The sequence below is a fragment of the Patiria miniata genome, unplaced genomic scaffold (genome assembly GCF_015706575.1).
Source record: "Patiria miniata isolate m_02_andy unplaced genomic scaffold, ASM1570657v1 HiC_scaffold_17, whole genome shotgun sequence".
NCBI classification, from domain to species: domain Eukaryota; kingdom Metazoa; phylum Echinodermata; class Asteroidea; order Valvatida; family Asterinidae; genus Patiria; species Patiria miniata.
This window is the reverse complement of record NW_024037055.1, coordinates 7898123-8186480: the sequence shown is the minus strand read 5'-3', so window position 1 is coordinate 8186480 and position 288358 is coordinate 7898123. Positions and strand designations below refer to the sequence as shown.

Sequence of the window (288358 nt, the reverse complement as noted above, 5' to 3'; positions counted from 1 at the left end):
GTGAAATGTTCCATGAACGTTGGAATTTATCTGCCAGCTGAAGCAGAGACCGACAAGCTGCCTGTGCTGTACTGGCTGTCAGGTGCAACAAAATTCAAAATTCCTATCCCGAGAATTAATCCTAACCTTCCTCAATCCTCAAAAATCCTCCAGGTGGTTTTGGAAGATTTTGGAGGATTGAGGCTGAATAGCAAAAAAGTGTCGGTTGATTTTTGAGGACGCTTTGCGTCAAGTTCGTAGGCTGTACCCTGCATTGTTTTTTATTCAGTCATGCATAATTGAGCCCAGCATTATGCTCGATATCATCCACACTGCTTCTGAATGTCATCAGCACTGCCTCAACCCATTAACAGTGATTTTTTAAGGATTGAGACAATGGCCTCCCCTCCACTGAACAAATTCAAGATATAACGAATGATTTTAGAGGATTGAGGCTGAATCCAAGTTTTACACATTGGCAATTGGAGGATTTTGCAGGATTGAGGATGGTTCCTAGCCAAAAGGGCCTAGGGGGTCAGGGTAAACGCTATTAGTGTATAACATCAGAAAAAATTACAGTGATTTAAAGACAGAGTTTGTTGACGCCACAGTTTATCACAACTATGGGATATTGTGGTGCCAGAGAGTGTAGCAGTGAATAAAATCGTCGCGTCAGTGCAACAAGGTCGTAACTCAATTCTGCAACAAAGTCGTATCTCGCGCGAATACGCTCCGTGCAACAAGGTTGTATCTCGCGTACGGCGACGTCCATTGACTTTGTGTGTACATCCGGGTTATTTTAAGCGAGATACAAGCTTTTGACATTGAAAACTCGCGTTTCACGTACATGATGTCACAGGCCATACGACCTTGTTGCATGGACACGACGAAATCTGAAAGGGGCACAAATTGTGAATCTGTTTTCTTTTTTTGGTCGCCAGGACTGACGTGCACCGAGTCCAACTTTGCCATGAAGGCCGGAGCCCAGAGCCTGGCAGCCGAGAATAAGGTCATCATCGTCATGCCCGACACCAGCCCGCGTAAGTATTATATTGGGTCTGTGTTGGAACTAGAGAGGGCGGTGTTGTCAGGCCGAGAACATGCGCAGTAAAGGAACGTCAGTCGACTGTACACAGGGGTGTGAAATCTCAGCTTTAAAGCTGATTTCAGCTTTTTTTGTTTTGGGTTTCAGCTTTTTTCCCTCACTTGCTGTGTACAAAAGTGTAGGAGATTTCCAAAGTTCAGCTTTTTTACACCTTTTTCAGCTGTTTTCAGCTGTTTTTTATCAGTGGTCACTCCACTCGCACCCCTGTGTACATTGCACCTGCAATGTGCCAAAGTCTCTCGTCAAATGATATTCAAATCTGGGTGCTTGTTATTTTTCTCCTTTTTTTAAAAAATCCGTTTGTTAGGAGGATGTAATATCGAAGGAGAGGAGGACGGTTGGGATTTTGGGACCGGCGCCGGTTTCTACATCAACGCTACCGAGGACAAGTGGAAGACCAACTACAGGATGTATTCTTACGTCACTGAGGAGGTGAGATCCAATAAGCCATTTGCGTGTTAAATTTGAATAATATCTGGAACGCTGACTTAATACAATGCTTTGCACGTTTTAACCTAGCATTCTCCCGACCAAAGAGACTGTTACTATATCACGTGATTCGGGGCAAGCCTTATGCTAGCAACCCCCAGCTCCGGCATGGTCTGGTGTCTTTGTGCCATTCTCACCCATTGTGAACGATGTATTGGTGCTGAGCGTCTCTTACGCAACTATGCAAGAGCTTGCCCCGAATCATGTGATTAGCAACAGTGTCTTTGGTCTGGAGAATTCACAGTTAAAATGTGCCAAGCATTCTGAGCAAGTCATTGTACCAGACGTTTTTCAAATGTAAATCCCAAAGGGTATAGGTTACACGCAAGTGGCTTATTAGGCTGTGTTGTCGCAGAAACTATTTCCCAGTGAAATTTTGTTCTAAATTGTTAAAGGGTCAATGAAATGAATTTTTCTGAGGATTTTTATGCCTGAAATACATTTAAAACAGCTTTCTTGCCATGTAACTATGACTTTCCACCTCCTTTGTAGCAGTAAAAGGGAGAAATTTCACCATTTTAGTTTTTATGCTAATGCAAATTTCCATATTAATGAGCCAAAGCCTGATGTCACTCAAGGCAGAACAGAAGTGTCTCCATAGCTTTGTGTACAAGTATATATCAAACTTTTCTTCATTTTCTTGGAGTAAGTTCCACTTTTAACTTGATTATCATGTTAAAACAGCTTGTTTGGACAATAGTAGTGGCCAATATTTCTTCGAAACTTTCTTTTGTGGGTAATTTTGAAGGCATTATTTTTGTACCGCTCATATGCACTACTGACAATGAGTGCCTTGTGTGACAAAAGCAAAATAGCGCCCTCTTACATGTATTGATGAAAGGATTTGCTAATAATTGAAAAATTACCACTTTCTTGTCACTTCCAATGAAAACAAGTATTAAGATCTTGTATGTATTGTTGCAACACATAGTAATGTGCATGAAAACAAGATGAGCTGAATTTCCACTGCATGTTTCCTTTAACTGCAGAATACCATACACAGAATTCCAGCAGTAAAATTAAAAAGTGGCATTTTTAGACAAATATTTGATAGCACACATGCATTGCTCGTATTTCTCATTGATCTTTGCAAAACATTCACATAAAACTTAAGATGAAATCAATTGTTTTTCATTTTATTTTTAACTACAGCTGCCTAACGTCATCAATGCAAACTTCAACACGATTCCTGATGCGATGTCCATATTCGGGCACAGGTACGTCGTCCACAAAGAAAATTATTTATTCCATTAAACAGCACATTCCTGGATATGTGAGTACCAGTTGTATTAAAATATTCTTGTATTTCTTCTTTATCAGCATGGGAGGTCACGGCGCCCTGATTTGTGCCTTGAAAAACCCCGGAAAATATCGGGTAAGAATTGTCGACTTTCTAAAAGAATTTTCCAGTTGAGAATTTGAGACAATCCGTAATGCCCCTGGGTTATTGTCGTGTCTGTTTCTTTTTCTCCTCAGTCTGTGTCTGCTTTTGCGCCCATCTGTAACCCCATGCAGTGTCCGTGGGGACAGAAGGCGTTCAATGGCTACCTGGGATCTGACCAAGAAAATTGGAAGGTTGGTTAAAAAATCAAAATCAAAAAATTTTTCCCAACAAAATTTTCGACAATTTTTTTCCTTTGACAATTTTTGTTCACTTCATAGCAGTGTCTTTGCAGAAAAATGGTATTGTTATATTTACCAGCACTAGTTTGAGATCTCTTGTTTCAAAGGCCTCAGTAAAATTCAGAAATCATTTTAACTTGTCTTAGAAATTTCAAAAGATCTCCTTGTACGAGACACATAATTTCATTGTGCTCGGAGTCTCGGAGATCAATTTCATTCGTGCTTGAAACTCAAGTTAGCTACCTTTTTACATGTGTTATGTTTGACTTTATTTTCAGGAATACGACGCTTGCGAGTTGGTGAAGGCGTATCAGGGGACGCCGCTAGAAATTCTTGTAGATCAGGTATGTTGCCACAGAAAATCCCCCAATGTCAATGGTCATGAGACAACGGATCAATCTATTCTGCAGCTCTCAGCAGACGGATATGCAGACTTTTTTTATATTGAATCTTGCCTCACACCTCACATGGTGTTTGCAAACTCTTTAAAGGGAATGTACATCATTGGCTTTTGCTGTAATTTTCAGAAATGAACTATTTGAGGGGTTAGTATAATAGATCAAATATTGTTTAACTGACAGGTTTGAAGTTTTGTGTTCGAAAATGCTTCAAAAACCAAGAAAAACAAAACTGTTTAAGTAGTCTGGTTCCCTGACTCCACTAAAGATAAAATGGATCAATTTATAGATGTCGGAAAATTGTAAGGTGAGGGAACCAGTCAAGCTGGCCTGCACCCGTTCATGAACATGTAACCAATAGCAAAACAAATTTGGACTGAATTTTTTTTTTGTAAATTTGGAGCAGTAGTTGAAAAATAGTTAGGTTTTTCCAACGGTGGTCGGCCGACCACCGTTGGAGATGTTTACAAAAATACCATTTTCTTGAAAATGAATCGACACCAGGTGCCATAATTTTAAAGGATGCTTTAGACTGTCATTGACCAACATCCTAGTAAGGTATTTCGTTGAAACTTGGTAGTTTTATTTTTCAATGTTTGCAAATGGTGTATATTCCCTTTAAGATGTCCTCTGGTCATTTTTTTTTGTCTTGTGACACTATTTATCTTGGTTTGTACCACCAGGGCAAGGCCGACAACTTCCTGAAGCAGTCCCAACTCCTCCCGGACAATCTGGTCGCAGCGTGTGCCGCCAACAAGACCGCCATCACACTGCGTATGCAAGAGGTAAGTAGAAGACACACGAAGGCAAGAGCAAATTGGAGAGAGGCCGAGGCAACCCCCACCCTGCTCCCAGTCCCCTAACCCAACTCCTTTCCCCTCTTCCCGTCCCCTTCCTTTGCCCTTCCCTCCTACCCCACCCCCTCCTTGGGTCCTATCCTCTTCTCAGCCCTACCCCACCCCACCCCTTCCCTTTTATAATATATCATTACATGTATGCTGTTTTAGTTCTCCAAAGAAAATGGACATCATCCTATGTATGTTAAAAGGTCCTACGCTGTCCAATATTTCGCTCGTACCCCCCGCCCTGCAAACAGGACGCTGGGATACTCTGATGAGCTTCACAGAATCTTGTGAAGGAAGTGGCCTATGACCTATGTATAAAGCATCTGGCTGCAGCTGTTCAAGACCGCAGTTAGACAATGTGCGCAAATGCTATCCGAAACTTCCCATAGAATTGCTCGTATTCCATACCGGATGTGATTTCTGTTTCATTGCGGACCATGTGGACAAAATTTTGAGCGTCGCGTAATGTAATCCGACCGTTCGTGATTCGAAACGGAGCCGGAGTGAGTGACAGATAAGTTTCACAGAATTTCCTACATTATTACGCTTTTCAACGAGAAAAAAAACATCTCTAGACTGGAATAAAAGAGTAATGAATCAGTCTTAAACGGCCGTTTCAAACCTTGTAGAGTCATGACTGTGATTACGCGCAGGTCACTGGTCACGGAAAATCCAACCAATCAGAGCGTGAATTCATCAGAATATCCCAGCGTCCTGTTTGCAGGGCGGGGGGTATGAGCAAAGTCCAATATATGTCTGTCTGATGTCCGACGTTTTTGTAAAATGCCTAAAAACTCTGATTATGCGGTCATCCAGTATATGGAGGTCCTTCACTGGTACATGCACCAATTTCACTGTCCTCTGAAGTCATGGTCGCCACTGGAAAATAATTTTTGTTTGCTTTTTTGGTGGTGTTTCTTTGAGACATTGAATAGTTAAATGTAACAACATTGTCTCTATGAATACGCTCCAACACTTTAATACATGCATTTTGAAACCTGAATGTATAATGAACCCCTTCTCAAAAGTACGTCAATTGAGGGCGCACTGACCAGCTAGTGGGGCCGTGCGAACTGCGGCATCAATTGAATTAAACTGACTATTGTTTGATATCTCTTGTGATCTCTGCAGGGCTACGACCACAGTTACTACTTCATTGCGACCTTCTTGAAGGACCACATCAAGCACCACATGCGATACCTGAATGCTTGATGGACCTACCAACAGCCGAATCATCTCCAATTACATGGGCGTCAATCGGTGGGGGATGGTGGACAAGTGCCTCCCTCCCCCCACATTTTTCGTCCCCGAATAAAAATTGTAGCCTACATATGATTCTGTAGCTCAGAATAGCTGATTCAATGACTCCAAACTCGAAAGTGATGTTTAAATGATGATCTTTTGCAAAAAAAAATGGTTAAAGCTGTCAGAAATTGCCTCAGATCGCACCACAGAGCATCTATAATCCAAACGATCACAGTTTCCCCCCTCCCCCCACTTTTGAGAAGCGATTGACGCCCTTGTCAAATTATTGTATTCCCTGTGGCATGATTTGCAAATCTGGTATCAAATTGATTTGCTGCCTTCATAAAAATGCATTGATTTCAAACAGCTCATAATTATCGTCGATGAGAACTTAACTAGACAAGTCCAAACACCATTGGCTGGTGTGTAATCGATGATGGTTGGTCAACTATAGCTAACCACAGTCCTGGATTGAACTTGTTAAATCATTGATTGTAAATACTGCCCTCTAGAGGCTTGTTATAGTCTGTCAGAATAATATAACTAAATGGCTTCAGTCCCTTTGCCGTAAAATGACACAGAGGTTGCTTGGCAATAAATTTGCAACTTTTGTATAAATTTTGTAACAAATTTTAGCTTTGATTTTTTTTCCTTTTTTATGTTCAATTTCAGACACGCAGTTGACATGCATTAAAAAGCTGTAATTTTGGATATAGAAAATAAGAGGATCAAGGCTTAGGCCCCCAAAAAAAGTCTCCGGTTTCTGGTATGCGCGCGCGTCACTGTAGCCATGCGCGTCGGCAAAATGAAAAAGTTTTTTTTTCAATACAAGATGATGTTTCAAAACCGCCAAACTCACTGGTTTGATTGGAATTCTGCTGCTGCACAATTTTAACGTGTTTTTAGATGGGTTTATGAACGAGAATAAGATTTATGTGGCCTCTCTGGACTCCCATATATTTGCACTAAGTTTAGTCGGGCACCATTTGCAGTCATCAGCCGACATTTGAAGCCCAAAAAAAAAAAGAAACAGGTAAAAAAAAAAAAAAAGCCGCGTCGCCGCACCACTTTTGGGGCAAGCTCCATACCAGAAACCGGAGACTTTTTTTTTTTGGCCTTACGGAATTTTTTTTTCAATCACGAAAATTTTTTTTGTTGTGACGACAACGCTAAATCTAATAAAATGTAAAAACCACAAATCAAATAACTGGTGTACAAAGTTCATATATATTGTTGATGTCCAAAATCAAGAAAGAAAACAAAAGCAAAAAAACTCAATTCAAACTTACTTCAAAATCCTACATTGATAAATATAATTTGTGATCTGGTCTTGACTTCCTCTCCAGCTCAATCTGCAATCCTTTGTAAATCTTCCATGTCCGAACCAAACAAAACGTGGCTAACTTGATCACTTAAGAGATGAAGCCAAGGTATTGATATTACGTTACTACATTACGCAGGTTTCAAAACCACATTTCTAGGCTAAAGAACACGGCTGACAGCCCATCTGAAAACGAAACATATCGGTGCTATTTCTTTTCATCGTATATTATCTCAATGAAGGTCAGTCATTGCAACAATGTTGAAAACTCAAAAGACATGAATCTGGGACTAAGGAACATTTCAAATTGTGTTAGAAAATACTTTGAAAGTGCACTGGACTCTCCACAGACTTTGTACACAACCAAAAAAGTGGTATCTGGATACTGCGTTCTTTCCAAAAAAAGTTATTAATTAATGAAATTATAAATAAAAATAATGTTAAGGGGAGTATTAGGTAAAAAGAGATACTTGTATAACCCAAAATCTAAATGTACTTACATGTAAACACATGTATGTTACATACAGTCCACAACTTTGGCACCACTCAGCTGTCCAATTTATGACACTTCTACAGGTAATTTTTATAAACAGTTGCAAACTGATAATTTTTAACAAAACTGTAACTGATAGTTGTGAATTTTTCCACCAGCTGCGAGTTTTAAATGAACACCTCTTAAGTCTATATTTGATATTTGTTAAAAATAAATCAATAAAAAAAATAACCGACCAACCAACAAAAAAGCATCTGCTTCACTTCAAATTTGATCTCATTCTTAAGTAACACACAAAAAGGAATGTATTGTTACAATCAAACGTCTTAGGTAAAAACCACCACTACAATGCTACAAAGATACACCATTAATAAAAAAAAGTTTAATAAGTACTGCACGCATGCATTGCGGTGGAACATAATTATGGCAAGTGCGGACTATATCGCAAGGAGAACAAAAACTTTCAAATCAAACAATGGATAAATGATAAAATACGAAGGGAATGTTGATAATTTGTTATATCTCAGGTGGAATGTTACAACATTACATTTCAAATTTATTTGCTCACAAAAAATTAAAGTACTTTATCATCACAGCTAAAGCAAGTTCATGTGAGGGCCATTAGTCAACTAGTGGTGGATTTGTGACGTAACCTACGACTGCACAACATCAAGTCAAATGATGGTCAAAAGTCCTGGCTCCCCGTTGTTCATGTACTTTACGATGCCAGCGGCTATTGGTAACCAGTGATGCAACCGTGCCTGATTCCTAATAGTTGACTAGAGTAGTTAGTCGAACTATGGTTAACTATAGTTAACTATAACTATGGTTAACTATGGTTAACTATAGTTCGTACCTGTACTTGCTCATACTTGACATAGTCATGTCAAAATCAAAGCCAAATTCAAAAATGGATTTTTACGGGGCCGTATCATAAGTCCGATGCCTCATAGGTCCGACGCCTCATAAGTCCGAAATTTCGGACTTATGAGGCGTCGGACTTATGAGGCATACAATTTATTTATTCCGCCTCATAGGTCCGACGCCTCATAAGTCCGACACCTCATAAGTCTGACAACGGAAAAACGAGGCGTTTAATTTGTCGGACTTACGAAGCGTCGGAGCTATGAGGCGTCGGACCTATGAGGCGTCGGACTTATGAAGCGTCGGACCTATGAAGCGTCGGACCTATGAGGCGTCGGACCTATGAGGCGTCGGACTTATGAGCGGACCCCATTTTTACAATAAAAGTAGAAACCTTTCAGTCTGACAACGGAAAAACGAGGCGTTTAATTTGTCGGACTTACGAAGCGTCGGAGCTATGAGGCGTCGGACCTATGAGGCGTCGGACTTATGAAGCGTCGGACCTATGAAGCGTCGGACCTATGAGGCGTCGGACTTATGAGCGGACCCCATTTTTACAATAAAAGTAGAAACCTTTCACTTCACAAATTATTCAGTAATTTAATGACGGCAAAATCATAAATTAAGTTGTTGTTTTTTGTTTAAATGCTTGCCTCTGCCTCTCTACAAGAAAAGGCAAGGAAAAATCCAGGTTAAATTACAGTTTGAAACTTATGCACAGTATGCTACAAAATCTAAACGGTAGTAAACAATTCCCCCCCCCCCCATCGTCTTTTCGTCGTTCCTTCATTTTACAGCTGTACCCAGTTCTGCCTGATTTTGAAATAGCACACCATGCACATATAATTACATTAATACAGGACTTTAATATTTAAATATTACTATTTAAATATTTACCTTTGCTAAAAACATGCTATGTACAGATTTTTTTTTTTTTTTACAATCATCACCCAACAAATTGTTAAATCAAATAAAATTCAAAAATTTCAATTGTTTTCTTAGACATTCTAGATACGTGTCTAGACATTTCTAGACATGTTTTTGTTACATTTTGTACTACTACAAAGGTATAGGGTTTTCAAGGGAATAGAAAATCTTGGTTTCTAAAAAAATTGAGGGAAAAAAACCATAAAATTTAATTTTGAATTGTGGTTCTCTGGCTCGCCGTTCATCGAGTATATAATGGTGGGCTTGTTTCGACATTTCAACTTGTTCCCTTTTTCACAATTCCCAATAATAGTTCACTACAGTTTCCAAGGACTCGATTCTTGGACAGTAGATAGTCTTAGATGACCCTCATGAGAGCATAGTTACTGGAATTTGTATCCTTGTGGAGTCATTTCTTTGTTCTCGTGTACTAAAGTTTTCGAGTTTGAAAGTGTAGTTTCAAAATGCTCCTATTTTAACCAGAATTAATTTCCTGGGCTGAAATTCGGACTTAATATCCCTTACATAAAATACTTCAATTTGCGACGGATCAACCCACCTTGGAAGTTCCTCGTTTTTGAGTAAAATCCATATATTTATTTCGTGATAACCTTGTGGAGACGTATTCATCTATAGACATTGCCCTGTGGAGACGTGTACAATCTTTTGTTCCCTATTATGCACATGTCTCCACAGGGCACCGTGTGCCAGATCTCTGCGTGTAGTACACACCGTATGTTCAAACTTTACACACACGTTAAAGTCTGTTCTGCTTTTTCACGCTCCATCACACCCATAAATTGTGGAATTCCACCCCCCCCCTCCCCCCCCCCCCCCCCCCCACTCCCATTTAAAGTCCGGCACACACCTTTCTGATTTTACCGGATGAGTTCAGCGGATCACCGGTATGGTTTTTTTTCACCGTTGTGATTAGACCGCAACGTTAACCGCACCCATGCCCGATTCCGTTCTATAATCGGTCACATGATGACAAAATGGCAACCGTCAATTTTGAATCGTGTGACTGCCTTCGTGAATCTGATTGGTTTACATAATACTGTATCCAGTGCCGCCCGCAAACCTTTTCGGTGACATCGGATCCAGTGAAATCGGATGCAAAAAAAAAAATCAAGCCCGGTGTACGGTCATCAGATCGGTCCGATTTTCCAGCCCACACCTCCGTCCGATGGCCTGATGATCCAGTGAACCGGTCAAATCAGAAAGGTGTGCAATGGGCTTTAGCAGAGAACTTTGCTTAGCACAGAAAATATCTGCTTAGCAGAAACAGGTAACCGGCCAAAATGTCATACAGTGTACATTGCCCATAACTGGTTCCCCGCTAGATTTTGCTCAGCACATACAATTTCTTTTTCGGCCCAGCAGGTCTCCGAAATTGGTCCCTGGAATTTCCCACTTGGTCAAGGGTAAAATTTAACTCCAAATTCCAAAGATTTGTTATTGGCGGACGGTGATTTTTATTACTAATATTTTTTTTCTTTAGATGACCCGTGGTTTGAGGGAGGAGATGAGAGGTTCGTCTGGGTTGTTGCGGTAATCCACGGTGGTGACTTCATAGATGGCCTGCTTGGAAGGGCGCGTCTCGCAAGCGCTGCTCACGTCGTATGTGTAACCCGTTCTGAAATAAAAATTTAAAAAAAAAAAAAGAAGTAAAAAACAGCAGCTGCACGAACTCTGGTCGTCGAAAAGCCAGACCTGTCAACCTCAATTATATCCACTAAAAATGGCTTAGACCTTTGTCCTTATACAGCCAGATAGGTAATCAAGCAAGGCAGAAAAATCCAGATTAAACATTCATTGCCAAATGGCTCTTGTACGAGACGAAAGAAGGAAAAAAGCTGGATTCCTTCGTCGTTCGGGAACGGTTGATACGTTTTGCTTTTTGCAGACCCGTTGACGAAGGGCAATCATGTCGGGGCTGGTCGAGTTCGCTTGGCCCGTCCTGCTCAAAGTGCAACGTATTTGATGAGACACGCGGAGTCATTAATCATTGTCTTGAAAGCTCTCGAAGTCTTGAACTTCAAGACTTGAACTAAATCTTTTCTAAGGAGCTGTGGGGCCTTAACACACCTCAAATGTGAAAGTGCATGTAGGAAATTCACTAGCATTTCAGAAAGTGTGTTTATGAACGGATCAATAAAGATGGGTGATATGTCTTGTCGTCAGGAATAATACTGACATTTTCCGTTAAAATCAGAACGTGCAGGCAATCTGCCTAGTAATGGGACCACTAATCCTTTTTATTTTGCCCACATATATCTGAAACCTTCCTCCCCCCAGGCCCAATAGCCGAGGCCTTTTTACAACATCACCACGATTATGTTATTAAAGTGCAGCAGTGGTGAATCAGGATTTGGGTGACTAACCGCAGGGAAAGTATGAAAATTGATGATTCGTTATTATGGCTGGACACCATGACACTCTAGGTGGCGCGTTACATGAATATGTTGACCTCGCTACACGGCACACACATAGCTGCCAACTATTACGAATTTTTTCGTAATTATTACGAATTTTTTGTTAAATTATGAAAATACGAATTGCCACTAAAAAAAAAGGGGAAAAAAATACTTGTAACGTATCGTTTTTGCCCGAAAACTTCTGGCAAAATGTTACGATAATGGATGGACTGGTGACAAGACTAATAAGCATTTTATTATTTTTTTTTTTTTAATAATCCTACGGCCTACAGTACATTATTAATCACAACAAGAAGGGTATGCACATGTATGTGTACATGTAAACCATGTACCTATACTCGATGTTGGTAAAGCTGGTACATACACTGTTAATATACAAGCAGTTGAAAATGACCGCACAGGTTGATTACTAATTGGGATTTTGAAAAGTTGGCAGCTATGTATTGAGGTGGTATCGTCAAATGAGCATTGAGATGATGTGTATAAAACATGCGTGTCAACTATTTTTGGGGGGGGGGGGCGGCTGGAGAGTGATGTTCACAGCCCTTCTTCCTTCTGTGGTTGTCGCCCTCGAAAAGGGATGCATGCACCTTCAAGCTTGGCACACTTCTATATCCATTTATGTTCAGGTGCGCCCCTTTAAAGAGTAATTAAGACTTTATTTAAGATGCACTGGTTCTATAACGCCGGCTTATCCTGCTAAAAAAAAAACCTCCAGCCTGATTTTGCAGCTAGATTGCCGGAGCCAAACACATTAGCGTGCTGACTGCCCAAAGTGCATGTGTATACAGCTTGACGCTACATCATCAGTCAAGTCTCGCAGAAAGGAGAAAACAAAAAAAAAATTAGAATTTACCCAAACTAGGATGATTCTGAAGTGGATGGATAAGTTGCGGCAGGTAATTTTCCCGAAGATCTCGCCCTCAAATTTGTAATGCACGACCTGACAGCGCCATACGCTGGCTGACACAATGTACTTTTTCGGCCCTCCGTCTGATCAAATGTTGTTACGACTGATGAGCCCGATGATTACACTCAAAACAAACGCGATCGCTAGGCAAGCTTTGTAGGATATGTGCATCGCATGAAAGTGCTAGAAGAACAAACGCGGTCTTGCAACACAAAAGCGCATCACTGGCAACGAGAACGCAAACCAAAAAAATATATAATTAGGCAGGTCCAGAAGGCGTGAAACAACACCCCAGCCACTCCACTCCTGGCCAATATACTCTGCTTCACTTCTCCCATGAATAATAAATTCAGCTAGGGTATATATCTTTGGCCTGCGTAACTGCGGTCGCGTTCTATTCCCCCTTCTGCACCCAAAAATAAAGAAGGAAAAAAGCAAGCAAGCTCCCACTTTTGTCACAATTAAGCCACGGAACATATGATGTGCAAGGCGACAAGGTTTTAAAAGGAAGATTGATTTTCAAATTCAATGACAAATTCAGCTCTTATCATTTCTTTTAAACTGCAAGCTGACAAAAATACATGTTTATGCATTGCTATAGCTCCATAGTTTATACCAGCCTGTGAGATTAGCAAATCGCTCGAGCGTTGCAGGTAATTGTTCCTTTTTAACATTTCTATGGGAGCATTAAGTTTATGACGCATTGTGTCACGTGACACCAAGGTCTGCTGAAAGTCCCAAGAGCGCAATTTCCAGATCAGATCCCTGCCTTTCAATTATTGTACTCTCTCTTACATGCATCGATACTGAAAACCAAGGACTTGAAGGGAAAATGGGGGATGGGGAATTCAAGGTCCATGTTAGTTCTAATGACTTGTCTTCGCTAGTGATTTTGGCCGCAAATTGGCAAGGCTGAAGGCTGCAATGGTTTCTTGTGCAAAGCTATACAAAGGATTTCTTGTAATTGAAAAATGAAAATCAGTGGCTATCTGAGCTTAGTTGCATGATCTGAGCTAAATAAATGACAATCTTTGGAAAGACTGAAGTTCAGGGACGATCCACGCTAGAGTCGTAATCAAGTCATCACAAGTCATCATAAGTCATCACAAGTCGTCACAAGTAATCACAAGTCGTCACAAGTCGTCACAAGTCGTCACAAGTCGTCACAAGTCGTCACAAGTCGTCACAAGTCGTCACAAGTCATCACAAGTCATCACAAGTCATCACAAGTCATCACAAGTCACAGCCAGTCTCAATGCCAAGTGATAAACTTCTAAACTGAACTGTTACCAAAGACTTTCCTTTGTCATTTGTCATCCTCTTTTCCGTTTGATTGACTTATGATTGACTTATGATTGACTTGTGATTGACTTGTGATTGACTTGTGATTGACTTGTGATTGACTTGTGATTGACTTGTGATTGACTTGTGACTGACTTTGACTGCCTTGTGACTGACTTGTGGTTGACTTTGTGATGAACTTGTGGTGGACTTGTGATGGACTTATGACTAACTTGTGACTGAATTGTGGCTGACTTGTGACTGAATTGTGGCCGACTTGTGATTGAGTTGTGATCGACTTGTGATTGACTTTGGGATGAACTTGTGGTGGACTTGTGATTGACATGAGATTGACTTGTGACTGACTTGTGACTGACTTGTGACTGACTTAGTTGTGACTGACTTGTGGCTGATTTGTGGCCGACTTGAGCACTTACTTTCTGAGATCAGACATGGGATCATAGTGGCCGACTTTGTTGGACTCGGTTCGGCTCTGGAGCGCACAGACGCAGACCACCATCATGCAGACAGCGAAGAGCAACGCCCCCGCCAGGCAGCCAATGACCACGTAGAAGCGCCAGTTGTCCTTCTCTTGAACTTCAAGGACTGTCCGGCTCTCCAAAACTAATATTTTGGAGGAGGGGGGGGGGGGGAGGGCAGAGAAAGGCAATCAATAAGAGGCTGTATCAGTTAAAATGAAACTACAGTAGTAGGACCATAGAGCTATATCAAAGTACTAGAGTGCTAGCTCCTCTTTCTCACGCGCGGAGATACTTTGAAGCTGTCCTGGGTGCAGATCGACATTTTGAATTCATGTGCGTGTTTGTGGAATATAATAAAATCATAAGGAATGGATTTCGGATAATGTACTCTATGAGTATGACGGTTAAAAAAAATTCACGGCACAATCATCTGCAACGCCTACGCGCAGAGCAAAATGAAACGCTCATTTACTAATTGTGTCATTTACTAATTGTGCGTTATCGTCTATGCCAACAGCCGTACTAAAGCCGCACTAAATGTAGAGTTTTCCATAGGTTTGTGCACAAACATGGATGTGCCCAGCAGGCTTCATTTGTACAGCGAGTTAGCGCTCTAGTAATTTAAAATAACTCTATGAGTACAACCTAGTTGTTCATAGTTGGTATAATGAAAATAACTATGCCAATTTGTGGCGTCCCAGCAAGAATTCGAAAAAGGTAAACAAATTTCAACTTGAACATTTCTCTGTGCAATTATTGTCAAATTCTTAAGAATGAATTGTCCATTTTGTTTGAATAAAACTCAAATTGACATACAAAACAGTGGAAGACAGTTATTGTAAATTCCTGTAAGAGGTCTGCAGGGCATCATTTCATGAATTGTTAAAGGGACACTGGGTCCTGGAACAGCCCAATTGGGCTACAAAACGCGCTTTGAACGAGATGATGTTAATCGGAAAGAACATTTAAAAGTAGGATATAAACATCCACACAACTATCCTTTAAAAACTGGGCGTTTTTGTGTTATTCCTGTATTATGCATGCGAAAACGAATTCCGGGGTCCACTTTTGCGACCCCATAAATTCGAGCTGTTTGGATGCTAGTTGTGATTTCATTCGTAAAGTGTCCTCCTTTTGCGGACGTTGAAGAAACCATATTTTTTTGCATCGGCGATTGGTCACCGCTGTTCCCGAGACACACAACGTGTATATCGTATACTGAGAACGACACGAAAAATGTATTCGTACTCCGTCATGTCCAAGTAAACAACGGGTTTTTTTTCGTCTTTTCTCGGGAACGATAAGACATTAGGTTGGTTTCCTTTCAACCAGATGTTGGAAATAGGCTAAGTAAACAATCCAAAACTTGAAATTTTAGTGTCCCTTTAAGTGCCTAGCAAATGTCTGCGATAATAAGAGCAAGTAACCAGCCAAACTAGAACTGGTTCCCAGGTGAGTAATTATCAGGACAAAAAAAATGTTTTAGATTCGTAAATATCGGGCCCTAGATTTCTCTCACAATTCACTTAAAAATGCACTTTCAGCTTTCTTCATGCAAGGATTTTAACATGAACAACCTATTCATGTTGTATCTAAAGAGTGATTACATTTGTGCTAACAAATTGACTTAACAACGGCCCCACAATATTTCTGGGGCCTTGTATTTTTCCTTTTTTTCTTACTTTATTATTTTTTTTTACTTACTTCAACCATGGAAGTGAAATTGAATTTGAGAGAAAAAAAATGCCACAAAGCATAATCCACTTTTCTTGTGAGCAAGAATGCATAAAATAATTTATCATAAATGCTTTTGTTTTTTTCCATTGAATTTTCTATTTTACCATCAAAACCAATTCTTACTACATTTTGCTCTCCAAACAATACTTGAAAAATACTTGAAATTTCATTAAAAATGGAAATTTCGTTCAGCCACTGTCAATTTTCGCTTTGTGACGGGGGTTGGCTACTTTGCATAACACAGGGCGTGCATGTTGGCACACCTGCTGCGAAACCTGTGAATGTGTCAGCCGCAGAATTTTTTTTTCTTTATTCTCTCCAAAGTACAACTTAGGTGGCACCGAGGGTGAAGAAATTGAATTACGGTTGTGTTAGCAGCTTGTAGAGGTGTATGGTTTCGTAGCAGTATGCGTGACAAATCTGCCTGCTAAGGTTTGGGAGATGAAAAAAAAATATCTGTGTTGTCAACACTTTCGGTCAATGTAGCATTAAGAGTTTTTTACATTGGTACGTGGTGATAAATAATGCATTATTGAGAAACTGTTTTTGTATTACATTGAGCAGAAGTTAGCAAAGCTGAAAATCAATGTCACAGGCATTGTAGTAAGAGTCTGTTCAGCTACACTGGGTGAATAAAAGTCTGGTGGGGCGATGGGGGATTAGCGTAGGAGATGGGTGGGTGGGGGATGGGAGATTGGTGGGGTGGGTGGGGGGTAGGGGATAGGGGTAGAAAATGGGGGGTAGGAGATGGGGGTGAGGGTGAGTAAGGGAGATGGGTGGGGTGGGATGGGGGATGGGAGATGGGGGTAGGAGATGGGGGTAGGAGATGGGGATGAGGGTGAGTAAGGGAGATGGGTGGGGTGGAAGGATGGGGGTTGGATGGGGGATGGGAGATGGGGGGTAGGAGATGGGGGTAGGAGATGGGGGTGAGGGTGAGTAAGGGAGATGGGTGGGAGTGGGATGGGGGATGGGAAATGGGGGATGGGAGATGGGGGATATGATAGGGGGTATAGGGTGGGGTGGGTGGGGATTGGGATGGGAGATGTGGGATGGGAGGTGGGGTTTGGGGATGGGAGGTAGGGGTGTGGGATCGGGCAAAGGATATTATGATATAACTCACTTTCGCAGTGTGTGCCGATGATTCCTGGTGGGCAGTGACATATGTAAGAGTTGATGCCATCCAGACAGCTTCCACCGTTGAGACATGGCATGGACTCGCACTCATCCACGTTCTCATCACAGTGTGCTCCTAGAGAACGCAGAGATCAAATCAAAATTAATCAAACATTAACGCAGAGTTGTCCAGTCCTTATCAATCACAAGTGTATTTGGATGAACAGTATCTGAAACAGAGGCATTTAATACTTTGTTTGTCATTACTCATCCCCTGTTATGTGTGATATTACTTGTGATTGACTTGTGATGCATAGGACTGGTGTTTTGATTGAATTTTGATGGACCTGCAATTTGACTTGCGATGGAGTTGTGATTTGATGGTGATGGACTTGTGATTTGACGTGTGATGGACTTGTGATTTGACTTGTGATTTGACGTGTGATGGACTTGTGATTTGACTTGTGATTTGACGTGTGATGGACTTATGATTTGACGTGTGATGGACTTGTGATTTGACATGTGATGGACTTGTGATTTGACTTGTGATTTGACGTGTGATGGACTTATGATTTGACGTGTGATGGACTATGATTTGACGTGTGATGGACTAGTGATTTGACGTGTGATGGACTAGTGATTTGACGTGTGATGTACTTGTGAATTGACGTGTGATGGACTTGTGATTTGACTTGTGATGGACGTGTGATGGACTTGTGATTTGACTTGTGATGGACTTGCGATTTGACGTGTGATGGACTTGTGATTTGAAGTGTGATGGACTAGTGATTTGACGTGTGATGGACTAGTGATTTGACGTGTGATGGACTTGTGATTTGACGTATGATGGACTTGTGATGGACTTGTGATTTGACGTATGATGGACTTGTGATTTGACGTATGATGGACGTGTGATGGACTTGTGGTTTGACTTGTGATGATCATATGACGGAGTTCGCGAGTGCTTGCTTTAATTGTCAATACATTTTGGCAAATCCTTTCCAGTGACTTTTTCACTTTAAAACAACGTCGATGGATTCCTCCCAATTTGCTTTAAAGCCGGTCATGTTGACTCCAATACAGATGCAGTTCTCTGATTGAAAGCAATACCCTCCTAGAAAAAAATGGAAAACAAATCCGTCAGTCCCTCCTCGATAAGACGGGACGAAAAAAAAAATCTCTTGGGATCTTCCCCGAAAGAAATCGTAGAAGTTGTGAACGATATGCCTAGCACTCCCCGCATTACAGCGTGGGCCACTTGTGTGTTGTCGCTTCACATCCGCGCCAGGAATTCGATACGCCGTCCAATCAGAAGTCCATTATCCCTCCGAGTTAATGGTCTCCCCGAGAAACAAAAATCGATCTCGCTGTCGATTATGGCCGTCGCTGGGCAGGATGGGGCACAGTCTCAAATCTCCAATCTTTTTATTATTTTTTTGGGGGGGGAGGGGATTTCCTCAAGGGGATTAAGGAACTAGGCTATCATGTCCGTGGCTAAACATCCAATCTACTTTGGGATTTATGACTGTCCCAATTCACAAAAAGGAACACTTTCCTTTTTGTTTTGTTTTTTCGTGGGGGGGGGGGAGGGCTTACATGTTTTGCTGAAATGTACAACTAACTGGACATTTTAGGGGCAAAGTGTTGAGGGATTTCTGTCGCAAGTGGATATATGAAGATCTTTAAAACGGATAATGTGTGAAGTGGAATAAGTTCCCAGGGTGTTTGATACCTTTAAACTGAGTCATGTTTTAAAGCTAGAGTCCATCATTTGCAGCCATTCGAAAAGTAACTGGCGTAATTATTGTTGAAAAACAAACTTGGTTGAAAGATAGTAAGGGAACTAAACTCCCTGTGAACTTATTCTTTCTGGGAAGCTGTCATTTTGAAGTTATCAACGAAAGAAGGCATTTCCAACGGTGATTCTTAAGAAGCACCGTAGGAAAATTTAAATTAGTAGTTCGTTTTGTTATTCAGCGCAGCGCGCACAAGTATTGGAACGACGCACACGCGCGCGTGGTTGCTATAATTCGTCGGATCAGTGCGCGACGTCGCGTATAGCTGCAATTCAAAACAATTCAAAGCATGATTCAGCAACTTTTGATTTGAAATTGAGATCTTAGAATGCTGTTTTTCTCGGAATGTACAGCTGAAGCTGAGCTGAAACTTCATCAGGTTAGTTGCTCAGTATCCTTCATTAGATTTTGAACTCTTCTGTTGCTTCAAACGAACAAAATGCACAAATTACAAATGATGGACTGTAGCTTTAATGAATGACATTCCAATTTACTTTTAGATGACTACAAATGGAGAAATAGAACTTTGTTGTCAAAAAGGCCCCCAATGCTTGTTACTACTTATGTCAAATCACACTTTTAACCCTTTAATGTAATGTTCAACCTAACCACCATTCCAAGAATAAAAAAAAAGCATCTCATTTTAGACTGCGCAGTGAAATAAATATCCGACGACCTCTCGCAAAACTGATCTTTATACGTGTGTGCAGCGAGCCAAGCTGCAGACTATCCCCACAGCGGCAAAACATTCCGTCCGACAACATACAAAATTACATTCCCCGAAACGAAAACATCTATTATACAGAGATGAACACGTGCACGTCATTGCCTCATAATTGGTCGTTAATTCAATTAGAATTCACGTTGACGACAAACGATCGTCTCCGCGAGACGGACAGAGAGATCACAAACAGATCTTTAACGCAGTAGCCCTCAAGCTATTGTGGCATCCACTACCCGTTGTTGACACAGCCCAGATCTATGTATAGTCCCCCGTCGCGTTTGGACAATTGGGGCCTCGATCCTAGTTTGTAAAATGATATAGGCGGAGCTGGGAGTAGACTTTTTGCAGCGGAGATGAAGGGGCGAACTAGAAGGGGTTGGAGGGGGAGCAAGAGGAGACAAAAATCAATGGGTGCTTTTTGACGTGGATCGACCTCTCTTATGATGAATCGAGCGCCAAGGATGCCTGCCCGACACACTTTTTATTAACTGTTTCAATGATCTGTTGAGTAAGGACATGTGGAAGTATATTTCTTTTCGCTTCTGAGAAATGGAAACTATATTACAGGAGATAGTACCAATAGGTATTTGCTCCAGACACCATCGCAATTCACCATACGTCATTGCCGTATCCAGGGGAGGGGGGGGGGGGCACCTTGCACCCCCCTGGCGGAGTATTGCATTATAATGGTCAGTTTTGAAGAAGAGCCCAATTTGAAAGATAGGTCCCCCATCCCCCTCCCTCCCCCCCGCTTTGTTTTAATTTTACGAAGGCCTAGTGTCCGGACTCCAGAGGAAAAAAACGAGTGTACATTTCGGCGTGGATCGATGTGTGAGTGCGGATGGTCCCCCCCCCCCCCCAACATCAAAAGCTGGATACGCCACTGCCATACCAACTCACATCACAATCGTCTGCATTTATCATACAAGTAGCAATACACACTTTCGTGCATTGCGCCAGCATGGCGATCGCCATGGAGCAGCGCCCGCACAATGACCCGAGATGTCAACACACTGTAAATCACACTCGATAAGGGTCAAATTTGTTTCAACCTACCCCAAAAACCGGACGAGCACTGGCACGTGTACGTGTTTCCCAGGTCCTCGCATTTCGTGGCGTTGTTGCACGGCTGGCTGGCGCACAGGTCCACTTTGGTCTGGCAGTGCTGGCCGGTGTAGCCGGGGCCGCAGGCACACTCGTAGCGGTTCAAGATGTCGAGGCAGGTACCGCCGTTTCGGCAGGGGCTGGAGACGCACTCGTTGTACTCCGACTCGCAGTGAGTTCCCGTGTAACCTGGGAGAACATATGTTATAATTGTGACCATTCATCACTGACGAGCTCCAAGTCAAAGATTTCACTTTTTTTAACGCCACTCCCTAGGTATTTTTGCTAGGATGCAAACTCAATCCTGCAAAATCCTGCAACTGCCTCCATGTAAAAATTGCATACAGCCTCAATCCCCCCAAATCCTCTGTTATTTCTTGAATGTGGTCCTCAGAGGGGTGACCACTGCCTCAATCCTGCAAAATCTCCCAGCTATCACTGTCAGTATGTTCATGAGGCAGAGCCAGTGACATCCTGGAGCAGTGCGGAGGATTTCAAGTATAATCTGAGCCTTAATTTATGCACTGCTGAGCATAAACAGTACAAGGTCCGGCCCAAGACCTTGACACAGTGCATCCTCGGAAATCAGCCACACATTTTTGCTACATAGTCTCAATTCTGCAAAATCCTCGATTTCACAAAGAGCTTTCGGGAAGATTCGGGAAGGTTAGGGTTACTGTTATTTTCCAGTGCAAATTTTCCTAGACCGGATTTGATTCGTTTTAAAAATTTTTTATAGCTCCTATAGGTCCATCAGCTTGACCAAGCTTGCTAGCAATCGGACCCTGCTGCATTCAGCAGACCAAAATGAAAATGTCGTCTTGATCCATAGACTAAAGCCTCACCTGGTGTACAGTAACACTGGTAACCGTTGACCCGGTCCTGGCATATCCCGTGCACGCAGGGACTGCTGACGCACTCGTCCGCTTCCAGCTCGCAGTGTTCTCCCATCATGCCCCGCTGGCAGACGCACTGGTAGTCGTAGCCGTCGTAGCCTTGTTGCTTGTCCACGCAGGTGGAGCCGGCCGCGCAGCTGTTCGACTGGCACCCGTCGTATTCCTCGCAGTGGGGACCGGTGAAACCCGCGCAACAGTGGCAGGCATAATTTTCCTGGAGAAATAACAAAACTTGGGCAATTCTGTTATGTGCATATCGGAACCTGTATGCAGGGAAGCTAACACAACTCTATAAGTTTATTTGTGCTACACTTTTTTTTGCACCTTTTTGTTATCGTTTTGGACCTGTATAACAATATAATCTTGTTGTTTTTGTTGAAACAAAGCCTATCGATAAGGCTCCTTTTATGAGAACATTCTGTTATATGAACATGACTCTTTTTGCGATATGTGCATATCGGCACCTGTATACAGGGAAGCTAACACAACTCTATAAGTTTATTTGTGCTACACTTTTTTTGCACCTTTTTGTTATCGTTTTGGACCGGTAAAACAATATAATCTTGTTGTTTTTGTTGAAAGGCTTCTTTTATGAGAACATTCTGTTATTTGAACATGACTCTTTTTAAAAAAAAGTCTCACAAATTACTCTATTTCAGCATGTAAAACATTGGCCTGTTCCAATTCAAAATTTCCTCAAAAGAAATAACTTAAACCAGTTGAGTTAATGCTCTATAATTCTGCTATGAAGTATAAGATAGCAACACAGCATCTCATACAAAAATTAACCTAAATTTCCAACGACCTCCCACCAACACAACTCAAACGTATTCTTCATTTCTCCCCCGTGGCCCGCCCGAGCATAATAAGATTTTGTTTGTTCCTCATAGCTACATGTCCCGTACCTCCCTACTAATGTCATCCACTTGTGTAAGTGTGTCAAGAGACTCTCAGAAACTAGCCACGTGACGTTTACTCGGGGACAGAACCTGACTTGGAAAAACGGCGGGTCAGGTACGCTCGGGAGGAAATCTCTTGACAAAGATACACGGCACGCGTAGGCAATGTACATGTATGTAGAACAAAACATGCACGTTGCATTAAATCAAGGCAGCTAGTCCACCATTAGATTTAACCATTAAAGTTAAATCTTATTTGGTTATTTTTTCGGAGGAGGGGGAGGTTAAAAAAAAAATACGTGTTCAACCCAAGGTATATGTGTCACTGCAGAAGATCAGAATTTTAATTTCTAACTCAAAAACCAGAATTTTTTTTTAAATCCTCAATTTTAAAACATTTAAAGCAAATTCATCTGATCTCTCTCTAAATAAGCACTTTTAAATTCAAGTTATCAACAGCTTTATTACACAGTAATTAGCTTTTGTAGGTTAAAAAATAATTAAGAAAGGAGACAAAAGAGAGATGGAGCAGCAGTCAAGAGAAGGTCAAGTCATTGATATGCGTACAATACAGGGTGGCGCAAAAGAAGCGAACCACTATGGACAGCAATTTTTACCTACTTGTTGAACATACATGTATTTCAAAAATGCAATTTAATGATATTAAAATATTGATCTTTTAACGTAAGTGACAAGAAATGATTGCAAATGCATATTTTGTCTCTGAGATATGGTAGTTTACAAATTTCATGTGCCAAACCTGTTTGTGCACCGACGGCTTCATTCCACCTGCTTGACTGAGCTCCGAAACTTGATTTGAAGACAAAGAAACACTACACTAGGCTTACATGTGGACAACAGTGATTTTGGTGACTTGTATTCAACTTATCATAATAACACTATTCTTGCGATTTTCTTGACCATTTTTTTCACCTCGTATGGTTGAAGAGCTATATTTCACTTTATTATAACAAACCAGTTCAAATAAGTTAAGCAAGTAGGTTAAAATTCCTGTCAAAATTGGGTTTCCTTCCTTTTGAACCACCCTGTAGTCTGAAACAAAGGCTCAATTAATGTACTGAGTACAAAATTGTTTGGAGCTCGATTCGAACCCACAACTTCAAGAATACCACATTGGCAGCACTCTACAAACCTATCAAGCAAAAAGATTGGCAATCTCGCAAAACAAATCATTTCATCAAGTGTAACTGATTAGTTATTCCATGGTAAATAACTGGCCAAGCTTATTTTTTAATCAGTCTTAGATCAAAGACAGAAATTGACTGGAGTGAGATTCGAGCCTGCAACCTCAGAAAACAACACCAGTGCTCTACCAAGCTATCTAACCAAAGGTTGACATCAGTCTCTAAAAATCTTAAGGGCATCATATTTAAGGATTTGATTCACACACGCTGCTGTCTGTTATCTCCTCAAAACCTTCCAAGTCGCTATAAAACGGCGTCACTATCCTGTTGATGCAGGTGAAACGCAGCAATCATGCTGGTCTGCCTTCAAGGCAACAACAAGAAAAAGTACGATGGAAAAAGTAAAGTTAGGAAGTTGCTTTGAGACACAAGCAGGTGGGTATTTGTCCAAGGAGGTTTTTTTTTTTCTTCTTCTTTCTTTCTTTCGTTTCTGCGGATGGTAAGCGGTAGTTGCCAACATGGCGCACAATTACTCCACATCCTACCCGCGGGAAAGCCGATAGTGTTGTCTTTGACTGAGCGTCAGTCGGACCAAGGGGACGTTTCTTCTTTTATTTTGTTTTTACAGTCTGCAAATAGTCTCCAGATTAAAATTAAACATTTCCGAGGAAAGGCAAGGAAAGTAAGGAGGGGGATTCAGATCAACATGTTGGTGACTACACAACTGGCGAAGCTGCGTGATTAAAGTCTGGTTCCTTGGTTTGATAGCATATTACAAGTGAAAGTTTTGCTGTCTGATGTACTCTCATGGTCTGGCCAAGAGAAGGATATTGAATTGAATTGCTAATTTTTTGCCATTACCCAAATGAACATAAGATGTAGCAAATGAACTTTCTATAAGACATTTTACAATCATACTTCTCTTACTTTCAACAGTTATAACAAGTCAATTTCCTTTACATTTCTTCCATACTTCACTAGCAAAGAAAATTTCTATAAGCAGGGCACACATAAATGTGACCTGTCATCGTGAACGTAAAGGAAAATATACAACATTTGCAAACATCAAAAACTAAACTACCAAATTATTATGAAATACCTTATTAGATTGTTAGTGAATGACAATCTATAAAGCATCCTGTAAAATCGTGGCACCTGGTGTGCTGTCATTTTAAAAAAAAAGTGGTATTTTTGTATCAATTTCCAACACTGGTCGGCCGACCAGCGTTTGGAAAAAAATGGCTTTTTTTCAAGTACCCCCCCCCCCCCAATTTACCATATTTAGTTAGTCAGCATTTTGTTTGCAATCGATTACACACCTATGACGGGTACAAGCCAACTACACTGGTTCCCTGACTTTACAATTCCCCGACGTCTATAAATTGCTCCTTTTCATCTTAAGTGGGGTCCAGGAACCAGACTACAGGAACACGATTGTTTTTCTATCTTTTTTCCCAGCATCTACGAACACAAAACCTCAAACAAGTCAGTGTAACAATATTTGCTTTAAAATACTAACCCCAAAATCCATCCATTTCTGAAAATTACAGCAACAGAAAATGTGGTATATTCCCTTTTAAGTTGGTAATTGCCAACATTTGAAGGGGTGGTCAATTGTTTGTTTTCAGGTGAACCTTAATCTGTCAGTCCTGTGCTACCTTTCTCCAATTATTTGTGTTCTGTCAAACATCTTTAAAACCTATTTCATCGCTTTGTTATCATTGTTATGAGTTGACTGTTCACTGTAACACAACTGCAGGATTTTTCAATGCCATTTTCTCATGAAACGGTTCTCAACTTGGAGTGACTTGGTGGTCTATATTTCCATTACTAAACTCAGTACCCCTTAGTGTTGTATACCATTGGAAAGCTTTGGTTCTGCGGAATCCAGATATGTAAATATCTCAATTCTAAAAAAGTCTGACTTTAAGCTCATTTTGTGATGACAGTGGCTAAACTGTTTATGTAGCATGGTTTATGTCCATAAGCATGATAGTGTACAATAGCATATTTTTTTTTTTGCAATGAAACGATAAAAGCCCCCAAAGCAGGCAAAAGCACATGACATTTCAACTGGTCCTGAGCCACTGTTCACTCCCGAATTTGGTACAGATCGAAGCCACCACTGAAAGTTGTAGACGATCAAACACAAATTTGGGGGACTGTGTTTACAATCGATGACCAATGGATCTAGAACAAACCTACAATGTGCAATGCCGGCAGCACATTTGTTACCGAGAGTCCAGTCTGCAAATGTTAAAATTAAGAGCCTCTGTATGGCCTAAAAACTTGTAGTACACAAGACACTGTTGACATACAAGACTGTACAAATGTCAGCTACCGGCGCGAGTGATCTATGCAAATGTTAAAGCGGTTGGCATTTCGTTCAAGTCGGACGTGTGGGAGGTTATTGTTGCCACTGAATCTTTTTTTTATGACTAAGTTGAAGAGTACAGTGCAATGATCAGTAAAAAAGGATTCAGGAATTTTGCTGAATATGTCGAATGGCACACTTTTTCGGAAGTTTGGCAAAAATTAACAGAATGCTTTAGAAGAGCAATATGATTTCGCATTGGATTTCCCAAGCGCTGGCTAGGCAATGTCTGTCACGTTCTCTGCGATTTGTCCATCAATACAAAGCCGGTTTTGTTTAAAAAATACAATGCTGAACATTTCTAAAACAACTGGAAGAGTCACGACCAACGTTTACAAAAACAGTCGCTAAAATGTGTGACTCCTAAATGTCCACGCACTCCATCTACAAATTTGTCAAAACGCCAACGATTTTTCCAACTTTGTTGAAGATCCTATGCTGTCTGATGTCTGTCTTTCTGATGTCTGTTTGTCTGATGTCTGTCTGTGTATACATTGCATCCTTGTTTCTTTTATGTCAAACTGTTCTGAAACTCATTGGTTAACAACTAACAGATTCTGTTCACATATCAACGGACTGGCCATACCAAATCTGCCTGCATGGCCTGAAATCACTGCCTTTCAACATAAACCCTTTGGGCCAGAATCACTCTGAGAACAATTTGTGTCCAAATTCAAATCAATTTTGAGCCCGGGCAGCGAAAGCACTACAGGTCAGTGCTCTGAGGACAAACCCTCAGGCCAACAATCGATAACAGCTTCGATTCTTGAGTGAATTGAGGGCTTTTGTTGGAGGGAGAAATGCTTCGGGTGACTGAAAGTAGGAAATTCAGTCTTGATGATGATGGTGGCTTTTGACTGGAGTAGGCTTTTGAAACAAAATCCTTGATCGTGGACTATATCAAAATAGCTCTTGACATGAATTTTATTTATTGCTATTGATTACTTCTTACTTATTGCTTCGGTGATTACTTCTTAAGATCAGATGAAGAAGCGAATTTCTTCTTTTTTCCCCCGATTTCTTTAACGATTTTGTCCAATTATTAAAAACAAATTATATTTACACCTCGCCATAAATTTGTACTTCAGAGGGGAAGTGCAGCAAATAAAAAAATCAATATTTTTGTCAAAGCCCTGCCAGTTATATCCCGAGGAGAATAATAAAATTGAAAATCAATGCAGTGAATTTCACACATATCAGCAGGGACTGATTTGAGTGCTATACTGCTTAATTTTGCAAGCGGCTAAATCTTTTCTCTCGCATTTTCTGGCATTAACTGATTTTTTCTCGACTGCAAGTTGCTGTTCCATGACTGATGACTGCTCTGACAAGGTGAGTGCATTTGATGAATAGGTGCCAGTCAGGTCAGTACTGGCCAGCCGAGCCGACCCAGCCCATGATAAGGCTTATATCGGGAACCCCTCCAAGCTATAGACACTCCGGTAAATGGGTCAGAAGGAGCAATTACTGTGATTCTCTCGATGGAAGAGTCAACATGGATGTTCGGGATGACTGCAATCAGAAGCAGGGGGAGGGGGGAGGGGGGAGGGGAGAGGGGGGGGGGGGAGAGGAGGAAGGGGAGGGGGGGGGGGGGAGAGGGGGGAGGGGAAGGGGGAGGTGCTATCAACCACAAGTGATGCCAGCCTCGTTCCCCGTGGGTACAATGTTGCTGCGCCATGTTGATTCCCATTATGTCTTGTGCAATCTTTACCCCTGGAATTGTGTAATTTAAAGGGAGTCAGGTTGGCATAGCAGTACTTTCATCGCCTTCCACTGCTGTGACCTGGGTTCGAATCTGTGGATTGGGTTTTCAGTCCCTACCTGATTCTGTGGGTTTTCCCCAGAATATCTCCTTGGTTTTTTCCTCCCACCTCTAAAACTGTCATTTCTTATCATTGTCTTCTCTCTAGTTGGTGTGATGTTTCCCCTGGGATGCTTTGCCGACTATATGATGCAGAAATGTCCCACTATTAGGGAGATTTAAATTAGGACTGCAGTTGATGCGTTTAATGCAGTGCCTTCAGTTTTGAAGTTTGTGAGGTGAAAACTGACAGAAACAGGTCAGAAACTAATAGCATGCTATTTGGTGCAACAAAATATGTTGTTTTCTTGGTTTAAAAAAACTTGGAAAATTATTGAGTTTTTTTATTTTTGTCTTTGAATATGTTGAAAAAGTTAATTAATTAATTTTACTTTTGGGGGGGGGGGGGGGGGGGGGAGGGGTTAGTAGGGTTGGTTGAAGGTGCCTACATATTTTGTATTCCAAATCCGCCTGCTGTATGAATATTGAAGCTGATAGCACACACCACGCAGAGACGTCACTCTTGTGACCTCGCCCGTGTAATCAATAATAAAACAAGTACTCCTGAATCGCGCAGAGTAATTCCACAAATTGCTTCCGCGCATAACGGACCCCAACTACTCATTACGACAATCAGCGCAAGGCCATTCCAGTAATAAATTGCATGTAGGGACGAGTGGACCAAACCTCTTGATTTCCTCTGTTGTCATCTGCATTCAGACGGCATTGTGTGTTTGTTCTTCGAGTCTGCAATTTCTCAAAGATTGGACTCCGAAAGAAACAAAGAACGAAGACAATTATGATGGAAATCAATTCCAAGGACTGTTCATTCAAAGAGACTGGGAGTAATTTGAAAATAATAAAGGAGCCATAAGGAGAGATGTTTTGTAGCTCAGTCGTGACTTATTTCCCTGGGCAGAGGGGGTCGGAGAACGAGGAAGGACGATGATTCTTTTGATTTTCCCAAGTGACAACTGATCATTTGCCTGCTTTTGTTGTTCTTGCCTCTTGTTGCTGAAAATGTACTTCTCTAAATCCTCCTCCTCTTGCATTTTGAATACTCAAAAAAGTTTGTCTGCAAAGTTTGTCTGTCACATTTTGAAAGAATGAACTTGAGATCTGTAGAAAAGATATTTGTAGCATATCTGCATGATGAGTTTCAGAAGATTGTTTTTCCTGAGTACATGAAGAATTTCTGGAGCGAGAATTCCATTTTCTACTATATTGTACTTCTTCAGGTACAAACACTAAAATCTATAGTTTTTTTTTCAATTTTTTAAATTTTCTTTCTTCAATTTTGTACAAGTGCCCATCAATATTTAAATACATGCGTGACTTGTAACCCATGATCCATGATGCCTTCTATCGCACAAAATCTAACCCAGCTTGACTGCACATTCCCAATGGTGCGGGGGAGGGGGGGGGGAAGTAATTGTGGGGGAGGGGCTATGCCCTCGGCTATAAAAATGCACTGAGCCCGGGAAAACTAAGGACAGCTATCCGATCGTTTCACTCTCTCTCTCTCTCTCTGACATGCCTCCACCACCATTGATTTGGGCATGTTTCATGAAATTCTCAGTTAGTGTGTGGGGGGGGGGGGGAAGAGAGGGGGGAGAGGGGTGTTGAAGGATAGGGGGCTGGGGCCGTAGGGATGAAGTGATAACAGATCCCTTGGAAACTGAGGACAAGCCGGCTGATCGTTCAGAGTTTCAAGCCTCTGACGTGCCGCGGCCACCATTGATTCCACCTCATCATCATGACATTCCCAGGTGGTCACCGCTCGGCGGCGCGGGAAAGTGATTAGATCAGGCCTCTCTGTGCGTGCACTTCGCACAAAGCCCAGTTTTCTTGGATGAGGGCAATCTTGCGAAGAAATGTCACCCTGCCCTCAACAGTTGCATTGAATCTTACTCAAAACCTAAAACACTTTGGTTACATACAAAATGTCTTGTGAGGGTTAATATTCATGTTAGGGCAAACTTTCATGTCTCCAATTTTTAATTAAAGAAACTTATATAAATGAAATTAACTGTCAATAAATAACAGGACCAAACAAGGAGATATCAGACTTCTCTGGGGCTTTTTGTAGACATTTGTTTGAAAATTCCGCCCCTTTCCCTAAGGTTCATTGGGATGTGCAGAGGATTAAACCAAAATTCTTGCATTCAATAAGGCACATCATCTCAGACAACATCATATCCTGTTTTTTTTTTCCTCCAACAAGCTAGCAATATAACTTCACTGTTTTCTCTCCAAACACACAATCACTTTCCAACGCCGCCAAAAAAAAAAAGTGGAAAAAAAGGTAAAGAGTAATAAAAACGAGTTGGCTTCGCCAAACAACCCAAGCAGTTGCAAAGAAATCTTGCTCCTACCGTAACCGCTCCCTGCTCAACTGCAATTTCACAAGATGACCCTCCCCCTGTTCCTTTGCAGAAAAAAAAATACCCGATCGGCCCCACACTGGGACATTTGTGGACGCCTAACCGAGCAGGCATGATGGAAATACACCGATGCGAAGGGACAGGAAACGTAATATCCGCCAGCATGGCCCGACCACGCTGCTTTCGCCTTCGGACGCATTGATTTGATGGCAGGGAATTAAAGCGAAAGCTAGGAATGGATTTCCCTTCTGCACACCTTTCAAATGCCTCGGACACAACGCGTTATATAATCAACCTCGTCATTAGGGTCCTGGGGCATTTGATTCATTGCGATGTCTGCTCGTTTTGTTTAGCTCCTCTTTTTTGCCGCTGCGGACAGCAGCTCAACAAATCGTCATGTTAGTTAGTTAGTTAGTAACAAATGTTCCAGTGACAGCCTTCCATGGGTATAAATCAACTAGTCCCTCAGGCCCTCACAAAGGGAATATATCAACTCCTCCCTCAGGGCCGGGCCTTCCTTTGTGTCACCTAAATGGGTCCCCACTGACCACCTACCAATTTAATACAGTCCTGAAAAAAGGGTCACTTGGATCAAAAACCTGATGTTTGTACTGAAAACACTACTTCTTCCAGAAATTACATGACACAATCACGTCACTCATGCATGAACACAAATTCGTTGGCCCGCAGCTTCCGAGATCATTTCGATCTTGTTCAACACAAAAGTGGAATTTGTTTGTCAGAGACGTTAAACATTTCCGGCTTGCTAGCAGTATCGCGCTGTTCAGAATTACACATTTTGGAGTGGGAGTCGCTACGACATTAACAACACAGACCAATTAAGAATTACCAGCGACAGACACTTCCACGGCAAAGTGAAGGAATTTATCAAGACAAGCTGGTCAATTTTTTTTTCCCAGAATTTTTTTTTGCGTACATACCTGGGTGACGGAGGTCGCGCAGTGGCCGTGGTCCAAACAGAGCATGCCCGCAGGGGATTCTGGGTAATGGCACGTGTTGTCCTTCACCGTGATGTTGACGCGCAGGCCCAGCCGACATTGGAACAGTGGGTTGGGAGACGTTACTGCAGACAAATAAATCACGTTCAAACTGTCAGTAAGCTTTGAGCGATAAACGGCAAATTTTCTGATGTCACATTTTCCTTTTGTCATTTCAAAACCAAGCAAAGCTCAAATGGCAATCAAGTTATGTTATTAAATCAGTATTTACTTGATTGTACGATCTTTTAACCCTAACTCCCTAGGGGGTGTGCAAAATTATATTAAAATTAGAGGATTCAGGACTAATAGGCTATTCGAGGGGAAAATGGGACAATTATGAAGCACCAACGAAGACATTTCTGCCGTTTTGTTCCATTAAGAAAAAACTAAGACATCTTTACAGGTTGATCATCTTCCCTCCACCTAAATATTTGGCAACATCTTTTTTACGGTATGATAAAAAAAAGTAAATTTCACTCTTGAAAAACAAGCAAACAAAGAAACTTTGACAAGAATTTAACAGAATACAAGCGAGGGCTTGACATTAAACCTCCTGCTATTTTTAAGCAGTCATGGACAGTCAAAATTCACTTCAACTTCCCCTGCTAACAAAGGCTAGTCACCAGCAGTCAGATCACATGTCAAGCAAGCACTGTGTCCAGTCATACTGCGTCAGCAGGCAAGTTGTGGTCACAGCTGTTTGATCACTCATCCGGAGTAAAGCATAGATGTATCAAGTTACTTAATCAGTCCAAGACAGTCAATCCTGCTTTATGTGGGCTGGGAATTCTTACGGGTTGACAACAGTCACTTGATTGATTTTGACTTCAAGGACAACTTGGCACAGAATGTATGTTTGCATAGGAGGGATAATACTTGCAAATCATATCCGAAATGCCAGTGTCACAGATATGCTGCCTCTTGGCTCTTGTGAGTAAAATCAAAGAGCATTAGAGCACCCTCAAAAGATAACGCCGGGTGCCAATACAAAAAAAATGGTTGCCAATTTGAGATGCGCCTCTCTGAACAGTTACATCAGAAGAAATGAACATCCCTATAGCCTTTTCAATTTCTTGGAATCGCTGTTACAGATCTGCATATAATCATATCTCCATTGAAAACAATCTTGCCTTCCTGTCTCTCTCTCGATCTACAATTGTTTTTCTTCTTTTTGTTGCTACCATCTCCCCAATCTCCCATCATTCCCTGCCTCGTCAATCGTTCCACTAATCCTCGCCCTCTGGCCAAATTGAAACATACTCGTGCGGCACCTGAACACAAAAATCTTCCTCTCTCTCCATAATAACGAAAAAGTGGAGCCCAATCTTTCATCTCAAAAAGCTAGATTATTCCGAGGGAAAACAAAATCAATGCTTGACGAACTGGAACAAATCATTACAGTACCCAAAATAAACTGCCGCAAACTAGATGGCAAAAATCAGGCATCTATCATCGCAATGTTCCATTGCACGGACTAGGGATCAACATTCAACATCGGATCTAATTGGAACAAATCGCTACGGCATGGAAAACTGTATTCCCCATCCACCTCTTTCGTTTAATCACAGGTGCTTAAGAGGTCCTAGCAAAAAGGAGAGACAGAATCAGAGAAGGGACGGAGGAAAAGAAAAAGGCACTCGGACGTCTTTTTTTTTTCTGCCTCGGAGTTCCGTCTTGTGCGCTAGAAATCAACGTGGGCAATCAATCAACGAAACGCCTTAAGTACTTCAGGAAATGATGTGGTACGATCAGAACATCTGCCCTGGCAGAGACAGACATGCAAAAAGAAAAAAGGATATAAAAGCTAAAGTAGATACATGGATGGACAAAGACGGAGCAGGTTTCTTCTATATTGTATAGTTCGTTTCCTTTAGCTGAGGAAGCAGGATTTATTGACTTGGCTCGTGAGATAAGCACTGCATAAACCATCAGCCTTTTGATAAACATCACCTTTGTCTCTCTCTTCGTTTTCAGGTATCGGAATGATGATTCATTCAAACTCGGCGTTATTTATAGAACAATGCAGCGAGATCACACACTCTGAGAACAGAAAATTCTACTTGGGAATAATCTATATTCATAATGAATAACATAAATTCATAATACAGATATATTTCTTTAAAATTGCATGTAGATGTTGTTATTTTTAAGAGCGGATCTACAAAATTTGAAGGAATCTCTTTAAGAGATTTAAGAGAGTCAGGTTGGCGTAGCGGTACTTTCCTCGCCTTCCACCGCAGTGACCCGGGTTCGAATATATGGGTCAATATGTGGATTGGGTTTTCAGTCCCTACCTGATTCCGTGGGTTTTCCCCAGAATACTCTTCTGGGGTTTTCCTCCCACCTCTAAAACTGTAATTTCTTCTCATTGTCTTCTCTCCACGGGTTTCCTCAGGCTTGCGAGCTACAGTGCCTAGGGTGCTTTTGAGGAATCCTGTTTCATTACCAGAAATGATTAAAAATAATAATGATTAAAGATATTTTCGGAAAAAACAACCGAGAGCACCATCCTTCTGTATAAGATTTGTATGCAATCCAGACGATGACTATAGAGCAGGCTAGTCAAAACGTTGAGACCCAACTGATCTTGCTCAGCCTCAGTGAAGATAATTGCAAGATGTCCAACCGCCTTCCATTGTACTTAGCGAAAGTAGATAATAAGCAGGAGAACTTTCTATTGTTGAACTAGCAGGACAGGGCTTATCGAAACTAAATCTACTGAGCGAAAGTAGACACAACAACATGGTGCTACCGCAAACCAAAGCTTTAGCACCTACATGTACATGCAGAAGACTAACTCTACAGGAACATACACTCCAGTACCTAACATTGAAAGGTTACAACATGGAGCAGATTTAAAGGGAATGTACAACATTTGCTTTTGCTGCAATTTTCAGAAATAAATGGATTTGGAGGATTAGTATGTTATAGCAAATATTGTTAAAATGACTTGTTTCACGTTTTGGGCTTGTAGATGCTGGAAAAACCAAGAAAACCAATCATGTCCTTGTAGTCTGGTGTCCTGACCCCACTTAAGATGAAACGGAGCAATTTATACACTTTGGGAAATTGTAAGGTCAGAGAATTAGTCTGGCAGGCTTCATGTACCCATTCACAGGTGTGTAATCGATTGCAAAGAAAACGCGGAATAACTAAATATGAAAACTTAGCAGCAGTTTTTGAAAAAAAGGCAGTATTCTCCAACGCTGGTCGGCCGACTAGCGTTGGAAAAATGTTGAAAATGAAAATGACAGCACACCAGGAGCCACGATTTTACAGGATGCTTTAGACTGTCATTCCCTTACAATCCAATAAGGTATTTCGTGATAGTTTGATCGTTTCGTTTTGTGATGTTTGCAAATGTTGTATCTTTCCTTTAAAGGTAGAGTCCATCATTTGCAGCCATCCGAAAAGTAACTGGCGTATTATTGTTGAAAAACTAACTTGGTTGAAAGATAGTAGGGAGACTAAACTCCCTGTGAAATTATTCTTTCTGGGAAGCTGTCATTTTGAAGTAATCAACAAAAGAAGGCATTTCCAATGGTGATTCTTAAGAAGCACCGTAGGAAAATTTAAATTAGTAGTTCGTTTTGTTATTCAGCGAAGCGTGCACAAGTATTCGAAAGACGCACACGCGCGCGCGGTTGTTATAATTCGTCGGATCAGTGCGCGACGTCGCGTATAGTTGCAATTCAAAACATGATTCAGTAACTTTTGATTTGAAATTGAGATCTTAGAATGCTGTTTTTGTCGGAATGTACAGCTGAAGCTTAGCTGAAACTTCATCAGGTAAGTTGCTCAGTATTCTTCATTAGATTTTGAACTCTTTTGTTGCTTCAAACGAACAAAATGCACAAATTACAAATGATGGACTCTACCTTTAAGACACTCAAAATGCAATGCTTCCAAACGACAAAAAAACGCCTCTAAAGAAACATGGAAGGAATCTCAGTAAAAATAACCACTTTGAAACGAAGCTGCCGATAATACTGCAAGCTCCGTTTCCAGTCCATCGCTCACGATCCAGCTCAAGGCTTGCTCCAAATTTGATTACGAGGAGCCGAGCCTCGGAGCATCTCTGATGGCAAGAACGGAGGGGAAGGCAAGACGGACCTGTCTCGCAAACGTTATCAGCTGTAGCTTAATCGTTTGTCTTTATTCAATTAGCGGTAATGACGACGTCAGAACAAAAACAAAAAGAAATTGACTAGAAAGAAAGAAAATCCTCGCCTCGTGCATTGGACTGCTTCCAACGTGATTGCTGGCGGTAGGGCCCCACGCGTCCGATATTGACAGAAGCTGTGGTAACTGTTGTCAGATTTGATTAACCTGTCCGGTCGGTCGGTCGGACTACAGAACAAACAACTTTGGACCAATCGCTGGGGGCTTAGACATTCTTTTAACAGAGTCACCGAGCTTTTTGCAGTTTAGGGTGCTTGTTGTGTTTCATTACAGGAGTTAGTTGTTTGATTGTTTATTGAGTTTTTATTTGTTTGTTTGCTTGTTAAGCTGTTTTGCATTACTGTTATTCACTTCTTTGGGTATCTGAGTTGTCTTTTTTTATCTTCTAGAAATAAAAACCTGCTGCAGACTGCCTAAAAAATGAAAATGAATAGAGAAGGAATAAAATGAAAAGAAGTCTGGCTTACTACAAAATTTGATGACTCCCCCCCCCCCCCCCCCCCCAGTTAATTCCCCCTCCACATTTATGGCTTCTCGGTGGGTGGATTTAGCCTGGTTTCGATTATGATGGGGGAATACATAACCAGAAATCAACAATGAAGCAGTTTTCACGGCAACAGACAAATATCAACATTCAGCAGTGCTTTTAGTACTCAGCTGGGCATACAAAGCATCCATTATCCACTGATATGAAGACCCGTTTTCCTTCCTCCATTTACAATGACATTATGGAGATCCTGCACAAAAGATCAATCAGCGATAGTCTGAGTACGTTTCATCCAGTTCTTGCCTTTTTTTTTCATTCCAAATGAGGTGAGGCTGAAAGAAATTGCTTTACGTTATCATAATTCTGATCAAATTGAATTCTTACACATGTTAATATCTAGGCTCTTCTGAGTTTATTATTATCATCTACAGCCAGCACCAAGCATATTTTGACGCTGCAGAAATTTCAAGTGTGTCAAAATGTTAAGTTTAATTTGTAAGTCAGAATTACAAAAAAGCTCTGCTATTTCAAAAATATGACTATTTCAATTAACGATCCTGCTGTTTAAACAGTCACAGACAGTCAAAAAATAAATCCTCTTCCCCTGCCATGCCTTCTACAAAGGCTAGTCACCAACAGTCAGACCATTTTTCAAGCAAGCACTGTGACTAGTCAAATTCAGGCAACAGATAAAAACAGGCAAGTGGTATGCAGAGCTGGCTTAACAATCACCTACAGTCAAAGCATAGCTGTATCAAGTTACATAACAGTCAAAGCCAGTCAAACTTGTTTTATATGTAGGCTGGGAGCTCTTAACTGTTGGAAACAGTCACTTTGATTGATTTTGACTACAATGACAACTTTGCAGAGAATGTATGTTTGCATAGGAGGGTTTTTAATTGGGCACTGAATTTAATGCGACTCGAACTGAGAAGCAACCTCAACTATGAATTGAAAAAAAAAAAATTGAGACATAAAATTAGGTTTGATCTTACTTGCAAGCTCCTGATATATCCTGCTTTAAATTTGAAGCATTAAATGTCTAGCGAGTGTCCCAAGGCAAATTTGTTTATGCATTAAGCCTGTGTCCATATCATCCATTAACCACTAATCACTTAAAAACAAAACAAACAAAATTAAAGGCACAATTACATCTACACTGTACAGGTATGGCTCTGTTCAGGATTACCTGTGCATGAATTAAAACTAAACCTCATGGACCCATCAAAATCCACCGCTTTTGGAGGATTTTATAGGATTGAGGAAAGTAGTTCAGTCACAATACTTCCTTTGGGGATTGAAGACCTTAGAAGTTGAAAAGTACAAAGACTTTGCCTTGGGTTCCTGTAAGGTGATGGATTTTGGAAGTATAATTGCTTGGGAGTTAGCAATATAAGATGCTCACAGAAATGTCTCAGAATATCTTCATTCAAGATCTTTTAAAAATGCAGTGTTCCATCAGAAGCCGATTACCAAAAACAGCAAAAAACACCTTGAATCAAGACCACACTTTTATAATCCAAATAACCCTGGCAACCACGTGTAACAGCTGTTGATTCCATTAAGCAGTTACTAGGCAACCATCTTGGCACAGATGTTGCCAGTCGACTGCACCCCCCATCCCAATTTTTTTTATTACTCCGACAGACAATGCCGAAAGCGCTCGGCCGCGTAAAAACGCCATTTAATAAAACATCTGGGTAGGGCGCATTAAAAAAAGAAGAAACAAAAGCAAATTATGACTAGCAAGTGACGCATCATTCATATGACATTCAACAATTTAATGCATACTGGTTAAACTTGGGTGTGGTTGATTTGAGTAATTCTGTGCACTGATCAATAGTGGGCGTATATACACAGTAAGTGAATAAAAAAGGAAAATTCATTAATTCAGAGAAATCTCTGTGGAATTGGATGCAGCTGCTCACTGACAATCTTCATTTGCATTACAAAAGTTTTCTTTCATATGCAAATTCGATGGTTGATGACTAAATATCTGTGCGAATATGTTTGATTGGTATTAATTTTTCAATGTTTGGCGTTACAGTTTACAGTCAATGTTACAATTCATGGTTATATTTTAGAATATTTTAGTCAATCCCACAAAACTGTAAATGTTAGACAAAATTTGTAGATTGTAGGGTTAATTTATCTTGCGAAACCTTCTTTTTCGATATCATTTTGATATGGCTGTTAGAGTTAATTTATCTTGCCAAAACCTAACTTTTCAATATCATTTTAAAATGTTGACATAATTGAAAACTTCTTTTACTATAAACAAATACATTTAAATTCAGTGACTTTGTTTATGTTCACTTTCTTTGCCACACAAGCTTATATAGACATCTCTCTGCCAACAATTCCTGACTTTATTTTCCAACGATGACAAAAATTGGTTTCTTGAAATTGAATTTCTTGTCTGAAATAATTCTGACAATGTAAATGCCACAAAACCGTTTTACCTTGAATTCCTGTTGTTTTTCATTCGTCAGCACGTAATCCCATGCAAGTTAAATGCATTTGCAGCCCTTAATCCAACTAACCTTGATTAAGTACAGCGTCCATTAACATCATTTAATAGTAAGTACATGCTCTCCTGAATTAATCTCATTGAACATAATTTAAGTGGGGGTTTCATGGGTATAATCAGATACAATCAGATGGATGTTCAGCGTGGCGTAGATACACGGAATATTTGCTGGTAATCCCGATAATCGAAGCGTGAACTTAAAGAAAACGCAGGACTCGACCGGGTTTTATAATCGCGGTTTGGCTACACTATTAACCACAAGGTCTGATTCTTGTTTGTGTCGCCTGCGTACACATTTAGGCATCTAGGACTCCGGGGAAACTTTTTTAGGCTCCGACCGCGAGCAAATTGTATCCAATAAAACGCCCGCAAATTGAGTTAGGTTGGTAGTTTTAACTCCCTCTTTGCGTATCGCCCGACAGGAGTTGAAACGAAAACACCATGGCACTGGCGTGACGTGTTTTTTTTTTAAAAATTGTAGCTGATGAGAGATAAAAACCGCTGTTGGGAGCTCCAGGAGCAAACTCGCAGGTAGGGGGAGCCCTTCTCCCCACTGCGCTCGCAGGCACTTTAAAATCTAATTTAGGGCCCACTCTCGGGGCGTCGCGCTTTGCCACCATTTTGGCTGTATTAGTCTGGTCCCGGAGGCAAACGGCGTCTATTAAACCCACTGACTGGAAGGTATAATTTCATTATCGGAATAATTCTTTACGCGGTTGGAACAGTGCATACAAACCACCAGCTCGCGGCTAGAAAAAAAAAAAAAAAAAAAAACCTCCCAAAAACCACTACTGACTTTAATATGTAGCACCTAAAATGTTTGCGAATCCCCGCGGATGTCTTATGGAAGAAGGTTTTAAGCCCGTATTGATTAACGCACACATTATACGGAGTGCCTGCGGCGTTTTGACGAAATATCGCCAATCTGTGGGGAGAAACTCCGACGTTAATCCAATAGAGTGAAAGTTACTTGTTATGATGTCTGTAAACATTTGGAGTATTTTTCCCAAATGGACTGTAAGGACAGTTAGTGGCCTCAAGATTTTGAGAGCCGATGGAGAAAAGAAAAAGAAAGAAAATCAAAGGAGGCAAAAACTGGGGGAAAAAAGAAAAGAAAAACAGGGGGACAAAAATAGAGATACGGGATGACAGGGAACCAGTCATAAGCAATATAAGTTGTACAGTTAGCTGGTAACCGTTTTGTGCTGTGCTTAGTACATTTCTGTCATGAAATAAACTCCTGAATTTCCCCCCCCCCCCCACATTTTTATTGTGTCTCTTTTTATTTGGACGATATGCCAGCAGATGCGGCGATTAACTATGCAAAAACAAGACTGCGTCTTGACCTCGAGATTCTGACCATTCAGCGAGCGCCTTCTATATCGGGGCTTCCATAACCAGCTGTTGTATTACAAAAACATGGCATCCAAATTGACCAATCAACAGCTTAGTCCACATTTCTGGTTGAAATGACTTGACAGTTTTTTAAGTCGACTCCGTTTGACTGGCGGGCGGGGATCGCATAAAATTTTAATGTCAGGATATACCGGACGTTTGACAGTGGCTCTGCACACACACGAATGACTGATCCTCAAACTACTCTAAGTTCTGGGCACAGTTGCAATTCTAATTTGAAACTGGCTGGACATGGGCCTTTTAGTTTTTCCTCACCCATCCAATTAAATGCAGCTAAGTCGCTAAAAGCAGCGAGAAACTCAATTCCAGTTGCCAACGGGGTGAGTGAGCCGTAAGAACTGGACCGGACACGGTGAATAAAAAAAAAAAAAAAAACAAGACGGGGTGAGTGAGCCGTAAGAACTGGACCGGACACGGTGAATAAAAAAAAAAAAAAAAACAAGACATGAAAAACAGATCGAGAGACTTCGGTGGAGGCGAGGCAAACGGAAAGGACGCCGGAAGGGTGGTAACACTAGACAGCGGGTTAAAATAATAGTGAAAATGATCTGCACGCGGCACGTTATGAGATGAAGAAGTCACATTGCGGGGAGCTTCTTGTAGAGAAAAATATACATGTTGTGAAGTTGTTATTTTCGTTGAGAAAAAAAGGGCAAATAAAGACATTTTGATCAGCAAATAAACACCTATAAGTCGATAGAACACTTTGAGTCAAAATACAGCATGTGTATTTAATAATTCCATCCAGCTTTTCTTCGTAATAACTTGACCCGACGGATATTATTGTCGGGCCGTTGTTGAGGACTTTGTTTCCAATCAGGGGAAGAAATGTAATGGATTCCTTGCTAAAAAACCATCTACAGATTTTTCCGCTCACAATGAGTGGGCGCTTGGGTCCCTCTGAAAGAATGTAAGCCCCCCTCGTGTCTTGTCAAAATATGCCATACCGGCAAAGCTGTAACATGCGATATGCGATCGGGGAATTTGGAGTCATGACATCCTTGTGCATCTTACCCGGGGAAAACGGTCGTGGCGGCGTGTAGAAGCTTTTCCCTTTGCCCGTGAAATCACCCCGTGGGACATAAGATACGTTTCCCAAAGTCTTTCCCAGGTTTTGAATGACTTAATGGAGCAAACGGCACACGGGAGAGATCCTTTTATCACGAAGTTGCCTTCTGTCCCCGTGTACATCTCCATTTGTGGCACCATTTGCGACAATTACTTCAAGCACACTTCAAGCGGAACAGAATCTAAGTGCCGGCTACAGCGAGCTACGTGAAATCCGTGCCCCTGAGGGCAGGAATTAAAGCCATATCGAGTTTCATATTTTTCAATCATAATTGCCGAGTAACAACTGTGCCGTTAGCAATTCTTTCCTACATTAATGGCAAATACAGTAACTTTGATATAAATGCATTTCCACTTTGAAACTGTTATACTGTGAGGAAACTTCAGAAAGAATGAAGAAGTCTGGACGAAGGTGCAAACTTTTTTTCAGATTTGAGTTCATGATGGTTCAAGACTATACACTTACAACCATTTAAACCTGCCTAAAGCTGAAAGGAAACAAGTTGAGACTCCGTGTACAAGTGTCCACTCAACAAAATAAGAGAAAAATACAGACGGACACTTGAACACGACTGCTGCTGTGTGGTGGGCAAGTTAGGCTGAGAGTTATCAGCCCTAAAAATTCTGAGATTCAGAAAATAGGCAAAAAAATTGTCTCTTGCAGTTTCACAATGAAGTTTATAAATTTGTCATTTTGGTGAGCTTCAGTGCGTCACGGCTGCATTTCATTATTCATTTGTTGAATCACCTTTCCTCAGACACTGCTTTTTTTTACAAAAATAGATTCGGCATTTTATAACAGTTTGAAGTCACTCGTCGTCCAATCCAAATCTTAAAAACATAACCCTTTGCAGGAGCACATGCTTTTAATAATTTAAAACAGTTTTAAAGGTAGAGTACATCATTTGTTGTAACTGACAAAATTACTGCCTTGGTTTAGAGATAGTAATGGCAATAAAGTCCCTGTGAAATTATTCTTTCGGGCATGCTGTCATTTTGAAGAAAACAATAAAAGAAGGCCATTTCTGAAGATGTATCAAGTGACACCTTTTTGGAAATGTTCGTTAGTAGTTGGTTTGTAATTCCGCGCATCTGTGAATAGGTGCGCGCAAGCGATGACATGACGCACACGCACACGCAGTTGCTAAATATAAATCGTAGGTTCAGTGCGTGACATCACGCAGCTGCAATCAGCTTAATGAGAATGTATCCCAGACGCTGATTTCAGGCACAATTCAATACAAGACTCAGCAACATTTTCTCCGAATATAAAGCATTCACAGAGCTAAAACTTCATCAGGTTAGTTGTTAAGCACGCTTCTTTTGCTTTTGAGCACTTTTGTTGCTTCAAATGAAAAAAAAAAACACGCATACATGACAAATTTCATACTCTACCTTTAATACATACTGAAGTCATGCATGTCTTGGCTCCTGAATTTATTTTTTATTTAGATGTAGCACTGTTTTGAGCTAACTGTGTAATAAATTTGCCATTTATTGAAAAACGGGGCATTTACATGTAAGTTAATTATCAAAGTTTGATGTTTCTACGTAAATTTTTCCGAATAAAATGAGGTGTCTAAAATAGCCTACAAGATGTAAAAGCAGATCCTTGGACAACACTCTGGCTAAAACTTGAAATATACTACAGGGTCCAGGGCTTCCGGATTTGTATCCCCAAGGTTGTATCGAATTGCTGTTACCATGGCAACACAGCTCAAGTCTGTAACACAGGGACACCTGCTGAACACACACCAACATTTTGTCATCGAAACCTTGAGGCTGCAATCCTGACAAGATTTCAAATCCTCTTAACTTCTGTTCACACATTTTAATCTAAAAATCACAAAAAAAGGCCAGCAAGAACCCCCCCCAGCAAAAAAAAGGAGGGGGAAACAGTATGTGTGTTTCAGATATTTTTCTAGTCATTTCTTAAAAATTTGTTTTAAAATTGTGTTCAACCAGAATGCCAAAACTTGCTTGTGGATTTTGTTGAACATTTTTTTCTTCTTCAAAACTTAAAAGTGTGGTTAAAATATAACCGAAAGGGAAGAGGATAAAGTAAAATATTCGCAAAGAAGAATTTAACAGTTATAAGTTAGTAAACTGTTTACTTCTGTGATCAGAAAATACTTCAAAACTTAAAAGTGGGGTTAAAATATAACCGAAAGGGAAGAGGATAAAGTAAAATATTCGCAAAGAAGAATTTAACAGTTATAAGTTAGTAAACTGTTTACTTCTGTGATCAGAAAATACAGATCCGGTTTCTCAGATAAAATAATTACTTGTACTCTGAAGTTCTTTGTTGCACACAAAATCCGTCAATCGGGCGTAGTCAAGCCCCAATATGCACAACGAACTGCAAAAAAGCTACATGCAGGGTCTACGTCAGAAATAGACTAGGCCGTTGCACCATGCAAAATTACCCCCCCCCCCCCCCCCCCCCCCCCCGGTTTAAACAAAACATGCCCTGGTGGATAAAAGTGTTGCTCCATCCTACCGCTGTTGTGATGGCAATGACATTTTGATGTGCATCGATGTTTAAAGAATTGAAGTCAGCGAAGGAAGAAGGAAAAGATGTAATGATTGCGTCTCCTGAAGGCTGCTCTAGGGGGGGGGGGGGTGTCGGGGGAGGGAGGTAAGGTACATCTACTGTATGGAATGACTGTATAATTCAGGGGGGGGGGTCGGGGAGGGGGGAGGGGGTGTCCGGGGGGGGGGGGGGTGTCGGGGGGGGTGGTAAGGTACATCTACTGTATGGAATGACTGTATAATTCACACTAAGTGACAGATCTCTTCCAAGCACAAAAAAATTCCGAGCAGAGAAAATTGCCTAGGGCTGCAAGAAAAGTGTGAACAATTATCGGCCACAACGTAACATCATGTATAATATTTGCGGCTTGCTAATTTTAGCAGTAGCAAGCTAGCAGTATACTCAAACAGATTTGGGAGGGTACATAAATACTTTTTAGTTTTATCATGCTTATTTTTTTTCTTTTTTTTTCTGCTATCGGACAGGTTCAACTCCTTCACAGTCAGACATTTCTGGGACCCAAAAACATAAACAAATATGGACACCGCTGTATGTGTTGATTAGGGTTGTCAGACTGCATCTTCTTAAACATAGCCACTATTTATCCTCGGCACATAATCATTAGCTACTCTTGAGATACTGACAGCTAATCCATCACTCACTAACAAGGACGCTGAAAAACTCATATGGACAGAAAAAGGACGGTAGGCCTATGCATGATTACCGTGATGTAAAGCCACTCATCGTAACAGAATCGACAATGACTGCACATTGCACAGCCACATGAGATGTTGTTAACAATCATTGATATCATCTTGTGTTATGCATCTTATCCCAAGATGAAGATTTATTAGGAATCAAAAACATGGTCCTCCTACGATGTTTGCCGAGCAACATCGTTCTTGGTCTCTCCGTGGAGTGATCGGGACCGATTGTCGACGATGTGTCGCCACGGTTACCCAGCACCGATGCAATCACCTAGAGTGTTGCCAAGATATCACCTGATTTTGTTTTAGCTCTCAAGACCCACGAGAGACGAGAACTATTATTGGAACACTCCGGGTTGTCACAATCGTGATAACGTATGACTTATGCTCTCTTTCAAAACTGCGAGGAATGATTGTCGCTCAATTTCTCAATCTAGATTTCAAAGGCATGAGGCATACCCACATGTTTACTGGAATTTTATTTAATGCAGTAGGTTAATACGTCAATGACAGAGAGTATACTGTTGTGATGAATAAAAAAATCTGCTTACAGAGGTTATGAGCTGAGGTAAAAAAAAGCTGGGAAATCATCTCAAGCAACATCCTAAAACAGTTTGGCCGTTAAAGGTAAAGTTTAAAAATAATGTGGCTTTGCGGGGTCAAGCGGTTGAGCCTCACAGAGACCATTAAGCATACCTTTCATTCAAGATCCAATTCTCCTCTCGAATTTGTTTTGCATTTTTTCCTCATTTACATTGAATCTTTGCCCGCAGCGAGTTAACTTAATGCCGTCTGCCGGAGACGATGAGCCACAATATAGACTGTGTATGTTAAAAGCCCACTCTACAAAATCTACGGAAGGAATTAATGGTGTCATCACTGAGTCAACACTACCCAATGTTTGCCACGTTGATGGCAAAGCATTGAGAGTTTTTTCTTCATTCAGTTATTCATTTCTTAATTTATTAACTCAAATCTGATATCCCGTTGTGTGTGCATTATGTGAGGTCTTATAGAAAAGGTCCTGACCAAGACAACACATTCGTGATCATCTGTGTGCATATATGCCGGGGCATGTGCACAAAAGGCCAAGGGCGCGCACTCGGCACTATATAGCACGTCTGTGCGCATCGTACCGTCCATGCCTGATCAATTCACTAACACCTTCTTATAGAGCATCCCAACTTCCCTCTTCACATCATCATCATCGTCCTAAACAACTTCAAGCATTATGTCATCTCGAGGTTAAGGGGAAAAAAAAGATTTCCGTTACTTTAGGAACCTCACGTCCCGCAAATTGACAGTTTTCTCAAAACTGCACGATTTCTGAGACATATGAGAAATTTGGATTTTGGCTAAAGGTAAAAACGCCATCTCAGTTCACATCAACATTAAACTTTAAAGCCAGGCCAGTTTGTAAAAAGCTCCACTAACCAATCTGGAAAATCCTCCAATTGCCTTCATGTAAAAATTGCATACATTGTCAATCCTGCAAACTCCTCCGTTATTTCTTAATGTGGTCCTTGGAGGGGTGACCACTGCCTCAATCCTGCAAAATCCTCTAGCAATCACTGTCGCCATGTCAAGGCAGAGCCTGTGACATCCTGGCGAAGTATGGAGGATTTCAAGTATATATTACAGGCCTAAATTTATGCATGGCCGAGCATAAACAACACAAGGTCCGGCCCAAGACCTTGACACAGTGCATCTTCCAAAATCAGCCACATATTTTGCCAAAATAGCCTCAATCCCGCAAAATCCTCCATTTTGCAAAGAGGATTTTGGATGATTTGGGAAGGTTAGGGTTATAAATAAAACAGTTATTGACATTATCCTTTTTTTAACTGCAGACTCTACAGCCAAATTCGTAACATTTGTTGTTCCGCCCCGCCCCCTGAAAATAATTCAATAAGCAGGTTTTTTTCCCCCAAAAAAACACAATATCAAATGCAATTGTCACAGCGTGCTTACAATCGAGCGTTATTGATGGGATGAAACGCAATGCTACCAAAAAACAAACAAGTTGTGAGGTAATGTTGTCATTTTATCATTATTTCCTGCAAGTAAAAATTCCCCACTTAAATTTGGCGGAGTGTGGGGGGGGGGAACATCACCCAAAGTGCATTGACCTCTTTGCGCACGCTGAGCTGAAGTCCTATCGGGTAACCAACCACTCGACGCCATCTCGAAATTTGAGCAAAAGTGAACTGAGAAAAAAAGGTCTTTACCTGGCAAATACCAAATCCTGCTTCCGATGAAATTCAATATTTGTACTTTTTCTCTTTTTTTTCTCCCTTGATATTTGCACAGACATGTCCTCCAAAGAATCTCCTGGGAGGATTTATTTGTAGGAATGCAGTTGTGGAGTAGGGAACTTGGTACTGCCAGGGTTTTATTGTTTTATTTCTTGTAGGTGCATGCCTTTCAATTACAGCAGACTTATAGGCAACACATTTGAAAGGAAGCGCTAATTTGATCAGCCATTTTTGGGGAAAGTTCTGATTTTTTTGGACATTTCAACGGCAGATTCAATTCAGGAATTAATTTCTTACACCCATGGGCGTCGCAAGGGGGAGGGCAAGGAGGCGCTTGCCCCCCCCCCCCCCCCCCCCCCCGGAAAAGCAACAAAAAAACAAAAACAAAGGACGAAAAAAAGAGAAAAAAAGAAAAGAAAAAGAGGCGCGAAGTCATAGTGGTGTAAATTTAATGGGGGGGGGGGCAAAATGTCCCTGCCCCCCTAAAACTGATAATTCCAGAAAATGTTGAGAAATACAGTTTTTTTCTGGGTAAAAATATGTTTTGCCCCACTCTAGAAAAAAATCCTGGCGACGCCCATGCTTTCACCGGAGAGAATTCTGTTGTGATTGTGTACATTTTGTGTGGCTAATAAAAAGTCCCAGGATTGCATCTGATTCCTGAAGTAACATTTGATTTCTTTGATTTTTTTTTAAGGAAACAAAAAGACACTTTGCATTTTAGTTTTAAAAAAAAATGCAGATTGTAGATCTAAAAATTGCTGAATCTTGATGTGGATAAATGCTGTAGGAATTACTTTGATCACTGATAAACAAATAATTGAATTAATTCAACCGGTTTAAAAATAAGCATAATTCAAAACTGCTGTTTCTCAATCTCCAAATACCGGTCAAAAAAAGTTATTAAATTGGCCTAGTTCGATATTTGTTTTGTTGAGTGTACAAACATGAAGCACACAACAGAACAAAATATAAAGTTATTGAAAATGAAATCATCAAGTTAAAATAAATTATATTAGTTTTATTCAAAACTACAAACTCAGACCTAATTATTAATGGGCAATTCACAATCAATCCGTTAATCTTAAGTGCACAATAAACAATGACCTTTTAAAACTAGGTTGGTGAACGACAGATTAAAATACAGGGAAAAAATGGTTTGAAGAAAAAAATAAATAATGGTGTAGAAGCACATGGCCAGCTCACCTATGAAGAGATTACTGCCCAAGGCGAGATATCGTTCCTCTACGACGAACGGCGCGGTGGACGGCCGGTCTGAGACGGCTTGTCCGTGAGATGAGTCACAGGCATCAAAGGCTTCCAGGTCGACGCGGAAGGCCTGCATGCTGAAAGATCCGCCCGGCACAAATCTGGGAGATAAAAAAAAAAACAGACAGAAAGAAAGAAAGAAAAATCGATCAGCCGATGCCCAGTCTTTTTATGCCGCATAAAATGTGACCCTCTCTTAGTAAAATACAGTCTAGTAATTTCAAAGAGCATAACTGCACTCTTCACCGACATGAACTGAAAGTAAAGACGAGACGATTTAGAGCAAAGATTTACTCTGCTGGATTGAAAGAGTTTATTAAAATATCATTCGATTAAATTGAATATATCTAACTTTGAATGTCTTGTCTCTAGTTTCTGTCGATGACACTAAATTTTCACTCTTTAACCCTCCTGCTGTCTGAACAGTCACAGACAGTCAAAAAATCCATCTTCTTTCCCTGCCATGCCTTTTACACAGGCTAGTCATTAACAGTCGGATCATATTTCAAGCAAGCACTGTGACTAGTCAAATGCAGTCAACAGACAAAAGCAGACAAGTGGTAGACAGAGCTGGCTTATCAATCACCTACAGTCAAAGCATAGCTGGATCAAGTTACATGTACATAAACAGTCACAGCCAGTCAATCCTGCTTTATGTAGGTTGGGAGCTCGTAACTGTTGAAACCAGTCACTTGATTGATTTCGACTGAAAGGACAACTAATTGGCACAGAATGTATGCTTGCATAGAAGGTTATGAATAACCGTGTGGCTACTTCAAGTGGAGAGGGTTAATTTTCCTGACAAAATTTACTTCTTATGGATTTTCGTTTTTCTGTATCTATTTCCGGATTGACTCATGCATATGTTAGTCAATATATTAGTTCAAAATGTCGGCAGCTGTAGCCTATATGTTAGTCTTGGTTCAAGAAGTTCTTAGCGGTGTACGTAGCTCACGATAGATGGTACAGCCTTTGCACCGCGCAGCAGCTAGCATTCATGGTCCCATTCACGAACCTGACTCAGTAGACCAACCGCACGTAAAGCGGATTGTTGGTGCATGTGTTAAGGGCACCCGTTTCGGTGAATTGCTGCTCAGTCCAATAACACGCATGCGTGCTGAAATATCACGCCGCTAAGGACGTCTTGGAGTGAGACTACCTATATATGCATGCGTTTTAAAATCAATGTACTTCTTAAAGGTATAGTCCATCATTTGTTATTTGTGCATTTTGTTCGTTTGAAGCAACAAAAGTGCTCAAAATCTAAAGAAGGGTGCTGAACAATTAACCTGATGAAGTTTCAGCTCAGCTTTAGCTGTATATTTCGAGCAAAACAGCATTCTAGGATCTCAATTTCAAATCAAAAGTTGCTGAATCATATGTTTTGAATTGGGCCTGAATTCAGCGTCCGAGACACGTTCTCACTGAGCCGATGGCAGCTACGCGATGTCGCGCACCGATCCGACGAATTACAGCAACTGCGCGCGCGCGTGCATCGTGTCAACGCTTGTGCGCGCTTCGCCGAATAAAAAAACCGAACTACTAACGGAAATTTCCAACAGTGCTTAAGATGCACCATTGGAAAGGCCTTCTTTTGTTGATTTCTTCAAATGACAGCTTGCCAGAAAGAATAATTTCACAGGGAGTTTAGTCCCCTTACTACCTTTCAACCAAATTTGTTTTTCAACAATAATTACGCCAGTTACTTTTGGGATTGCTGGAAATGATGGACTCTGGCTTTGATAGTCAAAGTTAAATACACAGTTACATTAATGTTGAAGAAAATAACATGGTGTAAAAGTCAACAGTTTGGTTGCAAAGTCAATTCAATAATTTCAAGACTTCCCTCTCAGTTATTTTTGGGTGGATACTGACAATTTTGTTCATGAATTCCAGTTGCTTGGGAAACAAAATGTCACAAAAAGCGCTGATAAAAAGTCAGTGTTGCTGACTCGAGTCGATGACTCAAACTCGAGTCACTATTTATTTTTTTTACTTGAGATTTGACTTGACTTGGAAAAATATTTACTTGCGACTTGACATCACTTGAAGAAATTTGACTTGCTGAATGCTGACATTAACGCTTTTGTTAAAATATACACAACTTTAATTTATGCAAAATTCGGTTAAAAGAAAGCCAAGGACCTGATGTACATGTAGCGAGCCAGGCATTAGTTGGGCACAATTCCTAACTTGTATTCATATTATTACAAACTGAAGACTTGTATCGTCAGTAAAGGATATCAGAGAAAGGGTGCATCTGTCATGTGAATTATGATTTGGCATGTTCAGACGGACTTGAACAAATTGACTTGAGACTTGGCACTTGACTTGAAAAAAAAAAACATGACATGGGACTTGACTCGGGAAAAATTGACTTGCGACTTGCCTTGTGAAAAAAAATGACTGGGTTAGAACTCTGTAAAAGGTAGACTTTCTCTTCTGTGGAAGACGATTTGCAAGAATAATACAAAGTAACAAAACAGAAATCGACAAGTCAACATTTGTCTCAGAACATGAACGTCTCAATTGCATTGCAAAGTGAGACCGACTGCCGTCACTCTTGAAAAATAACCAGTTGCTTCGGTCCACGTTCATTGATTTCGATGAAAGGAAGCGTGTTGGTCTGCAGTTGGCAACCATATAATCACCCAGTTTGTGTCGGAGTCATGTCCTGCGATTGCTGTCGGCCAATCCGTCCCTGCCAAACTGTGTTTACATCACTGCGCCTCTAATATCGGGGCTCGGGACGAGTGCACAAAAAAAAAAAAAAAAAATCAAAATCCCTTCACAAGTCAGAAAAATTTCATCCGTTGGTGATTACTTGTGAGTGGAGCTACGGGGTACGGAATTTTATTCCTTCTTTGCTTGATGAACGTCTTGCAGGGACAGAGGGTATGGATGTCATTGTGCTTTGAATATTGACAGAACCTTGTGGGAAATCTCCGGAAGATTGTTGCTCAGTTCAGGCGGCCGTCATTGTGCTTTGTGCAGAGTTTTTATCGGAAATGAAAGTTCTGGATCGGCGGATCCTCAATTTCGCTTGAAATCATGTCCCAAGGTGCGATTGCAGTATTGTGAGAAGCATATAAAACACCCATGACATTTGAAGGCGATGACAACACAAACTCAAACTTAACATGATGTGTGACTGAATTTCACGGAACAAGCAAAAAATGACTTTCATTTTACTCCTTTACAATTTTTTTTTGACAATTTGTAGCAACAGTTTGAAAACTGAATTGAAATGCTTTCAATGTTATGATTTTTACAAAACAATGCACTTAATTTCTGTTAATGACCTCACCAAATAGGTCAACACAATTTTTTCGCAATCCCAGTTAGCGTTAAGTAATGGGTTACACTGGAATGATTTCAAACAGTGTCGCTTCGAGCTAGATTCAGACAAAATATAAAACAAGATAATGGGACACAACCCCACTATGTTTATAGTCCATATAAAATAACAACTTAGATATTAACTCTTGACTTATTTTGTGTGATCCGATAACCAACATACGCCCCTGAATATCAGGCTTCGGCCTACTCTTCTTTGGCAAATTTTGCCCCTGGTCCTGTTTTTTTCTGTTCTCGCTACACGGTTTGATTACAGTTTTAATGCACATTTACATGATACAATACCGTGGGGCATCAAAGGAAGTGTAATATCGTGAAACCCAATAGCTCGGTGGATACACAGCGGGACTGGCAGGATACAAAAGACACTTGATGCTGCAAGACTTCGCGAGAGAGCGACGATGGGACGTGAGGAAAATGAAAAGTTTCAAGCCAGAGCGTCATGGTCACTAGGCGCAGTGAGTTGAAACTCTGGAAGATATTTCCACACAAACAGTTGACTTTTTATAAAGATAATCCACACAATTAAAAAAAAATATTTTGCTAGCTTCCTAAATCTTTAAATGCAGAAAGGGAATTTTTCCAGGCACAAGAAATTGAAGAAATAGAAAAGGGGGTAAACATAAAGACAAACTGTGTTTTAAAGACTTCTTTTTAAAATCTTATATTGAGATTTACAAATTTATGAGCACAGTGGTTATATATACATGGGGGGGGGGGGGGGTAATAAGGACAAGAAGGGGTGGGGTTAGTTAAAGTGGGAGTGGCTAAGATCAAACTCCTCACAGCAGAACACCTCACTAGTCAGACATCTGCTATTAAAGCACAGAACATCTGCTTAGTAAAAACAGATTACCAGCCAAAATATCATATGATGCTCATTGCTGTGACTGGTTCCATCTCATTAATGCTTAGTGCAGAAACTTGCTAAGCGCTGTTTACTGCTTAACTGCTTACGAGCTCCATGCAATACAAAAAGATACATTTCTGCTTTAGCAGCTCAATAACATCAGGCACAGGCAATATCGCCAGAAGAAAAAAAAGAGGTCGAAAACTTTTTTTTCTATCCTGCTGAAAAGACCAAGCGGAGCGTGTGATGTCCCAATATTTGATGTGACATTTGTCAGCTAGGGCGCCATTGCAATACTGTATTCAAATTGATACAAATTCCATTTTGAGCCGGCCGCGGATGCACGCATGCACGCACACGCTCCATATGTCAATGTCAGATTCGTCAACATTTCCGACTACAACGGACCAGGGACTCGTAAAATGCAAGATACAAAAAAATCGGGACTGAAATTAATTCTGTCTTTTGGGCCCCGAGACTGGACAGCGATGATTAAAAAAAAAAATAAAAAAAAAAAAGAGGTGTCATTCAGTGACAAAAGCTGAAATTGGATATCTTTCGGACTGCGCTGAAAGCTTCTTCAGGTTCGTGCAAATGTTATTCTTTGACGACGTGAACTCCGGTGTTTTGCGAGGCTCACGTTACCCCCCTCTTCTCTGGCTTCAGTCGATCGTGCGAGGAGACGATGACTTCTGCTGCATCTCCAGATTGATTGAGTTTGGCCCGGATAAAGTCATGTGCCGGAGAAACAATTTTTGAGATTAATATTGTTTTTCTCAGAGCTGACTTGACCATTCTGACGGCTCTGTGAATGGCCTCTGAATACCCAGCGGAAAGTTTTGATTGTGTAACTGAAGAAATTAATTTCGGATACACTATCTTAGCTGGGTGCTACATTTCTTGGAATTGTTTTTTTAGGGAAACAGGTATTGAGGATTTTTCAAAGGAGGCTGGCCTGGCTTCGGTTTTGAAATCCAGAATTATTTCCATTTAGGGCAACGCTCTGAGGTGACGGGGGAAAACATTTGCAGATTGCAGAATGAACCAACATTTGCAATATTGTAGGATGTTACTTCAGGATGGGAAATTTGGGATGTTTTCAAGAAATTTGTAAATAATTAGCATTGTTAACCCTCCTGCTGTCTGAACAGTCACAAACAGTCAAAAAATCAATCCTCTTCCCCTGCCATGCCTTTGACACAGGTTAGTCAACAACAGTCAGAGCATATTTCTAGCAAGCACTGTGACTAGTCAAATTCAGTCAACCGACAAAAGCAGACAAATGGTTAGCACAGCTGGCTTATCAATCACCTACATTCAAAGCATAGCTGCATCAAGTTACATAAACAGTCACAGCCAGTCGATCCTGCTAACTGGGAGCTCTTAACAGTCACTTGACTGATTTTGACTGAAAGGACAACTTGTAAGAGGGCAGTTTATAGCCTCTCAATTATCCATTATTAATCTAGGGAAGCCAGATTTTGTTGACAAGAAGAAACTTTACAAATCAATCAAGTGACTGTTTGTAACAGTTGATAGCTCCCAGCCTACATACAGCAGGATTGACTGGCTGTGACTGTTTATGTAGCTTGATACAGCTATGCTTTGACTGGGAGCCAGATTTTATTGACAAGATGAAAATTCACAAATCAAAAAGTACCTTAATAATTAGGCAAAGAAAACCAACATTTAATTCTAAACGTAGGATTTGCCCTTTTCCAACTTGAACTGGACTAAAAATTCACGATGACAGGCCGATAGAAAGTCAAATACAAATTGATGAAATCGACTCTGCGTTATTAAAGCACGGCCCAGTTTAAGGTCACTTTGCTACAATGGACAGTGTCGCGTTCGGCGCTCTCACAAATTTGCTTTGAAAGCAAGATGAAAAAGGAAGATATGCAATTTTGTGGAAACTCGCAGCTGCAAGTTTAACGAGTCGTGAGGAAACCAGCGACTTAAGCCGGGCAATCCAGCGATGGACTACGGAGGGGGAGGGAAAGAATTTCCTGATTAAATCCGTTGCCAGGCATCAGATTGATCCGCTGGAAGCTTTACGCCAAGAATTTCTGTATATTACTTTTCATTTTTTCATTCAAATTGGAGCTGGCCATTGCCAGGCAACAGCGAAATTTCAAAAGTGTAGACTTTCATTGCGGTTTTTTTCAGTGCTAATATAATAACAAAATTGAATAGAATAGGAGAAAGGACGTATTGGAATTCAATCAGCGACAAATCATGCGTGCAGACTTAATGACGCGGCAACGGTGCGATTTGCATGGATACAGCGAGGATTTATTTTTGGGGGTTTTTTTTTGGCAAAGGGCGACATGCACCTACATGTATGACATGCGTCGCCATTCCGATGATTTGTGAACCGTTCCTAAAACATTCAGTCCATCATTCCGTGGCTGCCTAGGTGTGGAAAATTAACTTACGGATGGGAATAAAGGTTTGCAGTGGCGCATGTAAAATTGTTGAGAGTCTTTGCAAAGGTCAAACATTTGTGGGCAAATTGCATTCATCAGTTTCACTACTTTACAGAAATGAAAAAAAATGTAAAGAAAAAAGAAAACTGTATACCTGTTTGACACAGGTGTCAAATACCACTTGCATGGATTATGGGTGCACTAAAAGACTGAAATGTTTACAGAAACAAAATGTAGACGATACATCGTCTACATTCCCTTCAGCCATGCTTGACGTCACAGGTTGAGGAATCTATTCCTGTAATTCCTCCACAATAAGTTCTTGTACTTTTCCAGTTGCGACCCAAACATACAGTATATCGCCTATACGTCACAGCCCTTTCTGGCCCAAACATTTTGGGATGATATCCGTGTTTAGCACGCGGAATCTCTATGGCGAAATCTTCCACAGCTTCTGTGAAACTCACTAGATCTGAGCCGAAATCACAGGCCGTAAGTCATCCCAAATGCTATTTGGTTAACCTTCGTACGGGAGACTAAGGGCATCCAGATTGCGGTCATAAATTCTGTTTCTAATCTTTCAGTCCAATCTCGGGAGGCCTTCTACGCACGAGGGCTCACCTCTCTGACTCAATAACACGGTCGCTGATATACCCACAGTCCATCACGCGGATCGCTGTCAAAAATACAGGTACTAATCCTCAGCCTCACACCTAGCGCCGTATCCGCGGTGACAACCTTTCTGATGATTCCCAAACCGCTCCCCCCTTTCAAATAACCGACCCAATATTAACACAACAACCACATTTGATTTGGCGACCGCGATCTTTCTTCAACTGTTCTGCATAATGGCGCGGCATTGGGATGTTGTTGGAGCCAAACCCGTGGGACCCGGCATCAACTGCGGTGTTTGAAGAAACGCGCGGTGGACAAGCTCGCGGACACATGTCTGATGATGCCTACTCCCCGCTGAATTAGCATGTCTGTCAATCGCGCAACGTACAAAAGTCCCTTGTGTTTTGTCGTGCCGGTATGATTTGTCGTACTTGTTTCTCCAACATCCCAATAATGGAGAGATTTAAACCACGAGGGGCCTGCCACCCTGGCAATAAATTGTAATCAGCGTGAAAATACCAAAGACGGTTCAAGTTGAAAAATGAAAACAAGAAGCGGGTTCGAACGTTAACCTCAAGCATCCAGAGCATTTATTAAACTTAACCTTCTCAAATCGTCCAAAATGCTCTTTGCAATATGACAAAAATGTGTGACAAAAATGTGTGACTGATTTTGGAGGATGCACTGTGTCAAGGTCTTAGGTTGAACCTTGTGTTGTTTATGCTCAGCCTTGCATAAATTTAGGCCCCTGCACTGCTCCGGGATGTCACTGGCTCTGCATCAACATATTGACAGTGATTGCTGGAGGATTTTGCAGGATTGAGGCAGTGGTCACCCCTCCAAGGACCACATTCAAGAAATAACTGAGGATTTTGCAGGATTGAGGCTGCATGCCATTTTTACATGGAGGCAGTTGGAGGATTTTGCAGGATTGAGTTGCATATCCTCACAGAAATGTAGTTGGGGTTAATGTGAAAATTATGTATGTGTTTTTAGTTAAAACATATATACTGAAAATGAATAAGACCAATATTTTACAAATACATATGTATTTAGAAAAATGAATTAACACAATCATGACTAATAGCAATTCAGGTTTTGCTGGGCCAATTTAGGTAAACATTTCCACTGAAAAACAAGAAATATAAAGAAATATAAAACAGCGCTCCAAACACAAACGAATTCAAACTTCATTTCCAAAGCAAAATTACAAGTTCTCCAAAACAACACAAATGTGTCTAGCATTCTGTTTTCAATTCAATTTCAGTATTCAGAAACATGACAGGAAAATCCATCAGCAAGTCTTTAAATATTTACACAATTCCAGCTCTTATCCTTCCACAGAAAAAGAATCTGCATTTTTATTCTATTCGATTGACACTCTCTCGGGGAAATATATTTATTTATTCCGAGGAGGGAATTGTCACCTAGACAACTTCATTAATTCAATTTGCACTTCCAGGAACAGCCAGATTTAAGTTAGTCTAGCGCTGTTTAAACTTTCCGTTGCCGACACAGGCCAACATCTGGGCTGGTTCATTGCCCCCATTGAAAAGAGAATTAACGCACTTATTTTCTCTTTTGAAAAGGTCACTGTTTCAAAAATCGGCAAATGGTTTTCGCCAAACCTAATTCCCTTTCAATCAGGGTCTCCAATCAAGTCAGCAGAAACGACCTTTGAATGTGATTGTACATCGGTTGTACACTTGTAGTAAGACTCTGGCTAGCTCGGTGCTCAAGTGGGAAGATGTTTGCATCAAAAATCAGAAGGTTGTGGGTTCGAGTCCCACTGAAGTAGCTCCTTATATTTCCCATGAACAGCACTCAGAGTATCCAGAGCTTAAAAAATTAATTTAATTGAAGGGCAAAATGAATAAAAATCAGCAGAAATATGTTTTTCTCTTCCTATTTTTTCGCCCTGTCTTCATTTAGCTACGGAACATGTGCACACTAGATTACATCACTGAAGGACATTGACAGAAGACCTTTCTTGTCAAAGCTGCAATTCTCAGTGACAAAACCTCGCTTGTTTTAATCCCCTCGCATGGTACACACCTATCCCCAGGAAACCTTTTAATTCAACCGGTCTTATCTCAAATTGCGCTGGAAAAAAAATTCACATCCATGCATTGGCCTTGGGGTTGTTGCGCATGGGGGGGGGGGGGTGGCATAAAGACGTCGACTCAATAATCCACTTATTATCTGAGATCGTGGATACGAAAGACGGAATACGAATGACTTCGCACTCCCCGCTTGTTTTCCGTCGGGGAGCGACCTTCGGCTATTTCACAAAGTCAACAATTCACTGGCTTTTTTCTCTTTCTCCATCCTGTCAACTGTCTGAATTGATGAGTAGAGAGTGACGTGAAAACCACTCATACTTGCGTCATGACTGCGCCGGCACACAACACAAATGCAACAGTTACAAGGTGCGCATTTTGGATGGAACGATAAGAGGATGTTTTTTCCCCAGCTTTAGCTTCCATCTTTTCCGGTCACTTTTTAGTGCCTGTGTGGAGATGTGTTGCTTACACTAACAGAAAAAAACGTTACAGTTCCGTTGTGCAGTCTTCAGTATATTGTTTTTGATGTATGCAGGAAACGTCGTGTATGAACTTGAAACAAATTCCTTTATAAAATGCTAGCTTTCTTGTAAGTTGAGCATCAGGACACACAGTTTCTTCATGAATAAAATCCTCATAAACCCCCCCTACTTGGATAATAGGACAGCCCTGAGGCCGGATGACGAATTGCAATAGCCCATTCAAACCCACTTAATCTCCTTGGGTGGATCTAATTATCCCCATGGGGGTAGTGTTGAGGGGGCAATTTCCCTCAGGTATCGGTAAAATGATTGAAAACTTCAAGTAAAAACTGTATGAAACCTGGAGTCATTGAACCCACTGCTCTGGTGTTTATTAACAATCTGTGATATCCCTTGAAATCTTTCTCAATATTTACTGCATCTTCTAAGTGCCACACTGTGATTGCACGTCTAAACCCCGCAATCCTTGATCAGACATGAAGACAATCGGTCTTGCCTATCATATAGCTCCAGTGCATACATAATGGTTTAGTCCCGCACGTATGCTTCCGCTCCTCCAGCGTTTCTCGCCGATTAGTAATTCAGACCCGTCTCTGGTCAGGTTAATGCCTCGTTCTTCGCGGTGTTTGTATTAAGGAGTTGCGCGGGATAGCCGGCTGTTTTCTCGCATCGAAGATGCTATCAAAGTCGAATTAATAATTCGGCGACCGGGCAATTAAGCTTTAAGCACCGTATACTGTCATCGATTTAAGAAAAAAAAACCAGGACGCGTTTTGGGTTGTTGTTGTACTCGGTGCCGAGACTGATGAGTTGTAAATTGGGCCACTTAGACATTCTTGGCGTCAGCACTTCGGCTGTTAGGGGAAAACATTTGAGATACGCTCCTAGTCAAGCTGTTTAACTTGGACGTCTCATTGAAATAAGGGGAGATGGACAACAGAAAGCGATACTTTTGCAATTCTTACGGCATCGGGGACGATGTCCGGTTATCAATAGAGTAAAAATTCAGCAGCAGGGCAAAGCAGACAAGAGCCGCATCGCAAAGTGTCAAAAGTGAGACTCCGCAGAGCGCACTCTTTCAAGAAGACAGATGGCCCTCATTTCAGATATAATTGCATTAACGCCTTCACTGTTAGTTAAAGGTGTTAGTCAATAGAATTCTTGCACTGATCAAGACCACCATGCACCTGTGGTGCTTAAATTTTCACAGTTTTACAAATCTCTCAAGACTTGGGAATCCCTGAAATCACTGTCACATATGTTTCTTGATTGCTGTGGAGTGGGTGTTGGGTGTTAAAAAAAAAGATAAACAATTAGCGGTGCAGCAGAGAGGCACACCTTTCAAAAAAATGGAGTGAAACCGGAGTTCAAGAAATCAATCAATATGCAAACCATTCATAAGATGGAATTTGCGTTGGGGTGCTGTAAATCAATATTAGGTTCTGCCCCTCACCGACGTATAAACACTGTATACTCATTGTGTTACCTCCCGAGTGAAAGTTGGAAAAAATCACTCGGGTGGGACTTGAACCCACGACCTCCTGCTTTCTAGTGCAGACGTCTTACCACTCGACCACAGCACTTGTGGGATCGGTTGGCTTAATTGTTCGAATCTGATGTACGTTGTACATGTAGAAGCGGGTACCGCAATTAAACTATTCACAAGATGAAGGGCAAACAACCTAATATTGATTTACATCACACCGATGCAAATTCCAGCTCGGTGGTCGAGTGGCAAGACGTCTGCACTAGAAAGCAGGAGGTCGTGGGTTTGAGTCCCACCCGAGTGATTTTTTCCCCAACTTTCACTCGGGAGGTTACGCACTGAGTATAGAGTGTTTATACGTCGGTGAAGGGCAAAACCTAATATAAATATGCAAAGTGCATAAATTCTTTTTTTGGAAGACCAAACAGAGATCAGTGTGTAGAAAGTGATTTTTTTTTCATTCGTAAACAGTTATCTACCATTTCAATTTCACAGATTTTTTTTCTTTCTCCAGAACAGCACATACATTTACAGACTTTAAATCATTACCTGACTACTTGTCCGCGCTGAATCTGGACTGGCTTCAACTGCACGTCCACGGGAACGTTCTGCGTGCCGTTGACTCCGAAACACGACCCCTCAGAATTGCAATTTTCCTGGGGAGGAAAAAGATAATGAAATAAAAAATACCAATTGGATGAGTGGCTTAATTGAGTGTCACGTTTAAGTGGCACTCGTGAGATTCGTGTAAAGTCCAGAAGCAAGATACTAGTGTCGAAAACGGCACTTATTATGAAACTATGATCAACTGAAGTTCTTGGGGTTTTTATTTGTCTAACGATCTAGGAGCCACTCTCTAGTAAAATTGAGCCTTTTTAGAAATTTAAGCTGGGTCCTAATTCATTCGCATTTGTTGCTAAGCAATATCTTTTCTGCTTATAGCAAAGCCATAAAACTGGACCCTTCATTAGAAGGGCGAAGCCAGAGAGCTTAATGCTGGGAGGAAGGGGTTGGCGGGCCGAGGGAGTGCAGGGGGGGGGGGAGGGGAGGGCTCTCTCAAGTGAAAAATGGCCTTGTTTGAGAAAATTTAGGTCACTTCCTGGGCGGGGCGGGCGGGGGGGGGGGGGGGGGGGGGGAGGACGCCCCCTCCGCACCCCCTGGATCAGCCACTGCGTTATGGTGATTGTTTAGGGACCCCCTAAGCTAAATTTAATCAAACTTTACTCTGATTTAATCAACTCTAACTCTGCTAACTCAGGTGAAATTTAAAACTTGTTTTTGCTTAATTTTGATGGACATGGTATGCATTGGGCCGCTCCAGTGATTTTGATCACTGTAGAGTTTTCTGTGGCCAAATTAGACCGGTACTCCAGTGTTCATTGGCACTAAAGATACTAGTCCCTCTTTCCGTTCCGTTTGCCCCGCCCCCAACTTTGCCACTCAGGATCCCTATTTAAAGATGATCACTAAAACAGTACACATAAACCCGGGTCGATGTTCTTCAAACTGCCGAAAGCCTGGCCGGGTATTCACAACTTGCAAATGCCGCGCAGTTGGTTTTGGGCAAAGTGGAATTATTACATAAAGAGAATGGGAATCAATAAATTCTATGGATCCCGCTTCTGCCACCGTTGGCTCCTGCTATGCTGGAGACCAAAGCTTTGCTAGTGCTATTGGGCAGACGAAAGCTCCGCGCTGAAACTGTTAAGATATTTATACGCAAGAGGTCGCTGGATCATTCTAACCTTTATTGCCGTGGGACTTTTTCTTCATCTTAATTTTTTTTTTTTGGAAAACAGAGATGCTTACAAACATTGAATTGATCAAATGTTCCTGCGTGTACTGTCATGCACCATAAATTAGCTATAAAATCAGAAAGTGGGGCTTGAAATTCTGTAAACAATTTGTATACAGTGCAAGGATATTATTCTGCACATTTTTAATGTATACTTAATAATTACAAACTAAATGCCTCAAATTTCATGACGGTCGTATTTGTCATAAATATTTTAGGACTAAATGTGAAGGATTACTTTCCTGTGAATAAATAAAGAGGCTCTCAAAGAATAAAAACAATATTGTCTATTCATAAAGTATGCTCGTCTACCGATATTGACGCTCAAGGCACTACATCAGTACAAACCGGCCGTTATTAAATGCAATTCATAAAGTGGTCTTATCTTCGTGGCGGAGCTAGGTTTAATACTCTTCGCTCAAACCACATCAGCACATCCAAGGGAGGTGACGATGGCCATTTCCTGTCAGCTCTCTTCAAATACGTTTTGATTCACATGAGGACAACATCATACATTCTTTACATTGCACTTTCATCAAAGGGTAACTTTCAAGATAGGGTGTATCATTTGTCATTTGTTAATTTTTTTTTTCATTTGAAGCAACAAAACTGCTCAAAATCTAGAAACAGGTCGTTAACAACTAACCTAATGAAACTTTTAGCTCAGTGACTGCTAGTATACTCCGAGAAAACAATAGTCTGGGATCTCGATTTCAATTCAAAAGTTGCCGACTCATGTTTTGAATTGCGGTCAAAATCAGCATCCCGGACACGTTCTCATTCAGCCGATTGCAGCTACGCGATGTCACGCAATGAACCGACAAATAATAGCAACCGTGCGCGCGTGTGCATCGTGTCAATGCTTGCAGGCACCCATTCACTGATTCGCCGAATTACAAACCAACTACTAACAGAAATTTTTAAAAATGCGTCACATGGTGCATCTTTGGGTGTGGCCTTCGTTTATTGTTTTCTTCAAAATGACAGCATGCCAGAAAGAATTATTTCGCAGGGAGTTTATTGCCATTGCTATCTTTACACCAAGTAAGCTTTTCAACGATAATCTGGACAGCTGCTTTTTGGATAACAAATGATCTACTCTACCAAAGTGGCTGGGCTCTACCTTCCTCAATCCTCCAAAACTCGGTGGATTTTCAAGGATTCTGGAAGGATTAGGTTTAAAGATTAGAGTTCACTTTTACAAGCGTCGACGCCTGGACTTTTTTCCGCCTTATTTCAGGGGCCAAACTGATAATTTCACTCCGTGGACAAGTTACACAATGCTGAGTGGTGACTGAATGGCGACTGACCCTACGTCAATGCCTAAGGGGAAGGGATGGTACGGCCACACAATGGCCGCCCGCGATTCGGTCAGCATATCCGGTCTTGGTGCCAATCGGATTTAGCCTCGGGGAGATTAACTCCTGTTTAATCTGGTATAATCCATTTAATCCCCACACGGTGCCATATCAATAAAACTGCAAATATTGTGTTATTTTCTGGCTTGGGGCACATCTGATCGAAGACGGTGCGGCTTTATGTTGGACTGAATTAATTTAACCCTCTCTTGAGTCAGTGATGACAGGAACTGGTTTTGTCTGGTCAACTGTTCGGGACGACACATCCCAGTTTCAGAGGTTGATGCATTGGTTACCGATAGCTGCACGTGTAACACTGTACAGCAGGGAGCCAGGAAAAGATTATGTGATCATGGTTGTGTCCGCGTTACTTGGCTACAGTTTGCCATTAATTTCACATTCTCCTATGGAAGTGGCTATAGCCAGTGACCTTTGAGGAACCCTAGGTTTTCATTAAAAACAAAATTTAGACTGAATGGTTAAATATCTTCTTTTTTTGGCCAGCTCTGCAATATTTATCACCCATTTACCCATTCCTATTGGTCGAGAGCCCGTCACATGGGTGGTTTTAAATGGTTGATAAAACACCAACTGGTTATACACACTCTATTGCTGCACCAATGATGCCAACCAGCTGGGGCCAATTTCATAGAGCTGCTTAAGCACAAAATTTGCTTAAGCACAAAAACGTCTTGCTTAATAAAATCAGGTTACCGGCCAAAACTCCATGCGATTGTTATGCTAAGTAAACAACAGCTAAATACCAGTCACAAGTCACAAGCAATGTACACCACATGGAGTTTTGGCCGGTAACCTAATTTTACTAAGCAATGTTTTTTCGTGCTTAAGCAAATTTTCTGCTTAGGCAGCTCTATGAAATTGGGCCCTGGTACTAATCAACCTCAACAAGTTCAAACCACACATTTTAGCTTACTTAGTTCAAGGATGAAGGACCTCTACTGAAGAATAATTTATATTGCCCAACTGAAACAGACGGTGTTTAAATTATTAACTGTTATTGTTGATTATGAGACTAATAATGAGAGGCTCTCTCATGTGTGTGTAATTTTTCATATTAATCAGTTTTAAGAGGCTATTAAAGGGAATGTACATCATAGGCTTTTGCGGTAATTTTCAGAAATGAACCATTTGAGGGGTTAGTATAATAGATCAAATATTGTTACACTGACATGTTTGAAGTTGTGTGTTGGAAAATGCTGAAAAAACCAAGAAAAACAAAAATGTTCAAGTAGTCTGGTTCCTTGACTCCACTAAAGATAAAATGGATCAATTTATAGATGCCAGAAACTTGTAAGGTAAGGGAACCAGTCTAGATGGCCTGCACCCGTTCATGAACATGTAACCAATAGCAAACAAAATTTGGACTGAAAAAAGGGTAAAGTTGGAGCAGTAGTTGAAAAATAGTTAGGTTTTTCCAACGGTGGTCGGCCGACCACTGTTGGAAATGTATACAAAAACACCATTTTCTTGAAAATGACTTCACACCAGGTGCCATAATTTTACAGGATGCTTTAGACTGTCATTTATCAACATCCTGTTGTGTATTTTGTAAAAACTTGGTAGTTTTATTTTTCGATGTTTGCAAATGTTGTATATTCCCTTTAATAGTGACATAAAATGTTCAAAATTAACAGCTCCCTTGACATGATGGATCACCATTTTTGTTGTCGTCAAGCAACTGCTAATTGGGTCACTTCAACAAATTCACCACCACCATTTAATTTTTAAAAAGCTGTTTGCAATGGATTTCCACCGCTCTTGAAGGAAATGCTAGTGAGAGTGCTGTGCACCACTGCATTCTGTGTCACATCCCACAAAAAGGAGATTTTTTAACACTATGCGCGCGGGGCACATACATACATAGCAAAAGGGTGCGTGTTTCACAAAACAAGAGGAAGAATAACACACTGGGAGGTAACACACTGAGTATACAGTGTTAAAACGTCGGTGAAGGGCAAAACCTAATTTGATTTATATCACCCCGACGCAAAATTCCATCTTATAATAGTTTATGCGGTACCCGCTGCTATGTACATCAGATTCGAACCAGCCAACCGATCCCATTAGCTCGGTGGTCGAGTGGTAAGACATCTGCACTAGAAAGCAGGAGGTCGTGGGTTCGAGTCCCACCCGAGTGATTTTTTCCAACTTTCACTCGGGAGGTAACACACTGAGTATACAGTGTTTAAACGTCGGTGAAGGGCAAAACCTAATTTGATTTATATCACCCCGACGCAAAATTCCATCTTATAAAGAGGAAGAATTGTTGAATAAAATCGTTTGAAAATTGTAAATTTTTGACCGAAAGGTATTTATGAATGGGAATACATTTGTGCTTGGTTGGTATTAATCAGGTACCTTTGAAACCGGTTAGTGGCCTGGTCACGGATAATGGCCGGAGCTGAAAACAGCGCATCCCAGCCCTAGCTGGATTTCAACATACTTGTTTTAAAACTGCCCTTACTCATTATGTGTCCTAGCCTTTATTTTTTTCCCCATTTTTCTCCCTTGCACCCTTTTTCATCGCTGGCCCCCACCTGGGCACGCATCCCAGCAAGTGTGATGCTATGAATCTTTAAACACCCGTCTCAAGTCAAATTCCCGTCAAAAAGGGCTGCTTTGAGCAGTCATGTTTCATGAGCGTACGTATGTATATAGAGCCAAAATGAATTTGTGTACAGCGCGTGACTTGTGAATGGTTTGCAATAATTCACTGCACAAATTTGTGCTGACGTGTGCAATTCTTTCTCATAGTACATGTAGGTAAAATCATGTCCTCTAAAGTCTAAACAACATCACAAGCTGTAAATGTGTGCAGAGCAGACAACATTGCTACTAAAGCAGCACATTAGGGTTACTTTCTTTTGTATGTTTATTACTCTCGTTTGTTCTTTTTAGTTCCCTTTTTCCTCTTTTAATTAAAATAAAAGTCGATTAGTTTGATAAATATTCCTTCACAATAATCTTTCATCTACTTTTTCCATAATTAGTTTTGTAAATATTCCTTCACAGTAATCTTTCATCTATTTTTTCCATCATCCATTTCGTCACCGTTTTGACGAAGTGATGAGTCAATCCAAAACCAAGATTTTAGGCAATCTGAGATTTTTTGATATTCTAACATTTTATGACGTTCTCTACATGATTACCAACTTTAGAGACACACAATTTCATCGTTCGTTGTGTGACACACACAGCTTTTCGTTTTGATGTACAGTCGAGTCTCGTTAATACAAACTCGTTCGGACCTAGCCAAATTGTTTGTTGTATCAGAATTTTGTTTTAAGAGGAACATCCGTCCCATTCATTGTGCACATAAATGCACAGTCGGGACTAAGGCTTTATGTTTGTTATAACCAGAATTTTGTATTAACAGAGTTTGTACTAACGAGATTCGACTGTAGTGACGAATCTCTGTTCGTCACTTAGTCTCATTGATTTTTAACGTGTCGTGTTCCATATTTAGATTTATGCAGCCTCCACGATTTGCATTTTGACAAAGTGTTGAATCTGCATTCTAAAATGTATAAAATGCATACAAATATATGCTACATTTTGTGTGACGAAGCGGAATTTACGTTTTTATGCAGTGAAAAATATTTTTAGTAATTAACGTCTCCTAATTAAACATGATTTTATGGAATAAAGAGAATTTGTTTTCGATATAAAGTACTGCGCTCGATATAAAGTACTGCGCTATCGCATCAGTCTTGTAATTTTTAATTCTGGGGGAGATTTGTAAATTGACAAACTTCAAATGCGAATTTTCTCAAAACTCGGTTTTGCAGCTGTGTGCACAGATTCGTTACTTCGTCAAAACGGTGACAATTTGTTTCTCTATTCCCTTTTTTAACAATATTTTTGGTAAAGTAAATTTGTCAGTCTGGTTTTATGATAAATACACTGATGAATACATTTTCCATTCCATTATATGCTAGCGGTCAATCAGGAAAATTATGTTTTCACAAAATATTTCAATAAATAGGGAATGCCATGTATATGATGATGATAAATGCATCAGAGGGGCCTCGTAGCCGAGCGGTTAGAGCATGGAGCTACGGAGTGGAAGGTTGGCGGTTCGAATCCCATTCGGACCAAAAACTGGAAAACTTTCTCTGACGACCCAACAGTAAAATGGGTACCTGATTCCTTCAGGGAAGGTAAGACAGCGAGAGGAGAGGACTGGGCACCGCCACTCATATGCCGCGCCCAAGACACAGTGGACCTCTAACATCCCACTGCCCCTACGGCCAGTAATGGCTATGGGACCTTTACCTTTACCATATATATGTAGAGCTGTCCATTTTGAATAATTTAGTATTCGATTACTCAAAACTGTGTTTGACTGAATCTTCGGATAGTCAAAACTGCCAGCTGCAAATGCATGCCGCGCCAGTGTTACTAAATGAGGTCAAAAGTTGCAGGCAGAATTCTTTTATCTGTGTCAAGGGCTTTAACCTGCTACAATTCTAGAAAAATTGAACCGCCGTCGACAAAAAAAGTTACCGTCGACAAAAAAAGTTACCGTCGACAAAAAAAGTGGCACCTGACAATAAAACGCCGCAATTTATGATAAACTAACATTACAGTCGTGTGTGTTCCTGCATGGCATTACGCCTGAGGACAGACAACAAAAGGAGCACAAAGGGGCAATTGATCCTCGAAGGAAGGTGCCTATTGTCCTCGAACGCAGGTTTGTGTGCTTAGTCTATGGGAGAGTGTTATATTACAGGGACAAAGGAAAACACAAAGCCAATCCTCGGAAGCATAGCAAAAAACGACTGTGTGTATACATGTGTGTATTTTTTTCCCCGAATATTCAAAAAGCTATTCGATTATTCGGTTGATGATTGAATATTTGAATATGCGGTGTAGTCAGGACAACCCTGTGTGGAGAAAGGTACATGAGGGGTGGGGTGGGGGGGAGGGGACAGAAAATGCATCAAGCCTTTTAATCTCCTCCGGACTAGTTGGGATAAATCTAAACCTCCCTCAACCAGCAGCGTGGTGGGGATAAGTGGATTAAGCATCGCCATGGCAACAAGGGGCTAATGAAGTCAGTGTTGCTAATCCAATCAGGTCGTGTGAGGTGATTCGGAAAAAAGAGTCTGGAACTTTGGCCGTTAATGAAATTTGTTATTATTTTTGGAGCGCGAGAGAGCGCCAACTGTGAAACTGAGTTAAAAACCAGGGCAGATAGATCAAGGATATTTATGCTGTCACAAGCAAGATTGTGACAAGATGGTGAATTGTAATATTGTAGTTCTAACATTATTTAAAAAAAAACAAAATTTAGATGATAAGATTTCTTTCTTTCAATATGAAACCTTACTCACAGGAAAAGGAAAAAAATAGCTCCAATTTTAATACGACTCAGTTTTGAGAGGAAAGAATAAACAGCTCACTAGAAATTAAGATTAAAATTGTTTGACAAGTCTTAAATTTTGCTTAGTCAATTGTGGATGTTGAACTACTGTTTCTGTCCATTTTAAATTATCATTCCACTCACACGTAAGAGCACTCGCTTAAAATTTCATTTGTTTTCAGATCATTCTAGTCATTCCATAAATTTGGGTTTGAAATTTGTGTGTGTCCCTATTACACCTGATATAAGATGTCGTAAATTCAGGACACGTTCTTAAATGTCTTCTATCTTCAATAGCGAATATGCAAAGCAAAGTACTTGCCAAACAATAAAAAATAGTTTGAAGTCAATTTTAGTGATTTTGCATGGCAAATTACACAGGTCAGGTGTAACTGGGACACAGAAAAGTTAAGCTTTTGGACCCCAAATTTATGGAATGAAATATCTATTTGCCTCTTCATTTTTCTCCCTCCTGCAGGAATCATGTATGCTTTCCTGGGCCACGCGATATCCATTCCCCCCCCCCCAAGTATCCTTAACCCTAACAGAACTCAATCCATCAAACCCCAACAGCATGTATTGTTGGAATCTGTCTGGATGGGTACAATACCCCTAAACTGGCAGTCTTTTACATTGGGTTGGCACGCCTCCAGAAACTAAGTCAGAAATATGTGTGTGCAGTTTCCCATATGGTGTTGGAATTTGCCAGGATGGGTATGGTTCCTAGTAAATCATGCTAGGGAGTTAGGGTTAACAGCAGAAAATTTCCACTCATGAGTAACTGAACTGCATGCAATGCTGAGCTATATGAGAGGTCAAATAATCTGAGGCAATTGTATGAACCCTCCACTGAACAAATTCAAGAAATAACTGATAATTTTGGAGGATTGAGGCTGAATCCAATTTTAACATGGTGGCGGTTGGAGGACTTTGCGGGATTGAGGATGATTCCTAGCCAAGAGGGCCTGGGGGTTAGTATTGTTATATTACAGTCATATAGTTCTTCCCGATTAGCCATAACTACAATGTACACGTATACCTAAGTTTTGGTACACTACACGAACCTTATAGTTGGGCTATCACTACAAAAGGCTGATTCATATAGAATGTGAATGTCACATGAATGTTTGTGCCTTCCACTTAGTTTGTCTATTGTGCCCAGGTATCCCACTCGACGCCATCAGCCTTTGTCCCTTAATGAGGCTTAAACACGGCATGACATAATCAGACTTTTACTCTAATTTTTGTTTCAATAGGTCTATTGATGCTCCGTATTCAAATGACGCAGTGATTTTCGTTGATCCCTGAATCCTCCAAAATCCTTTTTGCAAATTGGAGGAATTTGCAGGATTGAGGTTACATGGCAAAAGTGCGTTGCTGATTTCGGAGAACGCACTGTGTCAAGGTCTTGGGCCGGACCTTGTGTTGTTTATGCTCAGCCGTGCATAAATTTAGTCCTTGATTATACATGACATCCTCCGCACTGCTCCAGGATGTCACTGCCTCAGCCTATTGACAGTCATAGCCGGAGGATTTTGCAGGATTCAGGCAGTGGTCACCCCTCCATGGACCATATTCAAGAAATAACGGAGGAATTTGCAGGATTGAGGCTATATGCTATGTTTCCATGAGGCCAATTGGAGGATTTTGCAGGATTGAGGCTACATCCTAGCAAAAAGGCCTAGGGAGTTAGGGTTAAAGGGAAAATACAACATTTGGAAACATCAAAAAATAAAACTACCAAATCATTTTGAAATACCTTGCTGGACTGTTAGTGAATGACAGTGTAAAGCATCCTGTAAAATCATGGCACCTGGTATACTGTCATTTTCAAGAAAAGTGGTATTTTTGTATCAATTTCCAACGCTGATCGGCCGATCAGCGTTGGAAAATACTGGCTTTTTTCAAATACTGGCCCCAGTTGACCATCGCACTTGTTTGCAATCGATTACACACCTATGAACGGGTACAAGCCAGCTAGACTGGTTCCCTGACCTTACAATTCCCCAATATATGTAAACTGCTCTGTTTCTTCTTCAATCGAGTCAGGGAACCAGACTACATGAAAATGATTGTTTTTCTCGGTTTTTATAGCATTTTCGAACCCAAAACCTCAAAAAAGTCAGTGTAACTATATTTGTTATATATTTCCAACCCCCCAATTCCATCCATTTCTGAAAATTACAGCAAAACCAAATGATGTATATTCCCTTTAAGATATATATTTTGTTTTCCTTAAAAGTCTGAGTTCTTAAGAATGAATGAGACCTATGGAATTGAAGCCAGCAATGTCAATGTTCCCTTCCTTTAACAAAAATGTAGCCCAGCTGATTATAATGGTGAGATTTATTGGAAACTTATTTTGAGTATATATTTTGGGGGTATAACTTTGGGAAAACTCACATAATGGAAATTTTGGACATTTTATGCTACCGTAGCGCCAGAACATATTGGTAAAATGTCGCCAACATGCGAAGACTAGTGGATGTCTCACACTGGGCATGTGCAGCAAGTAAACCCGTAACTGACTACACAGGCAATAGGCTATGAACATACGTGATGTGTAGCGAATTTGTCGTCAGGAATTGCTTGTGGCAGAATTCACCGGAGTTCCGATGTCTTTTACACTTGCGTAAATTTCACAGTGTACTCGTTTGTCAATACACCACAAATTCACATTAGGCTCGCTTACGCACAAAAGTATGAACATTACAGAGTCATTTTGCTCGCACCTTATTTCCCTGAACTTCTCAAAATTCCAAGCAGCCCTGGAGTCAACGTTTTCAAGTGTTCTCCAGCTTCTTTCATTTTTTTTGTCCTCTTTCTGGAAATAAAAACCTCTTTTTTGGAACATGTCTCAAGGGCTTTCCTGTAACAAATACTGCAACGGCAGAGTGCGGTCTTGAAAGGACACGCAGGAAAAACAGCGAACACTCTCTGCAGTACCTTCACTCGACGATAAATGACGCATAAATGGAGTGACAAATGTACAACGGCCCTGCTGAAAGGTCTGCTTCTTTGTTAAAAAAAATCATCTGAGAATTGAAGCCCTGGTGAAAAATGACATTTGCAGTTTCAAGGGAGCGCAGAAAATGCTGTTTTGATGTTGAAAATCAGTGACATTCAAATAAGTGTTGTTTCCGGGCCGTAAAAAAAAATGTGAAGGAATATGTACAAAATTCTGCTGGAATTTTTTGACAAGCAAAATTGAAGTACCAACTAGCCTGAAATGACAGACTAGATGAGCATCCCACACTGCTCTCACCTTGCCATAGTTCCATTTGACGTCCACCACTGTGCCAGTGAGGTTTGACTGCCAGGCTAACTCCCCATGCTCAATGGGAAGCTCACATTCAGACTGCAACAAAAAGAATGGAAACATTAAGTTTTAAGTTGTTAAATATTCTGACAAATACTTGCCTTTATCTACAGTATGTCAAAATAACCGACATAAGATGTTAGTTTTACATGACAGTTTAGAGAACCACTTGCATTTTGCTATCATCTATACAAAACTAACACAAGCCTTTAGAAAACATATATATACCCAATCACAAACAAAAAATTGACCGTTTTGTAAGGCTAAAATACTCTCTTATATCTAGCATCCTATATCATCAACTGTCCAGAAAAAAAACCCCAGGTATCTACACTTTTCAAAGACTACAATATGTAAGCACAACTTGTGCCAAAGTCACAGGGAAAAAATAGAGTTACTGACATACGTCTGAAGTCTACTAACATCATTTTTTGCCATCCGGCGCTCGATGACACTGCGCCCTAAAATTGAAATGGAATGCAATTTGCGTCTTCTATCATTTTCCCTGCGACTGGCTCAAAGACGTCTCGTTTTTTTTTTTAAATCCCTTCAATCTCGGTTTAGTAATTGCAATCTGGGGAGAGACGTCGCGTGAGCGCCGTCTGTCCGTCCGCGATCCGCTATCAGAGTGGGTGGATTATGCCGAGGTGATGAAGTAGACGAGTCGGTAAAATGTCTGACTGTGTACTGCTGCACATCTGTTGGGAAAAGTTCAGCTTTTTTTTTGGTTCTTGCTTGTATTGAAAGGCCATCACAATGTAAAGTAAGTGTGAACGCCTGACTTTCTGATTGATTGGTTTTGAACTATTTGTATTTCAATTCAATACCCAACAGTCGAAAACTGACACTAATACGTTGAATTAAAGTACAACTTTGGAAAACAAATCTTACGGGAATCTATGCTGAATGTACTTCCTGTGCTAAGGGACTTGAAATAAGAATTGGTAAGCTGGACCAAATCAGTGATTTTTAAGCTGTACGACTGAAACCAATCCAGTGGTCTAGCGCTTGAATTGAACTGGTTGCAAATAATGTTGCAACCTGACGCCACTTTGTTCATCATATGTGATGCGATCAAGCTAAATGAGTCATTTGTCAGCCCTTATCAAAATTTGGCTTTTTGAATAGAGCTATCTTTCAGTTTATATTTGGTGAAAACCCCATGTGAAAACAACCTTCCGTTCAGAAGTTATGGGACTTAAAACACAGGCAGATCAGAAAGAAAAAAACAGAGTAATCAAACAGAGAAATCAACCATTGTAAGCAACAATAAACACGTCCTGTGCCCGGAAGAAGGTTATGCAATAGCGCGTAATGACCAAAATGTTCCCAGCAAAAGGGCATATGCAGCAAACTGCCTCTATTGTAATTAAATTTAAACATTTTTGTCAGAAATTACTACCAGTTGTTCCAAAACTTATGATTCATACGTGTGACAAATTTCAAATTCGCACAATTTTTATTACGTGTGGGGGAACATTGGATACATAATACACGAGGGGGAACAATGGAACCTGTCAATGCAATTTTCTTGAAAATGATTTTTGCATCAGAATGCTCATATGCCCTTCTGCCGGGCACCCGACGAACATGCTTTATTTCAGGTTACTGATTATTAACTCCTTTAGCAAAAATGTCACATTTTAACTACTTTATTGTGAGTTTTTCTCGGGGAAAAATAGTTGACATGAAAGAGGACATATGTAGACATTTTGCAATTTCCACCCCTACTGACCTATTTTGGGCTGTATCTTAAAATCATAATTGCCGACAAACGACTCATTTAGCTTGATCGCATCACATATAATTATCTTAATGAAGGTCATTGCAAAAAATTGAAAAGGCATGAATCTGGGACTGAGAATCATTTCCAATTTTGTTAGAAAATACTTTGAAAATACACTCGACTCTCCATAGACTTCGTAGGCCTACACAACAAAAGAAGTGGCGTCTGGATACTACATTCTTTCCCCACCCTTTTCTAATGTGTTTGAATTTGAAATACAGTGCATATCCTTGTAAAAACTGTAGAACCTATTAAGTTTCTGCAATGAATAGGCCCTGTTAATGTACTGCGCACTCGTTGCTATGACACAGGGTCACAGGAATGTGTAAGCTGGTGAAATCTGACACCATTAACGCGTCCCTGAAACCCAAAACCTAGCAACGGTTTTACGAAAAGGGCACAAAAGTTGACCTCCGCCATAAGACCGCCAACACAAGTTCCGATCAAGAAAAAAGAGCACCATAGGCCTACAAATCCTAGCATGAACATGAACAGTACAACAGCATTGATTTCCGTAAACTAATATTCTTTTCGTGCCAGCAACGAAGTGCGACAGTTTTCACCGGAAAAGCACCCACCAACAACGGCCCATTGGCCGATATGGACGGCCTTGCTTTATTCTAAAACACGCGCCGGTAAACGACAAACGGGACTCACCGTTGCACTTGCAATGTTCTCTTTCAGGACCGCTAAAGTCACAAATACGAGACCCAGAACTGTGAAAATCCTCCCGAGTTTAGTTCGAGGCTCCATCTTCCGCATTCGAGTCTTCAGAAGGGCAGAGATATCGCGGAGGTTGTCAAAAATTGTCCTGAAAGTTTAGCTCCTCAAAGTCGAGTTTCATGTTGGCAGATCTGTACTATTGAATGATGTGTACTAACGCACGCAGTGAATTGACAGTTGACGGTCTATTTGAGCGCTCGGATCAAATTGCAAACGTCACCACGTGGTCTTCGCGGTCTCTGTGAAGCCTGCCCTCTATCGGTTTCTTTTTCTATGAGATATTGATTAATTTCACGGAATTATCGCGTAATAAAATCCCCCCGTCTCCATTACTTATTGTTTTTGGCCCTAAAATTTAAGTGACCGTCACTGGTTACAAGTTAAATAAAATAACCTGTTCTTAAAACTAATTCCGAAATAATAAAAAAGACCCACCCCCAAATTCAACGAAACACCCCCCCCCAAAAAAAAACCTCCCAAATTGTCATCAGATCACCTTCAAAATATGATTCAATTTTTCTTCTTAAGACACCTTCTCATATTGAATCTTATTAATACAAGCAATTAATCACAGTATTCTACTTCAAGTAGTACTACTAAATTTCACTCACTTTATTACAATGCATCCAAAATTTGAAATATCTTACAAAAAGACTGTATACATGTACTAACCGACCAGAAAATAAACCTTGCAACACAGAGACACACGGAGTTAGATCAGTTTGACCTTTTTAAAAACACAAATATTGAGTAGAATACCGTGACCTTGATGATTTGAAAGTTTAAGAAAATTCACCAGTACCAGTCAATTGAAAACTGATGATAAAAAGTCACACTTTTGTAATTGTTTACGGTAATCTCCATGTAAACTATAAATTAATAATTCTATTCTTAAAAATAAAGGGAAAGGAAAGTGCACACCCTATCACAAGAGAATACAGTACAATCTTAACACAATACGTGCAGTCGATTAATACATTATTAAAACAAAGACATATTTTAATTAATAATGCAAACAGATTCAGTGATTGTAAGCACACAAAAAAAGGAAAAAATTCATCAAATTTGTCACTGGAACTACTGTTCACTTTCAGACTTAAAACAAAAATGGATATTCATGACACGTGCTTTGCTTGGAAAACTCTACATTTTAACACGTTGTGAGAATTTGGAAAATAACTGATAACATTCTCGCACAATAAGCACATATGTAACATAGATATCCTTCTTTTGAGTTTCCCTGATATTTGTACACACATAAACGATACAAGTTAGTGAAAACTGTTTTGGAAGACTAGATCACACTAAAAATAGATTTTTTTAAACTACTTTTACATTTTTTTTCAAGCATTTATTTCTTACATCACAGAGTTTCAAGAATGAAGAAAGCTTTCCAACAGTTTGTAAAGATTTTGTTTCATTTTAATTTCAAAGAAATTTTAGCGTCTTCTTCAAAGACCCACACTGAAAATAATACTCAGAAACACCTTTTAAGTACTTACAGAAAACTGACTAGGTTGGTTTATAATTTTCAAAATTGAACAAAGAAATTGACTGGAGCGGGGTTTGAACCTGCAACCTGCGGATTACCGTTCCTGTGATATACCAACCGAGCTACCCAGCCCTATGTTGGCAATTCCCCAATTTGTCAATGTCTTTGTTCAAGGGGCGCTAGTCAGAAGCCATAAACCCGTATATGCCACGCAGCCAGGGATCACGCCCAAAGCCAAGATGCTAGCAATGTTAACAATGCTGCAAACCCGGGAAATTAGAACGGTAATCCGGAGGTCGCGGGTTCAAACCCCGCTCCAGTCAATTTCTTTGTTCCACTTTGCAAAATACTTACAACGGAAATGAAAACCAGAAATCCCCACAAATATATTTACAAGTTATTTTATTTCAAGGCCTTTATCGAATGAACGTAAAGAAAGGAGAAAATTGCAGTAGTTTCAAATGCAAATCAGACCAATTGGAATGTCACATTATTTCATCGCTTCTTCAAAATTGTGTAGTTCTTGCAAAAGAAAAAGTAACGGCTTTCCAGTGTTTAACAATGTGAAGTAAAGGGGGAGAAATGGGCCTGTTTTACTGAGATGAAAAATGTCAAATTAGATTTTTCAACTCGACTTAATTTATTAAAACCAGTCTTTAAAATCATAACAGCAGCAATTGTACTATGAAATTGTCCGTTTCAAACGAGGAGTACCGTCCGCCCGCTGTTGTTTTGGCCCCGCCCACTGTTGTTTTGGCCCCGCCCCTGCTGGTTTCGTCGTCTTCTCTGCTGGTTGGTGTTGGGTACATTCCTAGGTTGCTGCAACTGGCCGAACCGATCGTTGAGCGTGCCGCCGCTGATCTGAACAAAAAAGAACCAGAAAAGGCACCAAAATATCAACTTTTGAAATAGCATCCACCATCAAGGAATCATAATGCCGTGTTGTATACCGTACCGGGTCGTCCAAAAATAAACTTTACACTTTTTCAGAGGCAGATTTCTCAAAATTGAAGAGACAATGTTTTAAGATATTCCTAAACTACAAGATCTTGGTCGTATATGCTGAAAACGGTGTTAAAAATAAAGCTCAAGTTAAGAAATTGCGGCCATTTACAGAAAAATGGTCAAAAATGAATTTGTCCACGTCTATGGCAGTCAAGTAGACCTAATTTCAATTATTTTTCAAGTTATTTGTGTGCGCAGTGCTAGTGTGTTGACCACATCTCCTAGACTTGCATGCGGAGAAACTGATTATGCACCATCTGTCTTTAAAGGGAAAATACAACATTTGCAAACATCGAAAAACAAAACTACCAAGTTTTTACGAAACACCTTTCTAGGATGTTGGTAAATGACAGTCTAAAGCATCTTGTAAAATTATGGCACCAGGTGTGAAGCCATTTCAAGAAAAAAATTTTTGTATACATTTCCAACGGTGGTCGGCCGATTTTTCAACTACTGCTCCAAATTTACAATTTTTTTTCTGTCAAAATGTTGTTTGCTATTGGTTACATGTTCATGAACAGGTGCAGGCCAGCTCGACTGGTTCCCTGACCTTACAATTTTCCGGCATCTATAAATTGATCCATTTTATCTTTACTGGAGTCAGGGAACCAGACTACTTGAGCATTTTTGTTTTTCTTGGTTTTTCCAGCATTTGCAAACACAAAACTTCAAACATGTCGGTGTAACAATATTTGATCTATTATGCTAACCCCTCAAATAGTTCATTTCTGAAAATTACAGCAAAAGCAAATGATGTACATTCCCTTTAAACCATCACCGTTTCTTAATTTAGGCTTTGATTTTCAGTGCCGTTTTCACCATATACCACGAAGATGCTGTAGGTTAGGAATATCTTGAAACAAGTCCAACACGTCTCCTCAATTCCAAGAAATCTGCGTCTGAAAAAGTGTAAACTTTTTTGGGACCACCCTGTAGTCATTTCAGTTATGTGCTGTTAAGAAAACCAATGACGACATATCCATTAAAGGGAATATGCATCATTTGCTTTTGCTGTAATTTTCAGAAATGGATGGAATTGGGGGGTTGGAAATATATAGCAAATATAGTTACACTGACTTTTTTCAGGTTTTGGGTTCAAAAATGCTATAAAAACCAAGAAAAACAATCATTTTCCTGTAGTCTGGTTCCCTGACTCCATTTAAGAAGAAACAGAGCAGTTTACATACATTGGGGAATTGTAAGGTCAGGGAACCAGTCTAGCTGGCTTGTACCCGTTCATAGGTGTGTAATCGATTGCAAACAAGTGCGATGGTCGATTGGGGCCAGTATTTGAAAAAAAAAACCAGTTTTTTCCAACGCTGGTTGGCCGATCAGCGTTGGAAATTGATACGAAAATACCCCTTTTCTTAAAAATGACAGTATACCAGGTGCCATGATTTTACAGGATGCTTTACACTGTCATTCACTAACAGTCCAGCAAGGTATTACAAAATGATTTGGTAGTTTTATTTTTTGATGTTTGCAAATGTTGTATTTTCCCTTTAACAATCAATAAGGTGCATACTAATGGGCAGGATGGTGTTTCTTACCTGCATTTTGGGTTTATTCCTGTTGATCTTCACTGGTTTGCTATTCCTGGAAAAAAAACAGAAGCAAAAAAGTCACAAAATAGTCAGACTGACTGAATTAATCGTTTCAATTGGTAGAGAATAGTTACCAGTATTGAAATGTTGTCGGTCATAATCGTGAAGGGTGGATATTAGTTTACTGTTATGTCATTTTAACCCTAACCGCCCTGAATCCTCCAAAATCCTTTTTGCAAATTGGAGGAATTTGCAAGATTGAGGTTACATGGCCAAAGTGCGTTGCTGATTTCGGAGTACGCACTGTGTCAAGGTCTTGGGCCGGACCTTGTGTTGTTTATGCTCAGCCGTGCATAAATTTAGTCCTTGATTATACTTGATATCCTCCGCACTGCTCCAGGATGTCACTGCCTCTGCCTCAGCCTATTGACAGTCATAGCCGGAGGATTTTGCAGGATTCAGGCAGTGGTCACCCCTCCATGGACCATATTCAAGAAATAACGGAGGAATTTGCAGGATTGAGGCTATATGCTATTTTTCCATGGGGCCAATTGGAGGATTTTGCAGGATTGAGGGTACATCCCAGCAAAAAGGCCTAGGGAGTTAGGGATAAAGGAAAATTATTTTTTTGGAATTGGGTTGATTCTGTCAAGGAGTCAGTACTCAGAATGAAACTAAGTTTCAAATAAACCACAATTAAACTAGGAGGATTATGATAATTTTGAAAGTTGAACAAGAAATTGGCTGGTGTGGGGTTTGAACCTGCGACCTCCGGATTGCCGTCCCGGCGCTACACCAACTGAGCTATCCAAGCCCTATGCTGGCGGTTCCCTGTTTGTCAATGTCTTTGACTCAATGGGCGCGTGTGGTCTAATGGTGGAGCACAGGATTCACGATGGTGAGATTGTGGGTTCAAGCCCCGCCGTGGCCATGAGTGTTGTGCCCTTGAGTAAGGCGCTTTACCTCAATTACTCCTCTCAACCCAGGTTTTAAATGGGTACCAGCATTATTCCATGCTGGGAAGGTAACAGACTCACTGTGGAGGAGGTGTGGCGATCCCCCCCCCCCCCCCCCACAGCAGCATATGAGTCTGGCCCAATTGCTAAAGGAAAGAGAAATGGGTCTGTTCCTGTGAACAGAGGTTCGTCCCTTTACCTTTTACCTGTTTTGACTCAATATTTGGTATGCAAAAGAGCAGTGCAAAAAACCTTATTTTATCAACAACAACAACAACAACAAAATCTTACTGCATGGCTCTTGGATTGCTGATGGACACTGTGAGGAGTTTGGGGTTTACTCCCTGGGTGTTGACTCTCGGTTGTCTGACCTTCGGAGCTTTTAACCGTGGGTTGTTTTGGCGCTGCGGCCTGGCCAGATTGGCCCTAGGAGCTGGCTGGTTCTGGAGTAATCTGCCGAGAGGAAACGTTGTGAAAGTCTGTTGATCAAGAATAAACTTAATGTGTTTGGAACATTCAAGAAACTCCTTGCTCTTTGGAGTTTGGAATTCCAACGAGAGGCAGTACGATGGAACTTGCCTGCATTCACTGAAAACAAAAACTTTTGTATCACCGTATGCTAAGCTAATTCAAGGGGACAAAGACTGCCGTTAGAGCCTCTTTATCAACCAAACCAGAGCGAGGCTCCAAGATAATAGTCTCTAGGGACTTGCCTCTTGTTCTTCTGCCTCTGTCGGCGGCTGAGCTGCTGCTGTTGTGTGTTCGTCTCTTGCCTGTTGATTTGCTGCTGTCTGTTTGTCTGTGTGTTGGCAAAGTTCTGGCGGTTCAACCGGACATTTTTCCTGCCGCCTCCTTGCTGTATTGTCTGTGGACCACACAAGACCAAATAATAATAATAATGTAGGGCTTATATAGCGTTTTATACCCAAGTTTCAAAGCGCTTTGCAATTGTTGTCCCTGTTCATCAGGAATGAGACCATTTTTCTGCAGCAGCTCGAGATCAGAGCAATTTGGTCTCTACCTTCCCAGGTATACTCCTGGGTGAAGAGAGGTCATCGTAGTAAAGTGCCTTGCCCAAGAACACAAGCACTATGTTCCCTGTCAGGGTTCGAATCCGCGTACCATGGCATGTAAGTCGAACACCGTAACCATTGGACCACAGCGGCCCACTGAGTATTCCAACAAATGTATTCTCCGTAATTGACTTGTTTGATGGAATTACGCGTTGGAGGATTTTTAATTCCGTTATTAGGTTTTGACCTTTGTTCGGTGATTAGCACGTTCAACTCCACACAAATATCCCTTATTTTATGGCAACCTGAACCCACCTGTATGCCCCTGCGTTGGTTGAACTGCTGCTGTCTTGCTGCTTTACCCTGCTGCACCCGCTGCTGCACCTGCTGCTGTTGCTTCCTGTTGCGATTGACGACCTGCGCACCTGCGGTTTTCTTGACTGGCAACCGCTGTTTGCCCACCTGAAAGAAGGAAAATTTCACTTTGGAAACTTTTTTTTTTTTAGAAGAGTTACACAATTTGAAAGAAAAACCCTCACATAAACCAAATTATGTTCTGCTTTTAGACTGTTTGCATTAGACGGCCATCCTTGAGCTTTTGATTCAGTAACAGTGAACGCATAAAAGCTCTACCCATGAGCGTCTCTATGGAACCAAAGTAAACAAGGAAAAGTAGACATTTGTGGAAGCTCTGTTTGGGTCCACATGCCTCAACTACGACCCCTGGTACAGGCTCATCAAATGTTATCCCCACAATCTTGCAGCTCACAAAATATAGCGAAATTATTTCGATTTCAAGGCAACAATCAGTCCGCACAGGCGTCCTTGGTTTATTCCTCCTGCTGTTTGAAACAGTCACCGTCAAAATTTCAATCCACTTCTCCTGCTATACTTTTAACACAGGCTAGTCACCCGCAGTCAGATCATATGTCAAGCAAGCACTGTGACTAGTCAAACTCAGTCTACCCCTGTCCACAGACCATAAACGGACAAAGCAGGCAAGTTGTGGGCACAGCTGGCTTATCAATTACCCACAGTCAATGCAAAGCTGAATCAAGCTACATAAACAGTCACAGCCAGTCAATCGTGCTTTATGAAGGCTGGGAATTCTTTTATAAAGCGCTTTTAACTACGGTAAGATCAAAGCGCTTAACATCATTATTACCCCCGATGACTGGGCAAATGAAACATTCCAAATACCATCTCAGCTCCCTGGGGAGTATACAGCTCGATGCTGCCTGTTAGGCACAAGCAAGCTAATTCAATCACAATAACCATCTCTGCCCTCACAGGTGCCCATTTACTCTCGGGTGGGGAAAAACAATGAGTTTTTCAATTCAATTCAAGAAGACATTTATTCCACACTCCTTTAGAGAATACATCCATAAATAAAAGAAAGACTGGTAAACAGCAAAATAACAAAATCAATCAATTTGTCTCAAAAATAATCAAAGTAAAATGCGCTTTGAAGAAACGATAAACTTATTTCAATATATATGTGCAAGAGAAAGTAAGGAGTATGGGGCTGTTGAAGTAAGCCGAGGCTTGTAAAAAACAGCCCTTACAGACAACACTAACAACAGAAAAACAACATGATAACGACACACGGACGAGACAGACAAGACAAAAGACTTACACGACGATAGCTAACGGCAAAAAGAGTTGCCCAAGAGCTCATGCACCACAACCCCAGGCTGGACTCGAACCCACAACCCGCAGAATGACCCGCAGACCACGGATTCAATGCCCCGTACCACGAGGCCACGGCACTCCAGCGAAAACAGTCCCTTCATTGATTTCGACTGAAAGGACTAATGTAGGTTTGCAAAGGAGGGTTAAGCCCGCCAGGGTTTACCTTTCGTGCCGGTGCTCTGTTTGTGACGGCCCCGCCCTGTTGTTGAAGCCTGGCCGCGCCTCTTTTCTTCTGCAGTGCCGCGCCCTTGCCTACGTTCTTCTTCCCTCCTATTCTGGCCCGGAACTGCTTCAGCTGACCTTTGACCTGGAGACCCCCTTTGACCAGGCCGGGTCGCTTGGGTCGCTTCTGGCCGGCCGGTCCGGAGGGACGTTGCTTTAAGCCGGCGGTGGCTTTCTTCTTCTGAACGGCAAGCTTGCGGTTCTCTTTCCTGTTCTGCTTGATGATGTCATCTGCAAACACACACACATACACACACACACATTTACGTTACATACCTAGTGTGGACATTCTTTTGTTTTCGTGTAGTTAAAGGGAAAATACAACATTTGCAAACATCAAAAAATAAAACTACCAAATCATTTTGAAATACCTTGCTGGACTGTTAGTGAATGACAGTGCAAAGCATCCTGTAAAATCATGGCACCTGGTATGCTCTCATTTTCAAGAAAAGTGGTATTTTTGTATCAATTTCCAACGCTGGTCGGCCGACCAGCGTTGGAAAAAACTGGCTCTTTTTTCAAATACTGGCCCCAATTGACCATCGCACTTGTTTGCTATCGATTACACACCTATGAATGGGTACAAGCCAGCTAGACTGGTTCCCTGACCTTACAATTCCCCAATGTATGTAAACTGCTATGTTTCTTCTTATATGGAGTCAGGGAACCAGACTACAGGAAAATGATTGTTTTTCTTGGTTTTTATAGCATTTTCGAACCCAAAACCTCAAAAAAGTCAGTGTAACTATATTTGCCATATATTTCCAACCCCCTAATTCCATCCATTTCTGAAAATTACAGCAAAAGTAAATGATGTATATTCCCTTTAAGAAAAACCTGTGAAAAAACTAATTTTACTCACACTGTAAAAACTCTTTCAACCCAATTTTTTTTTACTATGATTTCCTTGAGTGTTTCTTTTGCGACAGATAAAACTAACCCAAAAATGCTTCTAAAACTGTTTTCCAGAGAGGGGGAAACCTTGTGTGGACGTGGGCAAGTCCACACAACGTATCTGAAAACTGGTTTATGTGGACCTCTTTTGTTTGGAAGTCCACACAGTGAATGTAATGCTTGTACACACCAAAAAACAAACGGGGGACAAAATGAAGAGTGACCACAATACAAAGAGGGCCACAGTAGCAGATTTGACTGTGTTAACCCCAAGCATTTACTGGAAATACTGCCAGAAACCTTACCAAATCCTCTCAATTCTCCCAACGTGAAGGCACCAAAATAATAATAATAATAATTTGGGAGGCTAATCATCCTTACTCGCAGCTGGTATGCTGAATTGCAACGGACGCGGCTACAACGTGGACGGGCCGCTTGCACGTAAAGGTGCCTATGGCTGCCAGCCACGTCGACCCATATGTGACCACGGAGCACAGCCTGAGATCGAAAGTGTTTGATTTTTCCGGAGGGAGGAAAACCGGAGGGCCCAGAGAAAAACCCTTGTGACACAGGAGAGAACCAACGCACAACTCTACTCACATGTGATCCGCGGCCAGGATTCGAACTGTGGTCACCTTGGTGAGAGGCGAGCGCTTTACGCACAAGCCACCCATGCCACCCATGGCAAAGTCCTCTGTCCACTGTCTTTCAATTTCGTCGTGTCAGTGCTTAAGACCACGACACAGCTCCATTTTGCAAAGAGAATTTTGGAGGCTTTGGGAAGATTACTTAGGGCTATTGGTCATTTTTGGTGTTTTGTTCCTATTTAGTCCTTGCACAAATTTGAGTGCCTTGCTTTCAGAAAACTTATCAAAACCTTTTAAACATGCCACTATTAAACACCTGTTCTAAGGAAAAAAATATACAATTTAAATGTAAATGTACTGAAGATTTGGTCTTTTTCTTTTTGTCCGACAACAACCACGATCACTTTGCTTTTTACTCATTCCTGAAACAAAGAAACCAAAAAAAAAAGGGAGAGAGTCCTGATTGTTCATGTATCCAAACAAAAAACACCTGTTTCCAATCCCAACAGCTGTTGCATTTGTTCTGAAAATTAAAATCAATACCAAATTTTCTGCCAACAGTGCATTTTTTATTCACAAAATCAATTAGTGTATTTTGCAATGTGCATAGTCTCATATACATACAGTCCAATGTGTGTGAATTCCTATTGAGGAGAGATCACAACGAGCACCGCCCCTTTTGTCCACATAAGGACGTATGCCCCATTCATAAAAAACAAACACCACTTGTGATTGGTTTGTTTGTACAAGCCAGCTGGCCATTCATATTCAAGGTTGCATGCCTGGGACAGGGATTGGAGCTGCAGTTACCAACAACCCTGGTGGTGAAGGGTTTTAAGAATGGACTGCAATACATAAAGGAGAGTAGTTATTTAGTGATTGAATTAGCTGTGTTAGTTGAGGTTACTAGACATGAATAAAGACAACCTTGAGATGTATACCTCATGAACTGTTGCATTTCTTCCCATTTAACAATGTCGAGCGGCAGTTATACAGGGTGACCAAAAAAAAATGCAACCCTAAAACATTTGCCTCTAAAACAGAAAAGGGATCGGTGGATTTTTATGTTTTGGTTATCAGATTAAAGCTGGGAGCTTTTTCTTTCAATTACTGAAAATATCATGAAAATAGCACTTTGGGTTGCTGAGAAAATACCAATTATGTAAAAGTAGTCAATGTTCATGAATTCTGTACACAAATACTTCTGTGAAACATTTTACTGTAAGCCTACTGTGCAATTATCCTTCATTTGTGCAATGTCTTCAATATTTTGACATATTTATGATGCTGAAAAGGTTTAAAATCGTAATAAAAAGGATGACGTACCTGTTCAGGTGGAAAATAAAAGGTATTTCCATCAAATTCATTTGTACCCTTGCCATATTATGTGCCGTATTGTTTGTAAGGATTAGGACATGCACAAATAGGTACAGTGAAAATCCCTTACTGAGGTAACTGTTTGTGTACAGGATGAAAAATGACTACTGTCACACAACTGACTTTTTTTTCCAGCAATCCAAAGTGCTATTTTCATGATTTATTTGTTCAGTATTAGAAAGAACAAGCTCTCAGCTTTAATCTGATACCCAAAACATACAAATCCACAGATCCCTTTTTTTTTATAAAGGCAAATGTTTTAGGGTTGCATTTTTTTGGGTCACCCTGTATAACGAATTCCCTCTGAAACCATTTGGAGTCTATTAATTTTCCCACCTCACAATTTCCCCCCTTCAGAACTCAGCTGTAGCACATTATTGAAACCATTGGCATTGTCACGCCCCAACTATCGCATCGGTCCCAACTATAGTTGGGCCTGTCCCAACTATAGTTGGGCCTGTCCCAACTGTAGTTCCACAGTTGGGCTGGCCCAACTATAGTTGGGCCTGTCCCAACTATAGTTGGGACGGTCCCAACTGTAAGTTCCATTGTTGGGCTGGCCCATCTATAGTTGGGCCACTCCGATCTTTTTATTTTGCGGTGTCCCAACTATAGTTTACATTGTTGTACGATTATAAAACATTCCCTACAACTCTAATACACATCTGACTTTACTGGGGACCAATGAAATGATCTATGGGTGGGGACCATCTGTAGTTGGGCCACCGCAATATTTTTATTTGGCAGTCCCAACTATAGTTTACATTGATGTACGACTATAAAACATTCTCTACAGCTCTGCTTACATGTCCGACTTGAGACCTTTGACATTAGCTATGGGTGGGGCCCATCTATAGTTGGCCGGCCATGGCAATCTTTGAATTTTGCAAAATGTTGCTGGATAATAAAACCCAGCAGCTGGACAACTCATCCAACTAGGCAGTACCACGTGACCGGCCAGCCTTGCGGCATGCATGCACGACGAATACACGGTGCCAGCGCCGCGGAACATTTAATCCAACAAGATCTATCAAGCATGAAGCATCCGGCGCAACTCCAGTCCTAACTATAGTTGGGCCGACCCAACTGCCGCACTATAGTTGGGACAGTCCCAACTATAGTTGGGACCGATGCGATAGTTGGGGCGTGACAGCATCGCGATATTGAGTGACGAGGACGACCTTTTTTTGCAATTTTCACATTCAAACTTTGCTGCTAGTTAGTACTTATACATGTAGTAATAAAATGTACTGGTTTTTAACATTTTAGGAAAGAATGTTACATCCTGACGCCACTTTTTTCATCATATATTATCTCAATGAACATAATGAAGGTTAACCCCACTAGTATGGCCGCGGTATGCTGCGCTGAACCTCTGGCCACACACCGCGGTACCGCGCACTACTGAGGACGTTTTCATAAAAATTCCAGGCAGTTTCTTACAAATTTTTGATGTCCCATCTATCACTTCTGGGATGCTTAGGTGTAATGATGTTCAATTTTCCGAGATATTCTTGAATCTTTCTGGAGCCCATATGCACTCGTTAAAAGTCTGGTGATGGCAGCCATTTTGAATGTGACAAGAGATGACCTCAAGCTGTGACGTCGCGTTTATGCAAATTGCTTGTCGTGCGAGGGCGCGAGTTGCAAATGCGACGGCTGTTTCCTGTACCATGCATTTATCGTATGGGGGCCACGTGCACTGATCTCTATTCAGGATCCACGGCACAGGAAACAGCCGTCGCATTTGCAACTCGCGCCCTCGCTCGACAAGCAATTTGCATAAACGCGACGTCATAGAATACAACCATATGTAAGAAACTGCCTGGAATTTTTATGAAAACGTCCTCAGTAGTGCGCGGTACCACGGTGTGTGGCCAGAGGTTCAGCGCAGCATACCGCGGCCACACTAGTGGGGCTAGATGAAGGTCAGTCATTGCAAAAATGTTGAAAAGACATGAATCTGGGACTGAAAAATATTTCCAATTTTGTTAGAAAATACTTTGAGAAAACAATGTTGCAACAGCACACTTTATAGGTAAAATACACGCCAAAAATTTTATCTCCTTCGTTTCTAACAACTCAATGGGAACTGCCCAAATTTGGGCATAAAAAAACCTGACCCACAAAACAAATACGGCTACGCGCATCAGTGCAATGCTATGCAAGGTGAACGTGATGCTGAAAAATGAAACATTGTTTGCGTTCATAACATAGCATTTCTCACAGACTTACCTAAGCTCATGTCAATCTTGTCCATCGTGGCAATGAAGTAGTTAATAACTGAAACACAGGAAGAAACTTGTAGTTGTGCATAAATCAAGATATGCAAAGAAATGCACTCTTTCTCTCTCTCGAGCTTCGATCGAACAACTCTTCGCCGGCGATGTAGTTTTCATATGCAAAATATGTGCACGCAGAAACTTGTGTGGTACCTATCTACTTCCTCCGCCTTATCAGGTACAATGAAAGCAAAGCTGGAACCAGCCTATCGGTCTGCCGTTAAAAGGTGCTGCTGCCCTCTGTAGTTCGTATGAGGCCAAACTTAACTACCCAAAAATGGAGGGTTTCACTGGTCAACTCGGTCCGTGACCAACTCGGTCCGAGTCAACTCGGTCCGTGACCAACTCGGTCCATAACCATCTCGGTCCGTAACCAACTCGGTCCGTAACAAACTCGGTCCGTGACCAACTCGGTCCGTAACCAACTCGGTCGTTACAGGTGCACTGAACCAATTCAAGCCCCATTGAAAACAGTGTAAAATCAACAAAGTTCAGGGCCAAATAACATGCAAGCCAGCATCACTGGGGTTTCTCAAACAAAAATTAAATTATTGTCTTGTACTTCATCTTTTCATTTCCTTTCAATTTTGGGTAGATTAGGCCCCCAAAAAATACTCGGTCTCTGGTCAGCGCGCGCGTCGATTTTAATCATGCGCGCGCGTCAACCTTTTTTCTTCTTCAAATTAACACGGAAACTACAACAGCGCCCTGTATTGCCGCGCCTCCTCAATGGACCGATCCAGTAAGCACCGCCCCATGGTATTCTGACCAATTACAGCCGTGATTTATGTCCGACGTACGTGCACTAAAGTCCGACATGCGTTCACGCGCGTATGATGCGCGCGGAAGGAAAATGTAGAGTGGCATTGGAGTGGAGCACGTGTTGATTTGCCCACGTGCGCACTTGGCGGAGCTTACTGGATCGGTCCATTCTTTGCACCAAGGAGCACCAAGGAATGGGGAAATTGCACCAAGGCAAATGATAAAGGGCACCAAGGCAAATTATAGAGGACACCAATGCAAATTATAGAGGACACCAATGTATAATGAGGACACAAAAAAAGCAAAATAGTACCCACCTTGTCTGTACAATACAAGCTTGAAAAAAAGCCACCAAAAAAAACCCCGCGTCGCCGCATCAATTCCGGAACTTCGGTCTGACCAGAGACCGACTATTTTTTTTTTGGCCTTAGCCGATTACATTTTTAAATATTCACACCAAAAAAAATCACCTTCCGAAAAGTGATAGTTCCCATAGCCTGCATGTAGCCATTTTACAAGTGGCATCCTTCCACTTTCTCAGGCAAATTGGACCCATTTTTCAACCGTAATTTTATCGAGCCTGCCCTCAGATGGAAGCCCAAAAACCAGGGAGTTGATCCTTGGCTATATTTGCACAATTCCACCGTTTTTTAAGCCAAACGGTCTCCGTTTTCAAAAGAAACTGTGGGGTCACTTTTTATGCTCATCAGCTCGCGTAGAAATTCTCACTTGAATTAGTTCACTGCACCCGGCTCGATCCCTATGGGAATATGCACGCAAAAAGATTGCATTTTCTTGAACATTTGTCTGTTTAAATTTCTTACGCGGATTTCTCGGCCAGTATTAATACCTGGGTCAGTCCAATGTACAAGTGGATGGGATGTGACTGCAAAACCGCTTTGCTACAAGTGCAGGTAGCAAGCTTTGCGGTCACCGTGCATTTGGCGGCATTTTTAAACGGAGTTATAACGAACACCAAGTGGGAACACTTGTCATTTATATATCGACTCGCCAGCGGTTCGAGTCGACGATCAACGCATGATACCCGTGTAGCAATCAATACCCAGCCCACGTGTTGTGTGTATCTATACTGTAGTTGACAGTTCAAATGCACTTATTTGTGTGTATCGCGTGTACATGACACACGATCAAGGCCATTGAAATAGATCTTATTGAGAATTGCATCTATTGAAAAATGTTACCCGAATTATGGACTGAAAACTTTGATACCAAAGTTTTAAATAACAGATTATTAATAGATGTTCAGGGTGCATTAAATTTTCTTGGACAAAACAACTGACGGAAAAAGGAGGGTTGACGGCCTTTAGATGTTTTTTTTTTACCAAGCAAGGTTTTGATATCAATGAACACTTTCTAAAAGCGAAAAATTGTCAAAGGCAGTATTTATCAGCGGAGTCATTTCTTGCGTAGCGAAGAAAGAGACAGGGCAAACATCCGTATAGAAAAACTTCGAGCAAGATGCTCCCTAACCCTAACCACAATCGAACAGCCGTACGTTGAAGCAAACACACCTGCCTGTGGGGGAGTAGCCTTGGTCAATGCTCTCGTCTTTACTCGTCCCGTACGCGGTCAATCGTCGGCATATATCCTCACGCGCTATGCACATGCATGTAAAAATACAGCGCGAACAGCGACCTCATGCGGCCACTATTTTTTTATGCAAATCAGTTGGGGACGATCGAGAGCCTTGGTTCAATCGTCGGCAAAAGCTTATGTTTTTCTTTATTTTGCGCTGGAGTTCTAGCGCACGACCTCGCATGCGAATACAGATAAGTGTAGGCGGGGCTAATATGTGGAGTGTCCAATCACACCTTGGTAAATCCGGACGTCATCAAATTATTTGCAGCTATTCACCTTTTGCGGACGTGACAGGAACCACAGTTTTTGTGCATTGGTGCCGTGTGCAGAGACACACAACGTGTACGTGTATGGATTATGTACGGTGCCACGTTTCACTATGCAAGTTTCCACGCAATGATCGACCAATAAGAAAACAACATTTAAGGTCAGCTAAAGCTATTAACATAATGAGCACCACCCCCAAAACCTCGATCACATGGACGATTGAACCAAGGCTCTCGATCGTCCCCAACTGATTTGCATATAAAAATAGTGGCCGCGTGAGGTCGCTGTTCGCGCTGTATCTTTACATGCATGTGCATAGCGCGTGAGAATATATGCCGACGATTGACCGCGTACGGGACGAATAACGACGAGAGGATTGACCAAGGCTAGTGGGGGAGAGATTTATAATCATGACGGTGGTGAGGAAATTGTTAATGAAAGGCCTCTTGGTGAAGAAAAGGGAAGAAGTTGTTGCAAAGTCAAGGCAGATTAATTTAACTGTAAATTCAAAAGCCAAGGAAGACGATTGTAGGAAAGGCGATGTAGAGAGTCCTTCTTGATCTTCTCGACAAATTCGACAGAGAGTTCGCTCACAAGAAATAGAATTGGCGAGAGTATCAAAAACAGTGCACATGCAATGGTGGTAAGGCTGATTTCTGTTTGGCTTTAGCATTGAGCATCTCATCCAATAAACATAAAAAGAGGCTCATTATCGAGGATGAGTTATAGCAGGGTTGATCGCTTTCAGGTGACTCACAGTGTAGCACTGCTGTGACTGGTCAAGAGCATCGGTCAATGTCTTCTCTATCGCGGTAAATTAAAGCATGTGTGTTGATATGCTATACACAGGTCGTCAACATATGAAGCGCTTTGCGAGCGAGTCTGTCGGTTGGTAGCTCGTATAGATGTTGTACAGAAGAGATGCAAGCACACTCCCTTGGGGAGACCTTTCCTTTGAAGACGTACTCTACTCTGCCATTGAATTCTACAAAGAAACGATGATTCTTCAGTAGAACACCAATAAACTGGGTAAGGGTCAGGTCTGCCGTCATGTCCAGAATCTTCTGAAGGAGTCGGCAATGGTTCACAGTGTCACAGGCAGCTGTAAGATCAACAAAGACAATGCCGGCGATCTATTGTTTCTGATGGAAGCCGCCCTCAATGTACTGAGTGAGGTTTAGAAGCTGTCCAGTTGTAGATTTGCCGGGACAGAAGCCTGCCTGCCTGTTCCTGTATCAGTTGTTTCTTAATGAAGAGGCAAGACAGTTGAGGAGGAAATGTTCCAGCAACTTGAATGTGTGACTTAGGAGGGATTTGGGACTAAAAGTTTTGACCCGCAGTGGGTCTTTCCCGGGTTTTAGGAGGGCGATGACCTTCGACTTTTGCCACACTTAAGGTATTGTTTGTGTGGCGAGGCAGGTGTTGAAGAGCTGGAGTAACCAGTTTGAGGCGTTTGGTCCAAGATGTTTCAGTTCTTCGGTGAAAATGTTATCCAGTTTGGATGCTTTCCTGTTCTTTATTTATGCCAGTCGCAAGCAATAGTAGAGAAGGATTTGATGAAGCCAAGGTCGATGGCGGGGTCTTTCTGGCAGAGCTTAGGTTTCGGTCGCTTTACCATTTAATAGCAGTTTGTTGTGGGCTATTTGGTTGGCGGTGATGTTACAATGCTGTTCACTATAGGCTCTGTGCGGTCATTGCTGAGCTTTTTTTTTTTTATTATACTCCAGGCTTGGAGGCCATATTGGCTTCTTGGCCATATCGGTGGTTACCACAAGGGTTTGCCACAAGCTTTGATAAAAGAAGCTGTTCTGATATGGCTGATATTAATTCCTCCCCAGCTGAGATGGTATCGACAGCAAGAGGGTCGTTTTCATACAGGCGTTTGTGTTTCCTGTAAAGTTCAGCACTACGGGATGCTAAGCCTGGGATGTAATCAGTGCGGCAGCCCCTAGGGATGTTCTTGCACCATCACATCAACAAACCGATGTCATAGTTATCGGGGGTTGGATCAATGTCAGCTAGATGGTGTTTGAGCTCATTGGTGAAGCCTTCCCAGTTGGCCTTACTAAGTTGAAACGGCGGCGAAATGGATTGTTTTGGAGAGACAGCAGCAGTCACTTTGATTCTAATAGGGCGATGTCGGGTCTTTGGAATGGGGTCAAGGACCATCTTGTTGCTAAGAGAGGCGATGTTGTGGCTCACAAGGGCTAGAGCACGGTTGAAACTTCATCTCCAGCCTCCACTGTGGAAAGACTTCGGCAGTTTCGCATTGTGAATAAGGCTCAGTTGACTTGCTTCGGCCAGCGATTCAAAAGCGTCGCCGTATGCGATGGAATGGTAGCCAATGATGCTGCTGTGGCTATATCAAATCCCCGATGATTATGCCGGGCTTGGACTGTTTTGTGGATTGTGGCGGTGGTATTAGGAAGGGGAGTCCAGGTGGTTTGTAGACAGATGTTATGGCTAATCGGATGAACAGCTCGTTGGTTGAATTGTTTTTGTTTCGTTGGTTGGAGTGGCACTGGGACTAAGAAACAGGAAATACCATTGGCACCAATAATAGCCAATGCCCTCGGCGCCTCCACAGATGCAGGCTTCCATGCTTTCCCTGGAGCTGAGCAGACGATGAAGTTTGCCGAGAAGGGCAAGCTCAGTTGTTGGCAGGCACTAAATTAGTGTTCCGCTGAGGTGTTTTCTGCCTTTGCTGCGTTGGGAGCTGCCTGCAAGCTGACAGCCGCAACAGAAGGAGGCATCGAGGCATTATTTTGTATGCCAACCTGTCACGTTGCTCGAGTACGTGACGACGATGATGAGGAGGATGATTCTTCAATTTAGTCCTGACTCTGTAGCAGTTTGTTCTGCTGTTATGGTCGGCCATGGACACAATCCTTTATAAACATTAGACGGATGAACATGTGTCTGCTATAAGATCTAAACGTGTATGTACATGTATGTAATGTTCCAGCAAAAGATGTCATGTTAATAAAAAGTCGAAAATACGTAAATATTTTACTGGAAAATCCAGCTGTTTATACTCCACACATTAACAGGACTTTAAAAACGCATGCAGAGCAGTTACTTAGTATAAGAAGCATTATTAAAAACCCCAAAGGGGTAAATGGATACTTTATCAATACTTAAGCTCCTATTTCTAACACCATATTGTGTGCAATTTAACCCGTTTTGGGGTATATTATGGAAAATAAGATTAAGGTATCAGAAAATGGTCAGAAAAAATGGCAACATCAATTTTTTGTAAGTTAATTAAAACATCCCAGAAGATGGTCCAACCAATTGCCAAAAATTAACATTTCATTTCAACGGAAGAACATTGTCCCCCCCCCCCACTATATAAACACTTAAAATCACATGCAGATTGGTAGTATTGCCTTAATTGAGATTCAAATGACATAAACAATCTAGTCACACAAAGATGTTGTGAAATTATTGGTAAATTTCAGGCAAAATGCGGATCCGGCCACGACGAATCCCTTTCCCAGTGAACCTCAGCACCTAGACCAGCCAACCGGTTTCATTATGCAAGGGTTTGTTTGAAAAGATTGAAACTTTTTTTAAACAAATGTACACTTTTTTGTTTAACTGTGCTGTTTTTCTGTCAAATAACCATTTTTGCAGAATTCTGCCTAAAATCTGCCAAAAAATCCATTCTATCAAATTTTCTGTCAAAGTTAGACGAAAATCGGCTAAAACGGTCACCCTGCACACAAACAGCGCGTAAATCATACATACTCCTGCCTACGGATTGGCCAATCAATTTGGCGGCAACCCCCTAACGCTGATTGGCTGCCTTAGAATCCCAACGCTGATTGGCTGCCTAAGAATCCCAACGCTGATTGGCTGCCTTAGAATCCGGCCGCTGCATATAAAAGCAAGATGTAACGTCCGTAATCGTATGAGATAAGACGGCAAGCAGGGAAATTTGCACACGTCACCAAAACAATGTTTCCGTTTAGTATAATATATTTTATCATTTACGTGATACAATTTGATAATAGTCAAAGGCGCTTCACAATAACTAAAACTGGGTACATTCAAATAGTGTAGATTCAAAAAGCATTAAAATCACCATACATTACAATTACAAATTAATATCAGAAATACATAGAAAGACATCATTAAAAATAATGTTAAGTTCAATTCATTAAAATGATCACAATAAAATATTTAGTAATCAAAGGCAGTTTGAAAGAGATAATCATTTTTAGCAGCGTCTTCAAACGGTTTAAGCTGGTGTCATTTCTCACATAAACTGCATGCTAACTTGTTCCACAGAGAAGGAGAGAAACATTTTGAGTTTGAAAATCTAATTTACAAATGTTCCTATTTCAACCAGAATTAATTTTCCAGACTGAAATTCGGACTTGATACCCCTTACATAAAATACAATTTGCGGCGGATCAACACACCCTGAAAATTCCTACTTTTTGAGTACAATCCATATATCTTTTTCGTGATATCCTTGTGGAGACGTATTCAACTATTAGATATTGCCTGTGGAGACGTATACAATCTTTTGTTCCCTATCATCAGGCATGCAACTGGGAAGTCACAAAAAAAGAGGAAATTCAAATCTTTCCAAGACTTTGTACAGTGTTTTTTCTTTTTTCAATGGCACACATTGGAAGTGAAAAAAGAGGAAATCAGCTGATCCGAGGAAGAGTTGCATGCCTGTATCATTCACATGTCTCTACAGGGTACCGTGTACCAAATCATATAGCGAGACTGAGGTCGAACGGTAATAGCTGAGCCAAATATTCAGGACAATCACCAAGTACATTTTTTAAAACAACAGGCCACAAAATGTTTTTTTAAATTCCAGACTTAATTGGAGAAAGGTGACGCGACACGCTATTTGAGGGTGACGGAAAGATACAATCATATGAAAGTTTTACTGTGTCTATATTCTACAATTTCCAGAAATAAACGTGTGACAAAATTGTCCATACACGTTAGCCGGAATCCTGGTGCTTACTTGGTATATAAGTGCCTTTCGACCACCGTCGTCTGTAGTCACAGTTTGCACTTTAAAAAAATATTGTGTTTGCTTTTTTTTTTTTTATATATGTTTCTTTGAGACTTTGAATAGCAAACTTGTCATTTGGTCAAGTGAATATATAGTGATCATAACGCAATTCACACTAGTTATAAAAACCTTCCGGAATCACATTTCTTTATTCGCGTGATTAGTAGGTAATTTCCAAGTGTCATTGGAACGAGAAAACCTAGTTTCGTTTATTATTAATAAAAATCACGTTATAAAAACGCGAAAATTTGGTTTAAAATCTTCCAAACCAAAATTTCACTAAAAATCTCTCCACAAAACAGGTTCTTTTCTGATGTTTTGTTTACTGGGACGCCGACCTTTTTATTCCTTTGCCAAAAATAGTGCACATTGCCAACAGTGTTGGCATTTAATGAACGTCAGCAGGTCCACGAATAGAGGTTAATCTATAATGTAATTACCCGAGATTACAACTTGAATATACATGTAGTATACAAATATTGAATGCTTCGAGTGGTGTAGTAAAACTAGCCTCCCGAGGTGATCCATGGACATTCTATTTTCCCGAGGCGAAGCCGAGGGAAAATAGAATGGTCCATGGATCATCGAGGGAGGCTAGTTTTACTTCACCACGAGATGAAGCATTCAATATTTGGTTTATAACACTTCACCCACAGATTCTGCTTGATTTTAATATTTTAAATTATTTAAATCTGAACACAATTGAAATAAACTTCAATTTCAATACAAAATTGGTGGAAAATGTATTTCTCTCTTCCAAACTACCCCTTCACGAATTGTTTGAACCCAAGTCTGCGGCGCGCTCTCTTTGGAACAATACGCGCTACGCGCAACGCGCACCCAAGCATCCATTTGCACACAAATACCGCGCCGTGGAAATAGTACTTTGGTTGCCAATGGTATAGTACTTTGGTTGCTACGGGTATAGTACTTTTGGCCGTGCACAGAAAGATAGCAAAATTAGAAAGTAACGTGTGACTCGCTTGCGGCCTATAAAGACACAGAATCTGTGGGTGAGGTGTTATAAAGCTAACTAGTCAAGTCAACTAATAGAAGAAAGCGCAGAAGTAAATGAATTGAGCAGAGTTACCAAAACAATGGAAGATAACATTACTTCGAAAACAACTATATTTACGTTACACCCAAAGGTAACTGCGAAGAGTTCTTCACAAGATGACAGTTAATGTTTTAAATCAAGTCAAAATGACAAGAGATTCAATGAACGAATTAAGTTGTTCAAATATTTTCTTCATCAGGGAATTTTGATTAGAGACCCCAAAAGTAATTTGTTAACAAAATTGTCAGATTATTATTATTGTAATTATTTTTATTATAAACTTTTTACAAAGTCATGGGTTGTGGAAAAAGACTGTACAACCCACCTTGAACCACTTCCCGTGTAAAATAAGATGAACAAATTAAAGTAATCAGTTAAAGATAAAAACTATAAGTAATCATGTAACTGTAAAACAAAACGGACAGAATTTGAAATTTAATGTCTATAAGAAAAAAAGTAAAATGAACATGATAAAATCTATGACCACCAAAAAAATCAAGGAAGATAAATTAGACGTATGAATATTACACACAATAAGAAACGTTAAAAATAGGCAAATATAGATTAAAACTGGAAAAAAATCAAACCAAACACAAATAATAACAAAAAGTATCAAGATAAGACTCCAACTTGCCAATTAAAACAAAGAAGATAAATAGAGACGTTATCAAACAATAACACGCAACAATAAATGATTTAAATAAGTAAATATTATTCTGAGAGAAAGTTAAAATAATAACATTAAACAATGATGGAAATGCACAATAAAACCAAATTACACACAACAGTAAGGCATTAAAGGGAATGTACAACATTGGCTTTTGCTGCCAGTTTCAGAAATAAATGGATTAGAGGATAAGTAAGTTACATAAAATATTGTTAAACTGACTTGTTTCATGTTTTGGGCTTGAAGATGCTGGAAAAACCAAGAAAACCTATCATGTTCTTGTAGTCTGGTTCCCTGACCCCACTTAAGATGAAACGAAGCAATTAATACACTTCGGGGAATTGTAAGGTCAGAGAATCAGTCTAGCAGGCTTGTACCCCTTCACAGGTGTGTGATCAATTGCAAAGAAAAGTCAGAATAACTAAATATGAAAAATTAAGAACAGGTTTTGAAAAAAGCCAGTTTTCTCCAACGCTGGTCGGCCGACCAGCGTTAAAATACAGTTTTTCTTGAAAATATCAGCTCACCAGGCCGGAGACACGATTTTAAAGGATGTTTTAGACTGTCATTCCCTAACAATTTTGTAAGGTATTTCGTGATAATTTGACCATTTCGTTTTTTGATGTTTGCAAATGTTGTATTTTCCCTTTAAAAGACCCCATACAAGCAGTTAAAAAAGTTTCTGAAAAAGGAAATAGTTTTACTCCCTAAGAACACATACTTCTACCGGTGTAACATTCCCAAAATCAGAAGAAAAAAATCAATCGAACTACCACAAACAAAGCCAAAAACTACTACAATACGTGCACGCATGTACCTACCACAATACGACATCATAAGAGTGTGTGTTATATTGAAAAGTATATCCTGGCATCCGAAGTTGGGAAATGTCTGAGTATGGCATTTACTGGTTGAGAAGGGCAACAAGTCAAGGTCGCTATACGAGTTGCTATACGAGTTGCGCTATGGACGGATCTTACTATAGGGGCTCAAGAGTATTTTCTAAAATCACTTGAAGTTAGACAGAGGTCATGATGTTGTGCTTTTACAGTACGTCCCAAAAACAGTGTCAGTCTGACTGTTTTTAAAACATCTACAGAACCATGTGGTCAAAATTCTGCATGCTGTGAGGAAAAAAGGCTGATGGGATTTGGGATTGGAATCATTTGCCCACGAGCATTAAACTGATGTCTTGTCATGATGACTGGTAGCCAGGCAAATGATTCCACTCCCAACTGCAGCCCTTTTCACAACGTGAAAGATTCTACACAGCTTACTTAACACATTAGCGTCACTCGGCATGACTTGTTGTGGGTCTCGGTATAGACCAATGGAAGCCGGCAAAAAGGGTGATATTTATTAATTAATAACTCGTGAAGGAGGCTTCTCTGCAAATTTTTACTGCACACAATAATGGATAGGGATATTATCGTCACTGTTAAGTTTTCTTTATTGATAAGCTAATCAATGTAATTTGAATGGAACGTTCATCGTCCGGTTCTTTATCATCTTAATATGTTAGTAATCATCGTTGCCTAATTTGCATGGAATGTCAAGTCACATGTCATTGCTCCACCAATAGCATTGCAAAATACGCTTATCACGTGTAGGCATTTAAGCGTAGGAATTTCCAATACGCTTCAGTCTTCGTCACCGTCGCCGAAAGCTGTGAAGACTGTAAGTTTCGTCCTCATTTTCTGAACTTTAATTGGTATTTATGTTATTCGGGACATTTCTCATAGTGATATTATCGTATGTTGTGTATAATATTTACCTGTGAATTCTCGCTTATTTGAAATTACATCGGTCATTAGGGAGACATTTTCATGTCTCGATCCTAATGTCACAGCCCCCCTTTAGAGGCCCAACTTGACTGTCGCAATTAGCTCATTAGGTTATATTTGTTGCTCGTTGTCTAATCAGTACGGAAAAACGTGGTAAAAGGACGAGTGAATATTGGGTTAGGGCACATTTAAGTTTGAACAATTTTGTGCGCAAGTCTATGGGGATGTCTCCCAAATGTCCAATCCAGGGTATAGTAAGATCCGTGCATGGCGCTACTCGTTTAGCAGCCTTGACTTGTTGTTGACCTTGACTTGTCACTGACATAAAGTTTAGAATTTCTTCATCCGTTATAAATTAACATTTCAATAAATACTGAGCATATTTTCTGAGAAACAAACCGTTCAAAAAGCCATGGTTTTTTGGGGGTGCATGAAGTTCACTGCTCTGTTAAAGCGTCTATAAGTACGAATTCGGATTAACTTTGCCTATCAACGGCCGGGCTGCACGCTTCACCTTCGCAATTACACGGCTGTAGACCAAATGTACAAAGACGTTGGCTGCATACTATCTACGGCTGTATAAATGCACGTGTTGCATGCTTTGACTACCAAAGTATCAATGTTTACAATGCTTTCATCAGTGGCCCAAAGTGTGACCACAGAACTGATGAATCACTCTCTATCCTCAACTTGTTATGAATTATAGCTGCGAAGAAATTAAACATGATTAATCTATGTGTAGATAAAGTGTTGGGGAAAACGGGGGGGGGGGGGGGGGGGAGGCAAAGAAACAACTTGGTGGGGGAATGCCCCCCTCCCATCTCCCACCCACCCCCGGCAGCGCCGCCACTGCATGCACGGTTTTATAAATAAATCATAAGGCCCAATGTAAGTCTCCGTGTTAAAAAAAAAAAAATCACTTCTCAAGTACATGTTTTTGCTGTCTGTATGTAGGTTAATACCGTTCAACGACCTTTAAATGATTTCAAACTAACCACCAACCAAGTTTCTTTATCGCCTTTACTTTGGAGTCAAGTCCATACAGACCAGTGAAATGCACTACAATTGTTTGGTTGATGTGTTTGTCTCTCCAGCCACGGGCACGATAGAATCCACCGTCTGGGTAGTTGACAGGATCGAGTGTCTTTATTTTCAACCCCCCGGTGACATTTTTATCTAGCTCTCTAAAGATAAGGCGGTTAAAAACATATTGATCTAAAGTACTTTTGTCTGTTGTATCTAACAGTGTCACCCATTCCCTTAACAGACTAATTGTGTTATTTGTTGGGTGATAATAGGCAAAACCGTCACAAAATACATGTTCATGGTTACGATGAATCTCTTCATGCGCGGCAATATCGAAGTCCCCCTCAAAAACTTTGAACGGATCTTTACGCCAAAAGGTATCGGTGTCAGTAAAGAGCACATCATAACCCTTCTCAAGTAATTCCAGTATATACCGTGGGCGTCGTTTAACGAAATTGTTGTATGTCTGTGTGTTCCACTTCAGTTTCTCAGAGGTAGTCAGTCCAGCATTGGTTTTCTGCACAATCAACCCCTGGTAGAATGTCGTCAGGTTTGTCATATATTCATAAGACTGCTTGTCTTCGGTGACAACGGTTACGTTGGGGAAAAAAGGGGTCCTAATTCGCTGGATGCTTGCCAGCATGTTTTCAGCCATTTTTAAGTAGGCCGCGTTCGTTGTAGTAAGGACCATTCTTTTTCTCTTTTTGACAACAGCTGGTTTGCTTGTCAAAATCTTTTCCAAAGCGCAGGGGTTACACATCGGTTTGAAAGTTGGACGTTCCGCACATGACGTGTCCTTTTCCGTTCCGTTTAACAGAAAGACTGTAAATGTTATAAAATAAAAAAAGAACAGTTTATGACTAAATCACATTTAATTGTGCAACACACTTAAATGCACCTGGTACGTTTGGAAAGTTCGATCTTGTTTGTACAAATTTGAGTTGATCCCACCAACGTTTATGATCAAAAACGTCTTATTGATTGTGTAAAAGATAATCTGTAGTCTTTTGATATAATTCAGTCAGGGGTTAAATTACCACAATTCTTAATGTTAAACCTTTGTGAAGAATTTCAGTGTCGTGAAAAAAGTAGGACATTCAAAAACGGTGGCGTCCGGAAATTGGGCACAAAATCGGCTGAGTGTTCCCTAACGTGGCGCACTTGAACAAATCTTTGAAAATTTCTCCGAGAATCACTTTAAAGTTGAAACATTTTGATAAAATCATTATCATCTTTACTCACATACCCAGCTACAAATTTGTCAGATTTTGTTTTCTATTTTTTGGGGCGCATTTTTAAAATGTTCACTGTGCACCTCGAAATAAAATCGGAAAATCACGCCAAAATAAATCTGTCTGTTTACTTTGTAATGGGTATAGGTAAACTCAAGTTTTATGAAATTGATGAAATTTCACTTTTCAGGTAAAACTTTTGCTCTAGCAAGGCGCAAGAGGCAAAAACTCAAAGTGCGCCACGTTACATGTATTTTCAGTTCATTAAATCGGAGAAAAGCTGTAAAAAAATTGAAACATTTACCTTGTGAGGTTTTAGCAGTACCTCAAAATTTATTTCCAGTGTATATTAAATGTGACTCTTGACTCGGACTCGGACTCGACCATTGTGGCTCGTGACTCGGACTCGACCTGTGTGACTCAGAACTAGGACTCGGACTCGATGTTTGGTGACTCGAATAAAAGTCTGTAAATTGCAATTTGGACTAGTATGCTGCACGTGAGTTTGTGAATCCCCTGAAATTTCTATGAGACCATCCCATGCCCCGTTAGCAGCCGGAGGTCATTATTCGGGATATTCTGGCACGCCCGCGGCTAGGGATCCCGTGCCCGGTGGCAAAACCCACCCTGCCGCTATTTCTCAAACTACCAAGCCCTCATCCAAGAACCAAACCCACCCTCATCCACCTTCGGAAAATATGTCCACCCGAGCCATCCCGACAATCCATCGATGTCATTTCCAGAAATGAATCTAGTTCAAAACCCTGTGGCGACCCCCGTAACCAACAGGTACCCCTCCGATCCTCCCCTGCCTCGACTGTTGACACGAACACTGACACTGACTCCATGGTGTGGGAAGATACTCAGACCGACGAAGACATTCTTCCTGAGTGTCTTTCCTTCACCAAGGCACCCTCTTACATGATGGACTTGTCAAATTCCTATCCAAGGTCAAGGCCAAAAAGAAACAGGTTCCAATTGCCAGGAAATTTGCCGGGTGCGATTATTTTACGTCGGGATGCCGCTTGTTCAAGAGAATCACACGATGTCTCAGTTGTTGTGTCCTTTTTCTGCAACTCGCGACGCGTTGTATAATCTATTTCACGAAAGTTGCGATGTGTTGAACGCTTCTTAAGTTCCTTGACAACGGCTTAAAACACGTCGCAAGTTACGACGTGTCTAGTGGTCGTCGCAAAATGAGAAGAGTCTGTTTTAGCCAGTTTCGTGCCATAAACATTACATAAACGAGATTATAAGACCGAGGCAATGTGTGTGAAGTAGTTGTAAATAGAAAATTCATTGAATAATTATGATTTAGCCTGGAATATTGCAGTTGAAATTTCAGCTACCCAGTCCACTGAGAGCTCGTTTTCTTATAAAATTGCATCGCACGGCCGCCACTTTGGCCTACGTTTTAACAAATTTCGAGCAGAGATTCGACGACTCTTTGTTGAATACCAGACGACTATTTACTGTACGCTGTCTCAATACATAAAACAGTCACCGAGTTGTGCTATAAAAACACGTTCGACACGTCGCACTTACGACTTGTTTTGTGAAATGGATCTCAGGATGTAAGTTACGATGAGTTTCGTGAAATCGGGTGCAGAAATCCCAACAGTCACCCGATCAGGCAGAAAAGTTAAACAACCCCAAAGGCTTGATTTGTTAACCAAAAGTAAAATCGAAAGTGAAATTAAAGAAAACCAACAAATTAAATTAATATACCACAATTACAGGTATCAAAACAAGTGATGGGTGAACTCTAGAAGAATAGAAGGGGGAAAACGTTTGGACTCTTTATTTGGAAAAACATGTTATTCTGGAGAAAATGACAATTAATCTTAACTCATGAACATTGATTGAACTGTTTGACCTTTAATCAAAATCTTTCAATGTTTGTATATGTATTAATCTTTAAAGAGGAGGGGATGTCACATGCACACAACACTAAATGTGAATAGCGCCCTCTAGAATATCACCACCCATTGATGTGAGCAAGAAAAGATGGCCGCCAGCATGTGACAATAACGCCGTTCATGTTAAGTCCCAAACAAGTTTCTGCACTTTCCTAACAACTCGAGTACACGCAAGTACTCAGCTCGTACTCGATTCTTTTGTACTCGAAGCCCCAACCAAGCCTTGAAATATGACAAGTAAATATTTGAAATCTGAAGTATTTACTCCGTTTTCATTCATGTTAAACGAAGTAAATGCTACGGTAGATTTTAGAAAATGGTATTTAGTAAAAGCGTTTGCTTTACTTTATTTTTATCAATACCGATGCGAGTAAATGCTTATCAATTGGTTGTAAAAGCAAATGCAATGTTTTATTCATACATACATTTATTCGTACAAACATGGTATCATTTGTACTTTATGAACTTTGTTAAAATTCATTTTTCGCGATTAACATTAATCAATGCAGCAATTTTTGCACAGAATTATTTGCTTCATAATTTCAAGGTTGCCCCAACCAAGCCTTGAAAATGACAAGTGCATATTTGGAATCTGAAGCAATAACTCCTTTTTATTCAGACGAAACGAAGTAAACGATTATAAAATTATTTATTTATTTCTGCTAATGAAACCAAGGATTCCTCAAAAGTGTATGCCCCAGGCACTGTAGCTCGCAAGCGTGAAGAAACGTGCAGAGAGAAGACAATAATAAAAGGAAATTACAGTTTTAGAGGTGGGAGGAAAAGTCCAGAAGAATAGTTTGGGGAAAACCCACGGAATGAAAACCCAACAACGATGCACAGCGCATTGTGCGCGTAAACGGCATTGCGTTCGTCACGTTTGGCGCGCGTTTGTTTGTATCTGTCCTCCAGCACGTGACCCTCCAGATGAGGCCGCACGTATGCACGCGCTGCCGATCTAGTTTTTTAAATTCTATATCAGATGATTGCAGGCCTAGTCTAGTTCCCGCCTTCCCAATGCTACCTACATTCAAAGTCATAGCACTAAGGATTCGTGAATCGGGAGCCTGCCAAGCCCGCACGTGCTTCGTGTGTTCCCTCGCCGCTTCACGGTTACCATTTCGGGGTTTTTCGCAAGCATAATCCTTGTCCTAGCGACATGTAATGTCCGTTGCCTAGGGAAATCTAGGGAATTTTACAGGAAGTATATTTTGAGTGATCACAAAGCATTTCCTCGATCGTACACGTGGCAAGACTTTCTTAGCTTTTTGGTTGTATGAATGATTGAATATATCATCATTTGGATTGGATTGGATTGGATTGGATTGGATTGAATTGGATTCAATTCCGTCCCGTCCGTCCCGTCTCATGCCATTCCATTCTATTTCTTACTTATTTATCTTTATTTATTTATCTATCAATTTTTTTGTGGTACTTTTGTGGTATTGTACTCGGACTCGGCCCAGTGCTTGGCCTTGAATGTACTCGTACTGGGTGCCCTGGACTCGGACTCGTCACAGTGTACTTAGACTCGGCCCCTAAAGTACTCTGCATTCGGATTTGAGGACTCGACTCTAACACTGATTATGACGCAATCAGAGTCATAATGAGCATGGAAATGGTTACCCTATTTGACCCGGTGTTGGGTTAGATAATTTGAACCGTCTGCGAGGCAAAATTGATCCACTTTCCGGGTCACCTGTAATTTTAACCTTATGCCGGTCAAAACTTACCCGTTTCCGGGTCACATAAACTTTGAAGGTTCTCCGAGTCAAAACTGACCGTTTTCCGGGTCACCTAAGGTTTATTGGTCAAACGGGACACTGACAATGCAGAACAAACTATACGGTATGTAATGTACACATAGTCAATAATTAAGTTGATTTTTTGTTGTATGTATGTAATACTTAATCGAAATAATAGTCATCATTAAATATCATAGAACACTATAGCTTGTTTAAAAGAAATTAACTCGTTATTGTAAAACGTTTTATAATTCTTTGGACAAAATGGTACTAGGAACTTGTATGGTGTGATTTGGCACCCAGAACGGGTTGTTTAATGGATATGAATTTTAACATACACTAATAAATCATGACAAAACCCCCGGGCCCGCTCTGCGAATTTGCATTTTTTTTAAATTTTATATAAATTAAAAACTTTATATATACCAGGGATCAACTGAACATTGACTTTTTTCCCTTTTTACCCTTTCTCAAACAACGTGTCGTGAGACGGCCAATTCAAGATGTATCAACGACATTGATTTAAAAAAAGAAGAATATGAATTCATGCACGATCCTATATTTTATCAAAATCTATCGTAGTCGCCCTATGTGCTTGCTTACTTACCAGCATAAAGAAGGCAAATAGAACAGCTAAGGCACCCAGCAACCACAAGTTTGCCTCGAACTCTCGCCATGATGACTTCGTTTATCAGACTAGAGGGGGAAAGTGGATTGAAACAAAAAATAAACATCCCATGCTCGGCTATATTATGGACACTTGACACTTTGTGCAGACTTGTTTTACTGACGGATTTTCATTATATGTTTTAACCACAGTCGAACTGTACAGATTTTGCCCTGCATCATTTTTGTTGCCCTCTAACCCGACCTTGCTCGTGGAATAAGTAAATAAACAAATAGTCTCTATACTGATTATTGTATTGTCGTATTGCCCTACGGGCCTACAATCATCTTCGTACCTGACTCGCTGACTTACTCGCTGTCAGTGAGTGTGTGACTTTGAAATTAAATTGCTTGTAAGTCTCACCTTAGCCCAGAGTTGTAATGACTCGAGTCAATGACTCGACTCGAGTCCGACTCGAGTCACATTTTTTGGCGACTCGACTCGACTCGAGTCCCGACGGGTAAATGACTCGACTCGACTCGAGTCACTGCGAGCAAATGACTCGACTCGACTCGAGTCCCTCATCAGAACGACTCGACTCGACTCGAGGAAGGCTAATAAGACTCGAGTCCCAAAATAAAAGCAAAACTTACTTGCGAAAAATATTTGCAATGACTTACGCTGCGCCGTTCGCGTTGCCAGTTTTTGTTCACGTAACGTTAATGTTCGCGAATAATGTACGTTTATATACAGCGGCAGTCTGTTTCCTTCCTCCATAATGAAACAACAAACATACACCGTGTCGCGGACTCCCACTTTGTGGTTCTAAAGCATGTAATGCTAAACCCGGAACCAGACTTAAAACGCATTTCTCAATCCGTGGTTTCATCATTGGTTTTGGGCGATTTTGAAGTTCTTGGTGGAACGCTGGCTAAATTCATGTCCCGATTTCACACACAAAAATGGATACGGACGGGCCCACCTTTAAATAATCAGAAACAGTTTTGTATAATGCAATTAGGTTTTAACGTTGTCAGCGATCAGCGAACAACAAAATCTAGACCCGAAGCCAAACCAGTTATAAGACCGAAGTTTCACATCTTCTTATCTGTGACGTGAGCTAGCAATGGAAACTGTTGGTTGGGTACCATACAGCATACTTTATGTCTTTGGATTTCCGTAATAGACTGGTGCCTTGTATTCTTTCTCTCTTGTACTTGTTGCTTTTTATTGTAATTAAGTGTTCAAATATTTGTGACTCGAATTGACTCGAGCTAAATACTTGACTCGACTCGACTCGACTCGACCACACTCTGTGACTCGACTCGACTCGACTCGACCTTGTTGACCTAATGACTCGACTCGACTCGAGTCACTTCTTTAAAATGACTCGACTCGACTCGAGTCACAAAAATCAGTGACTCGTTACAACTCTGCCTTAGCCTAAACATTTGACTAAGATGACTACAACTACCGCTTATAGACCATATCGGTCTCGGACCAGCTTTACTATACTGCTTGCCTAGACTTGTTAACACCTACGATTCTTCTCAGGCATGACATTTCAAAGACATTCAGGCTGTTTTTATCTTACTTTAGGAGGGTCCACATGCCAGCTCCGTCTGTAAGCATCAAACTTTGAGTGTCCGATAGAACTTTTGTCTCTTGTCTCATATACTTTAGTACGCCAGAAGCGTTAAAGGACCATAATACAAACTAAAAAGATGAAAAATAAGTCATAATTATGACTTATTTTTAAGTCATAGTTAGGACTTAAATCTTATAAAAATGACTTAGTATTAAGTCATAATTATGATATATATCTCATAATTACGACTTATGACTTATATCTAATATTTAAGACCTATTATTAAGTCATAGTTATGATTTGTATCTAATAATAATGACTTAGTATTAAGTCATAATAATGACTTATATCTTATAATAGTATTAAGTCGTAATTACGACTTAGGATGTCACAAGTTGGTACCCGAATAACTGGAATCACCCAAATACGTATAAATATACAACACAAAAGCTTTTGATTAACACTTTTTTGTAATGCAGATCACTAGTTAATTATCTTTTGTTGGAATATTTTTATATTTTTTATTTATTTCGCATGTTACCTGTCAAAATGAGCATCTATTTACTTCTGAAAAACCCAAGATGATAATGGCAACATGTACTAAAAAGTAAGCTCTCCTTCCACTCCTTCCTGTTTTAGGCCTCCTGCCCATTTTAAAAATGAGATACAAAAACATGTCCAAGATGGCACTTTGTTTTTGGGGTATGAGATTGCATAATCACTGATCAAATTTTTGTATAAATAATTGTATAAGGAAAGGGTGTAGTACAACGTTTGTCATAATTGATCTTGCTTTTTCATAACCAGCAAAAGGATGTCAAGGAAACCTTAACAACTTCCTGTCTGTAAAGATTTCCAGAGGAAGCTGATCTTTACAGTCCAAACAAAACAATTGCATGGACTTCCTCTGTTAACCATTATACACAAATCATAGCAATCAAATTGAATGCTGGTTCTACCTGTCAAAATGTGTGGTTTTGTGGACCCAATAATATGGTGTAATACAGTTATCTTTAATTGTTCAATTAATTGGTGTTAATTGTGTGACTAAAAAAGGGTGTGATGAAGTAATTGTATGTGTGTGGAGGAAGGACGTCATTAACCCTAACCTTCCATCCCAACTCCATCACAATCCATCCCCCTTTGGGGGGGATTTTGGCAGACAAGCCATCTGTACCAAGTCCATCAAAATCCACTTAGAGTTGTGGTGGTCTCGTAAAAGCAGAGAACATTGCTTCTTTTTAAGCGTATTCAGATATTTAGAGGAGAATACAAGGTTGCAATGTACAGAGTTTTACCGGGTACCAGGGGCGGATCCAGGAATTGTCGCAGGGGGGGGGGGTGTTTCATCAGCAAAAAAATCTGAAAATGTACACAGGTTTTTTTCTCCGGGGGGCGGGGGGGGGGGGGGCGGCGGGGGGGCTGGTACCATATTTCAATAGGGGGCGCTGTTCAAATCCGACAATTATTAACACTAGATTACAGAATGGTGTACCGTATTTTGAACAGGCAGACATTATACGAGTATATTTTTTTTGGGGTGACACAGCAGGGGGGGGGGGGGGTTCAATTTTTTTAGGAATTTGTATGAATTTTGTTTTTTTTGACAGAGCTGGATACGCGCCTGGGTACCTCAGGGTTCAACCTGTGCTTGTTTAATTTTGCATTCATCCCTTATGTTGTTTATATAAAGGGATTTTCACAACGATATTTTCAGCAAACCATACAATGTGGTTGATACATGTAAGTTAGTTTCATTTATTCATGTTCAAAGGTTGCCCACTTTTCAATTATGTTATTCTCACCAGTGACACCAAACCAAAATGTACACAATTTCAGTATGTGAGGGAAGTTCAAATCAAGTTAAATATATGTTCCTTATCACATAACTGCATGCCTGGCTCCATCGGCAGCACATCGCAGCATATCTTACCACCAGACACTACTATAAGTAAGATAAGGCCACAAAGAAATATAAGTCGGTCTCTGGTCAGCGCGCGCGTCGATTTTAATCATGCGCGTCGATCTTTTTTTTCCCCAAAATGTTCCGCGGTAGCTCCAACAGCGCCCTCTATTTCCGCACCTCCTCAATTTTTTTTTACCAAAAAGCACCAAGGAATGGGAAATTGCACCAAGGCAAATTATGGAGGACACTAATGTACATGAGGACACCAAAAAAGCAAAATAGTACCCACCTTGTCTTTACAATCCAAGCTTGAAAAAAACCCAAACCCCCCCCCCCAAAAAAAAAGCCGCGTGGCCGCGTCAATTCCGGAACTTTGGTCTGACCAGAGACCGAATATTTTTTTTTGGGCCTAAACATGTGAACTTTAATCTTAAAATAAACCATTTTTACAGGACCACACATCTCAAGGTTGCCCAAGCATGGTCCAAGTCACCTCTTTACCTTGGAAAGCTACAGTTTCTCAGTGTCAATTGAATAACACTTCAAGAGGCCACTTCATCTTTTAACAAAAAGAAAAGTCCACTTTTTGATCTTGGGAATAAATTATATTTTCCAACCAAAACACTCGTATTGTGCGGTGTGTCTGTGAACTACATGCTTTGTTGCATGGGAACACACGGCTCTATTTTCCTTTGCCTGTCAATTTCGCCAGGTGAGTGGACGCTAGCCTTGGGCGGCTGGAGAGGTGTCAAGTTGTGTTGGTGGGAAAAGGTTAGGGAAGGGCTTGTGTGTAGCCACTGAATGAATATTAAATCAGACTTGCCTTGACATTTTAATATTCTATAAACATAGTTAAAGAAACAAGTTTTTAAAATGAGGTCCAGTTATTTTTGTTTGTTATAGTTTTGTCTTGTAAATTTTTAGTGTGTTTCTCTTTTTGTTTACTTCCGTAACTTGATACTTTTACAATTTGCGAGACCTGCGTGGAAAAAGTCAATTCAACTTTTATATAAATTGGCCTTTCAACCACAACACAAGCAAGGCCAAACAGCCAACAACGTCCGCCAATGGATATTATTATTTATGCAACGTAGTTTCAAAGATCGCGATATTTGAAGTAATGCATCAATCCTTCGTTGATCCCAAAACAGGCCCCAGAAATTTTAACGCGACACTGAATTATACGTGGCGGGCAGCGAACATCACAAAAACGTGGCTCAGCCTTGATGGAAGCAACAGCACTCTATCCATAGAGCTTGCCCTATGCTCTATCATGCACGTCTCAATGCTTGTACTTCAAATAGCGAGTACCGTAGACCCAACCTCGTTTCCAGGGTGTGGAGCAGGCTGCAGTATGCGTTGCCATCGACGGTTTTACGCATAGCCTGGAAGTACTACGCAGTGTAGACTTTCGATTGGTCAGACCGCGCAAGGCATACTAATGTGTAGTCCTTCTGAGTATTCGTTGCACTCGGCGCAGGGGCGGCAAGCAAAGCATAGGAAAGAATATAGGGACACTTGGTGGCCACGCACCATGGAGAAAAAATATTTTGTCAAGGTCACCCCTACTACAGTTTGGTGAACGCTTTTGCAGAACGCTGATGCGCTGATAAAATGTGGAACAATTTTTTGATGCTTTATTTTCAAGCACCCCCCCCCCCCCGATCTACCCATGTAGCAACTTATCAGCTTTCCACAAGAAAACTCTTCACCGGCAATTTTACCTACCAGTTTCAAGTTCATAAGATGATAGGGAAGTATATGCAATAGTTACTAATTGCGATTTCATATTTTCAATATTTTCCAGGAGCCAAAATCCCTGGTTGAGAGTTAAAGCGCCAGCCTGTTTTTACGCATTTTTATGATTAAACAACTTCATGTTCAAATGCATGTACGCAACGAACAAAAAGTTGGTTCTTCCCCAAGTTTATGGTCTTGGAAGTCGGCATTGCATTAGGTCTATGGTGCTCGTTTCAGAAGTGTATTTAAGGTGTTTGTCGCTGATATCTTTGGACCAATCAATTTAGTGACTGCGATGGTTAGTTTCTTAATACACGCACCTTGAATCTTGGCCCTTCTGGATTACCAAGCACAATCGGCTGCCATTTCTAAAAGTTCATGCGATGTCATGCAGGCACCTGAATATAATACATAAAATATTTGATTACCAAAGAGCTCAAGACTTTTTAAAGTTAACTTGAATTTCTCACAAAACAATTTCATTAAATCTGTAGAATAATCGTCCAGTAGCAGTTTTGATATTCGCATAATTATTTTGATAAGAGATCGGTTGCCCACGCTTCTTTTGAGTTACACCCCGAAAGTTTATTTACTTTTTTTCAATTGCTAATTGAAAAAAAATGAAATACATTCATTTTTGAATGAGACATCTAACGATAAAAACTATAAATGTCATTCAATTATTTTATTCGGCTCTCGCCAGGGAGGTTCACGCAAATTTGGGGTTTTTAAATTTTTTTATTTTTTTTTAGAGAGCACGGGGCACGCATCTTTTTTATGGCGCATGACTCGACAAGAATGACTTTGTTACAGCGGACATGGTAGTGTGAAATAAAATTTTGAGTTGGATTGATTTGGCTATGCATGCATTGGGTTCACGGTCTTGAATTTTACAGTATAGATAAATTTCAAGAATACATAAACGGATTGAATATAAGTGTCTGCTGAACATGGGGTAATCACTTAACACATTTCGACCGAGCTAGGTGTATTTTTAACACATTTTAAAAGTTAATTTCACCCCCCCCCCCCCCTTGGCTACGCCACTGGTGTACGGTCCTGGTACGTGAACTTTAGGCCTGACAAATTGAGACTGAAATGCTAATGCACGTTGCTATTACACCGTGCACAGTGGCTTTGAGCGGGAATTTTATAACGGGTGAAGCAGTGTTATTTATGCCTTTATTTAACGTCTAACTCAAATTTGCGCCAGTTTTAGTTGAGAGAAAATCAACTCAGATCTATGAATTAAAAGATACCTTAGGTAACAATTTCACGGTTGTTGGCTCGGGTATCTTAATACAATATTGTTACATTTTGATTAATTCATGAAATTGAAGGAAAAAAATATTAAAAACATAGGCCTACTCATACTGGCCTATAGTACACAATCAAAAATTTTCTCGATATATGTTTACACTTCCAAACATATATTGCCATTTGCTAAAGCAATATATATGTTATATATGAAATTATAACTATCGAACTATTAACTTTCTATTAATTCCTACCTATCACGTATAAAAGGTCTAATATGTCTCACATGAATTCAAGTAAATCTGTTCCACATGTAAATAATTTCCTTGGAAAAGAATACCAAGATTTTATTATTAAAACAAAAACCAGATGACTTGAACGTTTGTTTCAGTGTATATCCTCCAAAACTGTTCGAATTGACGAGCCTCCAATCTCAATTGAGGCACAGATTTGCACTCTTAATCTACATTAATTCTGATCGAGTCTGAAGAACATTTTCAACATTAAAAAAAAACAAAGATGATAGACTGTTCGAAAAGTTGTTTTACTTTTGATCCTAGCTCTCATCAGATTTTTAGAAATGTGTTCGACATAAGAATAAGGACAAAATACACAAAATAATCATTCCTACCTTGTAAGAAACTACTGCAGTGAAAATAACTTGCTTGGCGACCATGGCTAATTCACGTCAATTGGACGGCGAGTCGGCGACCATTATAGTGAGCTGCTGCTGCTAGATCGCTGACTCGACTGAGCAGAGCGATTCAATGAGCTATCACGTGGTCTGGGCGTGGAATTTCTGCTGATGCGCATGCGCCATGGTAATATTTTTCTTTGAGAACGGGAATCATATTTCTATAGTTACGTTGGTGTGTGCAATGAGGTATACATTGAATATACAACAATGAATATGAGCGGGAAACAGTCGCGCTTTGACCATGATCTCATCCATCTTACACCATTAGAAAAATATTTGCGAACATGATATTTCTACTACGACAAAACAAAACATGATGATGTTCGAAATTTCACGAGTTACATTAATAATGCAAGGCGGCACCCAAATGTTTAATTATTATCAATAAAAACATCATTAATTCAAACATTATGTTCACTACACATTCAGTACATAGTAATCACAATGTTTTTGTCATTACCATATGCATCATGGATCGTAACTACAACGGGATTTGCACAGCATAATTGCAATTTAAATTGCCAAAACACCTTTATAAAACGTTACAGCAACGAAAGGTTCACAACATAACAGCAACGCTGTGAAAATACCAAACTGCAATGTCACGACAACATGATTTTTACAACATTATGATAAGACTTTTATGCAACGTCATCATAACGTCATGAATGGAACATCACAGCATCATTTGTATTGATTGCTTGTAATACGACACTTGATGACGTCATTATGACGTCATTACCAGAAATTTCCAGAGCTATATTTACTGTGCTGTATACAGCCAGATCTTGATTATATCTATCACGGTATATTTTCTAGCAATTGTTTAAGGTTTAAAGGTCTTTTTATTGTAACTTCCGGTCTGATGACGTAATCAATTTTTTTCGCGCACAGGTGTTGTCTGCATTATGGTCATCATGTTCATTAATTTTGAAGCGATTACCGCAAACTTCGCCACAGACATCAAGTGAAAATGCGTTTTTGACGTTTTTTAACCTGCCGCTAGAGGGCGCTCCAACACTTCATGACGTCACCCATTATTTTTTTTGAAAGGTCAATCCAGGCAGACACTTAAATCGTTAAAAGCAAGTTCATATCTTTTTCCACTTTTAAATTATTAGGCACTTCCGGTTTCGACCGGAAGGAAGGGTCACGCGATTTTACGCACACGAGATAAAATGAAGATCATGTATTACCATGTCGATTCCCGCAAATTTCAGGTTCCGGTCTCTCACGGTTGATTTTATATGGAATTTCAAAGATTAAATTCATTAAACTTTCGAGTGACGTCACGTGACCCATGATGACGTCATGATTACGTAATTGCAAAAAAACACATCTGCGGTGGATTGGGCATTCATGTATTGACAAATGAAGTTCATATATGTTTCCATTTTTCCAAACAGTTCTGGAGAAGAATTTGCTGAGAATATGCTGAGGAGAACAAAAACAGTAAATTCTTACAAAACCATGGGTGTTGTGCTCAAAGCCCAACACCTAATTGGGCTTAATTGGGCTCAAGGCCCAACACCTAATTTCTCGGCAAGTTGTCAACTCGGTTTCCGTCAACTTGGTGAGTTATCACTTCTTCACAAGTTGACATGTCAACTTCAGGTAGTTGACTTGGCGACATGATTTGTCTGAACAAGCCGACATCTTAATGGAGGAAGTCGATTTAGCGAGAACATTCTTCTCGACAAGTCGTCATCTAGAATTCGTTAAGTCGACTTGGCGAGATGATTTATCCCGGCAAGTCGTCATGTCGACTCCGGGAAGTCGACTTGGCTAGATAATTCATCTTGACAAGTCGTCATATCGACTTCAGGAAGTCGACTTGGCTAGATAATTTATCTCGACGAGTCGTCATCTCGACTTCGGGAAGTCGACTTGACGAGATAATTAATAAGTCGCCTTACTTTCCGCTATATGTCAACATGGCGTGATAAATTATCTCAGTATATAAATAAGTTGATGGCACTCATGGAGCGCCGTAGTTTGGCTACAACTTACAAGAAAATTAACAAACATTTTGTGTACATTTTCCCATAGGGACCGAGCTAGTTACGGACCGAGTTGGCTACGGACCGAGTTGGCTACGAACCGAGTTGGCCACGGACCGAGTTGGCCACGGACCGAGTTGGCCACGGACCGAGTTGGCCACGGACCGAGTTGACTCGGACCGAGTTGGTTACGGATCGAATTGACCGACACCCAAATGGAGAGGGGTTATCGTGCGTAAAGTAGTGCACTTCTCGCGGCAAATTTAAGTTTTCAAAAAGGTAAACTTGGCAAGCACATATTTATCATTTCGACAGTTTTGTAAATATGGTCATATTTAATTAGGCCTAATTGTTATGCTTGTTTATGATTTCCCATAGGCCTAGGCCTAGCCCCATAAATGTGGCCTATTTACTGGACTGATAGGCCACACATCGACATGTACAAAAACGTGTCGCACTTTGCCAAATTTTGATTTTCGCATTTAGGCTTAGTTTGTAGGTTTTTTTTGCTTTAGAAGCATACTCTCCCTCTTTATAGGCTAATCAGAAAGTGCTGCCTTTTTCAGATGTATATTTTTCGTGAAATTTCCAGATTCATTTTACACGTTTGCGTATCAAAATTTCAACATGAAATTTCACACAAATTAGACATCTGAAAAAGGCAGCACTTTCTGACTAGCCTATAAAGAGGGTGAGTATGCTTCTAAAGCAAAAAAATCCTACAAACTAAGCCTAAATGTGAAAATCAAAATTTGGCAAAGTGCGACACGTTTTTGTACATGTGGATGTGTGGCCTATGTTTACGGAGGTAGTCCAGTAAATTGGCCACATTTATGGGGCTAGCCTAGGCCCTACTCTACTGTAAAATGTGGAAAATATAGTTTTCTGACTGGATATTTTGCCGGCGCCGGTATCTGGGTATCCTTTCTTATTCTGTAGGCCTAAACTTTATTTTCATGGAGGCTTTCTCTGATTAGCTTTAATATAGTCTTATAATATTGGCTGCCGGAGGAATCAACGATGACCTAGCTGGCAAACTAACGTTATTGGCACCGGCCAATTATCATCTGCCTTTATTTAATTAATATTCAAGGCTTCTTCTCGTTCCTTCTTCAGTGTTGGTGTGCTTAGCAAGAACCGTTCAGAAGTAGGCCTTAGTTACTTTGCTAATCCTCGAATAACGGTATGGCAGAGTCGGCCGCAGCAGTCGATGAGAGCCAGGCTGGAACTGGCGTGGCAGCTGACCTCAAGGAGTATGAGGTCCAGTTCTTTGGCTTCACCCCCAAATCCTTCATTGACGGAGGTAGGCCCACTTTTAGCCATGTTGGGTTGATCGGTCGATATGCGATCGGTCGATCCCGCTGCGCTTGCTATCTGTAGATCATGACGGATATCTTGGACTTTAGGCGAAGTAAAAAAAAAAACATGTTTAGCGTCCCCGCCCGCTTCCTTTTTAGAGGCCGCCTCCTTTTTTTTTTTTTTTTTTTTTTTTTTAAAAGACAAAAATTGATAAATTTTAACGATCTCTGACGAAAGAAATCGTATTTTTAGACTATTATACCGTGTATAAAGCTGTGGAAATAGTCAATGAGTCCAAGTGGCGGCCATTTTGAAAAAAGCTGGTAACCATCTTGAAAAATAGCCCGGCCGCGTTGTCTTGAAAAATGTGTCGGGCGGCCATTTTGAAAAGAAAAAAAAAAAAAAAAAAAGGGCCTCCTCCTTCCTTTTTGTCAAAGAGGCAGGACGCTAAACATGTTTTTTTTTTATTTTGCCTTATGTACCTTTTAAAAAAAAATCCTACAGAGCCATGAATTAGAAAGAAAAGATGTTTGGTGGCAGCGCGATCGACCGATAGCGTCATGATCGACCGATAGCACAGGGTGATTGACCGATGGCATACATCGACTGATCTCGCTATGAACAGCCATCTTGTGTTAATCCAGAATGCAGATTGCAAAGTGCCTGGCCAACAATGTTATATCCATATCCATAATTGATCTTAAAGGGAAAATACAACATTTGCAAACATCAAAAAATAAAACTACCAAATCATTTTGAAATACCTTGCTGGACTGTTAGTGAATGACAGTGTAAAGCATCCTGCAAAATCATGGCACCTGGTATACTGTCATTTTCAAGAAAAGTGGTATTTTTGTATCAATTTCCAACGCTGATCGGCCGATCAGCTTTGGAAAAAACTGGCTTTTTTTTCAAATACTGGCCCCAATTGACCATCGCACTTGTTTGCAATCGATTACAAACCTATGAACGGGTACGAGCCAGCTGGACTGGTTCCCTTACCTTACAATTCCCCAATGTACGTAAACTGCTCTGTTTCTTCTTATATGGAGTCAGGGAACCAGACTACAGGAAAATGATTGTTTTTCTTGGTTTTTATAGCATTTTTGAACCCAAAACCTCAAAAAAGTCAGTGTAACTATAATTGCTATATATTTCCAACCCCCCAATTCCATCCATTTCTGAAAATTACAGCAAAATGCTAGCAAATGATGTAGGCCTATATTCCCTTTAAAATATGAATCTACATTTCTATAATTTTTCTTATTTTCACTAATATTTGAATTAGACAGAAGAATAACTCCCATCTTGACTTTCATTTTCCAGTCCACAATGCTTTGGTGGATTATCTCAACGACTCAGTTGAAGCCACGGAGAAATTCCTTCTTGAAGAGGTAAGGAAAAGAATTTCAGCGATATCAACAGATATGTGATTCAATATTGAACAGCATGCTACATGTTCTATGTGAACTGGGCCCAATTCGCCCTGTAATATTGTTTGCGTTTGTCTCCATTTTATGCAGGCTGAAGCGAATTCTGAAGTCGTATCCCCGGAATTTGTCCGAGAAGTGAGTTTCAACTTTTGATGATAGTGAAATATTGACGCGTCACATTAATTGAGGACACAATAATAGGAAAGGAACAATAATAAATATACGCCTTTTTCACAGTTCATTCCAATAGCCAATCGTGACTCGATTTGTTACGGACTTGTGATTGACGTTACTGATGTTTGAATCTGTCCTTTCTTCCCTTGCAGGCATCGGACAGACTATTCTCACACTTCTTGAAGACGTTTGACAAGAACTTTGACCGTCTGGAGTCCTACCTCAAGAAGAACCTCTTCCACATTCCCAGCAACGTGCTTCTGCCTGAAGATGCTGTAAGCTTGGAGTTGGGGGTGGGGAGGGTTCAAGAATGGAAAGGGGGGGGGGGGAGATTTTGGGAAGTTACATTTCAGTTATTACATAAATTAACTCTAAAATAAGTCCCTAAAGTAGTCAAATGGCTTCTGATTGACATTAAAGGGAATGTACATCATTGGCTTTTGCTGTAATTTTCAGAAATGAACTATTTGAGGGGTTAATATAATAGATCAAATATTGTTACACTGACATGTTTGAAGTTTTGTGTTTGAAAATGCTGGAAAAAACCAAGAAAAACAAAAACGTTCAAGTAGTCTGGTTCCCTGACTCCACTAAGGATGAAATGGATCAATGTATTGATGCCGAAAAATTGTAAGGTAAGGGAACAAGTCTAGCTGGCCTGCACCCGTTCATGAACATGTATAACCAATAGCAAACAAAATTTGGACTGGAAAAAAAGGGTAAATTTGGAGCATTAGTTGAAAATAGTTAGGTTTTTCCAACGGTGGTCGGCCGACCATTGTTGGAAATGTATACAAAAATACAATTTTCTTGAAAATGATTTCAAACCAGGTGCCATAATTTTACAGGATGCTTTAGACTGTCATTTACCAACATCCTAGTAAGGTAAATTGTAAAAACTTAGTAGTTTTATTTTTCGATGTTTGCAATTGTTGTATTTTCCCTTTAAATGAGTATAAGATTTGGAGCAATAATGGTCTTTTTCATCCTTCATTGTTAATTTTCACTGTTATTTTTACACAGGTACATTGGCAAGACTACAGTGCGAAAGACGACGTCAAGTTAGACGGGGATCTTGAGTCATTACGACAACAGATCAGAAATGTGAGTCGGATGCAGTCCTTGTGAAATTTCTGGTCAATGTTTAAGTTCATATGAATAGCTTGTCACTTGGTTTGAGTTGGGGAGACTTGTGATTGACTTATGAATGACTTGTGATGACTTGTGATTGGCTTGTGATTGGTTTGTGATAGACTTGTGGTAGACTTTTGATAGACTTGTGATTGGCTTGTGATTGACTTGTGACGACTTGTGATGAACTTGTGATTGGCTTGTGATTGACTTGTGATGAACTTGTGATTGGCTTGTGATTGACTCGTGAAGAACTTGTGATTGACTTGTGAATTGGCTCGTGATGAAATTGTAATGTCTAAATGCATCCTTTCATGGAAAATATTCCTGTTTTCTTGAACCATCTAGTCCCTTTACGTCAATGCCAGACTTCGGCAATGGTTGCAGGAGGCTGAGGTAGCGCAAGCTCAGTTGGACGTCTTACTCCTTCAACTCAACAACTTCCATCACATACTCAGCAAAGCCAACAGTAAGCGCTTCGTTCTCAAACCAAGAAATCTGAAGAAAAAAAAACTCTACGCAAGCAATTTCAATTTTGTTTTGTGGCTTGTGAATAAGACTTGTGCAGCCCTTATATTAAAGCCAGAGTCCATCATTTGCAGCTATCCAAAAACTAACTGACGTAATTATTGTTGAAAAAACATACTTGGTTGAAAGATAGCAAGGGGACTAAACTCCCTGTGAAATGATTCTTTCTGGCAAGCCGTCATTTTGAAGAAATCAACAAAAGAAGACCTTTCCAACGGTGCGTCTTAAGAAGCACCGTTGGAAATTTCTGTTTGTAGTTCGTTTTTTTTATTCTGTGAAGCACGCTCAAGTTGACACGACGCACACGCGCGCGTGGTTGCTATAATTCGTCGGATCGGTGCGCGACATCGCAGAGCTGCAATCGGCTGTGAGAACGTGTCTCGAGCACTGAATTCAGGCCCGATTCAAAACATGATTCAGCAACTTTTGATTTGAAATCGAGATCCTAGAATGCTGTTTTTCTCGAAACATACAGCTGAAGCTGAGCTGCAACTTCATCAGGTAATTATTCAGCACCCTTCTTTAGATTTTTAGCATTTTTGTTGCTTCAACCGAACAAAATGCACTAATTACAAATGATGGACTATACCTGTAACTTGGCCCAAAGTTTGAAACGGAATTGCCCTGTGATGCCAATAAATGGGCCAAATCTCTATGGGCTAGATGTCTGAAAAAGTTTACCGGTGAAAATCCATTGTCTTGTCTTGATGTTTGTTTTTCTCTTGGCGTAGTTTCAGATCTGAGTGAATCCATCGTCTTCATGGCTGGCAAGGCCCGGAAGCTTCAAGATCAGCTCACGATAGTCCTTCAGCAGAACCTCCGAGATGCCCAGGTGTGTGATAATTCATATCATAGTATTCTGCTATTTTCCGCGTTTCTTCTCGTATGGGCTACAATGAAGACTGCCGTTGCCATGGTATCGACCAATCAGCATTGAGGGTTCAAGTTTTGTAGAATACGAAAGCGCCAATCAGGATCCGTGTTTTGTGAAATATTCTAATTTTTTGTTTTGGTGTTTTTTTAATTCCAACCAGGAACAGCAATACACAAACCTACCTGCTGTGATGCCCTTCTCAACTTCGTAACCCTCATAGCATGGTGATGCAACTTTTGGTTTAAAGGGGATAACTAATTTTGGAAATGCTTTAAAACTTTTTGAGCATTTTCCAAATCAGTCGACTCTCATTATAAAGAGCACTTTTATAAAGAGGTTCTGCTTATAAAGAGCGAATTCTGAGGTCCCAAATCTCGGGTTCTCTTTGTGTTTCTTTGTCCTTTTATAACAACATTCCTGTTATAAAGAGGTAATTTGGCTAGTCCCATCGATCTTGTAATAACGAGATTCGAGTGCCCCTTTAATTATTATTATCATGCAAAGAAAAGGGACAATAGCTTCCAGTGAATTGTACATAGCCTTTAATTTGTGTAAATATGTATAAATGCTTTAGCTAAGTATTAAATGAAGCACAATTTTCTTTTTTTAGCTACAATAACAGATACTTCATGTAAGGCCAAAAAAAAAATTAGTCGGTCTCTGGTCAGCGCGCGCGTCGATTTTAATCATGCGCGTCAATCTTTGTTTTCCCAAAATGTTCCGCGGTAGCTTCAACAGCGCCCTCTATTGCCGCACCTCAATTTTTTTTACCAAAGAGCACCAAGGAATGGGAAATTGCACCAAGGCAAATGATCGAAAGCACCAAGGCAAATTATGGAGGACACCAATGTACATGAGGACACCAAAAAACAAAATAGTACCCCACCTTGTCTGTACAATCCAAGCTTGAAAGAAAAAAAAATACCAAAAAAAAAAAAGCCGCATTGCCACGTCAATTCCGGAACTTCGGTCTGACCAGAGACCGAATATTTTTTTTTTTTGGCCTAAAGATTATTACATTAACTCAACTCCCTACTGTATTTTACTAAGTGCTGGACCAAGTCCACCAAAATCAATCAATCACACTGCTTCCAATGCATGCTTTGCTTTAGGCCTCCAGGCCCAGTCCATCATATTCCATCAATATTTAGTCAAACCAGGCCTGCAGGACCAAGTCCCCCTAATCCACCAAAATGGGGGGGGGGGGGGGGGGGGGGGATGGATGGATTTTGATGGAGTGGAGGAGGCTAGGGTTAATAAAAAAAAACCAAGTCAATCACAAGTCAAGCAGGAGGTCGTGGGTTTGAGTCCTACGGGAGTAAACCTTCAAATTTTCAAACAAGCTATCAGACATGCCTGAGCGTACAATGCTTATAAATAACATAAATTAAAGGGAATATACAACATTTGCAAACATCGAAAAATAAAACTACCAAGTTTTTATGAAATACCTTACTAGGATGTTGGTTAATAACAGTCTAAAGCATCCTGTAAACTTATGGCACCTGGTGTGAAGTCATTTTCAAGAAAATAGTATTTTTGTAAAAATTTCCAGCGGTGGTCGGCCGACCACCGTTGGGGAAACCTAACTATTTTTCAACCACTGCTCCAAATTCACCATTAATTCAGTCCAAATTTTGTTCGCTATTGGTTACATGTTCATGAACGGGTGCAGGCCAGCTAGACTGGTACCCTTACCTTACAATTTTCCAGCATCTGTAAATTGATCCATTTTATATTTAGTGGAGTCGGGGAACCAGACTACTTGAACAGTTTTGTTTTTCTTGGTTTTTCCAGCATTTTCGAACACAAAACTTCAAACATGTCAGTGTAACAATATTTGATCTATTATACTAACCCCTCAAATAGTTCATTTCTGAAAATTACAGCAAAAGCCAATGATGTATATTCCCTTTAAGAGTAAAACCCACTATAACAATCTAGTAGGACTATTATGTGTAACAAAACCATTCTTTTTTCATTTTTAATCCAGTTCTGTGAACTAACTTGTGAATAATACAATTATGATCCCCAAAAAATGGGAGATTAATTTTGTTAGAAATTTTTTGTGATCATTTATTTTGTTTGATTGCAATTAGAAAGTCACAACAATACTGGTTTTGTCATTTTTTTCCCCACAAGATTTTGGTTTTGAATTTTGATAAAAGTCTAATGACGAACTATGTGTCAAGGTGCCGGATCTCTGTCATATCTGTGTCAACTTTACAACACTGCAAATATTATATACAAAACAAATGAATCTTAAGTGAGCAAGATGGAGTAATCTTTTGTTGTGAAAGCACCACGGTTTTAACATTTTCTGAAGCAGTTTTGACCAACTACTGAAAATTCACAACATCATTAGTATTTAAGTACATGCGCTTAAAGTATCTCAAGGTACTCTTCTCCAATATTTCTGTACATTAAATAGTTCCCCAATAAATGTATTCATCCAATCAATTTTTTCTCTGAATATTTTCTAATAAACCTGAAACTTACTCTCTATTTTAGTAGGTTCTATGAGCTACTTCAAGTGATCTAGTAGATGTTCCCCTAAAATTCATGCTGTGTTTGCTGTTTATAATTTAGTCTCCCGACGAAGCCTAGAGCAGGCTAGACAAAACGTTGAGACCAAAGACAAGTTCTTTCAGAACTTAAAGCAGGACTGTTCTTATCAGAAATCAAACTACTTAGCGAAAGTTGATAATAAGCAGGACAAGTTCTTTTGAGAACTAGATATCTACTGAGCAGTAGTTATTACCACATGATGTTACCGCAAACCCAAACGATAATTTAGGCACCATTTAAGCACCATTTTTGTTAAAAATAGAGACAATTAGTTAGTTTTAAAACGATTGGATTTGCCAACCACGTGATTTTCCTGACTACCTCTGCTCCTAAGCAAGGCAAAGAGAATAATTAATAACTTCAGAGCTACACGTACATACCAATAGCGCACAGAACAAATAATAGTACTGTTAGTGTTATTATGCCTTATACAGGGTGGTCCCAAAACAAAGTTTACACTTTTTCTAAATTGAAGAGACATGTTGAAATTGTTTTTAAGATATTCCTAAACTACAAGATCTTGGTTGTATATGGTGAAAACGGTCTTGAAAATAAAGCTCAAGTTAAGAAATAGCGGCAATTTAACAGAAGACTGGTCAAAAACTAGTTTGTCCACGTCTATGGCAGTCATGTAGACCGAATTACAATTATTGCAGTTCTTTGTCCATGCAGTGCTATTGTGTTGACCATATCTTATAGATTTGCGTGTGGATAAACTGGTTTTTGACCGTCTTTCTTAAAACCATCGCCATTTCTTAATTTAGGCTTTATTTTCAGCGCCGTTTTCACCATATACCACAAAGATGCGGTAGTTTAGGAATATCTTGAAACAATTTTAACGTGTCATCCCCAATTTTAAGAAATCTACGTCTGACCATAGAGCAAGAACCCAAGGAGTCAGAACTCTTGGGCGATTTACATTTTGACCATTAACATACCAATCCCTCGGGAGTGTCTATAGCTACAGCACTGTGACCGCAAGCCTCGACCATTCAAAGCGTGAATGCCAGCGGTCTTTGAACACAATGATCGTCGCCGCCTTTTTAGTTGGTAACCAACAACCTCCCTATATGCTGCATAATAAGTCATGTCACGTCGCTGCTCTTTTTTGAAAAATATATTTTACGACAAGATAGGTTATTACAACTGCGCAGTTGTTAGATGTGAGTTATGAACTCAAGTTAGCAATGTGCAGTTGTTGGTGCTTAAAAGCGTTATCTGTCCCTGTAATTTGGAGATAAATTGGATTTCTTTCAGATAAGTTTTCATGTATTTTCAGACATTTTAATTGGCAATATATCATTGATGACGAAATGTGTTTTTTTGGGAAAATTTCACAAGTTTCACACTAAAGGTACAGAGCATTTTGTTCTTCATGAAATGATTGTTTCAGTGAAGTTGACCACATTTATATACAGTATCATCCAACTGCGAACAAACACTTCAACATCATTCATTTTTAGCGATGTATGACAACTGCGCATGCGTATTTACCATGGTACTGTCTACAAAGCCATGCAAACTCCTTTTTGGCATTAGTGAGTGCGGATCTCTATTGTGTCGAGATTAGCGTAGTGAGCAACTGAGCAAGCTGGCGCCAGGTGCTTTCTATTGTAGCTTTCGAGCGCGGCGACCATCATTTTACTTTTGAAGTCTTGGAGTACGAACTCCTTGGGTCCTTGCTCTATGGTCTGACCAAGTGTAAATCTTATTTTGGATCACCCTGTAGTTTTCAAGACTTTGGAATACAAGATATCAAACAATACTAGAAATTACAATATAAGTACATGTACATTGGATAAGGATATAGGCCTACATGTACATGTACTGAAAATACCAATTACAAGAAGTTAGAATAAAAGTACTTGTACATTAAGTACATATACATTGGATAAGAGTATACTCGGAATACCAACTACAAGATATTAGAATACAGGTACATGTACATGTATACGTGTACATGTACATGTATACATGTACATGTACATGTACATGTATACGTGTACATGTACATGTTTAGGTACATGTACATGTACATGTATACGTTGAAAATATCTACCTAATGTCACACAAATTTTAATTCACTGCATAGTAAACTTTGAGTACAAGGTACATGTATATATGGCATTTCACATGCATACATGTATGTAGTTAATTTAAAATAGTTTATATTGTGGACTTGTATTTCTACTGATAGCACATTTAACACAGAAAGTCTGGCTAGTGCATGCAACTACAAGACATTGCACACTACAATTCTGTGGTACAGCTATCGAGGACAAAAATTCCACATCATATATTTAACACATGATCAATGCACATTTTTGACATTCCAAAATCGCTATGTTAAAGCTATAGTCCATCCATCATTTGCAGCTATCCAAAAAGTAACTGATGTAATTATTGTTGAAAAGCGTATTTGGTTTAAAGATAGTAAGGGGACTAAACTCCCTGTGAAATTATTCTTTCTGGCAAGCTGTCATTTTGAAGAAATCAATGAAAAAAAGCCATTTCCAACATTGCGTCTTTAGAAAGTATGCTTTTCAACAATAATTTCGTCAGTTACTTTTTGGATAGCTGCAAATGATGCATGACATTTTGGCTAGTTTTGAATGCATGACATTTTAGCTAGTTGGCTGTTTCTCTTAATTAAGCACATAATTTCGGTGCTTAACAAATACCTGGGATTAGCAGCTCCGTAAGGCTTTTTTAAAAAAAAGGTATAGTGGACACAATAAGAGGGCGCTGTTTTGAGTGAGTAAATTTGGGTAAATACAAAAGAGTTTACCCATTCAAAATAGCGCTCCTGGTGTGTCTACCATTTCTCAAGAGGCCTTCCTGCTTAGCAAAAAAGTATTGGAGAGTTATGGTTCATCGTCCACTAGATTCACGTCCGTCATCTCCGCATCCTTCGGCTTCGCGCTCACGGCGACGTGAACCTCAGAGGGCGACCTCAGCTCGTCTCCCTCGCTCGCGTCATCCTGCCCGTTGCCAGGTTTACCCTGGGGTGCCGGTGGGGGTTCTGTGTCCTCCAGCACCGGGTATTCCTTGATCTTCGTATCCCCGGTGACGCGATTCACAAAGCTCATCTGAAGCGATTAAAATGTAAATCATATCATATAATTAAAGACACAAAACAAAAGACAACATAACACCAACACAGGCGTGGTTTTGAGACCAGATATTTTAAGACACAGACACATTTTGGGTGATACGCCATTTCAGTTGACCTGATTACCACATTGTAAGGGCATTGCTGGTTTTTTATTTTTCATTGAAATTTCGAGAAATTATAAGGGAAATTTGAGATTTTTTGTACAATCGCTTCAGAAAGAAAACACTGTCAGACAATTTAACCCTAACCCCCAAAAGAGTTCATCTGGGTAAAGTACCACATACCACAAAGTACTACAAAAATAATGTATGCAGGTAAAGGGCCTGTCACATTATATGCGCTCTCATAGGAGACCTTATCGCAGCGAGGACGCAATAAAATGACAACTTTCTGTCTCAAAGAAGCTCAAGCTACGCTCATACTTTGCTCTTCCCGCACTTACGATGCGTTCAACTCGCTCTCTATGCGCCCCTGTCAAGCTCAATTACTCGATCTAGTCGCTGCCGCTGCGCCGTCACTGCGCCCACACTACGCCCTGCTCGCTGTTGATACGTCCTAGTAGCATGCGTTGCGCTCTATATTCGACCAAAATACGCTCATGTGACGTCACTTGCACTGTATAAATACCACGACAAAACGGTCAATACAAAGTCCAGTTTAAAAAAATTATTCTACAAGTTCATCGCAGTCGAGTAACTCGAGTTACTTTCTCATGAAGACTACGTCGACTGCCTTGCGCCTAAGCTGCCTCAATGCCATTTCAATGTCGCACGATTCACGCTCGCACAGCGCTCGAGTTGCGTCATTACGGTGCCCTGACCAGAGCGCAAAGGTGTTGCGATTGTTTTGAGCATGTTCAAAGACCTTGGCGCTCATCGAAGACCATTAAGACCCTCTGGCGCCCATCTGGCACCCATCTGGCGACCTATGTAGTTGTTGCTGCGTTCTAGTAGTTGATGTTGCGCCCCAGCTATTTTTCAAGGACGCAGTGAGAGTGCATATAAGATCGCAGACAGTGTGACAGGGCCTTAACAAATTGAGTGATGTGCCCACTTATATGCTGAAGTACTGCATACTACAGTTTACTACTAGTAGTATTTTGTAGCTTTAGGTGAGGTAAGGGTTAAAGAACAACTGCAAAAAAAATAGTGGGGGGGGGGAAATAATGGAAATGATGAACACACAAACAAAATTAATGGGGAACTTTTTCGCTTGTTCCACTTTCGCACAGTAGATCAAGCAAAAACAACTCACATACTGAAAGACCATACATACAACAAAAGCAAGGAGAAAATCAAGCTTTTTTGGGGGCACTGTATGCAGATAAATAATGGGTGGACTTAAGGCTAGAAGAATGAGGAAAAAAAACGGGGTCCAGTTTCTTGGAGAAGCTAAGCAGAATAATATGGGCTCTGTGCACAAGTACCCCCTCAACGGTAGGAAAGAGAGAGTTGGGGGAGACCACTGGCAGAGACATTTGAACACACTGCCGATAACGCTTGACGCTCGCGCGAAGACGCTACGGCTTTGTGTACATTCAAAATAGAATTGGTAGTGCGTAATTCGCATCATACGGCGTAAACCAGTGCGCGCACGTGGTGTGTCGCCACACTGGAGCTCTCAAAAAAGGGGTCAAATAGCGCCCTCTCTGTTCACGCACGGAGCCCATTGCTGAGCAGATCTAGATGATTAGGAAAAAAACAACAACAAAAAACACAGAGAAATCGTCACAAGCGCTACACAGAAGCACCGCACGCAATTTAGCCAGGTAACATATATTTGCTAAGAAAATATTTTTGTTGAGCATATTTCTTAGGTTAGCATCTTCATGCAATTGGCCCCAGACCACTGTTAGTAGACAGTATAAACTAAGGTAACAAAAAACAATGAGAACAATAATCAAGCCAAGAAAAAAAACAGCTATATGTACTCGTCTACTAGGAACAAAAGGAGTATAAACACAAAAAATATTTTGAACAATTAAATCAGGAATTTTCCACTAGTCAATGCATGCTGCTGATACTAACTGTGAAGTTTTAGATTGTAAAAAATCATATGGAGTGTTTGAGGGGCTTCATGGCCAGCGGGCCCACGTCCTCCAGTTCTGGGGTCTCGGGCGCGGACACCAAGGGGTACTCCCGGATAGGCTGGTGAATGGAGCGACCCTGGTATGCTGCCTGTCAGGGGAGAATGGGAGAGATAAAGGGGTACGTGGCCAGGGGTAAGTGGATGGATGGAGGTTGGATGAAAGGGTGTCATTTGGATGACAGAGAGGGGCGAGAGGGGTACAGGACAAGAGGTAGGGTGCATGGGAGGGGCGAGTGGAAGGGTGGAGGTTTGATCAAAGGGTGTCATTTGGATGACAGAGAGGGGTAAGAGGGGTAAAGGACAAGAGGTAGGGGTGCATGGAAGGGGCGAGTGGAAGGGTGGAGGTTCATTAAAGGGGTGTTATTTTGGAATGACAGAGAGGAGCGAGAGGGGTACAGGACAAGAGGTAGGTATGCATAGGAAAAGCGAGTGGAAGGGTGGCGTTTTATGACAGAGAGGGGTAGGAGGGGTACAGGGCAAGAGGTAGGGGTGCATGGGAGGGGCGAGTGGACGTTTGATCAAAGGGTGTCATTTTGGAAGACAGAGAGGGGTGAGAGGGGTACAGGACAAGAGGAAGGGTGCATGGGAGGGGCGAGTGGAAGGGTGGAGGTTTGATCAAAGGGTGTCATTTTGGAAGACAGAGAGGGGTGAGAGGGGTACAGGACAAGAGGTAGGGGTGCATGGAAGGGGCGAGTGGAAGGGTGGAGGTTCATTAAAGGGGTGTTATTTTGGAATGACAGACAGGAGCGAGAGGGGTACAGGACAAGAGGTAGGTATGCATAGGAAAAGCGAGTGGAAGGGTGGCGTTTTATGACAGAGGGGTGAGAGGGATACAGGACAAGAGGTAGGGGCGCATGGGAGGGGTGAGTGGAAGAGTGGAGGTTTGATCAAAGGGTGTCATTTTGGATGACAGAGAGGGGTGAGAGGGGTACAGGACAAGAGGTAGGGTGCATGGGAGGGGCGAGTGGAAGGGTGGAGGTTCATTCAAGGGGTGTTATTTTGGAATGACAGAGAGGGGTGGAGAGGGGTAAAGGACAAGAGGTAGGGGTGCATGGGAGGGGCGAGTGGAGGGGTAGAGGTTTGATCAGAGGGTGTCATTTTGGGTGACAGAGGGAGCAAGTGGGGTACAGAAGAGGAGGGTAGGGGCGAGGCAGGGGCGAGTGGATGGGTGGAGGTTGGTTCGAGGGGTGTTATTTTGGAATGACAGAGAGGGGTGAGGGGTACGGGACAAGAGGTAGGGGTACATGGGAGGGGTGAGTGGAAGGGTGGAGATTTGATAAAATGGAAGCATTTTGGATAGTAGCAGGGCCAGAGAGGGATCAGTGGGGTACAGGTGAGGGGGTTAGGATGCATGGTAGGGGTATGTGGATAGGTGCAAGGGGATGGGAGAGGGTAGAATTAGGGGAAGGGGAAAATAAGATGTGGCAAGCGAATTGAGGAATGATTAAGGGTACAAAGGGTTAGACCAATGTTGGTACACACAGCACAGTTGGGACAGGTTACAAAAAGGGGGTACAGGGAGCCAGATTGGTTACGGATGGGTGGGGTTGGTGCAAAGATTTGGGTAGGGTAGAGAGAAAGTGGTGGAAAAGGGATGGACAAGAACAATCTCAATGAAAACATGGAAATGACTTGAGTTACGTCGACGAGCAAATACAAGAATAGTGAGGACAACAACGACCCCCCAGCTTAAAACCCTGAGGAAAGTCAAAAACGCATTGATTGGCATAGTCGTGAAGCGAGATGTTTGGCTAGGTTAGAGATTAACAAGCTGAATATTAGGCAAAAGCAGTGAATATAAACCACGTAAGGTGTGTGAAAAGTTGTACACTGAGTTTAATATCAGCCACCTGTACATTTTTTGGAGATAGATTTCAAGAGTCTACTTTTAACTATAATGCGTAGGGCGTTATACCTTGATCTGTGTCCATGACAACCGGCTGCGCGTCTCCCGGTCCATACCGTACACGACGGCGTTGACCAGTCCCTGCAAGGGGGAGGTCAGTGCATGGAGAATGACCAACGCAAAGATGGGATGGCCGGGATTGGCCGCGTTCTGTATTCTGGGGAAAAAAAATAAAGAAGCAGGGTTTAAAAAAACAACCTTTTCCAGCAATAATGAATGGGTCAAATTATAGGTTTTGCCCTTCACCGACGTTTAAACACTGTATACTAAGTGTGTTACCTCCCGAGTGAAAGTTGGAAAAAATCACTCTTACCACTCGACCACCGAGCTAACGGGATCGGTTAAACGTCGGTGAAGGGCAAAACCTATAATTTGATTTATCACCGCGACGCAAAAATTCCATCTTATAATAATAATGAATGGGATTGTACCATCAAATTTTACCCTAATCTTTTTAACTTTTTCTGGTGAAAAAAATCTTAAAATTACCTCCAAAATTACTTGACACATTGTTCGTTTGCAGTAAATTCATTAAGTGTTTACCAGTGAATTAACTGATTTGAGTGATACCTGTTTATCAATGGAAAGACAGAGAGGGCCAAGTAGATGAAGGGATAAGCTTGTAGAGGTCGGATCTCGGCTTTCAAAATCTGCCGGTTTCTCTCTATCTCGGGCTCGTAAGTTCCCTGCCAACTCTTGACCTGATCAACAGAAGCAAAAATGAAAGACAAAAGAAACGTCAAAACATTTCACATTTTTGAGTCCCCCTCATCCAATTAAACACTAAACAACTCTCACACGATTGTCCATAATAACCAATTTTGTTAACCTAATCATAAACTGGCTGGTCAAGACCCCAAGGCCGACCAAGGACATCCTGGGTCGAGCAACTGGGACCGCCCAGCAAGGTTGACAGGCTCTGGAACCAGGCTTCAAACTGCGGACACAGGAGATCAGCGCGACGGACCCCAGATGTCTATGCGGTAGAGTGAGTGAGTGAATCATAAACAAATTACCGACTTAATAATTGACAGATTACCAGTGTTTGTGAATCACACTAGTTTAACTAGCATTACTAGGATTACTAACTTAATGATTAACAGATTACCAGTGTTCGGGAATCAAACTAGGTTAACTAGCACTAGTTTGGGCAACTGATGGTTTACCTTTTTGTTGAGAATGAAGATGATGTAACTGTACATGATGAACATGGCTATGATGATGATGAAGAGTGGACCGTACCATCTGCAAATAAACATACAAAGAGGTTGATGAAAAATCTAAAGTTTTAGTTCTAGAACTAAAGTTCCAGCTCAAGTTCTAAGGATATTTGCCTCTAAAATTGTGTACATTTAAGTCGTTCTTATTGGGGCAAAGAGGTATGAAGCCTTCAGTTTGGCTTTTGGACCAAAAAAAAGTATAAATTTAAAAACAAAATAGGCGAGGTCTTACGTGAATGTACACTTGGGAGAAACTTTCCTTCATCTGCAATAAATACTTACGTGAAGAATCGCCAGGCAGTAGATTCCTCTTTAATCCAGCTATGGTAGTGAGAAAATAAGAGAGAAAATGGAACAATATTAAACTCTTGAACGAGAATCACATCTATAACTTAGATGTCCATCTTTAAAACTGTCTAATTATTTGGAAATTTGCCATGAAGGGCCTGTGCAAGTCCAAGAAGAATCGTTTATGATTTTTATCTGCTCTGAGCAGTTCCGACATTATGAAAAGAAGTGTGATGTCCATAACAGAGCCAATGTAAAACCATACGGTAGAGCACAGGATTCATGATCGTGAGATTGTGGGTTCGAGCCTCGCCGTGGCCGTGCGTGTTGTGCCCTTGAGTAAGGCGCTTTACCTCAATTACTCCTCTCAACCCAGGTGTTTAATGGGTACCAACAATATTCAATGCTGGGAAGGTAACAGACTCGCTGTGGAGGAGGTTCGGCGATCCCCCCACAGCAGCATTTCATGGACTCGAGTCTGGCCCAATCGCTTTGAAAGAGAGATGGGCACTCCGTTCCTGTGAACACAGGTTCGTCCTTTTTATGATATCTAATTAATGATTCAGAGATATGATGCAAAACTCCTAGTCTGTAATTTCCTCGACCACTACTACAGCAGAAGATGTTATAAGATTTGAAAAATATTGTTCAGGTTTATTCACTGAGCTCTTAAAAGCCAGGCATGCAACTTTGAAGAAACAAAAAACGAGGAAACTCCAATCTTTAAAAGACTTCGTGCAGTGTTTTCCAATTTTTAATGGCATAAGTGTGACGTGAAAAATGCAGAAACCAGCTGATCTCCAGAACAGTTGTATGCCTGAAAAGCTCTTTCACGGCCCCTATGGAACCTTCTCAGAACTTACCACCAAGCTCCAGCTGGCCCATAGTTATCTCCGATCAACGGAAGGAGAGATATAGCCAGCGCGACAGTCCAACAGACAATATGGTACAATCTGAAATACAACATATAAAGGTGGAACATTAACTTAGTGCACAAACTTTGAAAAGAAATATAGTATTTGCTAAACCCTTTATTCCCTCAGAGTTTGTTGTGAGGCTTTCTGAATCTTTCAAATTTTAAACCTTTGCAGTTTATAACCTACGGTTTTAATTTAGTAAACATAACATTAACCTATGACATTCTTTTATTATTTCATGATATATTATAAAACTTTTGACAACTTCACCAGGATATCGAAAAGGTCAAAAATGTGTTTCATCCTTCAAAAGGCGGAGGTTAATGGCCTAACTTTGATGTACTCTAAGGCAAGAGCAACTTAGGAAATTAGTCACGTAAAAGCATTCCAAATCTGGCATTTCTCCTACTTCAACTGTAACCTTCTATTGTAACACACCGGTATGACAGTTTACAAACTTTTATTTCCTGGAAGTTGTTTCACCTTGGAGGGTGACGTACGAGCGGTCAAAAAATCCCCAACTCCTGGATTTACAGGAAGACAACTCAAGGAAACAGGAAGTTCACTCACATTTCGTAGCGATCCGTCCTGATCATTTTGACGGTGATCAAGAACAGGTTGATGGTCAGGCAGGTAACCCATAGCAAGACGGCCCAATCTGCGATGAAATCGATAAACAAATCAATGAAATAAATAAAACACCTTTAAAGGGAATGTACAACCTTTGCTTTTGCTGCAATTTTCAGAAATAAATGGATTTGGAGGATTAGTATGTTATGGCAAATATTGTTAAATTGACTTGTTTCACGTTTTGGGCTTGTAGATGCTGGGAATACCAAGAAAACCAATCATGTTCTTGTAGTCTGGTCCCCCACTTAAGATGACACAGAGCAATTTGTAGACTTTGGGGAATTGTAAGGTCAGAAAATTAGTCCAACAGGCTTGTACATCTTCACAGGTGTGTGATCAATTGCAAAGAAAATGCGGAATAACTAAATATGAAAAATTAGGAGCCGTTTTTGAAAATAAGCAAGTTTTTTTCCAATGCTGGTCAGCTGACCAGTGTTGAAAAAATACAACTTTTCTTGAAAATGTCAGCACACCAGGAGCCATAATTTTACAGGATGCTTTAGACTGTCATTCCCTAACAATCCAGTGAGGTATTTCGTGATAACTTGATCATTTCGTTTTTTGATGTTTGCAAATGTTGTATCTTCCCTTTAAATAGACCAAACAATAATTGATTTTTTATACGATTAAAGGGAATATACATCATTTGCTTTTGCTGTAATTTTCAGAAATGGATGGAATTGGGGGGTTGGAAATATAAAGCAAATATAGTTACACTGACTTTTTGGAGGTTTTGGGATCGAAAATGCTATAAAAACCAAGAAAAACGATCATTTTCCTGTAGTCTGGTTCCTTGACTCCATATAAGAAGAAACAGAGCAGTTTACATACATTGGGGAATTGTAAGGTCAGGGAACCAGTCTAGCTGGCTCGTACCCGTTCATAGGTTTGTAATCGATTGCAAACAAGTGCAATGGTCAATTGGGGCCAGTATTTGAAAAAAAGCCAGTTGTTTCCAACGCTGATCGGCCGATCAGCGTTGGAAATTGATACAAAAATACCACTTTTCTTGAAAATGACAGTATACCAGGTGCCATAATTTTACAGGATGCTTTAGACTGTCATTTACCAACATCCTATTAAGGTATTTCGCAAAAACTTGGTAGTTTTATTTTTCGATGTTTGCAAATGTTGTATATTCCCTTTAAATGAAATGAAATGTTTACGTCAATATTCCGTAACTCTGACAAGATTTTTTTGTTTTGAAGTGTTGAAACGGAAATTTCTTACCCCAGAATGACAGCCAAAACGCCTCAAAGTCACACAACGGACCGTCTGGTTGCACATTGGCCTGCATAATCAAAGGATAATCATTGCAAGTTTTTAATTAACAGTTTACAAGTTTACAAGTCTTTTAAAGCCCAACTCCTTCGCCGTTATTTTTTTTTCTTGAAACCTTCCACACCACTGTGTACAATGTAGAATCAAGAAGCACATGCTTTGCATTTAAAAACTATCACTGGATCAAACATTTTGTGAAAGTAAGAGTGGTGGGCCCATAGAGCTCTATTAAATTACTAGAGCGCTAACTCCTCATTCTTGCGCGGGGAGACGCTTTGAAGCCGTCCTGGGCGCAGACATTTTGAATTCATGTGCGTGTTTGAAGAACACAATGAAATTAGATGGATTGAATTTTGAAAGTGTACTCTACATGCAACGCGCAAGTAGAACATACGCAAACAACTTAAACTCGTCAAGACAGTTCGAAAAACGTCACGGCAAAACGCATCTGCAGCACGCGTTGCGCTGTTTGCGTAGAGAAAAAAGAAACGCTCATTTGCTGATCGTACGTTTCGGTTTTGGGCGTATCGGCTTCGATGACGCACTGGTATGGAATACAAACGCAGATATGCAAATAGCCGTACAAAAGCCGTACAAAATTTTGAGTTTTCCATAGATTTGTGTACAAACATGGATGCGCCCATCAGGCATTACTTTGTACATCGAGTTAGCGATCTAGTAATTTAATATACATGTAGCTCTATGGGTGGGCCCTACTTTCCCCCCGAGTCCCGCAAATATTTTCGAAGCCCCCTGAAAGATTTGAAGGACCTGAGAAGTTTAGGTAAAAAACTGATAGGGCCGTCCAATCTCAAATAATTTAGTATTTGATTACTCGAAACTGCGTTGGACTGAATATTCGGATGTTTGAAACTGTCAGCTGCAACTGCATGCGGAGCCAGTAAAAAGTTCCACGAAGAGTGTGCCGGTTAAAGTTACGTGCAACAATCGATCTGTAAAAGGGCTTTAACCTACAGAGTGAAAAATTAGGGCAGGATAACTTAATATGGTTTTTTTTAATGGTTATGTTTTCAAATATAACATTTCTAATATGGAATTAAAAAAAAACAATTAAGGCAGAAACCAACCATTAAATACGCTGTGCTATCAAAGAACGCTGCGATTGTTAGGTACAGGATCAGCCGCTGTACAAAAACCACATGCTTCTTGAACAGCCAGATGACTCCTATCATAAACAAACTGTGGGGAAAAAAAATAATAATAAGATGGTTGCGATCGGGGAATAAGAAACAATGCCAGACATTTGATCACTGCTCTCTCAAAGTTATTCAAAACAACTCTCATTAACATCACAATACATTATAACTATGTTAATATTGATACTTTAATATTGGCTAATGCTCTGTAAAGATGTTAATTTTGCAGTATGGATTTGCTTTTGAACCAAAACGGCAAAAAAAAATTATGGAAAGAATGTTGCATCCTGACGCCACTTTTTTCATCATACATTAATTCTCTCAATGAAGGTCAGTCATTGCAAAAATGTTGAAAGACATGAATCTGGGACTGAGAAACATTTCCGATTTTGTCACTTTGAAAATACTTTTTCAAAATACTTTGAAAATGTACTAAATTCTCAATAGACTTTGTACACAACCAAATAAGTGACACCAGGATACTTTTAGTACATGTACATAATGTTCATCCCAAAATATTGCAGCTATTTTAACATTTATTGCAGTCGGCTTTTTTTTTTAATTTCCCTTTTTTTTTACTCACCATCCTATTAGTGACAATGATGCCATTGCCTTTTTGACTCCAACAACTGCATCCTGCAAACGAAAAATGACAATTAACTGAAATCCAGGAAATAAATCAATATAATCATAAAAAAATAATACTTTTCATCAATCATTCAATAAATTTAAAACTCAGAAACATTTTATTGTCCATTTCATTAGCATTAATTAGTGAACCCTTGACAAGCATTCTGTTAAAAAATTCCATGGACAAAATGATTCATCATTATCATCATCATCAAGGTCACTCAAGCATGTCAAACAGTACACAAACAACGCACTGCACTGTCAAGTGGCGTGCCCGTGGCGCACAAAAAAGCAATGCTTTTTTCAACCTACACATTTTGCTTGATCGCCATCGAATAATGTACAAGCTATCCCGGCTTGATCAGTTGGTGTAACCACGCCATTCCCGACATCAGAAGTAAAATTCTCCCCTCCAAAATCGGCACCATCTGTCGCCATCCTCACTCTAGATCCTAGCCTACTAGTACTACTAGTACTCCTCCTACAAACTAGGCCGGCCTAGCTCTTACACCGCACCGGGCTCGGTTTTGTTGATTAATTGTCACTGGTTGCTTCCTTAGAAAACCTGTTTAAATTCCGTAGGACACCAGCGAATCCTGACCTTTGACACAATTCAAGATGGCGACCTCCATGCCAGAACCGATTTTTTTATTTGGTGAATCGTAGGTAATTTTTCTTTGATTTCTTCGGGTAATCAGTAAGTATTTTATTCCATAGACTTGGGTTACTAACATTTATTACTCATTGCAACACACCAGGGTATCATTAGTTGATTTAGCGTTTAAGAAAGGTAACAAAATTGGTGATCGATTGTACCGACAATTTGGTTGCAGTATATCACGCGTTGTAAGAATATAGAGGGCGCCCTTCTGCTTCCATGTACATTGTACAATTAAAGTGTGCACCCAAAGATTGCCACAAAACTGCATGAGTTGCAACTGGCAACTGGGAAAGAATTCCATATACATGTAGACATTGTGTCTTCGTGAACTAATTTTTCCCTGCAATGACCCATCCCAGGCCAAAAAAAAGAATAGTTCTGCTTCCGGTTACCCGACCGACCCTATTTTTAGGCTGCGACCCTAAAAATTTTATCGGCAATTCCAAAAAAAAAAAAAAAAAAAAGATTGAATAAATAAAAATAAAATTTTGTTGTCTTTTCTGTCTTCACAAAATACCTCTCAACAACCCTTTTGCATCAAAAAATGCTTGTATTTATTTGTTTTCTTACTTACATTCGTTTTTTTTCAAAAGAAACCTCCGTTACTTTTACAAATTCGCTTTGCGATATAAACGATGTCCGTACGGTGACTATATCACGCGGCGACGACTGGTTCCCGCCGCGCCGCACAAGGGCCAATTTAGAAGACATGATGAAAATGCGGTAACCGACTAGCTATGCGATCGCGACCGATAGTGCGCTAGCAGTGCAGGCCACTGTCAACTGGTCGGAGTCGACATCGTGAAAAATGCCAAGAAAACACCGATGGAGAAGGAACAGTTTTGCAAGTTAATTTACAGAATTGATCTAGCTTGTCTGTGTATGTATTTTCTGTGTTCAAGAGTTCATTTTGAGATCGCACTACTCGTATTTGGAGTGATACATGCCGCGTGTTTCCCGAAATTTTTGACCGTGAAAACAGGTCTGTTGGCCCATGGCGGGCCGCTCGCCACACATGCTCGCATCACACACCTCGGAGTTTTGGCCAGCTCCCCGCGTCTTGACTAGCGTTGTGCATATGGTGCGAACGACCTGAATTTTCCATTATTTTTTGAAATTATCGAACGTAAATATATTGACAATAATTAAAGGTAGGTTTTATTCACTTTTTGTTGCCATTTCGTGTATAGCTTTCGTAGTGCAATGGAAATAGTTCAGGCTAAAACTTTGCATATAATTGAATACCCCATTCAATCTGCATAAAAAAAATTGGCAAAAAAAAAAAAATTTCCGACCGACCGACCCTATTTTTGAAAGGCATGTAATCGGAAGCAGAACTATTTTTTTTTTGGCCCCATCAGCCATCAGAACTGAAAACATGTCCTAAAAATTGAAAAGTCAAATTTAGGCCTAGGCCCTATTGAAGCATTTACTAGTGAGAAAACACTTTGAATTTCTCATACACATGGTTTCAAGTGACATCCGTACATGTATATAGAATTCTTTCCGGCAACTTCCTGAAATTTTAATTGTGAAAATACTGGATTTTAGTGGATTATAGTTCTGATTTGTTTGAACTGGGGCGCTAGTACGACTGAACATGGAGGAATCCTTGGACTGACCAAAGACAAATTTGAACAAGAGTTCCAGAGGCTTAGGGTACTCTAAGCCAGATGAAAAAAAAATGGGAAATTTCACCATTCCTGGACATTACTAGCCTCATTACAATGTCAGTGGTCTGATATTCTCCTTTGTTCTTTCTACTGCAGATTTTGAAGGTTTCAAGTGAATTGTCCAGCTTCAGAAATCAGCAGACATTGGTTAACACATGACATAGATGATTTAGACTACATTAGGATTTAGAAAAGAAAAAAAAGAAGAAATTAAGAAGACAGTATTTTTGTTAACTGTTCTCACCACAAGTGAACACACACACATAAAACAAAAACTTCAGCGAAGATTTCCTGCTGGAACATTGATCAAAGAAATCAACACCAAAGATGACGACAGCGGCAAGACCAACCTTTGACCCGGCCAGGGGAGGTCGGGGCAAAGGTGAGGGTGGTGACCTTAGCGCTATGTCCAAGCAGTACTCCAGTCGAGATCTGCCTGCCCACACCAAACTCAAGTACAGGTAAAGTTCTACAGAAGCTGTTCTCGTTTCATTAAATAACCCCTACCCTGTAAGTTGACAGATCTTGCCATAAGCCCCGCCCACCTTTAGTCTGTGTGCATATCTGGGTACTTGTGGGCAAGTTTTACCAAGCTACCTTGATGTAATTAGAGCGCTGTGATCCAATGGTTACGGTGTTCGACTCCCGTGCCATGGTACGTGGGTCAGAACCCTGATGGAGAACATAATGCTGGTGTTCTTGGGCAAGACACTTTACTACAATTGCCTCTCTCCACCCAGGAGTATAAATGGGTACCTGTGAAGGTAGAGACCAGAATGCGCTGATCTCGAGCTGCTGCAAAAACTGGTCTCGTGACCTGATGAACAGGGTAATAATTGTGGAGCGCTCTGAGACCTTTGGTCTAAAACGCCAAATACGCACCACATTAGTATATTATTATAATTGGTCAATGCTCACCGTTAAATTGACCCGCAGAAAGTTCCAGTTACGACGTTTTGGAAGTTTGACTCGGACTTAATTTCAAAATTGTGAGCTTGCAAAAAACATCTTTTCGTAATGATAACGTAATGATTTACGTTATGTCGTCTTGTCTTTGCAGGCAAAGCGGGCAGGAAACAGTGGACGAAGTGAGCCGTCGCGACATGCGCAAAGAGCTGGAGGAGAGGGAACGAGCCGCGGCCAGAGAGAAGAGGGGAGATCGGGGCAACAGGGGTAAGGAAGCAACTAATTTACCCAGACCAGAGTGGTCTAACTTGAGTCCCAATTTCTGGTGACTCTAAGGTACCGGTACATAGGAGCAAGGTGTAGACTTAAAGGGAATATACAACATTTGCAAACATCGAAAAATAAAACTACCAAGTTTTTACAAAATACCTTACTAGGATGTTGGTAAATGACAGTCTAAAGCATCCTGTAAAATTATGGCACCTGGTGTGAAGTCATTGTCAAGAAAATGGTATTTTTGTATACTTTTCCAACGGTGGTCAGCCGACCACCGTTGGAAAAACCTAACTATTTTTCAACTATGCTCCAACTTTACACTTTTTTCAGTCCAAATTTTTGTTTGCTATTGGTTACATGTTCATGAACGGGTGCAGGCCAGCTAGACTGGTTCCCTTACCTTACAATTTTCCGGCATTTTAAATTGATCCATTTTATCTTTAGTGGAGTCAGGGAACCAGACTACTTGAACATTTTCTGTTTTTCTTGGTTTTCCCAGCATTTTCGAACACACAACTTCAAACATGTCAGTGTAACAATATTTGATCTATTACACTAACCCCTCAAGTAGTTCATTTCTGAAAATTACAGCAAAAGCCAATGATGTACATTCCCTTTAAAACAAATTTCATCTTTTTTTTGTCACAAAGAATCATCCAGCAACAGCAGCAGTAGTAGCAGCGCCAAAAGACCTCGCATTGAGCAGATCCCAGCGGCTAATTTGGACGCTGACGATCCGATCGATAAAGATGACGATGATGATGTAAGTCTGACATTTTCCAAAAATGTTGAGAGGCATAAGTATAGTTAATTAAATATTGCTGGAAGTTCCAAGAATGTTCTGCTAATTGTTGGATTTTATATTTTTTTATATATTTTCCAGAGTGACGACTCGGATAGTGATGATGACACCGCTGATCTCCTTGCTGAACTCAACAAGATTAAGAAAGAGCGAGCCTTAGAACAGACCCGAAAGGCAAGTTTAATGGAAATCTTTTTGAAAATTAAGGGGGAAGAGTGTTGTGGAAATACTAAGGAAAAATCATACAAATCCAAACAATGGTCCGCGAGGCACTGCATCATGGAGTTCGCAACTTGGGAGAAGTTTGAAGACGTACCATTCATGGTGACCAACTGCACATTTTTATGAAATTGTGCCCAAATCTTTTTATCCCACTGGCTTTCAAGCCAGACAGGGGGATATTGCGATCATCGATCATGTATGCATGTGTTTGTGTGTGTTCCATTTCACTGTAAGTTCAGTCATCAATCTCAACCAAACTTGAAAGGTGGTCTGTGGAGAGAAGGCCGATGTCAGAAAAATCCTTTCCAATATGGATATTTACGAGGTCTCTGGAGAGGTACTAATGAGTCCAGACTTGTATTCGAGTCACGAAACATCGAGTCCAAGTCCGAGTCCGAGTCACATTTCTCGAGTCCAAGTCCGAGTCCCGAGTCCTCCAGGTAGAGTCCGAGTCACGAGTCACAAAGGTCGAGTCCAAGTCCGAGTCACGAGTCACCTCTAACATTATATTGGAAAAACGTACATTTCATGATTTTAGGGAATTCAGAGATTCAGAGTCACCTTTGATGTAGTATTGGAAATACGTACATTTCAGGTGCTGTAAATTTCCATTTTTTGCCCACAGCTTTTCTCTAATTTTCTCTGGAAATGAGGAGTTCATTTGCAAAAACAGTTATAAAGGCAATTCAGACAAAACTGGTATTGGCCTAACTGGCATTTCTCTTGAAGTTAAGATTCATATCGCGTTATCGCGATGCGACAGCAATACACGTGTGAACGACAGGACGTCTGACAAGAAAAGTCTGGTACCTTACCCTATCAATCTGGCACCAATGCAGTATTACATGCGGATGGCGGGGTACAAGTTTCGGTAAATTGAGCGCCCTGTACATGTATTGCACAGTAAAGAAAACAATCGACTTACGTATGTGCGCGTGTTCAGTGCGGTAATTTCCGTCGAGTCCGAGTCCGTAGCCCCGAGGCCGAGTCCAAGTCCGAGTCGTAAGTCAAAGTGACTTGAGTCCCAGTCCGAGTCATTAAAAATGTGACTCGAGTCGGACTCGAGTCTGAGTCCGAGTCACGAGTCATACAAGTCTGCTAATGACTCTAACATATATTAGTCTGGTGTCTCACCGAAACGCTCCATTCAACCCAAACTCCCCATTCAACTGAGAACTGGTACCTGCCGGGTGGACAATCAAGGCCATCAAATTGAAAACTTAAAATTGTCCTTACTACATGTAACTGCCTGTACATGTACATGTATACAAACTGGCAGGATGCCAGGGGGATCGCGCAAGTTTTACTTGTAGTATTTTTGTATATTTCGTTTCTGTACAGGAACAAGAAAAGAAACTTGAAGAGGAGAAGATCCGAACGGAGAACATTTTGAGTGGCAACCCGCTGATGGCGAATTCCAACAAGAGTGACTTCAAAGTCTCCAAAAGGTTAGCTGCTAAGCATATTTACTTAGCACAGAAACATTTTGCTCAACAGAAAACGGTTACCAGCTTAATTTCGTGATGTCAGTAGCGTGTGACTGGTAGTCAGCTAAATATTTTTTGCTAGGCATGCAAATTCCATTAGCAAGATGTAACCAGGTCGAACAAATTGAGTCTTAAGGACTTTATTTTATGCCTTTATTTGTGTAGATGGGATGACGATGTTGTTTTCAAGAACTGCGCGAGAGGTGAGGACGACAAGAAGGAAAAACCATTCATCAACGATACGCTTCGTTCTGAATTCCACAAGAGATTCATGGACAAGTACATCCACTGACAGGGCCAATCCAATCTGTTCTATAAATCTTTAAGGTGCATTTTTTTTGGGGGGGGGTGGGGTTGGGTGGTCAGGGCCCGCATTTAATGGGAGTGGATCTGTAGTTTTTGTCCAGTACCATCTCACACTGGACTGTTAAGCATTTAGTCATAAGCCCCGCCCATCTTTGGTTTATGTAGATTTCTCAGAGTGCTTGTGACCAATTGTGACCAATTGTGACTGAGCTACCTCGGTCACGTGACCAAGTCTTGATGTCATTGGTCAATGGGAACTATTTGATTGGCGGCCAGGAAGGGTCCGTTTGGGTTGTCAAAGGTAGGGTAGATCATTTGTCATTTGTGCATTTTTTTCGTTTGAAGCAATAATGTGCGCAAAATCTAAAGACGGGTGCTGGACAACTAACCTGATGAAGTTTTAGCTGTGTGAATGCTGTATATTCCGAGAAAACAATATTCTAGGATCTCGGTTTCAATTCAAAAGTTGCCGAGTCATGTTTTGAATTGCGCCCGAAATTGGCATTCGAGACACATTCTCATTCAGCCGATTCCAGCTAAGCGATGTCAAGCACTGCCCTGACGAATAGTAGCAACTGTGCGCGCATGTGCGTCGTGTCAACGATTGTGCACACCCGTTCAAGGAGTCGCCCAAGTACAACCCAACTACTAATGGAAATTTCCAACGATGGGTCTGTAGACGCATCGTTGGAAAGGCCTTCTTTCATTGTTTAGTGCCACTACTATCTTTAAACCAAGTATGCTTTTCAACAATAATTTGGTCAGTTACTTTTTAAGTCTTAAACTGTCAATATTTGTCGATATTTTCTGTGGAATGGTTAAATAATTCTACTTTTTAGATCATTCCTAAAAACAGTGTTTGTATTTCTTCAGATTTTTTTCCTAGGTAGTGAGTAGATTACTGTAACATGTTTGTCGTCTTGTGATATTTTTTGTTTTTGTTTTGTTTGTTATTTGTGACCAAGCTGGATGTGTCAATGTGTGTAAATACAACAGTATTTCAAGTATTCAAGTTGTGTAGACATTTTGATTTGTGTGTGGATTGGGTATGTTTTCCCCTTACACCCTATTTTCAAGTTCTCCTAGATCCTCAGAAATTGGCCAGGAAGTTTTGGGTGGGATTTTGTAGGATTGAGGAAGGCAGAGCCAAGTATCAGGTCTTGGTTCTTCCCCCCCCCCCCTTCCCCCCCCCCCCTCCCCCCCGAAAGTTTAAGATTACAAAAATGTTATAATTGTCGTGTTCTTGCGTGGCAGAGTATTTTGGAGGATTCTATCCGGAAGGTTCGTAAAAAAAATACCTGGGATTTAGGATAAGGTAATCAACCCCATCAATCAAAATGCAATAATGAGTACAGAAGTAACCTGAAACATACCACAAATGATACAGAGTAACATTATTTCTTTCTTTGATTTATACATTACTGATTACAAATAATGGCAGTTAAAGCAATTTCTGGCATCAAATACTCGTTTGATATTTCCCTGATAATTAATTTGATATGGTTCCATGATTATTTTGGCTTTTACATGCCTAGCACTATGTCGATGAGCAAAGCGAGCGCCACTTCTAGTGGATATACCTACATGCTGTACGTAAAGAGTTGACCCACTTAACATGGATATCCCTAGTCGTTGCCCAAAACTGGCTTTGTGTTATTTTTGTCTACGTGCAGTTGGCATATAGCGCGCGCTGGCATGTACAACCAAACGACGTCAACGGTAGAGGGCGCTATGGACGAGACGAACCAAATCCGATAGCGCCCTCTACCGTTGATGTCGTTCGGCTGTGCATGCTGGCGCGCGCTATATGCCAACTGCACGTAGACAAAAAAGAAAAAAGCTGAACTAGGGCCAAGACTAGGATATCCCTTGTGAGGCATCTGACAATGTCCAAGGGCGTGAAATTTCAACCAAGAGTTACTTACATGTAGTTTTGAACTGCAACTTGTGAAAGATTAAACATGAATACACGCATAGAAAACTGATTACAGTACATGTAATTGTCAATACAACTTAAAAAAAAATTAAGTAAAGTCCGTCCAAATAAAGTACGTCTATATAAAATGCAAAAAAGCCGACATTAAATTTGGAAAACATAACATTTGTTTTCGATTTCAGAAATCAGTAGTTAGCATACAACTCTAGTGTAATCTATCTTTTTTTAAATTAAAACTTGGATTTTCTAAACACATCTGCTCTCCATATATTTAAACAAATAAATTTTGACAACCTGTAAGAATGTCCTTTTGCTAAATGGTTAAAAAAAATTAATTAATACTGAGGTGAAAATGTAGATATTTCATGTAATCATCTTTGGTGAACCTTTCAAAATAAGTTTGCATATAATTTTAAAATTATTCTACACTTTGGTTATGTGATGGTCCGAGTATATAGTTTTTCTAAAGCAAATAGGAAAAATGTCACTGTTTTTTTTAAAACAAACTTAAACCAAACACTTAAACATAAACAGAAATGTCCACACTGGAGAATTAACAAAAAAACTATAGTCAAATCAATGTAAAAGGAAGATTGGTTGTTTCTCAAACTGATTCAAATAAAAAAACTGTTAAATGAAAATAACTCAAACCCAAGGCCATGCAACATGCTGGGTACCAGGTAACTAAACTTCCTCAGAAAACAATATCATGCCATTTGTTCTGCAAATTTTTGACAAATATACTCCCCGGATTTCACTCGGGCAACGGTGAAAGTTTGCTAAAGAACAGAGTTACAAGTTTGGAGGATTGTCCAGCTCCGCCCAACTATCAATCTTGTTGGCTGCTCCTCTCTTCAGCATCAGTTCCTCCATCCGCCCCTCAAAGACACTGAAGATGCCGCCTTCAAATAACGACAAAAAGGAAAAAAAAAGCATATTTTGGGATTTAATAACTGCCCCTCTTCTCCAATTTATAAGTAGTACTCACTCTGCATAGTACTTGTACAAAGTACTACTAAAATATACTGCTGAAGTGTACACAATACGCCCTAAGTAGTACTTTGGCTCTTATTCTACTCAAGTAGTACTTATACTCAATACTACTCACGGATAACTCATACCAAATCTTGCTCACTCCAATAATATTCAAGTGACTCTTGTGTTGCAGTTCTACTCATTTAGTACTCATGCTCGAGTTGTATACTCATACTCCAATACTATGAAAGAAATATAGTATTCAATTCTACTTTAGTTGTTACTTTACTCCAATACTACTCAAGTAGTACTTTTACTCCAATACTACTCAAGTAGTACTGTTACTCCAATACTAGTCAAGTAGTACTTTTACTCCAATACTACTCAAGTAGTACTTTTACTCCAATACTACTCAAGTAGTACTTATACTTCAATACTACTCAAGTAGTACTTTTACTCCAATACTACTCAAGTAGTACTTTTACTCCAATACTACTCAAGTAGTACTGTTACTCCAATACTACACAAATAGTACTTTTACTCCAATACTACTCAAGTAGTACTTTTAATCCAATACTACACAAATAGTACTTTACTCCAATACTACTCAAGTAGTACTTTGGTACACCTACCACTAAAGTACTACTTTATGAAAACAAGAAAACAAAATAGAACTATTTAAATGATCAGCATATGTTGCAATGAGTATGTCCATCATTTTTTGAAAGATATCAAGTATCTATCTTAGAAAGATATCAAGTGTTTTAAGCACATACCTGTGTGGACAAAGAGAATTTTCTTGCCCTGGAAGGTTTCTGGCTTTTCCTTCATCAGTTGGACCAGGTAATACGCGGCCTTCCCGGTGTACACTGGGTCAAGGATGATGCCTGTTGTCGCGGCAACCTCAAAGATGAATTCTGAAAAGAAAAAAAACCAAATTGAACACTTCGTGATTATCAAGAACATCCACAGTTGATAATAAGTTTTTAAGTTTCAAATTCAATCAATATTTTTCTTACCAAGTTCTTCGGGCGTCGACAGTGCATAGCCCCGCCCTGCCGCCCCGCTGTATATCTCACACAGTTCCTCTGACCACTCCCCTGGGTACTTGTCACCCCATCCGACCCCGCCCAAGATTCTGTTGCACTCCGAATGGAAGAATTTAGCATTGTCCCCGACGGCCATTCCGTGGATCCTACAAAATAAAATGTATCAACTGTTACAAAAAATTACAAAATCTATCAAAGCCAACTAAATGTGGTTTCATTCTCTAGAATAGAAAATATTTTATTAATCCATCAAGGAGATTAAACTTGCTCACTGGTACAGTACAATAGAGAATGAGTATTTAACAAAGTTATACAATTTTACAAAAACACTAAAAGTTACAATGCTATTACAAAAACACAAACATGTACTATAGTATAATGATTAAAGCTATAGTCCATCATTTGCAGCCATCCGAAAAAGTAACTGGCGTATTATTGTTGAAAAAACATACTTGGTTGAAAGATAGTAAGTGGACTAAACTCCCTGTGAAATTAATCTTTCTGGCAAGCTATCATTTTGAAGTAATCAACGAAAGAAGGCCTTTCCAATGGTGCTTCTTAAGAAGCACCGTAGGAAAATTTAAATTAGTAGTTCGTTTTGTTATTCGGCGCAGCGCGCGCAAGCATTGGAACGACGCACAGGCACGTGCGGTTGCTACAATTCGTCGGATCAGTGCGCGACATCGCGTATAGCTGCAATTTAAAACAATTAAAAACACGATTCAGCACCTTTTGATTTGAAATTGAGATCCTAGAATGCTGTTTTTCTCGGAAAATACAGCTGAAGCTGAGCTGAAACTTCATCAGGTTAGTTGTTCAGTATCCTTCATTAGATTTTGAACACTTTTGTTGCTTCAAACGAACGAAATGCACAAATTACAAATGATGGACTATATCTTTAAGGTTATACAATATTGAATGTACTTAAAAACATGTAAAAACTACTTCACTGTCACTGTCTGTAATTCTTAAAAGTTCTGTAAATTTGAAAACGGTTAACAAATTTCAACTCCAATTTTTACTTATTTCTGTGTTTCCAAATCCAGCGGAGGATTTTCAAGGATTCAGAAAAGTCTCATGGTAAAAATGCCGAGAGGGTAATGTTTAAGACAAATTGAGGGACAAGTACTGAAAATAATTTCTTACTTCAAGTTGGATTTGGTCAGGTAATTAGACATGCTGAGTCCCGCGATAGTTCCTCCGCTACCCACAGCGACTGCTACATCGGTGAACTGCTCAGGTACTCCCTGAAAAAAGAGGCATTATCAAAACAAGCTGAAAGATGAAACTCTGTACTCTCTGATTATGATTGAGTCAAGGAGTCGAATTTCTGTTGCATCCTCAGTTTCTGAAAGATTTGCTGCCGTTGCCTTACCTGTTTCATCAGTTCTCGGAATGACTGGACATATCCAAAGAGCCCCAGAGAGTTAGACCCTCCGCACGGAATGAAATATGCCTGCTCGCCTTTCTCCTCCCTGTTCATAGAATGACCAAAACAAAAAAGGAAATTACAATAAGCTTAACCCTAACCGAACTCAACCCATCAAAGTCCAACAGCAGATGTTGTTGAAATCTGTTGGAATGGGTACAGTACCCCTAAACTGATGGTCTTTTACATTGGGTTTGGCATACCTGCAGAAACTAAAGTCTAACAGTGTGTGTGTACGATTTCACATGTGGGTGTTGGAATTTGCCTGGATGGGTAGGCCTATGGTTCCTAGTAAATTATGCTAGGGAGTTAGGGGTTCATAAGCAGAAGTCAAAATGCTATAAAATGTAGGGTGATTCCATGCTGAATTTCTTCTCGTAAACTTTGGACTTTACTGAGTAGTCCCGAGTACACAGTGCATGCAAAGCTAGATCGTGGAAGGGCAAATTGCATTATGAAAAACGAACCACGACCAGCTGGAAACAGTCACCATTTTCAGAGATAATTCTCTATTATAGCTTACTTGAGTTTCTTGGCAAGACTATCGGCTCGCTCCTGAATCTCTTTGCCGTATGTGGCGTCGTTGGGGACGAGATGGATCTGAGCTCCAACAAGACGGTCCAGCAAGACGTTCCCCTTGCAAGAAACCTTCTCGGGATCCTTTTAAAAAGAAAACACATACACACAGAGCGTTTGCCTATAAACATTACTTCACAAGTTATGCAGGCGTAAGTTTCATCGCAAACACTCGACCAATCATCAGGCCGTATGTCCTTCAACTTACAAGTTCCCTGCTCTTCAGTAGAAGGTGGGTCTTGAGTCCAAGTTGCCGGGCAGAGATGCAGGTGGCTCGACTGTGATTTGACTGGATGCCCCCACAGCTGATGATGGTTGAGCAGCCCTTGGACACAGCATCTGCCAAGATGAACTCCAACTTACGTACCTGGGGAGAAAAAGGAAAGATTTCCATATGAAGTTCACTAATTTTCCTCTGTATTGACCATGGAGGAAGGAAAGCCCCCAGATAGCAATTTCATGTCATCAAAGTCAATTTGAGGCAGTGAGAAAATACAAGCATTTTCTTAGAAAACACTTGGAATTTTTCAGTCCACTCTCATAGGGTTTGTACACAGGGTGTTGAGTGAACTTCTTATAGTTATATGGAAATCTTTCCGAGAAAAACATTAAACAAAAACAACTGAGCTTTATGATGCATGGTCGACTACATTCTCTTGAGGGGGAACTCAGTGACTTTGGTCATATTGTTCTCTTTTGGGGGGAATGGGGGTGGATGGGGTCGGGGGGTGGGTTGGGGTCGGGGGGTTAAGTTGCAGGTGAGTTGGGGTTGGGTGGGATAGGGATGGAAGGGGGGGGGGGTTAAGGGGGGTGCGACGAAAATATACCTTGTTTCCTGACAATTGTGAGCCAGTCATGTCATCCCTTTTGATGTACAACTCAAAATCATCAGGAACACCTGGCAGGTACCATCGCTGAATAGGGGTGTCTGGATGCACAAGCTAAATGAAAAGAAACAGGGACAACTTGCATTAAAATTGTGGATTTCATCTACATCACATACATACACTATATCACTGGGAAATTCTGATGATGGTAACAGTTTTATCGTTTCATTTCATTTTAGGCAGTGGATATTTTGCCGGAGACGGCAAACCTTCAGTAAACGTTAGTTTGCCGGATATGCACTGAACATGCGCAGTTACTGTTTTTTTGTACTTAACACATTTTCCGGTGACAAATTTTAGTCTGGCTCCATGCCAATATTGTCGTTGTAACTTTGTATTTACAAGATGGGAATCAGACTATTTTATAATTTCGGACTTTATTTCCCTTTAAAAAAAAATCCTCCAGAGCCACAAATCTGAAAAAGAAAAAGTAATACTCGAATACTTGAAACATATTAAAATAATAAAAGAAGAATATTCTTATTTATTTGGGGATGAGAAAAAAAACCTTAAAAATGTGGCGGGAATCAGGATTCGAATTCGTGACATCCCACTCACTAAAGCCACTGCTTAACCACTGCACCGATTGTACTACATAACTTCGATGGGAATTTAATACATGTTATAATTCAGCCCGATCTTAAAGAGTACAGCGCCCTCTGTTGATATGGATTGCCACCGGCAAACCTTTAGTAAACGTTAGTTTGCCGGCGTTACCTCCGGCAAAATATCCACTATCTTCATTTTATAAGTTTGGGACCAGGAGGACTATTTTAAAATGGGAAAAAAATGGTACGCCTAATGTTACACACTATTTTTAAAATTCCAGTCAAACTGAATTTCGAAAGTAAAATCATGCTTGAAAAATATGATTGTTCAACATGAATCCGTGAATTTCCAAAGGTTTGATCATAATTTAAAAAAAAGTATGGTCTTGCATGTCCTGTCAACAGCATTAACTCCCCCCTCAAAAGGGGGCGTGGCAACTTTATGAAAGCGGAGAAAACCACAATCTGACTTTACCTACCTTCAGACGATATTTGGGAACATTATCCAGACCTTTCACCCACTCTGGTGGATCGTAGTCGACCAGCAAACCCTCTACCCTGCGTTTTTGCTCAGGATTCATGACAAAATGTAACAAAAAAGAGCAATTAAGTTTTGGAAAGCGCAGCTGGCACAGTGTGTGGTGAATTTCTGCACGCTTCGATGATATCAGCTGTTTGTCTGAATACCAGACTACCGGAGACAGGAACTACATGTGTTGGACGACGACCAAAACGCACCAGACTACGGTGACTATGCGCGTGTTTTGCTGTGAATGTCTGATTTTGATCGGGGGAATCGCCTCCTGACAAAAGTGACATGCCTGATTTTGTGGTTGTCAGGGCAGTCCATAGAGCAAGTACACCTTCCTCACTTCGCAGAAAGGTACATGTTTATTTATAGAACAAGTCTGCGCTGCATCTGAAATATTTTATGAAATAATTTGGCTGTATTTCTCTTTTTAAATTTTTAATCGACACTTTCTTCGTTACATTTACAAATTTATGTTGGGCGCAATCGGTCGGTGTGCGCGATCGGTCAATCGCGTTGCGCGATGGGTCGACTCTGTAGGATATCTCTGACTTTACTGACCTTTTTCAAAAAAAAATCCTGCAGACATGCCAGAGTTGTGAATTACAAAGAAAAGGTGTTTGATTGCGATCGACCGATAGCGGCATCATGATCGACCGATAGCGCAACGCGATCGACTGATTGCGCACATCGACTGAATGTGCCCAACATCTCCATTGGCCTTGAAACCAAGGTCGGGTGAATTTCAGAAAAGTTGGCTAAGGCCAAAAAAAAAGAAGTCTCCGGTTTCTGATATGCGTGCGCGTCGCCGTAGCCATGCGCGTCGGCAAAATGAAAAAGGTTTTTTTTCAATAAAAGATGATGTCTCAAAACCGCCAAACTCACTGGTTTGACTGGAATCCTGCTGCTGCACAATTTTAACGTGTTTTCAGATGGGGTTATGATCGAGAATAAGCTTTAATATGTGGCCTCTCTGGACTCCCATATATTTGCACTAAGTTTAGTCGGGCACCATTTGCAGTCATCAGCCGACATTTGAAGCAAAAAAAAAACAGGTAAAAAAAAAAAAAGCAGCGTCGCCGCACCACTTTTTGGGCAAGCTCCATATCAGAAACCAGAGCCTTTTTTTTTTGGCCTAAGGCAGCACGGAAAATATCTAGGCCTAGGGCGGCGATGCCTAATTAGCAAACCAGACGAAATTAGAAGGAAAAGGTGTTTGATTGGAGTAATACTAATTAATCTTGCGTTTGATTGGGCCTCACTTTTTATTTATCACATAAGCCTACATACATGACATGCATGACTTGATTTAGTGCAGTCACTGTTAGTGTTATGTGGTGTCCATTTGATGAAACCAACTGATGATGGTTACCATGGTAACTAAATGAGACTGTACAAAAGTGTGCCCTGCATGCAGAACGTTCACTACCTGATGTCAAGTTGAATCAAGACTGAGTTGTCTCAAGTCAAGTCCTTTTACTAAGAAATCTGAGAAAATACTAAGAAATCTGAGAAATTGCCCAAGATGTTTAACAAAAATCAAATCAGGAAGAATTGCAGTGCCTCTCTGACTGAGACCGAGTTCCCCTCCCTAAAGTTGATTTATTTTTAAAAATTGTGTTGAGTTGTCATACTTTTTGTGTCATTAATTTATCAGTTGTTAATGTCGGGTAAGGCCAAACAAAAAATAGTTCTGCTTCCGGTTTCCCTACCTACACTATTCTGACAGCCACTACCCTAATTTTATATGGGACAAATGAGAAAAAAACCCCAAAACCATGAGTTACTACCTTTTACATGTACCTTTTACCCTTGACTACACGCAGACGCCTCTATATGATCGGAAAAAAAAAATTGCCAAAAAAACATTTCCCTACCTACCTACCCTTTTTTCAAATGACATGTAATCGGAAGCCAAACTACTTGTTTTTTGGCCTAAAGTATCATGAGAAGACATTCAACACTAAATGTTGTGTCGAATCAAAAGTTTTCAGATTTAAAAAATATGCTCAGTTATGCTTTCATTGATGTCTTTTATCCCTTGCGCCAAATTGTGGAAATATAGCAGTCTCCTGAATCTGATGCCATATTTCCATTGTCATTCATTGCAGCTTACTTCACATCCACATGTCATAGTTTTATGCTTTGTTGAAATAATAATCAATTTTAATATGTTTTCATTTTGTAAATGTTTTTTGTATAACAAAACAAATCTGCTTAGTGCTTTTAAACACGCATTTAATAATATTTACAAATTTAAACACTATCCCTTTTAGTTTGTTTGGTTCAGTTAACATTTTTAACTATTATGATTTTTTTGACTAACCATGCGTTGCAAAGTTTTCTTGTTGCACATTCAGCTTTGAACTGATGTTGTCATTTCCCAGAAGTTTTGCGTGACAGTTTTTCTTTTCGTTATTGTGTTAATTTGTTGTTTTGGTGTTTGTTTATTTTATAAACCCAGGTTTTGTTTTCGACTACTTCACATAAATCACCGCAATTCAGTAACCTTGTGAGTTCAATAAACAGCACAGGCAGAGAATTAAAATGAAATTTTCGGTGGGGTCAACTAATAACAAAGTTTGACATTTGGCACGTACATGTACTGTAAATTTGCACAAGGTTCTAAGTGCTGAAAATTTAGCAAGACTGCCGACCTATAGATCATGCAGTATTTACACGCAATACTACACTGAAGGGTTGCGCACAGTACACTGTGTGTGTATAGTGCCTGTATGTCCCCTTGAAATATCCAGCTAAGATTAAGTTTGACCTGTGGGTGAACTTGGTTCATTAATACCCATGGCTCGGTCCTGGCTTCTGATTGGCTGGTTGAGACTTAAGCCGGCAGGCCGGGGTAACCCTCACCGGGCGCCTTGCCAACTGGCCCATTCATCAAGTTCAGTTTCAAGGCCCTGTAGTGTATGCACACAATGCGGGATAGGGGTCATGAGGGGCTCTCCAAAACTGCTGAGCGAGGATCGTAAAAATACCGGTTCCGACCGGTGCAGGAAATCTGCACACAAATTATACAGTACAAATTACCAGTCCTGGCTGCCAAAGCATTTTGGAACTACATGTACCAGCGTCCCAAGCACGAACACATTTTGGAAAGGTTTCTCTACAACTGCCACCATGGAGCGGGACACATCGCCGGATTCTAGAATTCAACCTTCTCAGATGATGGCCGGCGGATTTGTGGAGCAGTCCGGTGATGGACCCATCTCGGCGGATTTCTTGTTGCCATACCAACCGACAGATTGGATGTCCGATCTACAGCACATTCCCAAATTTAAAATTCAGGTATGTCTGCATTTTGAGATAAATCACACACAAGTTTGCAACCAGGCACCATATATGCTAATATTTTTTTTTAGAAAGAGCAAATGTAGCACAAGTCATCTCTTCATTTTTATAGAACATTTGCCATCCAAAAGTGGGCAAAAGTGTTAATTTGCACCAGTGTGCCGAAGATTTAAAGAAGTGTTGATCAACAAGATTTATTTCTTTAACGTAATAGCAACTTTAGGAACTTTTTTTAAACTAGGGTTACAGTTTAACAAATGTTAAATAGTGTACAGTGATGTTACCTGAAATAGTTTGCCACTATCTAAAAAAAAATAATTAATAAACAACAATTAAAAAAAAAATAGAGAGAATTTATATGTACCTCTGTATTGTTCCTGTGAACAAAAATACAAGCAAAAGACACAATTTTGTAGCAGCTGGCATTATACATTAATTTTTTTAAGCTCTCAAATTTTCTAAGTTGGTCAAAAAGTTTGTGCAGTTGTTTACATAAAAAAACAAGCCCTGCCATTGTGCCATGAAATACGTATTTCTTACTACACGACAATTGTAAACAATGCTTAAATTGCATAAATGTAAGCATTGTCCCATGATCAAAGAGCAAAAAAGAGAAAGAAAAAAAGGAACAGTTTACAAACAAATGTATGCACTTGTGTTCATGCTATCACCTCATGCAAACTTTGAACCTTGTGCTTTTTGGGCCGTGTACAATGCAGAATGATGCAATCATTTCTGAATTTTTTTCTGAGGGGCTTTTTTTTGTTACCCGGAGGGCTATGGGGGTATAAGGGTCACATGTACCTTAAAGCGCGCAGTGTAAATCTTTTGCTGTTGCTCACAATTTGAATTTGGTTTAATTCTAATGTGGAGGGGGGGAGGGTTGCATTGTTGGAGTACGGGATGCAAAGGGAATCACATTCAGTGAGAGTTTTATCATGAACAGCTGGAGAGCATCGAAAAGGCAAATTCATATCTTGATATGATATTATTCCATCAAATTAGGTTTTGCCCTTCACCGACGTTTTTAAACACTGTATACTCAGTGTGTTACCTCCCGAGTGAAAGTTGGAAAAAATCACTCGGGTGGGACTCGAACCCACGACCTCCTGCTTTCTAGTGCAGATGTCTTACCACTCGACCACTGAGCTAATGGGATCGGTTGGCCGGTTCGAATCTGATGTACATAGCAGCGGGTACCGCATAAACTATTATAAGATGAAAAAATTCCATCTTATGATATTATTCCACCCTTTAAATGTGAAATCAATTTCTCTTATAGCTCATTCATGGAGTCACTCCCATCCAAAGATGGTATCTTCCCAATGTCCCTCCAGACTTTGAAATCCACATCAAGCGAGATGATATGACGGGAAGTGAGCTCTCGGGAAACAAGGTAAACTCTTGAAGAATCAAGCTCTCCATCTTCACCACAAATTGCCAAGACATTCTCAGGGCTGTGAAATCTCAGCTTTAAAGCTGATTTCAGCTTTTTTTGTTTTGGATATCAGCTCTTTTCCCTCACTTACTGTGTGCAAAAGTATAGGAGATTTCCAAAGTTCAGCTTTTTTACACCTTTTTCAGCTGTTTTCAGCTATTTTTTTCAGTGGTCACTCACACCCCTGCATTCTGTTTAAGCCTCAAGTAAATTTTCACGTCAACTTTTGAGTCGGGCCTCAGATGGGTAAATTCCCAAGGCGCTCTGGTCAAGTCTCACATTATAGTGTCTGAGACTTTCTGCCTATGTCACACCAACATGTATCTGTAGTATTTTTGTCCTTTTTTTTTTAAACAGGCACGTAAATTGGAGTTCCTTCTGGCTGATGCCATCCACCAAGGCTGTACTGCAGTCATCACGTGCGGATCCACACAATCCAACCACTGCCGGGCCACAGCGGTGGCCACTAGACAAGTGGGTCTGGAACCCCACCTCCTGCTCAGGTCACCAGTCTCAGTAAGTAATTGAACTATGTGAGTCAGTGAGTCTGGAAACCTATCTCCTACTCAGGTCACCAGTCTCAGTAAGTAATTGAGCGTTGTGATTCAGTGAATCTGGAGCCCAACCTCAGATTTATGATATCCAGTCTCATTACATGCTGAACTATTTGATTCAATGAGTCTGGAACCTCACCTCTTATGCAAGTCACCCGTCTCCTTGACCTGAGCTATTTAAGTCTGCGATAAGTATAAAATCCCTCCTCCTGTGAAGTTAACCAGTCTCAAGTGAGTGTTTAGTAATGCAATTCAACGGGTCTGGAACCTCACCTCATACTTAGGCCTCCAGCCTCGTTAACTACCTAGCTATGTGATTGGGTTGGTCTGGAATCCCACCTCATAGCTTGAGAGTGATTGGATAGTGTCTGTGCTTGTTTATGCAGGATCCAACAGAGGTGACGTGCAGCGCCAACATGCTCCTGAATCGCCTGATCGGGGCCCACGTCCATCTCATGCCCAGGAAAGCGCAGTTTGCGACGGACATCAAGCCCAGGCTTGATCAACTTGTTCAGAAAATCAAGTGAGTAAGCAAGTTTGATCACTGACTTAACACTTTAGCGTGATAAATCTGATTAGCAGAGTTCCAGAAAGAGTCAAAGCCTTTTTCTTTGCAGAAGCAGTACTTGAAGGGTTGTTTTCAAAGTTAGTTCAGAGCAATGGTTAGTCTATGGAATATGCCCTTGCACGGCAAGGGTTTGTGATATGCAAGCAGACTCAACGATTAATTTTGCAAAACAAGACTTGTCCCAAGCAAAAGTTCTCGACGAGAGATCATTCCGATGAGACCTAGTATCGTGAAATAGCAACCAGGTTCATTTTGTAATTGTGATCTTTTCAATTTTCCATACAGAGAGGAAACCGGGGAGAGTGCCTACCCGATCCCCATCGGCGGGTCTACTGCCGTGGGACTGTTTGGCTACTTGCACGGCTTTGATGAACTACAGCGGCAGGTAAAAAAACTCCTGACAATTGTATTTTTTTCTTTTCATGAAGGTGAAAATCAATGTTTTCTTCGACATGTGTGAAAAATACTGCCCAAAAAACCCAAAAACCTACGGTCACAATTAAGAAGAGGTTCCCTCTGATTTGTCAAAAGTGGATTCAGGGGTAGTATAAACTCAGATCCAGGGTACTGAAACTTTAGCTGTCTGAGGTAGTAGGAATGCACCCATTCGGGGAAGTGTTCAACATCCATCCAGGGTTGTATGTAATTTACCCGTCCAGGGTAGTTGAAATTAGCCTGCTGAGTTGGTTTACACATCCAGGGACGTAACAAATTTCCATCCTGGGAAAATTTATAGTCTTCTTATTAAAAAGCAAATGCTTGTTGAAAGGGCTAAAATTAAAACCAGTGGTGGGTGACATAGAATTCAATTTCGTAGCTTACGCTCGCTGTTATGTTTTTTATTTCTCAGGGTGTGACGGAAAAATTCACAGATATAGTCATAGCTTGCGGCAGCAATGGCTCTACATTGGGTCTGGCGCTGGCCAACTATCTCACCGGCTCCAAGCTAAAGTAAGTCACGATTATTAGCCCAGCAGGCCTTGTAGTGGGGAGTGTGGCCTAGCGGTTAGGGTTTGTGACTCAGGATCAAAGGGTCAGGGGTTGGAATCCAGCTGCTGGTCATGTGTTGTGTCCATGGGCAAGCCATTTTACCCCACTTGCCTCTCCCCACCCAGGAGTATAAATGGGTAACGGCATTAGCTGGGGAGTAACCTGCGATGGACTGGCATCTCATCCAGGGGGAGTAGAAATATTCTCAGTCGTTTCATGCTACTGAAACCGGAGATAAACGCCGGCCTGATGGGCCACATTGGCTCTCGACAGACTTAACTAGGTCTTGCACCGTCCTAAAGCGCTTTGCCTGTTACCCCCTGTACCGCCCCAACTTGCCCCAGTGCTCAGTGGTTCTAGGCATTCACAAACCCGTAAATACAATATAAATACAAGTGCCGATGCATTTATTGTTATCACAATCAGATGCTATTTTGGTCTGATCTCCTCAGGGTGCACGGCATGATCGTCTCTGACGATTCCAAGTTTCACTTCAAGGGGATGAACGAGGTCTTGCGGGAGGTGGACGCTAAGGACAGCAACGGCAAGGCTCTACAGGCTGAAGACATCGTCAACCTGGTGGATGGGGTCAAGGGGCGGGGCTACGGATTGTCCACGCAGGAGGAGCTAGGTAAACAAATGCCTAGATTATAGGAAATTGTCGTATATCAACCCTATTAGTACTACAGGTGACTTAAGAAAGCAATACACCAAATTCTTCCCAAGGATTCTGGGCATGCACAGTAGATTAAATCCACTGCCTGTGCACACACTCTTGTTTTACTATACTCCAGAGGACAATGCTTTGTGTTTTACTTACTGTCCCTGTAATATAACACTCTCCCATAGACTAAGCACACAAACCTACTACAGAAGACCGTTTTGAAGAAAAGATCCAGCTAATGCCGGTATCCATTTATACTCCTGGGTGGAGAGGGGCAAGTGGGGGTGAAGTGCCTTGCCCAAGGACAAAATATATGACCAGCGGCTGGATTCGTACCCTCTGATCATGAGTCACGAACCCTAACCACTAGGCTCCCCTCCATCAAAGTGGTTCCTCCAAACTTTCTCGTTTAAACCCTTGAGGTAGCCCTCAATAGATTAAACGAAATATTTCACCGAGTCCTTACCATATGCAACTTTAGTCGACATCGAAATCACACATACATGTACAACACCTAAACATTCTCTTCTTTTTCACAGACATGGTAGCTGAGATTTGTGCCAAGACGGGGATCATTATCGACCCAGTCTACACAGGAAAGAGCGTGTATCACCTTCTGCGACTGACCAGAGAAGAACCAGACATGTTCAAGGGAAACAAGATACTCTTTGTGCACACAGGTGAGGCCCTTATTCGTCAGTCGGCCATTTTAAACTGAAAGAGAGGCTAGGGTTGCAGATACATTTAACAAAATTCTTAGGATGAAAGGAATGAGGATGGAATCGAGGTAGATTACCTTTTAACCTCAATCTGGGAAGGTTTCAATGTATTTATCTTTTTATCAATTTTTTTTCCTTTTTTTTCTGTGAACCTCGGCAGGAGGCATCTTTGGACTTTTCGATGGCCGCATGGACGAGACGGTCCGAAGAATCGGACTGGAACAGAACAGATTTCACGAATGGATGGAACTGGCCGACCAAGCTCCCGATATGAACCTGTAAAAAACCTGGCTATAGCGCCCTCTATTGACTGAGTTGTGCCAGGCACTTCCGGCTATAGTGCCCTCTATTGACTGAGTTGTGCCAGGCACTTCCTTCACACTCACGACTTCCCATATATGGCTCTCGATCCCGTCAAATTTCAGGAGTGGTCGGAATCCGGCTTGCCAGCCCCTGGTCTGAAAGGGTAATAGCGCCCTCTGTTGGTTGGATTGTACCAATCATCACCCCATCCGTGCTGTAACCGTTGATTGACAATAATTTAAAATGCTGACTTGTGTCCGTCAATGCTATTAATCGTCCAAGCGATGCACACAGCGCCCTCTATTGATTTGTTTCTTACAATCGGCCTCCGGTAGGCCTAGGGTATTTCTCTTGTGCTAATACAATCCAGCCCTCTTTCTGAAGCTCCGCCCACTATAGGGGTATAAGAATATTGCAAACAGTCAAGCCACATTTCTTTTTTTTTCATATTAACAGGTCTTCCCACATTTTGTATATATTTTCGATACGAGCATACAAATTTAGCCCTTTTTTCTAAAGTTTCATTTTGTTAGCACACTAAATTCAGTTTATTTGCATTTTTGCCTATCGTTTTATATCAATCTCTAGGTACTGTATTTGTATCGAAACTTGGCCACTAAAAAGCAACCCATTTGTGACCCGCTCTGCAAAAATGAGTCTGATGTCGCATAATTTGAATTCAAGCTTTTGCCATTTTGAAATGGAAACAGTAAAAATTTGCTCAAAATTTGTTTTTGTTTTATTTTGGTTGTTTGGTAGTTTTAGTTCAAATATCTTGCACAGAAATGTAAATATTGTAAGAAAAAGAAAAAAAATTATGAATCTTTGGTGCTTTTCTTGGTTAGTTACAGTGTATTTGTCATTTTTCAAAGCCTTTTTTCTCCATTGAGACACTTCTAGCTTTGCAAAAACTTTACAGAATGAAACAGGCACAACAATGCAACCAAATATCCCAGAGAGGTCCGTGATATACCAATTGAAAGCTTATTTCATTCCCATTTTATTAATGTAGTTAACTCAAAATGTCAGTTTTGCCACAACAGACTCATTTTTGCGGAGCGGGTCACATTTTATGAATGAAAGATTTTTGCACAAATTAATTGATTTAAAGAATGATCTTATTCTTTTTAGCTGGAAACGTGTATTCCTCATTCTGTAATTGCTTTGATTTATTTTAAAAAGGTCAACAAATGTTGTATTTATTTTATGTTTAATAATTATACTAAATTGGCACCATGTGCTGAGTAGCAGTATTTTCTCCAAATACATGTGCGATGCATATTTTATTTGGATAGGTTCTCAGTAATTTGTATAAAATTTATGAAGAAACTTCAAAAAAGTTTGACTTTGATTCAAAGATATGTAAATAAGTATTTTTATTATAGATTTCAGTTTCTGAGCATAATAATAAATTATCTAAGAAACATTTGTCATTAATCATTTGTCATTTTGAATGATTTGTCAGTTATCCTTAACCAAAAACAACTTAATTTTTATTGGAATTAAAACACCAAATTTATTTTTGATTTTCATTTTTTGCATGAAATTTAATTAGGGGTATTTTTCCCTGGACCTTGTTGAAAATCATGAGGATGTATTTAAAATCGAAGAAAAAAAATGGCTGGACGTTTTTATTGAAGCATCTTAAAGAAAATACCCAGAAATTTGCCTCCAAAATGACCATGGAGCAAGGAAAATGTTCAATGGAGACAAAGAGATGTCGAAAGTGCGTACGAAGATGCACGTTTTCAACAATAGCCGATGCGTGATTGGCGCACATTCCTCGTGGAGGGCGCCCTACATTTCCTTGTAAACAAGAATCGAGCCAACACATTCCGTGCATAATGAAGCGCTCAGTCATATCAATAGTGTGTGTGCGCTTTTGCTAGACTTTCTAGACATTTTGGGATGATAACTTTGAGCCAAAAATTCGAGGAAGAACTATGAACTTGAGTTGTGTCCGCTTAGGGAGTCCCAGGACCTGTCTTTGAGGGTGGAAAGCTGACTTTGAGGGTCGAGGTAAGTTCAGAAAATGCCGCTTTTGGACGGGCTTTGACGTGTGTGTGGAATTGGAATTCGACGGCAGGTTGCTGTTTTGTTCACACGCTTTGAATGCAGGTGACTGCATTGGTAAACAACTTAGCAAGTCTTCGAGTCGATCCGAGAAACGTGGTTCGCTTTCACGAGCCGCTTCTGATGAGGTGGAATTTTTGTCTTTGAGAAAAGATTAAGTGTACAGCCACTGGTTTATTGAAGCATTGATAAGTTTTGGAGATTATCGTCGACATGACAAAAAAAGAGCCTTTCGTGGATTTGTGTGGCATGTGTGGTAAAGCAGTAATATTCGCGGTATGGTAGGCCATAGAATTTTTGTGTGTGCACTGCAATTCTTAGAATGTGATTTGGGGAAAAAAATACTGTTAATCACTGCATTCTTTACTTTCTTTTTTGTGAAAACATGTCCCAATATTGTGTTACAAAGAAACAAAAAAGATCTAAAGCATATGAAATATTCCTCTAGGTATTTGCAATATATTTGATTGCATACTTAACGCTTCAAGTTTAAAATTTGCAAATTGTGTTGAAACTTGTTTTGGCATGCAACCTAGAAAAAGTATGTAAAAATTAATGTGCTGTAGCTATACTATAAAATAAGATATCTACATTATAATTTAATAAGGTAACTTTTACAAAATCTCAATTTGAAATTTTGTCTTGATTTTTAATGTTCAAAATGAATGAATACACTATCTACTGTTTGATCATTTGAATGAGTAGTTGACCGCTTTTTAGGAATTTTTTTTAACATTGATATGCTTTTAATAATGATACAGACTTTATAAAAATATTCATGAAGAAAAAAACCCTTTTCTTTCTACAAAAAAGACTACAGTATAAAACAAAACGGAAAAAAATGTCGCAACCTGAAGCCACTTCGGCGGTTGTGTACAAAGTCTTTAGAGAGTCAATAATTTTTTTAAAGTATTTTCTAACAAAATTGGAAATATTTCTCAGTCCCAGATTCCTGTCTTATCATCATTTTTGCAATGACCGACCTTCATTGAGATGATATATGAAGAAAAAGTGGCGTCAGGTTGCAACATTTTTTTTCAACAAAACATCCTCTTTTCAATTACTTGATATCGTGTACCTTACTACTTCCTTCTAGCTATGCGCGCCAGCAAACAAAGAAAGCAGAGTCAGCATAGATGTTATCTCTAATTGGCAATTTCCAAATCAAAACCTTCCTTCCTCAGTTTGAGCCAAAAACCTTTGTCCATCTTTCCTTGCTCGATGCTCTGCCCGTACATGCCATAAACACAGAGAATTCATGTACAAATTCTTTCCCTGGCACGTAGGTCGGCACCAAATGGGACCCCATGGGGGAGCACATTGATGAAATGCTTCCCCCAAATGGGTAAATTCACCCAATTACACTGGGCCATTGGGGGAATGATTCGCCCCACTGCAATGGGCTCCCAGTAGGCAGACACCATACTGGGCAATTGGGTGGGTAGACTTGCTACCAGTCTGTCAGTGATTCAGCGGATGGCACTCTCTAGAACTGCTGTGAAAGAATGTTGGCTGTAATTAGGCCATGTTAAAAAATAAAACAGTTCCACGTCCCCGTCCACTTCCTTTTTAAAAAATTCATACAGTTGCAATATTTTTTTAGCACAAACATTGTATAATATTGTCAATATATTTGTTTCAATCCAACAAAATTGTAGCTTTGTAGAACGGGTTATGGCTCCTTTGAACATAATTTTGTATTGGTCAGCAGAATATTCAAAAAAAAAAATTGAAGAATGCATCCGCTATTTTGGAAAATCCGCCATCTTAGGAAAACAAAGACAAAGAAAAAAAACCAACCGCCTCCTTCATTTAAAAAAAAAGAAAAGGCCGGACGAGCAACTATTTCTTTTTTCCCCTCAGCCGTACCCCTGAAATTCTCAGGGGTTTGATATCATACTTAACCCTACAATGTGCAACCCTTATCAAGGACGTGGGCAAGTCTATGTGAGGGCCACCTTTCTTTTTCAGTGTGTTTCTATGACTACACTGTACACCTGTTTGCCCTGGAATGCGTGACAGGGTAGGTCAGCCCTAGTGGGCACAGCCACGCAGGACAAGAGACCGGGGTTAGCCTAAAACCTACAACAAATGTTTGGAACCCTGGGTCTGCGTGAGTGTGATGAGACTGAGAAATAGTATGCGGGCTATGACATGCATTCATTGTTCCTTTTGTCCCTAAAGTTTTTGTCAATTTGCTTGTTAAGGGTGTAGTGAAAATTATAACAAATGATAACATTCTTACAATTTCTCAGATTTTTGGGCAACGTTCGTTGTGTAACTCAGATTTCTAGCGAAAGGTAGTCAAGCATACTTGTGGTTTATTTTTCTATTTATAAATAATTTATCAAATCATTACTAATAAAGTTTTTGTCAATTTGCTTGTTAAGGATGTGGTGAAAATTATTACAAATACTTACATTCTTACAATTTCTCATATTTTTTGGCAATGTTTGTTGTAACTCTGATTTCTAGTGAAAGGTCGGCAAGCATATTTGAGGTTTTTTGTTTTTGGTTTACAAATAGTTTGTCAAATTATTACTGGTAAAAGAAAGTAAATAAAGGCCCATTGCACTGGACAATACAGATTTGATATTAAGTGGAATTTGTGTGCATGGCACTGGGAGTAAAGCACATGAAAATTAAGCACATCTGCAGTGTATACTTGTTACCGGCTAAAATGTCATTTGATGCACATTGCTTATGACTGGTTCTCCGCTTTATTAAGACAATTTAGCACCCATCCAACATCTGGCTATAGTCAGAGCTAAAATGGGCAATAAACTGGATGAGGTTGGTCATGCCTATTTCAACCCTCACCCCACGATAAATTTTCCACTTGCTCGAAAAAGTCAAGCACCTCTGACGAGAAGTGGCACACATTCATAACATGACAGAGACTGAGAAACCCCCTGCTCATACCGGCCGACTTAATGCTTTTCTTGACAACCCCCAGGGTCCTCGGCAAAATTCTTGATGAGCCAAATGAAGAAATGAATTTCAGGTATGCTGGCGTCTAATGTAGGCATGTTATGCCGCACAACATAATCCGAATGGCAATTGAAAGTTCTACATGTACACTGGGTACTACGCAAGCCCTAATGCTTTGTTTTCATTTAATTGGAATGTCCTTCAGCCCATCGCAAATTCAATTTGTACAGGTATGCCTGAACTTCATTGGCAGGGCCGACATGCGTAGCATCAGGCCCAACATGCCCAGCATCAGGCCATAGTATTTAGGGCAGAGCCCTTCATCCAATCCCTTTCAGTTGTAAATGTTAGCCTCTTCCAGAAATGTAAAAATTCTGCATTCTTAAAAGCAGTGAAATTGTGAACCCTGTAACCTCCAACTTTGTACCTGGCTAGTCACCCAAACTATAAGTTAATGCACCCAAGCCCCCCAACTTTTTATAAGGTTGATAAGCGGTACCCCTCAAACCTCCTCCAACAAAGGGTGAACCTAGCAAGCCTCCAACCATCAAACTTTGCACCCCAAGACTACAAGTTGTGTACCCTTAAGTCCCCATATTCCTATGCGCCCCACAAATCCCCAACTGTAAGGTTTTGCACCCCTCAAACCCCAAACTAATGGCACCCCTCAAACCCAAAACTAATGGCACCCCTGTATTTTTGTACACCCTTCAATCCCTACAACTAGAAGGTTTTTTCACCCCTCAAACCCCAACTATGAGGTCAGGTCCCCAAACTCAGTTTCTTTTCCACGCAGGGAAACTGCTGTTTGTCCCCACAAGGGGCCCTGTGATATAATGTCCAGTGTATATCGTAAAATTCCAAGCAACTTATAAATCACAACAGACAGGAAACAAACACAGTGTTTGAACTTCAAGCAACTTGTTCATTTTGCACAATAAGTGCTGTGTTCAAGTTTCCCTGGCCAGTGTTTACAGTCATAACACAGTGACGAATCTGAAATGATCACTGTTCCCTTGACAGACAACACACAGTTTGCAGTGTTGAATTGTAAACATGGTTTGAAAACACTGCCCTCAGTGTTCACCAGTGTGCGTGCGTGTTCGTGCGTACGTGCGAGCATAGTGGGATGTATACACGTCCGCGTACGTTTGGTTTGGCTGATGCCCTTTGCTTTGCCCGGCGTCCCAAATTCTCTGAATCCTGGACGTGCGAGTGAGTCAGCCCCTTGGAATGGGACTCATCCCCAGTATGACTCTGGGGCCGTGGGAAAAATGCGCCGAGAGTTCACACAACCTCCGCGGAATCCGCGGAGCGATGATGAGGAACGTGATAAGGGGAGACAGGAGGATGATAAAGTAGGAGAGATGCTGGGAGAAGAAAAACGATGATGCGGACGATTGACGGAGAGAGAGAGAGAGAAGAGGAGAGGAGGGGCTTGTGTTTAAGGAGTGGGAGGTTTGGAAGATGGTTATTAAAGAGGAGGATAAATTTGGGAAGACACTGGAAGGCAAATATGACGATGCGGACAAGAGAACAGAGGAGGGGCGGGGCTTGTGTCTGAGAGTGGGAGGTTTAGACGGGGTGGTGAATTGCCCCCTGGAACATTGTGAAACGGGGCAAGGAAGATTGTTGAATCACCACAGAAGCAAAAAACACAATTGTCCAGTCTTACTGTGGAGGTTGAAGGCAACTACCCACCTCCATCCCAATGTTGACCCCACCCTAGTTTGGGCCCATCCTTTTACCCAATGTGGTCTGTTGAGGCAAGGAAGCCCAGCTATTTGCTGTTTGTGCATTTGGATGGAACATCCCGGTATGTGGATTATGATAAGGATGGCAAGTATGGCAGGCAGTTTGCGCACCTGACATTGTACATGTAAATGGATAATAGCACTCGTGTCTCCGGCTCGGATCACACTGGGGTCGACGCACCGCAAACCATTTGAACAGTGGTTTTACTATTGAGTCTGCTTGTATTCATAACAAAAGTGCTTTTACTGAAAGTTTTCCAAACATTGTTTTCGCTTGCAGCTTTGGCTGCTTATCCTGGAAATGTATACGATACATGTTATGTATTCACATGTACATCTTGAGGTTATTATCAAAACTTAGTTCAGAACTCTGTCTCAGATTCGAACTTTTACCATTAAAAAAGATAATTCAGCACAAAAGTGTAAATTTTGTATTAGTTTCAAGTCCTCCCACAAAAAGCCACATGCCAAACAAACTTAGCGCCATGAGTAGCATTATACATGTATGTGGAGTTTTGTTTTTGAAAAAATAACCACAAACAAACTGGTTTCAATGGCAAATATCAGCCCAGCAGAAGAGGTCAGGGACCTGATCTGTTTGGTGAAAAAATGGCATGTTAACCTGTTAGAAACCCGCACACTACCCCAATAAAATATTTCCTCGGGCATAAATCTGGCAAGGAACACTGCAGTCATATCTTGCACGTTTTGACCTCTCGCCTAAAAAAAAAAGTAAAAACAAAATTTGAGTGAAGAATTCCTTCTCCGGAATTAAGTCGACATTATGAATCAAATTCTTGCTCTAAGTGAAGCAGGACGGGAGGCTGGAGATTTCTGCTTCCCAGTCACGTGTTTTTGGGGTTGAGGTTGACCCCGTTGATTAACCTCCACCCCAGGGTGGCATGCCGGGGTCTAACGGACCCTCCATTGCCACCATTTCCTGTTCTGCTCGTAGCACATTATGATTTATTAGGTTCTGCGCTGGGGGGAGAAAAACCATAACTCACCGGTCCTGGAATGTTTTTTTTTTCTGGTTTCTCTTTTAACAAGCTTAGGCCAAATTCTACACCTATGCCCCCAGACTTAGCAGTACTGTAGAGGCACACGTACATTGTATATATCCCACGCTTCTTAAAGGGAATGTACATCATTGGCTTTTGCTGTAATTTTCAGAAATGAACTATTTGAGGGATTAGTGTAATAGATCAAATATTGTTACACTGATATGTTTGAAGTTTTGTGTTCGAAAATGCTGGAAAAACCAAGAAAAACAAAAATGCTCAAGTAGTCTGGTTCCTGACTCCAGTAAAGATTAAATGGATCAATTTAAAAATGCCGGAAAATTGTAAGGTAAGGGAACCAGTCTAGCTGGCCTGCACCCGTTCATGAACATGTAACCAATAGCAAACAACATTTTGACTGGAAAAAAAAATGTAAATTTGGAGCAGTAGTTGAAAAATAGTTAGGTTTTCCAACGGTGGTCGGCCGACCACCGTTGGAAATGTATACAAAAATACCATTTTCTTGAAAATGACTTCACACCAGGTGTCATAATTTAACCGGATGCTTGAGACTGTCATTTACCAACATCCTAGTAAGGTATTTCGTAAAAACTTGGTAGTTTTGTTTTTCGATGTTTGCAAATGTTGTATATTCCCTTTAAGTCTGTTGTGAATTTGTTTTGTTTTCAGAAGAAAGTTGAAACCTTTGTGTAATATTAGAAAGTAATAAATGAGGCCCAATTTGTTGTATTTTGGACATCGAATTGGTCCAAGAAGTGAGCAATTAGTGCATACGTCAACTCAACAATGTCGTGCTGAACAAATAACATGTAGCGCAAATACATGTACATGTACCGGTACATGTAAGTAAATGAACAGAAAACCATGACATTTTGAATTGTTAAAATTTAAATAAAGTTAAGAGTTCATAAGATACCCAAACACTTTTCTTGCCTGTTTCTTCAACCACGTACACCAAGCCTTTGAAATGCTAATATAGGATTTAGAAATTAATTTTACATAAATTACAAAGGTCATCACTGACAATCTAACATTTTGGATAAAAGACTGGAAAGAGTCCACATGTACAAAAAAATATGTATGTGTACATGTTTTCTAAATATTGTGTAAAAAGGTGTACTGCATATGTGCATTATGTGCATGCTGATGCACAATGGCTAGCCTTTTCTAAAGGTTGCAGAAAAACCTCACTGGCAGTGTCAGGGAGCACTCAGTACATTTCAGCCGCCCATAAAACATCGAACACGTCAATACCATAAGTTAAAAAATGCGCTGCACTTGCGTCTATTTCAAATACGTACTATCAAAATATTGCTGGGGCTGCCGGCAGTATTTAAGACAAAAAAAAGAGAGAAGAAGTTAACTAGGCTGGCGCTAGCCCGAAGAAACATCACACATATCTTAGAATCCGACGACAGGAATATTATCATTTGACATTCTTGCATTCCTCGTGGCTCCCCTCCCCACCAGTTTTACAGGACAAGGTATCTGTCTGATGATGTCTGTGTACAAGTTGGACTTGTCCAATGTACGTGTGCAGAAATGTCACAGTATACCACATCAGATCTGCATTGCAAGGTTGAGCCGTTACACGAGACACATGCTTTGATTCATTGGTGGTACACATTGTGGATGTTTTGAGTTTCTTGCTCGGTTGGGTTGTGTTGTTGGCCCAGCAGACACTGATAAGCCCCGGAGTAGGGACAAACTTTTTCAAGTCGCAGTGGCATGCCACAGGAACATGCCAGGTATGCGGGTAAACGGCCCCAGTGTGGCTTTCTCGCCGGGCATTTCTCACGGTCTGTCTGGCTGATTTGTTGCTGAGGAAAGGACTTGATAAGAAGTGGAAGTTGGACTACTAGCAGGAAGAGCTTGAAAAAATGCCGTGTAACATTCTCAGTTCTCACAGTCTTTGTTTCTACCGTGGCACTAAATTTGTAAAATGCTGGAGGAAAAATCTTCTTTAAGAACGTCTGTCTGTGTGAGAGCCTGACTACATGTGGCTACACTTTTCCTTGGAAATGCCTGTAAAAATGTGGTGCGTGGAATTCGGCAGGATTTGTGAAAGTTTGCAAACCTGTTTCCTTCTTCTTTGGGTGTTAATGTTGTATTTTCAAGGTTATGCCAGCCTATCATGGTTTATCATGGTTATGCAGGCTTCCTGAGTCTTTGAGGTTACATTGCGCCTGAGTTTATGTTGTTTACCATTTAATACACATGCAGTTGACAAGGTTGAATTGTTAGTTCGGAAAGATAGTGGTTGTGAGTTACATAATATGTCTTTCCCTGTTGGAAACCACTGGAAGAAGTGATTATTTATTGAGCTTTGTTTTATTGACGTTGCCAAGTAATGTTTTCCTATTTTCTAATCTCTGCTTCCTACAGATTTTGATCAGCACCACCACATCCGAACAACCACAGAAGCGTGAAGTTTTGACTGGGATTTTATAATTATTGAGGGCCAGCAGGAGGGAGAGTGTGGAAGGACCGGTTCGGGCAGGATATTGCCAACTGCAATGATCTTAATACCGGATGCCGAGAGCACATCAGCACCTCTGAGATACCGAGTGTTAGACTTCGTCCCCATGGAGGGCCAGTGCAATCAACCAGGAGGGGAGAGAGAGCTACGGCTGTTGGATCTCCTGCAGGATAAGGACAAGCGGGCTTCCTCCGCCCACCGGACTTGGAACAGCGGCAGCGGCGTTGGGGCCTTCGGCCGGCTCTCGCCGCTCAAATCCATGAAGGGGGACGAGCAGCTCTTCCTGCGCACCAGCGACGGGCGGCTGCTGCAACACAAGCCCACGAAAAGTGAGGACTTATTCGGCGACAAGGACTTGATGTTTCTAACGTCGTCGCGCGGGGCCGCCGCGCATGAAGCCGGGGACAAATACGAGTTGCTCCACCTCCCGCAAACGACGGAAAAACTGGGCGCGATGAGCATTTCCGGCGGGAGTGCCTCGAAGAGCATGGACAATCTCCCCCAGTCCGGGTTCCACGGCAAGCATGCCGAGACGCGGAACAAAAGTGCCTCGCAGGAGAACGTCCACGGTCCGCGACTAGACACGCGGACGGTTTATTCCACGTCCCCCAGTGGCCGATCGGGCGGCAGTATCATGGAGAACCTAGTCCGCGAGTTTGGCTTGACTAACACGAACCCATCAGTAGAGGTTAGCGACATCAGTGACTCCGAGCTCTCGCCAAACTATTCCACTGACCGACCCCCACCACCCAGGTACATGTACCCTGGTAGTGACAGATCTTCACCGTCATCAAGGTTCAAGCATGAATCCCTGAGTAGTGATAGTGGGGAGAACTCGACTTTTTTCAGTGAATCCTATAACATGAAATCGACAGAGTCAACGCACGAAACGGTCACAACAACGAGGTAAGACAAACTTCACAAATTGTGTACATACACCATATTCACCGTGCATATTGGCCTGTTCAACTTTTTTCTGTTATAAAAATACGGTATTTCAACGATTTCAAGAAATTGACACATTCATGTCAATGTTATTTATAAAATGAGTACCATTCCGTATTTGTTTTGTTATGACTTATTTTTCCAACAGAAGAACTACGAAATATTACAGCAGATTTTCAGGCCCTTCTTTTCCAAAATTTAAACAAAATAATATACAGATGTCTAACCCTTTACTGCAAAAACACATCCAAAACAACAGCTGGTAGAAAATCATTTTTTTGACGACCTGACGGAAAAATGATTATGGTGTGCCGGTGTCACTTTACTGCATCTCAACCGAGTCGGATGATTAGGACCAGCTATGATCATGTTGACAGTGTCAGTTTTCACTTATATTTTTTCTCCCCCCTCCCTCTTTGTTGATGGTAAAACACTCAAAATGCAGCAATACAGAAAACAAAACGAGAAATAAAATATGAGCCGAGTTGTCAGCTCATTCAAAAGTGTTCCCCCCCCCTACCCCTGACTCAAAATACAGTCAACCCTGCCCCCCCCCCTCCACTTCTGGCATCAGTTAATTCCTGTTCCATCTGATGAGGTCTCATGATATCCTGATGACCGGGCCGGCCCATGAATTCTAGTCTGGGTTCATATTGCTGCCAGTGCCAGTAATGTGCTTTGGATTGGCGTTGGGCTGATTAAAGGTTGATGGACGAAGCAGAAACTGTTTGTGTCCCGAGAGAGAGAGATTGCTTGGCGTCTGAGGGGAAAACCTGCCATCTGAAATTAATTGGAATTTTTTTGGCTTTTGAGTTTCAAAAATGACTTTTCAACATGGCACATGTACGTGTGTAAATGTAAACAAAATTTATTTTTTTAAAGTTACCATGTGCTATACATGTATACTTAACAGAGCGTAAATGTACATTATTTTATTGAATGAAATTATGGACTTTGGTTTTTCCCGAAAGAAATTGTAATCCTGTTTATACATGTAGGCATCGATTGTCATTTTGCAACGTGACAAGTTGCAACTGTGTTGCAAGGCCACTGCAATTTCATAGCTGGAATCCCCTCAACAATAGTTCTTTAAAATCCCCCCCCCCCAAAAAAAGAGACAAATTCCCAGGTGGTAGCTTGAAACCCATACAAGGGACCGCAATCTCATCCATGCTTGCCATAGACCTTGGCATAGTTTAGTTCTTCACAGTGGTTTACATGTACATGTACATGTACATGTACCCGTACCTGCAGCCAAATTGCAACATTCCCAGTTGCTGTAGCTACCGGTAGGCTCAAGGGTAGCCTGAAACCCATACCAGGCATGGTGGATAGTTTGTTAGCCTGCACAGGCATCATACTTGGCATTCCTGAGGTAAGGTGGCCTTGGGTAAGGGCATCCAATCTAGGAGTGAGTTTGATACACAACAATTTGTGTTTGAATACACGTAAACAAGTAATTAGAGAATTCATGAATTTGTACAAATGAACGCATTAGAACTGTCCAGATAAAAAGGACCTTACACAATCAAACAGAAACATAAGCAGAGTATGAACAATTACAAATGTACATGTATAGGGTTATAAACATCTTAACAACTCTTATCTAAGGCCAAAAAAAAAAAAGTCGGTCTCTGGTCAGCGCGCGCGTCGATTTTAATCATGCGCGTCGATCTTTTTCTTTTCCAAAATGTTCCGCGGTAGCTCCAACAGCGCCCTCTATTTCCGCACCTCCTCAATTTGTTTTACCAAAGAGCACCAAGGAATGGGAAATTGCACCAAGGCAAATGATCGGAAGCACCAAGGCAAATTATGGAGGACACCAATGTACATGAGGACACCAAAAAAGCAAAATAGTGGTACCCCACCTTGTCATTAAAAAAAAATACAACATTTGCTTTTGCTGTAAATGTAATTTTCAGAAATGGTTGGATTTGGGGTTAAGTATCATAGCAAAACGTTTTGTGCTCAGTCATACCGTAGATGCTGGAAAACCCAAGAAGAAAATGCTGTTAAGCTTGTAGTTTAGTTCCCTGACCCTACTTTAGATAAAGTGGAACAGTTTATAGACGTCTGGGAATTGTCAGGTCAGGGAACCAGACTAGCTGGTGTGCAGTGTGCACCCATTCTCGGATGTGCAGAGATACCAACCATTACTCTTTTGGAATAATTATTACGATTTTGAGGCACCCTACTCTTGAAAATTCCAGCTGTCCTATACGCCAACATTGTGGTAACTCTGAGAAGTACTGTGGTTACTCTTAAAGGGAATATACAACATTTGCAAACATCGAAAAACAAAACTACCAAGTTTTTGCGAAATACCTTAATAGGATTTTGGTAAATGACAGTCTAAAGCATCCTGTAAAATTATGGCACCTGGTATACTGTCATTTTCAAGAAAAGTGGTATTTTTGTATCAATTTCCAACGCTGATCGGCCGATCAGCGTTGGAAACAACTGGCTTTTTTTCAAATACCGGCCCCAATTGACCATTGCACTTGTTTGCAATCGATTACAAACCTATGAACGGGTACGAGCCAGCTAGACTGGTTCCCTGACCTTACAATTCCCCAATGTATGTAAACTGCTCTGTTTCTTCTTATATGGAGTCAGGGAACCAGACTACAGGAAAATGATCGTTTTTCTTGGTTTTTATAGCATTTTCAAACCCAAAACCTTCAAAAAGTCAGTGCATCTATATTTGCTTTATATTTCCAACCCCCCAATTCCATCCATTTCTGAAAATTACAGCAAAAGCAAATGATGTATATTCCCTTTAAACTTGACTGTTGTCCTATGTATTTACATTAGCGTTACTCTTTGCAGGAAGAATCATTACTATTTTGTAGTCTGTAAAGTTGGCATCTCTGGATGTGTAACCGATTGCAAACAAAATGTGGACTAACTAAATTTGGTAAATTGGGTGCAGTATTTTGAAAAAAAAAAGGCACTTTTTAATTCAAATGATGGTCAGTCGACAATCGTTAGAAATTGATACAAAATTCCACAATTCTTGAAAATGACTGCACACCAGATGCTATGATTTCACAGGATGCTTGAGACTATTACTCACTTAGAATCAAGTAAGGTATTTCATAATAACTTGATAGGTTTTTTATGTTTACAAATGTTGTATATTACCTTTAATGCCCCCCCCCCCAAAAAAAAAAAATTGGTGAAAAAAGTATTGTAATAAAAAATTAGAAATGTGTCAATGTGACACCCTCCCCCTTCCCGGAAAAAAAAAATGAAATTCACGAACATAAATTTTCTGAAAATCAGGTGTCAAAGTTGGCCATGCGCCCACAGCATGATATTTTTGTCTGCATGCCCTACTTTAAAGGGAAAATACAACATTTGCAAACATCAAAAAACGAAATGATCAAATTATCACGAAATACCTTACTGAATTGTTGGGGACTGACAGTCTGAAGCATCCTTTAAAATCGTGGCTCCTGGTGGGCTGACATTTTCAAGAAAAACTATATTTTTCCAACGCTGGTCGGCCGACCAGCGTTGGAGAAAACTAGCTTTTTTCAAAAACTGTTCTTAATTTTTCATATTTAGTTATTCTGACTTTCCTTTGCAATTGATCACACACCTGTGAAGGGGTACAAGCCTGCTAGACTGATTCTCTGACCTTACAATTCCCCAAAGAGTATTAATTGCTTCGTTTCATCTTAAGTGGGGTCAGGGAACCAGACTACAAGACCATGATAGGTTTTCTTGGTTTTTCCAGCATCTACAAGCCCAAAACATGAAACAAGTCAGTTTAACAATATTTACTAATCCTCCAAATCCATTTATTTCTGAAAATTGCAGCAATTTAAGCAAATGTTGTACATTCCCTTTAATACAAGTACAGCAAAGCTACGTGTACGTGTATTTAACAGAACCTTGGAATGTACATTTTGTGTACAGTCATGTTTGTCAGGATACATTATAACAATACCTGACAATTAGAAGGCTTTAATTATTTGACAGTGGGGCAGTGAGCCAACATGTTTTTCTGAGAAAAAACACATGACGAATTATCAGCTACGCATTCCAGAGAGTGTTTTTCGGTTGACCGATCAGGGAGTTCACTCCTCTGATGGTGGTAACTGTCCCTTTTGTGTGCCTGCCAAGCTGTGGAATGCTTATTGTTAAAGAAATTCTTTGCCGATGCATGTACAAAATGTACCATACACGTACAATTACAGCTGCACATGTATTGTTCATTGTACACAGAAAAGTTGGTTACATTTGTGCACATACATGTACACGTATTCATGCACATGTGGTTCGTAAACAATCTGACTAGCTGATTTTTTTTTTTTTTTGAAAGAGCTGTTTTAAATTTTTTATTGAGATATAGATCTGACATAACGTTGACATACATGCGGAGTGTGTAAAAAAAAACATACACACACTCAAAAACATGAAGCAAAACAGACATTTAAGGTAACTGATAAAAGGTCAGGCTGCAAGAGACTGGATTAATTTGTAGTAGAAAGTAAAGTCTATCACCAGCCAATATATCTGTATCTGTAGCGTACTGCAAGCAAACTCCACTATGGGATATACGGTTGCAGGCGCGTGGTGGCTAGCCCATCAGGCCGGCGTTTATCTCTAGTTTCGTTGGCGTGAAATGCCTGAGAATATTTCTATTCCCCCTGGATGGGATGGTATGCTGGTCCATCCATCGCAGGTTACTCCCCAGCTAATGCCGGTATCCATTTATACTCCTGGGTGGAGAGAGGCAAGTGGGGGTGAAGTGGCTTGCCCAAGGTCTCAACATATGGCCAGGAGCTGGATTCGAACCCCTGACCCTCTGATCATGAGTCGCGTACCCTAACCACTAGGCCACACACCCCCTAATTGTGCAATAGGTAAAGGTACCGTACATGTTAAGGTACATTGTAAAGGGGGACGAACCTGTATTCACAGGAACGGAGTGCCCATCTCTCTTTCATTAGCGATTGGGCCAGACTCATATGCTGCTGTGGGGGGATCGCCACACCTCCTCCACAGCGAGTCTGTTACCTTCCCAGCATTGAACAATGCTGGTACCCATTTAACACCTGGGTTGAGAGGAGTAATTGAGGTAAAGCGTCTTACTCAAGGGCACAACACGCATGGCCACGGCGGGGCTCGAACCCACAATCTCACGATCATGAATCCTGTGCTCCACCGTTAGACCACACGTGCAATAACAAATTCAGATTTTAACTGATTAACTGCCCCATTATGTAGGTTTGTGCAAGCAAAATTGCCTTGTTTGTTTGTCCAGAATGCAATGTGGAAATAAAGGAATTTATTTCTTCCTTTCTGCCTTCAGTACCAGCACAAGCTCTTCCCCCCAGGGGGATGGCAGTCAACCCACTACCCCCTTTGAGGTGGACCATGAGGCCATCGCTACCCGGGCCACTCACATGGTGGAGATCCTGTCGGAGGAGAATACCGCCTTGAGACAGGAACTGGAGATGTACTCCCAGAGGGTCAGCAAACTCCAAAAGGTATGGATAAAGAAGGCGATTTACTGACTGGTCATGCGAGAAGGTGCACCACCTTGACTCCTAAATGGACGTGCTCTGTTCTACAGACGTCCTGACTCAAGTCTCATTACCTTCGTCTCCTTGGTTGATTTGCAGTTTGAGCAAGACATCTACCGGGTTCAGACCTCCCACGAGATGCTGGTGGAATCCACCAAGAAGAGAGAGCAGTTGGAAGTCTTGGTCCGCTCCAAGCTGGAGGCGGAGGCCAAGAGGTTGAAAGAGCAACTCAAGGACACGCAGGGTGAGTCGTGGCATCTGGAAACTTTGGGTTCATCTCAGACGTTAGAATCGTTGAGTAGCCTCAAGAGTTCAAACTTTATAGAATGGCCCTAAGCTTCGGCCCGTATTGGTTGATGTTTACCTATGAAAGCAACCCTTTTGTTGACTTATATTGAGTCAGAATCCCCAAAGGCAAATGACCGAAAAACACCCTTTGCATCGTAGAGAGCAGACTGAAATCTCCAGTGCAAAAAGGAAAAATGCAGAACAAAGTTATGAAGTCTGTTGTCTCTTTTTTTCTCTGTAGCCAATTGGGACAGAGCGCGGAGCCAGGTCTTCCAGTATGAGAAGAGCATGAGCAACGAGAGCGAACTCAGACAAGAGATCAACGCCAAGGATGCCATGATGCAAAAACTGGTCAACGAAAGTAAGTCAGGCGACTAAATGAGGACATAATTTTACAAACCAGAGCTTGACCCTCCTTGTGTAGCCTCGAGGTTTTTGAATTTTTGTTGTTGATTATTCCTTCCCTGAACCACTTGACTACCAAGATTGGTAAGGTCCTTTCTGGGCCCAGTTTTTTGGCTTTTGCTAATTTTGAAAACAGAGTGCTTGCTGAGAAATACTGCACTAATCCTGTAAGCACATAGTTCTTGGTTACGGAATGAGTGCTTGTGCTGAAGCTGACATTCCTTGACAACTTCATTTAGGGAAAGCAGAACCGTAAAATCGAGCCACAGGTTTTAATAAAAAAAACCTTAAAAGCAGGAGCTGCAAAATGGAACTGATATCCGTCTTTCTTTCAACAACTGAATCTTAAATTCTACTTGTGCTAACTCGTTTTCTTCTTTCAACAACTGAATCTTAAATTCTACTTGTGCTAACTCGTTTTCGTCACAGATCAAGAGTTAATGATGAGCAACCAACGCATGGAGACTGAGATGTCGGCGCAGAGGGCGACGTTATCCGAACAGCGGCAGCACATTGATGTCCTAGACACAGCACTGTCCAATGCCCAGGCCAACGTGGTAAAGCTACAAGAAGAGGTGAGTAGTCCAAACAATATCTTTCCAGAACTTCACTCTTGAGCTGATCCATCAAAAAACATCTCGTAGAATTTAGAAATTCTCCCAATGACGGAGCTTACTGACCAAAAATTGCCAAGTTAGCATCTCATGTTTTTGTCAGAGCACCTTTTTAAAACGTTTTTCCCAACAAATCTTTTTCAAATATAGTGATAAACTTTTGTGATAATTTGTGATAACTTTTCAGTGTCGGAAGCGGCAAGCCTACGTGGACAAAGTGTCCACTCTTCAGAAGATGGTCTCGGCGCTGAAATCGACGTACCACAAACGAGAACAGATTGAGCAGAAGTTGAGACACAAACTGGAGAAGGAGATTGAGAAACTCAAAGGGATGCAGGTGAGTGAGAGAGAGAGAAAAAGTACCAAACACTGCGAAACGGAAACAATGCGAGTCAGAGAGGACTCAGAGAAAGCAAGGAGACTAAGGCTTCAACTCGAGGAGATCAGGGGAGGAGGGATTGAGGAAACCTAAAGTGGATGTAGTTAAAGGTAGTCAGAAAGATAGTGACAAATAGGGCGACAGACAGGGTGACACAGTTATTAGGTTTGGTGACACAGTCAACGGGTCAGGGTTTTGTATCCGGCTGCTGGCCACTCATGTCCTTTGGCAAGCCACTTTACCTTCACTAGCCCATCTCAGCCCAAGAGTACAGATGGGTACCAGCATTAGCTTGGGAGTAACCTGTGATGGACTGGCATCCGATTGCAAGGGTAAATCACTACATTTTCAGTTGTTTCTCATACCATGGAGTTAAGACGGATTTTCTTTTTCATTTTTGATTGAAACACAGAGCAATAACCCCAACCAAGATGAAGGCGTATCCGAGCTGGACCTAGAGAGCAGCAACCACACCCTGCTGGAACTCCTCAAGGAGAGAGAAGAAGCTATCTTGAGACTGGAGTCGGATGTCACCAAGGTATGAAACAAAATACTGACTTCAAAAATGAAAGGACTTTTTTTCTGCAAACAAAAAATGTAAGAATACTCGACAAGAAATACTGTAATATAATTATTTCAATTCTGTTTTTCTTTTCAAGTGGGAGCAGCGGTTTCTTGAGGAGTGTACGTTAAGACAGTGTAGTGTGGAGTCAGCAACCATGATGTAAGATGCCGTTTTGATAAAAACTTGTTATCACAGAGATTCTTAAACATTAAATGTACGATGAAACTACTCAAAAACACCCAGTCAAAAATATCCACATTACTAGTCGTACATCATTAACCCTCCTACTATCTGAACAATCATAGACAGTCAAAAAATTAAATCCTCTTCCCCTGCTAATGCCTTCTACACAGGCTAGTCACCAACAGTCAGATCATAAGCAAACGCTGTGACTAGTCAAATTCAGTCAACAGACACAAAAAACAGGCAGTGGGAGGCACAGCTGGCTTATCAATCACCTACAGTCAAAGCAGAGCTGTATCAAGTTACGTAAACAGTCACAGCCAGTCAATCCTGCTTTATGTGGGCTGGGACCCCTTTAACTGTTGACAACAGTCACTTGACTGATTAACCCTTACCGAACTCAACCCATCAATGTTCAACAGCAGGTTTTGTTTAAATCTGTTGGGATAGGTGCAGTACCCCTAAACTGATGGTCTTTTACACTGGGGTTGGCATACCTCCAGAAACTAAGTCCAACAGTGTGTGTGTACAGTTTCCCATGTGGGTGTTGGAATTTGCCCGAATGGGTACGGTTCCTAGTCAATTAGGCTGGGGAGTTCGGGTTAATGTCCAACTTGAGAACCTTAAAACCTACAAAGCATTATATTTTTAATTACTTCCAATTGTGACTTTTTAAGTTCTCGGTGTTTGGTTTTTGTTCCTGATTTGATGCAGTCAAGATGTTTTTGGTTGCAGCGAGTCTAGTCTTGTCAACCAGGAGGCGGAGAAGATGCGAGCCGAGGTCCAGGCAGAGCGAGTCAGGCACATGGATGAGATGCAGCATGTGCACAGCCAGTTCACTGATATGGAGTCTAGGTAAAGCCTTGTTGTTTATTGTAAGGCTGTGTCCGAAACGGGCTTCCAGAGCTACGGCTACGTCTATTGTCAGCGCATCCCCGCGTATTTTCAATGGGCGCAGACCTAGACCTAGCTCTAGACAGTTGATTCGGATGCAGCCTTAAGCCTTCCCGGATCTTTTAAAATCTAACAGTTGGTGTTGGAGAAATTTTTTTTAGTATTGAAGAAGACGAAGCCCAGCCACTGTTACATCATACAGGACTTAATGCTCCTTGAAAGGTTCAAGTAGAAAGCAGCAGGAATGTGCCTTTAGTTTTCCACCACAAGTGGCAGATTAGATTCAGGGAAGTTCTCAGCTAACTTGCCTTTGAAGGTTGGGTTGAAAAATGGCGTCGTTGAGACAACTGCTTGGTTGTGTGCTCTATCGTGCATCACTCATAAGAAGTTAACAATTTTGTTTTTTCCATTGACAGAATTAATGCATTGACGATGGACCTTTCCCATAAGGACACTATCATCCAAGCCTTACGCCGACAGATCCTGGATCAGGACCCAAGCAGCACTTCCCTGGAACGTCTGGCCCGTCCGCTGTCGGCGTCCTCCCCTTCCCCTCATGGCTCCGCCCACAATGTGGCACAAGTTCCCCGGATGGGCTCGGCCGAGTCCTTGCACAACAATCGCTCGCCTGGCAGCTCGGGATCGTTACACACTCTTGGAGGTTCCACAACCAACAGATCGCCGCTGAGCTCGCTGCAGAATCTCGCGCTGCGTTCGCCGGCCGGCTCGTACCAGAGCCTGGCCCCTGCGGGCAAGCCTCTCGGCCGAGGTCAGGGGTCACAGGAAAGGCTGCTGGGGTTGAACGACTCGTTCACGTCGCTCAGCACCTCGGGGTTGTCCATCGCCGGAACAGGTGAGATAACTGTCGTTTGAAACTGATTCATAAGGGCAGGCTTCAATATTCACAGAGTCTACCGAAGCCACAAAGTCTGTAAATAATATGCCCCTGTTATTTCAATCAAAATTATGTCAAAATGTGTAGTGAAACTAACTTGATGAATATTTACAAACTATTCTTATCCTCACCTTTTTATTTACAGATGGTAGTGAGTCAGACTTAGCCACCTTAGCCAAAGAGAGAACAGTATTGGATGAGAAACTCAAGCAGCTGGATATTGAAATAGCTCAACAGGTGAGGAAAATCAATTTAAGACATTTCCAATTTATTCCAAACTTTACTCATGAATTTGTAACCATCCAAGACCCCTCAGAACGCACCAGGGGGTTTTGGGAGGATTTTGTAGGATTGAGGAAGGTAGAGCCCAGCCACTATTACATTACATGGGGCTTAATACCACTTCAAACTTGGTAGGTACAAAGATGGTGCCATTGGTTTCATACACAGTGGAGGATTTTGTAGGATTGAGGAAGGTAGAGCCCAGCCACTATTACATTACGTGGGGCTTGATACCACTTGAAACTCAGTCATGTCAGTAGGTACAAAGAGTGTGCCATTGGGTTCCTGCACATTGGAGGATTTTGTAGGATTGAGGAAGGTAGAACCCAGCCACTATTACATTACACGGGGTTGATACCACTTGAAACTTGGTAGGTACAAAGAGTATGCCATTCCTGCACACTGTGCACAGTGGAGGATTTTGTAGGATTGAGGAAGGTAGAGCCAATCCGCTATTACTTTATGTAGGGCTTGATACCACTTGAAACTTGGTAGTTACAAAGAGTATGCCATTGGGTTCCTGCACAGTGGAGGATTTTGTAGGATTGTGGAAGGTAGAACCCAGCCACTATTACTTTTTGTGGGGCTTGATACCACTTGAAACTTGGTAGGTACAAAGAGTATGCCATTGGGTTCCTGCACAGTGGAGGATTTTGTAGGATTGAGGAAGGTAGAGCCCAGCCACTATTACTTTTCATGGGGCTTGATGCTCCTTGGAATTCAGATTACGAGTGTGGTAAAAGGCTTTTGCGTTGTATTTAGGACCAAATTACTTCAGCTGAAAAATAACTATTTTTAAAATTAAGCACGCCGGAAAGAAAAAGAAATCGGAAAGAAAAAGAAATCGTGTGTATGGCCAGTGCGGAATGTCTGGCTTCCCAAGTGACCCTGGATATATTGGTTGATGTATGTGTTGATCACATTCCAAACATTCTGGCCAGGACAAATTAGCTCACCGACTTTTTTTTTTCTTTTTAAATACTTGAGGAATTTCTGTCCAGTAAGAAAATCCGTCCACCAGTATGGCTGGGGAGATGATGGGCTTTAAATTGGCCAAGAGGATTTTTGGTAGAAATTTTTCGGTGACACAATTTAGAACAGCTAAGTTTTTTTTGTGTTCAAGGGGACGAAGTGGGGGATGAAGTAAGCAGTATTGGGAGTTGGATTTAAAAACTTTTTTGGCAAAAGATATTCTCGATTTACAGTAATTTCTGACTTGGAACTGAACAAAATATAAGTTCTTAATTATTTTGCCTTATTTTAATGTTGTGGCTATAACTCTCTTCACCTATGGGTGGCATGGGTGGCTTGTGCGTAAAGCGCTCGCCTCTCACCAAGGTGACCACGGTTCGAATCCTGGCCGCGGATCGCATGTGAGTAGAGTTGTGCGTTGGTTCTCTCCTGTGCAACGAGGGTTTTTCTCCGGGCCCTCTGGTTTTCCTCCCTCCGGAAAAATCAAACACTTTCGATCTCAGGCTGTGCTCCGTGGTCATATATGGGTCGATGTGGCCGGCAGCCAGAGGCACCTTTACATGCCAGCGGCCCGACCACGTTGTAGCCACGTCCTTCGCAATTCAGCATACCAGCTGCGAGTAAGGATGATTAGCCTCCCAAATTATTATTATTATTATTATTACCTCCAGAGTAGATCTCTACAAATCTTCTACTGGATAGAAATAATGTACAGCCCAGTCATTCACATCATGCAAACAATCGTTTAATTACAAATGCATGTATACATGTATACTGTATCCTGATTCTCATGTAATTGATGACATCTTTGGCACATACATGCATGATGCGTCCGAAAATTAAGGACTCTCAAATACTGTGTTTGAGAATCTCAAAATTAAGGTACTAAAAAACATGCAATTCAAGAAAATAGACCGGCACATGAAACAACCAGTCCACCACCACTTTAGTAATGTATCAATTATTTTTGCTGAAAGAAACATCTGGTAGCGGTCTCTATTTCTACACATCTCTCCATAGTCTGCCACCAGACTACTGAAGAGGTCAGTCTTTTCAAATAGTTGGACATGTACGAGTCTAGCCTTAGGCTTCAAATTGGAATCACTTGGCTTCACTCTCAGGTGCAAAATCTTGAAGAAGAGTCTCCTTACAAAATGGAATTGAGACTTCAGACTTGTATTGGATGGTGAAATACCGAGGACCGAGGCTTTGCCTCGTGAACATTTTGGAGAATTTTTATATTGTCTGCTAAAAGAGCGTTTAAAGTTGGCCTGAATTTGTTATATTCCTCTGCACTGGAGGTCCCAGTCTGGTGTATGATGTGTTGTGGGGAGATGTCAGCTCAATATCGGTATGCTGACTATGCCCAGCCTTGGCCCGAAATAGCTCACCAATGCCAATGTCTGGTGATGCAAGCCACGACTGGCAACTATTAAGAAATACGTCTACCCTTAAGAATTTCCTTGAGCAAACATGTTACGAATCATCATCATCATAAGGATCATCATATACTACATGGAATTTTTTTTTGGGGGGGGGCACGGATCAATCAAATATTACGATTCGATGAACATGCCACCGTGAGCAGAAATATGAATGGTTTTGTCATCAGATCGTATTTTCATGACATGAAAACTCTCGGCCAATTTACCGACCATCCAGTTGATTGAATTTTCTTGGTAAGATCAGGCTTTGTGCCAACCTCAGATGCTCATAATGTTCTTTGCCACACACCGACATTTTTTTTTCTTGAGAGGTGTGGATTTTTAAAGAAATACAAGGCCATTTGAATTCACATCAAATTATTTTTAAAAAGTTGATATTTCAGAATATGTGGTGATATGGATACTTTGGAACTGCCTTTTAACAAAAATATTCAATAAATTGGGAATGTTTTTATTTGGGGGGGGGGGGGAGAAATCTGTTCAATGTGTTCAGACAGTCTCAAAATGTGCCTGTTTTTCTATTTCAAAATAATGTTAATTCCCAAGAACACATTATGACTATGAAAAAATAAAAATTGGCAATTAATCAAAACCACATTTCAACCTCCATCTCGACAGCCCAAGCAATCGCAGACAAGCCACTTGACCCCGAAGGTCACCTGGCCTAGTTCTGGAGCAGTCCCTGGGGTAGAGGTTGTGTTGATTGAGGGGAGGGAATGAACATTTGTGCTGCACATTCCAGATGGTGTTGGCCGTTTTAGTACACAATGAGTGATTAGTTGGTTTCCGAGTGTGCTTATGGTACAGCGGTTTTGATTGGTTCATGTTGCTCTGTAAGCCCTGCTAATTGGTGTTAAAGCAGGAGATGACAAATGACTTTGTCTTGATTTGTTTAGTTTATTGAACTTTACTTGTTAGTCATTAGAGGTTCTGTGTAGTCTGGGTGTTTAAACAGCACAGATTTGTTATACACTGTAGGAAGAACAAAACTCTGCTTGATCGAATGCTGAACTTTGCTGATGAAACGATGGGTTTTTCTCCATGACCCAGATATGGGTTTCGAAAGGCGCAATGCTTTGGGCCCAATTTTAAAGCTATAGTCCATCATTTGCAGCCATCCGAAAAGTAACTGGCGTAATTATAAAAAATTGAAAAACAAACTTGGTTGAAAGATAGTAAGGGAACTAAACTCCCTGTGAAATTATTCTTTCTGGGAAGCTGTCGTTTTGAAGTAATTAACGAAAGAAGGCATTTCCAACGGTGATTCTTAAGAAGCACCGTAGGAAAATTTAAATTAGTAGTTCGTTTTGTTATTCAGCGCAGCGCGCACATGTATTGAAACGACGCACACGCGTGCGCGGTTGTTATAATTCGTCGGATCAGTGCGCTACGTCGCGTATAGCTGCAATTCAAAACAATTCAAAACATGATTCAGTAACTTTTGATTTGAAATTGAGATCTTAGAATGCTGTTTTTCTCGGAATGTACAGCTGAAGCTTAGCTGAAACTTCATCAGGTTAGTTGCTCAGTATCCTTCATTAGATTTTGAACTCTTTTGTTGCTTCAAACGAACAAAATGCACAAATTACAAATGATGGACTGTAGCTTTAATGGAGCTTCTTATAAGCAAAACACAACCTCGACCTCAGGGGTTACTTTATTGTTAACCTCGTTTTCAATAGTAACCCCTGGATTGGGAGACTTTCTTCCTGTGTCCTGATTAAGTACAGTAATGGATCTATATTGTGTACTTGATTTTTTTTTTAATTTCCAGCGTGTACTGAACATTTTTACGTTCGCTGTGAGTTATTACGTCCACTCAACCTCACAAACAATCCTCCCTTTTCCATTTCTGTTACAACATGTATTAATATGAAAACGTGATAATTGGCTGGATAAGATTGTAACATTTTGACTTTGAAAAAAAATTGTGTTTTCGTAACCCACGCCGCGAAGAATTGATTCTGTTTTGACCCCAGACAACGCATACAAACATAAATGCTGATGTTAAGCACAGCCAGGCACCAGACTATTCCTAATTTGCATATGCATCCAAAAAATTTTGATTTGCAAATGATCCAATACAAGGGTGTGAGAGCAGGTAGTGTTGGGAGCGTACTGCTCAACACTATGGGAACGAGGTTGAAGAAAATCATGCGTTGAATTTTTCTCCTGGTATGCTGTTTTGTTTTGGTATTTTTAAATCTTCTGTGCTTTGCATAATTACGTGTTTAGCAGCTTCTTGACAATGACTCCTGTTTGCTGAATTGTTTTTTTGGGAGGGGATGCTGCAACCTGTAAATTGAAATAAAGGAAAAGTCATAATTTAAAAAAAACCAAATTCTGTACAAGTTTCTGAACTTCATTTTCATTCCACTAATTTTGTTGAATGGAACGTAACATTAATAACTTTGACTGCAAATGTTTGCAAACAACTAAGTATTTTTTCTCCATAGCCATGTTATTCAACATTACGCCATCTTTCAGACATTTATCAAGAATTCTTTACCCGAGAGAGGTACATTGAAACATGATTGAAAAAAACTGTCCTCAGGTACTATTTATAAACCTTACAGCATTTGAAATTTGCCAGCCATGCGAAATTTGTCATTCATCTCACCTACGCACACGCGGCAGGCATTTGAGTGGCGCAAATGCGGCGCGTGGTAAGGCAATCACATGTTTATAAATACACACACAGACTGATGACGATTACATGGAGCATTCTTGAGGCATGAGTCGGCCCAGTCAGGCCTGCTTGGTCGCCCGCTGGAGTAGACTGGTGAATTGTCAGACCCTGAGAAATAGTCCAGCCAGTGGGTCCGTACTCCAGATGCTTATGTGTAGATGGACGTAGCTAGGCCACTTGTAGTTCAGCTGACCACAATTTGAGGTCATGATTGACCTGAATCAGTATGTGACCAGTGGCCTGTGGAGCCTGTACAGTCAGAGTCTTTGTTTTCTGCTGGTAGTCTGTTCAAAGAGCACATATGTTTCAGTGACTAATTTTGGCTTATCACATTTTATTTTTTGGAGTACCTATTTTGTGTGTGTGTGGTAATAGGATAGTGTATCTATTGTGCAGTACCTGAGGCCTTGTGTTTTCAAATGGACGTGGCTTGATATGATACCATGGGTGAATGAACAAACGTGGTTGTTATTTTGGGTATTTACTTCACTGGCTGAGTCACCTGTGGTTTTTTTTTTACTTGATGAATATTTTAAACAAAATGGTCATCTCTGTGTAGGTTATTTGCTAGTGTTCAGCAGATTATTGCCCATTAAATTGAATCGCGGAGTGAAAATTACAACAGACTCAGAAATATAAATGCACATAACACAGAATTAAAAAAAAAAAAAAATAATCATCATTTTTTTTTTTTAATAAAATGGAGAATCTTACAAATACAAATTACATATACAGGTCTGTACTAGATCAAGCAAATTTTACAGTTTCAGTTATTCCCGTAAAAAAAAATGACATTCACAATTTTTTTTTACAATAAATACACTGTAGGAGCATGTTGTAAATAAAAAAAAAAATCTCCAAGAAAGTCTCTTGCAAAGGGCGTGAAGTCCCATGCAAAATTGAATGTGGCTTGGTTCTACGTGTATGTATGCGCCTTCCGAAATCCTGCAAAATCCTTCCAAACCAGGTGGATTTGAAGTATCTGTGAGGGTCAGGGTTGATAAGAACAGTCAGCAATACAGATACGTACTCCATAAAATGGAAAATTGTTATTAATGGAGCTTCATTAATTAATTAGTAAAGTGAATTTATTTTTGTATGCAGGATCAGATCTTAGATTCATTATGGAAGTAGTGGAAGGCCAACCCAATAGTCGCCATGAGTGGGAGCCCTGTCCATCAGCCACCAACAAGGATCCTACAACTATGCCTTAAACAGCGCCCCCTGTTGAAACACATGTGCGTAGTCACCCTACAGCTGTTTTTAAGTAGCCAGGTTCCCTGCCTTGTACCAACATCACCACAAGGTGGGTTGCTGTGGTTTTGGCACCAGTCTCATCACCTCAGAAATGTTGCCTTTTTAAATTTTTTTGGGGGGTGCCTGAGGGAAAATACAGTAAATGTTTGAACTTTTTAGTTTCAACTTGACACTAAATAGTCTTGGCATGAGGAAAGGGCTTTCGGAGAATGTGTCGTCAGGCCATCGTTATTTGGGATGTATTCGGAATGTTGCCCTGCACATTCCATTCAGTCGTCGAGGTCCGTGCATTTCATGTGATCAATGAAGCACATGGGGGGGGGGGGGGTGAGGTTAGAGGAATGATCAGGCAGCTGCTCATGAATAATGCATGACACATGAATGAAATCCGGTTGGTTAGTAAAAACGTCATTCACGCGCGCCCACCATTGATTACTAGCGCCTATTGGCTACAAACGCTCAAGCTGCGTTAACTTCCGGTGCCAATCGTGCAGAAATTGCTGGAGGTGACGTCACACCAACGAATCGGATTTGCCAGAAGTTTCAATGGGGTAATGATTGGTGGACAGACATTGAAGATGATGAATTATTCATGATGCCATGTTAAAACTGTTTTTTTTTTTTTTTTTTCAAAGCATTGTAAACATCTATTGTGCAAAGTCTTTTTGCCATGAGATTTATTGGTATGTGTGTTTTTGAAGAGCATTACAGAGTTGCCGTTCTGTTTCTATTTGTGGGTCGTGTTAAAGTACTTTTCTCGAAGAAGCTGCCGGCAGCAAAAGACAAAAATGTCAAAAAAAAATTCAACACTCTCATTGTTGAAAAGCTAGTCAGTGTGTTGTGCACTGTGAAATATGATACAAATATTGAGTGGCTCAGAGTGAAATGGGAGGAATATTATCGCAAGGTAAAATCTGGACTTTTCGCCTCGTGAACTGGAAAAGTCCAGATTTTACCGAGCGATAATATTCCTTGTTTTTTGTTTTATATAACTGACATATAGATCCTTATCATTTGATATATTTGAACTTTTATTTCAATAAAAACTGGAGGAAAATGTATTTCTCTCTTCCAAACCATCCCTTCACGAAAATGTTTGAACCCAGCGCTGTAGCGCTGGCTCTTTGGAACAATATGCGCCATACGCGCAACGCTGAATGCGCACACCAGCATGCATTTGCACACAAATACCGCGCCATGGAATGCTGAACGCGCACACCAGCTTGCATTTGCACACAAATACCGCGCCATGGAACAAGAACGATCCCAACTGTTCAATAGTATTTCCCATTCCCCATGGGCTGATAGTACTTTTTGAGCCGCGGCGTGAATGGGAGCAATAACGAATGTCACGTGATGTGAGTTCCACCAATCAAATGACAAGGATATGTATGTCGGTTATATAATGTTAAAAGTTGAGTTAAGGGTACACTCGTATTGTGTAAATTCACAATGATTGTTTATGAGCAGGACAAACAAAAAGGCGTGTTATGTGACTGTGTGGAGTTTATGGAGAAGTTGATGATTCTTGTATGAGTATGCTGTAATTATATGCAAATTTATGTAACGTTACATAAAAACCATTGTTTTGCCGATTTTCTTTTTCTTGACCAAATGTTGGCTGGGCCATACATTTGTCACAAAGGTCTGTACTTTTATGGTGTATTTTGTGACTCCAAACTATACACACGTATCGTAACTTGTATTTTGAAACCTGTTTACTTGTAAGTTTTGTTTTCTTTCTTGCCATAGTAAGTTGTATAGCCTGTATATATTTTTAAGGAATACGAACTTGGTGAAATGTATGTAGTGGGGATTTTGTTGTTGTTTCGAAGAGAGAAAGTATTTGTTTTATTGTTATTTTGCTTAACAAGTTTACTGCTGTGCAGGGGTATATGTTGAAAAACCTGTGTTTATGTTTATTTTTTTTGGAATTATATGAGAAGTGGGTCCTAAATTCAAAAATGTTTGGTTTTATAAAATGATGCAAGTATAGATGAAACAAATATAGCTCGAGCTTCCTGTTATTATTCGTACCTTTATTAAAATTGTGACATTACGAGTTCTTGGAAGTATTAAAATACTTTGATTACAGATCAAACTGTTTTTTGAAGCAGTGTGACAGGGTTAAAGTTGCGATGGGAGGTACACGAATTTCGGAAAGAAAAAGCTGGTTTCTTGTATATTATGATCTAAGATGTCTGACCTGTGAAGTTTAAACATTTTCTTTGTTTGAATTTTTTTTAACCAGGGTATATGTTAACCACGCATAATAATCTGAAATTAGAAAGTTAGCTTTATACAAATAATGAGGCTGACAAATAAATAAAAAAATAAAATAAGGACAAATTAAGAACAAATGAAGGGCTGTTTAGCCTGTCGGAAATGTTGTCTTAAATTCTTTCTCTGCAAGGTTTATTAATACAAATACATTGAACAATTTGTGTAAACGATAAAAGCGTTGTTTATGTTGATGTTCAGTCAACTGTTAAATACTGCTTTAGTCAAGCTGTGTACATATTTCTGTAAAAAGAACAAAAAACAAAACCATGTACATAAATTCTATTATTAACCCTTGCACTTTATATATATTATACACTCTTCAACGTTTTTTTTTTTCTGCAATAAACAAAAAGAATTTAACTTTTGAAGAAAATTGTTGTGGTAGTTTTCCTTTTGTTTAAAGACTCTTTAGCCAATTTTGACTAAAAATGTAAGGCTAACCCCTTACATTTTTTTTTCATTTTTGGCCAAAAAAAAATTAAGGTAAAATTGCTCAAATTTGTTTTGTTTTTTCCTCCAAAAATGGATGATTTTTGCCCAAATCTTCAAAATTGCGCGTGTTGGAGTATTGATTGATGTTCCTCTTGCATCCAGATGAATTTCTGCCTCATTTTGAGAAAAGTCAATTTTTGGCCAATTTTGACTAAAAATGTAAGGCTAACCCCTTACATTTTTGGCCAAAAAATGAAATCGCTGGAAAGTTGCTGGAAAGATGCCTCAAGGGCCCTAGAACGCATTCCAAATCGATTTCTGGACAGATATGCTATTAAAGGGAAAATTCCGTCGAAAATGTAAGGTTAAATTGCTCAAATTTGTTTTGTTTTTGCCTCCAAAAATTGATGATTTTGCCCAAATCGTCAATATTGCGCGTTGGAGTATTGATTGATGTTCCTCTTGCATCCAGATGAATTTCTGCCTCGTTTTGAGAAAAGTCAATTTTTGGCCAATTTTGACTAAAAATGTAAGGCTAACCCCTTACATTTTTTTTCATTTTTGGCCAAAAAATGAAATCGCTGGAAAGTTGCTGGACAGATGCCTCAAGGGCCCTAGAACGCATTCCAAATCGATTTCTGGACAGATATGCTATTAAAGGGAAAATTCCGTCGAAAATTTAAGGTTAAATTGCTCAAATTTGTTTGTTTTTTTTTCTCCAAAAATGGATGATTTTTGTCCAAATCTTCAAAATTGCGTGTGTTGGAGTATTGATTGATGTTCCTCTTGCACCCAGATGAATTTCTGCCTCGTTTTGAGAAAAGTCAATTTTTGGCCAATTTTGACTAAAAATGTAAGGCTAACCCCTTACATTTTTTTTTTCATTTTTGGCCGAAAAATGAAATCGCTGGAAAGTTGCTGGAAAGATGCCTCAAGGGCCCTAGAACGCATTCCAAATCGATTTCTGGACAGATATGCTATTAAAGGGAAAATTCAGTCGAAAATTTAAGGTTAAATTGCTCAAATTTGTTTGTTTTTTTTCTCCAAAAATGGATGATTTTTGCCCAAATCTTCAATATTGCGCATTGGAGTATTGATTGATCATTCCTCTCGCATAGATGAATTTCTGCCTCGTTTTGAGAAAAGTCAATTTTTGGCCAATTTTGACTAAAAATGTAAGGCTAACCCCTTACATTTTTTTTTCATTTTTGGCCAAAAAATGAAATCGCTGGAAAGTTGCTGGAAAGATGCCTCAAGGGCCCTAGAACGCATTCCAAATCGATTTCTGGACAGATATGCTATTAAAGGGAAAATTCCGTCGAAAATTTAAGGTTAAATTGCTCAAATTTGTTTGTTTTTTTTCTCCAAAAATGGATGATTTTTGCCCAAATCTTCAATATTGCGCATTGGAGTATTGATTGATGTTCCTCTTGCATCCCGATGAATTTCTGCCTCGTTTTGAGAAAAGTCAATTTTTGGCCAATTTTGACTAAAAGTGTAAGGCTAACCCCTTACATTTTTTTTTCATTTTTGGCCAAAAAATGAAATCGCTGGAAAGTTGCTGGAAAGATGCCTCAAGGGCCCTAGAACGCATTCCAAATCGATTTCTGGACAGATATGCTATTAAAGGGAAAATTCCGTCGAAAATTTAAGGTTAAATTGCTCAAATTTGTTTGTTTTTTTTCTCCAAAAATTGATGATTTTTGCCCAAATCTTCAATATTGCGCGTTGGGAGTATTGATTGATGTTCCTCTTGCATCCAGATGAATTTCTGCCTCGTTTTGAGAAAAGTCAATTTTTGGCCAATTTTGACTAAAAATGTAAGGCTAACCCCTTACATTTTTTTTCATTTTTGGCCAAAAAATGAAATCGCTGGAAAGTTGCTGGACAGATGCCTTAAGGGCCCTTGAACGCAGATATACTATTAGAGGGTAATTCCGTCGAAAATTTAAGGTAAAATTGCTCAAATTTGTTTTTTTTCCTCCAAAAATTGATGATTTAGCACAAATCCTAAACATTGTGCCTGTAAGAGTATTGATTGATCATTCCTCTCGCATAGATGAATTTCTGCCTCGTTTTGAGAAAAGTCAATTTTTGGCCAATTTTGACTTACATTTTTTTTCATTTTTGACCAAAAAATGAAATCGCTGGAAAGTTGCTGGACAGATACCTTAAGGGCCCTTGAACGCATTCCATATCAATTTCTGGACAGATGTGTTATTAAAGGGAAAATTCCGTCAAAAATGTAAGGTAAAATTGCTGAACAAATTTGTTTTTTTTTCTCAAAAAATGGTGATTTTTGCCCAAATCTTAAAAATTTTGCGAGCTGGAGTATTGATTGATGTTCCTTTTGCATCCAGATGAATTTCTGCGTCGTTTTGAGAAAAGTCAATTTTTGGCAAATTTTGACTGAAAATTAAGGCTAACCCCTTACATTTCTTTCAATTTTGGCCAAAAAAGGAAAACGCTTGAAAGTTGCTTCATAGATGCTTTAAGGGCCCTAGAACGCAGATATACCTTTAAAGGGAAAATTCCGTAGAAAATTTAAGGTAAAATTGCTCAAATTTGTTTTGTTTTTTCCTCCAAAAATGGATGATTTTTGCCCAAATCTTCAAAATTGCGCGTGTTGGAGTATTGATTGATGTTCCTCTTGCATCCAGATGAATTTCTGCCTCGTTTTGAGAAAAGTCAATTTTTGGCCAATTTTGACTAAAAATGTAAGGCTAACCCCTTGCATTTGCTTCAATTTTAGCCAAAAAATTAAATTGCAGGAAAGTTGCTGGAAAGATGCCTCAAGGGCCCTAGAATGCATTCCAAATCGATTCTTGGACAGATATACTACTAAAGGATAATTCTAGGCTTTGTGCACAAACAAGAGAGGGCGCTTTTGGTCACTTTTGAGAGCTCCAGTTGGTTGACACTGCACGTGCTGGTTTGCGCACATATGGCGTGAAGTACACATGAAATTCTATTTCAAACGTGCGCACAGCCATAGCGTTTTTGAGTGCGCTTCAGGCGTTGTCGGCAATGCGTTTCAATGTCTCTCTTAGCGGTCTCCCCCAACTCTCTCTTTCGTACCGTTGAGGGGGTACTTAGGCACGAAGCCCATACGATGATTCCTGTACCCTGTTGTCAATGATTGCCGTCACCGCTAGGCTCTCTTTTTACTTCCATCTCTGTGCTTAACGGTGACTGCATGCTGGCTGCGTGCACCAGTGACATCAGTGACTCCGACGCCCCCGATGCCGTGGGAGACTCCGCCTTCACGGTGGGATTTTCAACTTTGACCTTGACCGGGGGCTGCTGGGAAGGCCTGGTGATGATGGTAGTGGCCTGGGTGACGACGACAATCTTCTGAGTGGAAGTGATGGGCAACGTGGTGGGTCCGTATTTCGGAGTTGGTTTCTGTCCGCCAATCACACGCACTACTGCTGGTTGCGATGTGGGCGAGGTGACTGTAGTTGTGGTCTGGGGGTAGAAAAATAAACGAGGGGAAATCACTAAACAAAGAACGATCGAAATATTGATGAAATGGGGCAAATTCATCGTTCTGCTAACTGTGTGACTCGAACCCACAACCTCCAATGGTGAAAAAACTTGAAGAAAAAATCCCTACTTGTACCGGAGAGACAATGCTTGAACCTCTGGAGCTAGGGGTCGTCACTATGACGATCTTCTGTTGACCCGACCCGGAGGCCGAAGAGGAGGGGCCAGCAGGGGCAGAGGTCAAACGCTGGAAGCTGGGCCGTGTGATGAAGGTAGGGGTGCGAGGGGGACCACCCAGGGGGGTGGTAGGGGTGCGCGGACCCAGGCCTATGGTGCTGAACGACCGCCCCTGGGGAAGATAGGAAAAGAAAGTCAATATTCAAGTTTGAAAATTTAGAAAGCACAGAAGTTTTCTAAGCATAGAAATAACTTACTTAACAAAAACAGGTTACCAGCCAAAATGTCATTAATATACACAGCTTGTAACTGGTGCTCAGCTAATAACTGCTTAACACAAGAAATTTTCTCCTAAGACGCTCCAGGAAATTGTCCCCTGGTAAAGCCATAATAAGCAGAGCAAAATTACATATAAAAGTTATAATTTCCAAGAAGCAGGAAGTTGGTTGCTCACCTGTGAGAGATTGATTGTTGGCCGGACCTGGGAGGATGAAGTCTGGGTACCAGATGACGCGGGCTGCGTTCGCAGCTTGATCACCTGTGTGAATAGCGCGGTACCCAGGAAGCCAAACTCGCTTTTGTAGGCATCAAGCTCATCCGGTGTGGAGCGTGTCTGCTTGAGATATGGGGCACAATGTTTCTGGAAAAAAAAGGGGAAAAAATGAAAATGTCAAATATGAAACACGTGATTTTGACAGTTGCGAACTTGAATCATTTCCAATTTATGGCTGGTTCGTGACTAATTCTGGACAATCATTTGCAAGTTATGTTCCTCCTACCAGCACCAGCTGCAAGAGATGATCGGTAGCGTTCTTGTCCACATTGCTGATGATGGGGGACTCGGAGGCAAGTCTAACCCTGTCGCTGATGGAAGTCAACTTGCCTAGCACCATGGTCTTGAGAATCTGGAATGGGCAAAAGATTAGAAGGATTACCATGGCAAATTGAAGGACGAGTTTGCTGTGATGTGGGACATGTTTTTTTTTTAACACCCTCAAGGACCTATAACACCCCTGGATTTGCCAAGAGTTCCATGCCACCCTCAGCAGGGCCTAAGGTGCTTGCCTCTCAACGTGTGGTCCGGGTTCAATTTCCGACTCGGTTCATAAGTGAGTAGAGTTGTTCGTTGGTTCTCTCCTGTGCCAGGAGGCTTTTTCTGCAGGTTCTCCAGTTAACCTCCCTCCGCAAAAAGCAACAGTTTCAATCCGGCTGTGCGCCGTGGTACGACACAGGTCGTATGGGCTTCGTGCGCCGATGAAAGAGGGCGCCCTTTTACCTAGCAATGACGTCCCATGGGCGGGACATTTCGCTGGTTGACGCGCACCGTTCCGTGTGTGGGACGCACGTACACCAGGGGATTTGTACTATGTACACACGCAGTGGCCGCGCTTCGCGGCAAATGAATTGCAGTCAGGCAAGATGGCGTCGGTCGGTCACCCCAAACTGTACTTTCTTTGCCGGTGAGGGGGTGCTTGTAAACTGAGCGGATAGCAGCTGCCTAGGATGCCTTTACATGCCTTTGGTTCGACCAAGTTGTAGCTGCATCCTTCGGCATTTAACTTCTGTTTTTGTAAGGATGATTAGCCCTCCCCCCCCCGAAAAGTAATATATATAAAAAAACCCTCATTTTCTACTGACCTCTGTGCCTAACTCGCAGAGTCCTGACAATGCCCCGTACACGGCGGCCATTGTTGACTTCTCATCACACAGACACTGGTCAAAAGTCTTAGAGATGCGTAGCTGCAGGTTGTTAGTGGTAGTACTAAACTTCCTGGAACAGAAAAAAAAAAAAACCTGATAACCTGAGAACATTGATATTTACACAAGCCATGTAAGTAACTTACCAAATATAAAATGAATATACTGTCAGAAACGTTGAGTTTCCCGATTTTTTTCCAGAACCTCATAAACTCACAAAAGAGATTTGTCACATGGTGCAATCACAAACTTAATCTTAATAACAGACATTGGAAAAGCGCCCTCTATTGAAGGACAATATCGCATGGTGACTGATTAAAGTTTACTATTAGGTCACACCGATATTGACAATGTAAATCTGTGATGACAACATGATTGAGCAAACTAGGTGGGAGCGTAGCATCAAAAGTAGTGCCCATAAGAATGATTTTACAAATTCAAAAACACAAAACCGCAGTGGAATATGGAAACTCGGATAAAATCCACCCATACTGGAATTTGTATCCTTGTGGAGACTTTTCTTTGTTCGCGTGTAGTAAAGTTTTCGAGTTTGAAATTGTAGTTTCAAAATGCTCTTATTTTAACCAGAATTAATTTCCTTGGCTAAAATTCGAACTTAATATCCCTTTTCTAAAACTCTTCCATTTGCGACATACATACCTTGGAAATTCCTAGTTTTTGAGTAAAATCCATATATCTATTTTGTGAAAACCTTGTGGAGATGTATTCATCTATAGAAATTGGCCTGTTGAGACGTATACAATCTTTTGCTCCCCATTGTGTGCATGTCTCCAGAGGGCACGGTGTATCAGATCACCCTTTCTGTTAACACACAGCCAACTCAACCCAGACTACAGACATGGAGTCAATCGGATTGTAATATCTGATTATGCCATCTTGGACTACTTTCCAGACTTCAACTCCAATCTTGATCTTACTTGCAGATGCTGGACATGAGTCTGGAGGCAAAGTCTCGCAGTGCCCAGTGATTTTCCACGTCTGGTCTCAGGCACAGCTGCTTGCTGACAATGCATGTCATGACTGCCGGCACCAGTTCATGAAGCTGCAAAAAAAATAGTCGTTAGGGTTAACGAGACTGCTGACAAACAGACAGAGACTTTCAGAGTGTTTCAGAAAGGTAGCAAAACAGTGTCATGGACCAACAAACAAATCGACAAGCAGCTAAAAATACTGCTGACAAACAGACAGACAGTTTAAAGTATTTCAGAAAGAGAGCAAAACAGCATCACGGACCAACAAACAAAACAAGCAGCTGAAAATACTGCTGCAAACAGACAGACACTTTAGAGTGTTACAGCAAGACAGCCAAACATTGTCGCGGACCAACAAACTAAAGGAAAAACAGCTGACAATACTGCTGACAAACAGTCAGACACTTTAAAGTGTGTCAGAAAGATAGCAAAACAGTGTCGCCGACCAACAAAATAATGGACAAACAGCTGAAAATACTGCTGACAAACAGACAGACACTTTAGAGTGTTTCAGAAGATAGCAAAACAGTGTCGCGGACCAACAAACAAATCGACAAACAGCTGAAAATACAGCTGATAAACAGACAGACACTTTAGAGTGTTACAGAAAGATAGCAAAACAGTGTCACGGACCAACAAACGAAACAACAAGCAGCTGAAAATACTGCCGCAAAGAGACAGACACTTTAGAGTGTGTCAGAAAGATAGCAAAACAATGTCGTTGACCAACAAACAAATCGACAAGCAGCTGAAAATACTGCTGCAAACAGACAGACACTTTAGAGTGTTTCAGAAGATAGCAAAACAGTGTCGCGGACCAACAAACAAATCGACAAACAGCTGAAAATACAGCTGATAAACAGACAGACACTTTAGAGTGTTACAGAAAGATAGCAAAACAGTGTCACGGACCAACAAACGAAACAACAAGCAGCTGAAAATACTGCCGCAAAGAGACAGACACTTTAGAGTGTGTCAGAAAGATAGCAAAACAATGTCGTTGACCAACAAACAAATCGACAAGCAGCTGAAAATACTGCTGCAAACAGACAGACACTTTAGAGTGTTACAGAAAGATAGCCAAACATTGTTGCGGACCAACATACTAATGGACAAGCAGCTGACAAAACAGCTGATAAACAGACATACACTTTAGAGTGTTTCAGAAAGATAGCCAAACACTGTCGCGGACCAACAAACCAATGGACAAGCAGCTGGCAATACTGCTGACAAACAGACACTTTAGAGTGTTACAGAAAGATAGCCAAACATTGTCGCGGACCAACAAACTAATGGACAAGCAGCTGACAATACTGCTGACAAACAGACAGACACTTAAGAGTGTTTCAGAAGATAGCAAAACAGTGTCGCGGACCAACAAACAAATCGACAAACAGCTGAAAATACAGCTGATAAACAGACAGACACTTTAGACTGTTTCAGAAAGATAGCAAAACTGCATCACAGACCGACAGACAAATGGACAAACAGCTGGCAATTTGAGCGTTTTGCAAAGACAAACAAACAATGTCACAGACTAACTAACAAACATCCACACCCACAAACAACAATCCAGAGAGCCGGACAGACTGACAGTTTTTTCCTGCTTACATATTTCTCCAAGTACAGCGTGCTGTTGTCCATCAGAGCTTTGACCATTCTCATCAGGTAGATGAGCAGCACCAAGTTGCTCTGCACAACGTTGACTTTGACTCCCTCCGAGATGAAGGTGCTGAACCGAGGAAGCATCTGGTAGAGACCAGGGTCGCTGGTCAGACTGTTCAGAGCTTCCTGGAATAGAAAAAGAGGAAACAAAACGGGAACGACATTAGGGCTGGTAATATTTTCTACAATTAACAGGGGTGTGAGTGACCACTGATAAAAATAGCTGAAAACAGCTGGAAAAGGTGTAAAAAAGCTGAAGTTTGGAAATCTCCTATACTTTTGTACACAGCAAGTGAGGGGAAAAAGCTGAAATCCAAAACAAAAAAAGCTGAAATCAGCTAAAAAGCTGAGATTTCACACCCCTGAATTAAAGAAATTAGCATGGTGGGTCAAAACGGTGATCTTGAGCAATAGACCTTTATCGTGCGCCGCCATTTCAGTCATGTTCCCTGTATCCAATAACAGTACTGAAGGATAATGTTTTTTGTCCAAAAAGGAACCAGACTATTTCTCCTTCCAGCCTCCCTTTGATTACGTTGATTTGAATGGGGAAAAAAATCAAGATGGCCGCAACATGATAATGGTCTATGAAGGAGTGACCTCACAGGCAAGCACTCTTTCATGAACACAGAGGTTGCTCTTTCGTATTGACGCTTATGGGGATAAGGGTTTTTCGGTCGTGTTTAAATCTTCATTTTCTTCTGTGTTTAAATGAGTACACACACATTTCAAAAGAAAAAAAACGGCGAGTATGAATGAGGGCACAATACACATACAAGAATCTTGGGTTTTAGTTGAGTAAACAGATATGAAGTGTAATACAGAAGAATAGTTTTGGCCATTTTTTAAAGGTTCCCCTGGCCTAATCTACAGAATCTCTACCCAAGCTTTTGCAGCCTTTTTGATAAGAAAACCACTTACAGCTCTTCTGGTTTCTGACGACCCCACGCAGGCCTCTGTGATCTCCTTGTAGTACAACTGCTGCTCCTGTAGGGCAAACAGGACAAAAACACAGAAACACAAACTAGTTTACGCAGTCCACTAAGACGGGAAACCGGTGGTGGAAAACAACAGTAGTAAACAACATTCTTCCTTAAAATTGTTTACAAAATAGTGCAACTTCTAGGTTTTTTAAAGTTTAAACCTAACTTACCTGAATCCATCAAAATCCACACCCCTGTTTTTGGAGGATTTCAGCGGATTCACGATACCTCCATATTGAAAAAGTTGGGGGGTTTTGATTGATTCAGGACAGTAAGCCTAGTGGTACTGTAAGATTTTGATGGATTCAGGATATCTCCATATTGAGCAGTTGGCGGACTTTGATGGATTCAGGATCTCAACAGATTTACTCCCGGCTAACTGGTGGATTCTGATGGACTCACTGGCCACCGACATATTTTTGCATGGCAAAATTGATGATTCGGGATACTTTCTAGTAAAAATACCCATGGGGTTAGGGTTAAAACGAAAATACTAAGCCATCAACAAAATATTTTACTTGCCTTCAACTTCTCTTAAAAAAAATAAAATTAGGTCTATAACCAATATGCGAGGAGATTCCTTACTAACAATCTGCTTACAATCTTCGCTCGTACCCCCCGCCCTGCAAACAGGACCCTGGGATACTCTGATGAATTCACACTCTTATTGGTTGGATTTTGCGTGACCAGTGACCTGCGCGTCATCAAGGTCATGACTCTGCAAGGTTTGAAACGGCCATTAAGACTGATTCATTACTCTTTTATTCCAGTTTAGAGATGTTTTTTTCTCGTTCAAGAGCATAACAATGTAGGGAATTCTGTCAAACTTATCTGTGTTGTAAATTTACAATTCCTGTCACTCGCTCAGGCTCCGTTTCGAATCAGGAACGGTCGGATTGCATTATGCGACACTCAAAATTGTGTCCACATGGTTCGCAATGAAACAGAAATCACATCCGATGTGGAATGTGCGCAATTCTATGGGAAGTTTTCGGATAGCATTTGCGCACATTGTCTAACTGCGGTCTTGAACAGCTGCAGCCAGATGCTTCATACATAGGTCATAGGTCACTTCCTTCACAAGATTCTGTGAAGCTCATCAGAGTATCCCAGCTTCCTGTTTGCAGGGCGGGGGTACGAGTGAACTTATAATCTGCCTCACCAATTTTGGATAAAGTCTAGTTAGCAGGAAAAACAAATAAATAACCACCGTAACTAAATCCGAGGATATCCAAAGTCATTTGGATTTTGTTCTGTGTAAATGGAGAGATACTAACCACAGACAGCTCATGGGTGACCACAGGTTTGAGCTTAATAGCCTCAGCCACCAGGGCCCCTTTCCCTTTGAGGCCCGGGGGCGCAGCCTTGCCCCCCTCCTCCCCGGGCTTGCCACCCGCTGCCCCAAGCTGGTCTTTAAAGGATGGCTTCTTGGGTACCAGGGTCTCGGTGGCTTCAGATTTCTGCTGACCTCGGCCCACTTCAAAAGAATACAAGGCCACAACAAACGAAACAAATTTATCAATGGCTGTTTTCTACAATTCCTCACTGAAGAAAAAAAAAAATCCAAAAAATCACAATGGCACATACTGTATCACATTTGCTGACTGAGATAATTTGATGTATGGACTTTAAAGGGAATATACAACATTTGCAAACATCGAAAAACAAAACTACCATTTTTTTACGAAACACCTTACTAGGATGTTGGTAAATGACAGTCTAAAGCATCCTGAAAAATTATGGCACCAGGTGTGAAGTCATTTTCAAGAAAAGTAGTATTTTGTATAAATTTCCAACAGTGGTCGGCCGACCACCGTTGGAAAAACCTAACTATTTTCCAACTACTGCTCCAATTTTACCTTTTTTTTTCAGTCCAAATTTTGTTTGCTATTGGTTACATGTTCATGAACGGGTGCAGGCCAGCTAAACTGGTTCCCTTACCTTACAATTTTCTGGCAGTTATAAATTGATCCATTTTATCTTAAGTGGAGTCAGGGAACCAGACTACTTGAACGTTTTTGTTTTCTTGCTTTTTCCAGCATTTTCGAACACAAAATTTCAAACATGTCAGTGTAACAATATTTGATCTATTATACTAACCCCTCAAATAGTTCATTTCCGAAAATTACAGCAAAAGCCAATGATGTACATTCCCTTTAACCATAGAGCAATTTGACAAAACTGTACAATTTCTCCCAAATCATTGTTTTAGGGAAAGATCATTCAAGTTGGCCCTATTCATTGAACTTAATAATATGACCCTCGGATATCCTCTTGGAAGAAAAAATATGTATAAGAGATTGCTTGTGGAAAAAAATTCAAGATAGTTAGAGGGCCTAAACAAATATTTTACTAACCTGGTGGAGGGTTTTCGGGAATGGCTGGCTGGATGCCCTCAATGCTTAACCAATGAGCTGCAGAAGAAATGAGGAAAGAATTTCCGTTTAATTAACCATAACTCCCCAGGCATTGTTGCTAGGATGCAACCTCAATCCTGCAAAATCCTCCAACTGCCACCACGTAAAAATTGCATACAGCCTCAATCCTGCAAAATCCTCCGTTCTTTCTTGAATGAAGTCCTTGGAGGGGTGACCACTGCCTCAATCCTGCAAAATCCTCCAGCAATAACTGTCAATGCGTTGAGGCAGAGCCAGTGACGTCCTGGAGCAGTATGGAGGATTTCAAGTGCATGTATAATCTAGGCTGACATTTATACACGACTGAGCATTATTAAACACAAGGTCCTGCCCAAGATCTTGACACAGTGCATCATCCAAAATCAGCCACACACTTTTGCCATATAGCCTCAATCCTGCAAAATCCTCCATTTTGCAAAGAGTATTTTGGAGGATTTGGGAAGGTTAGGGTAATAATAAAGTTCAACTCAAAATTCACAAACCAATAAAAAAGGAAAGACATTTACAAACCTTTGAGGCTGACGTCCAGAGGAACCTTGGGCAAGGGGGTGCCGATGATATCCGATAACTCCACTTCTTTCTCCTCAATGAAATGTAACTCTCGACCGCCTCCGCTTGCAAATCGGAAGGGGATAAACTCAGGCGTGTTGAATCCATATAAAGGCTGAAAAAAAACCAAAAAAAAAAAAAACCGAGCCATTTCTATCAATTAACCCCGACATACCAGAATGTAAGCCTGTTCGATATCCATTTATTTTTAAATCGGCAAATCGTGAAAAAAATATCGGATATCGCGATATTATCGTGATGACGTCATTTTTCCATTCATGGAACAATGGAAAACCCCCCCCCCCCCAAAAAAAAAAAAACCTGACCGAAGTCACGATCCACTGCCGTGAAAAAGACCCAACATGTCCTGAACAAAATCGTCAAGTTTATTTGACTAGAGTCTCATTTACTTTGCCAATTTAGGTAGAAAACAAATTCCATCAAACATCGAAAACAAAATTACCTTGAAATGTTGGATAAAAATGTGCAAATAGAAATCCATATCGAGGAAAGAACGAAGCACTAGCACGCAATTGCACGCCGCATTGACATGATCCCCACGTGCACTCATAGTACAGCCCACACCATTGCGGCAAGGGTGTGCTTCATTGAAAACAATTTACCAGTATTTCCATCTTTTCAGAATTACAAATAATATTTTTTTAATGGAGTCCGAAATATTTCCTGGTTCAGAAAAAGTTCTTCATCGTTACAGACTAACAAAATATTTTTTTTTCTAAAGATTTTTTTCGAAAAACGATGTTAACTCCAAAATGAGGGTGAAGCACCCCTTAACAAAAATTAATGGATCAGTCCAATTTCTTTTGACGTATTTTCTGTTCTGTGAACGAAATAAAAGGCACGACTGAACAGTTGGTTTTCGACGTTTTTTGTTGCTGAAAATATGAACAGATTTCATAAGTTTGGGACAGTTTTGGCACTAAGCAAGTGCCCAGGCACAACCACGGAAGAGAAGGAACGAGTCAGGAAAATACGTGCAGGAAAATTTGATCTAGTATGCCTGCGCGGAGTCGTCCCAGCCCAGCGGCAATTTTTTTTTCTCTCCCAAACGCGTACGCAATACGCTATGGCGTTTTGGACTATACTTTTCTAAAAACATGAGAAGAAAATAAAAAAAAGAAATATATGAAATTCGGGCTTCATTTCCCTTTTTAATAAAATCCTCCCAAGCCTCATGTTAGATTATAATAATAAAAAAAAAATCATCTGCAATACTGTGATTCGAACCCGCAACCTCGCGGTATAAAACTCAATGTATTATCGACCGAGCTGTCACATTGCTCGCTTCAAAAGTGGAAAACTAATAAATATATAATGCCCACGTATCATAAAAGTATCGTAGAGGGCGCTTTACGTGCGTATGCGGATGTCGTTTGGTGCTGGAAAAAGAAAATTTGCGGGCTCGGCGTGGTCTGCTCTAGTCTATGTAATAGACGCTCGTTAATAGACGCTCGTTGAAGACGAGTTCGTACGGAGCACACGGCTCGCTCCGTAGAACGGGTGATACTCAGACTAGGTCTCCTCTAGCTGCGTGCCGAAACGAAACAGTACATGCACTTCTCAACGTCGTAATCTACAATTCAAGCACATGTATTTGTGGTGTTTTGTCTGTACAACTTCACATTTCCGTCAAAACAAAACAGGCACCGTATTTTCTTTGCAAAACGTCAGAGACTTTGTTTCCCTTCGGTTAACTCCACGCACGTGATTACGATTTTGGCACTTGGTATGTAGGGTGAAATTTTGCTCTTTGTACTGCATGCACCACGTGCAGTGTGGAAGACGCAAAATCCAATACGCGTGACGTTAGTCAGTTGGTTCCGCCCCTGAATAGGTAAGACCTCGCGGTACATACAATGCGGTAACAGTGAATTTGTGGTTTGCGGTTTTTCATGGGAGCGCTTTAGCGACGGTTTGAAACTGTGAGGGATTGACTTTGGTTACAAAAGCGGTACCTCAAAAGACTATCGCGGTATTTTTCGGCATATCGAATTTCACGATGAGCCGATTTTTTTTTATGAGATCGATACGATTTCCGATATGAAAATTTAATCGAAATATCGTGAAATATCGTCTTACCGAACAGGCTTGCCAGAATCCATCAAAATCCACACCCATGTTATGGAGGATTTCGGCGGATTCAGGATACCTCCATATTGAAAAAGTTGCGGGATTTTGATGGATTCAGGACAGTAAGCCTAGCGGTACTGCAGGATTTGGATGGATTCAGGATACCTCCATATTGAGCAGTTGGGGGACTTTTGATGGATTCAGGATCTCAACAGTGTAACTCCTTGGCAATAGTTTGGCGTGTACGAGGTATATGTACTACACTGATGGATTCTGATGGACTCACTGGTGGATTCTGATGGACTCAGGACACCAACATTTTTTTTTGTATAACAAAATTGGTGAATTTTAGCGGATTCAGGACACTTTCTAGTAAAAGTGCTCAACTGGTTAGGGCTAAAACTGTTCAGCTGCCAAGGATTTGAAGGGCCACATTAGATGTGCAACAGGAAGCAACACTGGACAGTTTTGAGCGATTTATAAACATGTGGAGTGCAACAGAGAGTGGCACAGGGTCCATCTGTTATTTTGTGACAATGTCAACATTTCAAATTATGCAACTCGTACCTCAACATTTTGAACCTTTAGTGCGTTGTCAAAGTCAGCTGTTGACAGTTTCTTTCTCTTGCTCTGTCTGGCAAACTTCCCCGACTCCTGTAGAATAAATGTAATCAATAAACCTTTCAAAGCCCCATGTTATTTCAGGCCTTCGGAAAAGTTTTGAATACCCAACAAAGTGTAGGTCAAGGTGTGTTGGTACCCACGTAAGTTTGCTTCCAAACCCGAGTTAAAGAACAATCTATTTTTTTAAAATTTTAACTGGGTAGCCCATTCAGCAGAATCCACTGGTCTCCCATGGGGCCCAGTAAAGAGAAGACCAATGAGAAGAAATTACAGTTTTAGACGTTGGAGGAAAACCCCAGAATATTCTGGGGAAAACCAACGGAATCAAGTAGGGACTGAAAACCCAATCCACATATTGGCCCAGGCAGGAATCGAACCCAGGTCACAGCGGTGGAATGCGAGGAAAGGGCTGCTACGCCAACCCGATTCCCCAAAATCAATATTCCAGAACGTACAGAGAGACAGTCCAGTACCAAGGCCCCATATGTGGGGATGATTTCTTTCTTACCTGAATGAGATTCTTGAGTCTGAAGGAGACCTCCTCGGCCAGAATGAGAGCCGCTTCATCAGGGAGGTGAGACACACCGGTGGACTCGGCAATGACTTTGACTGACTCTTGGGCCAGGCTGGCCTTTGGTTTCTTATGAGGCTTGGCCGCCATACTTGACTGTCTTGAATTTGTGTTTAGAACAGGTTCAACAGGAATTCAATTCATGAGTAAAATTTTATAAATAATAAAAAAACCCAACCTTTTTCTTCTTAAGACCGAGTCTTACTCTTACTTCTTAGTCAATTCAAGGCTTAGGCTTAGGATTACACTCTAGAAAATTCAATTTCAACTGGATCTCCTTAAGATAGCCCCATAAATGTGGCCTATTTACTGGACTGCCTCCGTAAACATAGGCCACACGTCCACATGTACAAAAATCGTGTCGACGGAGCCAAATTTTGATTTTCACATTTAGGCTTAGTTTGTAGGTTTTTTTTGCTTTAGAAGCATACTCACCCTCTTTATAGGCTAATCAGAAAGTGCTGCCTTTTTCAGATGTATATTTTTCGTGAAATTTCCAGATTCATTTTTACACGTTTGCGTATCAAAATTTCAACATGAAATTTCACAAAAATTAGACATCTGAAAAAGGCAGCACTTTCTGATTAGCCTGTAAAGAGGGTGAGTATGCTTCTAAAGCAAAAAAACCCTACAAAGTAAGCCTAAATGTGAAAATCAAAATTTGGCTCCGTCGACACGATTTTTGTACATGTGGATGTGTGGCCTATGTTTACGGAGGCAGTCCAGTAAATAGGCCACATTTATGGGGCTATCCTTAAGAGTGCCCTCACTTTGGACAGGTTTTTGTTGGTTACGTGACAAAAAAGTACACTTAAAGTTATTATAGACCCTAAAAATAGTAGGTCTGCCTTCTTGCAAGTGACATATCTGTGCCACAGCACTGGCAGTGACACACTGAGGGCGCTCTCCACTCCAGTCATGCCAGTCCCAGGTACCTTCTGTGATGTGCATGATATGAAGCTCCCAGTCCCAGTCTGACATGTATGAGAAGTCGGTTTGCACCTGCAGCAAACGGTTTCTAATTCTCTCTCTTTTTGAAAAAATATACATCTGTAAGAACAACAACTCATCCCCCATACCAATGTGGCAATAACCTTACAAGTAAAATACCTTTTTACCATTTACTTACGCCACCAGTTCTTCACTTTTTGTCCTAGCGCGCCGCCATAGCAATTACACGATATTTTCCGTGATTTAATGACGTCAGGGAATACGACCCATTGATGGCAGCAATCTTTCTCCAATTATACGTGGAAATGTTCCGCGACGGATGGAGCACCAGACTCAATCAATTAACTGGTTAAGTCTATTATTCGCATGGGGGTCGCTTTAATTCTAGGTCAATCGTTATATTGTTCCTAGTTCAAATTCGGAAACGTTGAAAACTTAAAACATTTTAAAACTCAATTAAAAACATTTTTGTACATAAAATTTAGAAGTTAGTCTTTAAAAACTTGGAGTATGAATCGTGCGAGTAATCCTTACCCCCTCAATTTGGAAGAGCTCAATCAGCGGACGCGTAACTACAACAATGAACAGGTGCGGTGATCATTGACTCTGATCCTTTACATGGGGAAAAGTACTGGTCTGTACTTGAGCTGTACTATAACTGCCAGTGGATGTTAATATGTAACTACAATTTCTGGGGTTATTGTTTCAGAGACGAATATTGCTGGGTAAGACTAAGATCTAGCAAGATTGCTAGCCAATTTTGATTTATGCACTTTTCTTGGCACCACAAAATACTACATCTTATTGTTTTGTTTTTACCACGAAAACTTTTCTAATTCTAGTAGTCTAGCACTGGCAGTAATTTGTTCAGGTCATTAAAACATTATACTTATACTGTAGCTGTTGATTTGTCTTTCGTTTTATTGTCTGTAAGATCGTTTTCCTATTCTGCTGCTACTCCATTCTTTGGGCACCGACTTTTGTGTGTGTTTAATGTTAAATTCCTCTTAGTTTTCACTTGAAAATTGCTGCTTAAGTATTTAATACTTATTACTGCAACCTCAAATTAAAAACAAACAAAAACCTGCACAAAACAAATTATGAAAATCTGCTAATTATGATTTCTGAATATTTTTTGATTCAAGGTCTTCTCTAGCTGAGTCGCGCGGGGGAAGGAAAGCTTGTCTGCCACCATGGTTCTCTTCCTGAACATCAACATCGGCCAGCGAGTGGAGGTCTACTACAAGGGCCAGATCTTTGCAGGGACAGTCAAATACAAGGGAGGACTGTCCAACATCAAGGGGGACTGGGTGGGAGTTCATTTAGATGAGCCTGGTGAGGATTGAACATCTTAACGAACTTCTTCAAACTCTCGACTAACTTCTTCAAACTCTCAAAATTGACCACTGCATGTATGAACACAGCAATTAGAGGAGGCTTGCTCAGTTGAGTTAGACTTAAGAGTTTCACAGCCTGTGAGAATGTATTCTCAGTGGGTTGGGTAGTGAGGCAGTCAGCGACTCGGTCAGTCAGAGATGTGAGTCGGAGAGTCAGTCAGTCGGTCAATAAATCAGTCAATGACCCAGAAGACAGTAGGCTGACCCTAATTGGCTCTAGCAAAACTTGCTCATACATCTCCTAAAAATGTGGACTGTCACGGAACTTAACTACAGAGCTTCATAAAGTATATCCTTCTGAGCAAGATCAAAGTAAAATCTGAAATGAAAAATGAAGAGGTATGTGATTGTTCCTGAAAAACTTGGTAAAACGAAACTACCTTTTTTTATTTTTTCCTTTTTCTCACAGTTGGAAAGCACAGTGGCATCTTCAAAGGGAGGGAATACTTCACGTGTACACCAAAGCACGGAATATTCATTCATCCGTCGAGAATACGATTCACTCCACTCAAAAGAAAGTAAGCGCATACAAAACAATGAGTCTCCTTCCCTCAATAAATACGAAAAATTATTTCAAGATTGATTAAAAGCAAATAATGTCAGTGTCTATTTGTGTTTTTTTATCATGTGAAATACCTTTGTTCAAGCATTTTCTTCGAAATTTTGTTTTCAATTTGAGCTTCTTTCTCTTCCCCAGCATATTCGACACATACAGGACTGTCAGTCCAGGATCGTATGTAGATGAAACGTTGTTTGGAGCGAAATCAGGTCGGTGAACTTTAAATCTCGAAGAACAAAGATTTTGGGATGAGAACTGTAGATCATGTTGGTGATGATAGTTACAGTTGAAGATATCATTTTTACACATTCTGACTTGTACGATCATTGAGTGCATTTGTCATTTTATTTCTTGCAGTTCCTAAACCAATTGGTCTGTATGACCCCGTATCAGTGTCAGACACGTTTGTCAGCTTGGCAACGGCTGGATTTAATGGTAAGATATTTGCTACATTCTATTTTGCTTTTTGGAAAACATGGAATGAAGCAATACTTACATTTAACAAACAAAACAAGATTGCATGCCGAAAGTACATGTGGTATGATGCATATGTAAACATTATTTTGAAATACACTCCACATCCATTACATGTTGCTCATTACTGCCTAGTCTACAAGAGCAGTATTACAACAACGTTTAACCAACCGTTCTCTAAACAGAGAATATTTGTTTCCATATTATTTTTATTATAGCCAAGCTTTGGGGCTTCGGAATTGCATCAGCAAGCATCTCAAAAATTTGAATGCAAAAATACAGGACAATAATAATAATAATAATAATATCGGAGTCTTATATAGCGCACGTATCTACCAACAATTAGGTACTCAAGGCGCTGGAAATTATGTCTATTATTAAAGAAAGGTAAATAAAGTTTGTGAGAAATATGAGACCCATTATGTAGCACCTTATAAGGGTTTACAAGGTGCTGCGGCGCATATTGCAGCCACTGCCAGAAACACCGGGGCAAACCCCTTCTCTTAGCGATAAGTGTTACTGGGCTCTTTAACGTGCATTACACAACACACGGGACCTACGGCTTTACGTCCCATCCGAAGGACGAAGCAATAATGGTAAAGTGCCTTGCTCAAGAGCACAAGCACCATGTTCCCAAGGTCAGGATTCAAACCCATGTACCACGGCACACGAGTCGAACAGCGTAACCATTGGACCACAGCACCCCACAATGTTCTCTGTGAACAACCTAATGTAACAGAAAATAAACTGTTGCTGCTTCTGCCGAATATTCTGGCCAATTAAGACTACTGCTTCATTCACTTGTTAAATTTTGATTGAAATTTTGATGTTTTTGTTTCTAGATCCCAGTGCGTCCTGGCATGCCGGAAAGAAATGTCTCTCAAAGTCCGAGTCCTTCAGCTGCAGCTCAAGCCCGTCCTTCAGCCACAGTCACTCCGTCGGTCGAACCCTCAAGCCTGAACGGCCCAAGTCGGCCATGGAACTGTCGGGCGGGTCGTGGGGCAGAACCAAGGGCGGGACGGGGAGGTGCACGTCCCCACTGCGGAGGTTCTACAGTCGGGCCGACTCGCCTTTTATCAGCCGGCCCGCTGTTCCCAAGACCCATATGCCAACAGAGGCCTTGCAGCTGCAAGACATGAGGGGCTGGTCCTGTACTTCCAAGCCCCGGGAATGGTCTCTTTGATGATGGTGCCAAAGTAGGAGGATTTTTCTGGCATTTTGGGGTGTGTGTGTGAAAAAAAATGCAATTTAAACAGATTTCAATACAATTTTGAGGCTTGGCACGGTGGACAGATCAAGCAGGGGACAGTGACTAATTCTTTTGGCATTACATGTCAATGTTATTTTATTTTGAATCCATTAGCTTTCACTAAAAGGAGATACCACATTGTGAAAACAATATTGTTTTTCACCTACAAGTAAAGTCATGTTATTTTCTTCTCCAATCGAAAATACCAATAACTGTATCCAGTCTGGTTCCCTTTCGGAATTAACGTCTTTGTAACATTTAAATGCACCTTAGTAAAAGGGTAACACATTATTAATGTAGCTATTATGCACCTTACAACATGAGCACATTTCTCAAAAACCATTGTAGGCAGGAACACTATTATAAAATGCAAGAATTCCAAATAACTAAATTATATGGGGATTTGATTTCCTACTGAATCATGTAAATTAAAAAAAAGCACACCACTTTTTGTATTGAGATGGTTCGCCTCAAATTGTGTGATCATGAAATGGATAAAAGTTCTTTAAGATAATTTACAGGGTTATTTTTCTAAAGCCAGCCTTGTTGTCCAAGATTTAAGTTGTTATATTTTCAATTGAATGGAATGACAAATTTGGTTGAAATTCCCTGCAAATATTTTCTTCATATAACATATGCAAACATTGAGAAGAGAGCTTTTAAAAAGAAATAACTTGGGTGAACAACATATGTTACACCTTTCCTATTTTTGTTATTTTATTTTTAATTTTTACATGTTCCTGCAAAAAAATTCTTTATATTATAAATGTTTACAGGCAATTCTTTCTGAAAAATTTATTAGGTTGGGTTTTACCGATAGTGTGCCTTTTCGGTGCTGCATTGTTTTTTATTTTTACATTTGTGAGAACACTTTTGCAACAACAGGGATTGCTAATTTTAAATATTTGTAAATGTTTTGTAGAATAAAGGAGAAATAAAAATAGAAATGGAATGTTTATAGGTCTGTTGTTGTGTCGCTCATTTACCCATCACAAATAAACAAGGTCATGAAGAAATTATTTAAGAACAAAATATGACTGGTAATATGAGTAAGTTTTGACAAATAAATAAAAAAGAAAGAAAGAGAAATTAGGAAATTCCTTGCAAACATTGAGATCTTTTTGAAAAAGTGCTTCAAATTCGAGAAATACAGAGTTATGAGCCTTGCACCTAATTCCAACTTTTGAGGAAATTAAACAAAACTTATGTCAGTTTTTGAAGAAATCTGTTGAAGAAATATCCCAACAAGTTTTTCTCATTTCTGTTCCATTTACACTTCGATATGCATATCAGATGACTTTTTCACTACTTACTGGAAACATTTGGTTGGCATGGTAACACTAAGGCAATATTAAGCGGTACTTTAGGACGTTGAATGGCCAAATACTTTTATTTAATCCCATTATTACTGTAAACCTTGACAACACATGACAAAATCTAGATACCCAATGCTAAATACTGAACAATACAGACACCAAAAAAACCAGAAAAAAATTGAAAATTTACATGTTCAATTTTGTTTCTTCTCATTCAAAAGGCCGTTATGTAATGAGCTAACGTCATTAGTGAACAAGTCAATTAGTAACAGGCCGTTTTCGTCGAACCAACTGCCCACCGATTTGGTGACCGAGGCCTCACGTTCTGTCTTGGAGGTACTGTCTTTGTAAGTCATAACCAGGGTGTACATGTCGTCAAACCTGGAAAACAAAAATAATTCAAGTTTCATAATTGCAAAATAGAAACTATTGTTTAAATAATTATGACATGTGCTAAGTGATATATCACTTGCAAACCTGTCACGTGCAGTGTACAATACATGTATGTCAATATTTGGCTGTTTATGTCGTTATTGCTAATAGGCAAAATTCTGTGCTAAGCTCATTTGGGTACATGATTAACCCTAACTCCCTAGGCATTTTTGCTAGGATGCAACCTCAATCCTGCAAAATCCTCCAACCGCCTTCATATACAAATTTCATACAGCCTCAATCCTGCAAAATACTGTGTTATTTCTTAAATGTGGTCATTGGAGGAGTGACCACTGCCTCAATCCTGCAAAATCCTCCAGTAATCACTGTCAATATGTTAAGGCAGAGCCAGCGACATCCCGGAGCAGTGCGGAGGATTTCAAGTATAATCTAAGCCTTAATTATGCACGGCTGAGCATAAAAACCACAAGGTCTGGCATAAGACCTTAACACACTGCATCCTCCAAAATCATCCACACATTTTTGCCATATAGCCTCAATCCTGCAAATCCTCCATTTTGCAAAGAGGATTTTGGAGGATTTGGGAAGGTTAGGGTTATCAACCAAAAACAAAATCAGAGAATCTACATGTATAATTATGTGATGAATAGGACAGGCCTGCAGATGGGCAAAGGTAATACTTGGTTGGGCCCCTGTTAATTAAAAATTGAATTTAAATTTATTTTTAAAATTACTTACCCTTACCATCCAAAATCCTCCAAAATCCTTTTTGCAAATTGGAGGAATTTGCAGGATTCAGGTTACATGGCAAGAGTGCATTGCTGATGGTGCACTGTGTCAAGGTCTGGGGCCGGACCCTGTGTTGTTTATGCTCTGCCGTGCATACATTTAGGCCTATGTTATACTTGAAATCCTCCGCACTGCTCCAGGATGTCACTGCCTCTGCCTTAGCTTATTGACAGACATAGCCGGAGGATTTTGCAGGATTCAGGCAGTGGTCACCTCTCCACGGACCATATTCAAGAAAAAATGGAGGAATTTGCAGGATTGAGGCTATATGCTATTTTTCCATGAGGCCAATTGGAGGATTTTGCAGGATTGAGGCTACATCCTAGCAAAAAGTCCTAGGGAGTTAGGGTTAACTTATATATTAAATGCAACTGGGATAAATATCTTAATACTGAGATGCTGACCTCTTCATGTAGGAGTCTAAGATACAGACGTTGTCGGGGTCGACCCCAGCCGGGTCCTTCTGATGAACCACCAGGAAATGGTTGCGCTCCACAAAGGTGGTGTACAGGGTTCCAATCCCCATCATGACGAAGTATGAAATGACGCATGCGGCAAGGACCACCCTGGACTCGGGGAACGGATGCAGGTAGTCATAGATCAACGCTGTGACGGCAAACACACAGGATATCGTGCAGATGGCGAGCCTCCTGTCAATCATGCCATGGTTCTCCACGTAGCTGAAGTGTTCCGTCATGATCTACGTGATAAAAAACATTTACCAAAGTTCGAACTCAGCTTGTAAAGGACCGTTAACAGGACCTGCATCCCGATTTCATCAAACTCTTCGTAACTTACGATGCATCGCAGCGCGGCGACGCATCGTATCCCTACGATGCGTCGCAGCTGCGACGCGTCCTGCGATCCATTTCACAAAACACGTCGTAAGTGCAACGCGTTGTAGGTGTATTCATAGCACAATTCGGTGACTGTTTTATGTATTAAGTCAGCGTACAGTAAATAGTCGTCTGATATTCAACAAAGAGTCGTCGGATCTTCGCTCAAAATCTGTTAAACGTAAAACAAAATGGCGGTCGTGCGATGCAATTTTGAAGGAAAACAAGCTCTCAGTGGACTGTGTAGCTACTTTGAAATTTCAACTGCAATATTTCAGTCTAATTCACAATTATTCAATGAATTTTTATTTTCTTTACACACATTGCCTCAGTATTATAGTCTCGCTTATGTAATGTTTATGGCATTAAACTGGCTAAGAAAGGGACTCTTCTTATTTTGCGATGACCACTGGACACGTCGTAACTTGCGACGTGTTTTAAGCCGTTGTCAAGGAACTTACGACGCCTTCAACACATCGCAACTTTCGTGAAATGGATCATACGACGCGTCGCAAGCTGCGACGTGTTACACGTCGTAACTCGAGTTGCAACGCATCGCAGTGCTTCGTGAAATCGGGTGCTGACCATTTTTTCCTCCCGATAAGTTGGGTCCAAGTTACTCGGACTAGAAAAAAGTAGGAATTTAAAGAAAAGTAGGAATACTAGGAGAAATTAGGAAAAGTAGGAATACTTGAAAGCCTGCAATTTCTAACTCTTTTTTTCAAGTACAATTTCATAAAAAGCCGAAGACACTCACGGTTCTGACTGCATCATCCAGCGCATTCTTGACAGCTGATCCATTCCACTTGTCCACCTTCACTGGTTTGTTGGGCGCCTGTGTTTGGATGTGCCAAAGATTTTAAGAAAGAAAGGAATAAATAAAACATTGTGAACTACAAACAGTTTAAGTTATGGCCAAAGCCAGACTGAGACCGTGAGTGCATAAAAACGTGCACAATTACTACTGACGTTTTTTTACTCACCATTCGGCTAATTAATGCCCACACAACACATACATCAAAATGCTATAGTTGCACGCATGTCACCTGCAAAATTTGAGACCTTAAATCCAATTTTAAGGCAAGTTTTTGGCAGTTCAAAAACCATCCACGTCATTCTCCATGCTCAAGAAATGTGCGTGTGATTCCCAAAGTATTCTGGGTAGGTGTAGGAAGTGCCTTGCAGCTTACTTGTTTTTTAATCCATGGCCAAAAGAACATAGCGCCCTCTGTAAAAAAATGAAACATTCTGCATTCACTCTGATCAACAAGAGGGCACTGTTTTATCTACACGATGAAAATGTTAAAGCTGAGGAGTCTTTTTGCACAATGCATTGCAGTACACATCAATGTGATGTCTCACGTTTGGATTTCGATATCTCTCTGCAAAATTAGAATTAAAAGCTGAATTTTTGGTGATCCAATGCTCACAACAGCAACTTTGCGAGGCAGAAGTTTCAGGGATTATTGAAGAAATTGTAGTGAGTAAGAAGCTTGCAAATTTGATTCACACTGGTTTTATTATGCAGCACAAACTTTTGCACGATATGGATACCTTAAGTTTTGGGACTCTCATACTAGTACGCAGTATTGAGAGTCCCAAATTTTCGGACTAGGCCAAAGCCTGGTCCAAATTCTTGGCAATCGTGTAGTTTAGGACACCTCAATTTTTTACATTATTTTCTATTATAAGTGAGTTTAGCCAAAATAGTTAAATGCTTAATAAAGCCACCTATTTGACAGATCACTGATCAAACAGCAGGAGGGTTAAGATACATCGTCATCAGTATGCAGACTGAGCAACAAAATCGTAGTGGCCACGTTACGACAGTCGTAACGATATTTTAAACTGCTATCGTTATGGCAGTGAATACCATGATGAATCTGAGTATATAAGTACATTTAATATATTTAATTATAACTGCACTCTAACGCAACGCAACGCAACCAGACAATGCCAGTGCGCTTCATAATTCATTAGCTCGATTGGTTAAATGCTCAACTACCATGCCGAAAGTCCAGGGATCGAATCCGCACTAGGCCCATGCCATTGCCAAACCATTTTTTTATTTTTATTTTAATAATGGTTTCACTTGCTTTTAAGTTTTATGTTTTTTTTAATCAAATCCTACTTTTTATTGAAGTACAGTCAATTGACCGGTTCCGCAATTTGACCAGTTCCGCAATTTCGGAAAACTAGCTCTCGTTTTCAGGAAGACGAAAACGCCAAGGACTTAAACTTTGGTACCGATGGAAAGGTTATTCAATCTTCTTTTCAAAAATGGTTTTAGTTTTAGGATACTCACTTACATTTAAAAATAAATCCCCTACGACCGTCACTTGCCGTTAACGAACTGCCGAAATGGAACGCGCACGGAAGCGTGATTTCATGTTTGTCGGCCTGCTACACGATTGTTCAGGAGAATTAAATCATGGCGATTGATGCAACTTGTTCGGAAATTATTCATTATTCCACCATACAAATATAAGATTTGAAGTCTTTGAATCTTTTTTTCTATACCCACCAGAGTAACTGCTGGTCGTTTGGCCGGTTCCGCAAACGCATTCATACTGCCTATACAATACACTGGCCATGGTGTGACTGTATTAACCAGTGCTGCTATTGACAAGTATTGTTGATGACGGCCCCCTAGCGCGGTGCACTTTATTTATTTTGGCATGAATCTTTTTTTTTTTACAACTTACAAAGAAATTGAGAATTTCTATTAATCCTTGTTTAAAAATGTCGAATTTGATGATCATTTCTGGGTGTTCAGTGCAAAAAATTGAAAACTAAATTGAAACAAAATGATTTTGTTTCTGTCCAGCTTCCGGACAGTACTGTAGGTTTTGGATAAAAAAAATTTGGACTTCAAAATTTAAAATACAAAAATCTTTCTTAATACTTCCCACTAAACGCTTTTCCTTTGCTCTAAAAAAAATCACCCCATACTCGATGTTGAAGCGGTTGTGCCTAAGGGGTTTGAATCCATTTTAGAGTTACAACTCTCCACATCCAGGGTGCATGAGTCAGCCCAGGCTAGGAGGTGAGGTTTGTGGGGACCAATTAAGAATAGTGCATAATAATATGTTTCTAACCCAAAGGACATTTCCAGTAATTTAGTAATTTTAAAATTATCCTTTTTTCGGTGGGTTCTAACCTTACTCTTTACCCTTTTAAACAAAAAGCAAAATAGGTCCACTAATATTTCATAATGAACACCAGTCTCTCGTCAGTACAGAGACACAAATTTTGATTGTTTTCTTGGAGCACAAAATTTGTCAAATACTGTAAACCATTTCTCATTTTTGTCTCAATTGGTCATAAACTAAACGTTTTATATAAAATTTCTTTTTCATACAGACAATGCCAAAGACAAAGAAGAAGATTACGCCAGCCTCCTGATAGGACATAAGAGGCCATCAGCACATCTTTTTCAGTTTTACCTGTGAAGGTAAAGAAGAAGTTGAATATCATAGTGAAGTACATGTAGCTGTGTGTCTTCATCACCATTTCTTTGAATTAATTTATTTATGTGACAAGTTTTTTTTTATAGTGCTAGCTTCTGGAGTGCTTAAATTATTTGTGTACAACAATTAAACAGACATGCAGGTGTCATAAAGGCAATAAATTTAAAGGCGTTACATACATTTTTATTAACCAGTACATGTGAAAGAGAAGTGAGGTGTTTGAAAAACTATGCTACTTTGCATGAAAAACTCACAGAACATGTCTATTTCTGTGATTCATCACCATTTATTTATATGACACGTATATTTTTGGATTTAAAAGGGGTAGCTTCTTGAGTGCTTTAGTTTTGTATTACATTTACACATGCAGGTATCACATGTCAATATATTGAAAGGGTTATCGGGATATACGTGATGAATGTGTTGACATTTTCTTTTAAGAGCATCACCGAACAGTAGATGAGGTTTGCTAATACAGTTGCCCAAGCATGATACATGTACATAGTTAATATGTGCAACAACGTATGAGGAGTAACTGAACATTATAATTAGAAATTGCCATTGCTATGAAACAGCCATAGGATTTATGACATTTTTAACAACTTGTTTTAATTTGTTTGTTAAATTTAATTTGAATGTGAAACAATATGTGCATGTATGTGGCCTGTATGTATCTGGCCTGCTGAGGCCTGTTCCCCCTCCCCTCCCGGCCCCCAGGTTCCCCCTACTGGATGTTGGTGCACACAAAATTAAGCATATTGTGTTTTTACCCTGAACAAATTGAAACACTCCCCCCCCCCACAAAAAAAGTAAAATAAAAAAAAAGGAAGAGGGAATAAACAAAAGTAAATAAATAATAATAATTAAATAAACAAAAAATATTAATAAACAGTGCTCCCCTGCAGACAATGATTCAGTTCCAATTCATCCAGCCATGCAGTAACTTCCTAAAGTGTCATAGGAATTAAAAATGATCCTGGAGAAAATATTAATTCAAATTCATAAATAGCTGGTCTATGCTTATGTGAGAAAAAAACAACCAACTGGAGCAATTCGGTACAAGGTTTGTGTCTGGTTCTATCCAACGTCAGAGTGTGTCTAAATAAAAATAAGACAACAAAAAAGCAAAATATTAGTGATTGCAAGATGATAGACAGAATGCACAAAAAGCAAGAAAGTCATTTAATTGGATTGAAGCAAGTCAAATAATTATAATGTAAAAAAAATCCAACGAACCACAACATTTTCATGGAGTTACATTTTGTAAATTTGGACGCATTATAATGTGCAGACCTTGGCTCATGCACAGGGAAATATAATCCATATCTTTTCTTGGCAGGTTTGGGGGCAAAAACGATCTAGATTTGGCCAGTAAATAAGGAATATTTTCAGTCCAGTCTCGCAGAGGGCGCCGTTTGCGAAACCGGAAAACATTTGCGGAACCGGTCAAAGCACCGACCTCTACAAAATGTCCTGGCAAATTTCTCTTTCAAACGATCGCAGAAAACTATTCATATCATGAAGTAGGTGAGTAATTTGCGCATATTTATAGATAGGTAGCTTCCTGTGAAAGCGCGTTTTTTCGCCACAAGACGCTTCAGACGATTTGCGATTGCGGAACCGGTCAAACGACTGTATATAACGTCAGATTTCAATTTTTCGTAAAGATAGCCACTGCGATATTCAAATAGCCAGGGCCAGGGGCTACACATCGTCACACATGCTGCTGCTACTACTAGTACTACTTGCTAGCTACACTAGACGCTAGTCATGCTTCAGAAAAGTACAATTACAAACAATAAAACAGAAAATTGACAAACATTGACGGGTGACATTTGACAATGACAATCATTGCGAATGCACCATATGCGAAATATATTCATTGATTTTACGAGGAGAGGGCCCACTGTTGGGATAAAAGTCAGACAACTTGTTGTTATATCATTCTCTAAATATAATGCATTCTAAAAATCGTAAATTTCAGGTCAGCTTTTGCATGAATTTTTACGAAATTATACCCGAGTCAGAGAACTCACGTTTTCCTTGTCAGAAGCGGCCATTTTTTTCTCCAAAGTACACGTCGCTCTAACGCATGGTGGCGCTATAACGTATATTTGCATAGTCAAGAAATCTTAACTTTGAACCAATAAAAGGCCTTGATAAAAAAAAAATTCACGGAACTCCCCTTTTTTTTTTTTTTTTTAGCCAACATTTAGACTGTTCACATAAAACAATAAACTGGCTTTTCTTCAATCGCAGAAGTATGATTTGGTAAAATATTAAGCATAATTTAAAAAAAATTAAATAAATAAAAAACACAGAAAACTGATATTGATAAAAATACTAACAATTCACGAATCCAGTTTGGAAAGAAAAATCTTTTATTTACATGTCATCAGTTCAATCAAAAGTGTAAAAAAAGCACCCATTATATTTTTCTCTCTCATAAACTGTCTTTAAAGATCATACACAAGACGTTTCGCATAGTGTTTATACAAGCACTGAGGTACTATGGAAGTAATTTACAAAGTTCATAATGTATACAACAGGCATACATAAAAAAAGAGTATACACATGTACATGTACAGTAAATATTTATATCTCAGAAAATCCTTAAAAACTTCATTTTGAAATTTCAAACAAATATTGGAATATTAAGCACCTGGTACTACATTTAAATACCAGAATTACTGTTTAATCCATATGGCTTACATTTTTTTTGGAAGACAATTTTGGCTCGACTATAGTTTACCTTGATAAAGTTAATCGACGTCAAGATTTCACGAAAAAGGAAAAAGCTGAAAACGAACTCGAATCTGTATGTATTTTAAGTAATTGCCGAACTGAGTAGTCAAACTTTAGCAAATGGTATGGTTCCTGGACTAAACATTAAAGCTAAACATGTTGATGAATTGGCTACCCGACTATTTTTGGAGTGAGCCCCCGTTTTATTATCAGCACCTTATCAGGCAAAGCCTTGCTCCGTTGTGAATTAATCTAATTTTAGATATGGCAATGACCAGCCAGCTGATCAAAGAAATTATTTCAAATTTAACCAAATTTTATTCATATAATAAATTAGGGCCTACAAACCTCGAAGGATCTCTTTCATTCTGTACATAGCACGTCTAAGTATATACAGATATCGTCAAGAAAACTCAAAGTACTTTTGCATCTTTGGAAGGACATTGGTAACAAATGCATTTCTTTGGAAGACAATAAAAAAAAGACAAAATGGCACTCTTTTACAATTCAACAATTAAGTCCAATCATTGGTCTGAATAATGTAATTCACAAATCAATCAACAAACTAGTTATCAAAACTAAACTATTTCACAAAATTAAACTTTCATTTTTTTTAGTTTGCAAAAATAAAGTCACGAATATCCAAAGTCTCAATCTTTATAAGTAAATATCAGGAAGAGAGAGAACTTAGAAAATATATGCTTAAGTGAAATCCTTTGTGATCCTCAAAGGGCGTCCTCTACTGTCAAGATATAGCCAGCCAATATTCTTATATTCGTTGTACCCACCGCCCTAAAACAGGGCGCCGGGAAGGGCTAATATCTTTAGAATGCGTGACGTAATTTCTTGGGGTCGTCATTGGATAGAATTTGTTTGAATAATAACACGGGTAAACACTTCCGAGCGACACGAGCGCGCTGAGTGTACCTGCATTGATTGAGGCAGCAAGCTGGCCACAAATTTTGAGAAAGAGAGCCCTTCCCAGGGCCCTGCGGGCCGTGGGTAAGAGCGAAATATTCCTTATAGCTGAAGCCGGACAAAAGTTTACTTCTTCAAGATGTCACTGAATGACGTCCCCTCTGGAAGAGGGACTTTCTAGATAGGGCTCCCTCTACTGTCTGGTCACTGCAAGCTGACACACCAAATGTCTTTCTTGAAGACATCAGTGGAAAGGATCTGCAATTTGGAAGCGACACTCTATTGTAAGGACGCTTTCTTATTGCCCAGTGATCTATGACATCTTTTTGGAAGAGGGCCAGGCATTCCAGTCAGGGCTCCCTCTACTGTCAGGTCACAGCCAGCTGACCTCACTTCTTGCCGATGCCGAACAGCCCCTTGCCCTTCTTCTTGAAGACATCAGTGGAGGAGATTCCCTTCGAGAGAGGCACTTTCTTGTTGGGGGCTTTGAGAATCTTGTGCTGATAGGCATATGGCATCTCGGAGACCTTACGTGTAACAACTGCTGTTCGAGTGGAAAAAGAAGAAATCAGAACAAAATAAGAACATTTAATAAACATTCATAAATACCTCAGACAGTTTAGCTATTCCTATTGGTCGAGAGCCCGTCACGTGGCCGGTCTTAAACGAATGATAAAGACATGGCTAGCTGGTCTTAAACACTTTCCCAGTGTCACAAAAAAATGTGGACTCCTAAAAACCCAGTGCCTCTTATCGTTTCATTGGTTGAACGTTCACAATCCTCACGTAGGCATGCGCAACACTACCAGGGAGTCAGAATTTTATAGTTCTAAATTCAAAACGCAACGCGCCAGGTGCGTTCTGCGCGACATCGCGCAGAACATGATACGCGCGCGTCAATCTCCAAAAAAAAAGGGTTGTTTTATATCTTACTCGCCAGCTGAACACTCCACTATTTTGCAAGAGGGATGTTTCGAAAAGCATGAAGTGAATTTGTTGAACAAAATCGGGATGTTTCGAACGAATTATTTGATTTTTTTTTTTACCGAAAAGGTATTTGTGAATGGGATTTATCACTCTGCTTAAGACCACTTAGAGTCTGGGTGCTGATAATTACCCTCGCCTCCGGCTCGGGTAATTATCAGCACCCAGACTCTAAGTGGTATTAAACAGAGTGATAAAAACCTCCGGAGCACACTTTTATTCCCTTATTAACATGATGAACAAGTTCATGGCAATTTCAACTTTCAGAAAAACAAACTTTGACAAAAGTATGAGGAACAAATTTTACTCTCTGTGAAGATACCATGTTACAAAATAATCTGGGAAATATGCAGTACTTTTACAGGAAAGGGGAATTGAGGAATTAGAAATTAAGTTGTGGTATTTTAATTGCACAGCAGCAGTTCAAATTGTAAATGTCTCCAAATATTGACAAAATTGAGACCTGAATGGACGTGACAATTTGGTGTCAGCGGTGGGATTAGTTAACACTAACCTGCCACATCTTGTGGTTTGCTCGGCTGATCTCCCATCACATTCTTCATGGCAGCTTCACGAATCGCTGTTGGTATACTAAACCCTGAGCCGTCAAAGATAAGACAAAACATTGCGATGAGAAGAATTTGTCTAAGTACCATATTTACATCTCAGACTCACTTCATGTGAGTGTCATATCAGTTTCTACTCACCTTTTTTCCTCGCATTACCTATATATTTTAAACCATTCTGAACTTCGTAAGTCACCTCACATCAGGAGTTTCAGTCTTTCTTACAAGTTCCTTCTTGAGGAAGTCAGCTCCATGGCATCAGACTTAAGCCACTCATGACTTGTAACTCGGACTTCACTCAAACGAATAACACTCTCACTTTCCTCATCCCGTTCAACGTCCTTAAGGACTCACACTCAATGAGCACACTCATAACTCAGACTTGTGTCACAAGGATCACTGTGATTACTAACCTTTTTCTCTATCCTTCATGACCGACTCGCGTTCCTTGGCTAACATCTTAAGCCACTCCTGCTTCTCGCTGTCCCCCTTGCAGGAGAAGATGTGTAGCTTGTTCAGCTGTGTGTCGTGAATCTTAAAGGCGTGTTTGACCGTCACGCTCCACTGCAAGTCTAATAAAACATCAAAAGCAAACAAGACCATACTACGTGTGGGTCTCAATATATTATCAGATAATTTTTTTAACACAAATCTTTAACATGTGTTCTAACTTAAATAGGAAAATCCAAAGGATCAGATAGGGAATGACAGCCCAATCCACATGAGGTTCAAACCAGGGAGCTCATGGGTGGAAGGTAAGGAAACATGATTCGTCAAAAAGCTGATTTTATGGTAAAAAAAACAAAAAACAAAACAAAACAGAGAACTTTTTACCCTTGCCATCTGGCATGTCTGCTACTTCACTGACATCCAAATCAATCCGTTTCTTGTACAATAATGTTCCTTTCCAATCCTGTGACAAAAAAAAATTACAAATTGTGGAATACTCGTCAGACAAATCGTATTATTTCCACAATAACGATTTATAATTCAAATTTGATCCACCTCATGCCATAATTGAGGGAGCGTTATCACAATATTCATCGACAAGCTTCTGTTTGAAAGTTACTCATCACAAATAATAAGCTATTAACTCTTTCAGTGCCAAAGTCGTACATGTACGAGGTATATTTGTTAGTTCGAAGTGCCAACCTTGTACATGTACGAAGTAATGTTCGTACTTGAAATCGCCAAACCTCATACATGTACGAGGTAAAGTAAGCATGTTATCACAAGAGGGCGCTCTCGCTCTTTCTAATAATCTCATTTTCATTCAGGTACGACCTGTATTTATTTGTTTCATTCCAGTTCTTGGTAGAGGGCGCAGCACTGACACTCGTATTTTCTGCAAAAAGTGCGGAATTCCCCCGTGTGCAGGACAGTATTTAAGGGTGTAGCACTATGTACGTGACTACTATTGACTTTCCAATGTACCAAGGATATACCAGAGAGCAACAACAACAAATTTATTGAGTAAAACTTATTTCCTTTTTTTTTTACAGAATTTTGAACAAATACAAAAAATGCTTGAAGTTGGGCAGTTTAGCGTTAAACTTTTCAAATTTCGCGGGCACTGAAAGAGTTAATACTACGCTTACACTTGTCATATCACATTTTTGAGAGACAGCTTTCCTGAGAAGCAACTTATTTCAGCTATAAAACGAAATTTTGAGAACCAACTGACTGACAAATCCTCACCTTTTTACAGACTACCAGCTGATGGTCAAACAGGAAGGCTCTCCTGCCGGAAGTCCACCGTTTACCAGCCAACATGGTGATTTCACCGGAATGAATCAACTGAGTGCTCTTCTCCAGTAGATCCTCACCCTAAAACACAAACAAAAAAACAAGGGTTATTTCAAAATTATACCTTTATTTGTAAGGTTATCACATGTCTGTGCTCTCTGTAAACTTCTCCAAGTTGTAATCTCCATGATCCAAAGCCTCCGTGCATATTTATCGACTGCTGTGGCATTTTTTCGTCAATTTGACTCAACTCAACTCTGGCTACTTCAGCCAAAGTTGGGAGGAAACGAGGCGTTTCTAATTACCTCCCAGTCGCCGATGGCCTTCTGCCAAGCCGCGATCTTCTCAATGTTCTCGATGCGTCTCTTGCGGTCGTTGATCGTCAACGCCACGTCCTTCATGACCTCAAGAGCTTCTTGGAGCTCCTGGTAGTCCGCGTGTTGGGGCCGGGTGTACTTGAGGAGCTCTCGGAGCTGTAGAGGGTACTTGCAGATCTTCTGGACGGGGGTCAGCAGGAAGCCCTCTAGGTTGATCTCGATCATGTTCTGGAGGAGTCGGCAGGCCTGGAGACGAGATAAAGAAGATTTATTGAAAAATTGGCTGATGCGGGGTTCGAACCTGCAACCTCCTTGTGAGCCACCAACTGAGTTACCCAGCCCTGTGAACATGGTCTTCCAGTTTGTTAGAGGTCAATACTTTGAGGTTTTGATCATTTAAAGATATAGTCCATCATTTGTAATTTGTGCATTTTGTTTGCTTGAAGCAACAAAAGCGTTCAAAATCTAATGAAGGGTACTGAACAACTAACCTGATGAAGTTTCAGCTCAGCTTCAGCTGTATATTCCGAGAAAAACAGCATTTTAGGATCTCAATTTCAAATCAAAAGTTGCTGAATCATGTTTTGAATTGGGCCTGAATTCAGCGTCCGAGATGCGTTCTCACTGAGCCGATTGCAGCTATACGCGATGTCGCACACTGATCCGATGAATTATAGCAACCGCGCGCGCGTGTGCGTCGTGCCAATGCTTGCGCGCGCTTCGCCGAATAACAAAACGAACTACTAATTTAAATTTTCCTTCGATGCGTCTTAAGACGCACCGTTGGAAAGGCCTTCTTTCGTTGATTACTTCAAAATGACAGCTTGCCAGAAAGAATAATTTCACAGGGAGTTTAGACAAATGATGGACTATAGCTTTAAGCACCTGGCAAATGCTGAATTACAAAAAAAATGTTCTCTTACCTCAAAGAATTGACCATACTTCTGCTTTTCCCGTAGCTGTTTGAGCTCCCGCAGAGCGTTAGGATAATTGTTGCAGTATTCTGAATAGGTCTCAAAGCCGCTTTTCTGTAAAAGAAAAAAGAGTAAATTTTTTTTTAAATTTTCTTGTGGTTAAAGGGAATATACAACATTTGCAAACATCGACAAATAAAACTACCAAGTTGTTACGAAATACCTTACTAGGATGTTGGTAAATGACAGTCTAAAGCATCCTGTAAAATTATGGCACCTGGTGTCAAGTCATTTTCAAGAAAATGGTATTTTTGTATACATTTCCAACGGTGGTCGGCCGACCACCGTTGGAAAAACCTAACTATTTTTCAACTACTGCTCCAAATTTACATTTTTTTTCAGTCCAAATTTTGTTTGCTATTGGTTACATATTCATGAACGGGTGCAAGCCAGCTAGACTGGTTCCCTTACCTTACAATTTTCCGACATCTATAAATTGATCTATTTTGTCTTTAGTGGAGTCAGGGAAACGGACTACTTAAACATTTTTGTTTTTCTTGGTTTTTCAAGCATTTTCGAACACAGAACTTCAAACATGTGAGTAAAACAATATGTGATCTATTATACTAACCCTCAAATAGTTCATTTCTGAAAATTACAGCAAAAGCCAATGATGTACATTCCCTTTAAGAATGATATGTATGGTATTGAGAAGAAATGGTTAATTAATTGTTCAGTTTTGATGACACTGTGGTCACAATTGCTGTAAGTTTTTTTAAAAGGCACTTACATGTTCCAGGAAGCATCCTCCTATCCTGGTGAGCTGGGGTCTGTCTTGGATGATAGTTGCCTCTAACTGGAGCAGGAATCCCTTCTGGAAGCTGTAGATCTCCTCGATGTTACCAAAGAGGGTGTTCACGACCTCCTCTGAGAACATCTCGGGCCGGTCCAAGGCCTGGCTGATGTAACCCTGTAAAGTATGGACCGAGAACTCCGAGATGATGCTGAGGTTTAAAAAAAAAACTGGGACAATCTGTGGGATGTGTCCAGCCTGGGTAACTCACCTCACAAACGTCGTGCAAGTGGCGGACGTAGTCCCTCTCCGTGGTGATGATCTCTTCCACGACCTTGGCCCTGACTTGCTCGTTGCTCAGGAAGCTCAGGCTGACCTTGCGATTCTTCTTAGCCGTGAGCGTCTTGTTGGATTGCTCCCTCTCCTCGCGCAGACGCTCCATGCATTCCTCCACCGTCTCCCCTTGGCTCACCCGCAACTGAAAATCGTTGAGAAGTTAACAACAAATTTAATTATTTTAAATATTTTTTTCAAATGGAAGTCACCCAGCGCAAGGCTGATAGCCACTCAAGGGAAGGGCTACAAAATAAACAACAAAGATAAGTAGTATAGCAACATTTATTTCAATGATGTCATTCATTACAATTATGTACAAACATGTATACATTAGAAAAAAGTCACTAGTATAATATTTGATAGTTATGTACACAGTGATTAATTATAAAGTGTGAAATTAAATGACAACATTTAGGTATAAGGTTAAGCAGAACGCTTTTGTGCCCTTACCTATGGACAAACATACGACCAAGGGACAAACAAAACAATACGTGAGACAGACAGGACAAGCGTGAGACAAGGCCTAAATATTAATACACAAAATAATGGAATTTCAATTTATGAATATGATTCGAGAAAATGAGTTTTTAAATTTTTGACAAAGACAGATAGTGAAGGTAACGATTTAAGAGAATCATCTAAACTATTCCAGTACAAAGTGCCTCGGTGAATAACACTATTTTTTGACATTGACGTTCTGAAGGACACACAAATTTCCCCTAGCACTACTTCGAGTGTTATATACATGAACGTTAGATGCTAAGGTAAAACAAGAATTAAAACATGACGGAAGTAAATTATGCATAAATTTATACATTAGTTTTCCTAAATTAACTCTTTCGCTACGGCGAGCCGCTGACGGCGGCTCATACAAATTGTACAGGTTGTACGGAGAGCCGCTGGCAGCGGCTCGGTTGCGTCGCTATGAATAAACAGGATGTCCCCATGACGTGGGCCATATCTACATAATTTATATCGTATAACCTCTGACCCTAGTTCGAGCCGCTGCCAGCGGCTCTCCGTCTGGCTGGGGTGCACTTTTTGTTATTGTGAGCAGTTTGTTTACGGAGATACATTCAAAGATGGCGGCGCCCACATCGACGCTCGGCGGAATTTTCAGCTTTGAATTACGTCCAGTTGGGACGAAAAAGGTAAATTAAATTCCGTAGCGAAAGAGTTAAGGTAATATAAGTCATTACATTGTAATATATTTAATTTAGCAAATAATGGAGCAGAATGATCACGATAGCCAGCATTCAAAATTATACGTGCAAAATACTTGCTTCTGTGCCCCAAAGCACAAACAGTACAGATATGTGCTATACATGACCTAACTCAAAACTAAAAAAATAGCACGAACAGTGCATCTTAAAAAACAGAAGAAGACTGGACTCACTCTGACAAACTGTGCAGGAACCCATCCCTCGACCTCGTCCCGACAGCCCCACCACCAATTCTTGTCCCTCATGTCCGTCACTTCGATCACGTCGCCGGCCTTGAAGGCTAGCTCCGATTCATCCATGGTCACATGATCCCAGAGCGCCTCGGCAAAGGTGGGCATGGTGTCTGGACTGTAAGCCTACGAAGAAAATTTAAAAAAAATAATAGATAAAAATTATCTCTTCGAGGGTTTTTCCAAACCGTGGCTTGTCTCTGGCTGAATCAGGTCCGAGATTTTAGGAGTAGACTTGGGAGACTCTGGCTCCACATGGTCTTTGCTGATTCTTCAGGAACATAAAATCTTACGATGAAGGATTCTGAGTAATCGGTTCAGGAAATCAAAGGCTTTTCAATGATTCTGGTGCTAGAGATGAAGTTGATGCTGGAGACACAGCCATGGTTTCGCTACAAACTACAGAAACTACAAAATTCCCATTCAACTTTCTGAAGCTGCAGTTCAAGAGAATTCAGCCCAGACCGAGTCCGCTCCCTAATAAGGTAAGCCCGTGAAAGAATTGCCATTCAAAGTCTCATAGCAGTCAGATTTAAAGCCAAGAGTTCATCAATGTTGTAGTTCAGAATCAGTCCACCAGGGAAAAAAAGGAACATATTAGGCCAAAAAAAATAAATAATCGGTCTCTGGTCAGACCTAAGTTCCGGAATTGATGCGGCGATGCATTTTTTTTTTTTTTGGTGGCTTTTTTTTTTCAAGCTTCAATTGTACAGACAAGGTGGGTACTATTTTGCTTTTTTGTGTCCTCATTATACATTGGTGTCATCCGTCATTTGCCTTGGTGCCCTTTATCATTTGCCTTGGTGCAATTTCCCCATTCCTTGGTGCTCCTTGGTACAAAAATTTGAGGAGGTGCGGCAATAGAGGGCGCTGTTGTAGCTTCCGTGTTAATTTGAAGAAAAAAAAAAGGTTGACGCGCATGATTAAAATCGACGCGCGCGCTGACCAGAGACCGAGTATTTTTTTCTTTTGGCCTTAATTAATAATAAGAAAGCATGCCCAATTTCGGAACTATACTAACAAACAAAAGAGGAGGGTTATCGGCAGCAGGATTTCAATCCAAATTGGAATGGAGGAAAGAGTTCCATACCTGGACATCACTTGACACCCTGTGCACAAACCCTATCAGACTGGTCTGAAAAATTCCAAGTCTTTTCACAGTAAATGCTTCAATATTGTTCCTGTTATAATATATTTGACTTTTTAGGACATGTTATCGCTTTTCTGATGGCTGATAGGTCACTGCAGGGAAAAATTAGTGATGTCCAGGTGTGGAATTCTTCCCGGAATGGATTCTGGAATTCCAAATTTCAGACAGGTTGGGTTGAAAGGGGACGCTTTGCTGTCTCCTTGTGTACATGCAAAGTACATTTTAAATCAATGCCAAAGAATTGTGATGTTTAAGGGTCGTCCACTGAGGGAAACAACTCACTCGCTTTCCATTTTGATTTGCTCTCTAAACAGAATCAAATGTCAGCAAATAATTATCAGAGCAGAAAACAAGTTGTTATCTTTTGAACACTTTGATTGCCACAACAACTTCATGCTGGGTGCAATTCCGCATCACAAAAATATAAGTGCTATGAGTGGGTTATTTGAAGGACAAACGCTGCCTTCAATTTTGTTCTTTATAAATCTGCATACAATATACACCGATATTATTACAACAAAAAACAAGTTGTTGTCTTTTGAAAACTTTGATTGTCACAACAACTTCATGCTGCGTCCAATTCTGCATCATAAAAATATAAGTGCCATTTTTGGTCACTTAATGGAAAAACACTGCCCTTCAACTTTTTCTGACAAATCTCTCTCCACAGTTTAAAAATCTGCATACAATATACACAAATATTATTACAACAAAAAAACAAGTTGTTATCTTTCGAACACTTTGACCCCGTTCCCACTTGATCCACCAATTGGGGGATCTGATCCACCTTTTGCCAAATTGCCGGATCAGATCCCCCAATTGGTGGATCAGATCTGGCAATTGTGTGTAGTGGGAACGCCAACCGTTATAAGGTGGATCAGGATCAGATCCACCTTTTCTGATCCACCTCTGGACCAGGATACAGATCCCCCAATTGGTGGATCAGATCCGGCAATTGCCGGATCACGATCAGATGGGAACGCAAAAGGTGGATCTGATCCGGCAATTTGACCTGTTAACATCCGCCCGGTGCACGAGTGGCGCGAAAATGTTGCGGTCTCATGAACGAAGAAACTCGTTTTCAGGCGTGTAGCTCATGTGAACATTTCCAGCGTATACAACATGCACAATAAACAACCGCTGAACTACGCGGGGATACGGGCTAGCACCGCGCATGCAAAAGCGCACGTGGTATCCTAAAACTACACTATAGGCCTTATTTTTGTTGCGTGTTCGTCCATTACTAAACCTTTTTCATTCCTGAAATTTTACTTATTTTTCCATCCATAAATGACTCTGAGTCCGCACTCACCAAAAGACTTCACTTTGGCACAGAATCATGGAAAAGCTTACGAGTATGCGATGAGAATAGTGCCGATAACGCGGTACGTACGGAGGTGACAAATCTGAACTGAAGTATTGATTATAGAAAATTGGAAAATGATGTCGTAGTACATCATGTGACCGTTTCTAACCAATGAGAAGCTTCAGAACCAGGGAATCCCTTATCGATGCATTGGTTTCTGCCGTGATGTCACATAATGAGCGGCTCTGTTGGATTTCACCTGTTAATTTATGCACGCACGGATCCTCTACGGATCCGTAATTTATGTTGGTGAATTCGCGTAATTTTTGTCAGTGAATTCTGATAGTGCTGTTTGAAAACTGACCCATCCTGGCCTAGCATGCAACCATGCAACAATGGCACTCCCATAGAGCGCGCGTAATTCCGAACTCAGTGACCTTTCGGACCCAACATTTCCGTACGAAAAGGTGGATCAAGCATAAGTGGGAATGCGACTTGCGGTTTCGTTGCGGTAAGATAACGATCACACCAAAATGCCGGATCTTGATCCACCTTTTTCCAATTCAAGTGGGAACGCGGTGTTTGATTGTCACAACAACTTCATGTCGCGTCTAACTCGGCATCGTAAAAATGTCAGTGCCACAAGTGGGTCACTTAAAGGGCAAACACTGCCCTCAACTTCATTTTCCGACAAATCTCTCTCTACAGTCTATAACTATGCAAGAAAAATGAGGGTACCCTGACTTCTGACATGTGCAGTTATGCTCAAGTAACTTTTATCACCAGACCGCACGCTCACACATTTTGTTATTGCTAAACAGATAAGTGACCAATGACCCAGATTTGTGAAGGTAGGCTTTTACAGTATTTTTGAAAGTGCTTTACAGTTCCATACCTGACAGAGGTTAATTACCAAGTCGACACACCCTGTAGTATTAGGATCAGTTTTGTGACAGCAAGATGGAGACAAATGCCGCTTGTACTCACCTCAAAATTGTACTGGTTCCCAAATGTGGAAAGAACTTCCCCTACTTCGGACCCAATCACTGAAGAAAAAAAAGGAATTGAACAAGGTCAAAGAACATAATAGTTGTACCATTACTAATTGAGGAAAGGTTTGCGGAAACACCATGTGCGAATAATTTCTCAACTAAGAGAATGGTTCTAAAAAGAACCAGAGGTATAAACTCGACGTTCCGGTCAGTATGCTCTGATCGTCTTCAGGAGAGTGCCTAAACTCACTTTCTTAGAGTTTAGGCACTCTCCTGAAGACGGTCAGAGCATACTGACCGGAACGTCGAGTTTATACCTCTGGTTCTTTTCAGAACCATTCTCTTAGTTGAGAAATTATTCGCACATGGTGTTTCCGCAAACCTTTCATTATTTAGTATCTCCACCATGCAAAGCCTCAAATCTTACTTACTAATTGAGGAAAAAAAGTTCCAGAGTTTAAGTGATCATTCTGCTTAGAATGAAAAGTAAATCATAGTGATGTCCATGTTTTTGCTGTCTAAGCCCAGCCTATCAGGGTTCGACCTCAACTTTTTTCCCACCAGCCAGCCGGGCTACTGAAACAGACTCTTAATTAGCCCGTGGGCACTTTCACTAGTGCCTACATATAGAATGTGTAACCTGAGGCAATCTTGTCAGTGTTTTAATAAACAGATCTAATAATTTAACCAGTAACAGTTAATAAAATTAGACACAAATTGACAGACTGGTTTGCTTTCTGAATTTAATGATTTATTTCTTACTGTCCTTTCATCTTTGCCGTAGCCCAATAAGTTTTGACTCGCCAGCCAGGCTACTTCAGGAATAGTTTGACTAGCCCGCCGCTGTATTGACTAGCATTTGGCTAGCGGGCTACCGCTAAAGTCGAACCCTATAGACCATTATCATGTTGCGGCCAACTTGATTATTTTCCCATTCAAATCAACGTAACCAAAGCGAGGCTGGAAGGAAAAATAGTCTGGCTCCTTTTTGCACAAAAACATTATCATTCAGTACTGTTATTGGATACAGAGAACATGACTGAAATGGTGGCAGCATGATAAAGGACTACTGTCCTCTTGCTGAGTCACTGAGTGTCAAGTCACTGAGTGAGTCACTGAGCGAGTCACTGACTGAGTATAAATAATGTCCTAAAATGTGACTTTCGGTTTCAGCTCGACTAGGCCAAGGACTACTGTCCTCTCGCTGAGTAACTGAGTGTCAAGTCACTGAGTGAGTCACTGAGCGAGTTACCGACTGAGAATTCATAATGTCCTAAAATGTGACTTTCTGTTTCAGCTCGACAAGGCCAAGCCAATTGTTTTCTGATACTGATAATCAGCGTTTACTCACGATCGGCCAGTGAGTTCTTCCTGGGCAGCATCTCAGCTCCTTCCCCCTCGAGTAGGGACATATGGTCCGGGATGCTCTTGGGCCGCGCTAGGGTGCCCTTCTCGGACTTGTCTGCCTCCTCCTTGACGGCTGGAGGTTGGGCTTTGATGTCGTCATCCCAGCTTCTTTCGTGTATGCTGGAGAGCTCCGACTGGGCGCGGCGCCGTAGGGGTGGCCGGGGCTGGCTGGATGCGTCTGGGAGTGAGATGTGGAAGTAATAGGAAACACTCTTGTGACTCGAAACTCATCAAATGAATCTGAAGGACTTTTTCTGATGGACTCGGCATGTGAACAATTCGGGCGATTCACAATGCAGTGTGCCACCAAGAGTTTGCCATGGACAGTCAATTTTTTTAGTTTACGGTCGACAAATGTGTTCCTAAGAAAAATTCCTTCATCACAACCCTTTAATACGTTGAGTCCATACCATGAAACTTTTCCCACATTGATAAATGATCTCCCACCAAAATTCTTACCTCTCTGTTCGTCCTCCACTTCCTTGACGACACAGGCGATGGTCCTCGTGTCCCCGGGGTCTGTCTTGATCCGGCGGGGGAGATGCAAGGGTTTGGGCAGTCGCTTCAGGTCCTCCTCGACAGCTTTCTTGGTGATGTCTTCGGCCAAGGAGAAGGTGACCTTCTTAGGGGAGGTGATGGCTTCTGGGGTGTCTGGGCTGGCAGCGTTGGGGGGCTGGGAACTCAGCGAAATGCTGAGGCGGGAGACCATGGGACGGCGTGATGACTTGGCAACTGCAGTTGGGAAAATGTGAGACACAATCTCTCAATGAATACATCTGAATGAGTACATCTAAGTGAGGACCTCCTTGTGAGGATATCTATTTTTTTTGCTCGCACAAAAACCAAAAAAGTTAATTTTAGTCCCTGTTTCCCCAAATTTTTAGGATTTTAACCTATGTTTATGAAAAGATTAGGAGTGGTTAAAGGTAGGGTAGATCATTTGTCATTGTGCATTTTTTTTTTCATTTGAAGCGACAAAAGTGCTCAAAATTTAAAGATGGGCGCTAAACAACTAATATAGGCCTAACCTGTTGAAGTTTTAGCTCTGTGAATGCTGTATACTCCGAGAAAACAATATTCTAGGATCTCGATTTCAATTCAAAAGTTGCCAAGTCATGTTTGAATTGCGCCTGAAATCAGCGTTTGGATAACGTTCTCATTAGGCCGATTGCAGCTCCGCGATGTCACGCACTGAACCGACGAATAATAGCAACCGCGCGTGTGTGTGCGTCGTGTCAATGCTTGCCCGCACCCATTCATGGATTCGCCAAATTACAAACCACCTACTAACGGAAATTTCGAAAAAATGCGTCACTTGACGCATCCTTGGAAATGACCTTCTTTCATTGTTTTCTTCAAAATGACAGCATGCCAGAAAGACTAATTTCACAGGGAGTTTATTGCCATCACCATCTTTAAACCAAGTAAGCTTTTCAACAATAATTCAGTTATTCGTCAGTTATTTTTTGGATCATGCTGCAAATGATCTACTCTACCTTAAACACATTGTACATGTACGAACTTGACTGAATTAAAAAATTAAGTATTAAAAGGCAAATTCCATTTCTGAAAAACTATTTTCTTATACCAAATCTAGTTGAAGTGCATTTTAAAAAGCATTCATAAATACCTAAGACAGTTTACGCATTCCTATTGGTCGAGAGCCCGTTACGTGGCTGGTCTTAAACGGATGAAAAAGACATGGCTAGCTGGTCTTAAACACTTTTCCAGTGTCACATGAAGTTTGGACTCCCGTGAAATCCGGTGCCTTTAAACGTTTCATTGGTTGAACGTTCACGTTCCTCACGTATGCATTCGCAATACTACCAGTGAAGCAGTATTTCAGGGTCCAAAATTCACACTATACCAGCCCAGCTGCGTTTTTGCGCAACATCGCGCAGTACCCTTGACGCGCACGCCAATGTCCTTATAAGGTAACGGGTTGTGAACGGGCATTCCATTTTATAGTCGGAGAGGTGTTTCCTAAAACATGAAGTAAAATTGTTGAACAAAATGGTTGGCAACGTCTAGTTTTTGACTTGTTTTGATTTTTGGACTGAAAAGATTTGGTTTTTTTGACCGAAAAGGTATTTATGAATGGAATAAAATATGTGTTTGGTCGGTATTAAACACTCTGTTTAAGACCTGTGGGAGTCTGGATGGTCGATCGTTACCCGAGGCGAATCACCCATCCAGACTCCCACCGGTCTTAAACAGAGTGTTATAATACCTCCCAAACACACATTTATTCCCTTATTTTACAACGGGAAAAAATGTGACTTACTTCCAGTTCCAGATTCTCTGCGACCGATCGTGACAGCCGATAGCTTCCTCTCCTCAGTGAGTCCGCCATTGGCCATGGCCTGACCCTCCACTGACCCCTTCTCCCACTGAAGGTCAACGATGTCAGAGGACAAAGGTCGCGATGGTGGGTTGCTGCCGCCCAAGGATGAACAAGGACTGCACAGATTGCTGCTCGACGTGTCGCTATCACCCTATGATAACAAAAAGAATAATTCCTTTAACCACCCTTTGAAAGTTTGAATAAAAACAAGCTGGAGTTACAGTCGGAAATCTACTGAAATTTAACCTTGTTTGTCAATACAAATTCGGCACTGTAAGTACATTCTAAGTGCATACTTAACACTCAAAATTAATTGTTCTTGGTTGTTTTTCTCTGAGTATTTTTCGTTGTCTAATTTTAACCTCATATGATAAGAATTTTGGTCCTTACTGCCAAGTATGTCTCTTCTGTTCCTCTGTCTTTGACGATGCCACTGTCCACGCTGCTTCCTGGAATGGTCTCTGTGCTCAGGTGCATGGCCACTAGGTGAGCATTCTCCATCGGCGACACGCCCCGCTTCCTCTGCCGGATGGGATGCCGTAAGGAATTGGACCGCTGGAAGTTGGACCCACCCAACCGGTCCTCGTCCCTGTCATCGTCATTGCCATTGGTCTTACGAGATGGCATGCCATGCCAGGTTTGCCTCAGGGCTGTGTCCCTGCTCATGGGGACTGGCCGGAATGCGACCAGAGGCTTGTGAGGTAGCTTGGGGCTGTTATTGCGGATGTTGACATAATCAGGGAGATGCTCCAGAGACCCCTTTGTTGGAGTTGAGGAGTCATCCTCCTTGTCCTCTTTCTCCTCTCTGTCTGTCTTCCCATGGTCCTCGGGAAGCTCCTTGGGGTCTAATTTCACAATCTCAGGCCTCGCTTTTGGCTTGGCCTGTCCTTTCTTCTTGCTCCATTGTTTGATTCTGGATAGGAGAAGCTTGGGGGATACTGTTTTCTCTTTGGGGTCCTCGTCGTCTTTCAGGGAAGTCTTCTTTGGTGCAGGAAGTGTCGATGATCTGTCTTTTTCAGGTGACGGCACATTGCTTGATGGCTCGTCTGCTACAATGGCTGGATCATCGGAAGTTGTTTGGAACTGGGCAATTGATTTCCACAGGCGAATCCCGGGGAAACTTCTGGGGCTTGTGGCTGAGCCTGGCAGGGATGCCAAGCTGCTTCGACTTCCAGATCTCTTAAGACTCCCCCTTCGATGGTAGTTTGGGATTGGTGGGGTGCCTGGAGGAGAGTGTTGTGTCAGCTGCATCAACTCCTGGTTGAGCTGGCTGATGTGAGATACCATCTGGAGCTCTGAGGTCTTCTCCAATGAGGCTGCATGCTCCTCTTGGAGGTCTAGCAGACCCTCGCTAAGTGCGATGGCCATGCTCTTCTTCCTCCGTCGGAAGGCTTGCAAGGATTCTCCAACAGAGGCGTCAGTATCCTTCTCCTTGTCTTGTTCCCCGTTAATCTCAGTCTCCACTGGCACCGTGAGGCTCTGGCCACTCTTCCTACTCTTCGGTGGGGTGTTCTGAGAGGTTTCATTTATTGCAGGACTGGAGGGACTAACTGAGGATTTTATCTCTCTGTCACGTTCTATTCGGAGTCGGGACTTGTGACTGACGTCGTCAAGCTTCCGCCGATTGTCCTTGACACTGTCGGAGCCAGAGCCGGACCGCTGCCGACTGAGCTTTGGTCGATTGTTGTTTGCAAGAATGGATAGGGTGGGACTCCTGCTCCCGGAATACACTTCCTTGATGCTGTCTCTGCTTTGCCGTCCCATGGTTTCTGTGTTCTCATTGAGGTCCGAGTCCTGGTCGATACTCAGCCGCTGCTTGAGTGACAGCCTCTTCCCGATTCCCATCGACATGACAACCGCATCCCGCATGCTGCTCTCCGGATGGTAGATGCTTGGAGATGCTCCGAGGTCTTCCTCCTGACCGGCCGAGCCAGACTGGAAGGAGTTCCGGGCGTTGGGGTCTAGCTTCCAGACATCACCACCAGCATCGTCGCTTTCCGACTTTTGTCGCTCGGCGTAGACTGACTCGAGCTTGGACTTGAGCTCATCCGAGGGTAGGACCCAGGCGGAGAAGGTGGGAACTGAGGCTGTCTTGCTAGCCCTGGATAACTCCTCGTTGTGATCTGTCAGAACGTAGGGTACATTTGCATCTTGATTTTCATCATCATAATCATCATAAGCGTCATCAATCTTGGACTGGTATTCCGGGATGAACTCTAGCGGAGAGAGGGGACTGAGGGATTCATTCTCGTTGCATTCCTGAATATAAAAAAGAAGAAAAATAAATTCTAATTATACCAATTATAAAAGAATTTTGAAAATCAAAACCTGTCTTTATTGCATACGAACTAAATTGGGGGTAGTTTTGCATGGCGTCCATAGCTCTGTGTATAAATTCATAGTCAGAATTATGTACAGTAATTCTCTTGGCAACATATCCGATTTTTAATATTTTGCAATTTTTGCCTGATTTCATAGCCCAATTCTGAGAGAAAGAATTGAGAAAACTTTGAAGGAACTGACGAATCTATAGCTATGTTCAATTGCCAGATCAAAGCCTTAAAGGGAATGTACATCATTGGCTTTTGCTGTAATTTTCAGAAATGAACTATTTTGAGGGGTTAAAAGTATAACAGATCAAATATTGTTACACCGACATGTTTGAAGTTTTGTGTTCGAAAATGTTGGAAAAACCAAGAAAAACAAAATGCTCAAGTAGTCTGGTTCCCTGACTCCACTAAAGATGAAATGGATCAATTTATATGCCGGAAAATTGTATTTGTAAGGTAATGGAGCCAGTCTAACTGGCCTGCACCCGTTCATTGAACATGTAACCAATAGCAAACAAAATTTGGACTGAAAAAAAAAGGGTAAATTTGGAGCAGTAGTTGAAAAAAAGTTAGGTTTTTCCAACGGTGGTCGGCCGACCACCATTAGAAATTTTTACAAAATACCACTTTTCTTGAAAATAATTTTACAGGATGCTTTAGACTGTCATTTACCAACATCCTAGTAAGGTATTTCGTAAAAAATTGGTAGTTTTGTTCTTCGATGTTTGCAAATGTTTTTCCCTTTAAATTTTCAAACGCATGCCTTTTTATACAGTGATGTACGTGTAAAGTTGGCTTGCGCAACAGTACAAGTGATATTCTACAAGGTTTAGTCATGAAGAATACAACAGTCAAGGAAAGAGAATCACAAGATGATCCTTGAATTCTTGCTTTAATTCTTCTTGCCAAATCACGCGAAAGTAAAAAGCCAGGCCATGGTGATTCACAAACGGACACCGCGTCTACTTCACCTTGATTAAATTCTTAACAGTGCCTTTTGTGTCCAAAGTAAATGTTACCCTAAAACCGTTCCGAACCAAAGCAGCAAATAAAGTGAAACAAATTCCATAGAGCGGCCGGTATACAACCCACAAAGAAATAGAATTTGGAACCAAAAACTGTGAATATAAAGAGAAGAAACACAGCCTTTGTCTTGGTAAGGTTATAATAACACCTCCCCGTGGTGCAAGATTTCGCTCCAGAGGAACTGGAAGAATGCATTCCATAGTTTGCCTCTCTATTCACCTGTGTGTTTGTAATCAATATTTTCGCCGGAGCCAAAAAGGTGTAAGTAACTCCCCTTGCGCCGGGCTAGTGGTCATTGTGTCCTATTGTCCCTCTGTATTGTCCAGTGGGGCCAGAGTGGGGAAAGAAAAGACCCCAAGAGGTAATGGGTTATGACGACTGAAGGATGAGACGGGTCACTTTGATCATATACTGTCGACTCTCGTTAGTACAAACTCTGTCATACAAAATTCTGGTTATAACAAACATAAGGCCTTGGTCCCGACTGTGCATTTATGTATACAATGAATGGGACTGGTGTTCCTCTTAATACAAAATTCCGACATAACAAACAATTTGGCTAGGTCCGAACGAGTTTGTATTAACGAGACTCGACTGTACATGTTGTCTGATGGTTTCATAAAGTGACAAATTTCAATTTGGTGAGAGAATTTTTGAAATGTTCGATGGTGGAATCTTTCTTTTTTAGAAGATTGAAATGTTAATTTTTGGACAAATATCTTCAGTTTACACCAGTGGGAATTTGAGATTTTTAGTCAGCAGGAAACTGACATTCATAAAAATGGGTAGTGCAACTTCAAAACTCTAAACTTCTGCTAGCAGAAAATGGGGAAACCGGGGTTGTCCACTTTTTGGGCTTCTTCGTCAGTCCTACAGTAGGCCTAAACCCAAGTGCAGGTAAAGCTTTGCAAAGCGTTGTAATACTGTCAGCATTAATTTAGCCCAATCAGCATCAAGTTTTTGTCAAACTTGTGCTAACTTAATAGAGGTGAAAAAAAATTAATAAGCTGGAGACATGTACACACACTTCATGATGTAATAACACAACACAATGGACAGAACCAAGCTCCACTATGGCAGACACAAACTGCTTGTTGTGATATTGTCAACTTTAATTTAGCCACATCAGCCTCAAGTCCCAGTGAGGTATGTGATTACTGAACTGAAAATAATGAATTAAGACAGGTAAATAAAAAAAGTACATAAATTTCACTTTTAATTTTGGCAGTGGACACAACACCACAAATCTCTAACAGCCAACTGTTTAGCCAAACTGTTGTGGAACTGTCAAGACCAATTTGGCCAATCCACCTGATGTGCTTGTCAGGTGCCAGTGTGATAATTGATTGGAAAACTGTTTGACAAATCCAATTAGACTTTATAGTTCCCTTGGGGCTGGCTAGTTGGCTGGAGATTGTGGAGGTCCTGCAGTTGATTTGACACTTTTCCCCTGGGGTATGGTTGTGGACCTTAATTGTGTGTTTGGACACAATTACCAATGAATACCTGGGGCATGCAGGGGGAAAGATGTACTTTTAGGCAGCAGGCATTTTTTCCCCCAAATATAATTATTCAGCACTCAGAGCTGTGCAAAGAAATCCTTTTATGATATCAACAAGTTAGGCTCCCAATCAGAAGCCAATGCAAAAAAACCCATAACTTTTCCATGATTGGTCATTGATAACTTCCTGGATAAATCCTGGACTCTTCCTGGATATATCCATGACTTTTCCTTGAGAATCCACAATATTACCATGATAAATCCTTGACATTTCCATGATAAATCCTTTACGTTTCCAGGATAAATCCTTTATGTTTTCATGATAACCTCATTATTTTTCCTTCGATAAATTCATAACTTTTCCATGACAAATCCTAACCCTTTCCATGGGAAATCCCTAACTTTTCCAACTCAAAACTGTTCCGTGATAATTTAATATTAGGATACATCCTTCAAGGACATACTTTGATAAGCAGTGTGACTCCTTCGACACCTTTCTTGCTTCTTGTCAAGTGTTATTGACTTCCATTAATTACAGAGTCCCACACGACTGACTGTGCCATATCAATCACTCTTTGGTTCCAACAGGGATGTCCTTTTTCTACTTGTGCCCTCGAGCAAAGTAGAAAAATATTGTGCCATTCGCACCCTTGCACAATATTGCAAAGTACATGTACACTATATGTATTGCCATGAATACACATACATGTACCGTACATACACGTATGTACATGTACAGGTACATCGCTTCAGTAGGGCCATTGATAATGACAGGACATTCGTATCTTTAGGTTTGATATTAAAAGCTAAATACCATTTTATTTTCTTGTCAGAAAAAGGCCTTCAGCCAAAATATTTGATGTTCATGTCCAAAACTGATCTTACATGTAAATTGCGAGGGGAAAGTGTCAAAGTCAAAGTTATCACAGAGTTCCAGCTGAAAATATCAGAAGGTTCTAGCTCACTGTTCTGCGCAGGTAAAAATATTTGTTCATGCTGACTGGTTGATGTTGAGGTCTTTTTAATGTGCACAGCATGTCTCAAAAATGTAGCAGCAAAACACACTTTTTCCTGATGAAACTAGATCGGGTTTTTTTTGTTAAAAAAATTACCATGAGATGATTTGTTTCTTTACCCTTGGCAGGATTTTTGTTCTGTGTGATTTGGACAGTCAAAATCTGCTTGTAGGCCACTTTTTAGATTATCTGGTATCTATAGAACTTAGCATTCACACACCTTTCAAGTCCTTTCCTTTAATTAGCTGTATCTCTGGACTGGGGTGTCCAAGTGAGATGAGATAAAGACCATTGTGTAGAGTATTTACTACACCTTCAGACTCTATAGGTAAGTTTTGCAAAAAGACAGTGCTAGTATTTTGAATATTTATGAATTGACTGCTACATTTTTATAGACACACTATACAGTGTTAAAGGGAAGATACAACATTTGCAAACATCAAAAAACGAAATGACGAAATTATCACGAAATACCTACTGGATTGTTAGAGAATGATAGTCCAAAGCATCCTGTAAAATCGTGGTGCCTGATGTGCTAACAGTTTCAAGAAAACTTGTATTTTTCCAACGCTGGTCGGCCGACCAGCGTTGGAGAAAACTGGCTGTTTGCAAAACTGCTTCTAAATTTTCATATTTAGTTATTTCGCATTTTCTTTGCAATTGATTACACACCTGTAAAGGAGTACAAGCCTGCTAGACCGATTCTCTGACCTTACAATTCCCCAAAGTCTAAAATTGCTCCGTTTCATCTAAAGTGGGGTCAGGGAACAAGACTACAAGAACATGATTGGTTTTTCCAGCACCTACAAGCCCAAAACGTGAAACAAGTCAGTTTAACAATATTTTCTATAACAAACTAATCCTTCAAATCCATTTATGTCGGAAAATTGCAGCAAAAGCAAATGTTGTACATTCCCTTTAAATGTTTTTTCAGTTTAAACATTAAGAGACTTAGGCCTACTGATTAAAACCTGCAATGTAATCTCTGAGGAAAAGTAAGGATGAATATAGACAGTTTTTTTACCCTTTTCTGACCCTAAAGTTCACAGAAAGAGCATCACAATTTTCACAGCACTGAGAAAATCAATCCTTTGCACTTGAAATAAACACCAGAATCAGTGGGTCAGCAACCCAGGTATATAAGATTCCAAGTTCTTGCCGTCAGATGATACCCTTCTCTAAACAGATGAAGTATCTGTTGGGCTTTGTTCCCAGGCCTATAAAGCTTTAGTCTCTCAAGAAACAATGTGGGTTGGATTTCGAGCTCGTGTCAATTGAAATAGAAGAGCAGAACAACCCTGACCGTCAGATCAACAAGTCTTAGATGAATCAACTTTGCATACATTTCCATATTATACAGTTTGAACTTTAAACCTGGTTTTGTAAAGCAATTGTTGGATATTCAAGTATTTTCATGCAAATTGAACTGCGTTATTTCTTTGAAATGATATTCATAAATACCTCAGACAGTTTACGCATTCCTATTGGTCGAGAACCCGTCACGTGGCCGGTCTTAAACGGATGATAAAGACATGGCTAGCTGGTCTTAAATGCTTTTCCAGCGTCCCATGAAATTTGGACTCCTATGAAATCCGGTGCCTTTTAACGTTTCATTGGCTGAACGTTCAAATTCCTCCCGTATGCATGCGCAATGTACTACCAGTGAATCAGTATTTCATGGTCCAAAATTCACACTTCACCAGCCCAGCTGCGTTTTGCGCGACATCGCGCAGTACGCGCGACGCCAATGTCCCTATTAGGTAACGAGTTGTGGAGGGGCATTCCATATTATAGTCAGAGGGGTGTTTCGTAAAACATGATGTAAAATTGTTGAACAAAATGGTTGGCAACGTCTAGTTTTTGACATTTTTATTTTGGACCGAAAAGGTATTTATGAATGGGAATAAATTGTGTGTTCGGTCGGTATTAAACACTCTGTTTAAGACCGGTTTGAGTCTGGATGGGCGATAATTAGCCTTGGGTAATTATCGCCCATCCAGACTCAAACCGGTCTTAAACAGAGTGTTATAATTCCTCCCAAACACACATTTATTCCCTTAATAACAATAATAATGTGGTGCTTTTATAGGGCTTTATACCAAAGGTCTGAAAGCGCTTCACAATTATTACCCCTGTTCATCAGGCAATGAGACCAGTTTTTGCAGCAGCTCGAGATCATGACATTCTGGTCTCTACCTTCACAGGTACCCATTTATACTCCTGGGTGGAGAGAGGCAATTGTAGTAAAGTGCCTTGCCCAAGAACACAAGCACCAATGCACCATGTTCCCTGTCAGGGTTCGAACCCACGTACCATGGCACGTGAGTTGAACACCATGACCATTCAACAACAGCACTCCAGATGGAATAAATCTCATATATAAGGAACTCTTCTCATCTGGTTTTTCACAATTACAAATTGTTGGAAGACAAATGATAAACTGATTAATTTTTGGGGGGATGAACGTTACTTTCCTAACCTTCTACCTCCCAGACTTTGGTTCAATTTCAACCTAGGTCAGCATAGTAGATTTGGTTTTCAGTCCCATGCCTGATTTTTGTTGGTTCCCCTGAAATTTCACGCCAGACTTTTCTCTCAACATCTTGGAACATTTTGTTCATCTCTATCTCCAGTTATCTTTAGTTGCCTGAGCTACAGAGCCTACATGTATGTGCATACTTAAAGGGAAGATACAACATTTGCAAACATCAAAAAACGAAATGATCAAATTATCACGAAATACCTTACTGAATTGTTAGGGACTGACAGTCCAAATTATCCTTTAAAATCGTGGCTCATGGTGTGCTGAAATTTTCAAGAAAAACTGTATATTTCCAACGCTGGTCGGCCGACCAGCGTTGGAGAAAACTGGCTTTTTTTTCAAAAACTGTCCGTCAGTTTTCATATTTAGTTATTCTGACTTTTCTTTGAAATTGATCACACACCTGTGAAGGGGTACCGGTACAAGCCTGCTAGACTGATTCTCTGAGCTTACAATTCCCCAAGTGTATTACTTGCTCTGTTTCATTTTAAGTGGGATCAGGGAACCAGACTACAAGAACATGATAGGTTTTCTTGGTTTTTCCAGCGTCTACAAGCCCAAAACGTGAAACAAGTCAGTTTAACAATATTTTCTATAACATACTAATCCTCCAAATCCATTTATTTCTGAAATTACAGCAAAACCAAATGTTGTACATTCCCTTTAAGAACCCTTGTCACTGTCAGAAAATAGTCAAAACAATAAATTTAATGACAAAATGTCACAGGTACATTTGTAGGCCTTATCATCACAAAAGGCAAGCAGGCAAGCAACGCTACGCCGATGTTGTCCACAATTTGTTCGCCCTGTCGTTTGTCACGTTTTCCCATGGTGTTTTCCCAAACTTCACCCAGACATTCACACAGAATTGTAAACAAGCTATTTATCACTTCCCAATGCCAAGAAATTATACAGGTATACAACCCTCAATGAATTATTCTAAAGGTCACATGATTGGTCCAATCCAATGGGAAAGAAAAAAAATTAAACCCAAACATTCAAGGTTTACGGTTAGTGTAACACTAACAGACCCGACAGACAATCCTTTCTCAATTATTATTCACCTGTGAATCAATCGGAGTACAAAGCACTCAGACTGGATTTTTTTTTTCACCTACAGATTTGTTTAACCGACAAAGGAGTCTAGCTGTGAAGTATCCTTGACACGGGTTGAATGACTCAACAAGAGTCAGGGGAGAAAGGATTGAGCTGGGATGTGCCGGGTAACAGGAACAAGAATGAAACGAGCTGACTGTTGGCACAGGGCAACTATTGCAAAATGTGATTTTTCCTGTATGGGAGTCAAAGAATGACGTGGGTTTGGATTCTATCTGGGAAATGTTTCTGTACTTGTTGCTTAAATTTTCTTTTCTGAGCTGACTGTTGTTGGCACAGGGCAACTATTACAAAATGTGATTTTCCCTGTAGGAGTCAAAGAATGACGTGGGTTTGGATTCTATCTGGGAAATGTTTCTGTACTTGTTGCTTAAAATTTCTTTTCTGAGCTGACTGTTGGCACAGGGCAACTATTACAAAATGTGATTTTTCCTGTAGGAGTCAAAGAATGACGTGTGTTTGGATTCTATCTGGGAAATGTTTCTGTACTTGTTGCTTAAAAAAAAATTCCCACTTTTTTCTGAAGAGAAAATTCTAAATCCTTGCAAGCTACTTACAATGCTACATTTTACATATATTCAGGCATCAACTGGTGTTTTTATAACTTGGCTGATTACAAAAATGAAAAATGAAGAAATATTTCTGAAAGGTTATTATCATTGAGATAGACTCATGGATATTAGTTCATTTAATCCATTAACCATTTCATGTCGGATGACGTGTATACATGCAAATGTTTTGCGGTATTCGGAACGGATGATGGATAAACACGCAACGAGCAAGGCTGGAAATATCTGTCAGCGACTCGCTCGGAGCGAGCGAGGCCGGATATATCAGGGTGTGCTACCCGTAGATGATGGCCTGAAGCCGTCTGACATCGAGGTTCGTGAAAAACAATCCAGCGCCTGGTCTGGTCAATGTCAAAATAATCCCGGCGCGAACTGGTTAAGACTTCAACCTAATGGATTATAGTGGAGTCCCCTAACGTGGCGTTACCGTCAACTTGACTCTCCTTATGCAGTGTTGCCCAACGACAAACTTCAAATTCATTCAGTTAAATACTGGTACTTTTAGTTTGATAATGTTTGCTGTTGAACCTTTGCGAACAATTTCAGTGTCCTGGAATTTAGTCCATAATTCAAAGTCGGTCATGGCGTCCGGAAATTGTGCACAAAATCAGCTGAGTGTTCCCTAACGTGGCGCACTTGAACAAATCTCAGAAAATCACTTGTAAGTTAACATTTAAGAATTTCTTTGAAGTTGACAAATTCTGATATACCGGTACCATTATTATCTCCACTCACATACCCAACTAAAAGTTTGTAATAAACTTGTTTTCTTATTTTTGGGCGCATTTTTTTAGGGTTCATATATTGTGCACTTCAAAATAAAAATGGAAAATCACGCCAAAATAAATTTGTTAACTTTGTAACGGGTAGGTCAACTCAAGATTTTGTGAACGGGAATGTTTAGAGCTTGATGAAATTTCACTCACTGTGAAATTTGAGGTAAAACTTTTGCTCTAGCAAGGCACTATAGGCGAAAATTCAAAGTGCGCCACGTAATTAGGGGCCGCACCACGTTAGGGACACACCATGTTATGGGACATCAACAATACTAAGTACTGAAAACTTTGACATTGTTGTACCCCAATGGCTAAAAAAAATTTTCTGTTTAATTCTTTAATGCCTCAGAGTATTGCAAAAGAGCTAGAAGTTCGGCTTCACATTCAACTGGTCTGCCGTTTACAAAGGCTCGTGCACGCCACACTTGACTGCGCCAAAAAAACAATCAGATAAGAGAAGTTTTGGTTACCATGCTGCACCCACGGCGATGATCGACACAACGGCAGTGCATGGGCATGATGGGACTGCACGGACCTTCTCAGACGTTTGGTTAATCCTCTATACGGAAAGCTCCAACCCCTGCTTTCCTCAAGCCAGTTTGGGAAACATCAGAGAAACTACGCAACCACCTCGAGTCGGTCCAAATTTCATCACGTCCGCCACTTGACTTTGCCACATTGGAGTGACTCAACAAATGTAACCGAAAAACAACTGATAATAAAAAAAGACGAGCCTAGACCTATTTTTGTCATATCAGTCACAGGCTTGCAATGATTTCGTTCTCTCCCCCCCCCCCCCCCCTCCACCATCTTGACTCCAGGATTTCATGAGGAAACATCAATAAAGCAAATACATCCCTATTGGGTTTGCCTCAGACGGACATGTACTGGGACGATAATGGATAGCACACACTCAAAAGTTGCCCGGTTTAGTATCATAAACCTCTCATATTAGGGGATCAAATATATACTAATTCTTTTGCAAACTTGGACTCTGACCACACTTTGAAATATATTTTCTTTCCCGTTCCATTTTTAATAAATGGGTCACACGCCATTGTGCAAAACATCTAATGACCAGAAATTTTAGTTTATTGTTTACTGCGACAGAAACCTTGTTAGGAGTTCATTATTACAATGTGGGAATTTTTTGGGTGTTTGAAAAGTAACCCTCCAACAATGTGAAATATTCAATATGTTAGCCTGAGGGTTAGCTAATCTTTTGCTTTTGTTTTGGGAATTCCCTTTTATTGCAACATTTTATCTGCGAGTGTACATTGCTCAGTTCTGGTATTTTGCGGTCTGTGGCACAAAAACTCTTTGTTTGTTCACTAGAAAAATGCAACAAGGTTTCAGAACCCACAAATATTTCAAGTGCCGCATTTTTTTTCTCTGTAACTTTTGGCAGTTTTAAATCTATAATCTAATAGTACAACAAGTCTCAAAGAGAAAGTAAACTGCAACAAAATATTACAAGTAAAGGAATGCACAACGTCAAACCATGCAAACAAACTCCTTTGCGTTCCTTCATTTTTTCCAAAACCACACTTAAAGGAAAAACATATAAACATCAACAGCAAAATTCAAAGAGGGAAAACCTAACAAAGCAACCACCAACAATAAAGAAAAGTTCACTCACCGTTTGCCAGAATTTCCTCTGGCCCCAAAGCTGGAAAGTTCTACGTGATAATGAGCGACTGCCTCAACGAATAGCAAAGCTACCCTCTATTCTTCGGACCCAATTTTTTTTTTCCTGGTAAGGTGCTCGCTCGATCAAGTTTCCCATAAACACTGGCCAGTTTTTCCTTCTGGGTAGTGTGTAACTCTACCCTCCAGAGGGATAGAAAGTAAATACTTTTTTTTAAGAGCGGATGTGAATTTGATCAAGTTTTTTTTTCTTTCCCTCAGCTGAGTGGTCTTGTTTGTTTGTCGGACCGTTTGCATGGCTACTGTTTCCTCTGCCACCGAGAATGCTTCCACTGAGGCAGGGGCCGTGTGCCATGGGAGGCTATCTTGTGCCATGGGAGGCTATCTGGTCCTACGGCTGCTTTGTTTTTTTTGTAAGGTTTTACTTAATCCCTCTGAAGGTGAGGGTATTGAGTGTATCTGCCGGCCTGAAAGCAAAGCCCCACATTACATGCATCATGATTATTGACTTGTGAAGAAAAAATCCTTTGACAATGGGGAAGATGCTCAGTGAACAGGCATTAACATGGGCTTAGAGAATCATTTGGTGTTAAGTATGTTATTCAATGGGCTGGCGTGAAAGTGTAGAATAAAAGACTGTTGGGTAGTTACAACTAATAGTTATTATGTTCGTTAAAGAGAAAACTGCCCTGCAGATGGAAGCGGTGACTGAAAACTTATTATGATGGCTAGTTCTGGTAATTCCTAAAGGGCCTGACACATTATATGCGATCTCATATAGGAGACCTTACGGCGACCAAAAATATTTCATAAATTTAACAATCACAGCGAGGACGCAAGAAAATGACAACTCTCTGTCTCAAAGAAGCATCAAGCTACGCTCATACTGTGCGCTTCCCGCGCTTACGATGCGCTCAACTCGCTCTCTATGCGCCCCTGTCAAGCTCAATTACTCCATCTAGTCGCTGCCGCTGCACTGTCACTGCGCTCACACTATGCTCTGCTCGCTCTGCTGTCCTAGTAGCTCGCGTCGCACTCTCTATTCGACCAAAATACGCTCATGTGACGTCACTTGCGCTGTATAAATACCACGACAAAACGGTCAATACACAGTCCAGTTTCAAAATTATTCTACAAGTTCATCGCAGTCGAGTTACTCTCATGGAGACTACATCGACTGTCTTGCGTCTAGGCTGCCTCAATGCCACTTCAATGTCGCGCGATTCACGCTTGCACAGCGCCCGAGATGCGTCATTACGGCATCCTGGCCAGGGCGCAGAGGTGTTGTGATTGTTTTGAGCATGTTCAAAGACCTTGGCGCTCATCGGAGACCATTAAGACCCTCTGGCGCCCATCTGGCGACCTATGTAGTTGTCGCTGCGATCTAGTTGTTGTTTTTGCGCCCCAGCTATTTTTCAAGGAGGCAGTGAGAGCGCATACAAGATCGCAGACAGTGTGACAGGACCTTTAAGAGAAAACTGCCCTGCAGATGGAGGCGGTGACTGAAAACTTATTATGATGGCTAGTTCTGGTCATTCCTATGGGTGCATGTACATGTGTACCTTCTTGATAATTGCTATAGCTAGTAATCCGGATTACCGCATTCATTCAAGTATGTGTCTGTATAAGGGATTAACTTTGGGATTAGCCCTGATTTGACTTAATCTGATTTTTCCTGTTTGAAAATAAGACTGCTACTTCATGGAAAAGAGCAACTGCTCCAAAAGATACAACAATTTTAAATCTTATTGATTACATGAAGTTAAAGTGAAAATTCCTTTGGGAAAATGATGGGTTGATTCTTAGGGTTAAACAGAATGTGAAAAAGTTAAAAGAAAAATACATTATCTCCAAACATTTTACAATGTACAGTAACAAGCTTTTACAAATTTGAGAAGAATGGATTACAATGAACCCACCACCCAAATGCAGGCTGATGGAGGTCATTTGAGGTTTTTTTTAAATACATTTTTGAATCATCAACATATGTGTACAATTGAAGGTACATGTAGGGTACGGTAGATCGTTTGTCATTGTGCAGTTTCTTTTCATTAGAAGCAACAAAAGTGCTCAAAATCTAAAGACGGGCGCTAAACAACTAATCGGATGAAATTTCAGCTCAGTGAATGCTGTATATTCCGAGAAAACAATATTCTAGGATCTAAATTTCAATTCAAAAGTTGCCGAGTCATCTTTTAAATTGCGCCCGAAATCAGCATCTGGAACACGTTCTCATTCAACCAATTGCTGTTACGCGATGTCACGAAATGAACCGACAACTAATAGCAACCGCGTGTGCGTTTGCGTCGTGTTAACGCTTGCGCACACCCATTCACGGATAAATTTGCCGATAATTTACAAACCAACTACTAATAGAAATTTCCAAAAATGCGTCACTTGACGCATCTTTGGAAATGGCCTTTTTTGTATTGTTTTCAAAATGACAGCATGCCAGAAAGAATATTTTCACAGGAAGTTTAGTGTCATTAACTATCTTTAAACCAAGTAAGCTTTTCAACACTAATTTCGTCAGTTACTTTTTGGATTACTGCAAATTATCTTCTCTACCTTTAGCCTTCCTTTTTCAATATTTCAGTACTATCTCAGATGCACCTGATTTTAATAAGCCTTTCAGATGTTTTCACTAAAAATCCTGAAAGACCCTTTAAATATACCGGTACTACAGCAGCCTGACAAAACAAAAGACCAGTCAGCCAGTATTTTCAACTTTTCATTTTTGAGCAAGACATGAAAAGTTGTGGGTTTTTCTGAGCCCCAAAGCTCTGGTCCACATCTTTCGGGGAGATGTATGCACCACTCAAGTGGGCAAGAGGCACTGTGAGAATAAAATGCCTCATCTCAGAGTGCTCTTGGCATACAGCATTGTACACCAAAAAAGTGTGGTCACTAAGAAGTTAAGATCGACAAATTTGCTCTACAGCAATTCCAAAATCACAGACATTACAAATCAGACATAATTTGTTTTTGGTTCTCTAAGAGCTCAGTCAATAAACTTGACAACTTACTTTTATTTATACATCCATTATCTACTAATGGTCAAGGAGATTACAGACCAGGAGTTTTGGATCATTTGTCTGAATCATTTATTAGATGGTTAAATGGTTCTGTCACAGACTATTTTCTTCTGTAATGCTGGAATTACTCTCTACTTAGTACTCACCAGCAGATCCTGGTCAGCAAGTTTCTGGCAAACAATTCCACTTTTATTGGACTTCTAACACCAAAAACTATGTACCGGTATCTTTGTGTTTCCTCTCACTATGCCACCTCATACATGAAGGCTTCTACTGTCCAGAACTTGCTCATAGCTAGCTCCATGCTCTGACCATAGCTCTGACCCACTGAAGAGTTAGCAAACACTGCCCAGTCACCTCAATGTTTTGCTACAGGATTAACACCTCTTGACCAATATCTCCTAATAGCTTTTACAATGTGCTTAGCACCATAACCGCTTACAGTTAGGTTTGGTGTTTGTGTGAGTTGACATGATGTCCACACAAAGGGTGACTGTAACTGGCTCTGACCAGCCAGGCGGAATGACAACAAGAAGGGAGAATACTCAACTATTTTGAGCCCAGGGGGCAACAAGCAGAAGATGTCTTAGGCCTAAACCTTATGGACAGAGGGTTGGAGCATAGATTTATGAAGAAAAAAACCCGATGGTTGAAGGAAGGAGCACCCTTCTTACTAGACCCAACATGCTTGCCTACTGTCTGCTTACAGGCTGACCGACTGATAGCTCCATGGGACTGACTGACTGACTCCCCGACTGACTGACTCCCCCCCCCCCCCGACTCCCCGACTCCCGAGTCCCCGAGTATAAATAGTGTGCTCTGTGACTTTCAGGTCCAGCTCGACTAAGCACGCCATTTAAAATAGCATCATAATGAGAAAACAGTGACATAAATTGTTTCCTTACATTTTCTACATACACAGAAGAAAAGTTGATTGTTCATGTCTAATTCCATAGAAAACAAATTCTTGGAATAATATTTTTCTTCTGATTTTAACCAGTTCGCGCTGGGACAGTTCAATGCCAGACGGGTCCAGGCCGTCATCTGCGGGTAACACACCCTGATATTTCCGGCCTCGCTCGCTGTGAGCGGGTTGCTGACAGATACCCGGTACTTACGGCCTCGCTTGTTGCGTGTTTATCGGTCATCCGTTCCGAAAACCTTTGCGTGTACATCATATCAAATCCTTTGTGGTCAAAAGGACCCCATGTAAACTGGCCAAAGCGCACAGCCAGATGACCTTGGACACATAGAGATAAGAGCTCCCAGGCTCTGTGTATATACAGTAGCGCTGCCTAGCACGTGTACAATAAACAGACCCTACGCGCTGAGCCATTGAGCAACGTCAAATTTTATTGGAGTTTAGATGTACAATTCTTTAGTAAATGAATACACGCGAGTCTAAACCTTAACCAATCACAATAAGGGTTATATTGTTGGAAAGCTGACGAGACGAAGAAAAATGGCTCGAGAGATCTAAGCTCCCAGGTGGCACTATTTAACGTTATGATGATGTTAATGGACCAGTTCTTGGCTGAACGCGTGGTTTACACACAAAACAGGGAGATTTTTGACTGAAAATGCAATGTTTAACATCAATTCGCGAGTGAAACTCAGTGTTTTATTCAGTTTTTCTTTCATTTTCTGAAAGAGTATATTGTTAGGGTCACACTGTAGTGAGATCTAAGGTATACCCTGTTGAATAATGAAGTGGTGGCGACAGATGTGAAAAAAGGCCCGTTTTTAATGATTTTTTCGCCGCGTTCTCTCATAGAGGTTGCACATAAAAACCGGCCCGGTGGGTTAGTTCCCCAAAGGAATTCATATGACACGTCATCCGACGTGAACTGGTTAAGAAAACCATTTAATAGGGATTTTGTATTCTGATTTCAGGATGAATTAATGTATACAATGCACTAAATGCACACAAAAACCCGCCCTGCACAATTCGTGTACATATAGGTGATCCATCATTTTTATCATCCGATTATTGATGAGTTCCGAAGATACGCGTATTGACCAAGCAAGTGAAATAACAACTTTTGATAGCGATTGTCAACATTTGCTGACCACATGCAGCTACCCGTCCTTGGCCAATAGTGACCGACTGACCCTACTGGGCAGCAACATAGTATTGTTGCTATAGATGTGTTCAGAACACCTGTTAGCTTAACACAGTTGTGTTGACGGAGAAAATTAAACTGTTTGTGTACATACCGGTATGCAAGACAAACTTGAAAAATCGGACAGAACTAATTAAAAAAACCGGAAAGATTTCCATATACATGTATATACGAAGTTCCCTCAACACCCTGTGTACAAACCCTATGAGATTGGACTGAAAAATTCTAAGTGTTTTTTAAGAAAATGCTTGTATTTTCTCACTTCTCAAATTGACTTTGATGACATGAAATTGCTATCTGGGGGCTTGTTAGTCAATACAGAGGAAAATTAGTGAACTTCTTATATGGAAATCTTTCCAAAAAAACAGACTGGGTGAAGTTATAAGTACAAGGCCAACAAATTAGTAGGGCTGTCCAGTTTCGAATAATTAAGTATTCGATTATTTGAAACTCGCCTATCAAGTTTACACATACCAGCTGCAGGTTGTGCGCAAATCGCGGCAGATACAAATTGCGTGCAGCGATCGATGTTATGGGCCGCTGGAGTGTTTTGTTGTAAGTACCGGTATTTTATAACTGTCAAGGGCTTTAACCTGCTAAAAGGATGAAAAAAATTAACCGCCATCGACAACAAAGTTACTTCTGACAATAAAGCGTTGCAACATTGGTGATCAAATATTTCATTATTAGGCATATCTGGGACGACCCTAAAAATTAGTCTATAAAAGTTTCGCTTACCTCTTCATCTGAGATGCACTCATCTTCTGACCCCGTTAATTCACCGGAATCCCTCCTCTCCAAGTAGCAGACCATCTCCAGGCTCTTATCTCGTTTCCATGACAAGCGCTTCTTGAATTGTGGTCCGGAGCTTGCCGAGCTTTGGTCCCCTCTGACGGCTGATGATATCGCTGCATCGTCTGAAGCTGTCTCGGTCTCCGTGGAAACCGGGACTTGGTCCGCTGACACATTCAATAGCTGTTGGTCGTCGGTGACGATGGATGATAAACCTGCATCTCTGCTGGGTTTGGGGTGACAGAAACCGTTGTTTTGCTCCGCATAGCTGCTGTCTACAAATATTTTGACCGGGCTCGGGGAAGAGGTACTTGTGTCTGCGATATCGGAGAAGGAAGGAGCTCGCTTCCCTGATTTTCGAGAGGGTACACTGGGTGCCGATTTCGCAAGCTGTTTATTTCCTTGACTCGAGGGGAGCTGGTGGGTCTCTTTTGAATTCTGAGAGGCAACAGGGTCCTGTTTGAGGGTTTCAGAATTTGGGTTTTTGACATAAAGCGAAGAGCGAGATGACTTCTGTCGAGGGACGGGAAAACTCCAGCGCCACCAGCTTTTTCGTTTTAACGTTGGCTCAGCAATTTTGTTCGACTCGGGAGATGGTTCCGCAACATTTTTAATTGGATCAGTTCCACCAATAGAGGGAGGCAGACTGCCCGTCTCAACTGGTATACTCCACCGGTGCTTGCGCCATTGTCGTCTTGCATTTGGGTGCGAGGTTTCTCTGGAATCTTTTCTTTCTGAGGATAAGAGAGTTTGACTTTCAACACCCTGAATTCTATCTCGTTTGTCAGGTGTCAGATTTGTTTTACTGTTTGCACTCGGCATTTCAGGCGTAACCGGTACTCTGCCATCCGAGACGCCAGTGACGTCAAGCTCCTTGGTGCGACTGCCCTGGCGTGACCTTCCAGTGCTAGTAAGCTGAGCCCAGAAGTTCTGAGACCACTGCTCCAGGGCAGAAGGCATACTCCAGCGGCTGACCTCTTGGTTGTCCGTGGAACCCCGTCGCTGGCTTGGGCTCTGCACATCCGACTTTGCCCTCCGTTTCACCAACACGGGCTCTGTCCTCTCACCCCGTTGACCTTTGACTTTAGGTGGGTCATCCACGTTCATCAGGAACTCCAGCAGCTTGATGGGGTCGGAGCAGGATTGCAGGTAGCGCTGTTCAACTTCCGACTTCTCCTTAGCGTAAGGGTGGAAGGAGTTCTTCCGGTGGTTGGGTCTTGGTACGGCTTCCTCCGTGTCCATCATTTTCTCCAAGATCATCGAGCCGCTTATGATGGCCGGGTTATCGCTAGACTGGGCATCTCTCAAGATATCTCCAGTTGACGCCAGAGCTTTGTGGGGTGACTCAATGCTGGATATTTTTCTCCTCCGCCTGGAGTTTTGAGGGCCAACTGTGCTCTCTTGGTCTCCTGGGGGGAAAAAAGGACAATAAAAAAAAAGGAACACTAGTTTAACTTTTGAAAGCAATTTCCTCTGGAAGTGGAAAAGTGTTTCCTGAAGTTAATTTTCAAATGGCAGTGAATGATTCGGTGCAACCCGGCAATTAAGTCCATTGAGACTTGCCAATAAAAAAAATTTGTTCAAATTATAATTCTCCCCTTCCAATTCTCTATGAAGACATCACAAGATTCCAGTGTTAATCCAGCAGAGACCTACACACCAACTACTGCAACCAAACAGATTTGCACGCTCTACAGTTTGTTACAGTAATTGGGGACGGGGGCAGTACACTGCACCATAGTGCAGTGATCGTTAGAAAATGCTTGTGCTCCCAGCTGAAACCGAGCTTCGTCAAGCATAGAAGAATGCAGAGAGTCCTTCAGGTTTCACGTTCTAGACCAGTGGGTTTGAAAGAACCAAACCTGTTTAAAGCAGTTCTAGGGTAAAAGGTTAATTACCCTGGTGTCGTTCACAAAGTCTTAACAACAGTTGTTTGTGAATGTGGGCAGATGGTTTTTATTTTGAAGGACAGTTATAAAACTGATTCAAAACAAAATTCAGAAAAGAATTTTGCTGGAGAGGCTTGGGTTGATGAAGCAGAGGTTTTTTTTTTTATAATAGGAATGCTATTATTTATTGGATGGATGAACTACTTGTTTGTCACAGGTTTCCTCTACAGATTTTTTAAATTTTGAAAACTGGATGTCCAGAAAAACAAAAAAAAACAATAAAAAAGGGACACATATTTTTGCACTTGAAAAGGAAATGACACTATAGGAAAAACTCTCCTAAGTTTTCAGAGCAACAACTACACATTTTTCGAACTGGAAACTTCGTTTCCAAAAGATGGAGAACATTCTGGCTAGTATAGACAAATACAGACAATCCCAAATGGCTTCTCAACTTCTCAAACCCCATACTCACTTACTTGTGCACTCCTGGTACCATACAAGAACAGCACTTTCAGACTGACGAAAGGCTTTACAACAAGGCAAACATTTTGTCCACAGACACACAAACAGCCCAAATAGTACAAGTTTCAAGAAAAGAAACTTGAAGAACACCAGGTAATCAGAGGCAGCAAATGTGACTGTACATGTCCTGCCTGTTTTACAAACTATGTGTTGTGTCCACCATCCGTAGGTTAAGTCTGAGAGATTTCATGAGCACAGTAGCCTTAAGAGCAAATACAAAACAGGCGTATCATGTGAAATTCAAGCTTCTTATGGAATTGGAAAACACTCTTCTCACGAGGACTGAAGTTTCTGTAAGCAACAGATTCAATTTCAGCGGTATCCAAGAGGTTACCTAAACATAAAACGATGTCAATAAATAAAGCCGTGCCAAATTTGGGGGTGACTTTTCTGTCGCAAGATCATCAAAGGGGGTTAAGGGAAATCTATGGCATTTGTTCACTGGATTTGGATCGGAAATGTTGATGGGTTGGAAACTTTAAGGATAGTTTATGCTCAATTGCAGGAAGCTGGTGAGTAGAAAAAATTGTCTAGTACATTTACATGTTATACGACGGAAAAATTATAGCCAAGGAAAGTCACACAGTAAGCAATATCCTATAGGCCTATAAGGTGGGCAAGTACATGTTTTAAGCAAATATTTGCTGTGCTTAGTAACAACTTGTGCTTAGCATCTTTGTGAAATTGAAGAGGAAGCTGTTTAGGGAGACAGTACTTAGAAGGTTTTTTTTTAAGCAAAATAACAAAGAAAAAAAAGAACTAAAAAATAAAACTAGAAATGTGTTTGTGGACAAACACAAGCTGTTTCGGATATTTGAAATACTCTGTGCACATGATGAACACTTGATGAAGTCACTTCGAATGTCATCTGCCAAGTGAAAAGTCAATCAGACATATAGTGCAAAAGTATATTGAAGAAAAACGTGTACAAAACCTACGGGGAAAAATGCATCTTTAATGTGAAGTAACCTTACACCTGATGATGTCACGATCACGAATTTCTTCTAGGACCATCTGTGGGTGGTAGTCTAAGTGTGTACCAAGTCTAACGTGGATCGGATTTACTAAAGTGCCAAAGTAGAATGTTTTAAAACGTGTACAAACCATATGGGGAAAAATGCATCTTTAATGTGACGTAACCGAACACCTGATGACGTCACGATCACAAATTTCTTCTAGGACCATCTGTGGGTGGTGGTCTAAGTATGTATCAAGTCTGAGGTCGATCGGATTTACGAAAGTGCCAAAGTCGAGTGTTTTATAACGTGTACAAACCCTATGGGGAAAAATGCATCTTTAATGTGACGTAACCCGACACCTGATAACGTCACGGTCACGAATTTCTTCTAGGACCATCTGTGGGTGGTGGTCTAAGTATGTATCAAGTCTGAAATCAATCGGATTGGAAAAAGTGGCAAAGTGGACTGGTGGAAGAAACGTGTGTTAAACCTATGGAGAAAAAGTCTGAAAAAGGAGAAAAAAAAGAAAAACTAGAAATGTGTTTGTGGACAAACACAAGCTGTTTCGAATATTTAAAATACTCTGTGCACATGATGAACACTTGATGAAGTCACTTCGAATGTCATCTGCCAAGTGAAAAGTCAATCAGACATATAGTGCCAAAGTATGATTTGAAGAAAAACGTGTACAAAACCTACGGGGAAAAATGCATCTTTAATGTGAAGTAACCTTACACCTGATGATGTCACGATCACGAATTTCTTCTAGGACCATCTGTGGGTGGTAGTCTAAGTGTGTACCAAGTCTAACGTGGATCGGATTTACAAAAGTGCCAAAGTAGAATGTTTTAAAACGTGTACAAACCCTATGGGGAAAAATGCATCTTTAATGTGACGTAACCCAACACCTGATGACGTCACGATCACAAATTTCTTCTAGGACCATCTGTGGGTGGTGGTCTAAGTTTGTATCAAGTCTGAGGTCGATCGGATTTACGAAGAGGCCAAAGTGGAGTGTTTTAAAACGTGTACAAAACATATGGGGAAAAATGCATCTTTAATGTTACGTAACCCGACACCTGATGACGTCACGGTCACGAATTTCTTCTAGGACCATCTGTGGGTGGTGGTCTAAGTATGTATCAAGTCTGAAATCAATCGGATTTGAAAAAGTGGCAAAGTGGACTGGTGGAAGAAACGTGTGTTAAACCTATGGAGAAAAATTCTGAAAAAGGAGAAAAAAAAAAAAAACTAGAGATGTGTTTGTGGACAAACACAAGCTGTTTCGGATATTCGATATACTCTATGCACGTGATGAACAATCATTGAAGTCACTAAAAATGTCATCTATAACAGCACATTATGCGTACATGTCAAGGTATAACCAAATCGAACATATAGGTCTGTAAATATAGGCCTATAAAGAACAAAATGCCCCTTTAAGGGACGTCACATGACATTCGATGATGACATCACATGAATTTTCATCTATAACCCATCTCGGCATTGGTACGATCACGAATTTCTTCTAGGACCATCTGTGGGTGGTAGTCTAAGTGTGTACCAGGTCTAACGTCGGTCGCATAATTACAAAAGTGCCAATGTAAAGTGTTTTAAAACGTGTACAAAACATATGGGGAAAAATGCATCTTTAATGTGACGTAACCCAACACCTTATGACGCCACGATCACACATTTCTTCTAGGACCATATGTGGGTGGTGGTCTAAGTATGTATTAAGTCTGAGGTCGATCGCATTTATGAAGGTGCCAAGGTGGAGTGTTTTAAAACGTGAACAAAACATATGGGGAAAATGTACATCTTTAATGTGAAGTAACGTGACACCTGATGACGTCACGATCACGAATTTCTTCAAGGACCATTTGTGGGTAATGGTCTAAGTGTTTACCAAGTGTAACGTCGATCGGATTTACAATAGTGCCGAAATGAAGCGTTTTAACACATGTACAAACCCTATGGGGAAAAATGCATCTTTAATGTGACGTAACCTGACACTTGATGACGTCACGATCACGAATTTCGTCTAGAACCATCTGTGGGTGGTGTTCTAAGTATGAATCAAGTTTAAAGTCGATCGGATTTACGAAGATGCCAAACTGGAGTGTTTTAAAACGTGTACAAAACATATGGGGAAAAATGCATCTTTAATGTGACGTAACCCGACACCTGATGACGTCACCGTCACAAATTTCTTCTAGGACCATCTGTGGGTGGTGGTCTAAGTATGTATCAAGTCTCGAATCAATCGGATTTGAAAAAGTGGCAAAGTGGACTGGTGGAAGAAACGTGTGTTAAACCTATGGAGAAAAAGTCTGAAAAAGGAGAAAAAAAAAAAGAAAAAAAAAAAAAGAAAAAAAAAATCTTAACGAAAACAAGAGCTGTTTCGGTGTGTCACCGAAACAGCTAAAAAAAAGAAAAAAAAAAATCTTAACGAAAACAAGAGCTGTTTCGGTGTGTCACCGAAACAGCTAAAAAGAAAAAACTAGAAATGTGTTTGTGGACAAACACAAGCTGTTTCGGATATTTGAAATACTCTGTGCATGTGATGAACACTTGATGAAGTCACTTCGAATGTCATCTGCCAAGTGAAAAGTCAATCAGACATACAGTGCCAAAGTACATGGTTTGAAGAAAAACGTGTACAAAACCTATGGGGAAAATGCATCTTTAATGTGAAGTAACCTTACACCTGATGATGTCACGATCACGAATTTTTTCTAGGACCATCTGTGGGTGGTAGTCTAAGTGTGTACAAAGTCTAATGTCGATCGGATTTACCAAAGTGCCAAAGTAGAATGTTTTAAAACGTGTACAAACCCTACGGGGAAAAATGCATCTTTAATGTGACGTAAACCAACACCTGATGACGTCACGATCACAAATTTGTTCTAGGACCATCTGTGGGTGATGGTCTAAGTGTGTGCCAAGTGTAAAGTCCATCGAATTTATGAAAGTGCCATAGTGGAGTGTTTTATGAAAACGTGTACAAACCCTATGGGGAAAATGCATTTTTAATGTGACGTAACCCGACACCTGATGACGTCACGGTCACGAATTTCTTCTACAACCATCTGTGGGTGGTGGTCTAAGTATGTATCAAGTCTGAGGTCGATCGGATTGACGAAGAGGCCAAAGTGGAGTCTTTTAAAACGTGTACAAAACATATGGGGAAAAATGCATCTATAATGTGACGTAACCCGACACCTGATGACGTCACGATCACAAATTTGTTCTAGGACCATCTGTGGGTGATGGTCTAAGTGTGTGCCAAGTGTAAAGTCCATCGAATTTATGAAAGTGCCATAGTGGAGTGTTTTATGAAAACGTGTACAAACCCTATGGGGAAAAATGCATCTATAATGTGACGTAACCCGACACCTGATGACGTCACGGTCACAAATTTCCTCTAGGACCATCTGTGGGTGGTGGTCTAAGTATGTACCAAGTCTGAAATCGATCGGATTTAAAAAAGTGGCAAAGTGGACTGGCTGAAGAAACGTGTGTTAAACCTATGGAGAAAAAGTCTGAAAAAAAAAAAGAAAAAAAAAAGAAAAAAAAAATCTTAACGAAAACAAGAGCTGTTTTGGTGTGTCACCGAAACAGCTAAAAAGAACCAAAAAAGAAAAAGGGTTGAGGACTGGGGTAGTTTAGAAATCCCACACCATGAGAGTCTAACCATGATTTGTTTTTGCAAGTTTGGGATAAGATATTATACAAATAATGAATGTTTATGAGTGCAATGGTAAGAATAACTTCATGAGGTGACAAATGGAAGGTTCACCGAGTGGAATGGAACATTCCATCTGTAGTACCGAATGAAATACATTCTTTCTATTGCATGAATTTTATATGAATTTTTCATACAACACTTGAATAAATCCTCGTCATCTGACTGGTCAGAGCCACAAATAGTGTGAACGTGCAATGGAACTTCTATTAACCGTGGAATAGAACTTTTATTTTTGCGGTACGGCCAGACCGTGGGTTTGGATGAATAATTCAATGACATGTGATCAACGACCAACCAATCAGACGACAGGGATTTATTCAGGAGTTGTATCAATGGTTCTGAATACAAGTAAATCTGCAAAAAAATACAGTTGGAGCTGTACATAATGCACATGTGTACGAGTGTATGTTTGTAGGCATGACCTTGTTAGATGAACATACGTGTGATCTTTCAGTTTTGCACTTGCAAATGAAACTTTGATCGAGAGTCAATACTTCAGCAAGAAATTGTATTTGTTCGGTCGGATCTCTATTCTGCTGACAGCTTGAGAGGCCAAATCTCTCATACAACCAAACTTCAACAGCCCCAAAGACAAAAAGAGTAAGACCCCCACGGGTTGAGGGTACATTTATTTTGATCTATTTACTTAAAACTGTTTTATCTTATCCACGGCCCAAGTGATGTTATCTGGGGATGCAAACACGGAGATAGGCGGAGGAGATAATGCACTGACAGGCCCCAATATAGGAAAAATCAACAAGAACACACTAGGCCTACAGTCGTACACAAACCCGGCAAAGATTTACGAGTTAATAATGACTCAAAAAATCAACAGTTTTTTGTTTTATTATGTGGGCTAGAGATGAACATGAAATATTGTTTCTGTTGGATTGTTGATGGGGGGGGGGGGGGGATGAGTGTGCGTTCTCATGCTGCTGTCAGGAACATAAAACAGGATAACAATGGAGCTGGCTATTAGGAACTTGAAAGAAAGAATAATTGTATATCAGTAGTGTGTACTGTGTGTATAGTGTATGAAAGTGTGCACTTTACAGGGTGAGTAAAACAAAACAAAACCCAAATTGCAGGACCAATTTTTGAATGAAATTGTGCCTGTAGCACTTTCAAAATTTAGGTTATGAAAGCACAGTCATTAAGCTTTCTTTAGTACCAGAATCATTCAATTCACTCATGTACTTTTCAAGTTAAGGAATTTTGAACACAACACCGTTGTAAGGTTTTGTCCACGGATCACAAAAAAAAGTAAAATGTGTTCTTTCAGCACAACGAAAACAGTTCTCGTAGGAATGCATGGGAATGTGAATGCATGTGAATTGTTTTCGTTTTGCTGAAAGAATATTTTTGGTGATCCGTGGACAGAACTTTAAAACGGTGTTTGTGTTCAAAATTCCGTAACTTGAAAAGTAAATCAGTGATTTGAATGATTCTTGTGCTAAAGAAAGCTCATTGATTGGGCATTCATATCTTAGATTTTAAAAGTGCTACAGGCAAAACTTTATTCAAAAATTGGTCTTGACATTTGGGTTTAATTTGTTTTACTCACCATGTACACACATGTACACTGGTGAACAACGAACTACAGCATGCCGTATTTTATCAGTTTTAAACCTTAAAGTTTTAAACCTTAAAGCTCAATTGAAATGCTGCACTTCACAATTATAACACCTGTTCGACATGTCAGGAGATAATATATCCTTGTGGGTGCGAGGCAATTGTAGTAAAGTGTCTTGCCCAAGAACACAAGCACACGTATCCTATTTGGATTTGAACTCAGTTGCCGCCACACATGATTTCAGACAAGTGCTGTAAATATTGGCCCAAGGCACATCACTTACATTTATCTACAATTTTAAACTATTTCTCAACATCAAACATAAGTTAAAGCCTGCCTCAATAAAGGTCAAAGCAAGAGGAAAACCTGACACTTTCTACAGAAAGAATTTGCAACAAAACGATCCAATTTAATTATGGGATGCAAATTTTTTCAGAAACCTGTATTCTTTTGAAACTCTGAACAATATGTATAAAAGTACACTTAATGATACACATATTAAAATAGATTCCAAAATGGCCAAAGGCTAGTCACTTTTGCAGTACATGTACTTTGACACATCATTGCTTACTCTCCAAGATCACTTCACACTAGGTCAGCACATCATTCGAATTTATGACACTTATTTTTACATCTTTCACAGCTACCCTCTTCATAACCATCAAACGCCCCCTTGTGTCTTTATCGCCTCGTTCCTGCATTCTTTATCGTTAATGTGGTAGGTTGTCGCCAAGGGGATCAAATTTTATGGCACGGCAGCGGCAAAATTGGCACGCCGGCCACTTAAACCTGCGATTACAGGACTAATGGGAGTTGATTTTTTGGCAAGTTGGCGCCATAGATGCAAACTTATTCCGATTCCAAAGTCCGCAAACCTGATACGGGAGTTGGTGTTACAGTACTGTGTGAACAAGTCGGTTTAGTTTTTCTTTTCTGTGCCATAATTATTATGACATGATTTTGCAATGGGGACACTTCCGCGTGTGAATTTCAGCCTGTTATTTTGTAGGGCAACGCACCATGGTAACGGCGAAAAAGTTGCTGTTATACATTGTCTTATTTGTGTCACCAGCTCGTTGTTGCAACCAAGACGGTTTCAAGTCAAAGATAAAAATGCACTTGATTTTGTGATTGTTGGGTTTACGGTAAATCCCTAACAGACGAAAGAAAAAAAACCACAAATGTGTCGATGATATGGGAACTGCCAACTTTATGAACAAATTAGGGAACAAATGAGGGGAAGATGGTGGAGTAAATGAACTACCCAAAAGATCAAGTTTGCATTAAAGTTTACATTGCCGGTAAAAAAAATGGCTCTAAAGTATTCACAGGGCATGCACAGAAACACCTTTAATTTATTGGAAACATTAATCAAAGTCAAACTCAAAGATCTTGCAAAAAAAAAAAAATGTTCTTCTTGACTTACCAGGCTTTTCTTTACAAGTAGTGGCTTAGGAATGACTCCAAAGTTGTCAAATTCTATCACAAAAGACGGCGGCTTGAAATTCTAGCAAACTGATCGACCCAAAAATTATGCGCAAACTCAGCATGAACAAGTACCCCACAGAGGTATACCGGTACATACATTTAACTTCCTTGTGCATAACAAGCAAGCTTCCCTTCCAAACATGGTACGAGCATTCTTTCAAGTTCAAAGTGTGCATCACCCACACACATAAAAAAATACTAGAGGGATCAACTTTTTTTTTCTCTCTAACTAATCCACTCTCTGTCACGCATAGTTTTTGAATGGTGTTATGTACCACAGAAATGCTCAGGTGCATGACAAGTTAAGTGGTCTGTCACGGGGAGGCTTTGAACTTGTGTGTGGCACTATACCCACGAGTTACCGTACAATGAAATGCATGGGTAGCAATGCATGTACTATATTGCTGTGACTTATTTCTAAACTAGCCTAGGATAATTCGCGTTGCAGATTGAGCACATAACACAGGTGCATAATATGTCAGGAAACTGTCAAGGAACATTATAATTTACACAAAGTGTGGGGGGATCAAGGTTAATAATAATGGTGTTTGGGGTGGCAAAGTGAAGGGAACAAACATCCACTATTGGGGGATTAGGCCTACCGGTACCGGTATATTGGAAGTATAGGGGGGGAAAGTGAGAATATTTCTTTTGAGGGAAATCGAACAGAATTCAAAGGTCAAGCATTTCAATGCCCATCGACTTTCATCTTAACTTCCATCATGTGCAAACCACTCACAGTGAACATGGCATTCATAAAATGGGCTCAATTCTCAATCGGTCACATCAATGATTATACCTTTTCGATACTACTGGTACATGCATGTCAGAAAAAACGTCTGAACATTTTTTGCAATGGAACATTTCGCTCAAAAATCATACTGCACGCCTGTGTCTACACCGTTAAAAAAAAAAAAAATTCTAGTTTGTAATTTCTTTTTGTTTTTTTTAAAGTTGACCTAACATTAAATACTTAACTTTTTCAGACTGTTGGTGACTGCAACAAAATTAAGGAATTTAAAGGAGCTTTAAGGAATTGACTGTATTCAGGGGTCAGAAGGCTAGATACAAAATTTGCAAAATGTCACAAATGAAATTAAAAAATCTGTTTTTCCTTCCTTTTACTGCACCATACACCGACATCTAATCAGATTAGGCTGGACAGATGGCTGGGCAGAACAGACAACAAATGAAACACCCACAAGTAAAGTGTTTGTTTTCGAGTCTGACGTGGCTTCCCGGGGGCGGCAAATTATCTTACTGTATTTGTTCTTGAGAACAAGTGGTGCACCACCACGACCACAAAAAAGTACTTTTACAAAGTCATGGTAGAACTGTTTGGGGGCCATTATCTCATTAGACTATTGTACGATTGAAAAGGAAAATGCACGGACATTAATAATGAACTATATGACCATGCTCCCCCTAATTTTTCAAGTTTCCAATTAAATTTTAATTTCAAATTTTGTCTTGATCTCGTTTTGATTCAACTAAATACAATATTGCCGTGCACAGGAAACCACAAATATTTTGAGCTTCTTCCTTAATATTTAACCCCTAACCTCTAAGTATTTTAAACTGACTAGGAAACGTTACAACCAGTCAAAATCAAATGGCAAGTTCTTTAGAGGCACTTGAATTGGCTGAGATTACACATCCACATGTGACACGTACACGTACCCCGGTACCCTATATATATATACCAAAACCAACTAAACAAACAGCAACAATTTTCATTTCTATAGCTAGTCATAAAGCAATGGAATTATTTCGATGGAGAAATCATCATATATACAAAGAAGGACAAAGGAACAAAAGTCTGACATTTTGACATTGTGACTGTCTTCGGTAAAAATGTGTTTGAATGCCTCAGTTGAGTGCCATTTTACGATTCTAAGAACGGACTGGTTTTGCCATGAGGAATACATACAACACCATGATTTAGTAAGTCACTTCAGAAAAGTTAGATTGAGTAAATCATACACAGAAGGATAAATGTAGAAAAAGCTGACATTTCTACATCGTGACCAATTTCTGTAAAATGTATTTGATTGCTTCTGTTGAGTGACACTTTACTTAATTCCAAAAACAGACTAGTTTTACCACGAGCATATAAAACCATGATTTAAGTCACTTCAGAAAAGTTCGGACACTTCGACATTGTGACCGATTACTGCAAAATTGATTTGATTGCTTCAGCACAGCTCTACTTGCCATTTCATTTATTCCAAGAACGGGCTTGTTTTTGGTATGAGAGTTAACATATTTATTTACAAAAAACATGGATGAAGTCACTACTTCTGTTCATGTAATCTTCGTTTTCCTGTCAGGCCTCCTAATATTACCCCCAGTTTCCTGTTAACAGGAACATATGATATGTTGCCCATGTGTCTCTACTTTTATTCCATAGTAATCACAAGGTTACTGCTGTCAGTTTACCAAATGTTTTGAGGAAATGATGTCATTTATGCAGTGGATACTGCTTCATGGAAAGTCCCTGAACTCAACACAATGTACTTTTTTAAAATTAAATTTGATGACGAGCTCCGACAGAAATTGGTCTTATTAGCTATAGCCTTTGGACTATAATTACTGAATCGCACAAATAATGACATCATTTAAATACATCAAAATCACTGCACGGTTGCACACTTGTAACTCTGAAGGTTTTATTTTCCAAGTATTTTATTTAAAGATCTCTGAGCTTATGTGTGACTGGTTGTCATTAAAAAAAAATATGTCAGAATAATTTTTTCCAAAAGCTTTTCAAGCTTCAAGAATACAATTATTCTTTTCAAATACAAATTAAACATCGCCCAGTTTTAACTTAAAAACAAAAAATGTTGTACAGGAAAATAATTTATTAAAAAGTTGAAGAGAGTCTTACCTGAAATACAAGTGGTACCCTCAACTGTTGCCTTCGTGTTGTGGGTTGGAACTGAGGACTCAGCTGATGGAACCTCATGAGGTTCAGAGAGGTTCTCTCCGGTGGACGCAACCTCGCACAGGGTCTCCCCATCTCCATCCACCGAGCTGGCCTTGAGGTCTCCCCTTGCAACTCTCAGTGCAATCTCTCTCCCCATCCTGCTCTGGGCAAAGCCGATGGCTTTTGGATGCTCCGTGTCAGATTTGGATCTAGGACATATTTCAGTTCTCTCTACGGATCTCACTGTCTCTTCAGTTCTCAGAAAGGTTTTGAGGTTCCTTTCCGAATCACTAATACTTTGTGTGGTATGGCAAACTGATTCATCTCCTTCAACACATTTACTGCTGTCCGTTGATTGTGAAGGGTCAACCCTTTCAATTGGATAAGTTGAGTTTTGCTGATCAGTTTGTTTTGTATTGCCAAGAGAATCAGATTTGCAAGTTTTAGAGGGCGGCGCCTCATTTTCTAGCAATTCTCTCTCTGAGGTAGTGGTGTCTGAGGTTTCATTTTTGGGTGTGGTGGATCCATCACCATCAAAACCAAACTCTGCAGGATTTGTTTCTTTGTCTTTAGGAACTATGTCTGTGATTGGGGATGCTTCTTGTGTCAAAGTTGCTTCGTGTGTCAAAGTCTCTTCCCTGTGCCTTGCATGCAGTAGACATTCCCCACTTTCTGCTGGTAGGTTGGAAGTTTGCTTGATTTCCTTGGACACATCGTCCGGTGTAGTCTCTGTGTCCTGGAATGGCATCTTTTGTAAATTTTCTGTTGAAGAGTCATCTTGAACTTTTGCCATATCAAGTCCTGATATCGAGTAAAACCTAGACGGTGTGGTTTGACAAACTGGGGATCCTTCCTCGTAGGACTGGTCGATGTCTATGGAGCACTCGGAGGGGGTGGTGGTTAGAGAAGAGGAATATTCAGTGCCACTGTCTGCTCCATCTAGACTCAGCCGGAATATTGGGCTTGGCCGGTCTGACTGGGGTACCTTATGTCTCAGTTTGACCTGTCGGTACTGGGGAAGGCTGGACCTGCGGGAGATGGGCAATGGAATCTGACTTGCAGAATGTGACCTCTGTCGCTCCTCATGGTTCTTCACGGCATCGATGGGGCTGAGGCTCTTGGTTCCTTGCGGGAAACTGAGAGACGACTTGTTGGACAGTCTTGTCCTAGTGTTCGCTGGGAGAGAATGTCTTGGCGACAGTGTGGCTTGTGTTGGTCCAGGCTGATATGATACCCTACGCTTCAGACTCTGAGGCCTAGGAATGTTTGTTGGGATGGCTCTGGGGCTGGCTGAACCAGCACTCACATGCTTTGAATGCCTAGGAGGGGGCTCTGGAGTACCGGGTGACCTTACTGTGTTACTTGTTTCCTGAGGGATTTTGTAAGTTTTAGGGATGGGAGTCCGATTCGATGAAAGTCCATTGGTTGATGATGGTAGAGTACGCTGCCGTCTTGGTGGTGCCTTTGGGGACATTTCTATAGTCTTCTGCTCTGAATGAACTGATCTTGTTGGCCTAGGATTTATATCTGAATTTACCTTATTTGGAGAAGTTCTTGAATGACTCATGGTATTTTTTATTTGTTTCTGGTCCCTGGGTTTGTCAGTTTTTGCCCCAAGTTGAGAATGATTGCTCACTGGAAGGGGTTCAGGACTTTTTGACTCGCTTTTATTATCTACCCCTTTTTCAGGGCCAGTTCCTCCCTTGATGCCCTTGGATATTCTAGGACCTGCTGCTTTTGGAACTCCTGGCTTGGTTATCTTTGCACTCTCTTGGAACATTTGCCTGATTCCAGAGACCCTCCCTAGACTTTGTGGCCTCTGCGAGGTCTTCCTCGTCGAGGTGTTCGGTTGCTCACCTTTCGTCTGTTTGTCTTTCTTGGTTGCTTGTGATTTCCCAGAGTCCTCATTCGAGGGTGCATCAAACACTTCAGGATTGGTGAAAATGTCCAAGTTTCGAGGATCTCTTCCTCTCTTGGGTCGCATCCGAGGCAGGGTTGTTGCTCCCGATCCCAAATTGAGAACCTCAAGTGGTTTAACTCCACGACCGTATCTAAACGCCCCACGACGGGTCAATGTTGTTGATGGAGAGAGGGGTGAAAGATTCTCTCGCAAGCCAGTCCTACTGCCTTCAAAATCCTGCTCTGTCCTGGAAACTGTTGGACTCCTGACTGAGTCGTTGGAACTTTCACTGTCGGCTTTACTACGCACACCCTGCCGTGTTACCCGTGGGTTTGTCCGTACCTGCGCGGGTCGGATGCCTGTTTTGTGGGTACCCGTTGTCGGTTTTGTTGTTGGTAAATCAGTTCCACTGCATTTTGCTGTTGTCTTCCATTTTGGGGCTGGAATCCTAGTAGCCATTCCCTGTCTCTGGGGGACTCCTGCCCCCTCCATACCAGAACCTTCTTTGTTTGTCACAGCATTCGCATGCCGATCTCGTGTGCTGGCCATGTCCAGTGATTCAGCACTGCGTGGCGGTCGTGAGCTGCGTGCCAGTATTGACAACTTGTCAGGGCACAAATGATGGCAGAGAACCTACAGAAAGACCCCATGGCCTCCCAACACAGACCCTATAGCTTGTTTGTTTTCATTATCATCAACTGAGCAAACATGCAAAGTACGTATTTGCCCAAGACAACAAGACAAAAACAGTAGCGTTTTTTTTCCCTTCAATATATCTTCTTTCTTTCCGGGATGGTGTATATATCCCAGTAAGTCACGGTGGCGGAAAAATTCATTATCAGTTGGGGTTATCGTGATCAACGTGGTTTCAAGTCACCATCCAATCAGAGGGCAGATAGATGGATGACAACAGTCAAGCACAGCCATTCCAAGGCCCCCTGATAAGTTGGCTTTTTATCCTTTTGGTAGCATTAACCTGATTTCTCGCACTCAAAATCCAACCAATGCACACAACTGAAGTGGTCGTAGCCGACAGAAAAAAGTGTAAACTACAGAGTCATATTTCAAATTTCAGGCTGTCCATGTGTCTGAGCAACTTTCTGAGGTTGTATTACGCAGCCACAATGCTTGGTCTACTGTTGTTCCAGGTTAAACTTTAGCAAACATTAGCTTCTCTTTCTTTCACAATTTCAATACTAAAGTCCGGATGGGTGAAGAATTCCTTTTGTGAATGACACACTGAAATTTGAGTGCCCGTCATTTGATACTTCAGTTGTCTGTTCCAATTGCAAGTCCTTTTCATTCTTTGTAGGCTAGGCCTGTGCAGTAGACAGTGTCTCAAACACGCTGATATTTAGATTACCTTCACAATCACACTGTGTATACCTTTCCAGTCCAAAATCCTGCCAAAAGCTCACCGCTACTTCTCCATCAGCTTATTTCAAAATGAACTCGATCCACTCGCACATTTTAAAAACAAAAGAGTTGACAAAACTGACGACAAATGAATGGACGACGTCCTCGATCAAGTCACATAATGTGGTGCTTCATTGTGCTCTGTGAAGTAAAGCATACACACACACAAAAAACACAATGAAATGAAAGAACAGAAAATCAATTGGTTTTTATGCCAGTGGAAGTTAGAGGAATTCACATCAACGCAGTATCAGTATGGGAAATCAATAATGAAGAGACACCTGGAGCCTGGGGCTTAGCGCAGTAAAGTTTTGCTAAGCGACAACAGGTTACCGGCTAAAAATGTCATGTGATTGAAATCCCAAATGGCTGGTTCCCAGCTGAGTTTTGCTTAGTAGGAAAATTGGGTAAGCAATCTTTTCTGGCAGACAGTGTTGACAAAGCTAATAGAATACAGACGAGATAATGTAATGGGTGATGTATTACATGGAACACCCACAGAATGTTCGGGGAAAAGTACACACAATATTTCACATTCAAAAAAGGTATGAACTAGTGCAAATTATCCTTCCACAAATTGTTGGGCGAATTCAAGACCAAACAATTTAGCACTGTACCCCCCCCCCCCCCACACACACACACAATGCAAACTGTATTTGAGAAAATACCAATTTAATATATTTGAACTTGGTGGTAGTTTTCAGTGGTAATAAGGAAAAAGATTTAATTCCCATTCAGTGTAAAATTCAACTGCCAGTCTGCCCAAGGCACAATATTTGCTGCACCTGTGCGTGTATCGAGACTGAACGTTCTATAGCTGCCCGATAATGGATACAATCATTAAACTAGTGACAAAACCTTTACAGACCAAAGGTTAGTGAATGCGCTGGCACCTGTAGTGCGGGTCATTAAATATTCATTCTCCAGATCGGATGTGGGGGGTGAAGAAATCGGGGAAGGGGATAAAAGACCATTCAATAAACAGATGAGGTGCAAAAAAACGTGACAAATTTTCATCCATTAATACTTCCGAAGGATTAACAACAGTTTTAATAGCATTCTTCATCCAAAACATTTCTTCCAAATTTTTTGACCGTAAAATTCTGTCAAGGCCTAATTTCACAATGTATTTTTTGGCATCAAGTTGGCATTGTTGAAATGACGACCTGTGTTTTTCTCAAAACGGAAATTTGTGGAAATGTTCAGGCGACAGTCAAGTTTTGAGCTGTCATTGCCATTTTATGAGAAATGTATCTTAACCTCTGCTTTAAATGGCTATAAAATTGCCTTCTTCATACTGAATAAATGGTTGAAAATCTCTCCCAGATGAGAAGCCAGATAGGTGATGGGATTGTGGGCTATAGCAAGCATGGCATTTGGCACATAGTCAAGAGTATGTCGAGAAAAAGATATTTGGCTATAGCCCAGACCACATTTATCCTTTCAAAAAATATAGGGCATAGGTAGAAAAACAAGCAATATGGCAGCCATTGTAAAAAAAGACTGAAATTTGCTTGTTATTCTTCCTTTAAATTTCAAAGGACAAATGAAATGAAATGGGTGATGCCCTATATCCAGATATTAAGACAAACTCTGATTCTGTGCCAAATGCCATGCTTGTATCATCAAAGGCACAAAAAAAGCCTGGGAATTTTCTTAGGAAATACCTTAGACTTTGTACACAATAGCGGAAGTGGCGTGAGGTTGCAACATTTTCCCCCAAAACATTCCCCAAAATATTTCCCCTACCTGCCCCGGCCGGCCACTTAGCAGGCGCGGATCCAGAGGTCGAGGGGGTCAAAAAAAAAACCAGCTGTCAAAAAAAAAAAAAATTATCATACCGGCCAATTCATAAAAAATAAGTCAACCCCCCCCCCCCTGTGACACCCCCCAAAAAATTATACTGGTATAATGTCCTCCTGTTCAAAATACGGTACACCATTTTGTAATCTAGTGTTAATAGGCCTAATCGTCGAATTTGAACAGCACCCCCTATTGAAATATGGTACCAGTTCTCTCCCCCCCCCCCCACCCCCCCCCCCCCCCCCCCCCCCCCCAGTTTTTGATTTGACGGAGGCCAAGTGTCCGGAGAAAAAAACCCGTGTACATTTTCAGATTTATTTGCTGATGAAACCCCCCCCCCCCTTCCCCCTGCGAAAATTCCTGGATCCGCCCCTGTTTAGCTAAATATATGGGAGGTTAGGAACAGTTATTGTTTGTCAAAAATCATGGATTGACATTCGACTGGACCACTGAATTTCCCACTTTAAAAACAGACAAAAGTTTACCCGAGGCTGATGTGCAACAAGAGTGTCCCCTGTCCCGCCCTCTCGAAGTTTTCCGGGCCAACATGTCCCTTTCGAGGCCCACACCGAAAAATCATGCACCGTGATGCACGAGTCACGCACGCGAGTACATCCGGCACCAAACAAAATGGCGCTTACCCGACACTCGCGACAACTTCATTCTTTGAAGTTTGAAAAGTCATTGGATTGATTAAACTGAAAACCCACAGTCAGCGCTTTAATTCCCCGACTCACCGTTTCTCGTCCAAGTTCGCAGTTCCACCATTTTTCACCGATCAATTCATTCTACTTCTGAAAAAACAGCAGATACTCGCTGGTAGTGGTAGTGAACTTGCAGTTTTAAACCCAGCCACGTTTTATTCAGAACATAAATAATCGACTGCATACTGTCTGTTTTCTTTTTTCAGCTCCGGCGACGGGATACAAACGCGACAATAGGTACTGGGGATAAACCTGTTTTCACCCAAATAACCTTGGTTGGTGACAAATTGTACTATTCAGGAATTCAGAAAAAAAATCAGTTGTCGTCAGTCCTCAACAGGCTGTTTATTCTTCAATTTTTTTAACATAATACTATGATGTAAACATTAATTGAAGGCACCTCCCCAAACAACCCCCCCCCCCCCAAAAAAAAGGGTGGGGGCGGGTCAGAGAAAAAGAAAAAAATAACAAAACAACCAAACAACACAATGAAACAGGATCACAGTGGCAAATAAATATAAATAAAATTAATAAATAAAAAAAACAAGCAAATGAATATAAAAAATAACACAACTTAAGGCCTAATTTAAAATAAACCGATCAGTTGTTTATTTTTATTAAACGTTTGATTCATCACTTGTATAAGAACTGTTCTTCCCGGGGGCTGAGGTCAACTTCGGATCGGGGGCGGGGGCGGGGGGGGGGGCACCCTCCCCCCGCCAAAAAAAACCCCACCAATTTTTTAGTTGTAAGTGACGTTGCCAAAAAAAAAAAGGCAGCCACAGCGTATATCAGCATCTTTTGCTAAAAGAAAAAATAGTTAGTGCTTCGCGCTCACTAGTGCTGATCAATGTCTTAATCCCTGCCCACTTTGAGAAGCAAGTTGCGCCCTTTTTAGTAAGTCGCCGAGAAACAACTGACAACCGCAATGACTGAGTGAAACATTCTCGCTCTGAAGCGAGGCCGAGGGTAGCATAAAAATTGCGACACAGTGAAGCATGAATTTAGGTTTTATGAAATACGGACTCATTGGTGGCATGCGCATGCTCATGCATACATAATTAGGAGAGGGACCGGTCACGTGAGAGAAAAAGAGTCCGATTTTCATAGAGTCTGATTTTCATATGACAACGGCACCAATGCCGGCTGAAGAGTCCTAGTGCCCCCCCCCCCCCTTGCTTTTCATATTAACTCTGTGGCGGAACATTTTTGGACCCACTTTTTCGGGGAAAAAAAAAAAAGTTTTGCCCTTCCCCCCAAAAATGTTCTGGATCCGCCCTTGACTTTGGATAGTAAAGCAAAGTAAAATACATAGGCCTAACAACCCCCCCCCCCAAAAAAAAAAACCACACGAAAACAGAAAAGATTATATTACAAATAAAGAAACAAACAATGCAAATTAAATTGTTAAATACCACAAAGAACGGTTGAGTACGCCCAAATAGAAAAAAATAATACATTTGAAAGTACATTTTCCCCCACTATATACAGGTAGGCCTACGGCTGAAAAAAGAACAACCCATAACTTAATATAAGGCCTATTTCACAACTTGGAAACTTTAACTAAAATATCAATTATAAAAGACAGATAAAAGAGGGGAAAGAATCAGTGGCGTATCAGGGGGGGGGGGGGGGGGGGGGAATTCCCCCGGCGAGATCATTGTGCCATAGGAAACTAAATGCCAACACCTTTAGCCGAAATTTCTGCAAAATCAAGCCGCTGCGAAGAGCGCCACCTATGCGATAAGGCCCTGAATCGTTTGCATTGAAGGGCGCTATATAGCGCCGCCAATAGTCAGATGCTTTCCAACCACAACATATTACAATTTCGAGAAAGCAGAACATCCATGCACAAACATTTGATCACGACCCCCTTTTTTCGCTTTATAACGCTTTAATTTGCAAAAATCATTCAATGATTGGTCGTTGGAAATCACGTACATTTCTTGATTTCTTCGAAATGAAAGCAAGCCAGACAGAATAATGCGCGATATTTTATACAAGTACGGCTTTTTGATACTTGAACCCGGTATGTTACTTCCTGGATAAACGCAAATGATGCTGAGTACATTTGAATCAAAGCATCCTGGTTGGATATAACAAAGTGCGTATAGGTACCGGTATGTTTATTTTGTCATCCACTGCACATGACGTTTTCATTATGAATATTAACTCCCACGAGATATTTGGAATTCTACCAGCACTTGTTGCAAAATCCGGAAGTGTCTCCTACCCAGCATTCTTAAATAAATCAGCGTGTGTTAGAATTTTTCCTCAGTTGACCGAAAAAAAAGCTGGTATATCAAACAGTGCTCGGGAAGTCATCGCTTGAGAGGACGGAGCAATCTGCGTGAAAGGCGGGCCTGTGACAGTCGACCGAATTTGTGCCTGTTTTCTGCGAGATATTTTTTTTGGCGACGATTTTTTTTTTTTTTTAGAACAAGCATGTCGGCCGAGTTTGAAGGCAGCATCTACAGCAAGAGGATCTTGCTGACGGGCGGGGCTGGTTTCATGTAAGTTTAGCTTTGGTCGTTTTTTTTTTTAAATTGAACAATTCTTTTATCATGATTCATCAGAATGATGCTGCATATAGATCAATAAAAAGAAACAACCACCACCAAAAACAAAAACTATCCGTTCAGATTTAAAAAGTAAATCTTAAAAAGCTATACTTACAGGTATAGTCAATTTTGTGCGAGTTTGATTAGTTTGCAGAATAATGCATGACTTTTGTTTTTAAGATTTTAAAAAGAACGTTTTGTCCGATCCGGACCATTTTGTTAAAGCTGATTAAACGATAATTCCAAGCCAGTTCAATAGCGATCAACACGCTTATTAGAGATTAAGACGGGAAATTCACCACATCATCAACTTTTTCATTTTTACACTTCTTCGCGAATTAATTATGGCTGGAATCGGCGTACTGTGGGAGGTTTTGAGTATAAATCAACACAAAAATTAACTTAGGTTTAGAATGCACGGAAGCGAATGTGATTCAGAAATCTTTTTTGGAGATTTCAAAGATTTCTTTAAGGTTGGAATTGGTAGCTTTGCGTTGTCAGTCAGCTCCATAGATTTGCTCGAAGCCAGCCACTGGCAACATTTTGTGTCCTTGGGCAAGCTGCTTTACTCCACTTGTCTCGCTCCACCCAGTCGTATAAAACGGGTACCAGCATAAGTTAGTAACATGCGATGGGTTTTTACTTCGTTTAAAGTTTTTTCAATCGCGTTTTGTTTAATCTAACATCCCTATCATGTTTCTTGTAACGTCTATGTAATGTTCTCGCCTGAGAAAAACAACGCAAACAACTCAGTATATGCAAGTTTATTTGACACGACCATAGAAGGACGGCAACGCTCTGGTCTGACGAGATCAGGAACGTGTTTCGTGTATTGAATCTCGGTCTGTCAATACGGATAATTACATCGTTTTTCTCCATCGAGTACCAGTACCTCTTTTGAAAAATTCTCTTCGATAAAATGCTTTTCGTCGGATGGACTACGTCGCATTATCTACAACCGTACAACCATATAGCCGTATATAGGAAGCGGTACGACAGGTACGGCTATAGCCGTACTGATAATAATATAATGGCCATACTGCGTGGGGTTCAGGGCCCTCAAGCAGGCCCCGAACCCCGCTCCATTTTGTTTTGTTTTGGAAAATATATACCATTGGAATATTATCTGAGAATATTGATTGGTAAGTTTCTGCAGGCAGTCAATTTGATTATTCAGTTACGTATATATTCTCTATAATTGTCAATAAATTGCCCTTTTTGTTCAATTTTCACGGGCCATTACTTAACAAAAGAAGAGTTCGGATAAAACTGTTTGATAAAACTGAAAGCAAATGTGTTAAATTAGATATAAACATAAAAAAATGAAAGCGAAAGATGAAATTCAGTGAAAATCGTTACAAAGCTAATTTTAGACATTGAAAAAAGCAAAGACAAACAATAACAATTGAGTTTCGATTTTAACAATAAACTGAAAATAATAATATTTATGCAAAGGAACTTCAAAACCTGTATTCTAACAATAATCTACAGTTATTAACTCACTATTTTTAAGAATGTACAGTTAACTGTAAATTCTTCAAAAAAATATACGCTTTACTGAATAGAGTGACGTCACAAGCAGCCGAAAATCGGGGAGGGGCAACCCCCCCAGCTCTGGATTTTTTTCATAGAATTTCCTGAAAACAAATGCGACCCCCCCCCCTGCTCCGACACCAATTTTTTTTTTACTGGTAATAATGTCCGCCTTTGCACAAAATACGGACAGAGCCAGCTTGGGTATTATGTACACTATTCTGTGATATAGTGTTAATAATCGTCGGATTTGAACAGTGCCCCCATTTAAAGTATGGCACGAGCCCCCCCCCCCCTCCCACCTATTGATTTTCGGAGGCCAAGTGTCCGGAAAAAACCCTCCTGTCCACATTTCAGATTTGTTTGCCGATGAACAACCCCCCGTGCAAAAATTCATGGATCCGCCCCTGAGAAGAGTAGTTTAATTAGAAAAACAGAGCCGCTGGCTGGCCTTGCCAAACATTATCTATATTCCAGTTTAATTTGTTATCAAAGATAGGCCTACTTGTACTCAGTAACATTTTCCACTTGTTCATTTCTTATACCAGATCCAGCATTATGCTTTTTTTTTATAACGAAAGTCAAAAATAAGTTCTTTTGTTTTGGGTACGTTTAGAATAAGAAGATTGTCATCGCACCATTGAACAAATTGTTCTATTCAGTTTTGTAAAAAAACTCATCATTTTGAAGCAGTGTAGTCGAGTACTTTTTTCCGAGTACGAGTACGAGTACTTGTACCTCCGAGCACAAGTACAGGTCTCAGAGTACGAGTACTCGTACTTCCGAGTACGATACGAGTACAGTACGAGTACTTCTATTTCCGAATACGGCCATACCGCAAATGGTTCATTGTGCGTAATTGACCCAGGCCCAGTCAGACCGATGTACAGACCCACTCATCGCTATAGCTGTTAAATGTGTTTGCCGGGCGTGCACAGAGGGAAATCGGGAAACTTCGATTTTGTCCGAAAGGCAATCAACCATTTCAAACTGAAAGTTTCGATAAACTAAGGTCGTGGTAAGTCAAGCTATACAATTTTTTTTGAGTACTGCTATTCGAGTACGCCACTTTGATGATCGAGTATACAATTTCGACATGTCGAGTACGAGCACTTTGCTGCCCGAGTAGGAGAACCATCATTTCGAGTACGAGTACTTTGACATTCGGGTACTTGTACAACACCGATTTTGAAGGATTAAAGCCAGTCAATGATGTATCGTCAGCGTATTTCACAATATAAAGAAAAGTTCGCGTGTTGCAACGGTATATGACTGTTGTAAAGTGAGGAAAGAACCGGCGTTAGACAGAAAAGTACAAATGCCCATATTCTGTTGTCTATTTAGAAGAATGTGTGGCTGCATTGAATTAAACAGCCGAGGAAAAGTCGATAAATAATGATCTCACATATAGCTCCAGGATTGTCCAGATGTTCATAGACATTAAATACAGGTGTCGCAACCGCGTCATCAACACCCTCGCTTGGTGCACTATGCTGATAAGGATCAGCAAACATTTTGCTGTACGTTTGCCAGATGCCGTTGATGATGGTCTCATAACACTTCATACTACCTCGCTATCCGCACTTCGGCCTTATACATGAGATTGCACCGTTCACCGGAACATATCATCACATTTTGAGAGCACCTATTGTAATAAGGCTACAGTAATTTAATTGCACATACAGGGAGGCACGGCTGGGTTCCCCGGTGCATTTTTCGTGACCCGTATAGGGCGTATTCCAACCTCGTTCCAATGGGTACGAGATCTTGCTGCGCCATGTTGTTTCCCATCATGCCTTGCGCGATCTCAACCCCTGGAATTGTGTAATTTAAATGTGCCGAAATATGACACATTATAATTAGGCTGCAGTTTATCCGTTTACGTGCCGACGCCATCTTTAAAATGTTGAAAGTTGTGTTTTTGAAGAATCAATCCCTACAAACATAAGGTTAGGACGTTTCGTTATTTAGCAAAGATTTTTATTAAAAGTACGTACCCCTTTCGTCTCTTTACAACCGAAGATACAGGGTTTTTTTAGTGAAGGAACGCACATGCGCCCATGGAGTCGAGGCTGGGCGTATTCGAAACCCCGTTCTCTTATGACCCACGAACAGTTTTCTCGGATTGCTGATTACAAACGGGTGTGTGTGTGGAGTGTAGACTGTTTCCCGGTCCCCCTAAAAATAAGGGGACCGGTAGCTACAATCCTGGCCAAATCTTGCTGGGTCCCCAACCCCCGGCCCCCACTCAACGTTGTCTCTCATTGCGCGGCGTGTGCTCCATCAGCTGGAGAGAACAACATTGACCCGGGGAGCGGGAGAGTGGGTGACGTGACCGTGGCAGGCTCAGGAAGTGTCCCAACCATTTTGGCCGGGATTGTAGTTCCCATTTAAAACCATCGATTTTAAAACTTTCAAGCATTTCAACTACATAGGTTTTAAATACTGAACAGTAATGCCTCTCTATATTGCTATGTGCCAGACACACTTTCGATTTCAGCAAAAATCGAAGCTCATAAATGCCCGAATCATCAAACATGATATTTATTAATGGCGATCTAAGGAACTCGCGTATTTGATTTGAATCAATAACCTAGTTCTGGTTGATTTTAACATTCACTCTGTATGTGGCCCATTTTCTTATGATATGGAAGAACACTATAATTTCCACGTGGCATATATCCCAGGCACGGGAGAAACGCTCTCAATGCCGTAACTAACATTGTTTTTGTTGCTTCTCTTTCTATTTTGAAATCTCATCAGTGGCGGTCACGTGGTGTCTAACCTGGTGGAACGGTATCCCGATTATTACGTCGTAAACTACGATAAGGTAGGTTGAACCCGAGAGAAAGTTGTCCTCGTTCCCAACGCCCCATCCAAGGATGACGGTAATCACAACATCCCGTCCACAAATCTGGTGGAGGAAACGCAGACAAAAACCCCCAAATCAAAACAAAAAAACCCCAAAAAACACAAAAAACCACCAATCGAAAACTACCTCTTACTATGTAAGAAAAGGATTTGACTTTGTAATTCACGACTTTCATTTAGACGTAGTCGGGCGTCAATCGATTCTGAAAAGTGGGGGGGGGGGGGTGGATTGGATTCTCGATGCTCTGTGGTGTGATCTGAAGCAATTTCTTACCACTTTAACCAATAATTATCTTAGCAAAAGATAATAATTCAAACATAATTTTCGAGGTTTTCTCGGCTAAAGGCATAAGATACTTATTTGAACATCGTTTTCGAGGTTGGAGTAATTGAATTCTGAGCTACCGGCGTGGGGTTCGGGGCCCGTTTAAGAGCCCCGAAAAATGTTGGATTCTAAATGCTCTGTGGTGCTATCTGAGGCCATTTCTGACCACTTTAACCAATATTTTATAAGCAAAAGATACATTGTAGTACATAATAGGGCCCTGTAAATGAGACATGAGTTCAAAAATCTGGGGGGGGGGGGGGGGAACATTTGATATTGTGTCCCGCACCCTTCAAAAAGTGGGGGGGGGGGGGGGGGGACATGTCCCCCCTCCCCCCAGGATTGACGCCCATGTGCAGTGTTGATTTCGGTGACGGTAGACAATTTTTTAGATTTAAATATTGTATTCTTATAATTCAATCGACGGCTTGCCTTTTATGCTTCAACAGCTGGAATACTGCTCGTGTTTGAAGAACCTGGAGAAAATAGCAACAAAACCGAATTATAAATTCGTAAATGTAAGTGGTTCATTTTTTTTCACTGCAAATTAGTTTTATGTTCTGTGTCTTATCCAACTGTTTCTTGTCAAACCAGGAATCGGACAAAGTCACATTTGGCAGGAAAACATCTCCAAACCGAACAACTTTTTTGAAGGGAAAAGAAATTATTCTACGCAATATTTTGCACCAGTGCAATATTTCAAAAGTCATGTCTGAGAATGTTTAGAAGTAGTATTTGTACATTCAAACTGGTCTGAAAAAATGCTTTTAATATTTAACTTTCCACTTCCATCATTCATGTGCATACGCATTATATTACTGTACCAGCAAAAACAAAAAGGCTGGCGGAAAAATGTTCCAAATACTACCAGCATAAATTTGACGAACTACTTTTTATCTTACGTAGGGAGACATCTGTGACGAGGATAAGCTCCGTGAGGTGCTTCATCAGGAGCGCATTGATACAGTCTTGCATTTTGCTGCCCAGTCACACGTGGGTCAGTACACTATTCGGTTCGCCTGAACCAAACCATTCAACAGTAAAAAACAGTTTAAGATACAATTGTAAAATTACAAGCTAAACTATTTTCATTAATAATTTTAAACAAATGATAGCCAGAATTGTATTAACTTTTCATAATAGGCCTAGAGGTGTAGGGAATGTGTAGAGTTAAAGTTGGTAAATACGTGTTTTTTTCAAAAATTCGATTTCTTTTCCGAACGATATTTAAAGGAATGCAATGTTCTGTAACAAATATATATGCTTGTTTGTTTTGCAGGCCTTTATATAGATTCAAAAATTGGTTTTAAATGGTGTGTTCCAGTTCCGAAATTGCGCACACTATAACATTTACAACGAATTAGGAGCGTCCCGCTCTTAATTCAAAAGTTGAAATTAATTCATTGATTACTGTCTTGTCACGGACCGGTTTTTTTTCGTGCGATGTCTCATTGACAAGCTCATTACTACTGTAATACTAGAAAATTGTCAATTCAATTTGAAAATCTATTTTTTAAGGTGCCACAGTCAAAAGCACGTACACACCAACTTTAACGTTAGTCTTGCCGTGCTTTGAATTTTGCGAGAGTTCGACATCTTAAAAATTGGTGTCGAAAAGTACGCAATCTGCAACAGTCACAACAGGCCAAGTCTCGCAAAATAATTGGGTAACTTTTCACGACAAATCTGTCATTCTTTATCCGTCACATGCTTTGTTTCCTATTATCTGGCTAAACATTCACAGCAAACATTTCAAAATAACGATGCCAGAATCAGTGCATTTATGTATCTGCTTTGCCCACAGACAACTCGTTCCGCAGTGCTGACAACTTCACGCGGAGCAACGTTCAGGGTACCAGCACGCTGCTCGAGACGGCCAAACAGTACGGAGGTATCACACTGTTTCTACACGTCAGTACAGACGAGGTCTACGGTGGCAACAGTAAAGTGGTGAGCAGAAATGAAAATGGGTCCGTCCGTTTGGGGCCGGTTTCTTGCAGTCCCTTGAAAAGAACAGAAATTTGATAAGCGCCGAGGAACGTGCAAGAGGGCAGGGGGGGGGGGGGGGGGGGGGGGGGGGGGGGGGGACCATCTTCGTATGGTGGCGTTGTTCAAAGTTGACGATTACGCCGCAATCAGACAAGAGGGCGCTCTTCATGGCGGTACAATTGCCGACGATCACGCGACGTTCAACAAAAGGGTACTCGGGCAAACAAAATCTCTTTTGAAAACAAAAGGACTGTCGTGGAAAAAGGGCACCCGTTAAAAATATTGGGGGGGGGGGGAGGGGGGGGGTTAAATATCCCCTTACCCCCCACCCTCCCCCGCGGTGGCTACGACACTGTAATTATGCTTAGAGTCAGTACTTAATTACTACCAGTGGCGTGCAATGTGACTGCAGGATACACAGCAGACTTTTATTTGCATATATAGGCCTAAATCGGCTAAGATGTCGATGATTTTTTTACAAGTTGCATCCAAGGGTCAACCTTCCATTAACCCTTGATTTCTTTTTAACATTTTAACAATGGAATCTGAAAACAGGCCCTAACGGAGGAGGCACCCCTCAATCCCATGAACCCTTACTCCAAGTCCAAGGCCGAGGCGGAGATTATTGCCAAGTCTTACTGGGACAAGTACCGGTTTCCAGTCATCATCACGCGGGGCAATAACGTCTACGGCCCCCACCAGTTCCCCGAGAAGGTCGTGCCAAAGTTTATCGGACTGCTACTGAAAGGCAAAAAGTGGTAAGCTTTTCAAATAGGCAGTGGCAGCAATTGTCGGCACGTGTCAGCCTTACACATTATACTTGTTGGGAAGACCTTTGTTTCCCTTTTTAAAAAAAAATTGACCTGTACATAATCAAATAAGTCTCTTTATTTTCTAAACTTTGTTGTCCAGGGGTCCCGTACTCGACAAGCTCTGCTTCCTACGGGTCCCTCCACTTCACTGTCCTTGTGTGTTTAGTATTTGTATTTCTGTGTTTGTCAATGCTGTATTTTTTGTTCTCTGCCTGTGAATGAAGTGGAAATAAATGAAGAAGAAGATAGCCTTTTGTTTCCCTTTGTTCCTATTGAAATCTCAAACTCCATAGCGTTTGCCTTACGAGGTAGATTGATTTCTAAAGACTTCCTTATGGATGATATTGTTCTATTGTTTTTTTCTACCCCATAAGGAACCCTGTACATAATCTTGACCATCGTACAGGACACAAGTAGCTTGACAGGAACGAACAAGGACAAAGTTGTCACAGTTCAGTGAATACTAGAGAAGTTCACAAAGCAAAACCGCCACAACGGCTCATTAATCTTCACTCTCTATCTTGGTTCCCTCAGCTGTATCCACGGTGACGGTACCTGCACCCGTAACTTCATGTACGTGCAGGACGCCGTGGAAGCCTACCTGACTGTGCTACATAAAGGCGAGGTAGGAGAGATCTACAACATTGGTACCGAGTTCCGTATATCCGTCAATGGAGTGGCCAACATTCTAACCCAAAAGGTGAGTAGAACTGGGCAATTTCGTATTCGCGTCAAAAGAGGGGGCTGAGGTGAGGTGGTCGTCGGTAACCTCTTTCACAAAGTTTTGTGACGAAGCAATAATATTGGTATAATGTACCAAACCTTTTATCCAGTGAGTGCTCAAAGTAATTAGAGGACACCAGCGCAGGGAAGGGGGTATTGGACGCGTGGTAGCGCTGTTCCGGTACACATAATTACATCTGCTGCCGCGTTTTGACCACTGTTGCTTTACCACTGACAGAAAATATGGTGTAACATAATATTTTGGTCCTTTGTTTTAGATTCTTGGGCACAAAAAGGATGAAGACGAACACGAGGGTCACATGGAGTTCGTACAAGACAGGTACAGATTAAAGGTTACGTTATCAAAAATGAATGGCAGCACTTTCTACACAAGCTTACCAAGCGCCCTCATCGGCCATTACCGCATACGGGCTTAAAAAGGTTATTGACTGTCATCGTTGTTGGAGTTGGCGCTGTTTTCATCTTGTACGAGTTTACGTTTATTGGCCAAAATAGACTTTAAAGTATTCTCGACGTTGCCAACTTTCTCGATACACTCATGAAATATTAACAGTAGCACTAAAAAGGTTTCTCACTACATTTCTCGTCATTTGTTAGCATCCATACGAACCTGAATATGGCCTACAATCTAAGTTCAGAACCTATCACTTGTGCACTTGCTTATTATCTTAATGAAGATTTTCCCTCTTTCCCAGGCCGCACAATGATAAAGACTATCCCATCGACTCATCCAAGCTGCGAAGTCTCGATTGGTGTCCCAAAATGCCCTGGGATAAAGGACTTGATATCACCAGTAAGTCAACCCTTAATTTTCTTGATTGATTCATTTTCTATGTTTGATTGGCTACAAAATTGTTTTCTTCCACATCCAGTCAAACAATATATGTTTCACGATAAATTGTTAGGGGACAAAATATACTTTCCCAAATCGATGCTAAATAGTGTATCTTTCAGTCACCGTAATAAAAAAAAAAATATTGAGACAATTTTCTATCACACTCTATATACCAACCTTGGACAAAATGATGAGATTTGCCCTATACGCCCGCTCTTTCTGCTTTAACACCGACGAACTTGTGTTGTGAACTATTATTAAAAAAAAACAAGAAGTAACGAAATTTGCATTTTTTTCACCCGGCACAGTCGAGTGGTACCGCCATAATTTCTCCAACTGGGGAGAACTGTCGGAGAGGGCGCTCGTTCCTTTCCCCGATGTCTTGGGTGAAACGACCAAAGAGAACGGCGAAGATCAACCGGAACTGTGATTGGAAAAAAGCTGAATGACGTCATAGAAATTGGAACGTTATTTTTTTTCGGGCTACAAGTTGCACTTGGGTCCATCCTTTGATGTTTAAAGACATTTTATCGTCAAAGACATTTTAATGTAACACGTTTCAGTCGTGCCACATCCAGGCAACTTGGACAAGAGGACAGTATTAGTGTTCTATAAGACTTATGAACAGGCGACAATCTAAAGAAGTCAGGAACACATTAATAATTGTGACGGTAAATTGTGTAAATGTTTGATTTGTAAAAATGGGTAACGTATTTATTGTATGACTGCCGTCAACATCACTATATATCTTACGATATCAAACAGATAAAAACTATCAGCAAGACTGATACCTGTAGGCGAAAGTATAATGAATTGTATGGGCTTTATTGTCCAAAATTGAATTTAGTAACCAAGGCGTTTGTTAAGAGGGTGCACGGGTTATAAACTATGTATGTAAGGCCAAAAAAAAAAATACTCGGTCTCTGGTCAGCGCGCGCGTCGATTTTAATCATGCGCGTCAACCTTTTTTTCCCTTCAAATTAACACGGAAGCTACAACAGCGCCCTCTATTGCCGCGCCTCTTCAAATTTTTGTACCAAGGAGCACCAAGGAATGGGAAAATTGCACCAAGGCAAATGATAAAGGGCACCAAGGCAAATTATTGAGGACACCAATGTATAATGAGGACACAAAAAAGCAAAATAGTACCCACCTTGTCTGTACAATACAAGCTTGAAAAAAAAAAAGTCACCCAAAAAAACCTGCGTCGCCGCATCAATTCCGGAACTTCGGTCTGACCAGAGACCGACTTTTGTTGTTGTTGCCTAAACTGTATTTTCTAATTTTCAAAATACGGTTGTATAATATTTATTGAAAATCATAAGAGTGTTTTTATTTAAGAGAGCTGGAAGTGCCCATTCACTTCAGAGGTATGTTTACCTGCTTTTAGTATACAGCCCCCCCCAGGTTTAATCCTTTTTTCTTTCCGTAGGCCTATGGGGCATTAACGTAACATTTCGGATTTATTCAAAACCTTTGGTGTAAAAATTAAGGAAGCTTTTTTAAAACTCCGATATAAAACGTAACTTTAAGATTTATCAGATTTTGCCTGAATTTAAATTTCCACTTAATCGTGACGTAACAGAATAATCATTAGTGACTCATACTGAATAAAGGGGGGAAATGAAAACCACATCGAAAAAAAATTTGAAAATAGACAGTCTGGATTTCTCTGTCTGTCGTTCATGTTTATATTGTAGAAAGTCAGTCCTGTCGTGTTTATAAAGTCAGTTGTCGTGCACATAGAATTAATGAAAAAAAAAACCATCGCGTATTGAAACTTTGATTTTTGTTTAATAATCTAAATATAGTTATGAAAACATTCAATTTACATTCAAATGATGTCATTGCACACATGTACCCACTGCACTCTCTTTTGAAAAAAAAACATTTGGAAGAGATATAAACAGTTAGCAGCGCTATAGAAAAGGCGCACAGAGCCGTAAATTGCGCCCTCTAGAGCTGACTTATTGTCCAAGACGAAACAAAGGTTTCCTGGGATCGTTCGAGTGGGTTTCCTCCGACACCTGCAGTAGAACTCCAACTGATAAACCGAAAAACGGGTGCGTCAAAATCAAAGCCCAGGTTGAACAAATATGGGTCACAAAGAGTACTGCCACTCAAACACTTCTGGTGTAATAATGTCAAGTAGGCCCTATTAGTGTGTATAAAATAGACTTGAATTAGGGAAACAGTACCCATTTACGTACTTGTCGGGGTAAGCCAATTAAGCCCAGGCTGAAGCTGTAACTTCGTAAAGTGTGAATCACACTTGCCGAAATAGATACACGTACTGTTAAACATTAGCATTTGGATTCCAAATCACACACATTTGTCTCGGTTTCACGGATAAGGCGTACACCACCGTGTTGTCACGACCGATCATGGCGGGACGTTGGTGGGTCGCGACGGCCCTGATTTTCTGGGCGGTCGCCTGCAGCGTGTCCGGACTACCAGTCAGGAGAGATGCTGACCTGGCCATCGCCGGTCCTGCGTCTGCTGAAGACATCAAAAAGGATCTTCGAGAGGCCATCGACTTGGATGAAGTTGTGGTAAGTCGATAAATGGTTGGGTTTGCCTTGGATATGCTGCCAAACCCTATTTGCCCACTGGTTCTGCATACTATTATTAGAATCAGAAGAAAAGGGTTAATTGATCACGATTCACGGGAAGATGGAAGATGGTTAAGCACTGCTTTTCGACTTTTGGCAGAGCGCCACCAATTAATTTTTGTTGCAAAAGCTTGTGTTACTTTTGTTGCGTCCGGCATTGCATTTGTTGTAATTCTTGCTGCCATTGTTGCAAAATTATCTTTTTTGGGGGGGGGGGGAGACATTAAAAGGAATTACTGTCCGTACTAGATTTGATGACTTTCACATAAAGTAAGTTCGTCGTCTCCTCGTCCGACCTTTGACCTCAATTTCAACGCACCCCTAGGTACGTGCTGGGTGATGTCACTGTTTGGTGATTGTAGAAGTGTGCAAATGTTAGCCCGACCGTCTAGGCACTTATAAGTTACCAAGCAAGGGGTTGTGTGAAAAGGCTGACATTTAAATTCCGTGGTGTGGCATGTGTCAAACATTTTTGGTATGCCCCCATTAGTTCTGCGGATAATATATCGGCGATAATATATTTTGGTGTAAATAAGAAACTGATAGTGGGTTGTAAGAATCAAAATAAGAAATAATTTAAAGTATTTATAAGATAATAAGAATGTGTTGTCTTGAAAAGGACCACCAATTTCACATATTGAGAAAAATCAAAATGCACAAAATCTTATATCAGTATTATTCTAATAAAATCTGGAACGCCTTTTATTTGTTTCATAGTTAATGACATTAATAAAGTATGTCGTTTAATTCTATCATATCTCCGTGGTTTACCTTTTTTTAATGTAAACTTTTGGTGCGCATTTCCTCCCATATTACTCTCGATTGGTGTTATATTATTTACCATGAAACTTTTCAAGATAAGCAAGACTTTACTGGATGCTATAAATTAATTGATTAGTCACTCCTTGGATAAAGAAATAAGATTTGGCTCTTACAATATTTTGGGAAGATTGCATTGATGCCCCCATGCACAGATAGTGGGCACAACGATCAAAATCACAATTCCCAGTGTTTGTAGATACTAGAAATGTCTGTCTCCATCTCATGCTTGATATATGCAAGTATACTTTTCTGATCAACAGTACTGTAAATTTCTGGTGTCCAGCGATTGTTTGAACCCCGATTGCTGGTGTTACCATTGAGGGGAGTAGATTTGATAATTGAAGAGTTTGTTTCCAAAACGAGAGTTACGCCATTTTGTTGCCTCATAATACCCCGCTCTCTTCTGGCCAACCAAACTTTCGACGGGTTTTATAATATTCAAACACAATTTAAGAAGCCAATAACGCGAAAAACGAAGTTTAGAAACAGGTGTTATACTGTTTTTATTCTTTAAACTTTTATAAAGGTGCACATTAGGCCTACTCACTTTTTTTCAGATGAACATTTTGGGTTTTTTGAAATAAAGCCTTCACATTGTATCGTGCAATTTTCATTGTCTCATTTAACAGGAGCTGCTATATGAGCATGCTGTAAAGAAGGGACTCCTTCCTCAGATGGAGGAGGAGGTGGGTGGTGAAGATGAGGATGACATCAACAAGAGGCACCTCATGCGAGATGGAATGGGTGGAATGATGAAAGGATTGGTACCTAAAGGTTGGTGGAGAAAGGTCAATAAACTACCCAATGGCAAGGAAAGACCTTGGCTCACTTATTTTGAAGATTTCAAAGCCAAGGGACAGGGAAGTGGAGGAGGTGGTGGAAGATGTCTCTGTGATTACATCAAAGTAATTTTTGAAAGTCTGTTAGATGTATGTGATAATGGAGGTGGCGGCGGTGGTGGTGGAGGAGGAGGAGGTGGTGGAGGAGGTGGTGGTGGAGGTGGCAACAAGCCCGGCAATGGAGGTGGTGGTGGAGGCGGTGGCAACAAGCCAGGCAATGGAGGCGGTGGTGGAGGAGGAGGAGGTGGTGGTGGTGGCGGCAACAAGCCAGGCAATGGAGGCGGTGGTGGAGGAGGTGGTGGAGGTGGCCACAAGCCAGGTAATGGAGGCGGTGGTGGAGGTGGTGGTGGAGGAGGTGGCAACAAGCCAGGCAATGGAGGAGGAGGTGGGGGAGGAGGTGGTGGAGGTGGCAACAAGCCAGGCAATGGAGGTGGAGGTGGTGGAGGTGGTGGAGGTGGCAACAAGCCGGTAATGGAGGTGGTGGTGGAGGAGGAGGCGGTGGAGGTGGCAACAAGCCAGGCAATGGAGGAGGAGGTGGGGGAGGAGGTGGTGGAGGTGGCAACAAGCCAGGCAATGGAGGTGGAGGTGGTGGAGGTGGTGGAGGTGGCAACAAGCCGGTAATGGAGGTGGTGGTGGAGGAGGAGGCGGTGGAGGTGGCAACAAGCCAGGCAATGGAGGAGGAGGTGGGGGAGGAGGTGGTGGAGGTGGCAACAAGCCAGGCAATGGAGGTGGTGGAGGAGGAGGTGGTGGTGGTGGCCACAAGCCCGGTAATGGAGGTGGAGGTGGAGGAGGAGGTGGTGGAGGTGGCAATAAGCCAGGCAATGGAGGTGGTGGTGGAGGAGGAGGTGGTGGAGGTGGCCACAAGCCGGTAATGGAGGTGGTGGTGGAGGAGGTGGTGGAGGTGGCAACAAGCCAGGCAATGGAGGTGGTGGTGGAGGCGGCGGTGGTGGAGGTGGCCACAAGCCCGGTAATGGAGGTGGTGGTGGAGGAGGAGGTGGTGGAGGTGGCCACAAGCCGGTAATGGAGGTGGAGGTGGAGGAGGAGGTGGTGGAGGTGGCAATAAGCCAGGCAATGGAGGTGGTGGTGGAGGAGGAGGTGGTGGAGGTGGCCACAAGCCCGGTAATGGAGGTGGTGGTGGAGGAGGAGGTGGTGGAGGTGGCAACAAGCCAGGCAATGGAGGTGGTGGTGGAGGCGGCGGTGGTGGAGGTGGCCACAAGCCCGGTAATGGAGGTGGTGGTGGAGGAGGAGGCGGTGGAGGTGGCAACAAGCCGGTAATGGAGGCGGTGGTGGAGGCGGCGGCGGTGGAGGTGGCCACAAGCCCGGTAATGGAGGTGGTGGAGGAGGAGGAGGCGGTGGAGGTGGCAACAAGCCCGGTAATGGAGGCGGAGGTGGTGGTGGTGGAGGAGGTGGGGGAGGAGGTGGGGGAGGTGGTGGAGGAGGTGGAGGAGGTGGGGGAGGTGGTGGCGGAGGCGGGGGTGGTGGTTGGGGTGGAGGCGGTGGTGGTGGATGGAATTGGGGTAAAAACTAGTGAAGATGGAAAGAAAATAAAAGCTATTGCTCGTTTCTTACTTGATAATTTTTGCAGCAAACCGTTTTTATAAAATTTATGGAAAACTTTTTTCCCCAAATTCGGATGAAGAATTTGATTTAATTTAATTTAAAGAATTTCTCTGTTATATTTTGGTCATTTTCCTCTCATGTAGGACCTACATTGACTTCCTATAAATTGCATGGGCATTAACTTGCAACTGAAAGACAACAATTGCAGTGGCAGAGTTCTTTGCGATCGATTTTGCGACTGTCTGCGAATGCTTGCCGGTTTTTTTTTAATTACAACTTTCAATGCGCGCGTTTCTCACAATCCTAATGGAAACAAGGCCCATAATTTTCTTTTATGAGCAGTCATTAAAGCTTTTTGCGTATGTCAGTAGAGTAATTTAAGTATTTTGGGTAGATTGCTTTGCTAGTCATGATCTTGCAAAATTGAAATTTGAATTGCAAAAAATGCTAACTTTTTAATGTATTCTTGGTTTGAAGTATACAGTCTTTCATTTCTACAACATTTTTAAGAACTTTTCTTCCTGAATAAACCTTAAAAAGCGTGTGAAACAATCGAAGGGTGTTGTACGTTGTGATAATGCATGCTTTGGTGTATTGCTACTGTTATTATTTTTTTCTGGGATCAAATCATCTCAGTCTCTGGTTTTTATTTTCAGAATTAACAGGAAAGACGCAAAATCCTTGTCGTTATCAGTTGTTTTCAGTTTCAAAGAGCGAGAATCTACAAGGTCCTCTTCCATTCTTTCCTTCAGGAAAGACGCAAAATCCTTGATTCTTGTTATCAATTGTTTTAAGTTTTCAAAGAGAGAGAATCTACAAGGTCCTCTTCCATTCTTACTGGCAAGAAGAAGCTCTTAAAACTTACCGAGGCATGGGCCTAGATTATTAAGACATAAACTGTGCAGGAAAACAATGAAACTTCTTAAGTCTTATCGCTAAGTGGTTATCAAGCGAAGTGTACGGTAAAAGTTGCTGGGGTCTAAAGCTCCCTC

The 288358-nt window shown here is 40.8% G+C and overlaps 14 protein-coding genes across 30 annotated transcripts in view; 7 read left to right on the top strand and 7 right to left on the bottom strand.

Annotated features, from left to right (window-relative positions):
- LOC119723734 (S-formylglutathione hydrolase-like) overlaps positions 1-5697 on the top strand; it is a 6822-nt gene extending 1125 nt beyond the window's left edge. The window contains exons 3-11 of the mRNA XM_038194552.1: positions 1-82; positions 921-1019; positions 1392-1516; positions 2726-2790; positions 2894-2948; positions 3050-3148; positions 3475-3540; positions 4278-4379; positions 5571-5697. The exon at positions 1-82 is cut by the window's left edge and continues 7 nt beyond it. Of these exons, the coding sequence (XP_038050480.1) occupies positions 1-82; positions 921-1019; positions 1392-1516; positions 2726-2790; positions 2894-2948; positions 3050-3148; positions 3475-3540; positions 4278-4379; positions 5571-5651 (774 nt within the window). The 3' untranslated portion in view covers positions 5652-5697. The remainder of the gene's footprint in view (positions 83-920; positions 1020-1391; positions 1517-2725; positions 2791-2893; positions 2949-3049; positions 3149-3474; positions 3541-4277; positions 4380-5570) is intronic.
- A 4417-nt stretch (positions 5698-10114) lies between these two features.
- Positions 10115-73678, bottom strand: LOC119723732 (fibropellin-3-like). The gene is made up of 10 exons (XM_038194549.1): positions 73405-73678; positions 70908-71000; positions 59653-59759; positions 47759-47922; positions 31315-31457; positions 21720-21984; positions 20827-21063; positions 17258-17386; positions 14356-14542; positions 10115-10925 (listed from the first exon to the last, which is right to left on the bottom strand). The coding sequence occupies exons 1-10, from the start codon at positions 73507-73509 to the stop codon at positions 10787-10789; spliced, it is 1569 nt and encodes a 522-aa protein (XP_038050477.1). The 5' UTR covers positions 73510-73678; the 3' UTR covers positions 10115-10786.
- Positions 73679-74049: 371 nt separating this feature from the next.
- LOC119723731 (UAP56-interacting factor-like) lies at positions 74050-86685 on the bottom strand. The gene is made up of 7 exons (XM_038194548.1): positions 86488-86685; positions 81336-81625; positions 79796-79942; positions 79181-79332; positions 78759-78920; positions 77518-77563; positions 74050-75823 (listed from the first exon to the last, which is right to left on the bottom strand). The coding sequence occupies exons 1-7, from the start codon at positions 86510-86512 to the stop codon at positions 75662-75664; spliced, it is 984 nt and encodes a 327-aa protein (XP_038050476.1). The 5' UTR covers positions 86513-86685; the 3' UTR covers positions 74050-75661.
- Positions 86686-113555: 26870 nt separating this feature from the next.
- Positions 113556-119508, top strand: LOC119723730 (protein MIS12 homolog). The gene is made up of 9 exons (XM_038194546.1): positions 113556-113710; positions 114548-114734; positions 116057-116124; positions 116254-116298; positions 116490-116612; positions 117361-117441; positions 117817-117937; positions 118728-118828; positions 119031-119508. The coding sequence occupies exons 2-9, from the start codon at positions 114617-114619 to the stop codon at positions 119079-119081; spliced, it is 708 nt and encodes a 235-aa protein (XP_038050474.1). The 5' UTR covers positions 113556-113710; positions 114548-114616; the 3' UTR covers positions 119082-119508.
- A 4644-nt stretch (positions 119509-124152) lies between these two features.
- Positions 124153-135136, bottom strand: LOC119723726 (cyclic AMP receptor-like protein A). Of its 2 annotated transcripts, none has more exons than XM_038194542.1 (11): positions 134983-135136; positions 134624-134676; positions 133972-134083; positions 132833-132893; positions 131543-131630; positions 130919-131008; positions 130050-130088; positions 129714-129792; positions 129118-129248; positions 128557-128704; positions 124153-124527 (listed from the first exon to the last, which is right to left on the bottom strand). In XM_038194542.1, the coding sequence occupies exons 1-11, from the start codon at positions 135106-135108 to the stop codon at positions 124303-124305; spliced, it is 1152 nt and encodes a 383-aa protein (XP_038050470.1). In that variant the 5' UTR covers positions 135109-135136; the 3' UTR covers positions 124153-124302. The 2 variants fall into 2 exon arrangements, with proteins under 2 accessions (XP_038050470.1, XP_038050471.1); XM_038194543.1 differs by lacking the exon at positions 124153-124527 and adding an exon at positions 126602-126730.
- On the top strand, positions 135035-142010 carry LOC119723729 (protein CWC15 homolog). Its single transcript, XM_038194545.1, has 7 exons — positions 135035-135336; positions 137101-137465; positions 138065-138177; positions 138837-138949; positions 139070-139162; positions 140552-140658; positions 140863-142010. The coding sequence occupies exons 2-7, from the start codon at positions 137332-137334 to the stop codon at positions 140987-140989; spliced, it is 687 nt and encodes a 228-aa protein (XP_038050473.1). The 5' UTR covers positions 135035-135336; positions 137101-137331; the 3' UTR covers positions 140990-142010.
- A 377-nt stretch (positions 142011-142387) lies between these two features.
- On the bottom strand, positions 142388-149108 carry LOC119723728 (bifunctional D-cysteine desulfhydrase/1-aminocyclopropane-1-carboxylate deaminase, mitochondrial-like). Its single transcript, XM_038194544.1, has 9 exons — positions 148883-149108; positions 147796-147909; positions 147177-147335; positions 146916-147052; positions 146339-146438; positions 146110-146210; positions 144934-145109; positions 144691-144831; positions 142388-143841 (listed from the first exon to the last, which is right to left on the bottom strand). The coding sequence occupies exons 1-9, from the start codon at positions 148982-148984 to the stop codon at positions 143732-143734; spliced, it is 1140 nt and encodes a 379-aa protein (XP_038050472.1). The 5' UTR covers positions 148985-149108; the 3' UTR covers positions 142388-143731.
- A 22-nt stretch (positions 149109-149130) lies between these two features.
- LOC119723725 (bifunctional D-cysteine desulfhydrase/1-aminocyclopropane-1-carboxylate deaminase, mitochondrial-like) lies at positions 149131-158197 on the top strand. Of its 4 annotated transcripts, XM_038194539.1 has the most exons (11): positions 149192-149286; positions 151397-152235; positions 153521-153634; positions 154034-154192; positions 154617-154753; positions 155084-155183; positions 155649-155749; positions 156241-156419; positions 156992-157132; positions 157332-157495; positions 157539-158197. In XM_038194539.1, the coding sequence occupies exons 2-10, from the start codon at positions 151735-151737 to the stop codon at positions 157451-157453; spliced, it is 1554 nt and encodes a 517-aa protein (XP_038050467.1). In that variant the 5' UTR covers positions 149192-149286; positions 151397-151734; the 3' UTR covers positions 157454-157495; positions 157539-158197. The 4 variants fall into 4 exon arrangements, with proteins under 4 accessions (XP_038050469.1, XP_038050468.1, XP_038050467.1 ...); XM_038194541.1 differs by having other exon boundaries at positions 149131-149286; positions 151996-152235; positions 157332-158196; XM_038194540.1 differs by having other exon boundaries at positions 149131-149286; positions 151981-152235; positions 157332-158196.
- A 1097-nt stretch (positions 158198-159294) lies between these two features.
- Positions 159295-185864, top strand: LOC119723724 (angiomotin-like). Of its 3 annotated transcripts, none has more exons than XM_038194537.1 (13): positions 159295-159493; positions 167640-168639; positions 174002-174179; positions 174315-174459; positions 174745-174864; positions 175338-175483; positions 175710-175859; positions 176314-176439; positions 176561-176625; positions 177385-177504; positions 177960-178396; positions 178584-178675; positions 184931-185864. In XM_038194537.1, the coding sequence occupies exons 2-13, from the start codon at positions 167771-167773 to the stop codon at positions 184958-184960; spliced, it is 2478 nt and encodes an 825-aa protein (XP_038050465.1). In that variant the 5' UTR covers positions 159295-159493; positions 167640-167770; the 3' UTR covers positions 184961-185864. The 3 variants fall into 3 exon arrangements, with proteins under 3 accessions (XP_038050465.1, XP_038050463.1, XP_038050464.1); XM_038194535.1 differs by having other exon boundaries at positions 177364-177504; XM_038194536.1 differs by lacking the exon at positions 159295-159493 and adding an exon at positions 166364-167292 and having other exon boundaries at positions 177364-177504.
- Positions 185865-190543: 4679 nt separating this feature from the next.
- LOC119723721 (transcription initiation factor TFIID subunit 6-like) lies at positions 190544-204286 on the bottom strand. Of its 6 annotated transcripts, none has more exons than XM_038194524.1 (14): positions 204162-204286; positions 202989-203151; positions 202424-202510; positions 199727-199880; positions 199157-199213; positions 198077-198276; positions 196738-196803; positions 195763-195942; positions 194098-194222; positions 193100-193232; positions 192241-192366; positions 191916-192101; positions 191415-191633; positions 190544-191266 (listed from the first exon to the last, which is right to left on the bottom strand). In XM_038194524.1, exons 1-14 carry the CDS (start codon positions 204170-204172, stop codon positions 190931-190933), a joined length of 2043 nt encoding a protein of 680 aa, XP_038050452.1. In that variant the 5' UTR covers positions 204173-204286; the 3' UTR covers positions 190544-190930. The 6 variants fall into 6 exon arrangements, with proteins under 6 accessions (XP_038050452.1, XP_038050453.1, XP_038050456.1 ...); XM_038194525.1 differs by having other exon boundaries at positions 191421-191633; XM_038194528.1 differs by having other exon boundaries at positions 204170-204285.
- A 278-nt stretch (positions 204287-204564) lies between these two features.
- On the top strand, positions 204565-208637 carry LOC119723722 (dynactin subunit 1-like). Of its 2 annotated transcripts, none has more exons than XM_038194532.1 (6): positions 204565-204727; positions 205183-205337; positions 205809-205917; positions 206097-206167; positions 206316-206393; positions 207275-208637. In XM_038194532.1, the coding sequence occupies exons 2-6, from the start codon at positions 205196-205198 to the stop codon at positions 207613-207615; spliced, it is 741 nt and encodes a 246-aa protein (XP_038050460.1). In that variant the 5' UTR covers positions 204565-204727; positions 205183-205195; the 3' UTR covers positions 207616-208637. The 2 variants fall into 2 exon arrangements, with proteins under 2 accessions (XP_038050460.1, XP_038050459.1); XM_038194531.1 differs by having other exon boundaries at positions 204566-204727; positions 205148-205337.
- On the bottom strand, positions 207755-216627 carry LOC119723723 (probable signal peptidase complex subunit 2). 2 transcript variants are annotated; one of them, XM_038194533.1, is made up of 4 exons: positions 216504-216560; positions 211773-211850; positions 210584-210879; positions 207755-209378 (listed from the first exon to the last, which is right to left on the bottom strand). In XM_038194533.1, the coding sequence occupies exons 1-4, from the start codon at positions 216543-216545 to the stop codon at positions 209192-209194; spliced, it is 603 nt and encodes a 200-aa protein (XP_038050461.1). In that variant the 5' UTR covers positions 216546-216560; the 3' UTR covers positions 207755-209191. The 2 variants fall into 2 exon arrangements, with proteins under 2 accessions (XP_038050461.1, XP_038050462.1); XM_038194534.1 differs by having other exon boundaries at positions 209080-209378; positions 216522-216627.
- A 221-nt stretch (positions 216628-216848) lies between these two features.
- Positions 216849-270205, bottom strand: LOC119723720. Of its 4 annotated transcripts, none has more exons than XM_038194521.1 (18): positions 269897-270205; positions 264002-267497; positions 250876-252338; positions 232847-234715; positions 232397-232607; positions 230572-230844; positions 230057-230290; positions 228701-228759; positions 225201-225383; positions 223740-223946; positions 223466-223645; positions 222685-222789; positions 221750-222007; positions 221397-221525; positions 220533-220611; positions 220112-220270; positions 219647-219730; positions 216849-218692 (listed from the first exon to the last, which is right to left on the bottom strand). In XM_038194521.1, exons 2-18 carry the CDS (start codon positions 266487-266489, stop codon positions 218538-218540), a joined length of 8136 nt encoding a protein of 2711 aa, XP_038050449.1. In that variant the 5' UTR covers positions 266490-267497; positions 269897-270205; the 3' UTR covers positions 216849-218537. The 4 variants fall into 4 exon arrangements, with proteins under 4 accessions (XP_038050449.1, XP_038050448.1, XP_038050450.1 ...); XM_038194520.1 differs by lacking the exon at positions 269897-270205 and adding an exon at positions 269645-269797; XM_038194522.1 differs by lacking the exon at positions 269897-270205 and adding an exon at positions 269645-269797 and having other exon boundaries at positions 216849-218689.
- A 1908-nt stretch (positions 270206-272113) lies between these two features.
- On the top strand, positions 272114-282446 carry LOC119723719 (dTDP-D-glucose 4,6-dehydratase-like). The gene is made up of 10 exons (XM_038194519.1): positions 272114-272376; positions 276721-276787; positions 277603-277671; positions 278060-278150; positions 278958-279103; positions 279698-279900; positions 280489-280654; positions 280956-281017; positions 281394-281491; positions 281842-282446. The coding sequence occupies exons 1-10, from the start codon at positions 272309-272311 to the stop codon at positions 281961-281963; spliced, it is 1092 nt and encodes a 363-aa protein (XP_038050447.1). The 5' UTR covers positions 272114-272308; the 3' UTR covers positions 281964-282446.
- Positions 282447-288358: the final 5912 nt, after the last annotated feature.

Coding starts and splice junctions, on each gene's coding strand:
- LOC119723726 (XM_038194542.1), bottom strand. CDS start 135,108: ATGGCGACAGATGGTGCCGATTTTGGAGGGGAGAATTTTACTTCTGAT. Junction 131,631..132,832: donor GTTTTGGCTGTCATTCTGGG/GTAAGAAATTTC, acceptor ATTTCATCGCAG/ATTGGGCCGTCTTGCTATGG. Junction 124,528..128,556: donor TGTCATGGACACAGATCAAG/GTATAACGCCCT, acceptor TAATCGCTTCAG/ATGAGCTTTGTGAATCGCGT.
- LOC119723722 (XM_038194532.1), top strand. CDS start 205,196: ATGGTTCTCTTCCTGAACATCAACATCGGCCAGCGAGTGGAGGTCTAC. Junction 205,918..206,096: donor TTCACTCCACTCAAAAGAAA/GTAAGCGCATAC, acceptor TCTCTTCCCCAG/CATATTCGACACATACAGGA. Junction 206,394..207,274: donor GGCAACGGCTGGATTTAATG/GTAAGATATTTG, acceptor TTTTGTTTCTAG/ATCCCAGTGCGTCCTGGCAT.
- LOC119723730 (XM_038194546.1), top strand. CDS start 114,617: ATGGCAGAGTCGGCCGCAGCAGTCGATGAGAGCCAGGCTGGAACTGGC. Junction 116,125..116,253: donor AGAAATTCCTTCTTGAAGAG/GTAAGGAAAAGA, acceptor CATTTTATGCAG/GCTGAAGCGAATTCTGAAGT. Junction 116,299..116,489: donor CCCCGGAATTTGTCCGAGAA/GTGAGTTTCAAC, acceptor CTTCCCTTGCAG/GCATCGGACAGACTATTCTC.
- LOC119723720 (XM_038194521.1), bottom strand. CDS start 266,489: ATGGCCAGCACACGAGATCGGCATGCGAATGCTGTGACAAACAAAGAA. Junction 220,271..220,532: donor AGACATGCCAGATGGCAAGG/GTAAAAAGTTCT, acceptor ATGTTTTATTAG/ACTTGCAGTGGAGCGTGACG. Junction 218,693..219,646: donor CAAACCACAAGATGTGGCAG/GTTAGTGTTAAC, acceptor CCACTCGAACAG/CAGTTGTTACACGTAAGGTC.
- LOC119723723 (XM_038194534.1), bottom strand. CDS start 216,605: ATGCAAATATACGTTATAGCGCCACCATGCGTTAGAGCGACGTGTACT. Junction 210,880..211,772: donor TGGATGATGCAGTCAGAACC/GTGAGTGTCTTC, acceptor TTTATCACGTAG/ATCATGACGGAACACTTCAG. Junction 209,379..210,583: donor TTAGACTCCTACATGAAGAG/GTCAGCATCTCA, acceptor TTTGTTTTCCAG/GTTTGACGACATGTACACCC.
- LOC119723721 (XM_038194524.1), bottom strand. Junction 196,804..198,076: donor TCACCCATGAGCTGTCTGTG/GTTAGTATCTCT, acceptor TTTGCCCTACAG/GAGCAGCAGTTGTACTACAA. Junction 191,634..191,915: donor CAACAATCAATCTCTCACAG/GTGAGCAACCAA, acceptor TATCTTCCCCAG/GGGCGGTCGTTCAGCACCAT.
- LOC119723719 (XM_038194519.1), top strand. CDS start 272,309: ATGTCGGCCGAGTTTGAAGGCAGCATCTACAGCAAGAGGATCTTGCTG. Junction 279,901..280,488: donor CTACTGAAAGGCAAAAAGTG/GTAAGCTTTTCA, acceptor TGGTTCCCTCAG/CTGTATCCACGGTGACGGTA. Junction 281,492..281,841: donor TAAAGGACTTGATATCACCA/GTAAGTCAACCC, acceptor CACCCGGCACAG/TCGAGTGGTACCGCCATAAT.
- LOC119723729 (XM_038194545.1), top strand. CDS start 137,332: ATGACGACAGCGGCAAGACCAACCTTTGACCCGGCCAGGGGAGGTCGG. Junction 137,466..138,064: donor CACACCAAACTCAAGTACAG/GTAAAGTTCTAC, acceptor TTGTCTTTGCAG/GCAAAGCGGGCAGGAAACAG. Junction 138,178..138,836: donor GGGAGATCGGGGCAACAGGG/GTAAGGAAGCAA, acceptor TTTGTCACAAAG/AATCATCCAGCAACAGCAGC.
- LOC119723732 (XM_038194549.1), bottom strand. CDS start 73,509: ATGCGGAAGATGGAGCCTCGAACTAAACTCGGGAGGATTTTCACAGTT. Junction 59,760..70,907: donor TCAAATGGAACTATGGCAAG/GTGAGAGCAGTG, acceptor TTTCCTCCCCAG/GAAAATTGCAATTCTGAGGG. Junction 17,387..20,826: donor GTGCTCGTCCGGTTTTTGGG/GTAGGTTGAAAC, acceptor TGCGTTCTCTAG/GAGCACACTGTGATGAGAAC.
- LOC119723724 (XM_038194535.1), top strand. CDS start 167,771: ATGATCTTAATACCGGATGCCGAGAGCACATCAGCACCTCTGAGATAC. Junction 174,460..174,744: donor GCAACTCAAGGACACGCAGG/GTGAGTCGTGGC, acceptor TTTTCTCTGTAG/CCAATTGGGACAGAGCGCGG. Junction 176,626..177,363: donor GTGGAGTCAGCAACCATGAT/GTAAGATGCCGT, acceptor GATTTGATGCAG/TCAAGATGTTTTTGGTTGCA.
- LOC119723728 (XM_038194544.1), bottom strand. CDS start 148,984: ATGAATCCTGAGCAAAAACGCAGGGTAGAGGGTTTGCTGGTCGACTAC. Junction 146,439..146,915: donor AGTCTTGCCAAGAAACTCAA/GTAAGCTATAAT, acceptor TTCTATGAACAG/GGAGGAGAAAGGCGAGCAGG. Junction 143,842..144,690: donor AATTCTCTTTGTCCACACAG/GTATGTGCTTAA, acceptor CGTTATTTGAAG/GCGGCATCTTCAGTGTCTTT.
- LOC119723725 (XM_038194539.1), top strand. CDS start 151,735: ATGGCTCGGTCCTGGCTTCTGATTGGCTGGTTGAGACTTAAGCCGGCA. Junction 155,184..155,648: donor TTGATGAACTACAGCGGCAG/GTAAAAAAACTC, acceptor TTTATTTCTCAG/GGTGTGACGGAAAAATTCAC. Junction 156,420..156,991: donor GTCCACGCAGGAGGAGCTAG/GTAAACAAATGC, acceptor TCTTTTTCACAG/ACATGGTAGCTGAGATTTGT.
- LOC119723731 (XM_038194548.1), bottom strand. CDS start 86,512: ATGGACAAGATTGACATGAGCTTAG. Junction 81,626..86,487: donor CAAGATTGACATGAGCTTAG/GTAAGTCTGTGA, acceptor GTGTGTTTGCAG/ATGACATCATCAAGCAGAAC. Junction 78,921..79,180: donor CAGAGGCAGAAGAACAAGAG/GCAAGTCCCTAG, acceptor TCCTCTCGGCAG/ATTACTCCAGAACCAGCCAG.